General features: G+C 40.5%; 6 protein-coding genes across 7 annotated transcripts; 4 read left to right on the forward strand and 2 right to left on the reverse strand.

The window, feature by feature from the left end:
• The first annotated feature begins 10,062 nt into the window (after positions 1-10,062).
• Positions 10,063-19,980, forward strand: LOC141000148 (tumor necrosis factor receptor superfamily member 14-like). Of its 2 annotated transcripts, none has more exons than XM_073470780.1 (6): positions 10,063-10,325; positions 14,908-15,049; positions 16,231-16,324; positions 16,665-16,790; positions 18,258-18,413; positions 19,889-19,980. In XM_073470780.1, the coding sequence occupies exons 2-6, from the start codon at positions 15,011-15,013 to the stop codon at positions 19,978-19,980; spliced, it is 507 nt and encodes a 168-aa protein (XP_073326881.1). In that variant the 5' UTR covers positions 10,063-10,325; positions 14,908-15,010. The 2 variants fall into 2 exon arrangements, with proteins under 2 accessions (XP_073326881.1, XP_073326880.1); XM_073470779.1 differs by lacking the exon at positions 19,889-19,980 and adding an exon at positions 19,339-19,695 and having other exon boundaries at positions 10,065-10,325.
• A 301-nt stretch (positions 19,981-20,281) lies between these two features.
• On the forward strand, positions 20,282-27,740 carry LOC141000147 (tumor necrosis factor receptor superfamily member 5-like). The gene is made up of 9 exons (XM_073470778.1): positions 20,282-20,602; positions 20,731-22,401; positions 22,515-22,607; positions 24,676-24,801; positions 25,781-25,939; positions 26,288-26,372; positions 26,590-26,726; positions 26,809-26,836; positions 26,967-27,740. The coding sequence occupies exons 2-9, from the start codon at positions 22,377-22,379 to the stop codon at positions 26,998-27,000; spliced, it is 687 nt and encodes a 228-aa protein (XP_073326879.1). The 5' UTR covers positions 20,282-20,602; positions 20,731-22,376; the 3' UTR covers positions 27,001-27,740.
• Positions 27,741-35,801: 8,061 nt separating this feature from the next.
• On the reverse strand, positions 35,802-46,835 carry LOC140999760 (tumor necrosis factor receptor superfamily member 14-like). The gene is made up of 10 exons (XM_073470286.1): positions 46,772-46,835; positions 44,408-44,542; positions 43,286-43,379; positions 42,829-42,954; positions 40,955-41,110; positions 38,555-38,642; positions 38,286-38,467; positions 38,147-38,178; positions 37,959-38,012; positions 35,802-37,830 (listed from the first exon to the last, which is right to left on the reverse strand). The coding sequence occupies exons 2-9, from the start codon at positions 44,444-44,446 to the stop codon at positions 37,968-37,970; spliced, it is 762 nt and encodes a 253-aa protein (XP_073326387.1). The 5' UTR covers positions 44,447-44,542; positions 46,772-46,835; the 3' UTR covers positions 35,802-37,830; positions 37,959-37,967.
• A 6,777-nt stretch (positions 46,836-53,612) lies between these two features.
• On the forward strand, positions 53,613-181,851 carry prkcz (protein kinase C, zeta). Its single transcript, XM_073470402.1, has 18 exons — positions 53,613-53,752; positions 64,193-64,314; positions 65,838-65,927; positions 68,045-68,095; positions 119,410-119,495; positions 130,968-131,099; positions 132,973-133,063; positions 135,759-135,814; positions 136,103-136,297; positions 144,297-144,394; positions 145,390-145,476; positions 148,623-148,758; positions 149,096-149,183; positions 149,484-149,603; positions 157,272-157,351; positions 159,174-159,263; positions 170,383-170,498; positions 180,274-181,851. The coding sequence occupies exons 1-18, from the start codon at positions 53,676-53,678 to the stop codon at positions 180,359-180,361; spliced, it is 1,803 nt and encodes a 600-aa protein (XP_073326503.1). The 5' UTR covers positions 53,613-53,675; the 3' UTR covers positions 180,362-181,851.
• A 5,429-nt stretch (positions 181,852-187,280) lies between these two features.
• On the reverse strand, positions 187,281-193,999 carry LOC141000230 (uncharacterized). The gene is made up of 4 exons (XM_073470888.1): positions 193,820-193,999; positions 192,764-192,911; positions 189,854-190,335; positions 187,281-188,039 (listed from the first exon to the last, which is right to left on the reverse strand). Exons 1-4 carry the CDS (start codon positions 193,960-193,962, stop codon positions 187,967-187,969), a joined length of 846 nt encoding a protein of 281 aa, XP_073326989.1. The 5' UTR covers positions 193,963-193,999; the 3' UTR covers positions 187,281-187,966.
• Positions 194,000-204,248: 10,249 nt separating this feature from the next.
• Positions 204,249-278,218, forward strand: skia (v-ski avian sarcoma viral oncogene homolog a). The gene is made up of 7 exons (XM_073471068.1): positions 204,249-205,658; positions 269,958-270,074; positions 271,526-271,641; positions 272,177-272,475; positions 272,606-272,934; positions 274,966-275,196; positions 276,564-278,218. Exons 1-7 carry the CDS (start codon positions 204,753-204,755, stop codon positions 276,750-276,752), a joined length of 2,187 nt encoding a protein of 728 aa, XP_073327169.1. The 5' UTR covers positions 204,249-204,752; the 3' UTR covers positions 276,753-278,218.
• Positions 278,219-288,358: the final 10,140 nt, after the last annotated feature.

Genomic DNA, 288,358 nt, shown 5'->3' on the forward strand with positions numbered 1-288,358 from the left:
CTTTTACCCATCATGAGATGCACATTGTGTGACACCGTGGTGATGAGAAAGCTTTTTATAGGCCGTCAGTTAGGACTACACCAGCTGATATTAATTTGTACTGGTAGGGGGCAGGATTGCTTTCTAAATACTGACAGATTTCAGCTGGTTTCTTGGCTTTCTATGCCTTTTTGCACCTCCTTTTCTTCATGTGTTCAATACTTATTCCCCGTGTCATTTCACTTTATTACACATAACTTAATTTACGGACATGTGTTTTGATTTCTTTGTATGTGTGTGTGTAACCAGTATGTCTGAACAGTCATTGTAAAACCTAATTAATCAGAATAGTAGTAGAACACTTACTCCCTCTGTTACTATCGTCCATTAACGCGCCCTAGTGGCGTAATTGAGCGATGGAAGTAGACCGCATATTGACTGCTTTTTGTCAAGAGAGGGGGGGGGGGGGGAGAGAGAGAGAGAGAGGGAGAGAGAGAGAGAGAGACCCGCACAAGGCAGCTCCCGTGCAGGAAATGAGAAAGAGAAAAAGAGAGAGGGAGGGAGGGAGAGAGAGAGAGAGAGAGAGAGAGAGAGAGACCCGCACAAGGCAGCTCCCGTGCAGGAAATGAGAAATAAGACGAGAGATGAATAGAGTAGAAACTAACTAAGGTAACTCAGAAGACATTGTTGGAAGCTGGAGAGAAGAGTTATCCAACAGCCACGGAGCTGCCGACCCGACGGCGTGTTCATTGAGCATCCCGGCTGGTTTTTGTTGGACTATTCTCCTGACAGAGCTGTGCTGCTCGAGTCGCCCTCATCCCACTGCCTCCTGATCCTCATCCCACTGCCTCCTGATCCTCATCCCACTGCCTCCTGATCTTCACCCATCATCATCACCTCCTCACCGCTCATTGGATTCATCCTCATCATCTTCATTTCACATTCCCATTACGCACCAGGTTCCCCTGCTTCATCCTTTTCCATCTTCGTGGAACTCGGTCAGTTTTCCAACTAAGGGTGATGGTAGGAACTCCATTGCACTCAAAAAAGATTCATGAAAGGGTTTAACTCATCTAAAGACTGATTCAATATTGGAACACACTTTTTTATTTTATTGAGAGACTATTTCATTCTGAAACTTTTGGTTAATTTGTTGTTTGGTTGAATCACAGTATTTCATAACTGTGTGAAGTACACTGGGTTTGAACCATGTAGCCTAGCTAAATTTGTTGCATTATTGAATGAATGAATTAGCCATATTAGGTCTTTTCTGAAAAAAAGATTTATTAATGAGACAATTTATTAATTTGGAATTGGCTGCAGTTGTTGGTTTAAATTGTTTCAAGCCCAATGGGTGTATAACATCAATGACTCCTGTAACAGAATGGAGTGTGTGTTGCCATAACTGAACGAACATATGCAAAGTCATTGTTCTACTGACAGGAAATAAGAAGAAATAATACACTACAGTTAAACATAAAAGTATTCGGTTGTTGGTGAGTTATTATTAAGGGAGGGATTAAGATATGTCATTTTGTACATCACTGTTTCATCGTGTGTCTCCTCTTAGAACCTAGACACTTAGATACGCCCTTTAAACTTGGCTACCTGTGCCAAGTGGGTTACATGTGGACAAGGACAAAATTTTGATTTCAGAGGTGGGGGGGACACAAGTTCTTCTAGTTTTCTATTGCTACTTTTAAGTTTATGTAACCGGGTCAACCTGTGTGTTGCATCAAATGTGTATATAATTACACAATTTTTACAACTCTCCTGTGGGAGAGGTGGGTGTCATTGTTTAATTCAGTTGATAGTCATAAACCATCCTAATGTTTTTCTGTGTTTATTATATGCATTTCTGGTCTCTACGTTATTGTTATGTCTGTTCCTACCTAACAATATGTACATGCCAACAGAGTTGCATTTGAAAATAGTAGTTTCAACAGTTGAAAGTCGCTAGCTTGAAGTTATGACAAACCGAACTAACTTCCGGTTTGTCGATATCTTTATCTTCATTTTATTTGTATAGGAGCTGGAGTGGACAGTTGTATTTACATGGAGGTTCTGCTTGTTACCCGTTCTGTCAGAGAATAAACGGAGATCATCTCCAAAGAGGTCCTGGTGTCACAGCACCATTCAAACCAACACAACGCAGAAGCTTACCGGTCACATTTACTGTTCCCTTTTTTGGTTTGAATGGTTGTAAAGCATGTAGCAAAACATTATCACCCACTTCTGTGTTTCACCTTGTTAGTCAACTTCACTCCAACTCAGTACCACCAATTTTACACTTATTTTTGGAATATATGGTAAACAGACCTCATTTCTGCTCTTCCATCTTGTGCTCCTTTACTGACTGAGCATCCACTGACCCCTGGCTGCTGCTGATCCAGCTGAGATAAACATAACAAAAGGTGGAATATCTATGAGCAACTTATAATTTAATTAATTACAATAATGACAAAAAATATTGCCAAATAAACTAGTTTATGTCACTCCCTCCCTACTGTGAGTTCCTGACCCAGCTCATGAACTCACTACTTAGTCGCTACTATTTCTTACCAATAAAATAATACATTTACACATTTACACAGACTTTTTACTACAGCGGCCTCAATATAAAACTGTACCTGGCCAGTTTGCCACTTCTTTCATCTGATAAAATATATAGATGCATGGTGTTTGAACTTTGAAAGCTCTGATACAGATAATCATCATCCTAACATTTGTCACAATGCTTAATCTCATGACTAACTGCATCCTATATCTATGCCAATAGGATGCAGCGATCACAATTTAATTGCAATAGTCAGGAAATCAAAGGTGCCCAAGGAGGGGTTGAGAATAATTAAAAAGAGGTCGTTTAAAGCATTTGATGAAGAAAAATATGTAAGAGATGTTTCAAATGCTAAGATATCAAATATTCTGTTGCTGGAAGATCCTGAAGCTGCCTTTAAAGTTTTTGATGACACATTAACAAATGTCATAGATCGACATGCACCTTTGAGAAGAGCCACAGTGAGGACTATTAACTCACCATGGTTGGACAGAGAAACAAAAGAACATATGATTGAAAGAGATCAGGCAAAACAGATTGCTTTATCATCTGGTATTAAATCAGACTGGCAAATTTATTGTAAATTAAGAAATTTTGTTACAAAGTTAAATAGGAGGAGAAAAAAAAGAATATTATGGTAATATAGTTCAGGAAATGAAGCACGATAGTAAAAGATTATGGAGTACACTAAATTTTTTAGTTAAGGGCCACACAAAGTCTTCACCATCTTATTTAGAAACTGGAGGAGAGTTCTTGACCAAACCCAAGGATATTGCTAATCATTTGAATAATTATTTCATTAATAAAATCGATAAGCTAAAAAGTACTGTACAGCATAATGATACTGACCTCGCAGATAGACTAATAGGACAAATTATGGAAGGTAAAGAATGTCATTTTGATTTCAAGACTGTTACAGTTTCAAAAGTTGAGTTATTATTAATTAATTGCAAAAATAAGTCACCTGGGGTTGATTTTCTAGATGGTAGGTTATTGAAACCTATTGTTGGTATTGTGGCCCCAGTGGTAACACGTATAATTAATTTATGTCTGACTAAAGATATATGGCCACAGGGATGGAAAATTGCAAAAATAATACAAATTCCAAAAAACAAAAAGTTGCAGTTTTCTAAGTCAAATAGTCGACCTATCAGTTTATTGCCAATTTTGAGTAAAATCATGGAAAAAATTGTGTATGAACAAATTCAGTCATATTTTTCTAATAATGGTTTATTTACAGATTTTCAGCATGCTTATAGGGAAAAACACTCTACATCAACAGCTATGACACAAATGTTAGATGACTGGTGTAATGAAATCACGCAAAAGAAAATTATAGGAACTGTCTTCCTGGATTTCTCTGCAGCGTTCGATATTCTGGATCATAAATTATTATTGGAAGAATTGAAACATTATGGGTTTTCATCATCAGCATTGTTAATTATCAAATGTTATTTGAGTGAAAGATGGCAAATGGTTTATTTTAATGGAACTGAGTCAGACTTAAAACAAGTTAAACATGGAGTACCTCAAGGAAGTTGCCTTGGACCTCTGTTGTACTCAATTTTTACCAATGATTTTCCCTTGGCATTAAAAACAGCTCGCATGACAATGTATGCCGATGATACAACAATTTATTTAGCCGAAGGAACTATTGATGAATTAAATAGAAATCTAAGTGAAGAAATTAAGTTGGTTTCTGAGTGGGTTAGCTGCAATGGACTAATTTTGAATGTGTCAAAGACAACTACTATGGTTATTGGATCAAACTATTCATTGCGTTCAAACTCAGAGCTTAATGTTATGATCAATAATCAATTAATCAAACAAGTGAAAGAGGTAAAATTATTAGGAATTATCATAGATCATACACTATCATGGGACATGCATATTAGGAGGATAATAACCAAAATTGGAAACATTCTTTCAATGATTAGGAGATGCTCTAAATATCTAACAATACATATTACTAAACAAGTCATTCAAGCACTGGTTTTGTCACATATGGATTATTGTACAGTTGTTTGGTCCAATACCTCACTAGCCAACATCAGAAAACTGCAACTTATACAAAACAAAGCAGCACGTGTTGCACTTACTTGTGGAATAAGGTTGAATATTTGTCAAATGCATGCCAGTCTTTGTTGGCTGGATGTTAAGCACAGATTGTCATATTTGTTGATGGTATTTCTTAGAAATATTATAACAACTAAAATGCCACATATTTTTTATAGAAAATTATCTTTTAGTTCAGACATACATAATTACTCAACTCGACATGCTGCTGGAGGTTATTTTATTTTACCCAGGGCACTTTCTCAATGCACAGTATTATATAGAGCTATGAAGGAGTGGAATGCCCTTCCGAATTATGTTATACAACAAAGAAACATGGTTAGTTTTAAAATGAAACTAAGAGATTATTATTTGGATCGTAATTTTAACCATTAGTATAAATCAAATTACATTGGCATCCCTGTGTGACAGGATACATAGTAAATGTTGTGTAGTGATTGAATGTAGGAACTGGTAATGTCTGTTAGGTGTTCGTCTTGGATGTTTTGTTTGTATGTGTATGTATTAAGTATGTGTTTTCTGTATGTATTTTTGTTTTTATGTATTAAGTATGTGTTGTTTGTTGATGGTTTGTATTGGTCACTTATGTAAATGAAAGACCCCAGGAAGAAGAGCTGCTGCCTTGCAAAAGCTAATGGGGATCTTAATAAACTAAACAAAACTAAACTAACATATGTTTATTCTTTCAACCTCACCTGTGAGCCTCCAGCCTCTTCTCCTACACCTCCTCCAGCTTCTCCTCCTCTACCTCCTCCAGCTCCTTCTCCTCCATCTCCTCCAGCTTCTCCTCCTCTCCCTCCTCCAGCCTCTTCTCCTCCATCTCCTCCAGCCTCTTCTCTTCCTCTCCCTCCTCCAGCCTCTTCTCCTCCATCTCCTACAGCCTCTCCTGCTCTCCCTCCTCCAGCCTCTTCTCTTCCTCTCCCTCCTCCAGCCTCTTCTCCTCCATCTCCTCCAGCCTCTTCTCTTCCTCTCCCTCCTCCAGCCTCTTCTCCTCCATCTCCTCCAGCCTCTCCTGCTCTCCCTCCTCCAGCCTCTTCTCCTCCATCTCCTCCAGCCTCTCCTGCTCTCCCTCCTCCAGCCTCTTCTCTTCCTCTCCCTCCTCCAGCTTCTTCTCCTCCATCTCCTCCAGCCTCTCCTGCTCTCCCTCCTCCAGCCTCTCCTCCTTTATCTTCTTCTGCATCTCTACTATCGGTCACCTGACAAAAATATATTGATGCATGACATGAACAGTGGGACAATTTGGGGTGCAACAATCATCAATTTTGATGATACGGTTATAGAGGAAAAAACTTAGTTTCACAATTATCATGAGTTTGGATGTATAAAATCACATTTGTAATCCGAAGTTTTATTGTATTTTTCCCTAAATCTTTCATTGTTGGTGTTTTTTTAAACAGTTGCTGACTTTCAACATAAAAATAATACATGACAATAAGTGTATCCCTTTGGCATTAAATATAAGCTTTTTTAAAATCTTTGCATTGTTGAGCCTCTACAGTTATAATAACAATAATAATAATAACAATAATAACAATACATTTTATTTATCAGCACTTTCAATAAAACTCAAAGACACTTTACAAGATTATTGAGAGCTTTGTAATTGATGAGGAGGATCTTGAAGTGGATATGCTGCTTTATTGGGAGCCAGTTGCAGGATGGGTGTAACGCATTTCTTTGAGTCACTTGTACTTTGACTTCTAAAGAAGTCTCTTATGTCCACTTTTCTTTTTTTAGACATCCTGGCTGCGCCTAATTACCAAACACACATACACACGCACGCCCAGGCAAAATAAACGCCCAATTTACCGGCAGATTAATAAGGACTCCTGGGCAACTAGCAGACCGGTGTGCAAACAAGATGCAAGATGCATCGAGGAGCTTGTGGGCGGTCTAAACTAAGGGAAACAGGCTTCAGCTTGAGCGGCCGTTTTCCGCTTGGTCCTAGTGCTTGTCGAGTCTCTGTTTACTACAGCGTAACATTGTTTTTGGTCGGTAAAAACTGCAGGGGACCAAAACGGCCTTTTGAAAAAGTGCAGGGGACATGTCCCCTGTGTCAAACCGGAAGAGACTGACTTCCTCTCTCTATAAAGTGAACACTCCATCTGTACCGCTGTGGTTTGGTCCCACTCCCTCTGTCAGTATATGAGCAGGCTGGGCTGTCCTCCTCAGAGAAGGCCCTGAGTAACTTGGTGCCCTCTCTAAGATATTAGCTGGTGCCCCTTGTATCTTAGACAGTTACCATCACACAGGAGTCATGTTCATATACTCACACAGAAACCACATTACCTTATGTCGAGTTTCTTTATTCTAGAAATAAAACAGTAGTAAAGAAACAATGGCATAAAACAAAATAAAAATACAATATAAATGAGGTATTGCACAAAAATATTATATCAAAGAAATCAGTGCAGATTTACAAATATAAATAAGACTATTGTACAAAACAGAAACTAAAGTGCAATATGCATAATGTAGACATCTGCTGAGAGACCACATGATTTACTTAATGATGGAGAGTCCACTGAGATGTTCTTGCCCCGTAGAAGATCTCAGGTAGGTTTTAATGAGTTTGAGCCCAGCTGTGCTGACATGGAGGGGACAGTAGAAGCTGATGCTGCATCACTGGGCTTGTCTGAGGTGACGGGGACAGCTGATACATTATATTCAAAAATAAAGTGTAGTATTTTATATCACAGAGCAAAACATGAAAATATTTAATAACAGACCTTATTCCAGGAATTTAAGACAAAACTCTAAAAATTTCAAGGGAACTGGAAGTGCAACAATGCTAAGGAGGTAACAATTTAAATAAGATGTATAGCCCTTATTCTTTTCACTGCAACCCTGCAGTCATATCATCTGAATCCATGTTTGTTGTTATCAGAATGTCACAGGACAGTCTGGAGGCCTTCCTGCTGATGATAAGTTATGGTAACCCAAAGTGTCTGCCTGTTCAACTATTTCTCTTTTGCAAATTGTTATATAAAGCCAACAGAGGACTCATGAATATTTAACAGATCAGATAACAAAGTACCATGTAGATTAAAAAAGGCCAAACAAGTAAAAGCGAAAGAAGATTGTCTTCTTTCGCTTTAACTTGTTGTTTTTTCAGGGGAATTCCATCTCTTCAAATCTCTTTCACTTTCAAGCCCTTCAGAATAAAAGCTTCATAAATGCTCTCTATCAATAGGTACTGGAGGTGATTGTAGATGAGTTGGCTGACAAATTAAACAGAAAATATTGTGCTCTGGTTTTATTGTGTGAAGATCATAGAAAGAAGCAGTACTGTCCTACTGTGCCTGTCATCAAGTGATATGACTCACATGTCACAGTGCTACTGTGGCAGTCCTGTAGTTTTTCTGTCTTCTGTTCTCCCTACCTGCTTTCCCCCCTCCTTCTCTCCCTCACCTGCTCCTTCTCCTGTGTGTGTGTGTGTGTGTGTGTGTGGGCGTGGCAGCAGCAGCAGAGTGGCACACCTGTTCCAGATCATCTCATCTCCCTCTGGCTTTATCTACCTGGTCTCTCCACCACTTTGGCCCTAGATTATTACATCCCATACGGTGACTGTAGTGCTGCGACGTAGTGTTTCCTAGACACTCAAAGTATTTTGTGTTTTCTGTGTTTTCACCTTTGCACGAATGACCTTGTTCTTTGGCTGCAGAAATCTCCACCGCCGTTCTGCACTACTTCCAGTTTGCTCTCCTGTGTTCCTCCAGCCAAGCCTGCCTGCCTGCCTGGTCTTCTCCTCCCCATTACCCTCCGGAAATCAGTTTGTGAAATTAAATCCTTTGTTCACTGACTTCCTGTCTCTGATATCTGCAGTTGGGTCCTAAGAAAAAACCCCACCGTAACATCACATTGGCAGGGAAACATTCTTAATGAGCAGGTCTCATCATATCACGCTCAGTCCTGCTGACATGCACTCCTGATAAGTGAGCCTCACAAGGTCATGCTGAACTTTACCTCGTTCAGTATGAAAGCTTGTGTTGTATTTTCTGCCCCTTAACAGCTGACACTGCCAAACCACAAATGGAAATACCCCTCTCCCCAGCTATCATAAAAGGCTCAGTGTTATTGTTCCATGTTCCCTCATGCTGGTTATTCTCTGCATGTTGTTGACTCGTGATGTCTTGTGTTCTCTTTGCAGATGTAACTGGTCTGACTGGGGATAAACCTATAAAGAAGTGGCAGGAACCTTGACTCTCTCACTTCAACCTCCCAGCTTGGCAGCAGTGGTTGGTCTGGGGACTGTTTCCATTTACTTCTCTTTTTCTTAAGGGTTTTCTGGTGGGTCAAGTAGTCTGATTTTCATCAGACATTTTCTGTTTTTCTCTGTCGGTTTAGCCCTGATAATGTTTGTTAGGACTGAGGGTTTGCATTTTCTCATTTACCATCAGCACAACACATTTTCTGATCTGACGCTCATGTGGACAGGACAATGTCATCTGTCTGTGCCATCAGAAGCAAATCAGTGCTGAAAATACATCTGTTTTATGAAATGACTTGGCACTATGGTTAAGCTTGATTTAGATTAAAGCACAAATACTACTAGGTGAGGTTAAACTAAAGATGGTTTGATTTAAAACGACTGCTTCATTAAGGTTAGAGGATCTTGGTTACAATATTAACAACATGTCTAAGTTTAGGGAACAACTGTTGTCTTGTTAAAAGAAACATTGACTGTTGGAAGGAATGAGGAAACGAACAGTACTCTGCTGTGTGAAACTAAGAGGTTTGGCTGACTCAGGAATCCACCCCAAACCTCAAACTATTGGTGCATGACTTCCTCCTTAACTCAGCATGGACAAGTCATATGATTATGGGCTTTGTGTAGACAGATGTTATTTTGGAGTGTTTGCTGACCAGTGTTGTTGTTCTGTGGAGAATCAAAGTCCACATCTCATTGGCACACAGGAGAGAGGGAGGCGGCTGTGTGGTTTTGTGCAAAGGTAATTTGATTTTGGCACAACATATTGTTTATGATTAAGCAGTAAATATCTGTTTGGTTAGTTTCAGTTCCTCCAAACTAACTGATTTATTTTAACGGGGAAATAAAAGCCCTGCCACAGAAAGTGATTGTTGTTCTATGCATATGGCCAAATGCACCTTTATCATCCATGGCACACACAGTACTCTGTCTGAAGGTGTATCATGTTGTGTGTTTACTTCAAGTGTCGTGACCATCAGGAAACATATCAAGAGACTCAAGTTAACATCAAGAATCTTTCCATCGACCACCACAGCTGCTCTACTACCTGCCCTCTGTGAAATGCACTACTGGTAGCTACATTTACATCCAAATGATAATATTTGCTCTCATAACTAATTATGCATATTCTATTTGTTTTGTCAATGTGTCACCATTATGGCAGAGGGGACACGTGTTCAGTGCTCTTTACCACACCCTGCTACAGGTGATAGGGATACAGTGGGAGGAGAATGTACAGGAAGGATCTGAGCTCTGACAAAGATGATTTGTTGCCTCGCCAGCAGCACAATGTGGAGGATTTTGAGGATCTTTGTTTAATTTCTTATTTATCTATTTTAACTTATCCGACACTGCTACAGATTAAATGATGTGACAGGTCACGTTAGAGTTTTACAGCCTCATCAGTGCAATTCAGGCTCCACCACAGACTTTTATTTTGAAAGGTTAAAACGTCCTCCTTCTCTTCACGGACACAAAGTGCGCAGTCTTGTTCACCATACGGTATGTTCTGTATCTTATTTCTTTTCTTTAAAGATGCTAACACATTGTCACACTGTTGAAGTGTGTGTCGTTATGGCTCGTGTATTACATGTATATAGTTTATTATAAGTGTTGCTGCTGATCGGAGCTGCTCTTTCTGTGTGACTGTGACGTCTGTCTGGCTCCATGAAGGTACAGGAGGTTAGAAATGAAGACGAACAATGAAGTTTGACCCCGTGTGACGGTTAGAACATCGAGGTCAGGTCAATATACAAGACAGAGCTGAGATACTGTTGGCATGCGGTTTACCTCTGACTGTTTCTGGTAATATAATAATAACATAATATAATATAAAAGGAAAGGAAAGAATAAATGCAGGCGAATATAATTAGATAGCAGTGTTGGGGGTAACTTGTTAAAAAGTAATCCGTTTTTTCTTGTAACGAGTAACGTAACGCATTAGTTCTGTAATTCAAGTAATCCATTATGGAGAGACTTCTTAGCCTTGGAAGTCTTGTCCTTACTCCCCAGAGGAACCAGCTGTCTGAGGAGACTTCTCTCTTCTCCTGCGTCACAATCACTACTTTGAAACAGAGTAAAGTAGAGAGCAGGACATTGGCTGAGTGAGTCTGTGTTTGAAAAGCCTAAATGCATTTATATAGTTTGCAGTGCAGTGTTGGGCAAGTTACTTTCAAAATGAAATATATTACATATTACTGGTTACCTTCATTTTAAAGTAATGTACTGACTTATTTCACTACTCACTAGTTACTTTCAACAAAAAGCCCAGATACCCTCTATAGAACACTGAGATAGCCGAGATCTTTCTAAATAAAGGAATGTCCTTGGACTCAGTGATCAGCAGGCAGACTAAGGATCACAGTCTGATATATTATGAGATGATAGGAATAAAGATTTTGAATTGTAGGCTCAGTCATATGAAAGACAACAGACCTGTACCTTCTATAATGACATGACAGTTAACAAAGAACTGATCTGCTCGGCTGTATTAAACACTCAGAGCCTATATTAATATGGTCGTGTTGGTGTGGATGGATTCTTTAAAAAACAACAAACACTTCACTTCAGTCAGTAACATGGATTGCAACACGTTACGTGACATAACTGATAATATGTTACTGAAGTATCATTAGTAGCGCGTTAAATTACTCTATTACTGCTAAAAGAAATGTATTACTTTAACATGTTGCTTTTGTAATGCGTTAACACTAATAACTTGTGTGTGTTTTGAAAAAGAAAAGCGAAGGCAACTTTCATTATATTTGTGCTTCTATCATTTCTATGTCAGCACTCATAGTTTGCGGGTTCATTAGTTTTATTTTTAAACATCATGTAACAGGCTATCAGAGCCCGTGTTGTGTTGTTTTCACTGTCACAGCTGGGCCTAGTACTGTATGCCTCTGCACAGGTCACTGTCAGATTGATACAAACTCAGAGCTGTAAATGTTATATTGCATCTGTCATTCCTATTATCAGGCTGGGAGTTACTGACTGTGGGCTGTAAAGAAGGCTACACAATGACAGTAGTGTTCAAAGGTACATGTACAGCTGGCTACACGCCGTCTGGACAATATAACCCACAAGCGTGAGTCACAAAAGAGTTTTACTGTACTTTTTGTAACTCTAAAGTACTCTAACACATTACTTTTCTCAGTAGAGAACGCAGTCACTTAACAAGTTACTTTTTAATGGCAGTAATCTTGTAACGTAATGAGTTACTTCTAAAAGTAACCCAGCACTGTTAGATAGTAGTCACATGGTGGCTCCGAATCCTCATTCACTGACTAATAGTTAAAAAGTCAAAGTCCAGTGAAGAACAGTGTCGAGGTTAATATGTTTCAAAGTAATGATACGTTACAAAGTAACACATTGGAGTACTCCGATTACTTTTTTGTGGTAAAGAGTTGAGTTTTGCAATTCAAGTAATCTGTTATTTAATTATTATTTCAAACAGGTAGTCCCTTATTGTAAGAATGTCAGTTTATATCTCTGTTCCTTTTGTTGCCACTACAAACAACAGAAATGGTCGATGTGTTTTTTTCCTACTTCTTGGGAGGCAGTACGCAGCTACCTGTGGTTGTGTTGTAGCTCTGCTAGCAGAATGGCCTGATGCAACAGCCACTGGTTCATCAGTGACATGTTGAAACATGCTGTACTGTAGGCCACAGGAGCTCGTGTTTTCTTGTTTTCAGAGAGGCAGTTGTACAGAGCCCCCCTGGTGTCAGTCGAGAAAAAAAAAAAAGCCCTCTACTAAACTGAGGGAACAGATTGCTAAACTGTGCGCACGGTTTACTAAATTGAGGGAACAGATTGCTAAACTGCGCACAGTTTAATAAACTGAGGGAACAGATTGCTAAACTGTGCGCACAGTTTACTAAACTGAGGGAACAGATTACTAAACTGAGGGAACAGATTGCTAAACTGTGCGCACAGTTTACTAAACTGAGGGAACAGTTTAATAAACTGAGGGAACAGATTACTAAACTGAGGGAACAGATTGCAAAACTGTGCGCACAGTTTACTAAACTGAGGGAACAGATTGCTAAACTGTGTGCACAGTGCTCCAGATGAATGGGGGCAGTATTTCACCTGCTCAATGTTTAGTTCAAACACTTTTTGTTATTCATTTGATATATTTCATTTATTTCTGTACAAATTCATTGTTGCAAGTTGTTAAAATTGTAAAGACCAAAATAATCACTACTAAGTATGTATTTAGTTACCCATATATTCACCATTCCTCAGTGTCATTGTTGCATCCTTTTGTTACACAGTAAGTGCTAAATAAAACTTTTGGAGGTGCACACTGATGCTAAAACCCGAGAACAGCTCATTCTGTTGGTGTAACAAGCACAGGTCTGTGTAAGCAGGCATACTGAACCACCACTGTAACCCACATCTGAGTAAAGCTAGCACTAAACTCTTTCAGGCAGGTTGGAATGTTTCATTTCAGTTACTGTGAACACAAAAAAATCTTCATGTTTCATGATATTTATTACAAATGAACAAGAAATTGGTGATAAATACAAATGAGTGCAAAAACAAGATATCGGTTTGGAAGGAGTTTGCCTTGGTGTTTGGTGCATAATAAATGAAGCTAAAAACTACAACAGTCAAGAACATACATATAGAATACAAATACAAGGAAATACTATAACAAAAGTTTTAACACGTATGTATGTATTAGACTCGCAAAGCTCTACATGTTTGTGCAAACCTCTTCATCATGAGATGTGCAAAAGTTCACAGTATAGAGTATATGTCATGGGATGATGGTCAAAGATGTCAGCTGATCCAGACACATTGTTTTTATCAGAACATGTGTTTATTGTACAGTGTGAACAGTGATGTGATCAGAATCAGATATATACAGTGTGAACAGTGATGTGTTCAGATCAGAAATATACAGTGTGAACAGTGATGTGTTCAGAATCAGATATATACAGTGTGAACAGTGATGTGTTCAGATCAGAATCAGATATATACAGTGTGAACAGTGATGTGATCAGAATCAGATATATACAGTGTGAACAGTGATGTGATCAGAATCAGATATATACAGTGTGAACAGTGATGTGATCAGAATCAGATATATACAGTGTGAACAGTGATGTGTTCAGAATCAGATATATACAGTGTGAACAGTGATGTGATCAGAATCAGATATATACAGTGTGAACAGTGATGTGTTCAGAATCAGATATATACAGTGTGAACAGTGATGTGTTCAGAATCAGATATATACAGTGTGAACAGTGATGTGATCAGAATCAGATATATACAGTGTGAACAGTGATGTGATCAGAATCAGATATATACAGTGTGAACAGTGATGTGTTCAGAATCAGATATATACAGTGTGAACAGTGATGTGTTCAGATCAGAATCAGATATATACAGTGTGAACAGTGATGTGATCAGAATCAGATATATACAGTGTGAACAGTGATGTGATCAGAATCAGATATATACAGTGTGAACAGTGATGTGATCAGAATCAGATATATACAGTGTGAACAGTGATGTGTTCAGAATCAGATATATACAGTGTGAACAGTGATGTGATCAGAATCAGATATATACAGTGTGAACAGTGATGTGTTCAGAATCAGATATATACAGTGTGAACAGTGATGTGTTCAGAATCAGATATATACAGTGTGAACAGTGATGTGATCAGAATCAGATATATACAGTGTGAACAGTGATGTGATCAGAATCAGATATATACAGTGTGAACAGTGATGTGTTCAGATCAGAATCAGATATATACAGTGTGAACAGTGATGTGATCAGAATCAGATATATACAGTGTGAACAGTGATGTGATCAGAATCAGATATGTACAGTATGTACGGTGTAGTGTTTTGACATTTTTTTTCTAAAGCCTTCTGCATCTTTGTGTTTGTGTCATTTTTTGAATGTTTTAAGCTAAAATTTTGTCCAGATCTTACAAAATGCACCTTAGCCAGGTTTTTTTATTTACATGACATTTAAGATGTCTGGTCACTGCAGAAAGCTCAAAATAAACTGTTTGCTCAGCAGTTAGTTTAATCTCTGCATGGATTCTGTTTTCTTTAAGTTTTCAGATGGTGTCCTGGTTATGGGTTTTATATCTCACTTCATCATAAAACTCAGTGAGATGAAATCTTCAGCCAATAAAAACTGTGATCCAGCTGTACAAAATGAAAAGAAAACCTGCACTATTTCCGTCATTATTACTGGTAAAGTAATTTGTTATTACACAAAGCTTTTATTTGCTCCTCCTCGCCAATGTTTCCTTCCTTTTGTACACCTTTTTTCTATTCTCTGTCCCTCACACACATCTACAAATATTTTAGTGTCAAGAAAAGAAAATGGAGAAGTGCTTTGTGTTCATCAGAGAGGCTTCATCAGTTCTACTGTATGAAAACAGCTGCCCTGCCTTTAACTTCTGAATAAGAAGAGAGTAGGTGGGGCAAAAGTCAAGATGGAGCTGTTTTTATATCTAGCAGGCTACTGGTGTGAAGGTGTGAACTAGGTGGAACGTTTGTTTCCAGTGGTAGGATGATGGGGGTGGGTGGGGGAAAATAGCTAGCAGTGACCAGTAACTGTGAACACACATTTCCAAGCAGTTTAGAAATGAAGAATTAGAACATTAAACAGTACTTTGATGTATGGGAAAATATATACCATATATGGTAAACACTGGTGTACCTCCACCTTAACAGACACAGGCCACGTCACAGGAATGTTGCTGAGATTTAACATGTGCCAGGCCACACAGTGACCTTACTCTTAAGACTCCAGCGACTGTCTAACAGGCTTGGGAGTAATGGAGTACATGTAAAAGGATTACATAACCAGGATACAAAAAACCAGTAACTTTATTCCATAAAGGTTACAGAAAAAAATAACAGTAATAACATTACTGATACACTCAGGTAAGGGGGGGATTAGTAACATGATTGCAATTTTAAAATAAAGAATGATATACTGGTCTGTAACCATGAACATGCACACACATCATGACAACACTTCTCCAGTCTCACACAACATCACTGTGGTCTGAAGTGAAGCCAAATACACAAGTGTGTATTTTTACAGAAAACACACTCGTTATGAAGATTAAATATAAAAGTCATCTTATTGATATTTCTTTTCTTCAGTCTTTATATGTATATGTTTGGTACTGAGGTAATCCAAAAGTAAATCAAGTAATCAAGTTACATTACTTTAATATTGTGATACTTACATTACTGATTACATTGTTTAACAGGTAATCAGTAACTGTATCAGAATACATGTTTAAAGTAACCCTCATAACCCTGCTGTCAAATGACATGAATGTGACCTCATTGACTCACATGTGGTTTCATGCTGTAACTCTTGTTCTTCTACTTTGATCGTCCGTTCTTCTTCACAGATACTTGTGATGAATCTCTCCAGAGGACAGACCCTTACATGTCATCGGTCAGAGTATCAGACAGGGACTGAATGCTGTCCTATGTGTCCTGTTGGTAAGATTCAATTGAATATTGAAGAGATGTTTCACTTTGGTGGTTACATATGGAGTCTTTTGTTATACTGTCAGGTGCCAACAATGCTTACGTGAATGAACCACTTGTGTGCAGCTGTTCCCAAGTGAAATGTATCAGTGACGGGCCAGCATCTCACTGGAGTTTTATTCCAACAGTACAAGAACAAGCTGAATTTCATATATTTTTTAAAGATTTTTAGAAATTAGAATGACACTGTAGTGACTTTGTCTTGCTTAAAACATGCACTTTACTCTCAAGATTATATCTTGACGTGACATTATATGTCATGAAAATAAACTGTTGTTTTTCTTTTCAACAGGCAACCGAGTTAAAACAGACTGCACTGAGTACAGAAGTACTTCCTGTCTGCCCTGCACTGAGGGGACCTACATGAATCAGCCGACAGGATTAAAACAGTGTTTTCTCTGTACAAACTGTGGTGCAGGTAGATTCCTATTAATATTTCCTAACTGTTAGTAGAAAATGACCAAGCCTAGATTTAAGGCAGTAATTGAGTCTATTCTCGTTCTGAGAAATGAAGGCAATTCCATGTGAGACATTGCCAAGAAACTGAAGATCTCATACCTCAACATATAGACAGCTCGAATGCCAAACGTCTGCACGACTGTAATTGCTGAAAATTGAGGATTCTTTGATGAAAACAAAGTTTAAAGGACAACATTAATATAAAAATAATTTCTAACCTTGAGATTTCCTGACTTTACTCATTTGATGGATTAAAGTGTGAGTTTTCAGGAACTCCAAACTCCAATGGTAAAAAGTCAACCTCCACCTGTCCTTTTTCCTGCCACAATTAAATCCAAATTCTACTGGGTGGTATGTATGTGTCCATACCAGACAAGTTATTTATGCATATAGCAGATACAAGTGACCGAAATGGGTTCCTATATAGGGTGGCAGAGCTCAGCCTTACAGATAGTGGGTGGAGCTTGGACTTCCAGAGGGAGCTCAGTGTAAAGATGCTGCTACTTTGCCTTGAAAGGAGCCAGTTAGGGGGTTCTGGCAGCTGATCTGGATGCTCCTGGGCGCCTCTCTTTAGAGGTTTTCCGGGCACGACCAACTGAGAGGATACCCTGAACTGACTGGAGGATTACATTTTTCATCTGGCCTTTGGCTCCACCTTGGGATCCCCAGCAGGAGCTGGAAAGCGTTGCTGGAGAGAGGGACGTCTCTGCCACTACAACCCGGCCCCAGACAAGGGAAAGAAAATGAGGCTGTATTCTGGCAACTACAAGCGTGCACTTCTGGTGTCATTGAGTCGACTTTGAATGTTGTTTTTACAAACCACAATTGACAAATTCCACTTTAAGTACAGACACATGTGTCTCCCTAGTATATTCAACAGAATAGAAAAGCTCTCTGTTGTGGCCATTTGTCAAATAATCTAAATCAAACTTTAAATCAAACTTCAAAATAAAAATCAAAGAGCCACTGCTGCACCATGGGGAATGTAATGTACGCAGGCAAAAGAAGTTCAATGTCCATTCAATGTTCTTTTGGTTTTCATTAATCACTGTCCAAGAAACAAGCAAGCAAACAAAGAGCAAAGGGATCCTGCATGCCCCTCTTGCTCTAGTAAAAAAAACCATAGGCAGACACAGTTGCATCATGGTCCTACACCTATCCTTCTGCCTGTATAATCTCATATAGTGTTACCCAAATTCCTAAATATAACAAAAACAAAACAAAATACTAACTAGACAACTAAACATGCTAAAGAAGGAAATAATTAGACAAAAGAAAATGCTATCAAACTCTAATCTAAACAAAGCAAACATCTAGAATAATCAAACAAAAAATACTACTTGTTATTAGCAGAAACAATAACCAAAACTAACAACACACAGATAGCTCCAACACTCTCCACAAGTAACCTCTATGTGTGTTGCAGGTTCTGGTGTGAAAATAAAGACGTCATGTACTCCATCATCAGACACAGTTTGTGAACCACTGGAGGGATTCTTCTGTCTGGACCCTGCAGAGAACGGCTGTATGGCAGCACAGAAACACACAGGCTGTAAACCAGGACAATACATCCGTCACAACGGTTGGTTTTCTTGTGCTGACTTTATACGAGACATATTAAGCTCATTTTCAGGTTCAAAATGTTATTAGTAAGGTCTACTTTAATAGGTTTACATGGTTCAATGTTCGAAAAACACCTGTTTTTTCTGATAGCGTACATTGCTGCAGCACCTCTATTCACCCACCATCTGAAAATCTTCATAGTACCACAAGTCTCTTTAAGGTGCCCTCCTGAAGAGTCTTTTTGTAGCCAGGAAATCAGTTTAACCAAGTTCAGCTGCATTTTCGCCATGCATATCACCACAGTAACAGCTTCTGAACCAAAGACCAATCATGATTGAGCAGGAATCTGATCCGTACTGTGTAAGCCTGGGCCTGCCCAGTGCGCCACTATCTCAGCTTTTCATGGTTTGAACAAGCTAGCTGCTGGGTGCAAATCAAAGTTGTCAAGCAAATGAATTCCTGCAGTTTTGAGCATTTCTTTTCTTTTTTTGCTTGTGTGCATTCACACCTGTACTTAGCATGGCCACAGGTCATAGTTGCACGTCTTTGCCACTACAAAATCAAATCTGATAATAGATTTTTAAAAATGTTTTGTTATCTATTCTGTCATTATTTTATTTCCCATTAAAGTACTCAGAAATGGCCTCTTCTTTCAGATGATGCACTGATACCTAAAGTGTGTGAGTTTTGTGCATGTCACTTGAGCTATGTTGGCATGTGGTTTAATGCTTTTTAGTGACTAAATCATTTGGCATATGATTGTTGTCACAAGCAGCTGTTTGTGCTGTGAAATGATGAAATGTGCACGACTAAATTAGGTGGTACGTGTGTCAGTGTGGTGCTGTTCACAGTACTATAACCATAGACATGTCACTAAGTTCGGATTGCTTTGCTGTTGTAAATAGAACTTGCGGCCCTAATTTCCTTTCCCCCCGTTGTTGCAGTCCAATGACAGGAGAGAAACAACCTGCAAGTGATGCAACAGTTAATGAGAGAGAGAGCTGCAAATCATCAACAGATGTTTCTAGACACCTTCCCCGCTGATTTTGAGTGTTTTTTTTATTAAACTCTGATTAATAAATGTAAGTGAATCTTACTCTGTTTGTGATGACAGTTTAAGTTTTGTTTAGTTTTGACAGCTAGTACCCAGGTGTGGTCCACTATGCTCTTGGCACGGTGTGTTTTCAATGTGTCCAGTGACTTTTTCTCTCTGAAACATACAATCTTGTGGAAGAACAAAGTGTCTGCTTCAAAAATCTCAACAATCAAATCAACCTCTGCAGGAAAGTCAGGGATAAAAACGTGTAAAGACAAGACAAAATAAATATTTTAGAGTGTCTGCTTCCAAAATCTCAACAATCAAATAGTTGTTTAAATCCACTGAGAGGAAATCAGACAGGTCTGTTGAAATGTACTGATGTCATTTAACACTTTGATCCTTTCATAGTATTTATACTCAACTAGTTTCAACAGATATCATTTGTATTTGTACAGGAACAGCTCAAAGAGACACTGAGTGCTCTGACTGCAGTGAAGGACAATATTCAGATGGAACATTTACATCCTGTCTACCACACACACAGTAAGTGAAGCTTCACAGCAGACACCTTACAACTTACAACTGCAGTAAATTCATAGTGTCCTTCAAAATGTCCCTCTTTCATTCCAGATGTGGACCATTAAATCTTCAGTTGATAAAACCAGGAACTGTTTCAACTGATGCTGAATGTGGAGAACAAACATCAGCTGTGACAGCAGTTGTGATCGGCAGTGTAGTGACTTTTTTAGTTGTAGCAGTAACTGTATTTGTGGTCTACTGTCTCAGAAAGAAAAAAATATGTTCACACGCAGCTGTGATTTGAATTTAGACAATAAAACTTACATGTTTTTGATGAATAATAAAAGTCTTCAAGAAAATAATAATTGTAAATGTTACAATGTTGTTAATTATGGTGTTTTGTTAATGTTTTATTACAGAAAAAAAAGAAGAAAAAAGAAAAAGAACTACAGAGAATGGAAAACTGGAATGTTTTATACCCTCTTAACTGTTATCACTAAGTCTATTTCACTGTTTGCACTGAACAGTAGTAAGTAGGAATGATTTGTCTTCTAAATAATGAAATAATGTCACTAATCAAGCAGTATTTTTTTAAAAAAGGAATGGGAGAAACAGGGAGATTACATGATTGCTGACATCAACACCAGCAGGTGAGACAGCAGTGCATTGAAGTGTTCATTGACTGAGCACTGAGGTGTGACTGAGCTACATTATATGATGACTTTATAAATGTAGGCTACAACGTGTCTGTTTAAACTAAATATATTTTTCTCCACAGGATGAGACAGTTACATAAATGTGCAGATGAAGGATGCAGGGACAGGAGAGGACAGAAATTAAATTAGTCCCAGCTGAACCTGCACTGTGTAACTATCTATCTGCTGTCAGGACTGACAACAGTGTGAAGTTTGCATTGACCAAGCTTCTGGCTAAGATCTGCTGTTGGAGCTGGTACACAGACTGCTGCAGCTCCCTTGGGATGTCTCAAAGCAGAGTACTCGTTTCACCATGTTTTACTTTGTGTGATGACAGATGAAGATTATTCTTCCTCTAAGTCCTGGAAATACAACTTGAGCAAGTTAAAGACTGTAAGTAGTGTATATACTGATCTTCATTAAGATCACACAGAGCTCAAGGTTGAATCTGAACACCAGACAGACTGAAACTGAAATGGATCTGTCATAAATAAGAACAAGTCACTGGAACAGAGGACAGATGCTGTGTCATGAACTTCAACATGATGGGACAAATCTCTGTCTCTCGTCCTTTCTTATGAATGACGGAGCCTTTTGAAGATGATCCTTTCACACCCAATCACAATACTATCACCTGTTATGTACCTGTTTACCTGTGCAATGTTCCACACAGGTTTGTGGGGGTTTTTTTGCATTCCAAAATGTGTTGATTAAGGAAATAATTTATTATAAATATGAAATATTTTCTTTGTATTGTTTTCAGTGGAGTTGGTCAAAATGTCAATGTCGGATATACAATTATTGGACAGTTTTTACAAGACTGGCACCATTTCTGGTCTGATTGTTTACCTAAGAGATGAGAATATCAAACCTACAGTAAATGTGCTCAGGACTCACCTCAGACACTCAGCCAGTCCTTCATGCCTGATAGCCTATATTTCAACTAAACATGCTTAAAGGGGCACTATGTAATTTTGGAGAACTCAGACTTTCCATACTTATAATATTAATGAGGTAATAATACAAACTCATTTTTTCAATAACTGAATAAAGCTTAGAGTGATAGTTGGGGTGTTTTGATGTGGGGTTGTATGAGGTACTTATCCTCATCAGTGTTACCTGCAGTAGATGACTGTCAGCTCTCCCTGTGTGGAGACGCAGTGTGTAACACTGACAGGGAAACAGGGCATTGTACTGCTGAACAGCAGCGACAGCAAGATGTATTTTAGCCACCTAAAAAAATATTCGTTTCAGTGTTTGCTATATTTTGAACATTTTGGGCACTTTAGGTGTACAATGCTGTTGTTCCCTGTCGGTGCTGCCTCATATCTGCCTCATACAACCTCCACATCAAAAGACCTGAACTATCACTGTAAGGTCAGTCTATTCACTTTATTTAGTCATGAAAATGAAGAGTTTGTTCATTTAGATGGCACAGAAAATGTGCTAAAAAAAAGATGAAAATTGAGATTGAGTGGTTGCTCTGTGGCTTCATTCTTCAAGTTCTCGGGTTTTCCCTTCCTTCATGACCAAGGACTGAATCATCAACGGCAGAAACACACCGAATAATAGGAACGACACTGAGTCACATTTCTGTCCTTCCTGTAAGGGAAGTGGTCACGTGACACCAAAGCATGCGGATGTGCTCTACCAGGGTTGTTGGCATTATGATTTCGCCTCATCGTTTTCAAAACTTACCTAATGAAACAATGTAATAGCCCGTGTTATAATGCTTTCGACGTTTGTTGTCCTCGGTAAGTAACGCCCACTGTTCACGTCAAGTTACCACGCAGTAGACAAACATATGCTAACGTTAGCCTAGCTTAAACAGGAGAGCTAACTCGGATATACACTGTTTTTTTTATAGGTTACGTCGCTGCCCTCACGATACCAACGCTTTGCTGTCGACCAAAGGAATACACAACACGGGATGGACAATGCTGTCCAAAGTGTCATGAAGGTATAAATGTCCGAAGTCAGCTAAGCTACTAGAAACTACGGCCTCCATGTTGCTACGCCCTATTTCACAAGCGCCATTTCAGAAAAACATCCTGTGTCTGTCGTTCGATAGGAATGGCACCAATGTTATATTTAGACTTTGAGACTAAACCATGTAACCAGGTTGAACACACATTTTTATATGTATTTATTTCATATATAAGTTAAATGCGCCATTAAATTTTAATAATGAAAAAGAGTGTCTTCCTGTTTAATTTCAAGAAGTTACAATAGCTCGATATTATATATAAAAACAATGTTTTTGCATTTTGTCATTGCCAGAATTTCTTAAAGTGCTAATTATCACTGATAGAGAGCATGAGTACATTACAGTCTCAATACCTGTGTATGTGTGGAACTGGTGTTTGCATATTTATTGGTGTGTACACATCATTTATATCCTACATTCTTTTCAAAAGCTGAAGAGAGTGAAAGTGTCATCTCTCACTTACATTGTAATATTCCTTCCAAGTATATTTACTTATAGGGAAATAATGAATTTCATTGAGGTTCATGCAACTATTATACAATAATAATAATACAATTAATTTATAAGTGTCCCACGTCATCTAAGGACACCTCACAAAGCCAGTTAAAACAGTTACTACATAAGAAGCCAATAGTAATAAAGATACAGATACGGGTATACATAACAGATGAGAACTCAATCATAATACACACAATATTAAGCGTTAGGAAAAGCCAATCTAAACAGGTGAGTATTCAGTGTTGACTTGTAAGAAGCGACAGACGTTCACTAGAGCAAACCCTGACAGAGAGCATTCATAGGGGTGTGTCCAGGCACGCTGAGGGCCCTGTCACCCACAGGGCAGAGTCTGGGGTGGGATTAGATAGGCATCAGAGCAACGCAGTGAGCGAGGAGGGGTGTAGGGATGTAAAAGACTGGACAGATAGGGAGGTGCCAAGCAATTCAGTGATTTCGTAACAAGGAAAAGTACTTCCAACACGATGCAGAATTTAACTGGGAGCCAGTGCAGTGTTGAGGATAGGTGTGATGTGCTCCCTGGACCAATATGGCAGAGAACTCTTGCAGCTTAATTCTGGACGTATTTTATTCTTTTTAACCCCTGAGTAGGTAAGCCAAAAAGTCATCACTGCAGTAATCGAGTAGATGTGATAAAGGCTTGGATTAGAGTCTCAGCAACAGATAGGAAAGTCAGAGGTGAAGTCTGGAGGTGGTATTCAGGGAAAAAAGGACATTTGGGTAATGTTTTTAATGTGTGCGTCACAATAGAGGATGGGATCTTAAAATTTTGACCTCAACAACAGAGAGTTAAGAACCTTCTTAGTTATCTGTGTTGTTATACAAGCTGTAAATGCAGATGAGAAAATTCTAATGAGGTAAAAGCAATTCAATCAGATTGATTCAGTTTTGTGGTTTTAAGTCATCAGCAGAGGTAAATATAATATGGCATATTATGAATAGGAATACATTGTACGTTGTGAATCTTGATACTGAAGAATATCTTGACACTAATATTGCAGTTAGCAGGATGTCAGTGGATGGATACATTAGGTGGTTCCACCCGGTGACAGCTGGGTTGACTTTGACCTTTTTTTTTTTTTGTATAATTCTCGCTAACCAAATAAACAGAGCAATGTTTACAGAACAAATACTAATTGTGTATAATGTTACGATCGGTAGTTCAAGTTTGGTTTATCCAAACAGAACCCCGATTTAAGCAAGAGAACACACAGGCTGATTTTTGCAGGTCAAATTGAATCCAGAATCGTAGGTGGATGGATGAGTTTTAAATAAATAGTGGAAAACAAAAGAACACATTCTGGCATTTTCTGTTCAAGCTGGTACTGCAGTGATGAAATTACTATTGATATGAGTGGAAATGATATGACGGTTCATTCCTGCTGAAAAACATCCTAAAGTTGGACCAAATACAATCACAGATTAGTTTTATAGTTACTGTTTGTAGGCACTGGTCTCGTAGATTATTTCCCATCTATTTCTTGGTGATTATGTGATGTTGACGGCATGTTTCTGTCTTGAACAGGCACAGTTGTTCGAAAAGACTGTACATTACAGTCAGGCACAGGCTGCAGCCCCTGTGACAATGGGACTTACATGAACCTTCCCAACGGGCTGAGTAAATGTTTCCTCTGCACATCCTGTGACCGAGGTATGTCTGGATTGAGTTTACATTTCTGCCATCCATTCACACAGTTTTACATGTAAAATAAAATGCACAATTTTATTAGTAAAAGTTCACTCACATTTGCATGCACTCACAAATACACAGGTAATAGTCTTAATAAGACTACATGTTTGAGGTGAGTAATTTAAAAAAAACACACTGAATACACTAAAAATCCTTTTTCAGTTATGATGATCTGGTAATGGGTCACCTCTCCCACCTGCCCTCAGGTGCAGGGCATCGGCCTCCATAAAAAAGGAAACAATTTGGATGAGGTATTTTAGGACCTGTGACAGATGAAACTGTTACCTCTAACAAGCATGTCAGTTTTGGATTGGTCTGGCACTGCGGCTTTTCTCACTGTGGTATTAATTATTTTTCTCATGATGAAAAAAAATCAAGATCTGGCTATATGCTGACACAATAATCTACAGAAAATATGTTCATAGGCTGGGATTTGTGCAAAGGCAACTGTCTTCACACCCAGTTGGTGTTCGTTAAAAATTGTTTTAATACATTGTTTTAATCTTTCCTACAGAAGTTCTGTCACACAGGTTCTACTAATGAAAATATTGAGTTGCACTTGACTTGTTTGCTGAAAAGTGACCCCATATGGGAAATGGGTTGTTTGTATAGAGCCTCGATTGCCCCTCAGAAATAAATAATTGATTTTCATAACAATTGTGACTGTTTGTTATTCCATTTGCTACAGCATCTAGTATTTTTTTCAATTCATATATTGTGCAACAGGAGCTCTTATTGGCCAGCTGCTATGTGTTGAACAACAGTTCAGCCAATAAGAGCTCCTGCTGCATCATTGTGGGCCAGATTTAATTCAGTTTTTGCTTGCCTGCAGTCAAATAAGTTCACATTTAATTATTTCAAATGTTATTTAAGATGGAATGAAATGTAAAACAAATATATATTCAACAATAATATATTGACTGTTTCTGTTTGCTCTTAGGTCACGGTCTGTTTGCCCAAAAGAATTGCACAGCAAAAAGAGACACACATTGTGGTGTTTTATCTGGGTATTTCTGCACTAGTTGGGCAGATGATGCAGGATGTAGTTTGGCAGAGAAACATACGCGCTGTGACCCTGGTCAGAGGATAAAAGAACCTGGTAAGAAAAATAAAAGTTAAACCAACCTGATAGTTACATGCAGGCACTACTATTTGATCATATTCAGGAACATACACATTCACATCACTGGCGCTGGAATAGGGGGGCAATGAGACTCTTTGTCCCCCCACTTTCTGGTGTTATGGTACACATTAATAAGGGTATTAAGGTCATAGTACATTGGAGATAATGCCTATGCTTATGGTGTCTCACAATATACCTATCTGCACTTGTGTTACCAGCCGAGCCTCCCCTTTAAGGCATCTTCCATTTGAGTCTGATAAATGATAGATGTTCACTGGATGTTGGGTGAGTGTGTATTAATCTCACTTCTGTCTTTTTTTAAAGGTACCAGCAGAACTGACACAGCGTGTGAACCCTGTAAGCCAGGCTATTTTTCCAAGGATGGTGTGAACTGCACCGCCTGGACCAAGTAAGACATTGTTTGACAGTTTGTTTGTACAAAATGGCCACTTTATTTCTGCTTGGAACAGTGTCATTTTAGTCTAATTTTGGATAAACCAAATGTCACAAAGCATAAGTAATTGTGTGTGAGTGAGTCATTTCTCACTTTTATGTGTGCTGACATCTCTAATCCAGTTTGCCTTTGAAACACAAAAGGAACTGTCTTTATTTCTCTTTTCCAACAGCTGTCCAGACACTCAAGTAAAACTCGAAGGAAGCACGAGCAGCGACGTTGTCTGTGGATCTGCTTCAAGAAACCATTACTGTTCTGTATTTGTATTGATGTTATTATTATTAACAGTTGTTGCACTAGTGATCACAGGTTAGTGCTAGTTTTGCATGCCTAATTTACATAAATGTTTTGCAAACTTTTTTTATCTAACATGTGTTTTGCTTTTTTTCAGCCAGGCTAACATCGAAAAAAATAATTAGGTACATCACATCAATTTTTTTATCATTAATACTGATTTTCTAAGTTCTTCTTGTGCAAACAAAATGTTTCACACAACTGACTGCACCCGTTTGTTTTAATGTCATATTTATTTCCTCTTCTTTTTCCCAGACCAAAGTCTCCAGTACAGGAAGTAAATGACTAAGTTTGTGTCTTTGTGTCTCGACCAAATTTGATGTCCATCCATCCAGCAGATGTCATTAAAAGCCACAGATTTTGCCCATCTGGTGGCGCTATAGGAAGTCTGGACCAAAGTGGTGGGCTAACCATGTATAGGACTGTGCCACTTGTGTGGATAAATCATGTTCACTGAAGTTCAGTGTTAATTTTATTCACACTGTCTTGTTACTGTGTATACTAATTAAAGCTAATTAAAGTTTATGGAATAATTATTACACTATTATACGAGCCTATTACAAGTACGAGGTTTTTGAAAACGCTCGAGAAAAGTTTTGTGAGCCTGTTTTCATAAACATTCAAACCAGCAGTGTTACTCACATTCCTGCACTTCTGTATTTGCGCTTATAGTGAAGTGTAATTATAATTCCATAAACACCTTTCAATTGTAAAAATATCAGCTAACACAAATGTTAAATCAATATTTCCCCATTGAGTGCTGTGCCTTCATCACATTCCCTGCCCTGGAGCGCAGTGGACAGGGCCGGGCTCTTTGGTAACTAACTGATCCAGTAATCATAATCGATGGTACAAATCCAAGATTGAATCAAAAAGCATATTTGCAACCGAATGAAATGTCTTGAGATGGGTTTTTTATTGTATTTCGTACTTACTATTTTTCTAATATGTGGTTCTGATCATTATTGGTCAAATGTTTTCTACTTATATGTAATACCTCTGGTCTTTTAATAAAACTGTCAGAGTCTTGTTATCGGAAGGTCGCTGGTTCGATTCCCATAGTCTGCATGTCGAAGTGTGTTTGGGCAAGATACTGAACCCCAAAACTGCTCCTGATGTGTCAAGTTCTCGGGTTTTCCTTTCCTTTAAGACCGAAGAATGACTCATCAACAGCAGACACACACCAAATAATACGACCACATCACTTTTCCGTCCTGATTGAAGTGTCGATGCTTTGAATTGTTAGGTTCCCTTCCTTTAGAAGAAGTGGTCACGTCACACCAAAGCACGTGGATGTGTTGATCTCCATCACTGGCGTTGTTGTTGCCATGTGTTATATAGCATTATGATTTAGCCTTATCATTTTCAAAACCTGCCTAATGAAACAATGTAATAGCCTGTGTTATAATATTTAAAATATTCCACATCATAACTTCCTGCTATTACCTGAGTGACACTCTGAGGTGAAGTACTATCAGTCGGAAGTGAAATTAGTCTGTGGAAACAGGAAGTTTTCTTTTAATGTAAAACTGAATTCATGGCACGTGTACTTTTTGCTTTTTGGTGAGTCCACATCGTTTATAGAAAACCACAGAACCAAGGAATGAAGTTGAGAAATATGAGTCGCTGTGATGAAAAGAGTGTCATCTGCAAGTAAATCTGAATTTAGGAAAATAATTCATTTAATTTAGTTGCATGCAACAGTGTAAAATCAAAAAACAAACAAAAAAGTTTTTTTTTATGACTTTTTAAATCATCATTATGATTATTTTAACATATCCCTATAATGATGTCAACTGATTTGGTGATGTAAATATGTATATATTTTGTATATATTTGTTCATGTAAACAAACTAACCTGCTGAATTTACAAACCATGGTTGTTTATTCAATTCCTTTAAAACAAACACTTCAAGGACATTCTGATCGTTATGTTGTTTTAACAGACATCGTGTACTCACTGCTTTAAAGGAAAGGAAAGAAGTGTCCACTCATCATTCAGAATTTGAAAACATATATCAGGAAAGTGTCCAACACTGTCAATACTAATCTTAATTGCTTTCAATGAATAAGATCTTGTCCAACTATATGAGTGGTCGTGATTTTATCACATTTTAGTTTTGTGTGTAACTATGGGGCCAGGCCACCCAATTAGCCCTGGAACCTGTCTTGACATTATCCAATAAGCTCTAAAAGTGTTGGATCACAATCAAATAAAATTACACAATTGGAAAATTCAAAAACCGAATAATTTATTAGGCTCTTAGAATTGTATAAATCTCTGACATATTACTTTTGATGAAATGTTTGTGTCATGTCAAAATGTCATGACTCGTAGTGATGGACCCACAGCTCTTAATTGTTTTGGTTTTCCTGCCCACAGACTGGACCACCTGTCCAGTACTGAACAGCCGACAGACACAAGGAGCTACTGTGGTGGTGAACATAGTTGAACATTGAGCAGTAGAGACAGTTTTTTTCCTCAGAAGTTGGTGGAAGTCCCTGCCTGTATCCATGCCTCACATGCTTTTCTACATAATGAGTACTATTTAACTGATAATACTTTTGTACTCTTACTGACTAGATACCTTACCATACTATTTGTAATGAAAAGGCAGTTTTGCACTTCAGTGTCTTCTAAAGTGGGAGGAACTTGTATGTGATAATGTGTCTGTTAGGATTATTTTCTTCTCATGCCCTAAAAGTATCTGGGTCTCAGAAATCCTAATAGTTGTGCGTAGAAAAACCCATAAGCCCTTAAGAGCTGAAGTCTTTCAGCACATCCAACAATGTGTGACATAAATTTGCCTCACTACAACCTATGGTCAATTCAGAAGTTCATGTAAGGTTGTTCGAGTGTTGGAAGCAACAATGAGCACGTTTACACAACCACAATAATCCGATAACTGATAATTGAGGCTCTTTAACTGTTTAGCAGTTTCTTTTATTTTCCTTTTAAGCAGTGGAAGTGTGCAACTTTTAGCCTCTGCAGCCTGTTCACCTGCATAAACTGACCTTGGAGCCACTTCAACCTCCTGCTGTTATAAGCAGAAAGTCGTCCTACTGCAGGACATGACAATTAGCCTATTCATTCACTTACAATAAGCTTATATAAGTACTTTATCTATCAACGGAACTTGACCACAAAAGGAGTCTGAAGAGGTGGGGACTGTTTTGGCAGTTCCTGGGTCCAAATCAGATGAAGGCCAGGTGCAGTCTGGAGGAGAGGTGAGGAAACAAAAAATTGAACTCAGGGGATTGGGACTAAACAGCTGTGTAGCCTTAGGAAAACCACTTATCAGTGAGGTTACTCTGAAAAAAAGGCTTCAGTTATCTAGGGAGCATAACGATTAGACTCTGGAGCAATGGAAAAAAGGTCATGTGGTCTGATGAGTCCAGATTTACCCTGTTCCAGAGTGATGGCTCGAGGTAAGTAATCCAAAAGGTTTGTATGAGAATAATCTTCCAGGTGATCAGGTATAATCCAACAGGTGTGTTTGTGATGAAGTCTTCCAGTCGATCGGGTTTCCGAGATTTCAACTTTCCAACAACAGACCCGCAGCAGGTCAACTCTTTTCTTTATAGCTTTGGTCAGCGTTGTTTCCATGGCGTTCAGTGACGCGTGTGCGTGCGTGATCGACTCACAGAGATTCTATGCAGCAACTGATTTATTTAGTTTTCTTGTGTAAAATGTCGTCATTCAATAATATGTCATTTAAGTTTGGTGATAATGTAACTTCATCCATGCCAATAAAGTTTGTTTGAATTGATGGATGTAAACTGTGGGATTTGTGTGTGAGCAGCAGGTGTTTCTACAAGAGCTCCAGTTATGATCTCCACTTTGTGGGGGTCTAAAATACCTGACGTTAGGGCCGGAGATCAATGAATTCATGAGAGAGACTCTTGGAAGCCCCTGCTACATCCTGTGGACGCCCGTTTCCACCAGTTAAAGAAAAAAAGATGAAAACTAAGCTTGTTGAATAAATATTTCAATTGTAAGTCAAAATTATTAGTACATTATTACATTATGAGATAAAAAGTGTTTGGTGCCTTTATTTAATTTAATAAAAGTGGGTTATATGCACTCAAGTGGTTTTCTATGTCATTTCTGTTATTTTTCTGTTATATTTTTTCATAGTTAACAGACAAGACCAGTTAATCCTGTTGAAATATGACACATGGTGATGTACTAGTCTTTCCTGACATCGGATGTGACTGTCAGATACACTTAAGATCTGACTTCAAATATTTTGAAATATCCAGACAGCAGAAATCACTTGTGCTCGGTTACTGGTCGTATCTATACAGTATCCTGACAGACTCTAGCAGTATAACAGTGGTCCCATACCAGGAGTTAGATATGCTCCAACTACAACATCTATGACTCATGATATCATCAGGTATGACTTAAAATCACTTTGTTAATATTTTGAAATATCCAGACAGCAGATATCACTTGTGTTCAGACTTCAGACATGGTTGCTAATGAATCTTCTGCAGATATGACCACTGTCCATTTCTGAATATGATGCATATTTATCTTTAGTGTCCAGGATGACATGAACTCCAGATTCTAGCAGTATTAAAGTGCTCCCATATTTCATTTGACATTATTTTTACACTGTGGTATTGCTACTTTTACTTAAATTTGTGTTGATAGGAAGGAGTTGTGTGTGTATGTGTGTGAGTTTCACAGACTTCTCTCCTTTGTGAAGTGCTTACAACCTGTCCAATGTGCTCATCTTCTTACTCCCCTGATCATTGATGGTTTTACCAGATCTGTTGGATATGTGGGAATTTTAAAAGATCTGTTCTGCCTTCTAAAAATGAATCCAGACCACTCAGTGTACCTGCTTGTTCAAAGAGCCTCCTGGTGACAAAGTTGTTTCTGGAGCAGTTTAACAACAATTCACCTGATTCACACGAACATCGCTGAGGTTAAAAACACATCTCACAGCAGACTGTCACTGTCACTGAGTGTTTTATTGATTGTGACACTAAACCAGTTGTATTGAGATAGTATGGTGACAAAGTGAGTTCAGTGGACTGCTGTGCTGCTGCCTTTGTGTGCTTTGGTTGATGTCCTCTCTCAGGACTGCCAGGGACACAGGTGCAGTCCTGCCCTGTGACATCTACATAAATATGTTTCAGCGGTTATTATAAGGAGGAGGGAAAATAGCATTTCAATTCAATAGTCAATTCAGGTGACTTGGTGAAGCGAGAACAACTTAGAGCTCAACGCTCTAAAAACAGTGGAGATGATTGTGGACTTCACCCCCATCACAATATGTGACGGCACCATCAACACAGTGGAGTCCTGCCGCTTCCTGGTCACCATCATCTCCCAGGATCTGAAGTGTGAGCTCAACATCAGCTCTGTCATCAGAAAAGCCCAGCAGAGGATGTACTTCCTGTGGCAGTTGAAGAAATTCAGCCAGCCAAAGACGATGATGGTGCACTTCTACACTGCCATCGAGGTCATCCTCACTTCTTCCATCACCATCTGGCACGCTGCTGCCACTGCCAGGGACAAGGGCAGACTGCAGTGCATCTCGCTCTGCTGAGAAGGTGATCGGCTGCTATCTGCCAACCTGCACGCCTCCAGGACCCTGAGACATTAAGGTAAGATAGCTGCCGACCCCTCCCATCCCAGACACAAACTTTTTGAGACTCTCCCCTGGCAGGAGGCTGCGGTCCATCAGGACCAAAACCTCTCACCATAGGAACAGTTTCTTCCCATCTGCAACTTGCCTCATTAACAAGACCTGTGACCCCCCCTGACACTGACCCCCCTCCCTCCCCTTTCACTTACATTGATGTAAAGTTTTAGTCACCAGACACTTTTATTTTGCACATTGCAATATACTGTACATCTCTACTGTGACCTTGCACAATCCATGTCAAACGTTTTGCACTGCTTTTGCACTCTTGCATCTATTTAAAATAACTGACTAAATGACTGGATTCCCTTATATGACACTGTCGGCGATTTTCCATAACTACCTCCTAATAGTTAGTATCAGGTTATTTTATTTATTCTTGTGACTTGCGTGTGCAAAAAGTGTCTCGTCCTTCGACGCCGCTGACTGAGGTGGCCAAGCCTATCATCCGTTCACGACCACAGCAATTATTTATATTTAGGCTTAAACTGTGTCAGTGTAGCAAAATTCATCATAAAAGATGACTTGAAACCATGTTCACACCAGCTCTATCACAACACTCACTAGCACAAGCAATTTCAAATTGAGAGTCTATTAACTTCATGTGTATTTAACCATCATCTTACAAACTTCTTTTTCATACAACAAATACAGACTTGGGTCCGTGGGGACACCAAGAATAAACTACTATAAGACACAACCATCATAGGAAAATGTTACCTTGTGTCTTCCCATAATATTAGTTATTTGCACTTGTATTATGGGAAGTACATTGTACTTAAAAGCTATTTATCATGTTTTCATTTTGGTATATTTTAGTTTTGAGTAATTTCAAGGAAACATTATTTGTGTTAATTTACGTGGTGAACCAGCTGAGGTCGTTATGAGCCCATATAAAATCATTTAAATAAACCAGCAGGGTTCATGTGATGCTCAGGTCACACTGGCATGTGACATTTGAAGTAAACAATTGCTGCCTTCCTTTCTGTATTTGGGAAGTAAACGCCTTTTTCAAGTAGATTTTCCAGCAGGTGTTATTCATTGCTGCATGAACAGTAAGCAGATTTTGTGTTTGTCTGTAGGTTTTTCTGTTTGTTTTTGTAGCAAAGACAATGTAGGCAGTATAGGCAAATGCTAGGTGTGCCATCCATCCATAGTGGCGCCACAAATGAGGGAAGAAAGAAAAACATCAAAACTATTAACTTTTACAACTTTTTTACTAATACTATTTTAATGGTGTTATTTCTCAAACATGGCTAAAAAAGCCCACAACAGCATAACTACATAACCTATTAAATAGGCCCAGTATTTTCTATTCTCTATTAAGTTAACAGGAAAGAGACGGATGTAATGTGAGACACCTGCTGATGTGATAGACTGATACGCTCATAAGACGGTAAAGGGTCATTAAAATCAGTTAAAAAACAGTCAATCAAATGAGTTGTTAAAAACAGTTACGGGGATGAGAGAAGTCATTCATAAATAGGTCAGCTAAAAATGTAGAAAAGTACTTTCATAAGTCATAATTTCAAATGAATGAGAATAAGGTTAAAATTGTTAAATAGGTTGAAACATGTAAGTCCTGTGAAAAGGTAAAAACAGGTGAAAACCAGGTTAAAACCTTAGAAAGGTTATAAATAAACCTATCTGTGATCTGCCTGTTGAGCCTTATGAGAGGTGACGCTTGTGATTGATTAGTCACGCCTGCAGAGACCGGAAGGGGGAGCTCTCGGCCACGATGCTTCCATGGATCTATAATAAGACCTGGATATGGCGCCGCCTCTCAGCAGACACGCCGATTTTTCCCAGTGGCCACTCGTGATATTGCAACAAAAAATCCCATGGGGCCCAGAAAGCATTTTTCCCATAGGCCGTAATAGTAAAAGAGAAGCCTGTAAAACTGTTCTCAGGACACCTCCAGCTGTAACCACTGTTAATTGCTAATCTTTGTATTCCATATTTTTAAGTCATGGACTTTTAAACCGTCAAAAAGTTTTCTAAAGGCCAGAAAAGCCCCCCCAAAGTCTCATTTTCTCATTTTAATAATAGATCCATGGATGCTTCATCCTATAAGAAGCTGCAGGAGCAGCTCTTACCTCCTGAACTTTATGTTTGTTTCATTGTTTTCTGTGTATTTAATGAACATGCTGACCTAATTTTGAGTGGTTTAGTAACATTTTTATGATGTTTTGATTCCTAAAAAACAGCTAGTTTAACTCCGTCCTCTCGGTGGGCGGCACGGAGCAGAAGTATGATATATATGATATTATGTGCACTTTGATTATGGTTAGCAGGAAGGAACACAGAGTATAATGCTGCAAATGTGTTTGTGTGTAGTTAATTACTAATGTGTTAATGAGTTCATTTCTAAAGCAACTGGAAACAAGGAATATAACAAATATAGAGACAATAGTGTTTGACATATTTTGTTATTCCCATTACAATTGAGTTGGATAAGTCAAATGTATCCATATCTACAGACTGCGTCTACTTAGCTGTTTGTATTTGGTTTGACCTGTTAAAAACAGGGTGAGAAATGCAAATATATTTACCTGTTGGTTTACCTGTTTAAGGACGGAAGAAAATCAGAGTGAAACATGGACTTGCAGAAAATATGTATTTACATCTCTTAAGATAAGCATGTAATCTTTCACATGTAAAAATAAAATGGAACTTTTGTACCTTCTGTTAACACTTTTGTAATAATTTCCTTCTGTGAAGCTGCTAGAGAGGAAGCACTGTGTCTGAGCATCTTTATTGATATTTCCTTTTCAGGGTGTAACACTGACACCTCCACCTTAATACCTGTCAGCGATGCAGCAGCGAGTGCTCCTGTCCCCGTCACCTCAGACAAGCCCAGTGATGCAGCATCAGCTTCTACTGTCCCCTCCGTGTCAGCACAGCTGGGCTCAAACTCATTAAAACCTACCTGAGATCTTCTACAGGTCAAGAACATCTCAGTGGACTCTCCATCATTAAGTAAATCATGTGGTCTCTCAGCAGATGTCTACATTATGCATATTGCACTGAGGTTTCTGTAATATAGTTATTTGTGCAATAGTCGTATTTATATTATATTTGTAAATCTGCACTGATTTTTTATATAATATTTTTGTGCAATACCTCATTTATATTGTATTTTTATTTTGTTTTATGCCATTGTTTCTTTACTACTGTTTTATTTCTAGAATAAAGAAACTCAACATAAAGTAATGTGGTTTCTGTGTGAGTATATGAACATGACTCCTGTGTGATGGTAACTGTCTAAGATACAAGGGGCACCAGCTAATATCTTAGAGAGGGCACCAAGTTACTCAGGGCCTTCTCTGAGGAGGACAGCCCAGCCTGCTCATATACTGACAGAGGGAGTGGGACCAAACCACAGCGGTACAGATGAGTGTTCACTTTATAGAGAGAGGAAGTCAGTCTCTTCCGGTTTGCTCCATCAGACTTTATTTCAGAAACACCCTGTATGGTAGTGAATGGAGAAAGACTAATCATTTTTCGATCCTGTCATGAAGCACACATATGACATATTGTCAATTTTAAGTCGCAGTCTGTCATGAAACTAATGGCATATAAGACTGAAAAAACATAATCATACAGACTACACAGCCAACAGTCGTGTTGGTGATGTCATCACGTTGAACAGTCACCAAACTCCGTCACTTAAACCTTGTAGAGCTGCTCCTGTATATCAGCAGCTCACTGAAGTGACCAACTGCCCCTTCACAGAACTGCAGTTGTCAATATGACCAGATTTATTGTGATTTTCATCTTTTTTACCACATTTTCTGTGCTGAGTTGAACAAATGCAGTTGAGTGACATCCCACCACTCCACAGCTGGCAGGCTGCACTTTACTGCTCAGCAGTATGTCAGTGTGTCAGGATGTTTGTCTTAAGCAGCAGTCAGCACCACTTTCACTTCCACCTCATCATACATCAATAACCACAATATTATTCTGTACTTACAGATGCACTGTGGAGTTTTGGGGAAGACATTTGAATCAGAAGAGAGAGATCTTATTTTTTATACCTAAACAATCTAAATGAACAAACTCTTAGTTTTCATGACTAAATAAAGTGAATAGACTGACCTTACAGTGATAGTTCAGGTCTTTTGATGTGGAGGTTGTATGAGGCAGATATGATGCAGCACCGACAGGGAACAACAGCATTGTACACCTAAAGCGCCCAAAATGTTCAAAATATAGCGAACACTGAAACGAATATTTTTTTAGGTGGCTAAAATACATCTTGCTGTCGCTGCTGTTCAGCAGTACAAAGCTCTGCTTCCCTGTCAGTGTTACACACTGCTTCTCCACACAGGGAGAGCTGAAAGTCATCTACTGCAGGTGACACACTGACGAGGATAAGTACCTCATACAAGCCCACATCAAAACACCTGAACTGTCACTCTAAGCTTTAAGGTTTATTCAGTTATGGAAAAGATGAATAATTCTGAGTTTGTATTATTACCTCAATAATATTATAAGTATTGAAATTCTGAGTTTGAATTTCTTCTCCAAAACTACAAAGTGCCCCTTTAGTTGAAATACAGGCTATCAGGCATGAAGGACTGGCTGAGTGTCTGAGGTGAGTCCTGAGCACATTTACTGGAGGTTTGATATTCTCATCTCTTAAAACAATCCGACCAGAAATGGTGCCAGTCTTGTAAAAACTGTCCAATAATTACTACTAAATTCATCTTTGTTTGCTTTGAGCAAAACAAAAAACAATGTGATAATTTTTTTCATTTTGACCAACTCCACTGAAAACAATACAATGACAATATTTCATATTTATAATAAATAATCTCCTCTATCAACACGTTTTGGAATGCTAAAAAAAACCAAACACCTGTGTGGAACATTGCACAGGTAAACAGGTTCATAAGAGGTCATAGTATTTTGATTGGGCGTGAAAGGATCATCCTCAAAAGGATCCGTCATTCATGAGAAAGGATAAGAGACAGAGATTTGTCCCATCATGTTGAAGTTCATGACACAGCATCCGTCCTCTGTTCCAGTGACTTGTTCTTATTTATGACAGATCCATTTCAGTTTCAGTCTGTCTGGTGTTCAGATTCAACCTTGAGCTCTGTGTGATCTTAATGAAGATCAGTATATACACTACTTAGTCTTTCATTTGCTCCAAGTTGTATTTCCAGGGCTCTCTGTGTGGTTAGAGGAAGAATAATCTTCATCTGTCATCATACAAAGTACAACATGGTGAAACTAGTACTCTGCTTTAAGACGTCCCAAGGGAGCTGCAGTAGTCTGTGTACCTGCTCCAACAGCAGATCTTAGCCAGAAGCTTGGTCAATGCAAACTTCACACTGTCGTCTGTCCTGACAGCAGGTAGTTACACAGTGTTACAGTTCAGCTGGGACTAATTTAATTTCTGTCCTCTCCTGTCCCTGCATCCTTCATCTGCACATTTATGTAACTGTCTCATCCTGTGGAGAAAAATATATTTAGTTTAAACAGACACGTTGTAGCCTACATTTATAAAGTCATCATATAATGTAGCTCAGTCACACCTCAGTGCTCAGTCAATGAACATTTCAATGCACTGCTGTCTCACCTGCTGGTGTTACTGTTGGCAATCTTGTAATCTCCCTGTTTCTTCCAAATCGTCCTTTTTTTGTGAAATATTGCTCGATTAGTGACATTATTTTATTATTTAGAAGACAAATCATTCCTACTTACTACTGTACAGTGCATACAGTGAAATAGACTTAATGATAACAGTTAAGAGGGTTTAAAACATACCGGTTTTCCATTCTCTGAATTTCTTCTTTTTTCTGTAACAAAACATTAACAAACACCATAATTAACAACATTGTGATGTGACAGAATATTATTATTCTTCAAAAACATGATAGCTTTATTGTCCAAATCAAAATCATACCTGTGTTTAGACATCCTTTCTTTATGAGAAGGATCATTACAAGTGCAAGTGCTGCTACAATGTTCATAGAAATCACTACACTGACGACCACAACTGCTGTCGATCCTGATGTTTGTTCTCCACATTCAGCATCAGTTGAAACAGTTCCTGGTTTTATCAACTGAAGATTTAATGATTCACATCTGGAATGAAAGAGGGACATTTTGAAGGACACTATGAATTTACTGCAGTTGTAAGACCTTAGGTGTCTGCTGTGAAGCTTCACTTACTGTGTGTGTGACAGACACATTGGAAATGTTCCATCTGAATATTTTCCTTCACTGCAGTCAGAGCACTCAGTGTCTCTTTGTGCTGTTCCTGTACAAATACAAATGATATCTGTTGAAACTAACATAGATATATTATGAAAGGATCAAGGTTTAAAATGACATCAGTACATTTCAACAGACCTGTCTGATTTCCTCTCAGTGGACTTAAACAACTATTTGATTGTTGAGATTTTGGAAGCAGACACAAGATATTTATTTTGTCTTGTATTTACAAGTTTTTATCCCTGACTTTCCTGCAGAGGTCACCGGGGAAATGATTATGGGCGAAAACCAGTCAGTATCTGGTGTGACCACCATTTGCCTCACGCAGTGCAACACATCTCCTTCGCATAGAGTTGATCAGGTTGTTGATTGTGGCCTGTGGGATGTTGGTCCACTCCTCTTCAATGGCTGTGCGAAGTTGCCGGATATTGGCAGGAACTGGAACACACTGTCGTATACGCCGATCCAGAGCATCCCAAACATGCTCAGTGGGTGACGTGTCCGGTGAGTATGCTGGCCATGCAAGAACTGGGATGTTTTCAGCTTCCAGGAATTGTGTACAGATCCTTGCGACATGGGGCCGTGCATCATCATGCTGCAACATGAGGTGATGGTCGTGCATGAATGGCACAACAATGGGCCTCAGGATCTCGTCACGGTATCTCTGTGCATTCACAATGCCATCAATAAAATGCACCTGTGTTCGTTGTCCATAACATACGCCTGCCCATACCATAACCCCACCGCCACCATAGGCCACAACGTTGACATCAGCAAACCGCTCACCCACACGTCTGCCATCTGCCCTGAACAGTGAAAACCGGGATTCATCCGTGAAGAGAACACCTCTCCAACGTGCCAGACGCCATCAAATGTGAGCATTTGCCCACTCAAGTCGGTTACAACGACGAACTGCAGTCAGGTCGAGACCCCGATGAGGACGACGAGCATGCAGATGAGCTTCCCTGAGACGGTTTCTGACAGTTTGTGCAGAAATTCTTTGGTTATGCAAACCGATTGTTGCAGCAGCTGTCCGGGTGGCTGGTCTCAGACGATCTTGGAGGTGAACATGCTGGATGTGGAGGTCCTGGGCTGGTGTGGTTACACGTGGTCTGCGGTTGTGAGGCCGGTTGGATGTACTGCCAAATTGTCTGAAACGCCTTTGGAGACGGCTTATGGTAGAGAAATGAACATTCAATTCACGGGCAACAGCTCTGGTGGGCAAATGGTGGTCACACCAGATACTGACTGGTTTTCTGACCCCCCCAGTAAAGCAAAACTGCACATTTCAGAGTGGCCTTTTATTGTGGCCAGCCTAAGGCACACCTGTGCAATATTCATGCATCGTGATATGCCACACCTGTGAGGTGGGATGGATTATCTCGGCAAAGGAGAAGTGCTCACTAACACAGATTTAGACAGATTTGTGAACAATATTTGACAGAAATAGTTATATTGTGTATATAGAAAATGTTTTAGATCTTTGAGTTCAGCTCATGAAAAATGGGAGCAAAAACAAAAGTGTTGCATTTATATTTTTGTTCAGTGTAATACCACCAGAGCCAGGAGATATGAACAAACATTTCAAAGTTTCAAATAAAGAAATGGAAGTTTTGGTATCTTCTCTCATTCCAAAAACTCTGAGCAATCTTGCCAGGCTGGACCACAATCTTGCTTACAAACTCAAGCAAGTACTGCGTTTTATATTACCGTCCCTACCCTGAAGTACACACACAATTTTACTTTCTAAACAAAATGCCTTGACCAACTGAAATGATGTTGTTACAACGCAATTGAGTGAGGTAGTTAAATAAGCCAAGAGTGGCAAGATTTATTTATTTGACATTCAACTATCACATCAGTGGACACTGGAGATGTTCATCAGTCAACATCGCTGTCAGAAAACTGAAACAAAGCTGTGGGCTGGATCCCTGCCCTTTGGCCCCTGAAGTTAGGCCGTTTCACCTCTGGGTAGACCGATTAAAATAAGTTAACCGTCCCTATCGTGATAATAACTCAGATGATAACCCAGTCACACACTTAAGCCTCACTATTGGTCCACTAAGTTGAAGTTTATCAGCAGTTAACATCATACAGTAGAAATGCAGCTAACTTGGTTAAGCTGATTTAATACAGGCAGAGCTGCTCAGGCCTGTGGGACCTGACCAATCAGAGCAGACTGGGCTTTTCAGGAGGGGGCCTTAAAGAGACAGAAGGTAATATGCAGACAGAGGGTGAACAGAGGTCCTTTTGCACATTGAAGCATGTAAACCTATTCAAGTAGACCTTACTATTAAAATTTTTATCCTGAAAATGAGCTTAATATGTCTCGTATAAAGTCAGCACAAGAAAACCAACCGTTGTGACGGATGTATTGTCCTGGTTTACAGCCTGTGTGTTTCTGTGCTGCCATACAGCCGTTCTCTGCAGGGTCCAGACAGAAGAATCCCTCCAGTGGTTCACAAACTGTGTCTGACGATGGAGTACATGACGTCTTTATTTTCACACCAGAACCTGCAACACACATAGAGGTTACTTGTGGAGAAGCAAAACTATTATTCAGTTTAATCTACTAGAGACTAAATCTTTAAGTCAGAATGAGTGGGATTGGTCAGTCATGGTCTGTAAATACAATATTCAAATCTGGATGGATGTATGGATGCATAAACACCACCCAGTGAGATTTTGATTTCATTGTGGCAGGAAAAGGGAGAGGTGGAGGTTGTTCTGCCAAGAAAGGTCAGTTCTATTATCACTTCAAGTCCCAGTAATTCAAACTTGTTTACTGCTGTTTAAAAATGAGGAAAATACAGAGCTGACCAACGTTAATAATATTAAGAGCTAATAACTTGAGTGCAAAAATATACACTGCTGCTCAAAAGTTTGGAATCACAAAGAATTTGATGTTTTCCATTAAAACTCACAGTAATTCACCAAATGAGTTGCTAAATGAATAGAAAATATAGTCAAGACAGTGACAAGGTTAGAAATGATGATTTTTACTTCACTTTGCTTTGGTTAAAGAATCCTTCTCTTGACATTCACCTGTGGAAATTCTAGCTGTCAGTTTGTTGAGGTAATCTGGAGAAGTGTCACTCCCTGCTTCCTGAAGTACCTCCCACTTGTTAGATTGGCTTGATGGGCACTTCTTATGTAATATACAGTAAATAGAGTTGAGATCTGGTGACTATGCTGGCCACTTCATTATAGACAGAATACCAGCTGACTGCACTTTTACTGAACTGACAGCCAATATGCTGTATTTTTATTTGCACTATGAGTGAGGATGAATAAGGAAACGTGTGTGTTAGTGTTGTTGAAATAACATTGTCAGGCAGAAAACACAATACAGAAAAGAGAGGTATATTTGCATATTGGCAAATAATTCTGCTGAGTGAAGCTGCACTGAACAGAAGAATTGCACCTTTCATTCTTTCTCATGTCTCTACAGGAATCTTCTCTGTTTATAGGTTTTCAGTCTGACCCTGTAACATATGACAGCTTTAGTTTCTAGACAATTTCTCACATGGAAAAGCCTTTCTCAGAATATAGACTGACAAGTTTCAAAACAAAGTTATTTTTTCTGGCCATTTTGAGACTATAATGGAAGCCTCAGATGTTGATGCTCCAGATACCCAACTAGCCAAAGGAAGGCCAATTTGATTGCTTCTTCAAACTGTTTCCAGTTTCTTTTTAATGATTAATAAGCCTTTTAACACAAAAAAGTTGGATTAACTAACATAATGTGATGTTGGACCAAAAGAATGATGGCTGCTGAGGATGGTTCTCTGTACACCTGAGTAAACAGTCCATTAGTCAGCCATGTCGAATTAAAATAGTCACTTGCCACATTAATAATATCTAGACTGTATTTATCAATTTAATGTTATTTTAAGTGAATGAAATTGTGCTTTTTTTAACGGTAATGTAGAACTTTTTATCATAATTAATGTCTTGTGGCTTAACTATGTGAAACGAGCCTGTTGTGACACAAAACACGTCTCACAATATTTCATGATACATAAAGTTTTCATCAGTATTGAATCAGTAAGTTGCAGTTATCTCATAATGAATGTGTGCATCTTCAAAACTTCAACACATCTTCAACAGTTTCTCAGTTCTTACACAGTATTAACAGTGGGGCTTGCAGTAATAAGTCTAATTACAGCTTTTAAATCAAGGCATAGTCTTCAGTTTCTACTAATAGTTAGGAAATATTAACAGGAATCTACCTGCATCGCAGTCTGTACAGGGAAAACACTGTTTTAATCCTGTCGGCTGATTCATGAAGGTCCCCTCAGTGCAGGGCACACAGGAAGTACTCCGGTGCTCGTTGCAGTCTGTTTTAACTCGATAACCTGTTGAAAAGAAAAACGTTTTATTTTCATGTCATAAATTGTTTCTATTAAATGGAAAGATACAATCTTAAGAGTACGTTGCATGTTTTCAGCTCGGTGAAGTGACAATTTATTAGTGTCATTCTTATTCCTACTTTACCACCAGATGATGCCAAATTTCAAAAAATCTTTAAAAAATATATGAAGTTCAGCTTGTTCTTGTTGCGTTAAAACACCAGTGATCTGCACACAAGTGGTTTATTCAGCATTGTTGGCACCTGGCAGTATAACAAAAGACTCCATATGTAACCACCAAAGTGAAACATCTCTTCAATATTCAATTGAATCTTACCAACAGGACACTTAGGACAGCATCTATTCCCTGTCTGATACTCTGCCCGATGACATGTAAGGGTCTGTCCTCTGGAGAGATTCATCACAAGTATCTGTGAAGAAGAACGGACGATCAAAGTAGAAAAACAAGAGTTCCAGCATGAAACCACATGTGAGTCAATGAGGTCACATTCATGTCATTTGACAGCAGGGTTATGAGGGTTACTTTAAAAATGTATTCTGATACAGTTACTGATTACCTGTTAAACAATGTAATCAGTAATGTAAGTATCACAATATGAAAGTAATGTAACTTGATTACTTGATTTACTTTTGGATTACCTCAGTACCACACATATACATATAAAGACTAAAGAAAAGAAATATCAATAAGATGACTTTTATATTTAATCTTCATAACGAGTGTGTTTTCTGTTAAAAATACTCACTTCACTACAGACCAGAGTGATGTTGTGTGAGACTGGTGAAGTGTTTGTCATGATGTGTGTGCATGTGCATGGTTACAGACCAGTATATCATTCTTTATTCAAAATTGCAATCATGTTAGTAATCCCCCTCTTACCTGAATGTATCAGTAATGTCATTACTATTTTTTTTTCTGTAACCTTTATGGAATAAAGTTACTGTTTTTTTTGTATCCTGATTATGTAATCCTGTTACATGTACTCCATTACTCCCTAGGCCTGTTTGACTAAGGTCACTGTGTGGCCTGGCACAAGTTAAATCTCAGCAACATTCCTGTGACGTGGCCTGTGTCTGTTAAGGTGGAGGTTCACCAGTGTTTACTACATATGGTATATATAAAAAAGTAAACAAACTTTCCACCTAGTTCACACCTTCACACCAGTAGCCTGCCATATTTAAAAACAGCTCCATCTTGACTTTGCCCCACCTACTCTCTTCTTATTCAGAAGTTAAAGGCAGGGCAGCTGTTTTCATACAGTAGAACTGATGAAGCCTCTCTGATGAACACAAAGCACTTCTGCATTTTCTTTTCTTGACACTAAAATGTTTGTAGATGTGTGTGAGGGACAGAGAATAGAAACAAGGTGTACAAAAAGAAGGAAATGTTGGCGAGGAGGAGCAAATAAAAGCTTTGTGTAATAACAAATTACTTTACCAGTAATAGTGACGGTGATAGTGCAGGTTTTCTTTTCATTTTATACAGCTGGATCACAGTTTTTATAGGCTGAAGATGTCATCTCACTGAGTTTTATGATGAAGAGAGATATAAAATCCAAAAGGAGGACACCATCTGAAAAATAAAAGAAAACAGAATCCATGCAGAGATTAAACTAACTGCCAAGCAAACAGTTTATTTTGAGCTTTCTGCAGTGACCAGACATCTTAAATGTCACATAAATAAAAAAACCTGGCTAACCTGATTTTAAGGTAGAAACTGTCCACACATGAACAGGTAATTTGAAGCTGCTTGAGTGATTGTTTTTAAAAGGTGCATCTTGTAAGATCTGGACATAATTTTAGTTTAAAACACTCAAAAAATGACACAAACACAAAGATGTAGAAGGCTTTAGAAAAAACAGTCAGAACACTACACTGTTCACACTGTATATATCTGATTCTGATCACATCACTGTTCACACTGTATATATCTGATTCTGATCACATCACTGTTCACACTGTATATATCTGATTCGGATCACATCACTGTTCACACTGTATATATCTGATTCTGATCACATCACTGTTCACACTGTATATATCTGATTCTGATCACATCACTGTTCACACTGTATATATCTGATTCTGATCACATCACTGTTCACACTGTATATATCTGATTCTGATCACATCACTGTTCACACTGTACAATAAACACATGTTCTGATAAAAACAATGTGTCTGGACTCACTGGACTTTGACCAGTTTTCAACATGTTATCTCTGGTGACCACAGACGCTTTTTAACGTCTTCTCAACTGAAAATAGTTCACTGAGTAACTATTAGTCAGTGAGTGAGGATTCGGAGCCACCATGTGACTACTATCTAACAGTGCTGGGTAACATTACTTTTAAAAGGTAACTCATTACGTTACAAGATTACTGCCATTAAAAAGTAACTTGTTAAGTGACTGCGTTCTCTACTGAGAAAAGTAACGTGAGTTACCAAAAAGTACAGTAAAACTCTTTTGTGACTCACGCTTGTGTGTTATATTGTCCAGACGGCGTGTTGCCAGCTGTACATGTACCTTTGAATGTACTGACTCTACCGTCATTGTGTAGCCTTCTTAACGGCCCACAGTCGGTAAGTCCCAGCCTGATAATAGGAATGACAGATGTACTATAACATTTACAGCTCTGAGTTTGTATCAATCTGACAGTGACCTGTGCAGAGGCATACAGTACTAGGCCCAACTGTGACAGTGAAAACAATACAACGCGGGCTCTGATAGCCTGTTACATGATGTTTAAAAATAAAACTAATGAACCCGCAAACTATGAGTGCTGACATAGAGATGATAGAAGTACAAATATAATGAAAGTTGCCTTGGCTTTTTTTTTTTCAAAACACACAAGTTATTACTGTTAACGCATTACAAAAGCAACATGTTACAGTAATATATTTCTTTTAGCAGTAATAGAGTAATTTAACGTGCTACTAATGATACTTCAGTAACATATCACAGTTATGTCACGTAACGTGTTGCAATCCATGTTACTGACTGAAGTGAAGTGTTTGTTGTTTTTTTAAGAATCCATCCACACCAACACGACCATATTAATATAGGCTCTGAGTGTTTAATACAGCCGAGCAGATCAGTTCTTTGTTAACTGTCATGTCATTATAGGCTACATTATAGAAGGTACAGGTCTGTTGTCTTTCATATGACTGAGCCTACAATTCAAAATCTTTATTCCTATCATCTCATAATATATCAGACTGTGATCCTTAGTCTGCCTGCTGATCACTGAGTCCAAGGACATTCCTTTATTTAGAAAGATCTCGGCTATCTAAGTGTTCTATAGAGGTTATCTGGGCTTTTTGTTGAAAGTAACTAAGGAGTAGTGAAATAAGTAATAAATTACTCTACGCAGACAGTAATATTGTAACATAATACATTACTTTAAAATGAAGGTAACCAGTAATATGTAATACATTTCATTTTGAAAGTAACTTGCCCAACACTGCACTGCAAACTATATAAGTGCATTCTTTTCAAACACAGACTCACTCAGCCAATGTCCTGCTCTCTACTTTACTCTGTTTCAAAGTAGTGATTGTAACGCAGGAGAAGAGAGAAGTCTCCTCAGACAGCTGGTTCCTCTTGGGGGGTAAGGACGAGACTTCCAAGGCTAAGAAGTCTCTCCATAATGGATTACTTGAATTACAGAACTAATGCGTTGCGTTACTCGTTACAAGAAAAAAACGGATTACTTTTTTGCAAGTTACCCCAACACTGCTATCTAATTATATCCGCCTGCATTTATTCTTTCCTTTACTTTTATATTATATATATACTGACCTCGATGTTCTCACCGTCTCACCGGGTCAAACTTCATTGTTCGTCTTCATTTCTAACCTCCTGTACCTTCATGGAGCCAGACAGACGTCACAGTCACACAGAAAGAGCAGCTCCGATCAGCAGCAACACTTATAATAAACTATATACATGTAATACACGAGCCATAACGACACACACTTCAACAGTGTGACAATGTGTTAGCATCTTTAAAGAAAAGAAATAAGATACAGAACATACCGTGTGACGAACAAGACTGCGCACTTTGTGTCCGTGAAGCGAAGGAGGACGTTTTAACCTTTCAAAATAAAGGTCTGTGGTGGAGCATGAATTGCACTGAAGAGGCTGTAAAACTCTAACGTGACCTGTCACATCAACATCACAGTAGGACAGTACTGCTTCTATGATCTTCACACAATAACACCAGAGCACAATATGTTCTGTTTAATTTGTCGGCCAAATCACCTACAATCACCTCCAGTACCTATTGATAGAGCATTTCTGAAGCTCTTATTCTGAAGGACTTGAAAGTGAAAGAGATTTGAAGAGATGGAATTCCCCTGCTCTGTAATAAAGAAAAACAAAATCCCTCCCCAAAAAAAACAAGTCAAAGCAAAAGAAGACAATCTTCTTTTGCTGTGACATTCTGATAACAACAAACATGGATTCAGATGATATGACTGCAGGGTTGCACTGAAAAGCTAATTTATTTCATGTTACTCACTGGACTACATGAAGATAAGCCTCCATTGTTGGGGCTGTGTATAAACAAGTGGTTGTGTTGTAGCTATAAAGCTGGGGTGGGATGTTGAAATTGAGGAACTAAAAAAAGACAAATGTGATTTCATGTACACCTCAGCACACTGTGATAGAGCAAATTCTTGGTTGTGTGATTTCCTCTCCTAACATACACCCTTCTGTTACTGATATAAATTTGGAGATTGTCAATGTGGTCTGAGACTTTTGGACTCTATATAAACATGTTTACTCAGCTTCGAGCTTGAAGGTGTATTGTTATGCTGTGGAATCCACAGGTGGGTGTTGCTCAGTGACTATAGCCATTACCTGCATACCTACATAAAGATTTGCCCCAGTCTGGTTGAGTAGCACTTTGTTTTGTTTTTTTATTGAACACCACAATCACAAACAACAGCAGTGAAGCAGGAGTCAGATTTCACTTATAATATGAAGGAGTAAGGAGAGTTGACTGACACGATGTTGACGATGTTTCTTGACCAACAAATAGCAATATGGAATGTTTTTGTTTTTAAATATAATCCTTTTCATAGACTTCTTTAAAAACTGATTGTTTAGGTAATTTAGTGTGTGAGCTCTTTTCCTCTTGTGTCTCCAATTTAACACCGTCAACGTTACATTACACACAAGCAGATGTTCACTGTGTCGTCTTGTTGCTTTCTTATGTGATACTCTATAACACTTCTGCAGATAATCCTCAGTTAATTGTGAGACTGTCAGTTTTTATAAGCTCTTGTCTTTGAATTCTTCCTTCAGCTAACTGTGCTGTGTCTCCACAAATTGAATTATCCTCATGCATGCCACAATTCCACAGATGTCTTGCAGGGGCAGTTCTTCATATGGGCATTTGTGGAGGGGCAGCATGAGAGCCCACAGAAAAAAAGCAAGCGGACAGTCGCCCACAGTAACCGGCTCTGTAGCAGCCTCCTCTGGGCTTATCTTGTCATCTCAGCGGGTCGACCCCGGTACTGACCTGTACGGGCTGCTTTTAATTTGTTTGCATTCATTTCCTCTGTTTATTGCTCAAAGGTAGCTGTTCCTCACCTCTGATCTTTGTGCCGAGCCATGTCTCCTTAGCAATAACTAGTGTATGTCTGTGGGTGTGTGTATGTTTGTGTGTGTGGGGGTGTATGTATGTCAGTATGTCTATGTATGTACGTGAGTGTGTATGTAACTGTGTATTTGTGTGTATGTTTATGGGTGTGGGAGGCTTGGGGTTTTTATGATGTTGTCTTGCTCTGTTTGTTTGTTTTTATCCTCTGTGAGGCACTTTGTGCTGCAAAACTGCATGAAAAGTGCCATATAAATAAAGATTGATTTGATTTTGATTTGATTTGAATTACAGGTCAAGTCAATTATGTCATGTTGCCGTGTGGGGAGTGGGCGGCTGGGCGCCCTCCGTTTTTTCTAAAGGTGCGTCTGCTGCTGCTGAGTCTCATATACAGAGGTTGAGGAAGAAGAGGAAGGGGGATTCATCTTATAGTGCACAACTAATGAAGTTATTAGGCTAAAGTCAATCACATCACAAATTGCTTCCAAATAAAGCACATTTCAGTTATTAGATAGATAGATAGATAGATAGATAGATAGATAGATAGATAGATAGATAGATATCTACTATATACAAAAAACCATAAAGTAATATATACAATAATATGCTTAAGTAGCTATAAAATAAAATAAAATACTGAGGTATCAAAAAAAAAGGTAAGTCGCACATAAGGTGCAGTATTTACGGTAATAATAATTTAAAGTGCATTGTTTGTGTATTTTGGAGTGTGTGTTATAAAGTCTGATGGCACCAGGTAGGAATGATTTCCTGTGCCGTTCCTTAAGGCAGCAGGGTTGAATGAGTCTGTTGCTGAAGCTGCTCTTAAGCTTGTCCAGAGTTTTGTGGAGGGGATGAGAGACATTGTCCATGATAGCCAGTAGTTTTGCCAGCATCCTGTCCTCCACCACCTCCTCCAGGGTGACACGCTTAGTTTAGCCCCCTGAGTCAGGGGGCTGAAGGTGAGGTTCGCCCAGGGCGTATTGCAAGCTAGGACCGCCACTGTCTTCCCGGGCACCTAGTATGTGAGTACAGATCTTGCACTGTTTTAAACAGCATTGTCATGTACATGTGTGCATGTCCAATTTTTTTTTTATCCACGCAGACAAACAGCAAAGCACATCAGCAGTTCACTCACCCATAAATGATTCAGTGTTTGTCTCTGCTGTCTACATTATTGAAGTACACTCCCATCAAACTGTTGATTCTTGCCACATGGATGTTTTGAGCAAGACGCCCTTTTTGGCAAGTGTCAGCCATAATATCTGAACGAGCCTTCTCCATGGCCTGGAGGAGGTAAACATGGATGTAGGAGTCAAGACCTTCCATTGCCATGTCAATGCATTTTGCTTGGACCTCATCAGTTGCTGCTTGTATTCTATTTTTTGAAATCTTGTGTTGTTTTGTTTAATTTTTAACATTTTAGTTCCCTAATAACTATTATATAAGTACATCTTTGTGTCAAAATGATTCAGATAATGACAGTGAATAACTCTCAGTCGTCATTATCATTACATAAGAACTCAAGTCAGACCACATCCATCTCTGACCTCGGCCTCCATTGTGAGCTGAACTGCACACCTGTAAAGTGCACAGTGTCATGGTGACAAAAATGTGAAACTGCTTCTGTGGTAGTTCATGCTACATTAAGTGTCTCCAGGACCACATTTTCATTCTGCCAGGCTGGTTATGGACATCAGACCACTGTAAAACTGTGCACTCCGGACATCTAGTGGCTGAAATCTTTGAAAGTTAATCACTTATTAATTTCATTAAAGCCATTTAGAGGAGCACTATGTAGGTAATGAGGTAATAATACAAACTCAGAAATATTTATCTTTTCCATAACTGAATGAACAAGCTGTTTGAAGCTAGAAAGGTGGCAGGGTCCGCCACGTATAACTAAGTAAAACAGTATGAAATTGTGTTGAATTGTGAATAATTCATATAATGAGATAAAAAATGCTTTATTAAACTTAAACTTAACTACAATACGACCAACACATGAAAGTAATGACAGTATAAAATATTTCTGATATTTTCAGTCATTGTAGTGACACATGAACTGTAGGGAAAAACAGGTGGAAAGGAATGTTACCCAAAGATCCTCCCAAAGCTCTTTACTCCTTTTTAAAGACAAAATCGTCACTGTGGCTGCTGAGCTCAAAGAGTTAGTGTGCACCCTGTCTTTCATTTTCATTTTTAAAAAACAAGTCCTCATCTACTTCAGTTGTTTAGGAGAATGCTGCAACACTGTTTTGCTGTGAAGCTCCAGAAATATTTTGTGGACTATAAGGGTGAGTAGATAATGACTGAATTTTTATTTTTCGGGTGAACTGTTCCTTTAAAGAGCTGCAGGGTTTCTCTTTAAACGCTGCAGCATGTTTCCTCTCTTACATAATAAAAATTAAGACATTTTTTGGTCTAAAACAAAAAGAATTCACAGGCCATATATGTAATGAGTATTTCTGCTGTCTAGGCCATCAAAGACATCATAGACAGGCTGAAGCCCTGCCTGCAGGCCTTCACTGACAGCAGTAATGAAGGCAATGACACTCCAGCACACACTTTCACATGACACGTATACTCACAGCCCTCATCATCAAACTTATTGATTACTTACCCACTCAGGAGAAGGACTCAGACAACATCACATCTCAGCAACTTGGGTCAGTTTTGTGAAAAGGAGGAAGTTAAAGTGACAGGATACATGTGATGCATCTCCTCTGTAGACAGACCTCATGTCCCAGGGTACAGGATGGCCCTTTAATGTTCTTACCTGATTGTTGATGACGACAGTCTCTGAGGACAGAGCTGATACTCGTCTGTCCCACAGAGACTTCACTCTCCAAGGCTGTAGACTTCTTGTTAATCACCATGTCCCCAGCAGGGGGAGCCTCATACTTCCCATGGTGCACGTCATCTTTACATGACCAAACCTCCCAGATCAGCTGAGGTGGTATCAGGGGAATGGAAGATGGAGGCATTGCTAGAGGAGCACCGTTTACTTTTTAATATCTCCAGTGATTTTCATGGAAAACTTGTGTTGATACCTTTCAGGCAAAACGCAAATAAGCTGGTTTATGAATAATAAATGCCTAAAAACTCATCTTCTGCAGGGGCTATTTGTCCATAATCAAATACAAACCAGAAATCAAAAGGCTACTGATGCACCACGGAAAGAATTGCACACAGGTGAACACAGGTGAGCAAACTACTTGCACTAAGAAAATTAAACAAAATAAGAACAAACAAATTGAATATCTGTTTGTAATTCCCTAAGCTACAAACAAGCACACACAAAACATAAGCTAGTTATTAATACATAATAATCAGGTCAGAAAAATAGACTATTGATGGTGGAGTGTTGAGGAGAGATGCTGCTCTGTAGTCTGGTGGTACAGCAGCAGATACTCTGTATCTGTTGTCAGGTGGCAGCAGATACTCTGTATCTGTTGTCAGGTGGCAGCAGATACTCTGTATCTGTTGTCAGGTGGCAGCAGATACTCTGTATCTGTTGTCAGGTGGCAGCAGATACTCTGTATCTGTTTTCAGGTGGCAGCAGATACTTCTGTATCTGTTGTCAGGTGGCAGCAGGGTGAACAGACTGTGGCTGGGTGGGTGTTGTCTTTTAGTACCTTTGGGCAGATATCGTGCAGACATCTCACTTCATGCTTTGAACAAACCATTCCAGTTTGTGATGTTTCCAGTCAGGATGCTTTCTATTGCCTTTTCTGTGCTTTTCTATTCTTTAGCAGAGTGGTGATGACCATACCAGGTTGTCTGTGACAGCTGTATGCAACACAGGCTAGCATTCAATCTGAAATGAAGGGAAACAAATTACCTCAACAAAATGTGTTGTTGTTGTTTCCTTTATTTCAATTTGAATAATTTTCATGATTTTTTTTTTTATTCCTGTCTGCAAATATTATTACTGGCAAAAAAATGTCACACTTTCATTTTTTAGTTGCTCAAGAAAGTCAAAACAGGGGTAAACGTGTGATGCATTAGTTCAGAGCTTGAGGATTTCTAACAGATGGTTAATAAAGATTTTGTGCTGGTTCGATTCCCAGGCTGCAAGTTTAAGTATCCTTGAGCAAGATACTGAACCCCAAATTGCTCTGCCCTGATGTTGGCCATTTGACTGGAGACTGGAGAAGCAGTATGGAAATGCAAGTCCATGAACTCATTGTTGTTCATCAGTCAACCAGCAGGTGATGCTTGGCAGCTGCTTTCTGGTAGTGGAGGCCTCGACCACCTTGTGTCCATGAAATATACTGTATTCATTGTCTTAGCCTATTTTTGAGTTATCTTCTCTTACAGCACACTGGAAAACATTTTCCAATCAGGCTGTTCAATAATTGTTGACTATTGTTAAAACATATTTACTCAAAATGTTGTTGACATTGTTAATTACTTATACCAGGGAATGAAAAGAGGCCACCGATGACAACATGACAAGGAGACTACAGTAAGAGAGGTAATACCATAAAGAAGATGAGTAAGGAGTCATTAGTGAGTATACACATCACCTGTGTGAGGATATGAGATATTGTAGGAAATATACCATCAATAAAAGTTCGTCATAAACTCCCTCTGCCTGACCATAAACGGTGTCAAATCCCTTTCCTGATTATAACAGACTTTTCCCCTGGGGCAAGTCAACAAGCCCCGTTAGAAATAAGGGGACAGGAGAATTTGGAATCGGTAACCATAGTGAGCCAAGAAACTGTGTCAAGCCAGCCAGAGTTCGCTCTCGCGGGATCAGGCGTTAGGAGGTTTCCGTTTCAAAATAACAGCCCGACTCTCAACCAAATCCCATTGCATCGTGCTTTCGTCGGTATGTGTTTTATTTTGAGACGTGAAACCGGAAATGGTTATGTTAACCGGGCCGCTTTGATACCTCCTCCGCCAGAGAAGCCTCTAATGTCGTCTAAACGAAAGAAACTTCAGAGTACCTCGATAAGTTTTCCTTCGGGAGTGTTGGACCAAACGTCGCTCCTGGCTGTAAACCTTTATCCTCCGACGTGAGCGGGTGACACAGCTAGTTTTGGGCCTGTCCCGTTACCGGTGGGCTAGTTGGGAGGTACACTTAACAGTTCAATGCATATGCTAGCGTCAAACGGATCCATAATGGACTTGGACTCGGAGTTGGTGAAAATTAAAGCACACTACTGTGGGTAAGTAGCTAGCCCGAGCTAATAAGTAGTGAGTAGTCAGGTGGTTGGCTGCGACAAGGGGAGACACCTGTTGAATGGAGACTGGTGGTGGTGTAACGGGTCAGTAGTTCGGGTCGTCTTGAGGTCTCAACATAGATAAGCTAGGTCAGACGTGACATTGCACACCTGTACACCTGCCCAATATCAAACTCACCTGGGCATAATCAAAAGATTAAAAATAATAATAACTGCAGAATGTTTCAAAGCCATTCCCACAATTTAAAGACTATTGAAGTTATTTTTATTTTATTAGCATTAGTGGCAGTGTACTGTAACCTTGTGGGTGTCCTCTCGTGAGGTGTTCTGAGCTCCTGAAATCTAGGTTATTAGCCTGATCTCTGTAATTATTAATGTAATTAAAGGTGCACCATGTAGTTTTAGGGAATACATTTTTATTAGAAGAGAAAGATCTACATTGACTGATTTTTTTAATGCCTAAACAAACTTTAAAAACCCTCTGATATAAAACAAAAAAAAACTGAATAAACAAAACAAACTGGCCTGATTGTTTTACTTTGTTTATATTTGGCGGACCCTGCCACCTTTCTAGCTTCAAACAGTGTTCTGGGACCTTATTTTCCTCTGAGAACAGCTTGTTTATTCAGTTTTGGAAAAAAATGTAAATACACTATATCTGAGTTTTTAATATTCTCTAGCCAATACTGTAAATATTAAAATTTGAAGTTTGAATTTCTTATCCAAAACTACAGTCCCGCTTTTAAATATGACAATCATATCATAGTCTGTAAATGTAATTTTTCACACATGTTAAAGCTTTTGCACAGTAAGTTATTTACACTTAAATAGCCCACGACCTGATATTTCTTTTACTCTTTTTAGAAATATTACATATCTTTACAATTGTGGGCTTGAAGGAGTACCCCGCTGCTCTGTCTTTTATCCTCTGCTTTAGTCTGTGCCAAGTGTTTCAAATGTAATTTTTCACTTGTGTTGATGAAGAGAACCTTCCTCGTTCTGATTGAGGCTACCATGATAACTGTACCTTGCCCTGACAAAGATGCAATGATGCTACTAAAAGTTCACGAGGTCCTTGATAATGGCAGTGTTTTATATCATCAATTCCTCCTTCCACTGGCTCTGCTTCTGCAACACCGTGTATCCCAAACATAGGGCTAAAGTATAACTGACTGTTAAGCTGTTACTCATCACTGGAAATGTTCTTTGGTTGACAGCTCTGCTTGCGTTTGTGGTCATGCAGTAGTGCACCTCTCTTCAGTATATAAAAATGAGAATAATAAATGACCTTTGTCACTATTTTTGGACATTTAATACACTGAATACATCACCAATACATATGATAACATGTTTCTGTGACTTCTACATTACCGGCAGGCTCCTTCTTGCAGGCACTGGACTTGTGGTGGTGCTTTTTTTTTTAGTTTGTCACTCTCAATTTGTCAGATAATCAGTAACCTATACAATTATACAACTTTGACATTGGTTTATGTAGTACCTTTTTAGTATGTGTTTGGTTGGTTTGTCAACAGGATTACACAAAAACTACTGAGCATATTTCCAAGAAACTTGGATGGAGGATGGGTCTCGGCCCAGAATAGACCCCATTAACTTTTGGTGCGGATCCAGACAAAGGGACGGATCCAGGGGCCTTCATGTACACACTCTACTGAGTGCCATTCTAGCTAATGATTTCCTTTTATGCAAATCAACTGAACCGCCAGTGTTTCCCACACATAGACTTTTCTTTCGCGGGCCGCCCAGGTATATTTGGTAACCCATTTTAGCATTTTCTATTCCTCTGCGCCGGCAACAGCCATGGCCACAGACAGCCATGGCCGCAGACATTACGTTTTTGGGTTGTCTGTCAGTCCGTCCCATTCTGGTGAACGTGATATCTCAAGAATGCTTTGAGGGAATTTCTTCAAATTTGGTAAAAATGTTCACTTGGACTGAAAGATGACTTTCTGATTCGATTTTTGGTGGTGAAAGCTCAAAGGTCAAGGTCATTGTGATTGCATGGTGCCCCATTCTTGTGAACACCATATCACAGAAACGCCTTAAGGCCTTTCTTCAGATTTGGTACAAATGTCCACTATGACTCAAGGATGAACTGTTTATAATTTGGTGGCCAAAGTCAGAGGTCAAGGTCACTGTGACCTCACTCAAGAATTCATACAAGTACAATAAGATTTGTCTAACAGGCTACAATTATAAAGTAATGGCATTTGATATCAAAAGGGTCAGATGTTAAATGCACTCTCACATCATCATATTGCATGCAACCGCAATGCGGTTATTCTAGTAACTTTATTATTTTAGCTGTCCAAGAGAACCAAGCCATCCATAATCAATTGATAAGTGTTCACTCTGCCTTTGGTCTTCCCCTCCTGTTCACTGACATTCACACATTCTCTGCAAAAAAACACAGCGAGACACTCTGGTATAACATCCCTCCTGTAAATGCACTGATTGTAATGCAGCCTCTCCTATTCAATGTAGGCCTACTTATGCTGTTATTTTGTACAAGCCTGTAAGTGCGCCTTATTGTAGTGAGGTCATTCGGTACCACGTTGGTTGCAATAGTTTAGGTAGGCTACATAATTAACAACAAACTTTCTCCATGCATGGCTCACCTGCTATTAAGGAAACAAAATCAGGGGTGGAAAAATCCAAGAAGACGAGGTGTATTTTTTGGGTGGCTGTATACCACTGACAAAGAAAGTCAACAGAGCAGACACATACTGGGAGAGAGAAACAGAAAGGCGAGGAAAGCCAGTGTGTGTTCATTAAGGTGGACAATTAAAGCAACACTTTGTAGGATAACTTCTAAGCAATTCTGTAAACATTTGTCAGGTGTAGGTGAAGAGAGCTAGCATTGATGTTGATTCAGAACACATGACTCTGATATGTTCTGTTATCCGGCTTCACTAACCCTGACAATCACAATCAACTGTTAATCAACTGGATAAGTCCACCCAGGTTTTCTTTGTCTAGCCATGAGCTCGTTCACCTAAAAGTGGAGGTAACTGCAGCATATGTCCAATGGCAAACATGGACGAGTCTACTGACACTGAACTAGTTAGCTGACATTCAGCATGAATGAATGTTGCTGTAGAATAGCTTCTGGAGTCATGCTGGATTAACAGTACAGGGTCCACATTATACTGAGCTAGGCATGCACTGGCTGATTAAGAGATCAGAAAAGGTTCAACAGACTAAAATATTGAAGCCTGAAAATGAAAAGCCACCTTGTTTAATAGTTGATTAATCCAGTTAGCATGCTTAAAGGGCCTCATAGCTCAAAATAACTGTGTGATGAGTTGTGTCCTGCTCTTATATACATAGGGGAGTGAAGGTTTTGTGGATGTGGTTCAGGAAGTAGAGCAGGTTATCCACTAATCTGAAGGTCGGTGGTTTGATCCCTGGCTCCGGCCAGGGAGTGTCTTCAAGTGGGCTAGATACTGTTTGTACTAAATGTATGTGTGAATGGCTGAGCGTTGAAATACCATGGAGCACTGTATTGCTCCTTCTGCTATCGGAATTTGTGTGTTGAGTGGTTGACAAGGTTTTTCACATGTCAAAGAGAAATTATTTAGAGTGACCGTTCTTTAGTTAATCTAATAGTTTTCTTCAGGTTGTATGTTGGGTTGTGTGTAGGTGAGGTTTAATGGTCAGGACACATGGTCATGTTTCCTTTATCATCGCTGAGATATCCTCATAAACCACTAAAGCCTTTAAGGGAGCAGTTTACTCTCAGACCTTGGGGGGATTGGACTAATACCTCGGCAGAGTCAAGATGGAAACTTGACTTGGGTTGGTTTGTCCGTTGTAGTAGATGGAAACACAGTGTAGTTTACCAAAGAACCAACACACAGTGACATGTTGTACAGCATTTGAGTTCAAGGTGACAGAATTCCTTGGATTAGAGGGATCAAAGATCAACATGTTGATAGGTAGGTTTATGCTCTTGTTCATAACCAATCTCTTAGTGTGCAGTGCACTCTTGAATGTATGAACTCAGCAAATAGTGCAAGGGTCAGCCAATGAGTTCCCTGCACTCACAGGCTCAGAGAGATTTTTCCCCTGTTCTTTTGGCTTTAACAGGAATAAAAAGCATTCTTATTGGTATGTCTACAGAGAGGACAAAGAGGAATCATGAAGAAGAAGACCCTTGTTACACACATATGTTTTAAAAACCCAGTAAGCCACAAAGGCTAAAAAAAGCTATTGTTCTAAAATGTCTAATAACTTTTGAACCGCTGATCCTATATAGTGTTAATACTCTGTTTCTGAGCTTTTCATTGGTATCACGCATGTCTTGTTTGGGCTTTCAGGGGTTTTGTAGTGAACATGATCATGCCATTGTGTTCTGCAGCATTTGTTCCTCAAGGAAATTCACATAGTTTTTTCCTTTGGGCCAATGAGCAATGATTGTAGCCAAGCTACTTTTGTTGTTACTGTTCAATGGAAAATATATTTCTCTGAAATACTTCTGCTTTAGTGTCCTCTGTCATGATTTAATAACCTTTCTATTTACTCTCTGAGCCTTTGGACACATCTACATGGTCAGTAAATGAAATATAGGATTACACCTGTTTTTTACTGAAAAAACACAGAAGATAACAGTTAAATTAAATGTCTGTGATTTGCTTAGGAAAGTTTAGATGTAGAAAAAATTTCCAGTTTATCTTTATGAACAACAATAATTATAATTTAAAAAAAAACTTTTCTGGTAATTTATTCATTCTCAGACAAAGCATATGTAAAATTGTGACTTTAATTGCGGCAAACTGAATCTTAAGGTTCTTCTGAATCAAATGATATATGGCACTTGAAGCTGACTGCTAGAATAGGGAAGGAAAAAATAAATACATACAGGAAAATCAGGCACCCCAAAAATAGTTTGAGGACATATATCAAAATGTATGTATGTATGTAATGTGTATATATACAGATATATATATATATATATATATATATATATATATATATATGAAAAAACCTACCCTCCTGTGTGTGTGTGTGTGTGTGTGTGTGTGTGCGTGTGTGTGTGTGTGACATCATTCCACACTGATTGTGTGGAGCAATGCCTGCTGGGAAACAAGCTGTCTCTGCTCCACCTTGTCAGAGTCCAACAAAAACTGGCCATAAACACTTGGCCACACACACACACACACACACACACACACACTTACACACGGACGCACACAAGCACAAACGGAAACCTGTCAGACACACTCACATGGGCCCTGTCACTCTAGCCCCTGCACTACATTCAGAAACATGTTTCCAGTGGTGATATTTGTACAAAACACACACATCTGGCTGCATTTCTGACCCGGTCTCCACTGAAACCTTGTTTCTCAGCTGCTCCGCTGTTGAATGTGAATACATACCGTCTTCAATATACTCAGCCAGCAGCAGAGCAGTGTTGATGTTGAAACTGAACAGGCACACCCATATTTATCAGAGCCGGATAGGCTATTTGAAGGCCAGCACTGATTTCAAGTACAACCACTTGGTGCTTTCTGTTCCTTTTCAGCATTCAACAACAGAGGGATGGTAAACTTTTTACTGCCACTGTCTAGTTTACAGCGTCAGTATTCAAAGTTGTACAAGGTCTCTGTTTATGGTATTACTTTGTGTAGCCTTCTGTCCTGTCTTGCGAATTTATTCTTTTCAGTGTTCTTCTAATACTGCTTTTCCACCAAAATTAGCGGGTCTTCTCAGGTTTTTTAAATGCAGGTCAACCCGCTAAAAATTGCCTATGGACGCCATTCCCACCTCCTGCAGGAAAAGCAGCCTGTCTGTGAAGCATTACGCTGTACGTCTTTTCACGTTACAAATGCAAAACAGAAGAGAAAACAAAAATAGACCCATTGTGAAAGAAGCATTGGAAAAAAGGTGGATAAATTATTTTGAGCGTCACAACCTCTGTGAAATGACACGTTTCACTGTCATAATTTGAGCCATTCGCTCCAAATAACATTTGGAAAGTCTAGAAGAGCCGCACGATTAAATTATTTTATCCCCATTCAAGTTAGCCGGCCTCTAAACCGGAAGTTAGCCAGCTCGGTCAGTGATCCAGGTATTTTCATAGCCGGGAAGTCGAGCTTTTTTGACTTCAAAACACCACTGAACAGCTTTCATAGGAATGACCGGGGCTCCGCCTCCAACACTGTGTCCAGTAATAAAACGTCCTTAAATAGACTGCATCCCAAATTCCTTTTCTTGTTTAGGAAGTTGATAAGGTGTCATCACTTCTTTAAAAAGTATTGATTTGGTATTATTAAAGGAATAGTTTAACAAAACTGAAAATTCAGTAATTATCTACTTTATCATTACTATCTACATTACCCTCATGCTGATGGACCGGACTTGTTTCAAGTGTTACAAACAACCGACAAACCATAGTCAGTACAGCTTGTCTGGTATGATCCAAGTTTCCAGAAGCCCAGAGATCCCAGATTGATGTGAAAAGACGTTATAACACCAGGGCTCTAGACTAACTTTTTCCCAGGTAGCACTGGTGCTACCTAGCTTTTCATTTGGTAGCACAAAAATAAATTAGGTAGCACACCTTATTTTTCTTTGTTGTGTGACATTAATAAAACGTATCATGCCGGTGATAGTTTTTATTTCTATACCATAGTTTTGCCTTGATATGACGTAAGGATTGACAATGACCCAAGCTTGACATTTGTAAAATGTTTTAATCACAACTGATTAAACATGAACAGCTGATTACTGCATGAGCAGTAGACAAAAGGTCTTCTTATAAAGAAAAATAAAATCAAAGGACAAAATAATATTTTACATTACATCATGTAAAGACATAAGACTAACTTATTTAACAGGTGCAACATGACATGATGCTACCAAAGAAGACATGGGACAGTCTGAGGACTTTACTCCATCTACTCTGGCCAACTCTTAAAGTTAGGCCTCCTGCTCCTCTTTCCCTGGGAGAACCAGACCTTAACATCCTGCTCAGCATCATAGTCCTCCAGTTTTGGACCCTCAACACTAATTCGGATTAAGTCCTCAACAGTATCATAGTATATATTAAGGGTTCAGCTTCGGGACAAAAAAAAAATATTTCTTTCTATTTGAGGCAAAAGTCATGAACAAAAACGTGTTGAAAATGCGCTGAAATTACAAAGTAAACGAAACAATTGTAAGATAATCCACAAGACAAATCACAAGTTTTAAATCAGTCATCACTTTGGACTGATTGACTGACTTACCGGTAGAAGAGGAATCGGCGCATTGTCTACCTTTGGAGTTGGCGGAGTTGTTCAGAAGTGACACCGAGGAAGAAGATTTCGTTGGCTTTAGTGATTATGAGTGACACTGATTGTTTGGTTGTAGCATGTTATATATGCTATATTTAGTCGAATGACTCTACCGTAATATGTTACGTTAACATAGCCTACCAGGCACGTTCTCAGTTCGTTGTTTATGCGTCATATAACGCAGGCTACACTTATTCAGCCTGTTGTTCTCTATTCTATTTTTATTTTAAATTGCCTTTCGTGACATGCGCATGCTGTTATTACTATTCTGTGGAAGCGCATCGTTCGTTTTTCCCGGCAGAAATGTACGTTGTTTAAAGCCCCCAACAGTGCGCTGATGGTCATGAAAATAGAGCCCGAAATGTCTATCCTTGGTGTTGGATATTATCAAATAAATTTCCCCCCAAAATTTGATGCGACTTATACTCCAGTGCGACTTAGCCTATACATTTTTTTTTTTCGTTCTTTATTATGCATTTTTGGCTGGTGCAAATACGGTATATATTATATTTATTATCAACCACACGTCCGCACGGTCACGGCTGAGGAGGGTAGTGAAAGGGGGGTCCTCTCCAAGTCGCACCGGTGCGACCTGTTTGAAAATTAACTCGCACATTTTGAAATTAGGTCGCATGTGCGACCTATTAGGTCGCACTCTAGAGCCCTGTATAACACTCTTTTATAAATCCAAAATCTTCACTGTAGCTGCTTACGCTCAAAGCATTACCGCATACCGTGTCTGAGGTGGTTGTACAAGCTTGACCACATGTTCAAGGTGTAAATTACTTTCCATCGGCATGGGGGATGAGTAGATAATGACTGGATTTCCATTTTCTGGTGAACTTTCAAAACATTTCAAACAATATCTAGTCCAAGCCAGGTCTTTCAGGTTTCTTTTAGAAAAACTGAAAAAAGTAGGACCAAAATAAAATCTAATTTTTTACATCAGTAGTACTGCAGCTACCGCTTTATTTGTCTTTCTACTATTACTATTACTACTACTATTACTACTACTACTACTATTACTACTACTACTGCCATCTATCAGTACTGTCATCTGTACTGCCACTGTAGTTGTCACTACTAGGCCCTATGGCCCTAGTTTGTCCCTGTCGTGTAATATCATTATCCATACAGTATGTGACTGGATGAAAAAATCCATCAAGTTGTCAAAAACAGCAATGGATTTTCTGAAGGTATTTTCAGAATCCCCCACGACTCTTTTAACCATGTCTGTGAGAAATGTTCCATTTGCTGCACAATAAACACATTTTTATCCCATTTTGATATTCCAACTCAGTTTTTCATTTCAAACAATGTAAAAGCTGGAAATAATGTTAATGTTTTTGCTTTATTTGTCGGATGTGAACCAAAATTTAAATGTGTTTATAGTTATATTTGTTTATAATACTGTTACTTTTCAACCTTTAAATGTTTTTAGACACAATAAATCATTTACATTTTTTGGTATCATAATGAAAAAACAGACAGTGCATCATTTCAGGCTAGTTAAATTAGAAAATAGTGTTGCAACTTGTGAAATGGGTTAAAAATCTGTTTAATCATGCAGCACACATAATATTTTTTTATCCAGATGGTTAGAAAAGTCCAAGGATTCTGGTATTACTTTCCCAGCAAAGGGAAGCTGTAGGTGATTTGATTCGTTTCTATTAGCACTCCTTTGATCATAACTACGATAGTTATGATACTACATACTATTTTATTTCCAACATCAAGAAAAAACTCTAGTAGTACCCCTTACGACTGGTTAAGTGATCTTCAGGTCAAAAGTCATACACCCCAGCTGTAATCAGCTGACACCCTGCCGATTGAATCATCATTATCAATCAGTTTCACATCAATCACAGCTATTCTCAACACAAGGCGGTCCATTTAGATATGGCTCCCTCCTCACTCATAACCACTCCTACTCAGAAAGCTGCCACCACCCCAGCCTCCACCTTTTTTTAAAAAAAGTAGAGTCCTATCAGCGCTCAAGGTTAAAAACAGTATTATAACAGTAGAAGTATTGTCCTCCTCATGGCTCAATCTTGTACACCCCTGGGGGGTTTTCTGCATTGTGCATTGTGTTTTGGCTTAGCATGCTACTTGGTCAATTCAGGGAGCATCTTAAGAGCAGAGCTGTCAGCGCCATTTGTTGCAATAAAAGGTTAAACTTATAACGAGAGTATTCTTGACTGAACTATTCTTAATGCTAACTGTAGTTCAAGCTTGTAAACAGCTGAGACTGAGACTGATCGTTCTGCCGTCAGTGTGTCATCTAGGGCTGCACCCAGCAATTGTATTCATTATTGATAAATCTGCCGACAACTATTTATTTTTTCAAAAATTTAAATGTGTCTGCATTTAAATGCAAATTAAAATGAATCCAACACATTATTGGCAAAGATAAATCCTTTAAAAACCCATGATTCCTCGTGCAATTATGTGAGCAATCTTACCTAACTGCATCACCTAGTCTGGCCATTACAGCAAACTAGTCAGCTAACTATGTATCATTGAAACAATAACACCTGAGGACTTAATTAATCTATAAAATGTCAAAAAACTGTAAAAAAAAAAAAAAAGAAAAAGGACAAATGACTCATGATAATTTCTCAGAGTCCAAGGCGATGTCTTCAAATTGCTTCTTTTGCCCAGCCAACACCGGAAAACCCAAAGCCTGTCATGTACCATCATAAATGACAGGCTAATGTTTGACATTTTTGCTTGAAAAATAATTGAAGCCATTAGTCGCTTATCAAAGTAGTTGGCAATTAATTTTCTTTCAACGGACTAACTGATTATTTGACTAATTGTTGCAGCTCTGTTGTCATTCACTCTGCAACAAACCCAGACAACATTGTTCTCCATCCTTTACTCTGCCAAACCTGTTTGTGCATCCAAGTACTTTCAATTATAAGATACCTACAATAGCCAGATAACAGTGAGAGGAGTGAGACCTCTTGTCTGTAACCTACAATATCGGACCAGAGGGGAAGTTTAGTGGATGGATTCCTCCTTTTGTTGTTGACTCCTTCGAATCCCCTGGGGATCTCTTGATCTCTGCTCCACTTGGACAAAGTGACTCAATTTTGCCATTTTCTGTGTGTGTGTTCATTTTCAGGGACATGCTGATCACAGACTTGGCAGCCACGGTAACCTTCGTGGAGTTATGTGAGGAGGTGAGAACAATGTGCAGCGTTGCCAAGCAGCAGCCCATCACACTCAAGTGGATCGATGATGAAGGTGGGTGTGCCTCAAGGTAATATACTGCACATCAGTCTGTGTGCTCTGTCTCGCCTGCTGTGTCCTTTTAGGCTACTGCTAAACTCGAAAATGCAGCGTGAAAGCCCATTTCCTGGGCTTCTGGCCAGTCCAAAAGTCATCACTGCCACATCACACTGCACACTGGAATACTTGAAGTGCTCATATCCAGCTGTCCACACTGTACAAATTTGCTTCCATGACCAACAATGTCTGCTGTGTTGTGAATACCAGCAGTCACAGAGCAAGTTTTTTTTTCTTTTAACAAATATCTTAGTTCACTTGGAAATTTGATCGATGGCCTCTTACCATAAAGAACTTAAAAGTTTAATTTGAGCTCAATCCCTTGTTTTCTAGTGCCCCCATGCCCCTCAGAACAGAGTAACAAGGTATAGTGGTTGAAATCTCCCCCTATGAAATGTGACAACCCTTCAAGACTTGTCATCAGTTGTCATTGATGGCATTTATGTAAAAAGTCTTCAGCTGTGGTGATTTCTTTAGTGTGTGATGGAGATTAAAAAGCATGAACACTCGCAATTTGTTCACAGCTTCATGTTATCAAACACATCTTCAAATTAGAAAGAACACTGCTTCATTACCTGGCCACTAGCGGTGCTTTGTAGGCCAAATCACAATGTTTGTTTACAATAACTTCTGGGTAGAAACCCCCTGCATCATGCACTAGCTTACATACAATCAATCTTTTAGATCGAGATGCTATTTCAACTAGCAGTAAGTCTGAGATGCATTGTTGGATGGATGTCAAAGCAACACACTACATAAAATGAGCACAGTAGAAACGTCAAATAAGTCTGACCACTTAGTCACAATTATATATCTTTATACGTCACAGTTATGGCTGAAAATGGCAACACAATTAAACAAGTTTGTTAATTTCAAAAATCTCCACAATGCAAATCAACAGCCAGTTTCCTACCCAGAAGTAGCTGTTCTTGTTTCCAAGATGTCACTGTGATTCGGTCTGTAGGCTAACATTAGCAACCTGTGCTCCTTCTCTGCCAGTCTATATTAGAGGAGTGGTACCAAGTGCAGCAACTTCACTGCTGGACTTTAGTCACCTTTCAGGCATCATACGTCTAGTGAGTTAAAACTAGCTGTTTTTCAGCCAATCTGCTATTAAAGACAGATTACATTAAGTTATTGTATGTCTTATCGCAGGAAGAATATTGGAACCCAGGGCGTTACCTCCAAAGCTGCTCCGGGTACATGTTCCATATACGAGACATGACAAATCCAAAAATGGGTCTAAATAGCTTTGTTTCATGAAGGGCTGAAAAATGATCTATTACAGCATTAAATGGTTGACAATGAATAATATTCAAGTACTACACCCATTTAGCCAGACAAAATGTGTATGCTACAGAGGATAATGGGAAGTATAAAATATACTGATAAGATTATATGTGTGGAGTTGAGTTTTGTGTGTGTGTGTGTGTGTGTGTGTGTGTGTGTGTTTGTGTGTGTGCGTGCGTGCATGTCTCCAGGGGACCCTTGTACCATCTCATCTCAGATGGAGCTGGAGGAGGCATTTCGTATTTACATTCGAACAAAAAGGTCCGGACTGCTGCTGCATGGTGAGTCGGCTCCTACTTGCTTTTTATGACTTCCTTTTTTTCTCTTTGCCTTTATTGGATAGTGACAGCTGAAAAGAGACAGGAAAGAGGGAGAGAAAGGGTCTGACATACAGCTAAGGTCCTGGGCTGCTGCAGTAACCACTACCACAATTTCTGGAGACTTGACACCACACTAAGCACTGTAACATTTAAGGAATAACAAAGTACTTAACAAGCAACACTTTATTAATGGCTTTTCTTGAATAATTTAACATTAAAGGAGACATATTGTTCTCAATTTCAGGTTAATGTTTTTCTTTTGGGTGTAATGTTCAAAACATGCATCATTTTTCTCATAGTGTCCAGTGCTGCAGAGCTGATTTGACAGCTAACACAGGCCTGAGCCAGTACCATCACAGTGTCTCTGGTCAGCTCCACTGGTGTTTTTAGCTTCCAGCTAACTGCACTTGTACCATGAATATTATGACAATATCCACTCCTAAGCCAAAAACTTCACCACTGTACATATTAGAGAAGGAATATGATCCCAGCAGGCCACTAAAGCCCCTTTTCCACCCAGCAGTCCAGTAAAGTTCAGTTCGATTCATTACACTTTGTAACCTGTAGCTAGCATTGAGGACACCGAGATCATGTCCTTTGTATTTTTTCTTGGTCTTAAAAATGTTTATATATATATAAATTGAAGTGGCCAATTGCTAAAATGACTTAGTTGTATGGCTTGTTTACAATTAAGGTTGTCATCATCATCTCGCCAGTAGAGCTGAGCAGCTCTACATATGCAGTTCGTCACATGACATACTGTATATGTAATGAGTTGTGCAAAATGTTTTTGCCCACACACCCGCCTAGCAGGGCTAGGACACATGACCTCAGTATTTCTAAAATCCTGGCTACAGCCCTGTTTGGAACAGTTACTTTTGTGTTTCAGTTGTCGAAAGTTGTGAATGGTACCTAAGATTTGGTCTGAATACTACTGTTTTTTCGTCATCCTTCTGTTGAGGTACTTAGCACACTGATCCAGTTCTAAAAGGTGGAGTTAAAACACTGCAGCCCACTGATTGGTCAGACCAAACAGTCAGAGTTGTTTCGTCCTCTGCATTCTAAAGTAGGATTTTACCTTTTGTTTTTTCAGCGTCTTTTGTCTCACTGCTTACAGCCTTTTCTCAAGTAAAGTTTGTTTCCATGTTTTAATAACCCACCACACATGTTCTGTGTGGTCGAGCAAAAGAGAGAAAGTGGCGGAGTGAGTGATGGAGTGGCAGAAAAGAGACAGTGAAAGCGAGAGGATATATGTTTGTCTGTGTTGTCAGTCAGGCAGTAATGTAGAGTACAGGTCACAGTGTGTCAGTTCATAAATGCAGCAGCTTATTAAGAGTTAAGAACTGTTGTTTTTCAAATGCTGGAAAAGCCGGCCAGTAACAACTCCGCCTTTATTTAAGGGTACTGTCCACACTGGAAATATAAAAGCAGATTCTAGCATTATGGTACAGAAACCAGGGGTTACGCAGGGTCGGACCCTGCCACCTTTCTAACTTCAAACGGTGTTCTGGGACCTTATTTTCCTCTGAGAACAGCTTGTTTATTCAGTTATGGAAAAAAATAGATATTTCTTAGTTTGTATTATTACCTCAATATTGCAAATATTTAAATTCTGAGTTTGAATTTCTTCTACAAAACTGCATAGTGCTTCTTTAACGTTACGGCTTTGTAATGGTCTGTGTATGTTGTTAGCATGCTAACTGCTGGGTGCTAATCAAATTTACACCCAGTTGCCAAGCAAATGAATCCCTGCAGTTTGAGCATTTCTTTTTCACACGTAATTAGCTGTATTGTTATCTTAAGGGATAAACACACAAATAGCCACATGAAAAAAACAGTTACCAGCATCAAATCTACTACTTGTTAATTTAGATGGCTTCAAAAGAGCCTTAACCTAATGAGGCTTAATGTTTCACAGAGAATGGGAGTCGTAACATTAGCTGAAGTCATGCACGTTCATTGTGTTCTTCAGGTGTTTTTCTTATGATCTGTGCCTTTTTTCTCACAAAGCTGCTTGGTGACAAGAAAAATTAAAAATTGAAATGATCGGTGTCCTTTTATTTTTCTGTCTACTACAGTATTCCCCAGCATCCCGGAGCAGCCTGGCATGCCCTGCCCAGGAGAGGACAGTGAGTACCATCAGCTCTGCTTTCACTCTCTACCCTCCTTTAGGATTCCCAATTACAGACAGACTCATAATGCTCTGTAGGTATGGACACGCAGGATCCCATGGGGTGCTACCAGCACATATGTATCTGGCACCTTGCATCGGTGTCAGTGCAAAATGGGGGTGGTTCAGCTCTACAAGATATATTTTGTCATCTCAGTACGAATCAGCCACGATTCAGAGTTAAGATCAGTCAGAGAGGTACAGTTAGATCGAGTTTACAATTTTCCATCTGGTAAAATGGAGAAACCAGAGTATACATCTTATTCTGTGGCCATATATCCTGGTGCCAAAGAAATCCCTCTGGTATTGTGCTTGTGATGGTCCAGGAGCTATTGGGTCAGACACATGCCTCTCAGCTGCTACAGTTGGTATCCAGTTTCACTTACACAAAAAAGTATTGGTTGCTATAGAATAGGGATGGGCCAATAAAAGTTTCAACTGCCAGTTGCAATAAAAAAAACTGTGAGGATAAGTTAATGGTGAATTTACACAATCATATATTGGGATAATTGTGACTATCCTCACATGAGTAACTTGAAAAATCTAGTCTTGCTTGATAATGTCTTGTATTGATTTCATGATTTATTTTGAATTATCACAAGGGGAAGCCTGCATCTTTCCAGTTATTCCAAAACCCTAAGCCTATGGCTGAAGGCTGGGCTTGCCCATTGTATTCCCTACAAAAAAGTTAAATTGGCTGTGTGGAAACACTATTGGAATCCAAACTAAAAACTGACAGAAAGATGAGGTGCCCACCTGATGAACCTGCAGAGGAAGGTGTCTGCCCTGTGAACCAACATCTCCAATTTGCACTCCAGTCCGTGACCACTGTCCTGCTCTGTTTGCTAAAGGATGTTCACTAAAACAGTGGCAGTCCTGTCCATGATGAAATAGAAGATATTTTTTTCTTAACAAAATGTAAGACAAAGTAATTCCAGTATGTTTTGGTGTTTTTTTTAATGAGTTTCAAGCATATTTTGGTGATATTGGGATTATTGAATCTCAATTAGGCCAGGATAATCAAGAAATTCACACTCCCATGCCTACTATAGCAGCATTAAGATGAGGGATGGCCATTTCTTGTAATGTTTGATGTAAAAAACGAATTAGTCAACCATCAACTAGTGTAAAAACAGCAAGATAAAGAGAATGAACTTGGAGGACAATGAGTACCATCGGCTCTGATTTCTGAATAGATTTTTCTTCCATTTTTTTAAAATTCAAAATGAACATCGACATATATCTTGATTTATTAAACTAATCGGAAATAACGAGTTACTGATGAAGTTAAACTACTACTTTCATTACATGGTATAAATTCTTCTTTAACACGACACATTCAAATGGCTTGGTAGAGGAAAGGACAAGTAGTCATTAAAATCAAAGGATTTGTGCTCTTGGGAGCACGACCGTGCTCAGCCAATTTCATGGCCGTCCTCCTATTAGACTAGAGAATATCTTCTGCATAAATTGAACAGTTTGTTCTTAGGACCTGGCCACACCAGAAAGGAATCACTACAATAAGTGGATTACTTCATGGAGGCTTCAACTGTTGTGAACTTTGACATTTGAATTCGAGCCATTGACAAATTGCAGACCATCCAGACAGTGCTGAGCTTTCAGATAATGGAGTGCCAGAGAGTCCAAAAATGAAGGAATCATATGAGCTGTGATGCACCACCCGTTTATAGGATTATGAAGTGCGCCATAAATGAGATTTTTTGCATTCAGCTGTGATTTCACAAATGCTTTATTTAATTATTTATTTTTATTTATTCAAGAGAGACTTGGCCAAGCTAGAACACAAGATTCAAGAAAAACAAGATTGTATAATGAAATTTCTGTATTTATGTAAAAAGTCCCCTACCATGGCTGAATTATCAATACAAACAACTTAGAAAGCAAATGAAATTCAGAGCCCACATGCAGATACACAAACAAAGGGCTTAGCTGTCAGCTGTTGTAAAAGATGATTAATTGTGTGATCTAGTTGTCAAGTTAGCGACCAAGCCTGCTAGATAGCTAACTGGCTTAGCCTCAGGAAGAGCCACAGAGGAGGGATCCCTCTCCCAGGACGGGCAGACATGGGACTAGAGTGCATCTCAGCATCTTTCTGTCCAAACCTGACTGAGGTTTTTAAACATTTTTTAACAGAACCAGCCTGGGTCGTTGGGTCCTGACAGCACCCATGGGTTAAGCTAAATCATAACATGTTGGCTAACCAGTAGTATGCTAACCCAGCCAGCAACAACAGGAGAGACTCTCGAGGGACTACTACAACCTGTAAGGCCAGGGTTGCATGACAGACAGGGGTAGCTAGGCTAGCACTAGCAAGCTAACCTGTTTATTGCTGAGCACAACTGTCTGTGCCAGTGATATCTTAGAGAACAAACTGGCTATAGGCTTGACAACATGTTTTTTGTTTTAAACTAGAATTACCGTGTCGCAGTTGTATGCCTCTGTGTACATGGCAAGTTGCTGCTCCTGAGCTGTGCCATTGAATTGTGGCCAGAACATTTTATGCAGAATGTTATGATGTCACCGTCCATTTAACCTCTGATCTTAATGATATCAAATGTCATAACTTTATCATTTCATCGTATTACACTTTTTTTAACGTCAAATTTTATTGTAATCAGTTCATCTTTGAGTCATGGTAAAACATTCAAATTTGGCGAAATTCCCTAAAGGTGTTTCTGAGATATAACATTCAATAGAATTGGGTGCCATGAGGTCACAATGACATTGACCTTTGACCTTTGGCCACCAAAATATGGCAAGTTTTTCCTCACTCGATTCGAGGGTCTAAGGAAGGAGGATGTCGCTCACTGTACAGATTGTAAAGCCCACTGAGGCAATGTGATTGTGATTTTGGGCTATATAAATACATTTAATTTGATTTGATTTGATTTGATTTGACCACCCAAACATCTGTGTCAACAGATAACCGATGAAATTATCTGAAGTCTGTGTGTAAATACTTCTGTTGCTACTATTTCAACAGCTTTTTTTATTTGAAGCATTTTTTGTGCTGTTTGCACATGGAGTGCTCTGTAAACCAGCATAAAGTCTGTTCTTAAGTTAGTGCTGCTCTGCCTCTCTCTCCCACTATGTCTCTCACATACTCCCATGTTGTTTGCTGCACTCCCTCACTGTTTGCTGTGACAGCATGTTTCAGCGGCTTGTGGACTGCACTCCTGAGTGTGCCAGTGTGTGTTTGTATGTATGTATGTGTGGATCTGTGTGTGTTTGATTGGAGGGGAGCCCTGTGCTTTTGCTGTGAGTCAGACCACTGGTTTACTGTGTGAAGAGCAGAGTGTGGCTGTCATCTCTAGGTAGGTAATGAATGATACACGTACAGTTGCACACACACACACACACGCACACACAAACCAAGCTATTGTCTATGTTTGTGTAAAGTGTTGCTTGTTGTGCCCTGTGGGTGATATGTAGTTTTGTACATGTAGCAGTTGTAACTGTGGCTTCCTGCTGTGTTTTCTCCAATTTAAACATAATTTGATTTCTGTTGAGGTTCATGAGTGGAAAGAAGAGGGAATGATAGAGCTGTTGTTTTCAGAGAGGAGGAGAAGGGAGGAAATAGTGTGGAGGAGGGAGGGAGACACTGTTGCTCATCACTGTGAGAATGTGTTCGTGTTCTTCAAGGCTAGCTCTTTACTGATATGATAAATGTGCAGTTGCTGATACATTGTGAAAATATTGAAACATTAAAGTCAGTTCCTCCAAATCAAAAAAAGAAACATATCAACAGAATTTTTCAAAAATTATTTCCCTGTCGCCATGCAGAAAGTTTCTGGTTTTCTTTGGTGTGATTTTGAATAGTCCCCCACTCAGACTTGCTACCATCCCTTTGCTTTTATCCTCTTCCTTGTCATAAAAAGTTATACATCATGAGAAACAAAACAAAACCAAAAAATGTAATGAATTTCAATAGACTGTATTGACATTAAATCAGTAGTAATGCAAGGTTTAGGAAAATCCTAAATGAAAGGAATACTCTCAGATAATGTGAAATTGCTTGTCAGATGTGTGATTTAAACACTTAAATGAGTTGGGGGAAAAGCACAACAAGAAAAATATGTTCTATCTTTATGGTCTTGATTTCAGTCCATGTGTGAATTATTTGACATGTAACAGAAAGAATGTAGGTCATTCATATTTTGGTCAACACCTAAAAATGTAAGTAGAAGCAATAAGGTGTGTTCAGTATTCAGTTCACAACACTGACATTTGAATTCTAAATCAACATTTAAACTGTGCAGCTTTTTTGTTCGTTTTTTCCATGTCTATTCACTCTGTTTAAACCAAGTATCTGCAACTGACACTATCTGTTTTTAGAGGACAAATTCAAACTCAGAATTATAATATTTACAGTATTAATGAGGTAATAATACAAACTCAGAAGTAGTTGGTTTTTCCATAAGTGAACAAACAAGCTGTTCTTAGAGGAAAATAAGGTCGCAGAACACTGTTTGAGGCTAGAAAGGTGGCAGGGTCAGCCACATATAAACAAAGAAAAACAGTATGAAATTGTGTTGTCCTTTAAGTGAGGTGTTAAATAACACCACAGTCAGGTGTTATTATAGTGGAGGAGAGATGAGTCTGCTTAACCCTCACTATCAGATGTCATTATAAAGTCCAGGTCAAGCATAAAAAAGGTAAAACATAAGCATGGAGGAAGAATCCCAGTCTGAGTTTCTCCAGAGTTGCCCATCTTAGTGAAGCTGTTTTGTGGGGATCTGAGTTAAAACCTAGAGGGGAATTTTAAGTTGTCTCTGTTCTGATGGTTGTGACCTGGATTGGAACTGAACTGGATCTTTAGAAAAACAAAACAGACTTTTTACCAAGTGGATTCACACACATGACTGTCCACAACATGCCAGATATCATGGCAACCCATCATTAATAGTTGGTGTGACATGTCATCCTGAGTCAAAACTCGCACTCACAATAAGTAATTTCTGCAACTAGCAAGTCTCTCTATCAAAACACAACAAAAGACGTTTGCTGAGTGTTGGATGGGGATGGTTGGGTGGAGTGAGGGCCACTGTAGCTGCTCAGTGCTGGCCAGCTCTGGAGGATAGAGTTGAGTGCAGAGCCAGACCTTCTGGAGGAGTAATGACCTGGAGTCACATGAGAGTCTGCTCTGATCCGGAGCTGATGACTGGTGGGAGGAGAGCCCAGAGGTTACTTTTTAACTTAGAGCTTATGTACAGTAATCTGGCTGTATGGGACTACTAAAAACTCATGCTAGTAACTGGAATAAACACATATGACCCTCTTGTCAAACTCGCTTTGCTGGTTGCAAAAACACCATTAAATAACAACCATTGCTAGCAAAACATGTGACTCAGGCAAAATGTTCACGGATGAAGTAATGTTTTAAAGTTTATTATAAAGTTTTAATTTATTCAAGTGGGTTTAGTCTTGTTCGCAGACTGTTCTATCAAGGAAGTAGCAACAGGCGATCAACTGAAACACACTGTAAACTTGAGTAAATTTGTGGATTTCTCTGGATTTGAACCTTGTTGGAAACATTTGGGATACTGTAACTAAACAACTCAACAAAATGTATAACAGGTGTCTCTTTGTTAGACATTTTAATGTGGAATTATTTTTATTAAATCTTTAAACTCATTCATCGTTCATTAAGATCAGTCCTTTTGGGGACTATGGATATCTGTACCAGATTTTAATGAAAAGCCATCTAATACTTCAGTGTTACTAAAGTAGTGTAATAACACTGCCTTCCCTAAAATCTAGTTGGTATTGATTTTCCCACTAGCTTATCACTCTCTCCGTCACCTCACTCCATTAAACTCTGATACATACAACTCTTTCTCTTTTGTGCCATAAAGTAATCTGTCTTTGTTCTGGCCTGCAATGAAAGTAATTTCCTGCCAAATTAAATGTGATTACACACAATTTAAACTCCAGTAAACGTAGCTTTCAGTCTGCTGCTAATGGTCCCATGTGTTAATGGTACATTTGTGTTACCAAAATAAATACAGAAATGTTGTATCACCTTAAAAGACCTGATCAAAAGGTACAGCTGACAACAATAGACACGGGTCCCCTTGAAAAGCAGCTTGCTTCTGGCTTTTTTCAGGCGTGTAGTGTGATTTAGTGTGTGTGTGTGTGTGTGTGTGTGTGTGTGTGTGTGTGTGTGTCTGGAGTGAACAGACCCCCCTCTGTGTGGAGAGAGAATGATTGAGGGTGGGCGGAGGTGGAAGTGCTCAAATCCTGGATGATGCACTCGGTGCAGGCTGCCCTGCCTTGCACGGGATTCTCCAGCAGACCACCCCCCCTGCCCCCACAACCACCACCATATCACCAAGCCACGCCCAACCCCCACAGCCCCACCCTCCCCCTCCCACTGCCATCACTTTTTTCCCAGCATCCCCTTCTCTTTCTCTCAGCTGTGTGGCACCACTGTCTCTCCAGGGAGGAACCTACAGCGCTACTGCATCACACAAGACACAGAGGCGGGCGAGGGACACAGTGTGAAAGACAGAGAGAGAGGGAGGCAGAGAGAGGGGGAGCATTGTACCGTGCAGATATCAGCTCTTAATATACAAGGCAGGGACTCCATTTTTTTTCTCTAGTCTTCTATTTTTGGTGGTGCCTTGCACGCCAAAAAAACAGAGAGATACGACTTCCTCGAGGATAACAGGTCTCAGAAGAAGAAGGGAGAAACAGACAGAGAGAGAATTAAGCAGCTTTGTGAAAAAAAGCAAGGCAACTCTATCAGCTGAGGAGAGAGAGAGGAAGAAAGGGGCGAGTGAGCAAGAGAGGGAGGGAGGAAATAATTAAATAAATCCCAGGGAGGAGAGAGAAAGAGGGAGGGATTGTCAGAGAGAGGGAGAGGAGGGGATGTAGCGGTGTGTATCCTTGCTGGCTCACCACACATACACACATACACATACATACACACACGTACACACATACACACACGCACACTTAGCCTGGATAATGTGCTGAAAGAGGTGGAGAGAAAGGAAGAAGGCATACCGGTGAGCTATCTATCTCTGCATCCATCCATCCATCCATCTATCCATCCATCCATCTCTTCATCAATCCATCTGTGTTTCCACGGCAAACCCTGAGACAATGGATTTAGACGACTGTGTCCTTGCCTGAATTCCTGTTTGTGTGTGTGCATGTGGGAAATCTATCTGCCTCCATGATTAGCATGTGTGATTGATCCATGCCTTATCGCTCGTCGTGTCACGCATTGCAGGCAGAGATTGTGTGCGTGCAACCTGCTAGCTGTGCTAGCGTGACTGGTGCCTGGCTGGCTTCCTTCACTGTTTGTAGCCCTGGAAGTCTGTCTGGCAGTCCACTCAGAGGCTGCACCTGCCGACGAGTGCGACATGGTGTTGGTGTACATATGTGTGTGTAAAGGTTGTATTGTTATGGCAGTGTATGATTCAACCATTATATCAGACTAGGGCCAGTTTTAAATTCATATGTGCTGTAGTGAGAGCCAGTCACCTCTGATTTAGTGGCTATGATGCAGGTTGAATGCAGATTATAACACTGTTACACTGCTTGGTCTATATTCTGGTCAGAGGCTTATACATCCTGACAAGAATGCATTCATGTCAGAGAATGTTTTATTTTAAGAAATGTTTGTACCATAGAACGGATGTAAAGATTGAATAATAGTGATGGCAGCTTTAATAAAAATGTCAACGTTAAGATTGACCTTCACAAACCTCGATGAACGCTAAATTGCACACATGGCAGACAAGTATGGATGTTTTTATATCTATGCGTGCGTGTGTGTGTGTGTGTATGTGTATGTGTGTGTATGGAGGGGTTCCAGGGGATAGCTTAGCTGGTAGCAGTGTTCATTGCTACAGAGAAAAGGCTCAAAGAACAAAGAGTTCAAATAAACAAGTGTTTTTTCCTCTCTCTTTTCTCCTCTCCCTGTCTAACAGAGAGAGAAGGAAGTCTAGCTCGGTTGTGTATCTGTTTGGGGTAATTTTACAAGCAAAAATCAATTAACTTTTCATAGTTAGTAATACTCCGCCTGTGAAAACAACTGTGTAATGTCCTCTGTGGTTCTGGAGGAGCTTTATCAAATCTGAGAAGATAACCCTAGTGATGTCACTGGGCCTGGAGAAAATGGATTTTTAACCACAGACTTGTGTTTCTGTGGGCAAGAAGTTTGAAAGACCTGGATGTTGACCAGACAGGAGGGGTTTATCGTGAGACTATTAAACTGCATTATGGGAAATGTAGGATTCAGTGTTTTTGGCATTCAACCCAAAGAAGGAGAACACCTTCCCCTCAGCTGCATCAAATTTGAACCACTATTTCTTGCAATTTGCCAAACATCATGAAAGTTACTAAGTTAATGTTCTGAAGTGGTTTCAGTTAGTTTGATAATGACAAAACACTCAAAAGACAATTTTTGTAAGGGGACTGAAGCTTTCTTTGGTTTCTTTCTTTGCTGCATCTCTAATTTGCTTCTTTGACTACTACTGTGGCTGAGTCCTGTGGCTATCACAGCATTTCGAGCTGAACTGCCACAACATTGTATTTCACTCATTCAGCCTAACGTTGTGTTTTTGTTGGGTGGTTATTTTTGTTTTGTTTGCTGTAACCATTTAGTGGTGAATGCCATATCAATGCCTCTGACAACATTATCAGTTGACACAGTAGTTGCAGTTTTTTTCATCGATCAATTTAATTGTCATTTCCACATTAATGTCGTCTAAAGTACCGAAATATCAATACATATCAATACTGGATATTTGAAATGGTTTCAAAACTCAATTGTTGCAGTATTGATACTAAAATACTAGCTGTCTTTTTTCAGTCTCCTCTCTGACAGAAGTGCCCATATAGTCCCACCTCCTCCAGAAGTAAATGAACTTAGATGCTGTTGTGCTGAACTCACAGTACACAAGCCTTGTTATACTCACTGCTGTAGGTGTGTGCTTTGTGCTAACTGCGTTAGCTGCTGGATGTTCAGTGGCTGTGTGCTGTGAGTGCAGTGCATCATCATCATTGCTAAACCGTATCCAACTACCTCATGTCTCACAGTTAAGAAAACACCAAACATCATCATAATGAATGCCTGTGACTACTGCTAGTACTCACCGCTGCTGAGCTAGTATGTTAGTACTGAAAGATTTTGGCTGGACCTTTCTTCTGTCACTAGCCGTCAAATCGAGCAATATATCTGCCTACCCTTGTGGAAGGCTCCAGTTATGCACAATGAGAGTGCAGGCAGAATGCATGTAGCTTTGCAGGCACGCAGGTAGACAAACCCGTAGTCTGTCCTTTCTTTTCATATGGACCGAATGAGCTGATTGGACGGGCTTGTTAGTGGCCTACAAAAGCCACAGATACTGGATTCTTATTTTATTTTTCAGGGAATTTCAATTATTGATTGCAGTCATCATGTTAAGAGAATTTCTACAAATATGACAAAAAAAATGCTTTGAGAATACTTTCAAACCCTAGCTTTAAGGCAAGGTCATGTGACTTGATTAAGCTATACTTTGTCAAGGAAAGAAGGCCAGCGTCAATCTGGAAAGTGTTCCATTTTTTATCCCAACACAAGGCTAAGTGCTCATCCTGCAAGGCTCTCCCATGATTCATTGTCTGGGTGACACTCTGTGTTAATTGCTACAGTGCATTCCTGTGATGCTGGGCTGGTGCTAATGGCTCAGCTCATTTTGCTTTGAATGTTGTTCTTGCCTAAAGTGACGAGACATTTTAACATTCAGCCTCTCTGTCCTTGGCTTGCTCTTTGCAGTGCTGGGAGGTGAATACAGAGTATTACATATAGGCTATATCTGGTTTGGGGGCATTTGGGGCTGTTTTGAGCTGTAGTGGCTGCGCTCTGTGCAATCTGAGTCATCCTGAGTATTGATCCCTACGCTGATTCTAACTATTTATGAGCCTGTGTAGGCCTGTGGCTGTGTGTGTGTTTGGTTGGAAGTTACTTTCCGGTGTGTCAGTTTTGCTGACTGGACATTGACCTATTAATAGCACTTTATGGATAATGCTCAGTTGAACGGCTCCGTCTGCAATGCAGTTGTTGATATGTAATGCTACATAATAATACATCTGCTCCCATTTCCCCTTGTTAGTGGATGTGACTGTAGTGGCATATATCAGCAGCTGCAGCTCTGCTCTAGGTTTTGTTCTGTACTAGTTAGAGGGCCCATTGGGACTGCGTTATGGAGTTCCAGCTAGCCTGCAAGTCGTTAAACTGGTTAACTGGAGACCACCAGACTCAATAGACTGCTGCCTTCCGGGGCTGGCTGACTGTGGCAGAGGAAACCTCTCATGATACATGTATCAGCATGAGTAACTAAACAAAAGATTGAGCTGCATCTGTGTCCCTCACGTTTGATTATTATATGGACACGCTGCTCTTAGTGCCTGCCCAATACCATTACACAGTACATCAGCTCCCAGCATCACAGCATGTACGCACTGCTCCAACAGATAAAAATGAGTGCAGAGGATCTCGAACAGCACAGGTCAAAAACTGAAGGCTCTGAATTTGTTATGGCTGGGAGAGGGTTTTCGATTCCAGAGTTGTAGATGATGTCAGGCAACATATTCCAATTATAAATTGTCTTTTGGACACACCAGTGCCAGCCTGGAGGGATTCATCTTAAAGCTGAAACAATTTACAACTGCAATTAGTGATGAAGCAGGTTCCCTTTTTTGGGTACCTCTGTACCGTTTCTCCAGGAAACCAAGGTACAAATATACAATGATTGTCATTGCTACTTAGTCCTGTTAAATTAAGACCGTAGGTTGTCATCATGCTTTACTTCATGATGCATCGTAAACATCGCAACAGGGAATGAACTCTGCACGCTCAATACTGGCAAACTGTGGGATTACATAAACTCGTCAGCCCTAGCTTGGAAGCAATGATGGGGAAGCTACTTTCAAAATCCAATTTCAGCATACTGATTACTTCCTTTAAGTTGTAGCGGCTGATGTAATCCCCTGGGATGCCTCAGAGATATAATCTTATTGCTTCTGTCACATGTAGATTTATTTACCTCCACAACACCACAAAAAATGTGCACAGAAAGCACTCTTTTCACTATACAGGATGTTTTTTTTACACTCTTCTCTTCCAAAACTGTCAAGCCCGCTTTCTCATGTGATATTCATTTTTTTTGTCTGACTAGTGATTAATACAGTTCCCTATCCAGGATTTTCAAGTCGCAAATATGAACTGAATGTGTTTGCAATCATTGCCAAAAAGCCTCGTTCAAAGGTTTTATCTTAGTAAAATTAATCTTTAACAGACAGTTTATTTGTTCAAAATATTTTTCTAAAATTTGAATTTAACAAAGCTTTGCAGACAGACATTAATTTACATATTTTTCTTTTCAATGTAAATGTATTTAGACAAATAATATATAACATAACCTCTCAAGCGAATAGCTCAAATCAAACAATCTGAGTGGCTGTTAGCTGTGGTATAAAAGCTGTACACAATGGCAATTACGTAATCCCTTGCACAAATCTGTATCACTTCACCTGTACTTAGCTCTGGGTTGCCAATTTCGTATCTTGGCACCACAGGAAAACATTTACATCTACAAGTACTTTTTACAATTTCAACTGATACAACGGTTCCAAAATGGTAATGTTTAAGATCAAGATCAAGGATTTAATCTGTTAATAAAACAGTTACATTGTTTTATGTGTCTAGAACTTTCCATACCTCGTTACTGTTTTATAAAAGCAATAGACACCAGAGGAAGCAACGGGGGAAAACAGCGATAAGAGCCAAAATAGTTTCACTTAACACAGCGGATCTAGGATTTATAACAAGAAAAAGACCAGTTAGTGATTATTGGAACAGTGGAAAGACAAAGTAAGAGGTTTTTGTTTTTCTGTCAAGTTTGAATTAGGGTAGGGAAGGCGATTCTGGGAAAAAATGGTTGATTGTTGAGTCTCATTCTCAGGTCATCGAATACCGACACTTAGGGTTAGAATTTGGGCGAATACCAACCCATCTGTATTTGCCAACCTGGGAATGACATTCAACAATCAACTATCTTTCTCCAGAATCACCTGCCCTACTTTAAAGTGTGTTTTACGACAATAAAACACACAAAACATTATTGTTTCTGCAAATGGAGACACTTAAAATAACAATCTGAGCCTGTCAGTGGCAAAAACAAGCACATTAAGTGGACGTACTCGACGACGGTGTGCAGTGATTATATTGCAGCCCACTTTGTGACTGCCAACTGCAGCAGTCTCGCTCAATACTGGACCAATTTCAAAAATTGTCGTCCCCATTAGGCACTTAGACACAAAAACATAGGAAAATAGGCTCCAGGTTGAAAAATACCAGAGTTCCTCTTAAAGAGAGAGAGAAATGAGACTTTACAGTTTCCTCTTGGGTCCACTGTGTTGTGTCTCAGCATCTGTGCTGACAACATATCTTATATTTGTATATGATCTGGTCGGCTAGGTTAAGGTAACATGGCAGCAGCATGCTACAGTAAGGGTGCACTCATACCTGGCCCAGTTGCTCTGAACTGTGCCGAAGCGTAATTGTCCCTCCTCCCCAGTCCCCCGCTGGCCTGCACTCACATTACTCCGGCCCCAACTGGGCCTGAGCACTGTTACCTCTTGTATATACGTCATCACGTCGTAGCGTAGTTGCAGCACAATGGAAAACAACACAGAGAACTACTGCTTTTTTTGTAGGCCCTCTCAGGATTTCTTGATTGTGCATGATTATACTTCATGTCCACGTTGCACACCCGTGCTTGCACTTGTTCATGAGCAACCGTACTGTGCGGAAGCACACCTCTTCCAACTGTCCCAGGGCCAAGAAAGTATACTGTGCTTGAGCACAGTACAGAGTGCTCACACTAGTCAAACAAACTGGACGTGGGCATCAAACGTTGTTGGTAATCCATGGTACGGATTGCCTAGCGTGAGTGTGCCCTAAGTCAAGCTAGTGCATAATGAGAACAGTGCATTATTCGTACTTCATGAAAGAGTTAAAAAGGTTTAAATTTGAATATGTCTATTAGTCTTATATTTCCATTCTTGGATAACCTGACACACCAGATGGTATGTTATACAAAACCATCTGGAGAGGAGCTGCTTTGGAAGAGGCAGGCACTTCAAACTAAATAAAAATTTTACAGAAGTCAGTCGGAGAAGGCATCAAGAAATGCCTTCAGTGCAGTTCCTTTTGCTTCTTTAATGAAATATACTCTTCAACTCTGATATAACTAATGCTAGCAGCATCTGCGCTAACGTTGAGGAGCCGCCATTGTTGTTTTCAAACGAACCGTCACTTCTCTCACTTGCCGTCACACAATAATCCACTCCTGTAGCTGTTGCCTATGGCTGCCAGTAGTTCCCCATAGGCTGCTGATTGATTCAATACCTGTGCTTTCAGCCACAAGCACATAGCTTGAAGGATGGATTTGTGAGCTCATATGATCCCCTGATCTTATAAATCCAGCTGCCTCGCAAGGTAAATACTTGGTAACCTTTTTATAAAAGTGGTAGCACACCCCAAGTGGTGATATATTGTGATTGTGATATATTGATCACAGTTAAGGGATGTTGTTCGGCCCAATGCAGAAAGTGTCTTTTGTGTAGGTGGATACGGATGTAGCTACTGCTTGGATTTAAATCCAAGAAGATATTCAGTACAAATATTGTAGTATGTTGCCCAGAATCACTGCCACTGGAACATCTTTAAACAGTAGGACACTAAAACAGAACTGCTTAAAGAGATTGATGGGGTCTTACAGACAACATCTACTCTAACTCTACCACATCAGAGCAGCAGTGGAGCATTAATTCATGTTGCATGTAGCATATAAGTGGGACCAGTACATCAGCTGCATCTGTAACAATAGTGTTATGTAATCTACTAGCAAGAATTAATCCCTGCACTGAAACTGGGGCCAACCCCCTGAGGGTGAAAGCACAACAGGCTTCCAACAACAACAACAACAACACACAACTGTAGCAGCTTCCAGGAAAGAACAGCTGTCTTGTTTATGTTTGTCTTGAATAATGTCAAGTAGCTTCCCAATTTAACACCTCTAGTCTTCCTAATGTTAACCGCTCAATATTCAGCAGCAACAGTATGATCTGTGACAGGCAGTGCTCACCCGGAGACTTAACATGTCCTCTGTGATACAGAGAGGTCTGTTATTTGTTGCTTATGGTAAGTTATCGAGCACAGCAGTCAGCGTTTCAAGACTCAAGTAATAAGTGAGAGAAACCTATCCGAAAACACTCAATCACTGTTGAAAGCTATTGCCTGTGTACCTTGCTATTCTGGGTCCATTCAGTTTGCAGTGGAGTATTTGTTGCCCCACTAATAGTTGGACCTGATCACTTTATTGTTGGTCAGGCATCCAGCTGCCTGTCTATCAACAGTAAAACTAGTGTTGGATAGATACTAAATACAACCCTGAGTCAAAAAAATCTAAGACGTTGTGTTCAACCTCAATAAAAACAGAACGCAATGATTTGCAACTCTTTTTGACCTATATTCAATTGAATACAGTAGAAAGACAAGGTATTTAATGCTCAAACTGATAAACTTTATTGTTTTTTGTAAATATACACTCATTCTGAATTTGATGCCTGCAACACTCTCCAAAAAAGTTGGGACAGGCACGTGTTAACCACTGTTTTCTATCATCCTTTCTTTAAACAACATTCAGTTAGCGTTTGGGAACTGAGGACACTAATTGGTGAAGTTTTGAAAGTGAAATTCTTTCCCATTCCTGCTTGATGTACAATGTCAGTTGCTCAATGGTCTGGGGTCTCCATCGTTGTACTTTGTTGTACGAAGCCACACTGTTATAACTTGCAGAAAGGGGCCTGGTATTGTCTTGCTGATAAAACCAGGGACGTTCCTGAAAAGGTCGTTGTCTGGATGGCAGAATATGTTGTTCTAAAATCTGTTAAAATGTTACCATGTTACTATGTTACCATGTTAAAATTAATGGTATATTCACAGATGTGCAAGTTACCATGCCATGGGCACTAACGCACCCACGTACCATAACACATGCTGGCTTTTTAACTTTGTGCCTTTAGCCTGGAGGACACGTCTATGATTTCCAAAAAACATTCAGACCACAGCACACTCAGATGTCATCTCAGATGAGTTTGCTCAAGGAGAAGCTGGCAATGTCACTGATGTTGTTCATATATGTTTGTTTACTGACAATGGTTATTTGAAGTTTTTCCAAACCCACGAGTAATATTCTTTAGACAATCTGCATGGCTTGTAATGCTGCACTGCCTGTGGTGTCAGAGGTCACGGCTTCAATGTTTCAAGGATGCCCCTTTCATACCTAATCATGATGCTATCACCTGTAACCAGTGAACCTGTTTACCTGTGGGAAGTTCCAAACAGGTGTTTTTGGAGCACTGTCACTGTCCCTACATGCTTGAAATGTATTGCTGATAGGGGTGTAAAGTTTCAGTTTCATCTCGATACAATTTCATATCGATTCTTTGGACAACAATACGATATTTGCTGATTGCACAAAGTCTGCCAGTATACGATTTTGATTTGAATCAATTAAAGAGCCCACGATCAATATATGAGAATATGAGACAATTGCATCTGCGTGTTGATGGTATCAAATTCAGAATAAGCATATATTAGCAAAAAACAATGAAGTTGATGAGGTAACATTCTTTTTTATGTTTTACACAGCATTCCAGCATTTTTGGAATCAGGGTCGTAATGGCTGATTTTTAATTTTATTTTAATGTACTGTAGATGATCATGGATCCTATGTCCAATTATACACAACTAATATTAAAATGTACTTGCCATGAATTTAACCACACTCAAGCTCCCTAGAAGACGAATCCATTCTGATTGGAACATTCTATAAACTCTCTTCTTTTACCACCCTCAGGACAACATGTCATCTTTTCACACAAGGTTTAACATGTTTAACAAGGTTTAACATATTACAGAGCATCCCATCATTTTGGGAATTGAGTTGTAGTTAGCAGTGCAGTAATCCAGGGAGAGAAATGGTTTTAATCCAGTGTATGTTGTGCTGATCTAGTGAGCGAGGGGTTAAAATATAGGCCGGGGATTGGTCCAATTACTTCAGCATAGCTGCAGGAACTCCCATTTGCCCAATCCCATTTAATGACTGTGTCAGGCCAAAGCCATCCCCTTTATGTAACATGGTCTGGCTGTTTAAAGCCTGTTCAATGATGTGTTAACAATGTGCTGAATGGTTAACCAGTTGTGAATGCTCTGTACTGTTATACTGGATCCATACTCTGCTCTTATTGTGAAGTGGAACTTCTTCATGGGTTGTATTGATGTTGTTTAGTGCAGAATGTACTAAACCCTAACAAGTAGAGAAATGTTCAGTGTATGTATGTTCAGGCTCTGTAAGTACCAGTGATTCACATCCAAACCCTCTTAAATCTGGTTCATACTAGACTCTGTGTTTCCCACACATATATTTTACTTGGGCGGGCCAACCCATTTTAGCATTTCATACTTTTAGTTTTTTAAAATCCGACCAGAGAATGACGCCATCTGCAATCAATAAACTAGTGGACAATCTGCCCTCGCTCTTTCCCTTATGTCTACTGTCAATCACACATACTCTGCAGACAGAGAGAGAGACACTCTCTGGTATTACATCCCCCCTGTAAACATCCTCTCCTGTTTAATGTAGGCCTTCATATGCTGTTGTTTTGTCCAAAGTTGTAAGTGCTCCTGGTTGTTGTGATGCTGTTTGGTGCACGTTTGAACAGCTATATAATCAACAGCAAGCTTTGTCCACACTCAAGCACACCTGCTGTTCTGACAATGGAATCACAAGTGAAAAAATACAAAATGCGAGATGTGCTTTTTGGTGACTTTATGAAAAAAACATACTGCTGACAAAGAAATCAGATAACATTGCTGGGAGAGAAAAAGAAAGATGAGGCATGGCCAATGTTCATGCATTAAGGTGGACACTTAAAGCAACACTGTAATGTTAATATAAGCAAACTCTTAAAGTGATTCTAAAGAAAGATAGTTGATAGTTGAGTCCCCTTCCCCCTCGCACAAGTACACAGCCATTCTGTGGGAAACACAAATTAGTTGGATAACTTAAAATCAGAATTCACTGACATTCTGATTGTTGGCCCTTGTTCTCTAATAAACATGATGATCATTGCGTCTTACACAGAATCTTAAGGCAGCACCTTAAGATGCTTTGTCACGATGTTCAGGAATGTTGCTGGACTTGATATAAACACTGTGTCACACGAGAGTGATAAGTCACCTTATTTCACTATTACACATGCATACTTTTCATATGCGCACCAACGTCCTTTGTGTTTCTGAATGTATTAACGACCTTGGTACGACAGCGCCACTCAGCCTTTCTTCCAATTTTGCACAGTGGCCATCCATCCATCCAAAATTCCCCTGCAGCCCAAAGAGTATTTTCCCCATAGAGCACCATTATAAAAGAGACATCCGTAAAACTGTTGACACCTTGCACTACAAACAAGGTCAATTATGACTTTTTCTGTTATGAATTTTTGATCCATGTAGGTTTTATATTTGTAAAACTTTACTTGAGCTGAGAACAGAGATTTTAAAAATCTGTGGTGTCACCACAAGTTAAGTCCTAAAGGCTGAGCGGGAACTCGTGGGCAGGGCCGGTGGGAGAACCTCTACTGTGCATATTCAGTGGGCCACATTACAAGGAAGTAAACCCAGAAGCTAGAAAACTTTTTGGTGTATGCACAGGTGAGCAATTCTCATTGGACTGAATGGGCATCACATCATAATGAATATTATCTGTGTTATATCCTCCATCTTAGTGGATTCATCATATGACCTTGCAAATCCGTCTTGCCAGGCTTCAAGCTCTGGACTTGTGATTTAAAACACAGGCGTTGAACCAATCAGCGTCCTTCGAGGAATTACTGCTATTATTCACTAAAATCATACATGTGAATATTGTGATAACTTCCATTTTGCCAAGAACTACACTGGTTACCTTTCTAATAGATTTCTTAAAATTCTTCACTACCTATATGAGTTGGGACAGACATTACAGACTGGTCATTAATTGATTAATTGACAAAATAATCACCAGATAATCTATAATGAAAACAATTGTTGCTTGTAGCCCTCTTCTACATACGTATTGATCGGGTTTTGAGCTCTTCAGACTGTTTCCCCTCTCCATGCACCTTGGAAGTACAGTAGACATCCCAACCCCGAGTCTCTGTAACATACAAACAGTTAATTGTATAAAACATAAAAAGAACACTGATGTTCTGGACAGGCGACGGTGATGCATAAACTAGACAGCTACACACATTTTGATTTTCATTATTTTTATGTGCGTATATGTTTAATACTGGACCTAATGACTCAACTATAGCCAGTAATACAAAAAGTAATTTCTCAATGTGTGTGACAGTTTTTTAATACAGCTGTTTACTTTTTAATGGTTGTGTGTGGCACATTTCTGGGTCAGAGTCTGTCACATGACCTGTAATTTTGACTGTAGCCACAATGCTAAATCTCTGTTCATCCCAGTACTGTTCCTGTGGGCCTGGTTTCTACCCCCACTGTTAGCTGGTAGCATGTCAGTGTACGACGTCTCACTGGCTGTTGGTCTGACTCCAGCTGTCAGAGCTTAGCTCAAATGACAAAGAGAGGTCAAAACATGTCATAGTATCAGAGAAAGGATGAGTGTCTTAAAACTAATGCTCAGCCCTATCTGGGTGACAGACAGTCTGCAGTGCAGCATCTGTGTGATGTCACCACAGTGGAAATACACCAGTGACAGTACAATCCGACATGTATCTAATTTCACAATAAGTGGGTTTATAATCTTTCAGCCCATAAATGTCATAATTGTCCCAGAAAAAATAAACTAGTGGCGTAGAGTTCAAAGGTGCATGATATGTAATCACAACTCTATTCCCATGTGCGATCACTGTAGCATGTCATCCCTCTTACTGTCTTCTAGTGTTAATTTTGGCAGCTTTTTTTTAGATTAAGTTTTAGTCTTTGTGTATGATAATGTTTTCTAACTTTAGTCATATGTTAGTTATGTTTGTCTTTCATAGTTTTTGTTGATTTACGTTTTGTTGAAAACTCAAAACATTTCCGTCCAGTTTTAGTCAACGAAAAATCATACATTTTAGTCAACTTTTAGTGTTTTATTTCTTAAACTGATTCAGTTAGGCTAACAAGCCTCTGCATAATCAGCAGCTTCATGTTTTAATATGCCAGACCCTTTGTTCAGGCTGTTGTGTAGGCTGTACTTAAAAATACTACCATTCAAATCACTATAATTAAACTATTAGTTGAATATGCTTACCTGGCCTTAGAGCAAAGAAATCATACATACATACCTTATAAATAAACTGCTGTGTAATCTTAGAAACAACAGTTTGATTAGATAGTAATTGCATTAAGTGAAAATTGATCGGGAATAATTATGAGTCACCTGTCCAGATATATATGTATATGATATATACAGGAATATATATGATAAAGCATTTCACTCATCCAACCAAAAAAGTAACAAGTGAACTGTCAAGCCCTGCATGTTTCACTCACAAGCTTTAAAGCTAGCAGACTGATATTAGCCAGGCTCATTCATTCATTATTTTGCTAATGCAAAGTGAAAACATTGACTGTCCAGTAACATTGACTTCACTTTAGCAAACTAAAAAGCATTAGGACTAAGAGTTAGCTTACTCACCGTGGTATTAATAGCAGGGTGGTGTCTGTGGACAGCATCACCTGGAATTCTGGTAAACTGCACATGTCAATCAATGACAGAGATGCATTATTTATATTTTATAGACAGACTAGACACACATTTGGGGGAAAATATCATGTATCTTTTAATGTCCGATAGCCCACCACAGACATTCTTGTCCCATTTTGTCTCGTCAAGGAAAACAAAACACACATTTTATCAAAGTTTTTCATAACAAAGATCTCGTCTGTGTCTGGAACTAATAGAACAGAACAAACAATAGTTTCCGATAACGAAACACTGCTCTCTTCTCTATCTGCGTCTACAGTAAACTGTTGAATAAATTCCAAAATGCAACAAAAAAGAGAAATCGTGCTTTGTTATTAACACAAGATCTCCTTAAAGGACTTAAAGGTAGCTTTTCTAATCATTAAAAATCAATTTTATTGATGCAATTTGACAGTCTGTCAAATCAGGTGATCTTTTTCAATCTAATGGTCAATCTATCTACACCTGGCTGTCTATTTCTCTGCTATACAGTATATATGGCATATACTATGTGTACAGTACATATGTGAGACTGCATCCAGAGGTGTTTATGTGATAACGGTACTAGTTTTAAGTAGGGATGGACCTGATTATTGGTCTAGCCAATTGTCAGGGCGATATTTAGCTTTGCCGATTTAATAAAAACATTTTAAAAATGAAGTACTTTGGCTTTGATGCTGTTTCCTTTCTCTGTTAGTGGTCACCACTCTGTGGTCTCTGTGTCCACAACACTATCTGATGTTACGAGTAATAGCCGATCAGCACTAAATAATGCGAATTTGCAAAGTAACTAGTAGCTAAAGTTATCCAATAAATGGAGTGGAGTGAAAGTATTAAGTAGCATAAAATGGAAATACTGAAGCAAAGTACCTCCAAATTGTACGCAAGTACAAGACTTGAGTAAATTGTAGTTGGTTACATTCTATCACTGATTATTCTCAACTTTGAGACTAAGATTTTTATTTTACCAGTAAATGTATATAGGTTTCAGTAATCAGTTTTCGGTCTCCTGGATTACTAATAATTGATATCGAAAAAAAACACATTGGTCAACCTCTAGTCTTTAGTCTTTGTAGTGTGTGTGAACGTGTTTTTTGCGTAGCTAGATAAGTGAGGTAAAATGTTGTGAGTGCATGATGCACTGTTAAGTCCTGTTGGGAGAATGAAAGAAAGTACTACGTGTGTGTGATAGATAGAGAGCGTAAAGCTGAGTGAGCGAGCGACTAAGCGAGAGAGAAAGGAGAGAGAGACGAGTCAGCATGCAGGTCCTTCACGCATCACAGGACTCAGCTGTCAAAGTGCTGAAGCCAGTGCACCAGTGATGACATACTTTAGTCTGGGACACGCTGGGCACCACTGAAAGACACAGAGGGAGTGGCCGGGGGCACTGAGGGAGAATGTTAATAGACTGGATCAAACCAGTCAAGTTATTTATCCTTCCAGGCTGCCGTCCAATGAGATTCCTTAAAAAGTCTGAAATTGTACGGGGGGGTTACAGAAAACAACAACCATCTCGTCTTGTGGTGCATTATGCCGTTAGAGATGTCATATAGGAAATGTTGGTGGATGAAGCTAGTCCTTGTCATTGTTTCATCAACTTACTGATGTGATGAGATAGCACAATATAAACATTCTGATTTGCCCCGACTGGAGAAGATACTGATGTTCAGCGTGTAGTTCAGGTTTTTGTATGCTTCACCACAGATGGTCTAAAGATGGTTGATGTAAGATAGATTTAACAACACATCCACGTAGACCTTGTTAACATTGCTGCCTACGTACAGTTCATTAACCCTAGGGGAAAGTACACTTTGAAAACTAATGTTTTCATTCAACAACCATAATCAAGCTTTTAAAGTTATGAAATCTTCTGGTGAAATTTTAATAATGTAATTAGTTTTACTAGCTTTTCGAATTTCATTGTTTGACCAAAAATCGTCGCTCTGCATCATTCGGTACGTTGATCTTTTTAAATGAAGTTTAAGAAACATCCAACAATCAATCAAAATGTAAAACCTTGTTTTGATTCAAGCTGTTTTTGTAATTTCCAAATCTCCTTTTCTACAAAGTTTTTATTTCACAAAGTCTCCTGCCATGAACCCTTTTATTTCTTTATCAAGAATATGAGGGCAGAGCCAATTAAGACATTTGCATATGTGGAATATTTGTTTGTTTATATGACACATATTTACCTTTCAGTTATCCAGTATAGTTTAACAGTAGTAATCAGTGTTTCCTCTATAGTGCAACAGTACTTTTGGTGTCCCCTTCAGGAACTGCTCTTGAGAATGTTTTCTGTTTATTGTTCCCCACTGACAGTGAAATTAAATATCCGCCCTTGGATGTTTGTCTTGATTACTATAATGAAACAAAAAGGTCACTAGGGGAAATGGCATTTTTAAATTAAAACAGACAAAAGGACATTTGAGAATGTGAGACTGAAATAAAATAACCTGAAAAAAACTGCACAAGAAACTATTATAAAATACAATTAAAGATAATGAGTTGAGATTTCAAAATATCTTACATTTTACATTTTTTATGGGTTACATTTTACATTTTGTTTTTATATGAACTTTTTAGCTTTTATGTAACATTTAACCCTTCAGGTCTTCATACTCCTTTAAAATCTGATAAATAAATCTGAAAATACCAAAACTACAGAAAATACTGTCCTTTGGACTCGTTACTTTTTAAGTGGTTATGAAAATATAAGAATTTTAACATTTACTGAAGATGACCACTTTTGCAGTTTCAATAAAATATGTGTATTCAGCCTACAGTGTACAACTTTTGGTTGCATTCGGTCTGATCCATGTACCCATTCTCTCTTACTGTAGTTGTTAATACAGCTGACAACATGTTTTATGTCATATCATTGCTTTAGTTGACTTGACACAGCTGGGTTTCAGGGTAACATTTCCTGAGGTGTCATTGCGCTCTTCTTTAATTTTGATATATCCGCACAGCTGTCTAGATTGAACTTCCTCAAATGATCTCATACAAACTGGACTAAAATAAGTTGACTATGACTAATGCCATGACTCACTTGTGATGAAATTATTTTTGTATCCTCCCTGTGTCATGTCAGTAAGTGTAACTCATGCACTGGTTCATGTCAGGTCAGTCTCTTTGAAAAAGAAAGAGGCATCTGTAAAAGTTTTACGAAATGCTCAGCAAGAAAACCAGGGTTTGAATTTACTTTGCTTAATCTCCTTTGTACCTAATAACAGTTGAGTAACTCAGTGCAGTGTGTAGTATTTTGGATGTATCTGTCAGAATGAGCCATAGCGGGAATTAAAAAAAAAAATGTGATAAATATTTTATTGCACAGATACAGTATATTCATACTTTGTTAATATGGGCTTACCTGTGACCAGAGGAAACAGAGAGAGGTCTTTATCTTGTATCATGACTTCATTTTATCATTACATTGTTGACGTCAGAGTAACATGTGTAAGTTTAACCTACTTAAATTATCCACTTCCTCTCTCAAGCCTTGGATATATGAGGAGTGGAAGTCACAAAAATTAATTGATGAAATTGGAGGTGATGGAAAATGTTTGAATTGAAAAATAGAGGGGTAAAGATGCATGTGAAATAAAAAAATGGACTGATAAATTATAAATTGATTAATTTAAAGCCGATTTGATTACCAAGTCGTGATATGATGAAAACAATCATGTTTTATTTTTTTCTCCGTCTCATAATAATCATTCATCATTTACAATGCAAACATTTTTATTTGATGATCACACCCCCTCAGCAAACCACTTGACAGTCGTTATCATGGATACCACTGCTTTTCTCACAAGACCCACCCTGCCCTGCCTCTGATTGGTCGCTTTCGTAGTTAGCTCGATGGATTGATAGATGGATGATTTAAATTCTGGAAAACTCCACTTTAAACCTACCACAGAAATTAAGAAACATAAGATTTAAACTGTTCTTTAAACTTTAGTTTATATTTTACTCCAAAACTATTTAATTGTTGCACCAAAACTTAAACTCTTAGTTTAAATGTGATCCTGTGTTAACTTTAAACTCCCCTTTGAAGAGGTAACATTTTCAATGTGACTGCCTTTTTGAGATGAATTGACCTATTTTATGCCATAGGATGTTTCCAGAGAATGGATATGGACCTGCTTGGCCTACACACCTCCACTTTTCTGCTGAATTTCCAGCACAGAAATTTGAGCTTTTCTGCTGAGCCATCATGAGTAGGCTAAGTAATATGGCTTCTCCACACACGTACTAGCCTGCCTGACTCAGTTTGATTTGGCACGTCAGCCCAGCATAGCAGATATTTGCATCTCTCAGTGAACAGGGCTACCAGCTTGAAGGTGTGTCGTTAACTAATGTTAACTAATGCACTTGTCCTTAGCGGTGGTTAAGGGAGAGGCTGAACATCCTCTTCCTCCCTGCAGTATTATTGACGAATAGGTGCTACAAAGCTCTGCTAATTTGTTATAAACATGATTCATCTCCTATAATCCTATAAAGTCCTCTGTTATTTTATTATCTCGAAGTTTTTACATTACATAGACATTTCAACATTTTGTTGAGGAATACATCGTCCAACATCAATGGTTTCCTTCTCCTTTATTCTTACTAGGTCCCGACAGCACACAAATGTATTTTATTTATTTATGTATTTATTTTAATCTGGGTAGCAATAAATCAATAAACTTTTTCATAATTTTTTACCAAACAGAATAATTTGTCTTTAATCTTAGACTAAATTATTCTGTGTTGGTGCAACCCACTCTAAGAGATCTATCTTCCATGCTAACAGCCACATACTGTGTCAGCAGCAGGTACCTTACAGAACTTAGCAGATATGTCACACATTATATCCCTCACCTTGTCTGTGCCTCGAGAAACTCAGCTGCTCAATTAGAAGGAATGACAATGTCAGGTGTCATTTGTGGTTACCGCTAATGAGAGCAGCTGGACACGCATTCAGGTCCCACACCCTTAAAACTGAACACACCTCTTGACTTATAAGTATTTCTGGCTCCAGAAATAGCAACAGTGGTTTTGCAATGTGTCAGGCCTCCCTGCTGCACTGCAGCACACCCACATGTTCTCACTGCTGCTGATAACTGAGCAGCTGGGAAGCTTTCTAGCATTGATCTGAATGCGGAAGCTAGCCGGCTCGTCTAGGATGTATTTGATTTGCTGAAAACTTCTGTCATTTCCAATCAATAGTTGGCTGCATTAACTATCTGGAACTCATGTGTGGAGTCTATAGTACATTAGATATATAGACACATCTTGAATAGGACTGATCTGACATGATTACAACTATTGTTACACCCAAAATAACAAATTCAAAGATATGGCAGCCTTGGCATCACAGGTTTAGCATCTGTAAAAATATCAGTAGCAGCCATTAAAAGCCCATCCTGGTCACAACCTTTCCTCTGCCGCTGTGGTTATTTGTTGTGAAGTCATCTGGAATTAGGGTAGCTTTCAAAACAGAGCTAACATAGCTCTGAATCTGTAAATGGTAGCCTTGTTAGTGGAGTGTTGACTGTGGTGCCATTGTTCTGCCTTTAACACAGTGTGGTTTCTATACCAGACCAGAATGATGCATTGTGGATGACAGAAGCACTCTCCTGAGACAGCACTGGGTTTGTGTTGAGACTATACATATGTCTGTCTTTTAATGGGGCATTTCACTAAAACACACAACAAGCAAATTATTCTCTCTGAGATCTTCTTCCTATGAAGAAAATACTGTTGTAAATTTCTATATATATTTCTGTGTGTGTGTGTGTATACACACACACACACACACACACATATGTACATACATACATATATATATATATATAAATGGGTGTCACAATTCTTCAAATCCTCGATTCGATTCAATTTTCGATTTTGAGGTCACGATCATTGGATTCATGCCATGATAACTCATTTAATTTTTTAATTCTTATTTCAAGAGATGGTCTGCATGGTGTCATGAGTGATATCATCTCCATTAGTCATTTGCAATGTACCACACTAAGGCCTTATTGTCAAATTTAAATAATTTATTAACAATTTAAATGCAACAATAACTTGTTTCACCAGTCAATTAGAAACAAACTGTAAACAAAAGAAGAGAAGTCATAGAGGGTACCTGCCATCTAGTAACTCTTTGTTGCAGTGAGCACTACTACCTCCCTCAGCACTTCTGCCAAATTTTCACTTTTGTGAGCTTCAGTGAGTTTGAAGGACTGGATTTTCAATTTCACACATACACACACACACACACACACACACACACACACACACACACACACACACACACACACACACACACACACACACACACATATATGTATATAGTCTATTATAACCTAGAAATATCACAATATTACATCCCTGACATAGAAAATGGTTCCCCATGGATACACCTCTCATAGCTGCAATGATTCCATTGTGTGAGCTTATTCCTGTCTGCTCAGGAAAAGACAGAATTGTGATGACTTGTTGTGGTGCTGCTTACACCCACATGAGGGTTTTCAGGTCCTCAGTGTTCCAAGGGATGGAGTGCCTTGCAGGAAAGAATCTCACATTGTGACATCGTAACAATTGTTTTACCTATTGACAGCTATGGAGCAGTGTCCCACCTCCCCATCAGCCTGTCCAACACAGGCTCCCAGTCTCTAACACAATGGTTATCACCCCACTCATGCCATGCCTCTCAATTGACTTTCCGATCAGGTTGTTACAGCTTTAGTGATCTAGTTGCCATGCAGATGAGTCTGATTCTTTGCTGACTGCGGTGTGCTCCTGTGTGTTGAAGAATGGGCACATTGAGAGGGAGAGTAGTATGAAGCAGCAGTGTCTGACTAGTCTCAGTTACAAATCAGATGAAGCCACCTCTGACCATGACTCGTGTACACACAGTGAGGTCATCTAGCTTTGATTATGATGCACCAGCCCTGACACCTGCTTCTGGACTCAATATCTGCAATGAGATTTCTGTCTCCATGGATTTTCCCATCCAATCCCACTCATTCTCTCATTTAATTTTTGTGGAAATTTTGCCAAATCTAATGGGATTGTAGCGCATTGGTTTTCATGTGTAGGCATGCAAACACTGGCAGAGCTAAAAATAATATTTTGCAAGTTAATGCTCTAATATTAGTGCTTGATAATGAGATAATAATGGAAGTAATAGTTCAATATCATGGGAAACACAAATTTGCTCTCTTTTCCCTTTGGATTATTTTTTCATGGAATTGGTACATTTGGGAAGAAAGAATGCTAGTATAGACTGAATCACTGTGACGTTGAGTTATCAGCAACAGTTGTTTCTGAGTAGACAACAGGCAACTGATTTGCACTGAGGTGCATGTGAATTCGGCAAACTTGTTTGTCATTTTCAGTCTGTAAACTTCAAAGATGAATAGTAAAACACTGTGGTCTGACCTATCTGATGTTTCTGCTGTGCTTTTTTTATGTACTGTGTTGTTTTGCTAGCATCTTTGATATCTACCCAACAGGGACATCTGGGACTAACTGGTTTTGGTTAAACTCAGGCTGTCATTTTTCTTTAGTCTGTGGCCCAACGGGTTAATTAGGTCTCCAACCAAATGTTGGTGAAAGTGTTGTTATTAAAGAGATATGAAAGCATCAAACATGTATTGTAGCTGAATTAGATGCATACACTTTGAAATTGCAGTATGAAGAAAGACAATAAAATTGTATGTAAGTGATGCGTGATGCAGGAGTTTTCTACCTGGAAGTTATAAACAAATATTGTGATTGGTTCTATTGGATCAGGAATTGATCTCAGCAAATACCCTGAATCAAAGTCAGTATTGGAAGAGAAGAAATTTGATCGGCCCACACTCGCATTTAGAACCAACATTTTATTCTGAGTGGCTTTATTTATACCCATGTTCACCGACCTATAATCACCTTATGAAGTTGTTGTTGTTGTGTTCTGCTGGAAAACTGAGCTGATAAGAGCAGAGTAGGTGGGTTCTTAAACCAAACCAATGAGCTGAAAAAATAAAAAGCTTGACAGAGCTGAGGAGAACTGCACATGATAGGTATGTAGCTATGATGTACAGCTTTCACATAACACATACTGTAGCTGTTTGATCAATGACTAATATAAGACTGCTGCAGCTATACTTACATTGACTTCCTGTGCTTTTTACCAATACTCTGCTGTTTTTTATTAAAACACTGAATAATCTACATAATTTAATTAAGAAACTGACCTTGGGCAAACACTGCATTCCTCAGTATCTCAGATAATATTTGCATACCTGAGATAGTTTGAGTTGGCCTCATGAGCAGAGTGAGAGCTAATCAGATTATTGTAAACATAACAGGAAGTTGTTGTTGAGCCAGCTCAACACATAATGTTAGCGTCCCGACTTAATAATAGGATCAAAGCCAGCCCCAAGGAACAGCTTCATACCAATTGACATAGTGGACAAACTGAGTAATTACAACTCCCAAAAAGAAGCTGTGTACTAGCATCAGACCATCGGGTAACATCTTTTCAATGCTGTGTCATTGCCTTGTATAATATGCTGTCAAACTAGGAGCCAATAGTGCTTATCAGTGCACATAAGCATTGGATTGATTTCTCATTACATGGTCTTAGTGAGCTGTATGCACTGTGTGGTCAATGTGAGACAGGTTACTGTTGATGAAAACATTACGTTCTGCTTCTGCGAGGAATCACTGTTATATATCTAACACATAAGTGTTTTTGTTACAGCTTTAGCTTGGCCATTTCATATCCTTACCTCTCTTTGTTAATGTTATGTTCTCATCTTTAAGAGTGGGAAATCTCTCTTCAGGGAAGGCTGCACTGAAAATCACCTGAGCCAAATTGATCTCAGTCAGTTGGAGATGAAAAAGAGGCAGGAAATTGACATTTCAATGTGATCTTCAATGAGGGCTAGTTTGTTCTTTGTGGATTCTTTTTAAAAAAGAGACCATAAACAGGCACCTTTTCTTTATTCAAAAGTGCACTGGCTTGGAGACAGGTTTGATTTCTTATTTCTTTGAGATTCAGGCCGGTGGATGCATGGTTAATAAGAGATTTTCTAGACCTGGGCTTAGCTGGACTGATACTGAAACACCTGCACTAAACATAATAGTCAAGGAAGACTGTTGAATTGAAGAGTGTTCGTGCCTGAAGGTTCATAAATGTGATTTAGTTACTCCGAGGGTGTAAATCTTTACAATCAATTTGGGATCTTGGGGCTCCAGAAGACTTGTGTTACATCGGATGAGCTGTATGGAGCCATTTACTTGTTTTTTTCCTGGTTGTTTTTTTACTTTTTAAAAGAAGTCCCTAACTACTTAAGTTGTTTGGGAGAATGCTGCAGCGCTGTTTTGCTGCGAAGGTCCAGAAATGTTCTGTGGACTACAAAACTTCAACTGACTAACCATCAGCATGAGGGGTGTATTTATTAAGTGAATTTTCATTTTTGAAAGTCCGATGTGTAGAGGGTGAAAAGGAAGGGAGAGAGCACCGAACCCTGAGGGGCCCCCGTACTGCATAGAACCAGGTCTGAGACACAGTCCTTGAGTCTCACATACTGTGTTCTGTTGGTGAGAAAGTCCGTGGTCCATGCAGCCAGGTGTTGGTCAAGTCCCGCCCCTTCCAGTTTCCCCCCTAGAAGTGCTGGCTGTATTGTGTTAAAAGCACTGGAAAAGTCAAAAAACATGATTCTCACAGTGCGTCCAGTGTACTCCAGGTTTGAAAGTGTTCTGTGCAGTAGGTAGATGACTGCATCATCCACCCCAATTCCAGGACGGTAAGCAAACTGAAGGGGGTCCAGCGTCATGCTCATCTGGGGACGGATGTGCCTAAGAATAATCCTCTCCATGGTCTTCATCAGGTGAGAAGTTAAGGCGACAGGGCGGAAGTGGCCAGGCTCCTTGGGGTGCACAGACTTTGGTACTGGCACCAGACAGGAAGTCTTCCACAGGACAGGGACTCTCTCCAGAGTAAGGCTCAGGTTGAAGATGTGCATGACCACCTCACAGAGCTGGTCTGCATAGTCCTTTAAGGACTTTAAGGAAGTTAGTGTGATAATAGTCAGTGGGACACGTGCAATGGTCTCTGTTGAGTTGAAGTTAGCTGGAAGATGTCCAATGTCAGTCAGACCTGCTGTACTGCATCATTTTGACACCAAACAGGTGTTTTTGGAGCATTCCACAACTTTCACAGTCTTTTGTTGCCCCTGTCCCTACTGCTTGCTGGTAGGGGTGTAAATCACCAGTGTAATCCTAATACAGTTTGATATCGATTCATTGGACAACGATACAATATTTGCCGATCTCACAAAGTCTACCATAATGTGATTTTGATTTAATTCACTTTAAGGGCCCATGATCGATATCTGAGAATATGAGATGAGATCATCTGCCCATTTAACTCACTCAGTTACAGTAGATGCTGCCACCACTTTTTGTTCTGCTTTAGGCCTTAAAAGAAGAAAAATAATCCAGAAAAATGTGTACAGGATTGTGAAAATGCAGTGAAGATTACTTTAAACTGATTCCACTTACACACATAAAACATGGCTTCACAACAAGAACATTTAACAAAGGTATCTGTGTAAAACTTTGCTTGATCTTAACTTTCAAGGAGACCAAATTATTTATTATTTTAGAAGACATAAATTAATTATGTTTTTTGCTAGTCCTGATCATAAGCTTAGGCCTATGGTATTTTAGATACTATAAATTAGCCTTGCGGCTAGCAGACTCTTCCGCTACTCATACCTTAACAAATTATATTTTATTTCTATACTTTTTCTTATTCAACGCTGGTTTATGTCTCTGTATCTCCCGACAGAACATCACAGTTGAATTTCAGCCTGCATACACATTTTTTTAGCCTTACATTGTTGAAACAGAGCAGTAATTATTGCCGCAGTGAGAGCAACAAGTTAGCGGACTGCTGAGTGAGATGTCCTGTTTGTCTGTTGACCAGTCTTTAACACTGAAGATTAATTCCTGAGTCTTTTTCTTGGCCACGTGCCATTACCTGTCTGGTGCTAGCACTGTTGGAATGTTTGTAGATTGACAAGGTGACACAGACGGGAATTTCAAAATAAAGGTGCATCTAAAAAATGAGGAACTGGATCAATGTTTTCACTTTCTTCGATCACATTGGATTGTTGGTCATTAAGTCAATACTTACACTAAGACTAGAAGCAATTTGTAAATATCCCTTTGCCTCATGCATAACATCATCAGCACAAATGGCTGTCTGAATTCTCAGTTCTCTAATGCTGATGGCCAAGTCAAAGTCACCATATGCCTCTTTGCCCAGTATGGATGCAGAACAGTGACAGCTTTCAGTGTCTCCTAGGTGCCACCTCATCCTTTGAGCTCTCCAATTTTTTATATGCTGGATTTCACTTATGTGACAGGCCTATGACTCTGAGACTACCTTATGAAGTCACATTCTAGTTCTCCCTGTTTCCCCCTGTGAGCTGTCTCCTCAAACATAAAATCTAACAAGCTGAAAAGAGGGTCACCGAATGCTCATGTCCTCTGCAGCGTCCTTATTTAGTGAATGTATCTGAGTGCCAATTTCAACCTTTTGTACGATGTCTACAAGGGATTACTAAACTCTGCTTTGTAAAGCCAGGAAGTATACCCACTCCATAGATGACTGAATCACCAAAGGGCATGGGATGTCTTCATGAGATGGAGCATAGTGCTTTGAAAAATGCAGAGAATAGTACAGGACTGCATTTCGTAAGGAGACTGTCACAGTAGGCACCTAAAAAGCAAGGAACACTGGGATGCTGCTTCCCCCAGCAGTTCTGATTTCCATTTCACTAAGGCATTTGTTGCAATGAGAGGCGTCTTGCTGTTGCTTGGCAACACATTATGTGATGTCAGTCATTTGTGTGTTTGTGAGCTAGACAATATAACATAAGTAGCTGCATTCAAGCAATCACTTATCCAGGGAATGTTTCTACAAATGCCAGTAAATGATCTGCTACATTGTATGCACAGAGATTTTGGTCGCTATGGGACAAATCAGGTCTTCATCACCCGCTTATAAAGTTGTTATTTCTTTTGTTTTAGGATACAGCTGCCGCTTAACCATCCAGCAGACACAAATCAGCACTAGTATTCATTTGGAGTAGTGTTTGTGTCAACTTGATAAATCTAAGGCCACTGTTAACTTGCCTTTTAGCTGTGGTATAGACTCAAACTTAGTGGTTTTAAAACTGTATACCTTCACAACAGTTGTTTGCTCAAAACAGAGTAGTGGTAGAGGATGTTCTGATTAGGGGTGTTAACCACCAGTTTCCTCACAATACAATATTATATTGATTATTTCGACAACAATGCGATATTTGCACATATCACAAAGTCTACAATGTTAATTCAGTTCATTTCAGGGGCCTGCGATCGATATGAGAAGATATCATGTGTCCATTAAGCGCGGTCAGTTACAGAAGAAGCTGCCACCCCATTATTAAATGCTTTTGACCAGAAACAAACAACACATAAGTAACTGTAAATGATATTGCAGCAAACTTACTTTAAATTAATTTCACTAGCACACAAGAATTACAGTTAACAAGGGTGTAAAATTCAGCTAAATAATAACTTTTTTTTTTGCTAGTAAGCATTATTAGCCAAATTGGATCACTGACCATTGAATTGATATATCGATCCGGATTGTTATCCCCAGTTCCAATACCATTTTTCCTTCCCAATACTCATTCTGATACCTGACCTACTCTCCAAAACTGATTCCAGCATATTAGGCAGTATCTGTGGCATTTCCGATACTGTTATCTGAAGAACTTTGAGCGCACAGTGAATATTAAAGTCTAAAATGTCAGCACCTGCCTGAATGATTGCTGGGTAAGGAGTATTTATTGGAATCCCTTTCAGCTCCCCATCTACATTTTCTGGCAATTCTGTGCTGTGGGCAGTGAAAACATTACTAAGTGCCCAGAGGATGTGTTAGACAGTCGTTAACTGTGTTCAGTTTCCAGCACAAATAACACTCCTGGGCATTTCTAAGCATTATGTGTTCTCTCTTTAAAGGTAGAACTGAAACTTCCACTGCTTCAGATGTTTGGTTTTTGTGCAGTCCTGTAAGTGCACAGTGTACTATTGACTATCAATATGATATCATTTTAATCATATTGCATGTTCTTTTGGATCAAATCTCATTAGATATCTTGACATGAAAAAGAGAAAAATGCAGGCCTAAGCATGTAGTGGTCAACAGGGTCACTATATCATCCCTGCATGCTGCTGCCTTGCTCCTAATGAGTCCTGCTCCCTATGCACACCCGCAGAAACAAGCACCTCTTTGTGTATTTTCTTAAAGAACAGCTGTGTTAAGGTTTTGGTGTTCAATTCCCTGGATTTGTAAGTGCTAATATAAAACAGCAAATAGTATGTGGAGTGAGAGACATTTCAATCAATGTCAATAAATGCCAATACTGAACATCACTACTAGAGTGTGATGGGTTGCTTTTAACACTAAGTTTACTGTTTTTGAGGAATGACAAGGTGTTTGAGATTTAGTGACAGCTATTTTAAGCTCTCCACACTTGATATGGCTGCACAATCCATCAGTAATCTGACCTGAAATATTCTTATTCTTCTTTTGTGACAGCGACTTGGTTTGTGGAAAAGCCCAGCCTCAACAGAGTCTACAGTCTTTCGGTAGAATTGGGTTTTCCTCTCTGCCTATTTTTAACAACTAGGTTGGAACTAAACCTTTAAGTAACATGGCAGTTGTCTCATGCAACTTGAATTTAGGTCATATCACCCTTCAGATGAGGAAATGTTTTTCTTAAGTACTGACAACTGAAACTCTCTCTAACCTGCCCCTGTTTGACCGATCCCTTTCTCCCGAATCTGCAGGAAAGAAATGATTAGGGCTTTGAGAACTAGGGCATTTTATATAAAGACAACCCCTCTGCTGCATCCCCTTAATGGATTGCAGTTCATTTATATCATAAGCTTTTGTTCTCTGACACATCTGATGGGGTTCCCTGTGCAGCTAAGGCCTCTCAGGGAAGAGCTTATTAGATTACAGTGTGTCAAATGGTTCATGCAAAACTGAAAGAGAGATGTTTTTCTCCTCACAATGATAGTGACTCAGAGAAACACGTTACCTGCTAAAATAGGTCTGACTTGCCTGCATGGCTGTTGGAAGGCAGTCATGTTTCGGCACCAGAGGGACCTGATCGGGGCAAAGCGCTAATCTTCAAAAACATGAGAACTGGATAATTCAATACCAAGCAAAACACACAAAAAAATCTAGACTGGCTGTTACACTAACTTTGAAATGGTTGGTTGGCATTGGCATAAGCAAAAAAATGATTATCCTCCTACACATTTACCTGCCAGCTGTTACTGAAAGGGCCCAATGGTGTAAAAATGTCTCTCAGCGAACCAAAGAGGATGACTGACTTGTTAAGTGCTGATATTGAAGGTTTATAGCTTGAATCCCATCGTTGTCAGTGACAAACACAGTATCCATCTTCTAAATCATTGTCAGCATCTCTTAACCTATTCAAATAGGCCTGGTGTTGTGCGCAATGACCACTGTTCCCCAACCCAGTCGCCAGATTAAATATTTGTAATGTATGTTGCTGGAAACCAGGGACAAGTTGAAACTTTTAGGTTCAATTTGTAATTTTATGTTGAGACAACACTGATGTTATGGTCTGGTTAAGTTTAGGCACAAAAAAAATAAATAAATTGTTTGCACAAGATGAGATCTCCTGACTTCCTGGCTTACAAGTGTTGTCAAAACTATCCTCTGGTTCCACACTTCCAAATGTTGAAACACGGTCTCAAACAGTGGTCACTGGCTTGGCCTTCTCTCATAGCTTAACTTCACCTCCATCCCCTCCACAATGTGATCTGGAAGTCGATTGACAGAAATAAGAACCACTTTAAACATAAGTGGGGGGTATGGATCCAGGCACCTTGAGCACCTTCGGCTGTCGCCAGAAATGCAGAACCTGAGTCAAATAACCACCTCTCAACCAAGGAGACCTGGAAAGAGGACGGTCCACACAGACAGGAAAGAGGCAACACAGCATTCACACAGGGAGAGACAAACAAATGCACAAAGTGAGAAAGAGACGTGACAGCTTGCAAATCACGGAGAGAAGAGGAGAGGCAGAATCTCCTGGGAGACGATGATGTAGATCTAAATGTCTGGTTGTGGCACCAACAGCCAAGAGAGAGAGTGGTCCCAGGAGAGCTGATGGTCCAGCAGAGAGAAGTCTGAGTGAAAAGGGAGAAGAGAGAGAGATGTCTATATGGACTATATCAAAACTACTTATCAGAAAAATTAGCATCCTGACACTCACAACTAGAAGCATGAACGCAATGAGAAATGATACTGTGTTTGTTAGTTCCATAATGTGTTGCGTTTAACACAACCTTAGAGCCACTGGTCTCTGTCCTACCTCTGCTGCTGACCTCATTCTGTTGTGCGGCTCGATTTGGAGTGGTTGCCATGTCCTACCATTGAACCTCTGTAGTGACTAGTGTTCGCCTGGAGCACATCTGTTCAGAAGGCTAATCCACAAAAGGCTAGTCCCTTGCATAATGCTTCCACTGGGCAACCACTTCAGCTGGCACAAGCAAGCCATACAACAATGGCATCGCTGAAACTAGCCTTGGCAAGGCTATGTGGCGAGCTAAATCAAGCCAGCTCGTGTTTGAGTGCTGCTAACTGTCTGTGGCAGAGCTGTTGACCTCATTTTAGGGCTCCCCCCGATTTTTCCCCTTTATCTAACCCTCCCCCCTTCTTATACCAACCCCCCTCATCTGTCACGCTCCTTCTTTCTTTTCAATCCCACTTTGCCTTCTCTGACTCTTCCCTGTTTTGTTTTTTTTACCCATACTCTTGAATTTAGTCTGCATTCTCCTGCTCAGTGCACCTCATGCCTGATGAGGTCACCTTGTTAATCTGTTTTTGATATTTGAAGTCAAAGCATTTGCACACAGCCCTGCAATCTTACATAATACAGCTCCAGAGAGACTGACAGTACAATGTTCTGTCAAGGTTAAGATTGTCATAGACAATGGGGCTCTCATACACTCTTATGCGCAGGACAGCTAAGATTTAGTCAGGTCATTAGGATTTAGCTAAAAATGTGTGTATTGTTGTGTGTGTGCGGCTCTATTCTGTCTCAGGTGGCTGACAGCCCCATTGTTACATTTCAGTACAAGCTACACAGTCAATACTGATATCCAGTGACAGTGTATGGTTTCAGTGATTCAACGTATTCATATAGTAGACAGTGTACAGTTGGTTTGTTTACCACATAAGCAATCATAACTCCCAATCCTATCTTTTCAATCCTATTTTGTGGGGAAAACGTGTACTACAGCCAGCTGATGTGCAGATTGTGGATTTGGACCTTTGTTCTGTTCATTTCAGTGGAATTGCTCCAATCAAACTTGACAAAAAGATGAATGTGTCTGCAGACACTTATGAGGCAGGAGTCAGGTGCAAGAATGAATAGTACCTCTTTTGAATAAACTGGGTGAACTTACTGTGGAGTTAGCAACAGAGCTAGCAGCAAGCTATTCTAACTGACTAGAGCTGGTATGTTCATGTGTTTATGTATCTCACAAAAAAAATCCCACCTTCTCTGCCCAGGCCTCCCTCTAGAGCCACTCCTCCCAAAACACATGAGAATTCACTGTCTGACTACACAGACACCAACAACTAGCAGATGTGTTAGCAACTAGTTTGCTACATTCCACAAGCTCTCTTATCTTTTTGTCTAATAAATACATAAATAAAGAACTGTGTTAAGTGTCATAATTGTGTTCACGTTAGCTGCTGAACGAGTCTGTTGCTCCCGCAGCAGCTCTGTTCTTTGGCCTTGCATTGGCAGAGTGCACAGATAGGCAGGTATGTAGGTAGATGGACAGGTAGCCTTTCCAGTCTTTTCATATGAAGCAGCCGAATGAAATGATTGGATGGGCTATTTAGTGGCCTGCGACAACCACAGATGCTTTTTTCTCTCATTTGTCAGAGTATTTGATTTACAGTGCTTTTTGAATTACTAACCAACCCTAGATTTAATGGATATGATCAGGGTTTTGCAGGCATTTCAAGCTGTGTTACCTGTCACCTGGAGATCAGAAGTTATTTTAGTGTGAATAACAAACCCTGCCCAAAATAATATAGCAGCCTACTATAACAAAATATCCTGTACGATCGAGAAAACAGATGCATGGTGCACGGGCTGTCCACAGGTGCTCTGAAAAAAATTTGGTATAGCTTGAAAAAAAATTGGTTGCAAAGACAAAATAATTAATTACTGAAGCACTGTATATAAAAAAGATAGTAAGACAAATGTATGTCTGCATACATTTGGCCTGCTGTAACAAATTAACTTGCGTTGAACTGAATAAAATTGGATGTGTGATACTGAAGTATGCATCCTGATCCAAAGAATCAGATCAAATAGGTTCAGAATAGAGAAAAATTGAGTGTCTCAAACCATTTGATTGTGGTAGTGATACAATTGTATACCATTGTCGAGGTACACACAGCAACATGCCCACGACTAATCATTTTAAAGATTCTTTAAAAAGCCAAATATTTTAGAACTGATGCAAAACATGTAAATACTATTAAGAAAGTTAAATACAAGCTGCAATGGTGTCTTAGACTTGACTATAATGTAAAGTTGTGATGAGTTAGCTTGTAGCTGAAAGTACTGTGAGTGCCAATAACCACACAGAGGAGAAAATATGTTTGCTTTATTTCATCACTCAGTTCCTCCCAGTGGAGAACCTCTTTACAATCAGTCAAACTTGTGTTTTGTAATGCTCTCCACTGCTTTCAGCCACAGTGTTGATTCAGAGTGAATGTGTGGCTGTAGTACACAGCCTGCTCCTGGCAGTGCTGATAAGGTAAAAATGTCTTGAGGTTACTTTGATAAAGCTATGGGTCCAACCTAGAGAATAGCCTTCCACCCTCACTGTGAAGGAATGCAGAAAATGTTTGCACAACCTCCTCAGTGTTGCAACACTGCCGCACAAGGAAAGACATGAAAGTGTCCAAGTCTGTGTTTGGCTGGGAGAGTCTGGGTCAGCCTACCCCAAAATAATCAACGCTTTCATGGTGGAATTTTTGGGGTTTAATCATCCCGTCAGCTTTAGCTAAGAACTGAGCATCTTCAGGTTTTAGTTTTTTTCTGACTACTCCTGGGTGTTTGGCAGTGATTGAATGTAAATAACCACATTTACCTAAGCACTGTACTATAGTACATTTTGAGGTACTTGTACTTCACTTGAGTATTTCCAGTTTCTGCTACATGATACTACATTTTGGAGGGAAGTATCTTACTTATTACTTTACTACATTTATTTGATGACTTTAGTTACTAGCTACTTGGCAGATTACTGCAAAATAGCAGATGCTGCATCAGAGCCAAAGCAGGCACTTTTGTAATGGAGGCAAAGTATTTTGCAACTTACCAATAAACTTTATGTCAAAAATTACATTAGAGCACTGACACTGTTAACTGTACTGGGAATTTATTTTATTTTACTATTATTTTTTATAATAAATTACATAAGCCTTTCTTTCTGCATTATGTTCTCTAAAAAACAAGTTGTGTGTCAGCACACATCGGACAACATATATACCAATAGTGATATCTCTGTGATAGGCCAATATCGGCCAGCTAATACTGTATATGGGTCAGGTTCTAATCTAAAAGTATATTGGATACTTTTACAACACCCTTGAGCTGATAGGGATATTAGGGGTTTTAAAAAATCCAATAGCGCCATAGACAACAGTATTTATTTTTTATAAACATGTAACATTAACAAACTTAATGCAGACCTCGTAAATTTATGTTTCTCAAGAATTAGGACAGAGATACATACTGAGTGGAACATTTTATATTTAAAAAGTAAACTTGTTGCTCTCTGGTGGACAGTCTAAGTAATTGTGATCCTTTTTTTAGGTGACCTCAAACCTGGTTTGACAAAAACACCGGTATGATATATCTGCAGTAAGGTAATATTGGCTCAGCTGATTTATTTTGGGAATATTGTCAAGATTCAGCAATGCAGACATCTGCCCCAGTTATCTGTCCGGTACTGTGCAGGGACAGACATATTTTGTACAAGCAGCCAGTAGCTCAAAATGTCAGGGTTGTCTCAGGTTGTAACATTACTGGAACAGCACAGTTCCTCTCAGTTTGGTGGATGTGGTACAGTACTGTGCAACAGAAATAGATAGTCTTTTGTTTGCCTTTGATACCTCAAACATCAAACATGATGCCATTTGTTGCTATGGTAATCTTTCCTGCTATTTGTATATTAGGTAGTTGACTGTAGAGACACGAAACACTCGGTTCAAGAGTTGAAGATGAAGGTGACGTGATAAAATCAAACAGCTGGCCCTTTATTAGTAAATAAATGTGAGTCTCTAAGTTTGGTGGTGGTTATAGAGCATATTTAAAAAAAATAAATGTTTATCAGTCTTTTATAGTTCATTTTAGGGTCCAATTAGATAATTAGAAATAAACTACATAGATATATACAAAAAGGCACATCAAGAACAGAACTTCAGCAATGATAGTCACAACATTATTTTAGACCAAAAAATGGTCTATTTGAATAAGATTTAGTAACATGACTGTAAGCTGTTCCATTCACTTTCCAAAAGAAGAAAAAGCTTGTACTCTTTTACCTGTTTTACTTACATATTTGATCTAGTCTTGATTTTGATTTGTCCAAGTTTTAGTAGTAAAGTTGTGAAACAGATGAGAGACTGATTATCAGAGTTTATTATAGATAGATTAATAGTAATCTGTATTTTGTCATTTTGTCTGCGGATGATGACATTCATTTCAAGAAATCCCAGGCTTCACTTTTTCTTATCATTTCTTTTCCAGTTTCCTTGGTTCTTATCCTGCAGTTTGCAAAATTATGACCCACAATTCCTGAAAGAACAGAACCTGACCCAGGAACAAGAACTATAACACACCACAGGCTGACTTTTACACAAGAACTTTTAGGAATTAAAATTGGACAGAATGACTTTTTGAAGGTAGATGTGTTTGGCTGTGTGTTTGGAATATGTTCTGGTAGGTAGACAGTGCCTCATCCCCATACACTATAAATTGTAACCCAAATAAATTCAGTATATACAAAACGAGGGCTGCACAATTAATGAAAAGTTATAGAAATGTCATTATGGGCAAGTGCAATATCCAAATCACAGAGGCTGCAGTTTTTTTGTTAAAGGTAAAGTGTGTCACAAACAGTATTATTATGAAGTCCTGTAGTGCTGCAGAGATGCCCTGACTTACAAATGTTGTTCTCCAGGTGTGAGAAAATAGGTTAGCTTGGTGCTGACCCTAACAAATGTCATAGTTATATGGTCTTAATAGATTATTTTGTGAAAATGAAAATTGTGATGCAAAAATGATCATTCCCACGAATGGTGAATCATATCTCTATGGCAATATCCATCAAAATAATCCCGATATGATTTTTTGTTTACTGTATCGTGCCGCCCTATGAAACACAGTAGCTCTGGTCTATATAGGACAGCATAAAATAAACTTTCAGTGACTATGTGTAGGTGAGGTACAGTAGCACACAGAGCTCTCAGTATTCCCGTGAAAAGAGTGCTATAAATGCATCCAGAGACAGGTCTCTAGGAAAGTGTTGCTGTCATCCAGGATGTGCTCCAAAAGGCACAGCACAGCCACTAAAAATAGCCTTCAAGGTTTAAATTTAGGTTAAACTTTGTTGGGTGCTCAGGATGCTGCTGCTATTCAGAGCTGTTTCTGCCATCTTGTGGGCAAAATGGTACAATTGCAATGTGGAGCAGACGGCAGGTTCCTGTGAAAAGCCTCGATCATGTGGTACGATCCCCGCTCAGTGAAGAACATTTTATGCACAGGAGGGATTTGTGCATGTTTGCGTATACCTCATCTGATGAATACCACTTGGGGTGTGTGTGTAGTGTGACAGGAAGATGAAGAGGAGCAACCTAGAGGGGGAATGAAGGCAATTAGGAAGGGAGGGGAGGGAAGAGAGAGCGACACAGAGACACGAGTGAAGCTTTTCGGTGAGACGAGGAGGAGGAGGAAGGCAGGATGAGGCGAGGAGTAGCGGAGGAGGTGCAGGAGACCACCATGAGATTTGGGGTGTGACGGCGAGGGAGCGGTAACGTTCAGCAGGAGGGATGCTGCTCACGCTGCTTTTCTACCTTCGAGTCAAAGGTAGGGGATCTGGGGTCAGCGTGGATGATTCTGTCTGTGGGATTTGGACAATGTCGGGCCATCTGAGGTCTGTGCAGAGATATTCCGTCAGCCAGACAGCATGGCAGGCACACCAGAGAGGTTGCATGAATTGAGTTGACGTGAACTGGTTTGCCCTTTCGCCTGAAATAACGTCATTACTATTCACCTGGTGAAGGAAATGTGTTACTTGAATGAAAATTGTTTCTTCTTTTTAACACTAATCATGAAAAATATGTAGAAACTGCTGTCTTGCTGCATGCATCCTATAGTTTAAATCCAAACAGAGCATGAACTAGATCCATTTTCCACAGTAATGGATAAACAGACTGTCTTTCATTGTCACATCAGCGGCTGCATCTAAATTGAATATCCCCTGTTTTTCCTTGCTGGGAGCATGTGGTGCTCTCCTCTGTCAGCTGCATGCTGTCATTCCTGACAGCTTTTGCCTCCTGGTTCTTCTCAGTACCATTGGAGCTGCTGATTTGGATCTATGTAGCCCACTTAAAACCCTCTGTCCGCTTGTCTCCTTTGGGAAGTGACTTGTAATAATGTTAGAATATGTGACTTCTGATTAGCAGTTGGAAGCAATACTGGACTTAGTTGGAAGGACATACCCTACTCTACTTACAATATATTACTGCAGTCATGCAAGTAGTTCTTTAAATTATTTAAAGGGGGACTGGTTGTTTTTGGAGAATAGATACAAATTTGTATTCCTGATTTTCAAACTGGACAAGCAAAGAGGCTGCACTGGAAGCTTTGTCACATTTCCCCTTAACTCTCCACATTCACAATTTTTTTTTAGTATGTCAAGGAGTGGCAGAACCATGGTTACAATCTATTCAATGTTAAATAGTTGTTAATGAGGTTTTGACAATGACATTTTAAGAAGCAAATCACATTATCAGATGTTCAGTGGTCTGATTGAATTCTCAACAGCCTGTTTCAGCGTTGTAGCGAAATATTGTGGAATAGTTGGGTTTTTTAGGCTGGTGAAAATTCTGGTGTACAAAATATTCTGTTGCTTTCATGGCTTCAATGGAAGCACAGGTTCATAGATAGCTGCAACTTTTGCATCAGTGCTCCAGCCTATTATGTAAACACACTGATGAGACCAACTTTCCAAAATCAATGTTCAGATTTTATTTAGTGTGGGTGTTTAGAGCATATGAGTAGAAATGAGAATTGCTGTTTCTGCCTGGGGCAAATCCAGCAGCACCAGACTGTTTAACCAAAATGCAAAGTAATTTAGGTCATGATCGATCAGTGACCCTAACACAGACCTGTCAGTACACACCACAGATGGAGTAATAGTGGATCTGCTGACTGCCTGAATGCTAAGCTCTCAAAATCACAGGACCGCTTTGTAGAACTTTAGTTAGGCTTTCCATTTGTTAACCTCTTTTTATTTAGCATTCAAACGAGATGTTAATGAAGGTTCTCAGTCATCCAGGTCATGGTAATTCTAAGTGCTGTATCGTAGGCAGCTGGACGTGTTTCAGTTTCTTGAAGATGTTTCACCTCTCATCCAAGAGGCTTCTTCAGTTCTAACTAACTGGAGGGGAGCTGCAGGCTTTTAAACTCTGTGTGGGAGAGTCCTTACAGAGTCGTTAAAGACACGTGTGAGCTCTGAGTTTCAGAGACATTAGGGCCACTGGTGGGTCGTTGACTTAACCGGCCTTCATGTGGGTTGCTAGGGCTAGGTGAGCCCAGGTGTGAATGGTTGTTAAGCTGTCTTGGGAGAGAACCCAATACTGCATTGTAGGTGGGTGTTAATTCAAATGAATCCCTGACCAGTATTCTCACAAAATTTCAATATATTTACCATCACTGCTCAAGCATGCGAAGTGTAATACTTTGTCCTTGAGTTTCTATGGTGTATGGACCTCAATTTCTCATCTTTCGGGTGGCACCATGCTCAAAGTCTAGCTCCTAAAACTTCTTGCCTTCCTTTAAATACATTCATCGGAAGCTTTTTACAGCACCATGAAGAATTTCAAACCTACAGAACAATTTTCTGCTTCTATAAGTATTTAAAGTAGTGTAGGCTTGAACATAAGAGAAGAGCAGTACTCAAAAGCCATCCGCAATGAACCCTTCATAGAGCCAGAAAGTCAGTGACCATGTTACATCATCACAGAGGTTCACACATTAATGTGAGGGCAGTGTGATCAACCTGGTATAAATCAGCACCCTGCAGGAACACCAACATGTCTTGCTGTTTCAAGTGTTGTTCTTAATGCAGGGTTTCCTAAACATATATAAGGGAGGTGTTGATATAAGAAAATGTTGTACAATGTTGTCTTTGAGCATAGAGTCACAGTATAATACTCATGTACATATACAGGCTTTTATCCACAATCCTGAAAAAACAGATCAACTAAGGTGCAGTCCTCAAACCTGATGAGATTATCTTCTTTGTGAGGACTTGTATCACATCGGTATGCCACTATGCCAAGAAGAGTGGGCATAGCCTTGGGATTAAAGCAGCAATTTGTAAGATATGGCCTGAATCTGAGTTAAATCATTTAAAAAAGTATCAACCCAGTGTGAAAGACAGAGCTATGTCAAAGACATCTATGTACAGTGTTGCAAACATATCTACTGAAGTTGGCATGCCAGCCAGCAAGCCCCAGCCCACCGTGTGTCCTAAAACCCAGTAGTTTTAGCTGGGAGATGTAAAAGCGGCAAGTTTGTTACTTAGTCTATTAAGTAAACAGAAAGAAAAGGAAATAATTGACACCTTATTCTCCTTACTAAACAGAAAACACACAACTGCACACCATCTGAATACAAGTTCCTCTCTTTTAACAAATTAAGACGAGCTTAACTGCCTCATTAACTCATTGTAAAACACTCTTCTTTCAAACTTGACATAACTAAAGAAGACTCACCAAAACAGTCTTGGTTTGTCTTTCCACGGTCGCCTCTTGTTTGGTCAAAATAATTCCTCCTGCTTTTTACACCGATGAAATGTGGTTGAACTTGTACACCAACTCAAGACGGGTTGTGTGCTTACACTTTCAGCTTAGCAACAACTGTGAAGGTTTTGGCTTAAAAAAGGGTGTAAATAACGTCTTTTAAAAACTATTTGGGATCTCTGGTGATTTGGATCACGCTAGACAAGCTGTATGGCTGTATTTTTTTGTGTTTTTTTGTTTTTATTACGTTTTAAGATGTTTTTCAGTTGTTTAAGAGAATGCTGAATTGTTGGGAAGCTTCAGAAATGTTTCGTGGGCTATGAAACGTCACCTGACTTTCTATTGGCATGACGATGAGTAGATAATGACTGAAATTTCATTTTTGGAACTCACCCTTTAAGCTTGTGTCAGTGTTTATTTTGTTGTCTTCAATTCTTTGTAGGTTCACATATTTATCATTATAGTATTTCTGGGAGGAGAAACGTTGTGTTGCTGTGAGGGAATGTGATATGAACCTGTACAACTTGTTGCGCACAAATACAACAAGTTTGTGTATATTAGCATTTCTTTCTGTCAGTTTATATTGGACTCAGTGCCCACTTTAGAGAAACAATGATTCCATAGGTTGCTTGTTACAGTGTGTGTTCTCATTCACACTTGAGCTCTCAGTAGTCTGATATGGATGTGAGGGTAACACGGTGATCTGTTACCATGGTGTCACCTACAGTGACTGACGCATCCACATGTTACACTGACTCGACAGTCCGGGGGATCCCACATGTCTCCCACTCTAACCCCTTCAGAGACCCCCTGTAGTCTTTAGTTTTTTCTGTGCTTTGCATGACTCCTAAATCCGGAACAAATTTCACTAATCCCAACTTTTAAATTGGGTATCTTTTGTAGGGTAATTAATTAAAAGTCAAACTAACAAAGTTAGCCATGCCACTATTGAGCATCTCTTATCACAGAGGACTAATTGTGTCTAAAACGCCTCAGGGGTGTTTCACTGATCCCTCTCAGCTTCTTTGGAAGTGAAAGCCTGATGAGAATAATGTAATAACCTTAACCTAACCTACTGTATATACTGGCCCTTAGCAATTGGCAGCAGGAACAGAGTGTCCAGAAAGGAACTTGGCACTTGTGAAGCCTTGTGCTCTCTTTTTCTTTTTTCTTCTCTCTCTCTCTCTCTCTCTTTTTGTTCTTGTTGGGTATTATTGGGAGGGCGCGGGCGTTGTTGGTAGCAACTTGAATGCTGCTACTTTCCTGCGAGTGAGAGGAACAATGTCTGGAAATGAGTCAAGCTCTCATAAATGTCCTGTCTTGGAGAGATTTGGTTGAGTACCACCCTGTTCGCCTGCGACACAACTCCCTGTATCAGCTACAGATTAGCACCAGCAGGCTGTCTACTCCTCTTTATACCTTCCACGGACAAAATGGCAGGACTGCGTGCATTGCCCTTTGCATCCGGAGGTGTAGTATTGTCTTTTCATTCATATAAGAATCGGTTTGACTTGTCTGCTTTGTTCTATCAGTCTGTATCTTTCTTACTCTCAATTTGGCACCTTGGCAGAAAAATGGGGCAATGCAACACTCATCGTTCTCCAGAGGGGGATGTTGTAATAGGTCAGCTCTTTGAAGGTCTGCTAGTCAAGTGCAAGTGGAGTGTTGCAAGCACATGTCGGAGGCAGCTGTGTTTCTGGTTGGCATCGCCTTCAGGCTGTGAGGATGATCCTGGCAAGTTGTAAACAAGAAGTGATCCACCCCTCCGATCCAGAAATTGTTTTTTAATTGGATGCAGTAAGCAATAACATCTGCTATAACCAGAGGGGATTCAGTGTGATGTCATTGTCTGTGTTGGAATTGATAATCGGATTATTATGGGTAAAACATTAAAGAACAGCCTAGACGAGGCTTTGAATTCCCATGGGGGTATTTATCCGTAGTTGACATTGACGGATTTTTGGGTCAGTATTGTGACAATATTTACTGTGTCATGAGGAGTCACAGCGGGACAGCAGAAATTTACTCAGAGGAGAAATTACCAATCATCATGAGATCACTTTTTGGTTCATTTTTGCTCATATTTCAAACTGTTCTCCTCAGATTTAACATTTCCAGCACTCTCCTGCATGCCTTTGGCTCTATAAACATCTGTCACTTCCCTACAGCAACTGAGAATTTGATGTGGTGTGTGGATTTCACTTCACACACACACACCAACCTCATCGAAAGATGTGCTCCTGGTACACCTGAGGCCATGAGTGAAGTCGTGCTGTTATTGTGCAAAACTGTTTTTTTTTCTATCAGCATCCAAAATGTATACTCTAGTCATGTTCCTCTTTTTCACAGTATGTCCTGATAGAGATCCAAAGTTTAAAACATCTGGTCTACTCCAACAGCAGCATGATGCTCTACCAAGTGATGAACAGTTCTAGTCCAAAAGAACAGAAAAACAGTTTCCTGCACTTACAAATGTATTTCAGGGGCTGCTGTGGCTCAGGAGGTAGAGCATTCAATTGGCTTGGGCAAGATACTGGACCTCTTCTTATGGCTGTTCCACTGGTTTGTGTGTGTGTGAGTGAAAGGTGATGAGCAGGTTGGCGCTGTGAATGGCAACCTCTGCGATTGAGTATGAATGTGTGTGTGAATATGTTGTAAAGCACTTTGAGTAGTTTGTAGACTGAAAAGCCCTACTGTATATGAATGCAGTTCATTTACAGTTTATCATTTATTTTACATCTAGACCTGCAAGACCCTGCAGGACCACACCAAGCCCAATATAACTTGGACCTGGCCAGACTCAGGTTACAGGTTGGATCTCAGTTATAAGTTACAAAATGGACTTGTGAAGACTCAACTCTTTGGTTTGAGCCTTTAAACTCTGAGGCATTAAACAACTTTTAAAAGGAGAAACTTAACACCCAGTTTGGCTTGAACATGCATTACCTCCCTTTCCAAAGGGAGCGCGATAATAATGCATTCACGCAAATTCCTCTTAACGCGATTAACGCACGCACTTTATGACCCTCGGCCCGCTCCATAGGTTGGGAAATCAGAAGGCGATGCAGCAGTAATGTTGTGGATGGCAGCAGAAACAAATCTCCTTGAGCAGAAATAGATAAAGGAAAGGGTCTTTTGAATGTCTGTTCAGCTTCAAAGCTCTGCCAGATGGCTCTCTCCACAAGAACAAAGTTATTTACATTTACTGCCGATGTGAACTGAGTTACCACCGGAGTACGTCCAGTCTCAAATACCACTTGCTGGCCGAGCACACAGCTGATGCAGAGAGCCCTCCTCCCCTCACCAGAGACAGACCACACTGGATAGTTTGCAACGGAGACGCCTGGACAACTCTACATGTGACAAACTTTCAACAGCAATAGCTAAATGTGTGGCTACAGTTTGCAGGCCGGTTAATATTGTTCAGTTAACCTTCACAAGTGTAAAGTTGGACGCTACATTGTGTTAGTATTACTAAGGAATGTTACATTCAGGTCAGTAAGCCCATCTGTTGTTGATTGTTGGGCTTGAGTTCACCATGTTATGCTTCCAGCATATTTTCTGAGCATGCAGTACCTTTGAGGTTATTCTGGAGAATATTCTGGACAGTGTTTGTCATTGTTTTGGATCGTTGCAATAATAATAAACAAACATTTGCAAAAAGCAGGCATATTTGTCCACTCCCATGTTGATAAGAGTATTAAAAACTTAGTTAACTATGGACAATCATGCAGTTTATCATGATTAAATATCTTAATCAATTGACAGCCCTAATAATAAAATATAATATAATATAATATAATATTTTATATTTCACCTCATAGTGAGGGAGTAGCAGGATGACTGGCAGTAGCAGAATGTAGTGTATGGGCTGGGGTGAAAGGTTTGTCCTGGATTTAGGCTGAGCATGAGCCATTGGAGGGCATTTTTCAGTGGCTTTAATTGGATCGAGCAGCCAGAGATAGCCAGGAGCGGGTTGTCACAGCTATGTTGGCCACAGAGAATAGCTGGTAAACTGGAAATACACTGTCATGATTACAAATGAAATATTCACCATTTGAACCCAGGGACTGATGAATGCAGCCTGTATAGCAGCCAGATACAAATTTAAGAGGAAAACAATGACTCACTTATTTAAACTTCTCCTGTGTAACCTCTCATCTTTTCATCAACCCTCGGATTAAAGACACCGAGCTAAATACTGCAATTTACCACTTTGTACAAACATCTGTTTACAATTAATTATTTAATCACATGCACTGTATTTAGCATCTGACGTGGGCACTGAAGAGTGCACCATGATGTGTAGGTTCACCTTCCTTCCCCCGAGCTTCCCCACTCGCCCACTAGTAAGGGCGCTGGGTAACTATGGTAACACGCAGCAGTGATTCTCCAAGGCAGTTTCCTTTAGAGACCTTGAGTTAACAGGATTAGAGGGAATTCATAGACGAGACCCCAAAGAGCAAGGCCTCTTTGTGTCTCCCATCTGCTTGCTTCACTCTGATCTCTACTGCCCTGACTCAGAGAGAGAAAGATGCTAGAATCACAAAAATATTCATCACAATGCAAAAAAGGCACAATGCAAAGCAGTTGAGTGTACATTGAAGACACCAGAGGCCTCTAAGGCAGTGCTGACTTTTTCTATAGTGGTGCCTTTTCATCCTCAGGCAGTACCTCATGTACCATGTGTTTACTACTGTTTAATTCCCTCTCTGTGACAAACTGTTTGCATACAGAGACAAGCACAACATACATTTTGGTCAAGATCAATCAACCAAAGTCAACATATAATAAGAATTGCACATTGTAAACGATAGCCAAGCATGGTGGTCGATAAAGAAGAGCAGATTCTCAACTTAAACACTGAAGACTGTGTGAGGTTGCATGTTCAAGCCATCTGCAACACGAGTTCATCCCAGGGCATGAAAATTTAAACACAGCTCTGTACCCATTGCTCAAGAGATAAACAGCCAATCTGGTATATGTGTTGTACCTTATTCTGCACAATGGTACAATCATTGTTCAGAAAAGGAGAAGCAGGGATTTGTTGTTAAGATTCACTTTTATTTGCAGACAATGACATCCTGACATCCTCACTGCTAACTAATAATAGCTGGTATATGGTGGGCTGTGGCTACCATAGCAACAGAGGCAAAAAAGTGAGTGAGTGGAGGAGGACATCACAGCCGCACCCGTCTCTGGAACAACCAACCAGACTGGAAAACCAGTACAGACGTGGGGAGGTGCTGAGAGAGCAGCTAGTGAATAATTAGTGGGATCAGGATTTTAATGCCTGATGTGTTTCAGCCAGCCACGTCACTGCATGCTGTTGTAATGGCAGCACATTTAAATTGGCTGATAACGTATTCATTTGTATGGCAGCAGGTTTATCAGTTCATGGACATAAACAACACTCCTCTATGCCTTTCAAGGGGCACTCTACTGATTTTATACATGAAGTTTATTTATGAGACTGCACTATTCAGACTGTGAAAAGAAGGAGGAGGAAGCACTTTGTTAAGTCTTAGAAAATAACCCTGCTGATCTGATGATGTCTTCACTTATCTCACCTTGGGCTTGGAGACTTTACATTTTTACCATAAAGTCTGTAGTATAAACTGACGACTTGGAGTTTGAAAGATGTGGACCTTTACCAGCTGAGGAGGGTCTAATGAAAAAATGCTTTCAAGTTTCATTGTGATAGATTTTTTTGGAACTTGACTTGAATATTACTAAAAGTCAGGATATCTCCGTCTCTGCATTATTGGTTTTGACAATAATTTGCCAGCCACCTGCAGGTCTCCAAAAATTATGAAACAGACTTGAGAAAATTGGACAGCTCGACTTTCTTTGAGACACAGTATGATAATAATTCAACCTAGAAAATGCATTTGCTGCAGTGTGAATGCCGGCAGCTGATTTCAAAGCAATGCTAAAAAATACAGAAATAGATTTTTGAAAAATGTCAAGGCTTACATGCATTGCCTTGGTATTTGTCCTTGAAAATGTTTAAAATAATAAATTACCTTAACTCCAGTTGATTATCTCTTTTTTTAGCATTTTAATTCTACCTCATTCTCTACCTTACGTTAGCGTTATCTCACAAGCTCATGGATCTGCTCGATTTGCTTTGCTGTTCCCTCTCAATCTCTGGTTTCTTCATTGCACACACACTGGCCTGCTGCACCCACCATCTTTCTCTGCACATGTCTGCTCTCTCTCTCCAGTGTGTGTGTCTTTACAGAGGTTTAGCGATCAGAGATTGTCCACTAACTACCTGATCATGGATGGCGTCCTTCTCTCACATGGATTTTAAAAAATAAGAAGAAAAAGAAAAAAAGGTCATACTAAAATGGGCCACCAAATATAGCTTAGTGGCAGTTAATACACGAGTCATACACGACATTCTGATATTTTCCAAACCTGGCAACAAACTGAGAAATGTTGTCAATGCACTGAAACATCTCTGGTCAAAACGTTGTGGTATTCACCCATTCAAAGACAAGAATTTATGATCGAGGAGGATGGATGATTTGACCCAGTTGTAAAAGGGGCTGTGTTAATGGAGAAACCCTCAGTGTTTGTCCAACAAGTCCCCCAAACCAAACAATATATAAAGCTGTTGTAAGAAGTTAGTAAGAATGTAGAATGTTTCCTTATCATTTTAAAACATTGTCTGGTGTGAGGACAGAACCTCCCTGTTTCAGCTCACTGCTAGTTGCATCATGTTTTTGCTTCTGGAACGTATTAATAACTGACTACAGTGTATGATCCTATTATAAATAGCTGCACCTTCATGGTCTCATCTGAATAAAAAGGTAATATGAAGCACTACTAAGTCATCACTAGGGGTTAAAGAAAAGAAAGGATAGAAGAAGCAGCAGGGAAAAAGATGAAGGGAGAGGATGAAAGAAGAGAATAGACTGGTGAGGAAGGGAGTGGAGAGGGAGGCAGGCGCTTGTGTGTGTGTGTAGGTGTGTGTGTATGCGTAGGTGTGTGTGTGTGTGTGTGTGTATGGGTGTGAGCATGCGTATACATCGTAGAGAAACCTGATGGTTGTTTTCCCCTCACTTGAACTCAGACTTCACTCGAAGGAAGAGCCTTAGGACTCTTACCTCAGCTTTCTCTCTTTTCTATCACTCCATCTCCATCTCCATCTCCCCCCCTCTGTTTTAGCAGACTTCCATCCCCCTCTCCATTAGTGTCTCACCATGAAGCTACTCTACAACTGTTTCCTCTCTCTTCTAGAATCGATCTATCGCCGCGGGGCCAGAAGATGGAGGAAACTCTACCGAGTCAACGGGCACCTCTTCCAGGCCAAGCGCTTTAACAGGGTGAGTGTCTTTAAACCGTACTAATAGTAGTACATGCAGTAATGCCTGAGCAATGCTTCAGTCACTTCAGTTAACTGAGCCTGTTGTCAGTGGGAAATCTTGTCGTTGGGAGACAGGAAGTTTTAAAAGTGATAATGGATGGTTGCTTGATTCAAAGGTGAAGTTTGGTTTGAGGAGCTTTGGAGATGTTTTAATACTTACTGACCAATTTTAGAATTAATATGAACAGTTGAAGTTCTCCCACTGAATTTTGCTGAACACTGTAGGGGAGCATTAGCTGTGTTTGTAGCCTCATTAGTGACCACCGTGTCTGTGTCATTAGCGTCATTTGCAAAATGCAGGAATGGAAAGCATTTGCTAGCAGCAGTTGACATATGTCAGATTAAACATTTTATGGATTTAAATGAAAATGTGTCTACTCAACCCCATGCTGATGGAAAGTTGGGTGAAGTTTCAGAGTCCACAAAACATTTCTGGAGCTTCACAGCAAAACAGTGTTGCAGCATTCTCTGAAAAAATTGAAGTAGATGGGGACTTGGGGTAAAAGACAAAAACATCAATCAGAAATAAAATATAAAATGGCTCCATACAGTTTGTCCAGTGCAATCCAAGTTTCTGGAAGCCCCAAGATTGAAAATGTATTGTGGAGATGAAATGTGTTGTGGATACTGAAATATACCTGAGTTTCCATTGGCATGGGGCGTTTCTTTTTTTGGGTGAACTGTTCCTTTAGAATTGTTAGTTCTGTAAGTTGATTTACCTGCATTGATCTCATCCACACAACACAGGAAGCAGTTTTTCTGTTGCACATATGTCTCGTGCGAGCTTCTAAATCGGTGCAGAGTGTGACAGTCTCTCTGTGTGGAGTATACAGTCCAGTATGTCACAAACATTCTGCAGCTAAATTATATATGACAGGTAATCAAGTCACCGCTCCAGCTTAGCTATCTGGATATTGATGCATAATTCATGGTGTCCTAGTTATGGCTTGTTTAGCAGTTGTCTCAGCTCTCAGCTACACACACACACGCACACACACGTACACACCTGAAGGCACATGTGGGCTTTCATCATTTCCCTGCCAAGATGTTAAAGAGCTCTAGCTGCTCACCCTGCTTGTCTGAAAGAGGACTACAGCTTTTAAAGTGTTCCCATTCTGTAATGCACGATGGCCATTCAGAACAGCAAAAGAAGAAAGACATTAATAATATTTCACTTAGGTACCTAATGTGTTTTCTCTAAAGAGGAAGAAAGAAGATCAGGTTCTACTGCTGCCAGTAGAAGGCTGAGCCGTGTGTTGTGGCCTCTTCTTTTGTTAGCTCTAGCCAGATCATACCATATGCTATCATAGCATTTGTATGATATGTTTAAATTGTTTGTCTAAAATGTCTGACAATTAAGTAGCAAGTAAACACAAATTAGATTCCTTTATTTACCAGAACCATGTAGTTGCTCAGAGCTCAAAATTTGTTTTCCAAGTAGGACCGGAAAGTGTATCGATATTCTCTCATTATTGTGATAGGTGTATATTATATTAAAGGTAACGTATGTGGTGATATGTGGTGATAAGTGTTGTCTTTTCCTGCTTTTAAAGGCTGTATTACAGTAAAGTGATGTCATTTTCTGAACTGACCAGACTGTTCTACGTGTTCTAATACTTGTCTTCACCCACTTCATTATATCGCCATCATATCCACATTACTGATGAAAACTGATAGATGTTCCTGACTGTACTGTCGCAAAATTGATGTTGAGGTATTTGGTTAAAAATGTCAAAATGTAAACATATGTAGTATATCCTGTGTCTCAATGTAGCAAAGAAAAATTGCACAAATATTATTTCCAAGACAGCTTTCAGATAAACAGCCATTTAGCATATAAGAATCTGAGAAGTGAAGGGGACACCTCAAAGGAAAGGAAGCTTCAGAATCATTGGAGGGGGTAGTCATGGGGGTAAGAAAACTCAGTTTCTGTTCTTGTTCATTTGTTTTTAAATGGGCTCCTTCTCGGTGTTGTGTAGTATAGCATTCAGTTCGGTGGTACAACCCCTACACAAAGAGTTCCATCAGCTGGTGACACTTGTAAGTCTGAAAGACAGTACAGATGTACAATAAAAAATAGTTTTCGTCTTGTTGTCTTATTGTTATGTTCCCATTTTCAGCTCTTACAATGAAACCTCTCCAATGGATGCAACAGTCGTAATGTCCCTGCAGAAAGTGGATAGGCTTATTGCACCGGCATCTTGCTGACTCAGCACTTCGCTGGTCAATTAAACCGATGCCCTGTGGAGCCTGACTAAGTCAATACAATACATATAGACCTACAGTTGTACATTAGTATTTTCATCATAATGATTGGGCTGCTACTCTGTTTCAATATGCTGCTTAGAGTTCAACTGATCATTTTTAACCCTGTCTGTCTCCTACTTAATATGCACATATACTACTAATATTCAAATAATAATTACTTTTGAGGAAATGTAATTCTTGCCTTTATTACAATCTCTGGCAAAGTTTTTTTTCCACTTCAGAATGTTTGACATTAAACAGAAGGCACAGAAAAAGGAGGAGGTTGGGGCGGATGGTTTGTTGTACACATATTGGCAAAGTCAATGCATCCTGTCTCCACCATCTTTCCCTAACCACATAACTGAGTGCTTTGAGTTGCATAAACAGAACCATAAAAAAAGTGTATCATGTTAAAGGCAGCTCCACCAGTTTTACAAGTGTGTTTACAGGTATTGAGTACTACTGCATGTGTGAACAAAAATAGTATAAAGCCTTTCGTGGCTCCAGAGGAAGGTGAATGTAATCTGAAAAAATAAAAAAAAATTCCTACAGTGATGTCACTCAGTGGCTAAATTGCATTGTAGGTAATGTAGGCGCCAAGTTTTGAAACGCAGTCCACTGGTCTATCATAGCACTCTTATAACACTGTTTGACTCATTATATACAATTAAAAAACAAATACCATAATGAATACTGCAGAACCAGAGATATCTTTTTTCATGCGGTTTCCTCCTTTTCCTACAGTACCCACAATGCAACTTAGGGCCCTTGTCCACAGAGCATTTTTTCTGAGTGCCAGCATCGTTTTTCATTTTTTCCCAATGAGGAGCGAGCGGCTGCAGCAGCAGGGGGTCGCCCAGGGAAAGGCACAGCGTACAGCTTTTTTCCGAGGGCGCCTGTCTTTCTTTTTCCTGGCCTAGGCCATAATAATCACCATATTTTTGTCTCCTATGGACATGGTCATGCACCCCCATCCTCCTTTCCCTGATGCCCCGATGTCAAAAAACAATCAAACGTATAATAAACCAAAAGGGGGCAGCGTTGATCATACAGTGTTGTCATAGAGACAAGACAGACATGCAGCGTTTTTTCTCTCACGCAAATGCGCTTCATCCCAGTGATAGGCCCTTAGCTGCTGAGTGACATCATTGGGGTCAATTAATCAGATTACATGCATCTTTCTCTGGAGACACAAAAAGGCTTCATATTACTTTTTTCACACAGGCAGTAGTACTGCAGACCTGTAAACACACTTTAATGTGTAAAACTGGGAGAGTTACCCTTCAAAGCCCACCTCCAGTCAGTGTCTCTTCCTGTCCAACCTTCAACCTTCTTTCTCAAACAGAGCACAGGGGCAGGGTTTATAGTCATGCATAGTTATTACCATTGCAACCAGACTGCTGATAAACAGTAAACATCACTAGCAAGGATTAGTGATAGCATTGATATTAGCATGGACAAGCAGCATGAAAATTAGCAGGGATAGTGATAGCTGTCACTCAAACAGACGTTCTTGTTGTGTATTGAGGAGCTGCAGAGTTTATTCATGATCAAACTGTAACCTGTACTGTACATTTACTGCCACGAGACAACTTCTCTGATCAACTTCCCCTCTGCTCTCTCACTGACACTGGTCTGATCTGAATACAGTCACTGTAGCTATCTTTCCTTCTCTTGCTCGACCACTAACACACTGCACACTGCTGTTTCTTAAAGGAGCCACGCTGCTTTTAGGAACCTTACTGGAGGGTGATGTATGACTCCCACATTCTACTATAGCCGTCCAGGAAAGGACTCTGAGAAATATGAAATAAAAATACCATAATACACACGAGGGGGGCTGTAAGTTGACAGGTCGAAAAATGTGTTGACTGTTAGCAATTCAAAGTTCAGAATTCAAGCAAATAAGTTGTACATTTAAGGAGACATGGTTGTCTATTTTTTTTTTTTTTTTTAAAGATTTTAATGGATATTGTTGTTATTATAAATATACAACTCAGCAGTCAGTGTTTGTGTTGGTAACCAGTTGGTTTTCAGACTGCAATTTCTCTGACTGTTGTTGCTATGCCAGCTTCCAGGCTTCTGGTTGGTTCACTGTGTTGTCTCCAGCATATAAATAAGCCAAGGAGAAGTAGGTCAGGTTTCTTCTCCCTCTCTCACTCCATCCCTCTCCCTCAGTTTCTACACGTCTGTCTCCATCTATCTCCTCCCTCAGCTCCATCTCCCCCTGATGTTGCAGTGGAGAAAGCTGCTTTGTGGATCCCTCCCATTAGAACATAATAGGGTCTGTTTTCGCTCGTCTCCGCGTGATGAAGCAGAATTCAGTCAACCTTGCTGGCTGTCTCCCTCCAAGGCACTCCATTTGGGGGATGACTGACACCAGCCTCTCATCGTTCAACACAGAAAATCCAAGCAAAAAGAAAAGTCACACTGGTTCAAGCAGGTTAATTTCTACCACTGACTGGAGATGTGTTATCTAGCATATGTCTATATATAGTATGGTAGATGTTGTAAATAAACTGCAACCCTCAACCCTGAGATGTTTTTTACTTCCACTGAATAGATCATTTCTTTACCCTGGAACTGGCAGTAAAAATTAACTGTAAAACTCAAAAGTTCCGATAATTAATCAGAAACTGGTGTGTATTCTTTTTTTTGTCTTTTGTTCCTTTTTTTTTTGTCATTTCTAGGTCATACTTTAATACGTTTTTAAAAGGAAAGTACAACAATTCCTGTTGCCATAGTACCATGTGATATACTTTTGAGGTGAGGTAAATAATCACATTAAAGAAGGATATGTTTCATTTTAGCAAGGGTTTTGTCAAATTGCTTTAGTGGTTTGAGGTACAGGATCATTATTCAATGCTTTATTTAGTGCTAGTTGTTAAAAAGTCTATTACATGCTTTAGAATGCCACTGGGCTGAAGACTCTGGAAGGCATGGGAGGAACACAGGCAGGAAACGAAGGCAAACTGACAACTGAAAGAGGGAAAACACATGGACCAAATACCCAGGATGTTTACAGGGAAACTAATCAGGACAATCACAATACAAAGACAAGAAGTCAAACAAAACCTGAGCCATGAGAGTGAAACCTACAAAATAAAACAGGAAATAACTAAACTAAAACCCAAAGCCATGTCAGATTTGATGTAGCCCAGTTCATTTTTAGGGCCCATATATTTTTGGTTGTGGGCCCAGATTTGGTCATCAGGCGACTATTTGTTGAGCATTCGATAAGAGTGTGAAGTCTGTGTCTGTGTGACTGTGTGTCATTGTTGAAGCTTTACACCCAACTACTTGTCTTGTCTCTGATTCTATGGATGCTGTCGTGGCTTGTGAAGATGATAACTATGGGTAATACTGGGGGATATTTTGTTATATCCTGTTATCCTTTCAACGCACATGTCATTGGTCGGCTTGCTCTGATGAGTTCCTTTTGGGGTGATTTAGACAACATATCATTTCTCAGCATATGAGGCTAGTCAGTTTCCAGGTACTCATATGATCTGTAATGCTGTCAGCTGGGCTGACAGGAGGCCTGTCAATCGATAAAAGCCTTTCTCATCTACTCATCACTTTATTCCCTAGCTACAGGACTGTGGACCTCCACAGTCAACTCTTCCCTCATCTGTGCTGGTTTCAGTCTGGTGGCTGCTGTGTAATAGAGTTTGATAGTTTCCCTAGAAATACAATTGACCGAATTGTTCCAGTTTATCCAGCAGGATGGATTTTTCCGTTTGTTGTATGTCCTTGAAATGTGATGTAGGTGCTGGACTTAATGAATTCCTGGAGTGGAGCAGACTGGGAATCAGATTACCTCTCTCTTGCAGCACTAAGCAGTAGTGAGTTGTCCGGCTAGGTCTAGCTTGAGACTGACAGACTCTTCTATGACGGAAAGCCCTCCAATAAAGTACACCAATTTAATTCCACAACCTTTTTTTCTGGCAGAATTACATGTTTTGTTGTGGCTTTAAACTGTTCCAGGGAAAATGTCATTTCCTTTCTGTGGAAACTGAAAATTATTTTTCTACGTGAAGTTTAAAGATTCATTAGATTATATCTTAATATTTATGAAGAGTACAACAACTCCTGATGGCAATATAGTCAATGCTTTTTGATGTTGTTCTGAGGTAATTACTGTGTGTATTGGCACGGAAGGAGGATCTTTCTCATGCAGCCATATTGATGAGGATTTTGTGCAGTTGTTTCTGGTGGTTTGAGGTATAGAAGCATTGCTGGATAGCTGTTGAATGTCTCTCTGCAGTCTGATATTTTGGAAGGCTCCTTGCTGAGTACTGACTGAAAGTGAAGTTGGATGTCTTGTCAACACAGGAACCAGATATATTTGTCTTTAAAATTCTTTAAAGATGATCATTATTTTTGCTTAATTACAAATCTATGTTGTAAGTTGTAGGTAACAATATGACTTGGACCAATGTCTGTTTAGTATAATACTGAGTCTCCACCACTAACTCAGAACCTGTGGTGCTTTCTGGACTCAGCTTTGGGAAACATTGGCTTCACAAAAGCTAGGAAGCAATCTTATCTGTGATTTGGTTGTCTAAAACTGAAACCTCAGCCTGTTAAGTGGCAAATAAGAGCTGTAGTTTCAACACATTGTTCAGTCTTTTAAAGATTTAATATGTTACATTTCCCCCATTCAAATGTCTGAAGAGGACTAGACTTTTGTTACATAATTGTTGACAGGTATAGTTTCATTATCCAAAATGTTTCCAACAATGTTTACACCCAGAGAAATCCTCAAGTTTACTCAAGGTGCGTTTCATTCGTTCGCCTTTCACTAGAATTCAGTAAGAGAGTCGGAGAGTGAGGAAGGAAGTTGGCAAGCATCACTAAGTGTAGTGAATTTTCACCTGGTGTCACCAAACGGCCAGATTATTTTACTGTACATTAGGCATATACTAGCAAACAAAACAAAATGCACCAAGGGTGTGTTTTTGTCTGTGTGTTTGAATTTAGGTCAACCTCTCACTAAACTCAGCACTCACCAGAGACTCTAGTTCTCTCTCTTCTTTTCTCCCTTGCCTCTTTATAACGTTCATGAAGTAAAGCAGCACTTCCCCTCCAGCTCCTCTCAGCAGTCAGCAGTCAGCATTACAGGACATAAACACCCAACAATGGAGGTCACCTACATGGATCGCTGCTGCAGTCAGGTTAATAATAGGAGTGAAGGTAAATCCTAAAAGTTCTAAAGTAATCTCTGAGTTCTCCTCCTGCCGTTAAACAGATCCAGATCAGAGGAAAATCCAGTGTGACTCTGGATGCTTATTCCTCCAGACGGTCTGGCCATTTATATTTAATGTGGTAAAATGATTTGTTATATTATGCAGTAATAAAAAAATGTCCTTCAAGTAATTGATAAATTAGTTGTTAGATTAATCAACTAATAATAAAGAATTGTTAATCTACATAAAAATAAATGTAGGTGCAACCAAGACCATGTCGAGGGTTAGGGTTAATTCTCTCTCTCAAAAGTGCTGGTTATACCTGACGAGGTGTCAGCTGATTTCAGTTTTGATGTAAATGTTATGATACGTACGCAGTCAGTGTCAAGTGTGCAGAGGTTTGGATGAGTGGTTCTCAGGAAAGCAGCGGTACCAGAAGCCAGGCTATAAGTTCTTTCTGAACAGGGACTTCACTAGTTCAAAACTAATGACATCCCCATGAACCTCAGCTGTATTTATGTTTCGTGCTAATTAGCAAATGTTAGCATTCTAACAAGCTAAATTGATATATGATGAACATGGTTAACATTATACCTGCCAAATATATTCCTGTGTAAGCGCTGCTACTTTAAGCCTGTTAGCATGCTGATATTAGCATTTAGCTTGAAACACCAAGTGCAGCTCAACAGAGCCATTAGCATTGGCTGTAGTATCATAGTCCTATTTGCTTATAGATCTCTGATATAAAGGCACCTGAAAAGAACATGAGAATGGAAAACCTTTGAGACTGGATGTCTTTTAAGGAATAAAAGGCACAATTAATAACACTTCCTGGTGTTTTTTAGCCTGTCCAAAGCCTGACGCAGTGACAGGCATTGTTAAAAGTTATTTTTACCTTACACTGCTTGTTACTGTCAGGCTGTTTGTACTGTTGATGGAAGGGAAGAGGGATAGAGGCAAAAGTTTGTGATTAATTCATAAATGTTCACCTTAACCTCTGTGTAGAGTTAGATTAGACAGACTGAAGGAAGCCCTGAAGTCCTGCTGAAGCATTTACATGGGAACAGAGCATTGACTGGGGCTCTTTGTTCTTTACACTGTCACACACACACATACACACACACACACACACGCCCTGTGAATGAATGTTGTCAATACACAGAAGCACACACACTGCATCATATGCGTTTAGTCTCCAGTGAGACTTTGTGTGACAGAGTTATTGATGTACGCAACATTCTTTGGTACTAATGTAGCAAGTTAAGAGACAAGCTAAAAAAATAACCACAAAGAAAGAACCAATCAAAGAACAAACACTCTGGAGATCATATTATGTAACAGAGAGTGAACTCTACTAAGTCTCAGCTTTACAGTAGATGTGTGTGAGAGCAGGGAGAGGCCAGAAGCCATCCAGAAGCCTACATTAGACATGGTAATGTACTGAGTACCAGATAGCAATTGTATATAAAGAATAGAGCTGGGGCAGTGCAAACAAATCAGAAAACTAGCTGACACGTTCTGATACCCAGCATTAATAAATCCTAAATGTATGGTTAATTAAACTTAATAAAATATTAAGTTAATAGTTATTTTACTTTTAACAAACAATAAAATGCATTGTAAACATTAATTAAGCAATTGCCTTTTGTCAACTAATGTTTATAAACCTTTACAATTGCTTAATAAATGGTTTACAAATCATTTCATTGTTTGTTAACAGTGAAATAACTATTAACTAAGGTTTAATTAACTATAACTTTACCATTTATTAATGATAATTATTGTAACATGGTGAAAATTACAAGTATGCACATGCACAATATATTACAATATAATATATAATTTCAGTTTGGTGTAGCTTGTACAGTTGACTTGACTCATCCATAATGATTCAACCATGATATGAAACTAACACTAAATGCTTGAAGACCTCTTCAACAGAGCTGAAAGATTTTACTTCAAATGCTTAATTAATACAATTAAGTAAATTCCTAGATGTTAATTTCTAAATAACAACCACTTCATTTGCACTAATTATAGGTGAAGTAGAGGCAGTGTTCAATTGGTACACGTCCCATGAATAATTCCAATTATTTCATTACCTAGTGTATTCTAGAGTCTGTCAGTGCACAGCAGGTCAGCTGAAGATGCCAAAATGATCAGACAAACCTGCAATTCCACATATATAGAAAATCAAGTCTAAAATGACAAAAGAAAGAGGAATTACTTTTGGCTTGGGTTTAAGGGGAGCAGTTAATACAACAGTCTGCGAAACTCTTTTCCCTGTAATTATCACCAGAATTAATATGTCTTCACAAGAATTTTTACAAAAATTATTAGGAAAAAATGCACACAAAATAAAGCATACCAATGGTTTGTCGCTTGTTCATGTTATTTTATTTTATTTTTTATTTTTTATAAATTCTGCAAGTGTTTCATTAATTTAGTCTGCCGACTCCTTGTTAACATAAAAAAAAATAGAATAAAAGGAACATTTTAAAACACATAAAGTAAACACTTATAATACAATACTTTTTTGATAGCTTAACTTCATTTAAAGCTGCACAAGTCATTTTTGTATAACAACAATGGATTAAATAACTATTATAATGTGAAAGAGACAGCACATAGTGAGGTTCCCACAAAGAATATTGGAGTCTGCAGCTCTATGGAGCCTTTAAGCATCTTTCAGCTAATTTTAGTTTTATGGTTTACAACTTCACTCTTTTGGTTTCCAGTACTCACATCAACCTAATTTCCAGCAGTGCCAGGCAGCCATGTTTAGTGAAAAAGCTCTGGGATACAGTGATATTTTTTTTTTCTTTGTAATCCCAAGGTTGACAGTAGAAATACAGCTTTTATGTTACAAAACAATCTGCCAGAAATGTGTGTTTGCCTTTGCACTTCATTGCCAGTTGACCTGGTATTTTTTAGTTAGTTTGTTTTGTTGGAGCACTTTGCGTTGGCACCTCCACTGCTTTGGCTGACTGGCTTTATTCAAATGAATAAGGGGGCTGTTGGTCGATACATGTCGGTCTGTATCTGCCTGCTGGATGTGTAAAAAGATTCTTACTTGCCATCACCTTCACCATATGACTTTATAAGGCCGTCAAAATTAGTTAATGATGTTGGGAGATGGGTGCCTATTTGCATGTGCATGGATATGCAATACAAGTCAAATGAAATTTGTCGCATTTTTTGGGGGGGACGAAAAATATTCACAAAACACAAAATAAATATTCAGATGTTTCCCAGAATAAATGTGAAGTGAAACACTTAAAATATCCCAATATCCCTAACTGATTTTGAGTAGTGTATACGTGAAGTCCATTTTACTGCTCAGTGCACCAGTGGAACGTATCCTTATTCAAATTTAGATCAGGAAATATCTAATCAAAGAATGAGCAAACAAGAAATTCACTGTGACCACAGATACTGTGTGATACATATACTAAATTGAAAATCAGTTGAAAAAATGAGGCTGAAACTTTAAAGGCAGTACAGGTGAAGAGATAACATTGTCTGAGATCCCTTATTGATTTGCTTGAGAAGATGGTTTACTTGGCACAGGGTTGAATAACTGAACTTTGTACAAACTGAATTTCTATCTTTTATTGTTGAATCCCTGAAGCTTTGTGTTTGTTGTTGAACTCTGGAAACTTTATTTTTGGCAGGTTATATTTGAACCTGCCTAACCCTAGCTTTCAAAAAGCCACCAGGATAAAGTCACGCTATTGTTGTAACATACCCCTGTCATTTTAAAGAAGAATTTCAAAATGTAAGTGACAGTTGTTGTAACAAATCCAGATGCAATAGTCCAGCAATGGCATTGCCGACAGTGCTAAAAAAATTATGACCTCATCTGGAAATGGCTCCCTTATAGCCAGAAACGGTGTACCTTTCATTGCACCCTGTTAATTAAATCTTGATGAAAAATCAGTGATTGTGAGTTAAAGACTAACCCATCTGTGTCCTGTCCTGTGTGTCTCTTACAGAAAGCCTACTGTGGCCACTGTAGTGAAAGGATATGGGGGCTGGGCAGGCAGGGCTACAAGTGTATCAACTGCAAACTGCTGGTCCATAAGCGCTGTCACAGACTCATCCCTCAGACCTGCCAAAGGCTTATGGTGAGTATTTCATCATGTCCCAAGCAGCAAGCAGCACAGTAGCAGCCTGTCACATCCAACGCCAGCACAGTCTGTCAGCATTCTGGCGCACTCTGAGATCAAGCTTACATGTTGCCGACGTGAATCATGAAGATTACATTCCCTCTACAGGAGAGTATTTTGTGATAAAGGCACAAGTTTAGAACGTCTTTTACTTAGAGTATACTGTACATGTTCATCACAGTCAGGTTTACTGCCAAGAAACATAAGGTAGAAAATATTTTTCAAAAAGATATAAAGCAAGTCCTGGAAGTCCTGAAGCATAGAGATTGACAATAAAATATGACAAAATCTTATCAAAATCTTAGAATATATATACAATATAACCTATAAAAAAGAAGAGAGTGCCACAGTTTCGGGCAGGAATATGCAAAGGTACCCAGTATAAAGTGTAAGGAATATGTGCAATGTACAAGACAGTAATCCAGTTCATGTAATGCATCGAGTCGGATGTGTAAATGCACTGTATGTTTTTTCTGCTGCTAGGGGTCCCTTAGTCAAACAATGAAAACAAAGGACTAGTTTGATTTCATTATGAAAGGTGTAACAAGCCATTCTGGAGGAAGACAGTTGACAGTTGAGTCTCATTCCCAGGTTGTTAAGTACCGATGACTGAGGAGCCACCAACCCAAAGCACTGGTGTTTGTGAACCTGGGTTGTGACTCCATAATCAACTGTCTTTCTTCAGAACCACTTCCTGCAAATTGAAGTAGCATGGGATCATGGGAGTTGCTGTCTGTGTTGTTAAACAACCAGCACTGCTGATTGAAATCTATCTGATGTGACTCAGACAGAAGTGTTCACAGATGTGTTAAAGTTTTACTCACATTACATTTAGTCATGTTGTCTGATGTCTCATACGTCGGTTCACGTGTTACCCCTGAGCTAATAAAACGCACTGTTACCTCGAGTAAAATCAGGGATTTCTCTGGGTTTGAACATTGATGGAAACATTTGGCACAATGTAAGTACACAACTAAACAGAATATATAACAAAGGACCAGTCGGTTATCATCATTTAAATGTGTAATTGTTATACCTTCAATGTAACATGGAGTGACTACGAGGGATGGGGGCTGGGGATGAGGTATAAAAGTCCATTTCAGTAGGGGCCCTGGGCCTGTTGATGAGGCCAGCTGCAGTCAGGAAGGAACTAAAGTGTTTTGTTTTAGGCGTGAACATAGCACTTTAATATGATCCTACAGTTTTACCTTCAGCCTTTTCCTCAGTACCCCTGTGACCCCCATCTTGCAGTTGCTGACAGCACACATATATGTAAAAGAATAATAAATATTGTATAGTCGTGTCCCTAAGAAAGTGCTGTAGTTGCACAGACTTAGATCAATGCATTCAAGCACAATTCTACAAAGCTAGTTTTAGTTTAGTGACAGCAAACAAGTGTGCTCCATGTAATTCATCTATTTAACCACAAAGCAAGCATCTGACCAAACACAAAGATCCAAAAAAATCTGACTAGAAAATCAATGTACTGTAGCTCGGTACTGGATGAACTGTCCTGTCAGCAGTGGGAATTGATCACAGCTTCAGCGCGGTATCTTCAGAACTAGATAAGTGACTTTGAGGCTTGATGAGATGATGTGATTGAATGCCTTTTCTTAGTGAAACCCCCACATTGTCATTAGAGTCTTCAAGTAACAACATGTCTGCACATTAACTGAGGGCACCTCCAAATGCAGACTTTTCTTTAGTCCTTGCAAACATGATTCATCATGCACTCTTCCAGGAGTGTAAAACCATGAGTGGATGTTTCAGTTGTTATTTGAGGGGCCATGTCAGGGGATATTTAGGTGGGCTTCTGAATGTCTTTTTTCAGGATCCAGTCATGCCATCACAGGAGCCCCCTTCAGATGCCAAGAGTGAAGAGGTGGACCTTCCACCGGATGACGCAGAGGACACAGATGGGAGTAAGTCACTGAAACCTTTTTCTTCTCTTTTTAACAAGGGAGTAGAATGCTACCATGTTATTGGCACTAGTTTATTGTAATGCCTAAAACGTTTAATGTACAAGCTCAGTATTTACTCCATATCTTCAGACTTGAATGTCACTCAACTTGGTGAAGAATAGTAAATACGATGATGATGACACCGAATTCTCAAGAGAACTAATAATAAGCTATGGCAAATGTAAACAGAAGTTCATACCTTGAAAAGGGATGTGTGTGCAGTAGTTTGAGATGAGGCAATCCAGGTAAAGTAACAGTTCAACCAAAAATGAAAATTCAGTCATTATCCTCCCCCCCCATGCTGATGAAAACTCAGGGGAAGTTTCATAGTCCACAAACATTTCTGGAGCTTCACAACAAAACAGTAATGCAGAATTCTTCTAAACACCTGAAGTAGCTGAAGACTTGTTATAAAATGTAAAAAAAACAACTGAAAAAAAACAATAATGGCTTCATACAGCTCGTCAGGCAAAATCCTCCAGAGGCCAGAGATCCCAGGATCCCTTTGGTAGGTACTAACGACTCCAGACCAGGAACACCCAACAGAACTTGCAGTTTTAGAGATGTTCTGACCCAGTCATCTAGCCATCAGAATTTGGCCCTTGTCAAAGTTGCTCAGATCCTTACACTTGCCTTTTTTTTCTGCTTCCAACACATCAGCTTTGAGGACAAAATGTGCACTTGCTGCCTAAAATATCCCACCCTCTGACAGGGGCCACTGTAATGAGAGCTTAGCCTTGTATCTCAAACCACTGTACAGACATCAAATATTAGATTTTGGGTGACCGTTCCTCTAACTGGAAATGCTAACCTAATGGATGAGTAGTTTAATGATAGTCCATTAAGAACATTACAGTGAGTAATGCTATTACCAGTATACAGTACCTAAACATAATTCATGAGGATTCTATGGTTGTCCAGTTCCATTAGAATGGAAAAAAACTGTCTTGTTTTATAACTGTAAGTGGGAAAAGTTCTTTGGGTTTGAGCTATGCTTCAGTGTGTAACATGCATTTGAAGGACTCTGCTTATATACTTGATTTTGACCAAGTGTACTGTACCTGTAGGATTAAAAAGAGGAACCCTCTCAAAAGTGAGATGGCTCATCTATAGGGCTGTATACTGAGTTGAGTCATCCTTTGCCATCATCAGAATGTTTTTCATGAGACCTTGGGACTTTGTGCAGCTGGGGATCAGGGGGATCACTGTGGCTGTGTCCCAAATCCACATTACATACTTATTCTAAGCAGGTATTGAGTATGCAGTGTGTTCACATTGGAAATGTGACAAAAAGGTTTTTAGTCAGTATGCCAATTAAAAATGCTTGCTTTTTGAGGGTGCCATTAAGATGAACACTATTCTTATCAGAAGCTGGGGAAAAAAACCTCATTGTGGCTGGTGGAAAGTATCAATAAACAAAAGAAATCACTAGGTATTTAGAAAAACATTTTGGTGGCTTTTTAAGGTTTAATTACTACCTCCGCCAAGGAGGTTATGTTTTCAGTTAGGGTTGTTTGTTTGTTTGTTTTTCAGCAGGATTATAGAAATACTACTGACTTTGGTTAACATTGTTATGATGGGGCTTTGGCCTGGGCAGAACGAATGCCAAAAATCTTTAAATCAAGTAGATGATAGTGAAGTTTTGATTTTGACAAAATTGTAGAAATAGGATTACAAACCCACAGTACAGTGACAGCTACCTCACTGCAGTGCTGCGGCTTGCACGTGTGGTGTGGCGAGTTACCCTGGAGCTGCTTCCGCAAGCCATATCTTTCTAACTGAGTTTACCTTCGATCATGGCCATCAAACATACATGACTTAACACCGCTCCCATGGGTTTAAACAAGAGAAAATGAATAAATACGCTAGAATGGCACCCACCTCCACCAAGGCCCAACAGTCTCCCTCTCGTACTCACTCATAGATACCAGCCACTTAAACCTGCCTGATTGTTTTCATCAAGATCCTTCCATTAGTCCCTGAGAAAATGAATAGAAGTGCTGAAAAACACCAGATATCAAAGAAAGTGAGAGAAAATTCCTGGATCTGTCCCTTTATCCAGATTCACACCAAAAGTTAATGGGGTCGTGGAGTTTTGTTGAAATCCGTTCAGTGTTTTTTGTGTATTCCTGCTGACAAACTAACCAACAAACACACACAGGTAGAAAACATGACCTTCTTGGTTATCAATTGATCTACAAAGTGCATTTTTCCTCCGCCATTCAATGAAGACCCTGTTTGTGCTGCATGACATGTACAGTACAGTAGAAGTGTGATTCCTGGATTCCCCAGACAAATGAATAATAGATTGGCTACTTTGTTCAAATGATTGACCTCACTATCACTATCATCTCTTATGTAACTATGTGACTCTCAGCTGTTATCTAACCACATTAGTGCTCTCTGATTGGGATCCCATAGAACAGTCTGACATCCTATTAAAGGAAACTGTGAGCTGATGTCAGAGTCTGTTTGGGGTCCCCCCTGTGGATTGACCATGTTTGGTATTTCCTGTGGATGGCTGGGCTTGATTCTGTGTACTCTACCACCCCCTGCTGGCCAGAAAACAGAACATGTCAAATCTTTAAATGCACACATTGAAACTGCCTCCATATGGTCATAATTCAGTAACTGTCTCTTTGTCTGTTTCTTACAGTATCTTTTTTACCGCACAACTGTACAGTGGATAAAACAGAAGATGGAGATACAGAGGTGAGAAGGGCTCTGAATCAATACAGAATTGACTTTGGTAATTCATTTAATAGATAATAATGTGAAACCTTTCAAGCTGAAATGATTTCTCTTTTACATACACATATTACTTAGAAAAAAGGCCATGAATTATTTTTTGTTTCAAAACGTTTGTAAAGCATTGCTGCTTAGTAATTCCTCTACATAAAACTTGGATATAAAAAAATCAAATATCTAAAGCTTTAACCAAACATATTTATTTTGAATGTATCCGTACACTCATAATATTACCACCTCTCCAATTTCCAGGACATCAAAGCAGTCGTGGATGGCATTGATGGCATCAAGCTGTCGCCGGGCCTGGCCCTTGGGCTGGGTGACTTTGACCTGATCCGAGTGATCGGGCGTGGCAGCTACGCCAAGGTCCTGCTGGTTCGGCTAAAGAAGAATGAGCAGGTGTATGCCATGAAGGTTGTGAAAAAGGAGCTGGTCCATGATGATGAGGTGAGGCATTAAGCATACCTACAGTAGGATGTCAAGGATGTGAGACAGGAAAGGAAGGATAGGTCTACATGTAGCTACAAGGGGTGTCATGATTTTGATATTAAATCGAAAATCCATCGAAATGAGCTTTCAGTTTTGAGCACCTAATTCAAAGGCAATAATTTGCGCGACACGGCAACAAAAAACTTTCAGGAACACAAAGATGACACAGCTAGCTAACCAGTAGCCTGCAGCTGCACCTCCAGACACTTATGCCTGAACACTAACACAGACAACAGACTGGGAAGAGAGAAAAAAGGGTAACTCTGACAGTATCTGAGACGTTTCAGAGTTCAGACTGATCTCATTGTCAGAGATCCTTAATCAATTCAGAGTGTTAACGCAGGAGAGATTTGAGAAACAAAACTTTGTTACAAACTGAATTTCTATTCTATTTGAACTTGCAAACCCTAACCTGAAAAAGTCACCAGGATAAAGTCAAAATGTTGGTGACCCCTATTGTCTTTACCTCCACCAAGGAGGTTATTTTAAACGTCCGTGTCTGTTTGTTGGTTGGTTGGTTTGTCAGTAGGTTTAGATAAAAAACTACTGAACGAATTTCCACTAATGGAGGTCTCAGGACAAAAAAGACCCCATTAACTTTTGGTGCGACACCAGGAATTTTTTCTCACTTTCTTTAAACTGGCAATAGACAGGTTAGACAGGCACGCAGTTTCTATTACAGACTGATTGATTGAATAAACTCTTGGTTTGTTTAGTGTTGTTAAACCACTTGAAAATGCTCGGGGGGAAGTTGTCTGTTGCTACTTCAACACTGTAAAATTCAGCAATTTTCTACATTTTCAGTAATTTCTCAGGGAATTATGCATGGACCTTGATGAAAACAATAAAAATTTAGATCTATTGGATTTACATAATGTTTTATTTGATATTTGATGAAGCTTGATTGAATTAAATGGGCCTCGGTGGAGTGCCATTCTAGTTTTAAAGATGAAATTGGTTGAACAAATCAAGATGCAAGTCTAACAATAACATAGCCATCAGTGCTGACAAGAAATTAAATAGAAAATCAAATCGAATCGAAATTGTGACCTTAGAATCAAAAGTCAAATCAAATTGTGGATTTGGAGAATCACGACACCCCTAATAGCTAAGTGTACTTTAATACTGGTTATTGCTATACAAGACAGAGTGACTGAAAGACCAAATCAGCTCAAAGAGTGTGGTTATAAATACACTTGTCACTACACCAAACAACAGTGAGACCAAAGGTGCATAAATTAGCCTTCTTCTCTGCTGTTATCTCAGAATGCCATGGTATCTTGAGCAGTAGCCTTCATTTGATGTGGACTTAAAACAGACGATCAAGACACTTATTGCAAGTGGTCCTCATGTGAGATATTGAGTCATCCACCAAATTACAAAAAGAGAAAGTGGAAACGTGAAAGCTGCTTCACTCAATTTCCACTTTGTGCACTTTGTAAATATCATCAACAGCTGTTGATGTTCATGAATGTGACCGTTGCGGTCACTGGGCATAAATCTTTGAAGATGAGTCTGACAACATAAAGGCACTGAATATTCAAGGATAATTCTGTTTTTTTCAGGTCTTATTTTTTATAAATTATGTTTAGTTCAATCCACTCACCAGAGTAAATGTTGGCAATGTACGTTTCTGCAAACCATGCTGAAACAGTACAGTTCTTTATGTTGCAACTTTACGTTTTGTTACGTTACATTTTCTATATTTTTTTGTGACAATGCTGTGCTTAAGATGTGGTTAGGTTTAGGAGATTGTGGTGTTACTTCAAATACGTGGTACATATTGGTATGTTTTTGTCACCACAAACATGGCTTGAAATTGTCCCAAGGTCTCCTTAAAAATATCCAGTGGTGTGTCACGGGCAAATGTTGCAATGCATTCTCGAATTGCATTCACTATTCTAAATATCTGTTCAGTCACCGATTTGTGTATAACCTGGTGACTATTCTGTACTTGTATTAAGGCATAAAACATATTTCATGTGTGACTGACTGGCTATTGCAGAAGAAAATTCTGATTCTGTATATTTCTGTCCACTACTACTCTTGCATGCTTTAAGCTACAGAAACCATTCAAATCTCAAAATGTTCTGCTCAAGAACATATATGCTTGTATTTGACTCTTTTCATACGATACCTCTTTTACTTTTATAAATAGCTTTTTTAACAAAATTTACAATAGAGAATGCTTGGGAGTGCACATGATCACAAGGTTGGCGGTTCATATCCTGACTATGACTATTTCTAAACTTCTAACCCTGCATAGTTGATTGGATGATTGATTACATCTGCAGCAGTGTATGATTGGTTCCAAATTGTTTTCAGCAACTAAACTGTAAACTGTGTCAGACTCTGTCTGTCAGTCTGACACACACTACAAGGCTTAGATATATTAAAATATTCCACATCCATAATACATTTTTTTTTTCAACATTTATACACACATGCTGACATACACACACACATTGCTGTCCTGCTCAGTGGCTGAGTGGTCAAAGAATCAAGCGCGTGTCCATACAGTGGACCTCAAGAATGCTGGTTCAGATCTTGACTGTTTAATGGAGAATTCAGGCAGTTGATTTCACCTGCAGCATTTTCACTTGGTGTGTCACTAGTCACTCTCCTCTACTGTGTTGCTCAGTAGCAGAATGGTTAGCACATGTCCACACATCTTGTGAGATCTGCAGGTTTGGCGGTTTGACTCCTGACTGGTCAGCACTGCAATGCAAGGCACTTTCTTCATTTCCAGCAATGGGCATTCAGCTATCAGAATTCATTTTCTGCAGGAAATGCATTTTCCAGTTAACACATTAAAATCCTTAAAATGGCACATGTTCCGTCTCCCTCATTAAAAATGCCTGAATAAATGAATATGCAAATATATTTTTTTTTACAAGTGTAATTGTTTGACAACAGGTGTTTTACACTTTACTATAAATACATTCTCAGTGTATGTGCACTGGAGGCTTCAAGTTTCCACATTGCACTTGTGTCTACGGAGTATTGGACCAGGATTGGCCTTCATATTATTTGTGATGCCACAAATCGTGCTGGTAGTCACACCTCTTATAATCAGAACTTCATTCAGCACAGAGAACATTTACACTTGGAGCAATACATGTAAATAGAGCCATCTAGAGTCAAACCCTGCACAAACATCTTTCTACACAGTGAAGGACCTTCAAATGTAAGATAGAAAAGGAAGTTGTTGATTGGGTGGGGACTTTAAACAAAAGGTGATCTTTGCAGTCTGCTGCTTTGTGTCCAGAGATGAATTTGTAGAGCACAGCGATTTTAAAGTGTTAATATTTTCTTCAGGTGTGACAATTTCTGCACATTTAAAGTAAACTGTCACTCTTTGCAAAGAGCTCTTTTTACCTTTGGATGGCCTAAAATAAATTAGGAACAAGGTGACCCATCCGTTCATTCTTGTGGATGTATTGTGCCACACACACTAGCAGATTATCATGCACGTCAGAACACCTGCACCTATTGATTTTTATGTAAACCCACATGGAGGTGACGTCACTGGTGGCTGTATCACTGCCCTAATTCCCAGCTTCAACATGCGTCACTGCTCCAGAAAAGCAGCAGTTTAATCACATTCACTTCCTCCAGTGGCTTGTCTACTTTTATGTGTGTTTGCAACCTCTGCTTTGTGCTGCAGACATCAAATGATGTGATGCTCTCAGACCAGCCAATGTGTACTGCGCTATAGGGGGAAACTCATGGAAGACACAATATGTGATGGTCTGTAAGATGGTCTTCTGCACTAGTCCAGGATTTGTGACAGATAGATAGAAATCAGTGGGTCAGATGTGTTTCATGGATGAGGAGATTCATTTGAGATACTTTTTGTATGAAGTTTTCAATACACTTTCTTAGACTTAGAGGCATGGCTCTGGGTCCCGTGGGCATGAATTGAGAACCGCTGGATTTTGTAGCAGGTCTAAGAGCAGTAATCAGTGAGGAAAGGAGGGATGGAAGGATGAATTGGAAAAGGAGGGCGGAGCTAGAACACTGAAAGATGTATGGAGAGATGGAAAGATGGAATCCGTAAAACAGAGTGATGAAGACTGAGTCAGAGACTGGTTGGAGCTTTTCAAAGAAATGAGTCAAAAGGAATTGGACAAAGGGGGGGGGGGGGGGGGGGGGGGGGGGGGGCACAAAAGTGGCAGAAAGCTTATGAATTGGAAAAAGGGGCTTAGGAGGAAGCAGGAATAAGTGAGTGGGTGACTCACAGGGGTAGATGAAATCCGGGTTTTAGCATCTTTTATTTCAGAGATGAATTGCAAGATGAACATGACGCGAAATTCATTTCAAAAAGGAAAAGTCTGCATAATGCCCCTAAAGCAGGAAATATGCAGACATACATACCATTCACATTCATTATATATTCTACATGTGAATGTAGCTGGCAGAGCACAGTGTGTCCTTATTTCCGTGGGCTAAGACACATTTTATTCACAAGTGTCCAAGAAACAGGATAATCACAATACTTCCATATTCAGCCTCTTAAAGGGTCAGTTCACCCAAAGGTTATTTCACATACTTCTGATGGTAGCCACTCAGCAGATTGGTTTGGTTTTATGTGTCCAGGTTTTAAGATGTGTTAAAGAAATACCCCCCATGAAGTAACTGTGTGTTCTGTTGACTGTCCAGTGTGATCAGGATGTTATTTCTGGAAAGGGATGTTGTGAATTTAAATGTTATTTTCAAAACTGAGAACCACAAACTAAGAAATCCCCCTCAATTGAATTGGAGACAGAAATCTCAAAACCTTTACAAATACATTAGGTTAAATATCGATATCAATCTTATGTCTTTGTGTTAAATGCAGAACATGGTTAGCCAAGCTTAGCATAATTAAGTTAGTTAATTAAATGCCATGTCAATTAAAAACGGTGTGTTAAAGTTTTTGTAGTCTACAAAACAATTCTGGACAACATTTCACAGTAAAATGGAGTTGCAACATTCTCCTAAACAACTGAAGTAGATGGGGATTTGTTTAAGAATGTAAATGTAAATATATTTGGCTTTAAAAAGGGTGTAAATGATGTATTTTTAAATCAAATTTCGGATCTTGTGGCTTCCAGAGACTTTGATTACACCAGATGAGCTGTATGGAGCTTTTTTGGTTGTTACCAGTAACTGCAGTAACTCTGTTGCAACATCGTTTTACTGTGAAATGTTGTCCAGAATTGTTTTGTAGACTAAAACTTAAAATGACATCCATCGACATGGGGGTGGGATTGTCTACTCTCTGATTCACTGATTTTTTTTTTTTTATCTCTGGGTGAATTGTTCCTTTAACAAAAATTGTTGCAGCATGTAAATCCACCAGGTGTTGGTTTTACATTTCTGTACAACAAATAAGATGTAGGTCCGCCGGGGAGTGGGAATCTCCCCCAAAGAGAGACGGAGGAATGAGGCAGGCATTTCCAGTATGTGCAGACTGCACTGGGCCCAGGTGCAGCTCATGTCACTGACGACTCTACATTTGGCACCTGCAAAACACCACCAGAAAACAGAACAGGGACACCTTGTACCCAGGTTAAGGAGTCATTGATAATTAAAAAACAAAAAGAAGACGACACATTTTGATGGTGGAGAAAAACAGGCATGAAAAAAGAAGAGAGCTGCACCCTGTTGGCTTTGCTGTTTGTGTTATATAAGGCCACTAGATGGCACTATTGCTCAACATCTGAGTCCTTAAAAAACACACCGACTACTGGGCTCACGCAGCCAGGCCGAGTATCACTGTCCAGAGTTACTGCATCTTCCAACATCTGTACAAGTAATCCAGGACAACATAAATTATGTTACAGGCCTCCACTTCCTTTCTCAACTTCTCATCTTTTCCTCACATGACCACTTTCTAGTGTTAAATCCACATTTTTCTGCTTGTTGCATAACAAAACAAAACTGACACCTTAACAAAGATAATAAAGAAAGATTCGAGGAAATGATCAAGTCCCCCTTATGTTTTGATTACACATCCCATTTTAATTTATTCATGGCTCTATTCATGCACATTAGTTTAATAATTCATCCCTGTAGTAGTCTAATGCCTGACATCAAAGGAAGCTTGTAGGAGCGCTGCACAGACGACTGTGCAACTACTAAAGCAGCTGAAATGACCAACACAAGATGTGTTGTGATATTCTGCATAATTTTATGTTTTTTGAGTAATAATGAGTTGACCAGATGGAATTTGGTATCATATGCACAGCATAGGGTCTCAATTCTGATGCTGTAAATGAACCATATGGGGATGAAGCACAGCATGGGGAACTCAAGATTTAGACACAGTCTACTGTAGCTAACATAAAACATTAACTAACATCAACTTAATGACACTTTAAATCAGCATAAAACATCTTCGCCTCAGGCCAAACACTCACAGCTCTCTATAACTATAGTTAGAACAATTAAAACCTCAGCTGACTGATAACAATGATACACACTGGCTACTCCAGAAAATAAAGATACTGCTTAATGACTGACAGTGCTGAGGGTAACTAATCAAGTGCTGTATTAATAAAGAACAGAGATATTTATTTCACTGAATTATTTCCATTTAAAGCAACTTTATATTTTACAGCACTACATGTAATTCATTTCAATACAGTGCAATATAATACGATACAATACAATATTTTTCAGCCCTGTGATGAACTGGCGACTTATCCAGGGTTTACCTCGCCGTCGCCCAATGTCAGCTGGGATTGGCTCCAACCCCCTGTGACCCTGAAAAGGATAGGTGGTTTCAGATGATGGATGGATGGATGGATGGATGGATGGATGGATGGATGGATGGACAATACAATATAATACAATAGCTAACCCTAACCCTCAGCAAAGTTCCTACATTTTTGAACTCTCTCCCTTTGGCCTTTAAAAAGCAGCTGAAGATCCACCTGTTTAGATTTGTCTTTATTTTTATCTTTGTTTGATGTGTTACTCTGCATTTCATGTCTTCTTGATGTTACTTTACTTGTTACCAGAAACATGGTGACACCCGTGAACATGTTCCCGTTCCAACCCATGACTATTTAGTAGATATTACTACTACATTTTTACATGAGTACTCAGTACTCATGGGTCTCAGCTCTCATTTTGAGTTTCATGACTGGTCGTTGTTTTGAGTGGAAGTGAACCCAAACAGAAAGGGCCAGCTTTCTCTTGTTGCTTCATGCTATCGTGCCCGCAGGCTGCCACGCTGCAGCTCACAGTTGCATTGTGTTACGATTTTCAGGCGATACAGTGCAATGATGTGTGAAAAAAATCTTGTGTAGCTTGAAGTGTCGCATCTGCATTTGCATACGTCAGTGGACCCTGTTTCTGGCCTTATATGTTAATTAATTGAGTAATAATAATCCAATAATATAACATATATTGGTATAACACGCTATTCTGTATCACGACAATTTAGTACATATTAACGATGATCCTTTTACATTAGAAAAAACATTTTTTCAAGTGTTTTACTTGATTAGTTATTTATTTATTGTACATGTTTAAAGCCATCACCACATCACTGCTTAAGCTCTCTGTTGCCTCCTGGGTTTTTGGTGTTGCCATATTTGATTTTATGTTGTATATCAACTCAAACATTACAATTCCACCCACACCCCAAAAATCAAGCAAGTGAGTGCTCCAACATGACATTTTTTAAACTGTGACCACACCCAGGAAGTAGACAAGTATGTGTTCTTGCTGCCCGGTTATCTTTTGGCACGTAATTCAAGGTCCACCCTAACTGGAACAGTCCAAGGAACAAGACGGTCCAGAATACTGTCATGATTGTTCTAAAGACTGACTACATGTTTGATCTGTAGCGTAGTGTGTCTCCATTTGTCTGTTTAAATTCTATTGATCAGACAAATTGATTGTTAATACATTATCTTTTGTTCATGTCACCTCTGCCTCTGTGTGTCTCTCCTCCTCTCTGCAGGATATTGACTGGGTGCAGACAGAGAAGCATGTGTTTGAGCAGGCATCCACCAATCCATTCTTAGTAGGTCTCCACTCCTGTTTCCAGACAGAAAGTCGGTAAGAGCATGATAAGGCTGACACTTTATGAGAGCTCATACTGCACAGTTTTTAAAGCCAATACATTTCACTTACAGCGGTATTTCAGTACCTGACAGAACTTTTCAATATAGGCTGACTGATACTCAATTTTCTGGACTTGGCAATACCAATATTTAGGGAGTAATAAGATATATGATATCAATATATCAGCTGGTATACACACATTTTTTGCAATGATCCCTCAGATGTGGTTATCAATCATCTGTGATGAAGATATGTAACACAGGCAGGATATTTTCCAGTCCAACAATATTTTCATTGCCAAACATTACATCAGTGTACTGAAACGGCACATTTTATTTTTTTTAAATGTTGAAATATATTTTTTGTATCATAATCTCCAACAAACGAGCTTCACATATTGTTGCATATCAGACAACAACTTTCATTGTCCACAAAACGTTTCTGGATTTTATTTTTTGGTGACTGTTCGTTTAAGAGTCAACAGATAACATTTATGCTGGGAGAAATGTATTTAAAGATATAGAGAGTATGACTTCTCAAAACAACAACAATCAATCAAAGTGCAAGCTGGTATGATGCCAAACCTTTTGATAGACCCACTGGCCACTGTCAGTTTGACCTCGCCTTCCTGTAGAAACAACACATTCTCATTACATGGTCATGGTAAGTTAGCAAACGAGTCCTGTTACATCCTTAAAATAATCACCAGGGACTATTAGTGTCACACAGACTTTAAACCCTGGTTTCTTGGGTGAAAGCCCTGTGACTGAACCACCCATTCACCCCTACGTCCTCCATACTGTATGTGGACTTTCTGGCTCTTTAAACTATGTTCGTTGGCAGGTCCTTTTTTATCTGCAGGACAAATTGTTATCCTTTTATTTTTCACATTTTTTAAAACAATGCTGTCTAAACATTCTTCCACCAGCCTCTGTCAAACAGTATCAGTGGCGTGCTGATGGATTTTCTCATCATGCTCTGGTTTCCAGGTTATTTCTGGTGATTGAATATGTAAACGGCGGGGACTTGATGTTTCATATGCAGCGACAAAGGAAGCTCCCTGAAGAACATGCAAGGTAAACATCCAGATGTTACAGCATCTGTTTACATACATACATATAAAAAATTGTCCCAGTCCAGAATTTAAACATGCAGATTTAGTCTCTAAATGTGTTTCTTATGTGTGTACTACTTTTTAACATACTGTATATGAAGCGAAATGACTTTTGCTTTGACATTTCTCAAATGCATTGTCTCGGACCAGTTGAGGTACTGTAGTGAGGCCTGCAGGAATAGGCAGCATGATCATAGGAGGAAGTAGAAGTGGGTGAATTTATGATTGGATTTTGGTGGGCCCTGTCAGCTACACAGGAAACACATCAATGCAATTGGCAACTATTTTGGGTTGGACTGATTGGACCTCCTCCGGATGGGTTTTGTTGTATTTCACATGATGGTGTTATGTGAAGTACAGGGTGTGAGTAGTTTTTTTTTTCTTTTGGTTAGGACAAAAACCATCAGTTTCATAAAAGCATCCTGTGTTTTGTGGTGTAGGACAGCTGTGAGTGCGTGTGCTTGGTTGAAGATGCCTAAAATCTTCCTCAACAACATATTTCGTATAAGTACTCCTTACAAACATATGCTTAATGGGATGCTTTAGCAGCTCTTCATCGGCGTAGAAACACTGCCAAAACCCAACTTAACACTCTTTTTTTCCTACCTCTGAGAAATATAATGAGCACCCATAATTCATTGTGCCTGTCTACTTGCGGGGCACTCCAACTGCGGCTCTGATAAATGCTGGATCAAAGGCTGGGTAATTTAGAGAGGCACCGTTGGGCCCCTATCGGCCCCTGCAATCTGTATTCTAGAGACAGTGGCTGTACATATGCAAAGCAGCATGTTAATCACTTATAATGATTGTACATATTCATGAGCAGCGCTCTTAGATAGAGCCCTGCCGCATTCCCCCACGCTGTGGGGGAGGCGGGCCGGTGGGCGATGGATGGTGCTGCTGATAGGACACGTCTTCTATCAGTCTGATGCCAGCAATGAAACAACGGTGTACAATGGAGGCTGTCACAGTGAAAACGTGGGGGAGCGATGTGGGATTTGTGATTTCTCTGTCAAACATCTCTCCAGTACAGTCTTTCCCTCACTGTTTGACAATCATGGGTTTACAGCAGGCAGACAGAGAGAGGCTTGTCAGTGTTAATGAAGGCTTATCTCCTAGACACAGAATGCACACAACCTACACATGCTACTGACTCACCGAAGACGCACAGCAAGTACATCAAATCATGGTCAAAACTGTAGGGTTTTAAGAATGATATTTTCTATAAAACGTGTATACTCTCCATAATAAGTATAATACAGTAATCTCAGTAACCTAAAGTCCTTCATACCTATATATATATATATACCTATATATAATAAATATCTAAATGTGCTGAATGTGTATAATAGATGCTTTATATTTTTTCTGTATTTGGTTTGAGTATGTAGTCCAGGGTTTCTATCACTAAAAGAAGCCTTCAGCCACATAATCGCCCACTCAGCATTGTGCATAACATCTCTTCAGTATTGGGCTAACCATGTAAAGTTTGGCCCAATCTCAGTTTCCACACTCAAGGACTCAAGTTGTTAGAGGCTCCTTCCGTCTGCGAGGGCTGTCCCACTTTCAAATCATCAAATGCATGAGGGCTGACATTTTGAGTGTTTTATGGCCACTTTCTGTAAGTCTGCAATTTTACAGGCTTTACCTGAGTGAATAACCTACAGGTCATATCCCTGTGGCTTCAAACATGGGTAACCTTGGATTTCTAGGGGAAGCCGAAAAAACAAAAACAAACAAACAATGATAAACCAGATAACTGCGTTATTAAATGTGTTGAATATGTCTTGAATAATATTAATTTCATTATTCAATATGCAACATTTATTCATAATATTTATTCGTAAAACAAAACTTTTCTAAATCACTACCTTAGGACTAATATTTTCTCTTGGAACTGATTCTCTTTTTAAATCACTCTAAGAAAGTAATGAGCTTTTGAAATATTATGGAGGTTTTTTCCCAGAAACCTCTGAATATGTTTCTCTTTGTGTTTATATGTACTCTGTTTTTTGTTATTATTATTATTATTATTTTATATTTTGAAACATAAAATAAAAAGTTCCAAAGCACAGGGTAAAATTAAACTTCACAGAGTGATGTCCCATTCATATTATTACCGTGTCAGGTTCTTGCAGCCTCTACTCACTCAAACACTAACCAGGTAACATCAGTTAAATCCATGAGGGTTCAGGGCTGAGGGCCTCAGGGGGGACATTTTGATTGGGCTCATAGACATAAGTGTGGCACTGGCATAAATAGAAACAAGTGGGATCATTACTTTTCTAGCATGTGTGTTCTCAGAAGATCAGTGGTGATCAGAAGATATCTTGACATTTAGTCTTGAGGGTGGCACGAGAGCAACACTCATAGAGATCAGAGTGGAAAGAGTCCATCCTCTCGGAGCATGAAGGCACTCAGGAACCATGGCAATGTTCTCTGTTAGGCCTCACACAACCTTCTCACATACTATTCCTAGAGGAATGTTTTCTTTGTCCTTTCTTTAAAAATTTGTTCTGCACAATTTATTCTGAGTCTTTGGGTCTTTGGTGAATAAATTTAATTCATTTGCTTTTATTGTTATTGGCTCTTTATTCATTTATAACATTGCTGGCCCTCTATCTGTTACAGTATTGGCCATTTGGCATTCAGACATAGGTCTCTGTTACATACAATAAATGCTGTGCAATGGCTTTATTATAACATGTCAGGACCGTTACCGCTGCAATGCTTGAAACATATTTGTCATTTAAATTGCTGCAAATTTAAGTATGAAGCCTTGTTCCTTCTTGTCACAGCCATAGTTCAATCACCATTTACCTCTGTGGCCTTAATGACAGTGGTGATGGCGATAGTCTTCAATTCTGTACTGTTATATTATTGACCCTTTTCAATAATGGTGCAACACTCAAATCATACATTGTTGGAAACTTTAACAAAAATGTTATCAGGTCCAACCTGCTTGAACCGGTTGTTATGACAAGTCAGTGACTTTGGGGCTTATGTACACATGAGACAAACACAACTATCATGAGCTAAAGGTTTGGATGTTCTTTTGTATGAGTGGAAATCTTCAGACACATCATTCTCTGTATTTCTCCCTCACAGATTTTATGCTGCTGAAATCTGTATTGCTCTAAACTTCCTGCATGAAAAGGGCATCATCTACCGCGACCTGAAGCTGGACAATGTTCTCTTGGACCATGAAGGACACATCAAGCTCACAGACTATGGCATGTGCAAAGTAAGAAACTTTTTCAGTAGACTGCATGGATTGCTGGCATAGGCTTATCAATAATGAAGAAGATCTGTATTGACTGGAAATACTAACAGGGCCTCCTTCTTTTTTTGTTTTCATCTACAATTCATGTTCTCACAGATATCATATCTTCCACACTGCCTCTTATATATCCACTGTTCTCGCTTTTGCACTTCACATCTCGATCTTCTTCTTCTCGTTGCTCTTCCTTCTCCTTCTTCTTCTTTTCCCTCTGCTCGTCTTTCTCCTGCCCCTTCTCCCTCCTCTTCTTCATCTTCTCCATCTTCCCCTTTTAATCTTCTTCATCTTCTTCTTCCCTCAGGAGGGTATCAGACCAGGTGACACCACTAGTACATTCTGTGGAACACCCAACTACATTGCACCTGAGATCCTTCGAGGAGAGGACTACGGTGAGCACAGGAGACAGCCTGGAATAAGTTTATATCCAAAAGCTGATCCTAACACCATATCTTAGTTTTGAAGCTAATGATGATACTTTACATTTTAAAGAAAAAGCTAAACTAAAGGATAGACTGAAATCACGCACCTCATCACAAGATTTTTCAATATGTCCAAATAAGTCAAAGTCTCAGTGATTTATACTAACAGGATGTAAGGAACCTGGAAAACAGTCCTGCTGATGTCTTTTCATGCCACATATACAGTAAAGCTAAATGAATACCTTGTCTTATTGTTTTGTGCTCTCCTAGGCTTCAGTGTGGACTGGTGGGCTTTGGGTGTGCTGATGTTTGAGATGATGGCTGGGAGGTCCCCATTTGACATTATCACCGACAATCCTGACATGAACACAGAGGAGTACCTCTTTCAAGGTCTGCATTTATACTTCTACTACTGAAATTTTACTTACTGCAAAAAGGGTTTTCATGGCACCAGTGTCCTAAGAGAAGGGCTTTGAACTAGGAAAGACCAGTTGTCATTTTGAAACCATACTAGATATTTGACACTTGTGAAAGGTTTTTTCGATTTACTTTTTCTATAAGGTTAAGGGTACGCCAAAATATACAGTTCTCAAGTAATGGCCAGGTCTGAAACAAATGTCCATATTGAAAAGGATTCATTTTCTGGGGTAGCATGAATGCTTTTTAAATTTTGTTGGCATCTGCCCAGTCGAAATGGAAACGTTCAATTACCTGTTTAATAATCTGGGACCATGAATATCCTTATCAAGTTATATCAAAATTTAACCATTAATCTCCAAAATACAAGTGTTGGTCAAGGACAATTTTTGCCAGAGAAAATATTCAAATCATTGTAGTAATTCTCTGGGAAACATAATATCCACACCAAATCTCATGGCAATCAATTTGACAGACAAATAGACTGATGGACCAACACACAGACATTGCTATCCTTTGGCTGTTCTGCTAGCAAGGTAATCAAGAGTGTACAGCCATGCTAGCATCTCTGTGAGGTTGTACTCTAGGCTAAATGCAAACATCAGAGAGCTAACATGTGAACAATGTATAATGTGCTGATGTTTAGCAGGTATGTTACCATGTTTGTCATCTTAGTTTATGTTGATAGAATACCAACATTTGCTAATTACAGTAGCTGTAGAGACATGACACTGCGTGATAGTACAAGCTTTGCACAAAATACTTTATCAGCTAACATTTCAAAGCAACTAGATCCTGGCAACGTAGCTAAGTTGCAGTTTACTGGCTAGCTTTAGCTTAGCTTAGATTACAGTTAGCTTGTTGGCTGCTCTTGTCCTGTTTGGACTTTAGGCTTTTATTGTGAAGAAGTTATAGGAAATGAAATGTGTTTGTAACCTAATTAGTGGAGCAACTTTGTAAGTAGTGATTCTTTGATAGTACTGCGGGGATTGAGACAAGCGCATCACTGGTTTTAGACACACCTTCAAGCAGGTGGCCCAGTTGTGGTGGAAATGCAAATCCCTGCTGTGCCGTCAAGGGCGTAGGTTTGGTCTCAGCTTTGGTAGTGACATTACCAACCTCACCCCACCCGCTTCTTGAATAGGAAGTCGAAACGGTAATACCACGCATTTCATTACCACTAAGTGGTCAGTAGATGGCGACTGTGCACCGCAAATAACAGGCAAAACATTAACGGTATCCAAGATCATAATGGATAGGCCTATGGATATTTAGACCAGCACAGCAGCCCCAGTACTACAAACAAAATGACTACGCATTAAAATATCCAGAGACTCATGGCAATGCATATAGTTCAAAGAGATGAGAAACTGTCAATTCAATGGGCTCTTTTGACAACATTATGTTAGGATATAGCCGAGCTTACATGTTGCCATGGTGTATTTAGGGCTGATGAAACGAAACCTGCTATAAGGCCAAACCGGGCAAGAAGAATTCTTCTAGACAAAAAACATATTCTTAACCTGCACATGGCTTGCATCTGTCTTCTCTGTTATCTAAAGCTCACGCACAGAGCTTTCATTAGGTGTCCGTTTCCGTTATTAACGGGTTATTAACGGAGGGTATAAAAGAGCCTTTACACGAGGGTGGGAAACGGGGAAGACACACTTAGCTAAACATCGCACTCTGAATGCTATTCGTTTTTTTACGTGATTCTGTGCACACTATACTTACAGCCGCGGTAGTGAAATACGTTCGAATGTCCCTTTTCTTTTTTGGAGGTGGCATTGTCTCCGGAGCTTAGCCTACTGCATTGAAGTAGGAGTCCCCAGTCCCGATTGACAGATGCGGGGCGTTTTAATTTCAGCACATGGACGTTTGTTGTTCTTCTGAGTCGCATGTGGGGCCGCGGGGTTACCTGACTGACACCAGATCAGCAGTGGCCCACTAACCATCACTCTGTCGCAGCCAATAAAAACAGCGGATATGGGTCGTCATAGCACGGAATCAATGTCGGAACGTGGCAAAAAAACAAATGTAAAATAGTTTTTATTAATGCTACCATATGTGTACTATATTGAAAATTTGAAATAGTATTTCAACATTGTCAATGAATGTAGATTTTTCCTATATAAAATTAAAATGACAAATATTGGTAGTGACTATTTTGCAATCCTCGAACATTGGTTGTGACATGTCACGACCATCTATATAGAAACCTACGCCCATGTGTGCCGTACTCCCACGCTGAGTCAAACCCAGTGGAGCCAGGCTGGCAGATGTGACGGAAAAACGGCAACAGTGGACTGTATAGTGAGTTTGCCATTTTGTAATGCTGTCCGAATGTATAGTGAGATTGAGTATACCCTATAAAGTTGAATCACAGTATACCACAATGCAGTGTGAAATCCATCATGCATCGCGCTGAAGGGTTTCCAAAAGTGTTTTTTCATTTGACCGATGAGCTCACTATATACGTAGTCCTCTATATAGAACTCCCTAGGTAGTGAGAAGGGACTAGTGAATGAGTGGGTGATTTCTGACACAACCTTAGATTGGGATTTGCTAGCTATAACGTAAGCGAGCAAGCAAGGTCGGTTGACCATTTAGCTGTAACTTAGGTAAGCTGCGTTGGTTGCTTCGTAACATTGGCTGATATAGTAAATTCCAAGTGGCAAGCTAAACACTTTACCATCCAGATAAGCCTATTTTCTGCACTAGCTCTAACACTTTGTCTGCATTAGCAAGCCTGTTAACATAAGATAATACCTTGTAGTATTGTTATCTTTGATTCTGGACTTTGTGTTTGACTCTGTTGTGATGGGGCTGGTCCATTTCTCTATCTCTAAGCTAATGTTAGCTAGTCTTGCACACTCTTGGCGCTGAAGGGGAGTGGAAGGGAGGCACTCGGGAGCACGCATTAGGATCCTTTGGATTTCCCCAGGAAAAAGAAAAACGTATAGAGTACTTTATATAGAAATCTGTTACAGACTGTTACAGACCACCAAGAAAGTCGAAGGATGTTTAATTCAAGTTACATTACAATCTATTCACACATTGGCAATATAAAGTGGTTAACATATGTAAATGCATAGTACCTTTTAGATAAAGGAAGTATGGAGGAATAGCAGGAACTCAAGTATGAGTATTGTGAGCATATGGCAGACTGTTTTGGTTGCCATTTAAACAAAAACATGTTAATTTAGCCCTATGTGACGCATTAATGATATTCTGAGAGTGGGAAAAACAGATCCCATGTATTGGAATAACAATCAGCTCTGGGCTGTAAAGGATTTATTCCTGTGTAAATCCAGGCTTTTATGGTATGCTTCATTAAAATGGAGGAATCTCAAAAACAGGGCTAATTTTATATCTCTCAAATGTTAATTAGTTTTGTTTGCTGTAGTCTCTCACTGCGCTCTTGTTTTGTGTCATTCTGTCACATCTCTTGGCATTTGAGTAAACTTATTTCATATTTACATTAGTGAGTCATATACAGTAGTTTGAAAGCCTGATAAGTCCAAGGGAAATAACGGTTGGAGAGCATATATTCATACTGTTTATTTTGTTATTTCCTGATAATGAACATTTATTTATTGCCACCTTTGTTCAATCTTATAAATCCAATTCAGTAATTTGTGTGTTTCAAATTCAGTTGACAGATTGGTCTTTATCGGTTAAAAAAATTTGACTCTTAGGCTGATTGAACTTTTTAAACCCCATTGGACAAATATGAAAATTGCATTGTGGTCAGGCAAAAACAAGCTGGTTCTCTTAATGTCTTTAGGGATAGAAAGATTACAATAGATTGAACATGGATGCTACCACCCAAAAGTTGACATTATGCTGCTACAATATGTGTGTGAGCCAGAAATAGGTAAATATTTGAAATTCATGTAATGATAAACTGCTGCATGCACATGCTCCCCCACCCTTCATGAACTGAACTGAAAATCTGGCAGTACATTATGGCTTCTATTACAGATTAGGGTCCATGTGTGGAACAGTTCAGCCTTTTCTCCATTCGTCTGCTTCATTTGGCAGGTACTAGCATTTTCTTTTGTACTGATACGGTGCCAAGTAACCACACTGAGGCACCTGAAAACACATGTCTCTGTCTTCCATCAGTCAAGCTACGAAGGAGCTGTTAATGTTAGGAAATATCTCTCAATCGTACCCTTTTATGAGCATGTTTTCTGTTGTTGGAACATTGTTTAAAATGTATTATTTTAACGGTATTAGGAGACAGGTGTACAAAAGGGATGGTCAGCAATTACTTGCACTTTGAAAGCCTCACATAACAAAAAGAGCTGAAGGAAAATGAACAGAGTCAGGACTAATGCTTACATTTGTCTATCTTTTAATGTGCTGCAACCCTTTTTGTCAAGCATTGACTGTAATGAAGTCTGGATGTTGTATGTGTTGAAGCTTCATTTCCTTTTCTCTGTTTGCTGCTATCATTGCCACTTACCGTAGCCAGAAAAATCTAATCTAACTGTATGCTTCAATATATTCTTAATGTAAACATTATTTTCAACTATACCCCAATACAAACTAGAGAAGATTCAAAATGAAGCACAATTCCTGCAAAGAGATGATGTTGATGTCCAGACTAATAGTAGTACTGAGTGAAAAGGCGCAGACCTCTCATTCATTTCAGTGAGACCACTGCAATGTCGCGCAAAAAACCCCAAAACAAAGCCAAAAAAGGAGGGGTCAGAGCACCTTGGTAGCCCAGTGGTTACAGGGCATGCCGCTTGGCTGCTGCAACGTTGCTTGTTTGATTCCAGCCAGTGACCTTTATTGCATATCATACACCTCCCTCTCTCCCCCATGCCCCTACCTGTGTCTGCTGTCCAAACAATGCAAAAAAGAAGGGTCATCCAGCCAAAAAAGTTGTTCAACTTTTGAAGTAGAACAATGTGTCATGAACCAGCAATCCACAGGGCTGGGAAATCAAATTGGCGTCCTGTTTCCGGCCTTAACGTTTCATCACCTACAACAAGCATCTGGTGGTCATTAAATGATCTGCAACACATACTGGCAGCATGTCAAAACACACCAACACTGCTGAATATTAAAGGATAGGTTCCCAAATTTTCCAATTCCACCTCAAAACAATTGTCAGGTGCCCACATTAACACTTCAACAGGTTTGGCTTGCTGTAATTCTACTTGCTAATAAGATCCAAGGTAAGTGATGTGGGACAGTGCCATCAACGCTCAAGAGAAGCTGCAGTTTCTGTAACATTTGCTTCTTGGATTTTCCCCAGCTACTGTACTTCATCTCGTACTACTGTACGGAAATTTGATCTCTGCAAATATACTGTACATGTAAAAATCCAGCCAGTTCTCATGCTCAGTATGTCAAATACAGCAGTCTGGTCAGTGGCCCAGTGCTTCAGCTATGATGCTAGAGGTGCCCCTCTAGCATAGCAATATGAAGAGCAAGATCAGGAGGTGGTTGTTGTGGTTGGGTGGTCAAACAGAGGACTAGTCCGCTAATCTGCATGCCTCTCTGACCAACAGTTACCTATAACACCCTTCTCTGTGCAGACCTGCAGAGATATCCATGTGTATCTTTGGAAAACTACAATTTTAATGTTACATGTAGATGGAGAAGTCTGTAGCATTGGCCTGTTGCTTTGCAATGGGCTGCTGTTCATTGCCTTCAAAGGTATATTAATTGGTAATTTACAGTCACTAAACTCAAATCTTGAAATAAGTAGGATGACTAAAAGTACCAGAACTCATCCCAATAATGAAAGTAGTTGTAAGTAATTTTGAAGTGCCAACCTACACAACATAAATGTAAAATTGCAACAAAGTCAACTTTTCGGACCAAAGAAAACACACTGTGGGTGTGATCGCACCCTCAGGGTAGAGGAACCTCTATAATATCTGTCCTTCTATTTGCATTTGTGTTTCCTCAAGCCATATGGTACCCTTACATAGCACGCCCCCTTCCCACCTTCTCCCTCCCTCTCTCACACAGCCACCCACACAGTCCTCCAAGATAGAAATTCCTCCATACTACAGTAGCCTCGTGTGACGCATTATGTCTCTGCTGTGACTGTCAGGAGCATAGCGTGGCACCACAGCTAGCATCTGCCACCAGTACCATCCTCCTGGCGGTCTTACCGGTAGAGCAGTGGGTTCCTGGATGAATGCCTGCCAATGGAAACCAACCCTTTCACTATAGGAGACACACAGCCATATGCCACCTAGCAAGAACCTGTGCCAGGCCCGGCTTTGGGTTTCATACCAACATCAGAGTTTTAGACAGACAGACAGACAGACAGACAGCTGGCATACATATAATGTGAAAAGTGGTTTGAGATGGTGTAATGGAAACAGTTTTAAAATGACCTCTGACTGTTAAAGATCGTTCTTGACCTTGGCAACAGTAGCTTAAGAAAAAAATACTAGCTTTTTCCAGAGCTTTCAAGCATATCTCACAGGCTGATACTGATTCAACAGTATATCTGTGATGCCAATGCATTGGATTGGACTGCCTTCTCATCTGACCATTTTGTACCAATATCCAATTTTTATTCAGCTGCAATGTTGAAGAGCACACAGAGGAGTGTGTGCAACATAACCAGGCTTCTCTGTCTTGGATGTAATAACCTCCACCAAGGATGTTGTGTTTCCGCCCGTGTCTGTTGGTTTGTCAACAGGTTTACACAAAAACTACTAAACGGATTTCCACAAAACTTGGATGTAGGGAGGATAAGGCTTGACTGAATTAAAAGGGCCTTGGCGGAGGTATGCGCTCTATTGAGTGCCATTCTAGTTTTCCCATTGTATTTTGAGAGGGTATGTTTTTAATGATTTAAGATGAGCCACAGATGGGGGACATTATTTTACTGCTTTATGATGATTGGCCTTCTAGTATAAAATAACTAGTGTCCTCCCCAGTTCTTTAAGTCCTCAGCCGTACTTGTACATACATATATAACACCTGTATATAATGTTTTATTTCATTTTATATGTTATCCTATTCTATTCTAAATTGTATAAATGTTCTATGTGTGTCATTTTGTTGTGCACCCTGTGTTGTAAAATTACAAATAAATCACCTTGATACCTTTTCATGAATAATGTGCCTATGGCTGCAATCATTATCCAGAGATGAGCAGTGTTTATAGAGGGCATGCCTCATCTTATCTACATTTGACATCTACATATGGTGTTGTTTTGTCACTGCAGCCATTTGGCTTATTCTACAACATTAGGTTTGGATTGGGAGTAACCACGTCTGCTTGCGAGCACACATTGGTCACATTACCTTGAGCCTTGATTGAAAGAAAATAGCTCCGGTCACCTTAGCGTGAAGCACTAATCTGTGAAGCAGCGCTACATCCTTGGATTTGGGTTTTGAGGGATAAACTATATCTCAGAATGTTTTTATTCTCGTTAGTGTGACATTGTTGAGCTGTGGGAGTCTCAAGGCTGTGCGTAGACCATCAAAAGTGAGAGAAAGAACAGAATAGTGTCCTCTGTATCTCCTCCCCTCCTTTGACTCCCACGCAGCAGACATGGTCACCCACAGGCAGGTTGGACTGTGAATCATCCTCCTCCCTACTCACGATTGTCCTTTTCTTTTCTCTCTGCCTCTCTCTTCTCTTTTTGCCAACAGTTATTCTTGAGAAGCCTATTCGCATCCCAAGGTCTCTGTCAGTGAAAGCTGCCAGCGTGCTCAAGGGCTTTCTAAACAAGGTGAGAGCCATGCACTCCCCATCAGCCCTCTCTCTCTTGATCCGTGTACACTGCTGCTCAGTCAAATTACCGTGTGTGGGAGCACGGACAAGAACTTTGGTTTTGTTATGGACAGCCAGGGAGGGTCTCTTTATTTGGCTCCAACTGCCTGAGTGTATGCCTTACAATAAAGTGAAACTTTTCATATTCATAGTTAGATAGAAAAACTAGGATGGAGTGCAGTTGGAATCTACAATTTACTGTAAATTAATCCATGCCAGTATTTTTGTGTGTTTCAGCCATACAGTCAGTGGTACACAGTGTCTCAACCTTAAGGTCAGGACCCTTAATGTTCGACACTTTAATAAAATCTGTGCTTAAGTTCAATTTATGCTCCTGAAAATAGAAAATGGAAGTATGCCATAAACATTTTCAACAGTTTTAAAACAAAAACAATCTCTGTCCAGGAGAGCGTTTAAGCACCATTTCAGTAGCTTTTGCTGAATACTATAATGGGCAGCTGTTTTAGGAAATGACTGAGACTTTTTTATAAAATGAAACTAGATACTGTTTTTAGATTAAGTTATACATCCTCAGTGGGAACCAATTTGCTCAGATCTGAGAGCCACAGGCAGATAAGGAAAATCAGGAAGTATGTTGATGTGGGAGAACATTGTTGGTTGACAAAAAAATAAACATGCACGCACACCAGAGTTATCCTTTCACTCAAGCAAGTTTAAAGTTTGAAGTCAGTTTTTGTACCTTAGGTAAATTAATGGGATACACGACATGCATTTTTTTCAGCCAATACTGATACGCCTGCTTCTCATGGCTGATACAAAGAAGATCCAATCATTTCACATTTTTGTATTTGAGTTAGAAGCATTACCTGTAGGTTATGCACACCTGAGGGTAAAAAAGGCTCACATGTAGTGTGCAAAGATGGATGATATAATTATATTGCTTCTTGTTCTTCAACTATCAAACCAACTTTAAAGGTGCAAACAGCTACCTATTGTATCAGAGTGTTGATGCCACACTTGTTCAGACCATGAAAACAATCTGGCTTCATATTATGGGCTCGACAGCTAGAATTTCACAAATACTGATAAATAGCAGATAATTAAAAATGTCCCAATATTGGGCCAATCATTTATTGGTATATACTGTGCATCACAGTCAGCAGCAGAAGTGATTTGTAGTCAGTTAAATACAACCTGTAAAAACACTGGTGTGGCCCTTCAGTTTAAGAAATATAGTGATATTTTTTAAATGTAGGTTTGTATAATTAACATTAGTCATACAGTATTTAGATTTTTTGCTGTGTTTGTTTCTGCATTTCAACCACTGGTTTCACGTTCACTGCAACAAGCTTTCATGTGTGTGACGTCCTAGTGTTGCTCTGATGCATGAGGGTGCCTCTGTTCATGCAAACAGCCTTGCAGCTTTTCACAGGGGCGTTGACTCTGTAAGACATCACCATAATTGTTCTGATGAAAAGAACACAGTCTAAGTTAAGCAGTTAGAGGAAGCTACACATACACATACACATACACATACACATGCGTTGCATGATGAAACATCTGGGGCTAACATTATTAAGAATTGTCCACATGGCAATTGCTTTATTCTCTTCGGAGCAGTATAACATGTGAAATGTAATAAGAGAAAGTCTCTTTTTGACCCCTCTGGACTTCATTACTGTCCACCTGAAGTAGAATCAACCTGACAGTAAGCCTGTTTTTCTACCTCAAGATGCTGAAATAGAGAGAATAATCTCACATGCCTGTAAAATACCATTGTTGCTGTTTATGTTCCTGACCAGCTGTCTTGGTCCCAACAGGATCCTAAGGAGCGGCTGGGTTGCCAGGTCCAGACGGGCTTCACAGATATCAAGTCACACACATTTTTCCGCAGTATAGACTGGGACCAGGTAAGAGCTGACTGAGTGAGGACAGGGAAACATGATACCTAATTGTTGTTTATTGCATTTGTTCCAGCGTACTGAACATTTTTAACAAAATATACACTGTCAACTTTCAAAATATACATGTTTTTTTGCCCAAAAAGGAGACGGAACAAAAAACCTACATTTTGCTACAAAATATGGACCTTCAACAAGAATACATTCACAACACAATCACAACTAATAACATGCCACCAGTGTCGCCAACCTTTTTTCCAAGATAAAACCAGGATGACACCACATTAAAAGCAACCCTCGAAAAACAAAAACCAGGACAGAATTTATTTTATTTTAGAAAGTGAGAAAATATTCCTGGATCCGTCTCTTTATCTGGAGCCTCACCAAAAGTTAATGGTGTCCAATTTTGTATGGAAATCCGTTCTGTGGTTTTTGTGTAATCCTGCTGACAAACCAACAAACTGACACTGGTGAAAACATAACCTTCTTGCCGGAGGTAATGATCTACACGTGCCTGTGAAATTATACTTTATATGCTTCTGAATAATAAAACAGTATCCCCTGCTACACAAAAATACTGCTCCTACAGACATTGATTTGCTGCTTGACCTATTGCTCTTAAGAGCAGCATTCTTAAAATTAGACAAGAATCAGCAATAAAACAGCTGGGACAACTGATGAAAACAGGCAGAGCAGAGAGCAGATATTTATTGTGAAAATGTAAGTTTGCATTTACCTACAAATATCATATTAATATCACCTTCAATTATACTACACTCATACAAAATAATCCCTCTTGATCAATGTTTGTGTTTGTATCTGCAGAGACTGTGCCGTAGCTTCTTATTTTTGCATTACTGTGTGACATTTCTGGGTGTCAGTGATTCTGGAGAAAGACACCTGATTGTTGAGTGTTGAATACCGATGCTTAGGGTTGGTGGCTCGCCAACCAAAGCATCAGTGTTTGATGAGCTGGAATTGAGACTCAACAATCAGGTGTCTTTCTCCAGAGTCCGTCACTGCAACTTTGAGTGGTGTGTTTGCAAACAGAAACCCATAAGTCCTGCGTAATATGCCCTTAATGTGAGCTTTACTTTCATATGGCTGACTGTATGCATGAGTGGATGATGCTAGAATATTTTTAGACTAAAATTACAGAGGCATTTGTTTTTGATGAATTGAACATGGGTCACAAAGGAATTCTGAATCGATTAGATTTCAACTTCCAGAAGATTATCAAAGACTTGAACAGCTGAACTATAGTGGAAGGTGAGTCCACATCTTCTACTTAGGAAAGAGTACATCATTGGGGGATCAGGGTACGTGTTGCTGGCTGACAGACAGCTGCTGACAGCTGATCCGGGGTTTGACTCTGCGACCTGTCAGTTCACTCCGAACTATGTAACAACAAGAAAGACAGAATAAACACTGAACGCCCACATTTAATGCCAATCAGCTCTGAGAACAGGCACAGCTGTCACTGTGCATTCTGATGCGCCTTTGTCAAACTTGATAGTATGTGTCGACTGTTTATATCAAGAGCTTAAACACAGAGAACACACCCTCCTATTTTAGATCTGAACAGGCACATGAGTGAGGTGGAGCCCTGAGTGCTTGTATGTGTGTGTGTGTGTGTGTGTGTGTGTGTGTGTGTGTGTGTGTGTGTGTGTGTGTGTGTGTGTGTGTGTGTGTGTTAAAAAATGTATGATGTAGAAATGTTGGCAAAGAAGAAAAAGTACAATTCAATTCAATTGTGATGCATAAGTGAGGTTCTCCAAAAGCATCAGAAGAGCTTTAATTACACACTTCCATTATGCTAATGCAATGTATATATATGTTTATCGCCTATAACAGTAATTCATCACATCACCTATAAACCATCCTCACTGTAACAGTCAAGTCAAATGTATATGTATGTATATAAGGTGACCAAAGTGCTTTACAAACACAGGCAAAAGAAAAAGTAAGGTCAACAGAACAGACAGTAACAGATCATGCTACCCATAGATCAAGATATCATCCCTGAGCAATGTCAAGTCTAGTAAAACAAACGGTATGAGCGCTCATTTAGTAGTATCAATTTAAGTTTAATCAAAAGCCAAAGAACAGAGGTGCTTTGAATAACTCAACAGTGGGGGCAGATCTGATAAGTCTGGGGCTCACACTCATCATTATCATCATCATCATCATTATTAAACATCAAAATGATGATCAATTATTAATCCATAGAGCTCATATTTAAACAGATTTTAGAAAGTGCTTCACAATTCAGGATCATATTACAAGATCATTAATGTGATGGCTTCAGTGTAAATCAAAAGAATAATAAAGTTCATCACTCATGAAAAATGTAAAATTACTTTCATAAAAGCGACTGAGTGACTTTTTAATGATCTGCATAACAATACCACAATCAGTGTAACTGGCATACTGTACAATCTAATGTAAACCAACAAAGTTTTATTATAAAGTTACATCACTCACCATATATTTCATGTCCAGCACATGAAATATGGGGGGGTTCAATTAAAAACTAAGTATGCAGGACATTCTCACCAGGTTTTGGCGATGTCTAGCAAATTGGAATATGACTATGCCCATGTGTTTCTGTACATTAGGTAGTTGTCCCGACTGTCACTCTGACGGCACCTCCAACTGTCTCACCAGTTGAGAGTCTCCCGTCCCCAGTGAAGGGAGAAGGCAAAAGCGTCCGACGTGCATCCCCTTGCCTGGTTCAAAATTGTCTTCATCTCCGCGGCACATATCTGTTACTTAGCTGTTCAGCCTCAGAAGCTTTCAACAAAGTTAGCTGGGCTTGCTCTACTGAGGAAGCTAAGCTAAGAAAACACAAATAACGACAGTATGACTGAGAGAAACACACTAACAGCAGCAGAAAAAGAAACACCAATGTATCTGAGAGTCTTGGGTTCACTTAACTTATCTGGCTTGATAAGAAAAAAGAATGGAACTTGACTAGCAACAACAGCTTCTTTTTATATGTTCTCCCACATTTCACAACTGCTACCATATGGCAATTTTACCTCATGGTATGATGGTAGATGACTTATTTGTTGATGACTGTCAGCTCAGCATTGGCGATGGGCAATGGCTTTAACCAACCGGAGTTCTCATGTACCTTAATTCTCAACAAATAGATCCTTTTTTCTGAATTCTGATTAGAGTTTTCTCAAATAAAATGTTCTACACCATTGCAACTGCACTTTTGAAGCCCCATTAATATGCTACTTTATCAGACATTACAAATTACCTAATGCTAATTTAAGATGAATTAAGGCCATTTCTCTACCTTCATTGTTGTCTTGTCCCTCATGGGACAATTAGGCGGGGTGGCAGGTAGTCTACTGGTATAAAAGAGCAGGCAAACAATTGTCAGATTGTGTTAATGAAGGCTGCCACAGTGCCTGTGAAGTACACACCAAAGGCAAACTGGGGAAAGATATCAAAGCAGAGAAATCCTGAGCCCAGCGACAAAGCTCCCATGTAGCGCAGAGGGAAAACAAGTTGACAAAGCTGTGAGAGGTGGAGAAGCGACGCTCTCTGCCCTCAAACTAGAAACCTGTCTCCAGACCTGACAGGCCTGTTGTTACCACATATTAATATTCATCAGACAGTTCCTGAGGGAGCTCTGAGTTTTCTCTCTGAAGAGATGACACATTTGAATATCATTTACCTGCCGTCCTCTTTTATGCCCTCTTCAAATCCACAGTTCTTTACTGCCAGAGAACTGTCAGGGTGATAAGCATTGAGAAGAAATGTTTAATTTGGAAGCGGGTAGACCTGGATTTCACTATTGAGAGTTTTTTTTTCATTGACATACAGTTCATGTTTAGGCAGGCACCAGCTATCCATCTCCCTTACTTCATGTTGAGGATGCATCTTTATTAGTTTTCTTTAACCCGCTTTTTGGTTTCATATTGACACCAGCATACTTCCAAACACAATTCAAATTGGCATTTGGGTATGGACAAAAAGGATTTTATCATTTGGCCATTCCAGCCATCGTGTTATCTGACTGGTTTGTAGAACTGAAATATTTCTCACAGTCTGGTTTACCCCAGACAGTTGACTGTTATTGTCAACAGTGTCATGCGTCTACTTGCAGTACATACACGATATTTACTGGATGTGGCTGCCTCAAGTTCTGTTCTTGCTGCCAGTGACCAGATCCACTTCCATTCCAGCCCAGTTGCCAGGATATAATGTTAGCAGTTAACATTACTGTAAAGTTACAGTTACATCCAAGATTGACATTCGTACCAAACCTGGCATATCACATTCACATTATATGCTTATCAGACATCTCCCACACCAGGAGGTTGAGGGAACGGTAGTGACGTTATTCCAAGCCAACAATGCTTCCAAACAGCCGACTGCAGTTTAAGTCACACCACATGGTACATTAGCCGTTTTCAGGGTCACAATACCAGCTGTTGTTCACGCGAAGCTGGACCATCTCCATCTGTGATCGTGGTGACCAAAACAGGTATTTTAAGCCAAACCATGATTTTTGTCCTAACCCTAACCAAATGGTTTTTGTGCAGAAACCTATGCAGAGCGTTGTGTTTTGCTATTTGTTAGTTACTTCTCCTATGTCTAATGTTAACTATTAATGAAACACAGACCCTAAAGGAACCTAAGACACTGTGCTGCATACAGCCACAATGTATGTGTTACCACATCGATGATCATTGAGCTGCAAAGATGTTTTCAGTATGCCATGCATGTCTGATAAATGCTTTCAGTGGTCGTTTGAACCAAAACAGACATGCTGCAGCACTGTGGCACAACCGAATCCGGTGACTGATTTCAGTGGTCTGCCATCTAGCAGTGTCTAGCAGCTAGTTCATAAGGATGGTGATACTTCAGTTCATGAAGTAAAGACTTGAAGCAGCTGAGAACTGCACAGGTTCCTACTGATAGACATCATTGTCAAAAGTAACGTTACATAGAAAGAGTAAAAGGGAAAAAGGTTCACTTCCTAGGACAGCTTGCATCCAAACATGAGGATATTGTAGGGAGACACCGCTGCAGTAACAGTGGCTGGGATTTGTGTTAACTGAGGCCGTTTTCAGCACTGTAGTTTGCTCACTTTGTCCGATTCAGGGACCTATTTAATACAGTTTATGCATTTCCCTCCTGGTTCGTTTGTGTTCACATGGCAACAACTGCGAACGGCTCAAAGCATGTAAACAAATGCCATCGGCAAGCTAGCTGTTCTTTCATTGGAAATATATATTACAGGAATGATTCACCTTTGGAGCAGCAGCATGTTTTTTAATTGTTTCATTGTATTTATTTGGTTAACATACCAGTTCATTAAATGGACAAAATGTCCAGTACCTGCGAGCACCTGTCTGACATTAGCATGTTTCATTGTGGGATGTTCACTGCCTGACAGCACATCTGTACCAGAGGAAGATGCTGTATAGTGAAAGATATTTCATTTCAGGCACTTCACCTCTCTGATGTTCATCTCTCTCCACAGAGATGGAGGAAAAGGAAGAGAGCTAAAGCTCCACTCAGAGTGTACAATCAAGTGATATAATGTCCGTGTGTGTGTGTGTGTGTGTGTGTGTGAATAATGGCTTCACATCTGTTGACTGTAGTCTCCAGTCACATTAACGACTGCCTCAGATCAGGCTGATTGTCACATTGTCCAATCCTGTCCTGAAAATGTTGATGCCATGGGAATGTACATGTTCACACACAAACGCACAAACGCGCGCGCATGCACACACACACACACACACACACACACACACACACATTCTGACAGCTGCTGTGATCTGAGAACCCATGGATCGTCTGTATAGCCCTGGCGCTCGGTTACCTCTTTCATGTGCCCCTCTACCCTCAGGGGCACTTCCCGTGTGTATCTGTGTAAAGGTGCTGGGCTCATTCCTGGCCTTCAGTGCGCTTCATTACCACCACACAGAGCTTCAGCCTGCCCAACAACACATCAGAGAGACTGGGGAAAGTAGGAGGAGAGAGGAGAGGGATGTGAAAAGATGAAAGAATTGACAATGAGTAAGACAGAGACAAACGGAGAGGAGAAAGATGGAGACAGGATGTGAGGGGGTGAAACTGACAGAGGAGTGTAGGTAGGCGCTGAAAAAGCTGAAAAAGAAATTAGCAGAGAGAGAGACAGAGATTGGGGGAAGGTAGGCCAATGTGATGGAGAGGGAGATGGAGAGAAAGTGAGTTGTTTTTTGTTGTTTGTTTGAAGCTGTTCTCACAAGTGCTTTGAACCAATAACACTAATGAAGCTCAGAAACTGCTGCAAGAACCAGCAGGAGGACTGGGACTTTTGTAGAAACTAAATACACACCACACTCTCAGAAAACAACAAATAAACAAGAAGTGGTACTGGAAAGCAAAATAGATTCCTCAACAATATTCTTACCGAAACAACAAAATAGGTATATCACACTGCACAAAATAAGAGTATTACAACAGCGATTTTCTGACCTGTCACCACTCTACTTAAGGTTTGGTCTGATAAATGTCCTCAAGTGATGTCACATGAGTCAGTGTCTGCTGGGTCTGAAGACTACAGTTTGGACATGAAAAATATGAAGGAATGTAGCTCACCAGACCTATGTAGTTGCTCCTCATCTCACCCAGGCCAGAGGCTTGGATTGCAAATTGTGGTTTCTGGTGTTAGAGCTTTTTACAATGTCACACTACTTCTGCTCTTACCCCAGTGTCAACTGGGCCCATCAGCATAGTTTAGAACCGCCACGGTGACTGTATCGCAGACATTCTAAACAATGCTCGTGTTTCCACTGGCTGCGCACGGCACGTTTCAGCAGCGTCCCAGAAGCGTCTCTCCGCTCTGCTCCACAGAGAATGCGCGGCAGGTCTATTTTTGATGGAAGCGAAACGCAGCCACATCAATCTCAACAGAGCAGATGGAGCCGGACAGAAAGTCAGACAGTGGAACAGCATAGTGCCGACTGGGCTGTACAGCACAACAACAAAGACGGAAATATTAACAACAAACACAGTTAAAACAGACAAATAATTATCGATTTTAACTATGTAGCCTACTCACCTACAGTAGAGGCACAAAAATCAAAGAGAAATTATGAAATAAACACAGTCTGGGCAAGTCAACAACACCAGGCAGGCATGACGCTATGCTTTTGAAACGCTCCCAGTGGGATATGAGGTTGCGTGGAGGACGGAACAAAACAACGGCGCACACCAGGTAACAGAGACGTGACCAGTGGAATCATCACATATTTAAACATAGTACAAAGCCTCTATTTATTACCAGCCGGGACAGCGTAGGCTCAATTATTTCAGCCTTTGAGTCTGTGAGTGTTTGTCATCATGGCAAAATGTGGTCTAGAGACACCTTTTGTAGCAGGTTCTACCACAGAAGCCATTTTGAGTACTTTGCCAGGTGTCTGTCTGTCTGTCTGTCTGTCTGTCTGTGGTCAGATTTACACAATAGCATCGCAACCGTGCAAGATGCAGTCAGAAAACTCTTGTACTTACAATAAAAAAGACTGAGTTCATGGAAGGGTGTGGTCTCATGAGTAATCTAGTTATTGCTTCTGAGTAGTCACAAGTCAGAAATTGAACATTATATCATATTTTTGTTAAAATTCTCTGTTTTCTGATCTTCTATTGACTGTCCATCTTCAAACACAGGTGGGCATAGATGAAGAACATAAACTTAACTTGTTTACTCACATACAGAAACACACATATACACACACACACACACGCAAAGACACACGCACACTACTGACTCACTTCAGCTATCTTTTACCGTAACTTCAAATTCAATCACAAATTTACTGTCAATTGTATGTTTTTTCCAAATTCTGGAGGAAACACCCAAAGACTGTATATTCACATGAGTAAGTTTCATGTACTTTGTGACAGCACCTGGATTAGCCTTCAAAAACATATTGATTTACATTTATTTTAAGCTTCCTCTCAATCTAATTCTAACCAAGCTTCTGAAAAGTAGCATATTCTTGGATTGAGGAAACAACCAAAAACAACATGGAGAGCAAATCTGTGCAACTGCGTGCCCACCTGACTTCAGTGTGTTCTCAGAAAATGTCCTCAGAGCACATTTTAACAGGATGAGGGACTGGTGTGAAACCATGGAAACAAATCAGACAAAAACTCTCCTGGCTGAATCACTTGGGCACAATTACTCTACTGCCTCAACCTTCTCCATTCAGTTGTTTTTCTCTCCCTTTTTTGCATTGCAACAGAGAAATGTAGCAACAAGGTGTCCATCCTTTACTGTAGCAGATGTGACTATATGGAAAAGAACCACAGCGTTTAAACTTGTCTAAAGTACTGTATATCACACTCTTAGTTATAGGCTCAGTCACTGTTGATCATCTTAAATGTGTAAGGTTCCTTTCCTTTTCTATTGTCTCACATAAAGGCAATTATAAGTCAATTACAACATGTGTCAAACATTCATCATTATTGGAATAGCAGATCCTGTGCTGTCAAGTTGATTTTGTTTATACTGCCCAAAATCACACATTTGTCTCAGAGCAAACACAAAGATCATCCATGTGGGAGTCTGTCTCTCTCAGTACTTTCCGACATCCCAACCCGTCTGTGGCTCTCAGACCACTGCTTTCTACTGAGAACTACTGCTACTTTCAAAAACAGCTCACAAATACTCTGCTCAAAAAAATGAAGGGAACACTTTAATCACACATCAGATCTTGATGAACGAATTATTCAAGTTGAAAATCTTGTGATGATGTACATTGTATAATTTTTTGAGAACAAAATGACATAACAAATGAAACCAAAATCATCTGCCCACTGAGGGCTGGATTCAAAATCACACCAATAATTAAAGAAAAAGTTGAAATCACAGGCTGATCCAACTCGCCTGAATTTTATGACGGCAACGACTAGTGTGACTCAGTGGTGTGTATGGCCCCCGCATGCCTGTATGCACTCCCGCCAACGTCTGGGCATGCTCCTGATGAGTCAGTCGATTGTGTCTTGAGGGATCTCCTCTCAGACCTGGATCAGGGCATCAGTGAGCTCCTGGACAGTCTGTGGCAGTACTTGGCGGCGTCGGATGCACAGATACATAACGTCCCATACAGATGTTTCTCCTTTCATATGACCTGTTTGCTGCTGTGTTACCGTGGTGACGTCATGACGGTAAAAGGGGGGGGCTGCTTGAATCCTGATGATGACAGGATTTTACTTTATACCCCGTTTGACCACAATGTGCTCAGCAATGGCAGAGTGGCGCTGTCCGAATTTCAGCTGGTTGACTCCACAGGAAGCAGATGTATGTGGTCTAACTATGTTAATGTGACTGCCTCAGCTGATATTTAACTTTAACAGCTCTTCTGTGAACTAAGTTAAATAAACTAAAGATGTGTAACTACATATTTTTCACTCTGCATTGCATATACCCACTTCTAAATCCCCTCTGATGAGCATCTTCATTACATTGTTTGTGGGAACTATAGGTGACTGCATACTTGTGGACGCAACCGTCGCTAATGTAGCTCCTCAGGGATTTAAGCTGTTATTTTCCAATTTTGACAATCTAACCTGTGACAACACATTAGTTAAGGTTGTAAGGACTATGGCTGTTGGTAGCTGTTGTTGATTTTGCTCAAATACGGTAAATTATCCAATAACCATGTTATCCATCAGTATTCATTTTCCTAAGCTGCTGACACAGTTGTGCAGCGCGTTCTTGGTGTCGCTGTTTACATTGTTATTATTACAGCCTAGTTATTGATCTTGGTGTGGACGGCTCTGTATAGTCACTTGTAGGCAGATTGCAGCGCCGGAGGTTTGATCCCCAGCTCTTTCAAACATAGCCTACTTTATTCAGTACCTTGTTAGATTAGTCAGCTGCACACGCGTTATTAATACTGTTTTTGACTGTATTTTCACATCTCTACTGTACCTGCTATTCAAGCTCACCACAGAGGAATTGTTTTTTAAAAAAGATAACAAATCACCAAATTTGTAGTGTTAAAAAGGTTCTTGCTCTCAGTGTGACAATGCACCTTGTGGGGGCTGGAAGACCTGTTGGATGATGGCCCTTTAAGTGAACATAAAGGTCCACTGTAATTTATTTTTGCTTCTTTGGTATGTATTCACAGTAGCCCGCCCGGCCCTGCTGCTGCTGTCTGCAACACACACACAGAATGTGAAGAAATAAAACATGTAATTTTATTTGACCATGTCTCTGTCACGGGAAACTGAACGAGAGGAAAACCCCTCTCCCATTTAAATCAACCTAAAATAAAACCCATAATAGCTAGAGCATTCATTCGTTTTGCAATGGAGCTGAGGCTTCTGCCTTCCATCTCATCACGCCGTAGGTGCGTCATGAGGTCATTGCGCTTTGTTAAGGGGGTGAAAAACATCTTGATAATGTGCCGTGGTGCCAGTGTGTTACGGGAGAGGAGCAGAGAAGCAGGTTGATAGTTGTCAGAGAGAGATTGAGAGCAATAGTACTTTTGAGCATAGTGTATTTATAGTTTTATTATCCTTAATTTTTATAGTTTTGCGCATATTGAGCATTTAAAGATACTCCAAGAAATAACATCACAATAAACAAAAATATCAATGTAGGCGCTAAAATATTTCTATTGCAGATGAAACTATCAAAATGCCTTTGTATTCTGCTCATAAAATGAGCATATATCTAAAACTACAATATGTACAAAGTTCAGATGAGTTGTAGAGTGTTCATTTCAACATGTTTTGTGTTTTTGTTCAGTCAATTATAATAAAAAAACATCCAATATTTTTAATTTATGACCAAGTTTAATCATTTTATATGTTATGGTTTATTGACTTACATAACCTTCAGGCTTAGGTTGTATAGATTTTAGTGATATGAAGCATGTGAAGATACTCAAAAAAACAAAAAATGTGAAGTTAATGAATACAACTCCATATCTTTAGTGATGCCTCTGCTTTGTTCCAGTTTGATCGATGCTGTGTCCTGCAATTGCAGAAAGTTTCCAAAATTTAAAGCACATGATGTGCTGAAAACCCTTTGTTTTTTTCCTACATTATTAAGTAAAAACAGTTGTTATACATAATGCATTTTTATGTGCTTCTTTTTACTCAGCTGGAGAAGAAAGAGGTGACGCCACCCTTCAAACCTCAAATCTCGGATGACTACGGCCTCGAAAACTTTGACACGCAGTTTACTAATGAACCAGTGCAGCTAACACCAGATGATGAGTAAGTACTGCTTCTTCAACTCACATCACTGCCATCATTAAAGTCAACCTTATGTGAATAATTCAGAGCACTCTTTCACAAGTGAATCAGTCAAGTGAAAACTGCACACTTCTGAATGAAGATCCGTTTGAAAAGACTTGAAATGTAATCCACTACACTAAATATTTGACAGTAATCAATATAACCCAGTTTAATATAGTGCAATGAAAATATATTTCATGTTCACACTAATAAACTTTATTGTTTCATGTAAATATACACTCATTCTGAATTCGATGCAACACAATTTGGTACAGGAGTGACAGAACACTGGGAAAGTTGTGGAAAGCTAAAAAAAACCTGTTTGGAACATTCTGCAGGTAAACACGTTCATTGGTAACAAATAACGATGTCGGCTAAGTTAAAACAATATAGTAGTGTAAATACAAACTTCCACGGCTGTTGAAAACGACGTAATCTTGTGCCCAGTGTAGTGCACCAATCATATTACAGTATTGATGTCAACACTCTATGCCAAAAATGTGCTATAGCTGCAAAAAATAACGAGAAGATAATCAGTGATTTCTTACCGAAAATAAATGTAATTGTCAGTTGGACTTCAGTCTAACCGCTCATGGTCTAATAGAGGCTGAGAGGAGGTCTGACTTTACATGAATTTTCACACAAACACTAGATGCTGTGCGATCTTCCCAGAAGACTTCTGCAACCAATAAAGAAAAACATCCCCCTCTGCGTGTTCCCAACGTGGTGTTTTTATCCACCAGGGACATTGTTCTGATTGATGCAAACGTGTAGCCTTCGGGATGTGACTGCAGCCCTTGTTTAAGATTTACCTTTGGAGAGAAAAGGCTGCGGAGATCTGGCACAACAACAGACACAGTGCAGGCTCCGCTTCTGCAGACTGTCTGCAGCCACAGCATGAAAACACAGGCATGGCCTGTTTTCCTCTTTGCTGTCACAAAATGGATTCCATAAGGCTTTGGCAGGCCTTGCCAATAGATATTACCATGCTTATGTCAGACAACATTTTCATTTGAATCCATGCTGGATTGATTTTTCAGGCTCCAACATTTATATTTGTCCTGCAGAGCTTTAATTGGACTGATTTCAGCAAACCATGTCTCAACAATCAAAAGCAGAAGCTAAACTGAAAATGAATTACACCATGCGCCTTGGCCACCAAAAGAATGGGATCTTTATGAACATTTTAATCAATACTAAAAGAATATGTACGAATGCTTTTTAATAGTATTGTAATCTCAAACAGTGGTGTAGCCAATGGTCCTCTATAACATGGAAAAAATATGGGATAGAAATATACTAATTAACTGATGGGCTGGCATGCTACCTGCACTTCTGAATTAGGTTCTCTATACACTGTATATGGTCATTGACAAAGGCAGTCCTCTCTTCAAGGTGGGGCACAGAGCACATTTCAGAGGCATAGTGGAGCATTGCTTTATGTCACCAACATGCAACAGGTAGAAAAAATAAAACAACAACACAGTCTAGCTAAGGCTGCTTGTTAAATACACAAGAAGGTAGACACAATCATCCTTCTTTAGAGAGGACAACAGGTAGAAAAGCTCACTAGGTGCATCAAACATTTATTACTCTTTCCATCAGTAAAAGCTCACAGACAGGCCACAGTAAAGAAACTTGAAAGTTGATATATACTAAACAACATTTCAGCAAAACTCAATTACATTTCATGTCACAGAATAGGTGGGACAACACTCCTTGTATGTGATTGGACAGAACCCAAGTTCCTGGCGACAGTTCAATGTTCTTTCCTGGTTTTTTGGGGCATTTTAAAGGGATAGCTCTTGAAATGGGTTAAGAGGTAAGAGGTACAAACTGCGGGGGGTATGTACAGAGGTACATATCCATCAAGCGTATCATCTGCAGTAGATGGCAGTCAGCACGCCCACATCACATAGAACGGACAGGGACTTGAGGTCTGTCCAATCACAATCAAGAAGTGTTGTCCCACTTTTCTGTACTCTGAAATGTTGTTACATTTTCTGAAAAAGTGTTGTGTTCCCTAAAACAATTTGTTCTCTTAAATATCATATTTTGATCTTCAGGGCCACCGTATTATACAGTTCATTGTTGGCGATCCAGTTTGTTATGTTTGATCAAATCCAAGACAATCATAGTTTGAAATAATGTTTCTATATTTAGAAAAAAATAATAATATTTCAGAAAAGTTTGATGATTATCACAATTATATCGTTTACCTTAATATTTCTGACTAAAGTAATTGTAGCATGAAAATTTGATACCATCACATCCTTAATCACTAGCCCTTTGAGTGCAGAGTTCAGTATGTTTGAAACAAACTGGGTCATATGACATGACATCCGACCACATCTAAATGCAAATGTGTCTGTACCTGTTTTGAACGTTCATGCTGGAGGGCAGGGTGAAAAACCTGGTTTAAAACACTTTACTGCTTGTCTTTGTAGTCCCAGCACAATTAATCATACAACTGGTCATAAGGCGGATACTATCAGACAGTCATTCCCTGAAAGACGGTAGTTTTGTACTTAAGAACTTTTGTTTGGAGAACAAAAACTGAAAGCTTAAGAGAGAAGTCCAAATTATGCTTGCTGTCGTACCCTAGCACACCTGGTCACTCCTGCATAAAGTGGGCATGATTGTCAGCTTGAGTGTTTCGGAAGGTTAAAAAAAAAAAAAGTTGGATGCAATGCCCACGCTGTTTTTTGGGATCAAAACAGGGATATCAGGTGCTGTTAGACATCACAAATACACCACACGACACAAGCTAGCACTGGTGTGAGGTTAAACACTGTTTAGCGATCATGAGAGCTGGGAGCTCTGTTCATCATCTATACCATTCATCGTCATTTCTATCATATTATTCTTGACTGGTGCCTTTCAAGCTGTCAGTGAAGTATAGGTATGATCAACACTGGTTCAGCAAGGTTGTTGACTGCACCATATTTAGTACCTGGGCTAAGTAAAGACTGACATAGGCACCGTCATGTCTTTCCCCTGCTTGTGCAACTCAAGACTTTTGAGCACTTAGCAGTGACTACATCATTGTGAAATGACAGGGCACAGAGCAACAGGAGCCCCCAGTGTTAATTGGAACCGTATTACATGCCCATCATGCTTTGCACCCATGACAGATGTCTCTGGGTAGCTACCATGGCTCCCCCGCGGTTTGAAGGTGCTACACTCCTCTGCTGATCAGTAGACGCTGATCTGCCTGGGTGTGGGAGAGCCTCGCAGCTCATTAAGGGGCTGAGCATAAGCATAAGGGGCAGCTAGACGGCTCTGAGGCTCATTTGTGACACAGTTTGACGACGGGAGTCCATGACAGCCTTTTGAGGAGGCAATTGTGGGAGAGGTTTGGGTGGGAGGGGAGGAGGGAGATACAGGGTAGAACAGGGTGGAGAGCACACTGCCAGTTCAGTAGTGGAGATATCAAACTGGCATCAAACACCACGGCACATCAAAAGAAGACGCACGCCTCCTCCTGCGTCTCGCACTTTATCTCCCCACCCTTTTCTCTCCCTCTGTTACCAAGGAAGAGGGGCTGATGTCGCCCACTCGCGCTAGGAGGGGGTGATGCAAAAAGCTCTCCAGTCTCCCCTCTCTCCCACTCGTGATGGGCTTGGCACGAGAAGAAAGAGAAGTGAGAGCCGTGTTGGGAGAGAGAAGGGTAAACCCTCCATGTTAGAGATTTACATTGCGACATTAAAAGCCAGGATTGCTGGGGGCCCTTGCCAGCATGGTAAGGGGAGGGGGAGAGAGGCTTTAGTTTTTCTATGCCAGCTCCCTGTCTTAGAAAATGGCAGCCTCAGTCAGTGCCTAGAGTAGTGTACTTTCTTCCTCTGTAGCCTTGGTCCCTGGTGGTAATTTTCAGGGACAATACTGCTCCAGTCTGTCGGGTGAACCCGTTTCTCACCCTAGCACTGTAAGTGCTGTATTTTAAGTAACTAGTTAATTCATTAAGTACTTTATTCTTTCTTCACCTAATTGATTTAATTTAATTAATTTCATTATTTTTTAACCCCTAAAACAGAGATTTTTGGAAAAGACTGTAGCCCTGGTACATATATTAGAAAGTAACGATAAGAGTAAATAATTAAAGAGAAGAAGTAAAAATCATTTGTAGTATTTTCTGCAACTTAGCAACAAACCACAGAGCAAACGATCTGCTTCCTGTTTACACTGGCTCATTCATGCACAGTGTACATGGTTGCTGATGTGATATGTATATATATATATACATTATATATACATATACATTTTTTATATTTTGTCTGTGCTGCTACATTTCTATTCTTGGGCGAAGCAACTGTAACATGACTGAAGTTCTACCCTTGGATCAGTAAAGTAGCCTATTTCTGAATGTGAGATGAAAACTGTTAATCAAATAAATACAAACTCCCTCCCACCCTTCTTTTGTTACCCTTCACTAAAATTACAAAACAGTCAATCATATCAAATGGAATCAACATGTGTAACGTTTTCTTACTGGTCTGTTCATACTATGTAACTTTAATTCCATCATGTGCGCACGAAAATAGTTCAAATCAAATCAAATGTCTGTTTGAATTAAGACAGTTTATTGATTATATTTGCTCTAGCGGAAACATTTCCAACTTGCACGGATGCGTCTTTACTCACTTCAGACTTGTCAAAGCAAATTTGCACCTGTTTGTGTCCACTCAAGTCATTGTGTCAATTAAGAATGTTTGGCACATTCAGTTTGAACACTTGAGAGTTAATCAAACCTCTCTGTCAGTAGTTGTATGAACACTGTGGTGTGTGGTGACTTTCAGACCAAGTGGACAAAGCTTTCAGTATCACACCGTAGTCATTAGTACTGACATTCATATAGGAGATTGCCATTCAGCCATTATCTACTTACCCCATGTCGATGTCAAGTCAGGTGAAGTTTCATAGTCCACAAAACACTTGTGGAGCTTCACAGGAAAACAGTGTTGCAGCATTCTCGTGAACAACTGAAGAAGCTGGGGACCTGTTATACAACGTAAAAAGAAAAACACCCAAAAACCATAAAGTGGCTCCATACTTGGCATTATCGAAGTATCTGGAAGCTCTGAGATCCTATTTACACCCTTTTTAAAGCCGAAATCTTCACTAAGCTAAAAATGAGTGCACAAGCTCAAACGTGTTCATGTGCTGCTAGAAGAGATCAACGAGAACTTAAAATCTCTGCATACCTCAGTGTTTACCTGCTGCCTGGAAGCTTGCGTCACAAAAATCTAATGTTACATTTTAGGTCTTAGTATCAGCATGGGGGTAAGTCGCTGGGGGCATGAGGGGTGAGACCCAAAAAAATGTCATTTTTGTATGAACTGTTCCTTTAATAGAATGCTGCCGGAATGGGTCTCCAAACTTGGAAAAAAGTTAGCATTTCTGCACTTCCAGTTCCCTTGTCTCAAAATCACTGGGTTTTTTGAATGGACTTTCAATTAGATGCCTTAAATAATGTCTGTGGCTAACACAAGCTAAAGAGACGTTTTTTTCTACGACATAAAATACATCAATAAATACCCCATGTTTGAATTTCAAAGTGTTTACGTGTCTTTAAAAAGGCGGTTGCTAACAAGTGTCTAAATGAGACTACAGAGGTTGCCGGGGACATTAAACATCATCACACCGAACACAGAGACTCACTAGTCCGTCTTTACAGGCCCACTGCAGTTACAAACTATTCTAACTCTAACTTTACAACTTGTAGATCAATCAGTTTATAGTAAAGTGTGTACAGTATAGTGTAGTAAGACGCTTAGTGGTGGTGACGTTGAAGTCATGCAACCGCAATGTTGTTTGTTTTGGCCTGATCTTAGCCCTTTACTTCTAGTGTTTTCATTTACACTTCAAAAATCCTAAAAGTGGTGTTCATCTGTGAGGATTATCTTGAACAAAACTTGTATGTATCAGAAACTTGTGTTTGCCACAGAGCTTATTTTCTGTAATAACCCAACATCCAATTGAAAATCCCATAGGCTTTTTGCCAAGGGAACCAGGGCAGTGCTAACTTCCAGGTTAGGCTCCAAAAATACGTCAACCCTGCAGCACTCTATACTTGGTCCAAAATGTTAGTTGGAAAAACAGATATCCTCATTCTTCCCTGCCTTACTCTTGTTCTGTCTCTCCCACTTCACTCCCTCCTCCGTCCCTTTCTCCATCTCTCCTCTTCAGTCTGCATCTGGTAATGCTTTCAAGTCATCCAAACCTGGAAGAAGGGCAACATTTACGTTGGTTGAACACACTGTTTGTTTTGGTCGCTCCCCAAAACCTTCTCCCCTCGTTTTTGTGTTTCCCTCTCTGTGGTCTTGCTTTCAGCCTCTCTGTTCTTTCCGAATCTCCCAAATAGAAAAACACCATTTTCTAAATCTAATTGTTGTATTGGTAGTTGACCTACTCCTACAGTGAGAGTACTTCACATGAGATCAGATGGAGGAAAAATATTTGCTTCATCAGTATTCTAGTCGGCAAACTGAAACAAAGACACTGTAGCATTTCATTCACTTGTCCCTGCACTCTATGTGGGTGGGATCTGCAACCTGTTCCACACTGCCGGTGGCCTCTAAAGTAAGACCCCCACCCACCTGGTACACCAGGGGGAAGTCCAGTGAACGCACCTATTGTTTTAACTTCAAAGCCCTCTGCTTAGTGTCTGAAGGGAGAAAGCCTCTCAGCCTTTCCCAGTGAGAGGCCTCCTTTCTCCTTTTTGGGCTTCAGTTCCTCGTCTCACCATCACCACACACACACACAGAGAGAGAGAGAGAGAGAGAGAGAGAGAGAGAGAGAGATGAGTAAACAGCCTGTTGTTGCAAGAGACGAAGCCAGCAGTGTTGCTATGGGAGTACATTTATTTTTACCCAACCAGTCTGAGCCCACTAGTTATTCGGTTCCGCTCCATTTACCTGTGATTATGCCTTTGTTAATGGAAGCATCATACCCAGGAAACAAAGCAGCAGCTCGAGTTCCTCCACTTATTAGTCTACACCACGTTCTTTCTCTCTCACTTGACATCATGTACTAACAAATGACCTTTTACAGGTTTTTAAGAGTTTATTCGGAGAGAAATTAAGACCGGAGAATCGATCCATCAGATGGTTTCCAGCTGTCTGCATGATTGTACTTTCTGCAGAAGAGTAGCAGCAGGTATCAAGAAAAACACAGAGGTTTTTGTTATTAAATGTACTTTGTTAAGCCATTTATGAACTACAGAAATTTTACTTACAGTTTTTGAAAAAAGTCAGCATGCAGGTGAAAATGTGTCCTACACGACCCACAATAGGTACTAGGGACTTTTTTTTTTTTTGCTACCAAAAACTGATTCACAATGTTTAGAGTCTTAAGCTGAAATGTTGTAGGAGGACACACTGACAATTATATGTACTATACAAATATGTCCTAACTTGCCAAATACGTGATCAAACTTCAAGGTATTATCAGAAATTCAGTGTGTTAAAATAAAAGAAGCCTTGGTAATCTAGAGGTTAAGGTGCAGAGCATTTTTATGCAATACAAGATTGCATAATGACATGTTTGCTGTAGTTCCCTAGGCTACATATAAAAAAACAACTATACAGACTTGGGCTGGGTGATATGGACAAAAAGTCACACTTCTATATTTTCAGGCTGAATGTTGATATAAGATATATATCTTGGTATTTCATACGAAGTGGGCTGCGTGTTCAGTTGTAAGTCAAAGCCATATTTGAGATGTCAGAAGCCTTTTTTTTTAAAAAAACACCAAATGTGATCTAAATAAAATACAAAGACAGGGTTTTTCCCTGTTTGAAAATATAAAGCTGCAAAACATAGCTTTCATAAAATGAAAAACTGTAATGAATACCATATATAATGAATAGCTGTGAATAACTCTTCTTTGCACGCAGCACTGGTGCTACAGGGGTTTCCAGCACAGGTCACAAAACTGTAGCATGAGTGTATCAAATAAGTTCATTATAGTTTGAGACTATTCAAATTCTTTGTGGGCGAGTTAAAAAGTACTTTTCCATTGCCTTTCAAATGAATCTAGGACTGAACAACAGTTTAACATATCTTTACTTATTTAGGGTGTTATAATAGGCTGTTAATCTCATTTATGCACTATAGCATGAACATGAGGGCGAGGGATATTTTTATAAACACATCTGTCACCGTCTCACCGTCACACAACTGACTAAAATTAAGAAGTAGAGTAACGATGCGCTATGATCCACCAAGCACACACACTCTTACCTGACACAGTTAAGCAGCACTGTCTCACACACAGCGCAGTGTTTCATTGCTCATTGCTTCATTTCACAGATTGATTTTGCATAGCACGAGCAACATACAGGTCTACATCACACTGGTGAATAATTAACAGACTGATTCACAGAGTAGCAGCAGTGTGTCTCCCTCACACCAATGACAGGGGCGGAGCTGTCCGGTGGAGAGATGCTGTCACCCTATATTAATATCAACGGTATTGTCTAAAACGATACCTCGCTTGAAAATATTGATATATCTTGAATTGTTGTAATATCACCCAGCCCTAATACAGACTAATAAACAAATAGTAATCGAGTCAGAAAAATAAACTATTGATGGTGGAGTGTTAAGGAATAAAGCTGCTCTGTAGTCTGGTGGTACAGCAGATACTCTGTATCTGTTGTCAGGTGGCAGCAGATACAGAAGTATCTGTTGTCAGGTGGCAGCAGGGTGAACAGACTGTGGCTGGGTGGGTGTTGTCTTTTAGTATCTCTGGGCTCTGTGCAGACATCTCACTTCACTGATGTCACTGATGATCTGTAGATGGTACCAGTGATGTTCTGGATCATTTTAATCAGCCACTGTAGAGACTTCCTGTCCTGGGCCATGATGAACCATCCAGTTTGTGATGTTTCCAGTCAGGATGAAATCAAAAAGTCTGTTTGAATCCAGTGGGGGAATGACATTGAACAATCTCCCTCTCTCCCCCTGACTTCCTGCTGTTTCTCTACTCTCTACTTTTTGGCTTTGTTGCTGAAGCATGTATTGCCCGTGGCAGAAATAATTTTATTAGCATGGGAGAAGAAAGTGCAGGTTTTGGATTTAAAGCAGAAGACTTTGAGACGACCACTGCCCACGGTATCTTTTGACCATCCAACCTGACCAGTTGGACTGCCCAAGGGAGGACAGGGGAGACACCCAGGATGGGAGCCATGATAATCCATCTTGGATTTAAAATGCTCCTGGCCAATGTCCAATTGCAGGAAAATGGAATGGACAAACGGGACTCAACTTGCTGAGCTGCTGGCCAAACAACATGAAATCAGAGACTGTTGTGCCCACAGAGACCTGTCTCCACCACGGCATCTCGAAACAAGCTTTTGTACTTGACGGGCCGAATCTGTTCTGAGCTGACAGAGTGCAGGACCACAGCAGGACAAGGCGAGGTGGATTCTGTGTTTCCATCATTGATGCTGGGTGCTCACACACAGTCAAAGTTGATGGACAGTGTTTACCTGATTTCAAACCTTTAATATGAAGATGCCACCATTTAATCATATGCTGCTGTTTACATTCACCCAGACACAAATTAAGGAAATGGACTATTCTTTATGTTTGTAGCTTGTGTATGTATTTATGATTATAGTGTTGTATAATGACAATCAAATTACCTTAAACGCTGAACCTTGAAAAAAAGATTCTGTTCTGGATAGCATTGTACTCTGGCTTTGTGTTGAAACAACATCTCTAATTCTTCCTTCTGTCTCCCTCTCCTCAGGGACGTCATCAAAAGAATAGACCAGTCAGAGTTTGAGGGATTTGAATACATCAACCCCCTGCTGCTATCCACAGAAGAGTCTGTATGAAGGAGAGACCAGCTTCCTCCTTCGCCCACCTACTGTTTGTCCAAGCTGCCGTCTCAGTCAAAAAAAACACTTGCGAGCCAACTCTGAAAGGCGAGGAGGAGCAGGAGGAAGAGTAAAGGACAACAGGGAGGACGAACTCACCCTCTGGACCTGTCGACACGACAAGGCAAAAAGGAGAACGGGAGAGTTTCCTTCCTGGACGATTCAGATTGTTTTGTTGGGGTACAAACTCTTCTTTCTTGGTATGTACAAGGAAAACAAAGACACTGGACTTCAAGAACATTCCCTGTCGTTACGTTGTCTTCCCCTTTTCCTTTCTTTTCTTTTTCTCCTTTGGCTTCATTCTTTTCCCCCCTCAGAATGTCCATCCTCGTGTCAAAGCACGACCAGCTTTGTAATCTCAACAGAGAGCTGTTTCATTCTGTGCCTGCCGTCATGAACACAGCCCGTCTCACATCCCTGGATAAATATGACAGTTCTGCTGAAGAACTTGAAATTTTATGTGCACTTTCTTTTTTTGTTATTTCCTTCTTTATTTTTTTAATCTTGTGGGGGGGGGGAGGGGGCGAGGCCTCACGTGAAACAAGAATGTACAACGACAAAATTGAAAAAAATGTGTATCATAATGTAGGTAGTGAATCCAAAATTGACGATGCCTTTTTATTGATGCAAGTGGCACATTTTCATCTGTAACCACAAACGTTTCTTTTTGTTATCTTTTATGATTTTCACGAACAATGGGGGGAAAAACAAACTGGGAGATTACTTTTTATTTAAGAAGTGCCTCAAAGATCGTATTAATTACAATGTCTCTGATTGCACTTAAATCTTATTGAACATTTCTTCACTCATGGCTAGACTCTGCCGGGGTTGGTCCAAACTATTTAAATTTTTCGGGGAATCAATATTTTTGGAGGACATAATTGATTCTTTTGTCTTTTAATGAATTAATTCAGAGAATTGACTGGTCTATAGATTCAAGAGTAGCATCCAAGCCAACATCAGAAATGATGTTGGCTGGTGGCCGCTCAAGGGTGAAGCCTGGTTTATACAATAGTGAAGACTGTGTCCTGCTTACCACATTATCATTTAGAAAAGTCACAGACGGGGGTTGTGCAGCAGACAGCGTCCATACAGTCCTGTATTTGCGGTGAAACCCAGCATTAAGGTGTATAAAGGCCATGGTATGCTCGCTGCCAATCAGTCTGGCAGCTTTAGAAACACATTATATCAGGACTTGAGCTGAAAAACAAAGCAGTTCATTGGCTCCAGCCTCCACAGTGTGTACAGGCTTGCTGGCGAGCTCAGATTCTTCCACACCAGCTGCCACTGCGTGACCATCTGCAGCCGGTCAAAAAGATCACATGACCCGTTGGTTGTGCTGTCTCGTGGAAACGTCTCTCCATTTCCATTGTGGGCTCATTGTGTGTTTCCATCTCTGTATTAAGGCTGGGTTTACATGGTGTTAGATTGGTCCTTTGGTTATAAAACATTCCAATGAAATGACAAAAATCTGTGTCTGCAGACAATTATCATTTTAATAATATTCAAATGTATTGGTAATATTGTTTTATTTCTAAAAGGAATAAAACAAGGTGTTCAGAGATCCATCAGAAACGCTCCTTTAGCCTCTGAGTGGGCGGCCGGGTGGACTTGTGTGTTGTGCAGCTGTGCTGATAGGGGCACAGAGACCCAATGTAAACAGATTTTCACTGGTGACTGTAGTGTACAAGCGAAGAACAGACAGCATTTTGTTAGCAGTGGTGCTGAATACAAAGAAACACACATTTCAGTATCGAGAAACCAGAAAACATCAAATATAAAACTTCTCCTTTGAGGGCACTTATTTTTCTTCAAGCAGAGGATGTGTAAGTCCCAGAACAGATATGCTGTTTAAATTCAGTTGGACTTGAAGGGTGGGTCATCATCAATTCATCATCAATTCACACACAGGAATCTTCCAAAAGTTTCACTTCAGTCATAAGTTTTGTTCCTTTATTTTTGCACATGGAGTCATCAGTGCTTCTGAACTTATTTTAATGCTGGTACTTAAAACATTTGTTTGTTGATATTTTTTCTATGTGACCCATTTGACTTAATTGTGGAAGTATTAAAATTATGTTTCACATACAGGTTTCACAATAGGTGTGGCTGACAGGTCATCATGTCAGATTAACTGAAAGTGTTTTGCCTCTACAGACCAGGCCTGGATTGAAAAACAGCTTTCACACTTCACTGGATGTATCAAAGCAGCCAGGTAAACGGCCCTGGGTCCAGGAAGATGGTGCTACAAAACTGCCAAATTATACTCTCAGCATCGTTGTGGCCACATGACGTAAATTTCATACCTAGCCCATGTTTTTGCACACTTGTGCTGAATTTCCTTTGGGTGTAAAGTCCACGTGCTCATAAACTTTTGACTGTACACACCCAGAAACATGAGCAATGCAGTATAAACACAACCACGTGTGCATCTTTTTTGGACTACGTCTGCCACCTTAGAATAAGAAACAGGGCTGGTTAACGAAGCTCAGTACTTTATGAGGCTGTTCAGACCTGGTTTTACCTTCCGTCCTCAGTGATCTGATCACAAGCTCTAAATCCATCAGTTCACCCTTGCCATCAACATGTGTCTTGAGTGAACACTTGTGATTGGATCTCACTTCCCTGCTCAATATGCAAACACACACATACACGCAGACACATACATCACTGGGACAAATGGACACAATGTTTTTTACACAAAGAAAGAAAGAAGGTCATGTATAACAATTGCCGAATTTAAAAGACGTCCTAAATAATTAAGACTTTGTTGTAGATAGTGTTTCACAAAGTTTATGCAGCTTCTTCTGACTCTGCAACTCACAAAACTGAGTGATTTTAAAGGGACTTAGGGGACTTTCACCACAGGGATAATGGAGTAGCCTATATTGGTTACTGTTTACTGTATTTGTAAAATTGGACACGTATACCATCAATAATATGTTGTCTTCTCATAAATTGAGTGTAAATGGTGAAATCAGTGTAAACCGTGTGTTCAAACAGCTGCTAAATGTTGGCAGGTAAGATGCACTTTAGACAGAAGCAGACAGGCTGGTACAGCCATGCTGCCACAAACTGACACTTTTTACAAGGAAGCAAGCAACTAACAGTTCTGCATTTAATTCTGAGTTTACAAGAAGGCAACAATGGTTTAGAATTTGCTGTAGCTGTTTCGCAAAGTTTGTAAGTTTCTTAGTTTAACGGAGTCTGGGGATATTGCAGTTACTTGTTCAATGTTTGGACTAGTTGAAACAGTGTGTTCAGATGGTGTGTAATCCATTCTGCCTTCTTCTGGTTTCACAGAGGATGTCAGTTGAGTAGGCGGTCCTTTGGCATGGGCCAGGACACGTGTGTACACACTGCTAAAATAACAGGTTCTCACATGCGGCCCAGACCACCTTCGAATGTGGTCTGAGTGACTGGATCTCAAATTCATCCTGAAAGTGTCTGGGTGCATTCACACCTGTACTTAGGGCTGTTCACTTGTGATCGGATCACTCAGGACGGATGATGATACCAGGTCTGAACAGGGTCCATGAGTACTGACTGAAACGTATCAGTAGCATTGATTATTGAAAAATGTCAAATATCAAGCTGGGATCAAATGCTTGATCTAATTTTTTCGTATTTTTTTTTCTTTTATTTGGTCGGATGTAAATCAGCAAACTTTTCTGACTTCAGACTATATCTTAATTATTTAGATTTCAACAGTTTTGTTATGTGACACTGATGCATATGCATTGAGCAGTTTCGTTCAATGAAAAAAGGGTTAAAACACTTGTATTTTATATATTCTCCAAACTAAGGTATCAGCAAGAAGTAGTGGGTATCATATTAGCATCAACATTGAACTATTTCAGTTAGTACACAGCCCTTGTTAAGAACTTTGTTTTTGTCACTTGTAACCTGCAGCAGACAGCACAACAGCTGCTCAGTGTAAAGCCAGCCCAACACATGGTGGTCCGCTCTCTGACATCAGCTATTAGCTCATTTCTGCACTGTTAGGTTCCATCAAAGGGTTTCCAGATCTGAATTTTCAGTTGCAAGAAGCCATGACTTTATTTATACAGAGAAGCTTTAGACTGTTTCTACTTCAGACACTTCCACCTTTACACACCGCAAGCAACTTATTATAACCCAATTTAGGGGCCTTGTGCTGTTAAAAGGCTGCGATCAAATCAAGCGCATGCACAACACATCTGTGATAACCAGGAGCACTGATTAAAGTCACCAACAGAAGAGCCCGTCGCCTCTGAAGTGAGCTTTGTGTTGATCTCTCTGTCTTTTTGCGCTTCTGAGGGAGCTCTCCATTGGCTGAGAATTATTTGATGGAATCTGACCCGTGCTAATTTGATAACCACATAATAGGATTAATTAGTTGATCCTGAGTCAAAGGGTCTCAATTAGCTGTAGGGTCTTTTCAGGCAGGGAAGAAAAAGATAGAGAGAGGAGAGATAAGGAAGCAGTTCCACAGTCACCAATTAGTCCACCACAATGAACACACACACACGCACACACACACACACTTCAAGAAATCATAGAAATCACTCCAACATTCGAGGAGTCTTCCTCCTAAACTCCATCTCATGTGCTGCATTTTATTCATGTCATGTTATTTGATGTACGTGCACACCAGGTTTTCTTGAGGGACCAAAGGATGAACTGGGACCCCTTGAAGCCACATTACAGAGCAGTGAAGGCCATTCAGACATCTCAAAGAAAGAGTCTCGATCTAAATATGAATGAACCTAGTCCATGATTTTTCTCTAACATAATGCTGGTTGGATATGCTTCATTTTTGCTTCATCGCATCTTTGTAAATATGTGTAATTATTAAAAATGATACTGGTTTTCCGTGAACTGAGTCCTTCCTTTTTTGCAGAAAACTGCAGAAAAAGCGTTGCAGATGCTACACTTTTGTTTGTGTGTGTGTGTGTGTAAATCATAAATCATTACATGTTAGGGTGAAGAGTGGCTTAGCTTCAGGGTAAGTCTCCCAGAAATTAATGTAAGCTAATGTAATGTTTTCTGAAGTGACGGCAAATAACTGTGTGTGTGTGGCCTGGGAGCTGGCCTCACACACCAGCACATCCTCTGATCACCACTCACTCTGTTCATTCTGGGAGACTGGAAAAGCCAATTAACCAATATCATCATCCAACAGCATTTCCCTGTTTCTTTGATACTGAGAAAATAACTGTTTACTAGAAATTAATAATAAATGAAAACATCTGCAGTGGCCTCTTCAGTGGACCTTATAAGCTTGGTGCATATGTTAAGGCGAGTGTACAGATTCCGTTACTATCCCCTGATAAGATAAACGTCAATGTTTCACACGGAGCTGAGCACATTTGGAGGAAGTTAATAACTGGTTATTGACTAACAACAGTGTATCCACTCTGTGCTGTCTCTGGGGGCTCTATAGCGCAGGTGGCCAGATGTGGTCTGTAAGAACAGATTTTGTTCTCTGTACTGTCTTCTGGTTTCTTCGTCTCAAAGTCAATGGAATACACCCTAATGGTGCCCTCAGACCAAACTCGAACAGAATACTCACCTCGTGTTACAGGCGGGAGTTTGATCACGGGGATTATTCATTTTTATTCGTGGCAACCCGCTCGGCTGAATTTCACCGTCTGGAGCTGTGTCTGGATGACTGCAGATTCCAGCGCTACCTGAGGCCGACCTGTGCCCAGCTCTCAGCTGTGGAGTGCCTGTCCATCTGTCTCTAGTGAGTGGCAGTTTCTTAAGAAGTGTTCAAATTAATAAACATTAATTGTGACCAGCAAGTAGATGTAGACTGAATTAATCTGTTGAAACCAAAACAAAGTGGTTTCACTGTGATCTGACTGCAATAAATGGATCAAAAGGACGCCAACATAACATAATGGCGCCCTGTAAAAAGCCTGAATTCATGCTGCCAGGTCTGCCTGACAGAAGACAAGCAAACAACTTCTAAAATGTTTGTTCCCTGAATGGAGTTCAGATTGATCAGGGCTATGCTGTGCTGACACATTTCTATAACTTACCAGGTAGTCCGACTTTCTCACTCACTTTCCTCCACACCAGGTCCTTTTGTGTCTTGTCTCGGTACGTGTAGACATGTGGTCGCACAGTTTTGGGTGTCGGCAAACAGCCATGATTAGTGATTATTATCTTCTCCTTCATAGGTGTTCATGAATGTCCGGACATCAGCGACATTAAAGTCAGTGTGAAGTCACACCGATAGGCCTTCACAACACAGAGTCAAGCGAAACCCTCACTTGAGTTTAATATTATTGCAACTCATGCAAATCGCATCGCCTTGTGCAAATAAACACAAATTTGCATCTATTTGCATATTTGCTAACAAGTGGCTAAATGTGACTACAGAGTTTGTCAGGGACATTAAACATCATCATACTGAACACGGAGATTTGTCTACTCACTTCTTTACACTAGTTGCAAACTATTCTAACTCTAACTTTACAACTTGTAGATTAATCGATTTATAGTAAAGTGTGTATAGTACAGCGTATGTTGATGAAGTTTCTCAGTCATCCAGGTCATGGTAATTCTAGGTGTTGTATCGTAGGCAACTCAACTGTCAGTTTCTTTAAGACGTTTCACCTCTCATCCAAGAGGCTTCTTCAGTTCTAACTAACTGGAGGGGAGTTGCAGGCTTTTAAACTTTGTGCGGGAGTGTCCTTACAGAGTTGTTAAGGACACATGTCACATGCAAAATAACCACATTGAGTTTGAATGCAGTGAATTGTATTCAGTGTTAAGCATTACATCAGACACAAACCGTTCACATGTGAAACAAAAACTTAATTTTAGCTTGAAGTCATGAATTTCAACAACAGAACTTGGTGAAATGATAACACAATGTGATCGAAGATATACCTGCTGTTGAGACACACGTTCACGTATACAGCCAGCTGCGTCGTGAACGTAGTTGCTCATATACTTATATATGAGTATATACTACCCATGTTACTGGAGGATAACCACTAGATGGCACACGTAAGCCTGTTGTCCCATTGTTGTCCCTGCTGCTGCTGCTGACGTGCTGACTCCTGACCACTAACATCCCCATACAGACCCTATACTTCTCCTACTGTTCATGTGCATACTGTATCCTGCATACGCAAAGTGTTCATTTCTAAGGATTTGCACAACCGACGCTCCAAACAGACGCAGGTTATGTGTCTGAATACATTGTTAAAAGCAAGTATATCTTCTGCCTAAGGCTTAAAATGAGTCATTGTTATTTGTGTACAGCTGTTTTTATCGGCCAGTCTAATATATTTTACTCCAGAACCAAACCTCTTCCATGACATAGGAATGTTCTTCCCACCTTTTGTTTTTTTCTCCAAAGGGAGAACATCTTGGTTTCCTCACAGTGTCTCAAGGAGTCCCTGTCTCAGTCTAAAGCCTGAAAGGTGTCAGTACTTCAGTGAACAGTGAATGTTCTCTGTACGAGCTGCTCTCTGGGCGTGTCCTTCTCCATATGATATGATGGTGGAGTGTGTGGGACATCTGGGCTGCTCGTGGCTTCTGGACAGCAGCCAGCATCCTGTCGGCTCACCAGGTCATGTCCACGTTCACCTCTGACAGACACTGTGCCAGGTGGCCGTCACAGTCCATCTGGGAGAACCTGGAGAGACAGGAACTGTTGGTACTGACAGTGAACACACTCAGTGTGTGACCAACACACACTTTTACATACTGATATATACAGTCTGTGTTGGCCCCTTATCAAAAATATCATACCTAGGAAACTTACTGTAGTACAGGGATGAATCCAATTTATTAGGTTTTTGAAATGAAACTGAAAATATTCAAAGGCCCAGTGTGTGGGATTTAGTGGCATCTAGTGGTGAGGTTGCTGATTGCAACCAACTGAATTCCCCTAGTCTCACCCTCCCCTATACAGTGGCCCCTAAAAACCTGAAAAACATGAAAGGCCCTCTCTGCAGTCAGAGTTTGGTTTGTTCGTTCTGGGCTGCACTACAATCATGGCAGTGCAACATGGCCGACTAGGTGGAGGAGGACCTGCTCTCTCTGTGGATATAGAAGGCTCATTCTGAGGTAACTGAAACACAAGGATTCTTCATTTCAGGCGATAATACACAAGAGGTGGATTTTTAAAGGCTGATAGAATAACGATAGTTTGGAGCTAAAAAAAAAGCAGAGAGCCGATTAATCAGCCAACACCACTGACCTCCAAACAGTTCAACTCAGCACTCTGAGTCAAAGTAAAGCAGACACTGACGACCATGCTGGACAGTAAAATGGGATTTATTTTTTGTGGAGATTTATCCTGTAGATTATCTCAGAATAATTGAATCAATGGTAACTACAAATATACTGTATTTATATATTATATTTAATATATTACATTAATCTTAATATACATTGCCTATTATATTCTGTTCCTTGATTTTAACTGTAATTTTGATTACAAACTACAAAATATATTGCACCTTGCCTGTAATGTGCGTAAAGAAGACTGATACAGTATGATGTAAAATAGTTACTGTCAGTAGTCAGTTGTCCTACCGAGGAGGTCATTTAAGTATTGTAGTGTCCACAGGAAATTTACAACCTTGATGCACAGACGAGCTTGTGTACCCTCTTCAGACAGGGTGCACCACACTGATGCTTTTTGCTTCACAGCTACAAAAAAAAAATAACGTCTTCAATCAATTTGGGATCTCGGGGCTTCCAGAGACTTGGATTACCTAAAACAACGTTGCAGACTAGTTTTAAATCATGAAAAAACAACTTGAAAAACAAAACATAAATGGCTCCATACTTCATATGTCTGACGTGTCGTGTTTACAGAAGCCCCAAGATCCAACGTTGATTTGAAAAAATGTTATTTATTGGTCGAGCTTGTGCAAACACTTGCAAAAGACCGGGTTCACTCACTTTCCAAATTGTGTAAATAACGTCTTTTTAAATCAGTTTGGGGTCCCGGGGCTTCCTGACACTTGGAATATGCCTGACGAGCTGTGTGGAGCCATTTTCTGTGTTCTTCCGTTGTTTTATCTGTGTTAAAAAAAGTCCCCATCTACTTCAGTTGTTTAGGAGAATGCTGAACGCTGTTTTTGCTGTGAAGCTCCAGAAATGTTTTGTGGACAGCTCCACCTGACTAGCAGGTCTGTTCTTTTAAACTTGTTGAAATTTGAAAGTTGTGCACCATTATATATATGAAACACCACACGCCTTTCTCTTTCAAACTCTACCAGTTGGTGCAGTGGGAGCACAAAATTAATGGAAATAGATGGAAATGAAAGGCAGTGGAACAATGAGCGTGAGTGGGACTGAAACTCCAACCCAAGGTACTCACGTCTCCAGAAATGAGAAATTAGAACAGAAATTACAGAGACAGAAATAAAGAATCCTTACTTTAATCCAGTTTAAAAAAAAACACACAAAGAAACAAGAAAGTGTGGCATCTCTTACCCAGCAGGGAACGGCAGCAGGCACATGGGGCAGCTCTGCAGTGCTCCTCCTCTGGCTGCTTCTCCATCTCCTCTGACACTCTTCTGCACCTCCTCTTCCTCTCCAACTGCCTTCTCTTTATTTTTACCCGTCTTCTGCAGAGAAACTTGTTTGTCAGTCTCTTTTCCCTTCCTCTCCTCTTCTTCTTCTGATGGTGCCGCTGCCTCCCAGCTGTTGTGGGAAGGCTGCAGTCTTTTGGTGAGGGCTTGAAGGGATGTTGTCTTGCTGTTAAGACTTTGCCATGTGTCAGAGGGCATCGGTCTGTCAGGTGGGTCTGGTGCCAGTTTGGTCTGTACTGAAGGGTCGTGCTGGGACGAGCAGAGCCCGAGAGGATCTGGACTCGATGCAGTCCTCGGAGGAGGCGGAGCGGGTTCAGGGAAGGGAGCGACTTCTTCACTGAGGTCACACCACCGTTGGTCATCTAACTTTAGTGCCGTTGGTCTCTACAATAATATGCAAGAAAAACCAAAGCAAGAGCTTTTTAAATACCAAAAGGGGAGAGAATCTTTTTTATTACTAAGGAAAGGTGATTCAAGTTGCGATATAGCTAAAAAAAATTAAAAACACCAACATAGAAATGATAACTGCCGTCCGTGTTGCTGGGACAAATTGCAATACTGATACTGGTTTGTGTTCATCCAAGAGTGGAAACAAAGAAACCTATTACAGCACGGTCAAAAATGTAATCTAGCATCAGTCTATACTATTTAAAAGGACCATACCAGATGTTTTATAAAGATTAGTCCTTTAAATTCAAATTGTGAATACTTACAGCTTACATCTTGCTGAGACAAAATTGCTGCAGAGTGATAAATTCATCACAGTGAGCATTTTATCACTTTTTTGACTGAGCTGCGTTGTTGAAGCACTGTAAAGCTGTTATTAATGAGGACCGAGTCCCTGTATCATTCGTTCATTTTATATTTCATTGAGAATCCAAAATCAGAAAATGAAAAAATGATTTGTCATTTCCTTATTTGTTTATGAATGTGATAAAAAAAACAAATATTACTTTGTTTTTCATACTTTTTAATTAAAAAGACAGAACCCGGGCCAAATTTGATTTTGATTTAATTTCTCCGATTTGTGCGACCCAGAAGTTATTTATTACCCACAAAGCTACAGCTCATGAACTGCCGTAAACAGAGCAGTTTATGAGCCAGAGCTACTGTGTGAGACAATAAAGCCATAATAAATCAGAGCGGATTGCTGCTGCAGTCAGGCTGATCAACAGGAGCAAAGATAAATCCCCTTTTGATCCTCAAAGTTAAAAAGTAAACTCTGAGCTCTCCTCCTGTTAGTAAACTGCTCTGGATCAGAGCAGAATCTGATGTGCCTCCAGGTGTTTGTTCCACCAGAAAGTCTGGCTCTGCACCTGGCTCTCTCCTCCAGAGTTGGCCGGCTCAGAGCAGCGCTGAGCAGAGCAGGTCAAGTGATATATATACATATATACATATATATATATATATATATATATATTAATATATATATATATATGTATATATATATTTATATATATATTAATATATATATATATATATATGTGTGTATATATATATATATATATATTAATATATATTAATATATATATATATTAATATATATATTAATATATATGTGTATATATATATATTTATATATATGTATATATATATATATTAATGTATATGTGTATATATATATATATATATATATTAATATATATGTATATATATATATATATATATATATATATTAATATATATGTATATATATATATATATATTAATATATATGTATGTATATATATATATATATTAATATATATGTATGTATATATATATATATATTAATATATATGTATATACATACATATATATATAAATATATATATATATATATATGTATATACATATATATGTATATACATATATATATATATATATACATATATATGTATATATGTATATACATATATATATATACATATATATATATAAAATTATATATGTATATACATATATATATATAAATATATATGTATATACATATATATGTATATGTATATATGTGTGTGTATATATATATAAAAATAAACCTATATATATAAATATATATATATATACATATATATATATATATATATATATATATAAAATCAAACTGTATATATGTTCTTTGTTTGTGTAGCATGAAGGAGTTACAAACTGTAATTTTGTTATGCAACCCTGTATAATGACAAATAACTCATCTTAAAGTGGCACTACATAGTTTTGGAGAGGAAAAAAATACAAATACAGAATTTTAATATTTACAGTATTAATGAGGTAATAATACAAACTCAGAAATATCCGCCACATATAAACAAAGTGAAACAGTATAAACTGTGTTGTCCTTTAAGGTCAGTTTGTTTATTCAGTCATGAAAACAAAGAAAGTTTGTTTATTTAGTTTGTTTAGCATAAAAAAAAACAGTCAATGAAGATCTTTCTCTTCTCATTAAAATTTCTTTCCCAAAACTACAGAGTGCTCCTTTAAAGCATGAACCTGGTAAATGAAACCCTGGTTCTCTCTACAGGTGAGGTAAATACTTTCCATTCAGAATTTAGACTAAAATACTGAGTATGGATTAGAAATTATATTTGTACATCATCTACAAGATGCACAACACTTGAATTAGGTCGAAATTTGTCAGACAGGAATTTCGATCATAAGAATTACACAAGTGAAAATTTAAATAATTGTAGTCCTAATCTAAACCTCTCAGACATACTGCATCACAAGAATACTTTTAAACAGCCAAACTTTGAACCTTTAGCACTTTTGTGTGAACATGAGGTCTACAGATTCACGACAGAAGCTGCGTGGTGAGGCACACCCAGTGATAACATACCGCTGTAGATGGACATGGAAGATCAGGAACCAGGTCGCAGTGCTGGTTCTCCAGGTACAGCAGAGCTGACTTCAGAGTCAAAGCCCAGCAACTCTCGACAGCAGGCAGCTGCTCTCTCCTCCACCACTCTGCTGCAGGAACCACTGACCTGTGAACCACGTATTACACACTGTGTCACACACTCATCCTCTCAAATCCACATCCAGCATGTTTCTGAATGACCACTAGGGGAGAAAATGATTAGAAGATGTTTTCATTTTAGCGTTTTCTCTTTTTTTATTATTATTTTGTATATGTTTTTGTTTTTTTAACCTTTTCATTTATTGATTAAAAAAGTAGAGTTTAAATGGAAAATGGAATGGAAAACAGGTGAATTAACACAAAGGTAAATAAATACAGAGGCAAAATTAAACCTGGTTAAATCAATTAAAGACTACATTTATTTTAAATCCTTTTTAAAATATTTATTTTTAATATTTTTGGCATTTATTGGTATATTAATTTATAATTTAATTTATTCATTGAGCCATCGCTTTCTTTCTTTTTCTGTTTTGCCAGTTTCAGTCCTCCATACAATCTGAACGTCCCAGTGTCTGCACATGTATGTTTCTAAAGAGTAGGATGTTCATCTTAAAATGTCAAGTTTTTAAGTTTGTGGTTTGCCCTAGAGAACTACGTGAGGCAATTGTAAAGATTTTATCCTTGTATGTAAATAGGTGTGTACTGTCACATCACGATTTAAGAACATGCCGAATTTCCCAGTGGCACCGACTTGTTCCTCAGAGCTCTTTAGTAATGTTCTGTCTGTTATGAACTTGAGCTGATAAGCAAGAAAACACTAAACTGTGGAGATTTTAACGGAGGTTCGTTTTCTCCTGTGGCGCTCTGTTCCCACGAGACAGAGGCTGTGTTAGAGTCACTATATAAAACGTATATAGGAAGGAAAGACACAGTGAGAGGTTTAGGTTTAAAGTGGGATGTTCTGAGTGTAGCTTCTGTCCATGACAGACTTACACAGTAATACACACACACACACACACACACACATACACACACCTCTCAGGCTCTGCTGTAATGTCACTGGGGAACATTGTTGTACGAGTCCGGTCCAGCGGTCCCCGGGAACATACCGCCGGCTGCTGATCTTCGACAAAGTGTTTCTTTCGTTTAAGTTTAGACTTTGAATGACTTTCAGCCATTTCATCAAAGCTTCTTCTATTAAAACAGCTTCGAAACTTCGCGCTACTATGAGTAACTAACGGGGACTTCCTTGTTCCTGAAACCATACGTCACTTGATTTAGCCAATCAGAAAAGGTGTTCTTCATGCGCTATCCCCTGCGTCATTCATATCATTTATTGGTTGTGAATGCTGGAGGCATACGCGTTTGGCATCAGCCCTTCAAAAACCTTAAAATATTCCACATTTTTCATCTACTCTTGACGTTATCCAAAGTTTTCACAGCCAGCAGTGCGCATTTGGCATCAGCTTCTCAACAGGCTGCATTCACAACCGCAAGTTTTTCAGAACTTGCCTTCTCTAGTTATTCTATAAAATACATAACGTGAAAATAGGAACACAATTCGGTATACAAACCAACTAGTTACAGTAAACCTGTGTGCAGGTGGAGTGGATGTGACAGGTGACAGAGAGGGCTATGTCTGATGATTGATTGACACATCATAGACACTCAAAGATAAACAGATAAGGTAAAGATACAGTATTTACTCCTGTGTTTATTTATTTATGGAATTTAACACATGTCATGATGTATGCTGTATATCTGTACAGGTTATATCTGTGCAGTTGGGTGTGTATTATTATCATCTGCTAACTATATATTTAATTTTCTGCTAGTGTGAGAGGAAATTAAGCATTTACTTTGTCACATTTGGGTACATTTACATTTGCACAATAATGCCACTGCTGTAAATACTTAGAGAAAAGCAACAGTCTCGTCACTTACATGAAAGATAAAGTGAGAACTCCCATTATAGTCCAGCGGACACAAAATAATTTATTTTGATTATCCAGGAGAAAAAATGCTTCGCCAGTTGTCCATAATTTTGCATAATTATAGACTGCTGCTGCACAACTACAGGTATTTAATAAGCTGAAAATAAAGAACTTCATGTATTCTACAAGAAGTGGGTGTCAAGGTTCCTACTTGACCTTGTGAACAGTAGTTTGATTTAATTTTGGCACATTTACTTTTTCTACTTTCTACAAGTATCAGCATGTGATGGGAAGTGGTCAAAAGCTCCATAAAGTTGAAGACTGATTTGTCAGTAGGCAGCTGTGAATGACAATGTTTGTAAGAGTCAGGTACTTATTTGACCCATTCAAGACTCAGTCTTTGTGCATTTCACTAGCCCCTAGAATCTACTAAAATATAGAACAAGAGGCAAAACTCAACATAACTCAGATGTTTTGGGGGATTCTGGAGAAACGTGAGTTTGCATCTCAACCAAAAAGCCCAAAAAATTGATCTATGTGCCTGCAGCAGGTCTCAGCAGGTGGAACTAAATGTAAAAATCATCAACTAATAAGATGTGTTGCTTTTGCTCCATAATCGTCATAGATATATATATGACAACATTTTAAGATTTATAAAGAAATAATAAGTATGTCATGGTTTTGTTCTTAACCAAATTAACTTCAAAGGACAAGAGAGTACTATAGTAGGTCTAGTATTATAGTTATTTTAACTATAGTGGAATATTTTATAAACAAAAAGCGGACTATAATATTAGACAAATGTGAAGTTACATAATCCAGGATAAAAGCAGCTCAGTTCCAGCTGCTAAATGCAGAAAGGACAGCTGGAAAAAAATAACAGACAGCGCATGTCCATCATAAATCAATCAATAAGCCAAAAAAGGCTTATAATATCACTGGCTTATCAGTAGAGCAAGAGGTGATCAGGCTATAGTTACATTAATTAATTTGTTGCTTAGATGTGTTATTATGGCATGGGAGACTATTTTAATCTTACTTTTTTAGCTGTAACCCCCCGCGTTGTCAAACAGACCTGGGAGTAAATACAAAATAATGAATACATACAACAACTACAAGGCTTTAGTGTTATCAGTGCTATAAAAGAGAATAATGAAATGGCTTTGACATTGATTGCAGCTGCGCACCGAGCTCCACATTATCTTCTATGAATAGTGATGCTGTTTACCAGAGAATTGATTGGTCAGCAGGTGGTGCTTTTATGCGCGTTGTTGGGACCCACAGATGAAGTCATTCATTGTGGAATTTCAAAATTGAGTCTGAACTGAACTCAGTTCCCCAGAATTCCCCAGTCTTCACACTTCGGTGCAAAGACTGCCAAGAGACCCAACTACTATTGGTCAGGTGTGACCCCACTGAGCAGATAGTCAAAACTCCAGCTCCTTCCTTTGTTTTCTCCCTTCTCCACCTCTTCCCCCACGGGGCTGCCTGCCCTCTACACTCTCCAGCTACACTCCCACTGGGCCTTGCCCCCAGCTCTTCTCCTGAGAGCTGCCAGCTGCAGTTCCAGGAGGCCCAACTCACAGCAGCGATGCAAGGTCCTGCTAGTATTCCAGCTCAGTTAGCACCAGCAGCTGCGACGCAAAGTTTACCAGCTAACATCACAATCACGAAGCAAGTTGGCACCGAGCTGCTTTCCCTGCAAAGGAAAGGAGTGACCAGTTTCCTCCATCCACCTTCTTTCATCGGACTTTGCACAGCAAGATCAGCACTGTTCAACACTGGGATTACAACGTTCTCCTGCTTGGCTTGTCAGCTAAGGAACCACCAGCACCTTTTCTTCAAAGACAGGTAATGTTGAACTGGGCCTAGATAGCACGCAACATAGCATAGCGCAGCTAAGCACAGGACTTTTAACTCTGGTTGATGTAGTTCACATGTGTTCAATCTATATGCTTGTTCACTGTTTTGGTGTTATTGTGATCTCTGTGAAGTCAGGTTATTACTTTGCTACATGGCTAAGTTGATGTTAGTTGAATTATGCTTCACACAGACTCAGGGTCTTTGCATGCAACTAACCATCTGTATATAGAACATGTTAGTTAGATTGTGTGTGTTTATTTTGTGTTAAATAAAAGACTTTTGAACCTTCATGCTGTCTATTTAATATTGTACAAGAGTAAATGTTGCCAACCTCTACTCTGTCAAGGACTCTGAAATCCTTCAACCATTACTAGCTGTTATGGTAATTTTGGTTGTAGTTATTAAGTTAATTATTAATCAGAAGTGCCATTTGACTTTTTAGTACCTTTTCATGAGTCTCAATTATTGAATTGGCTATCTTTTCCCTTCTTTAAGGGTGGTACTTCCGAGGCAATCTCATGTAAATTGGATCCTATTATTTATCATAATTAATAATAATCCCGAAAAGTTATTCATTATTATTGATAGCCAAATTTAACCCAAATTCCCTATTAATGTTGTGTAAAAGCCCTACAGCATTGAACTGTTATCTGGAACATAGCCTACTCCAGAATAGGTTAGGGGTGCACACTAAATTACTACGATGCTGTCCTGGCACGGTAAGAAGAGAACCTCAACCTCAAATCCCAAATCCGTCTTTGTAAAGACCTCTGGACTACCCAGCTTATCCTGCTGCCACTGCAACTCAGCACCATATAAGTAGTGAAAAATGGATGTCTGGATCAAGTTCATCAAAGTGCACGATTCTCTCAAAATGTGATTTGGTTAAGGAAGGACATGATACAGAGTCTTTTATTGTTCACTGTTTGATTGTATCACCTCAACATCAACTCTCACTTTTAATACACAAGATATTATATCACTCTCGCACAAGGATTTCTACTCAGTGCACACGAGAGAAGGTTACATCATAGAAGAATCCGAACTGTAATGATAATACTGTGCTCCCTCTGCTAGGACACACATAAAGTGGAAAGTTGAAGTCATAGTAATTGGGGGACTTTCTGAGCCTTCTAAGCTGTTGGCCAGAAGAGAGGGACCCACAGAGAGTGGCTACAATTATGCAATGGAAAAGACAAGGGAAAGCTGGACTGAGCGGAAGGAAAGGAAAAGAAAGAAAAGAGGAGAGCATTATTTCAAAGAATGGAAAACAGCACTATGGGAAAACCTGCCACTCTGAAATAAGGTGAGAACATTTTTTGGAAACAGTGCCCCATAAGATGAGTATTGCAGAAGGACTGCTCTTGAATTGCTGACATTAGCCAATCCATTTTTTCTACCTCAACCACAGAGGGGAAGAAACACAAAAGCAGAGCAGTGGGCCAGACCTCTGGTACAGAGTGCTACTCTGGGAAAAGGCAGTCCGGCGCCTGGAAAGAAACGTTATGTCATCCATCCCACGTGATGCTGTGTTGTGCTCCGCTGCCATGGTGATGGCGAAGATGATGAGGAGAATAAAAGTGAGGTCGCAGCACCCATAACTGTTTAAGTTAAAGAAGTAAACCAAGTGCTTGAGAATTTATACCATCATTAGAGCAATATGAGCATAAAGACCAAAACATTCAGGTGATCCTGGTGGATTATGACCAGAGAGGCTGTCTTTAAAAATGAAAGAAGCAAAATACTGATAACTTTGCTTTTTTTTTACTCACCTCAACTGGCTTTAACTTTAGTTAAATTGGTTCCCTATAAACCTTGCTTTCACTTTGCTATTTGGTCTTCAATCGAGTTAGTTTTTTTTTTTTTGCACGAAGGATGAATCACTGCACAAAGGAAGTGCGTCAACCATTGCGCAAGCAGAACTTGAACACTTCCAGTTGTTCCACCGTTACCTGGGGATAGTGACCAGGAAAAAACACCTTTTCCTGGTCACTATCCCCAGGAAAAAACACCTTTTCCTGGTCACTATCCCCAGGTAACGGTGGAACAACAGGAATAACTGTGGAAATTCCCTGATGGAGGAGGCAAAGAAGGTAAAGAGGGAGAATCACTGTGTCACAGTCTGCGTATGTGTTTCCCTGAACCTGGCATTCTTTCTACAAGATGATATAAGTATCAAAACTTCAACTTGGTATTTTACTCTGCCTTTTTCGTAGTACTGAGACCAGAATTTCTTGGTCAAATTGGGATATGGTTGTTTTTTGCTATAGACAGTAACCAGGCTGCAAGCGGTAGTCATGTTGCTAATGCTGTCTTTGTGACACTGGCGCAGACAGCGATACCACAGGGACATGGAGGGGGCAATTTGAAAAGTTGCCCATTCCCGCATCAAAGCAGCTACAAGGAACTTTGATTTTATGTTGATTCTGGTGGCCTCTGTGGACAAAAGCAGCATTAGCACCCCTGCCTCATGTCTAAAGATCTTGATCTAGCTAGCGCCTGCATGTGTTTTGGAAGTGAGTGAAAGTACACAACTAGAGTTAAAATGTGGTTAGCTTAGCTTAGCATTTTAGGTGCAATATGTAAGATTTGGCCAACTTGAATTCATACTACCAACTAATAGGGGCAAGCATATCACCAGAAAAACTGCTAGCTGCTGCTAACTTTTAATCCACCCATGACTGTAGATATTTTTAGCTTGTTAGCTTTTTAGCTCAGTTAGCCATGCAGCTAGCCAGACTACAAGGGGAGGGGAGGCTAACTTCAGTAGATATCTCTTCAACACAATACGTAAACATGTTTGACATGACATCAAATATGTTATTTTTTTTACATTCTGTTGATAATGTTGGTTGTATTTTGAATGTTTTGAACTGAAATTCTTACATATTACACCTTCAAGACTGAAAGCAGGGGGGAAACTGTAAATGTGGCTCTGCGGAAAGTGAGAACTACCCCTGAAGCTGACTTATTAACACTGGTCTACTAAAATCCATGATGCAGTTGGGTTTATTTTGGGAACTACCACATGCTGAAAACAATTCAACAAGTAAAAAATCAGAAATTCCCTATTGTAATTTTAGCCACACCCTTCCAGAAATTCTCCTGTGTGATTGGTTCAGAGTGTAGTAGGTCATTTGTTCATACAGTCTCAAAGTAACATTTTGTTGGGTGGCACTTTAATGAAGAGAATGCCTCAAAGCCTCAGTGTGCTTCAAACAAAGAGTTTGCTTCTGAGCAGCACCTGAAAACCCTGTATCGGTCAGTGGAATTACAGGGAGGCCTTTGAGGACTTCTGGAACTTTCCAAAACAGACCATTTGACAACTTTATGCAGTGACTGGCCCAGTGTGAGGAGGTGTGAAAGTAGCCTGGCTTGATTCTTGTCCTAACTGTGACAACTGTGAATGTCACAGCTTAATGAACATGGCAACAGGGAGGAGTTCTCAAAACACTTCCAACTTGCAGCCTCAATACCATGGAAGATAGATTAACTTTACCAAAAACAGTCCGCAATGCAGTGTTCAGTATGCTGACGAAAGTGAGGGAAAGATTCGGAGTCATTGCCATCACTTCCAGCAAGACCTTCAAGTTCACCATGAGCAGGAGATAATGTGCAACAACTAAAAAGTATGCAAGTACATGATGAGCACAGATGAGCTCTTGGGGGAAAAAAGAATGCAAAGAGGACGAGCACATAATGTTGGCTACATTATGAATCAGTGAAAACAAGGCTTGGCATACACTCCGTACTGTCTAGCAGCTTTGGCCTTGATGGGATGAGAAGCCTGAAGGAAGCACAAGCTTGGTATCTCACTTGTATCCATTACCACTTGATGTGCACACACAAACAGTGATACAGTATGCCAGAGTGGTACTGTAGGCCCACATCCAGCCTGTAGCTGCCAGAGCTCAGTGCTGGCTCAAAGGGTGGCTCTGTGCCAGACTGATAAGCCCAGCGGAGGCTCTGGTCCCCCTCAGAAAAGGTCACTCATAGTATCTGCCAGCTGAATGGAATAAAGACCAACTATGTGGCTTCAATGCTGGATCACCATCACTGACCACTGCATGATAATGCTTTGTGGGTCACTACTCAGTGCATTAATATACTGGGCGGATATTAGACTTTATTTAAAAATGGATCCAAACATCACTACATCACAAACTGGCATGGTTTGTGCACAGCCCAGGACAGGGAGGCTTTAGAGCAGGTTATTAAAACTGAACATCACTGGTACCATCTACACAGCTTCAGTGATATGAGTGAAGTGAGATGTCTGCACAGAGCCCAAAGATACTAAAAGACAACACCCACCCAGCCACAGTCTGTTCACCCTGCTGCCATCTGACAACAGATACAGAAGTATCTGCTGCCACCTGACAACAGTTACAGAAGTATCTGCTGCCACCTGACAACAGATACAGAGTATCTGCTGCTGTACCACCAGACTACAGAGCAGCTTCTCTCCTCAACACTCCACCATCAATAGTTTATTTTTTCTGATATGATTATTATTTATTAACGAGGCTGTATAGTTGTTTTTTTTGTGTTCGTGTAGCTCAGGGAATTACAACAAAAAATGAATTATACAATCTTGTATTGCATACTGACCATTAAATTAATCTTGTATCTTGAATAAAAAGGAAAATAATCAAAAAAGTGGGAGGCATCCTCTGAGACAGTTCTATTGTTGCAGCCCACTCCTAAACCCACAACTAATCACATGGCTTACAGTACTCTCCTTTGGCCAATAGAATTAAACGACTGCACAAAACCTTCATGGATAAACCCATTACCACACTCAAGACAGAGAAAGGCGCAGACCAAACCATGATACAGGAAACAACGGAAACAAGCTATGGCACCATTGACCTCACTACATCCACCTCTGAGGGACACTCATGCCAATGAGTGTCCCTGCCCTAAGCTGTTTACTCACCAGACATTTCATTCAGTCCTAACAACCTTCCAGGAACTTGACGTTTTGGGCCACTGAACTCATCACAGCGTCTCCTTGTGGGCTCGAGGAGCAACTCCATCTCTTGTATTTCATCTAAACCTCTATGTCGTCTGTGTATGTATAATAACGACATATACTGTATCCCTCTATATACTGTGTGTGAATATAATTATGAATGTTGTGTATTTTCACTTTGACTGTCCACATCAGTTCCTTTTGCTCATATTTATTAAAGGAAGAGTTCACCCAAAAATTTAAATCTGTCTGACTGAATTTTCATTTTTGGGTGAACTTATCCTTCAAGCGGCATCTCAACTTTCAGCACATACACCCTTTCAAATATTGTGAATTGTCGAAGAAGTCTAGTTGGCGGGTCAATACACTCCTTCAAAAATTCAAAGTATGTATTGTATATGTAGTTTGTTCGGTGGCGTATTTATTGTGGCAATCCCTCCTCTTTCTCCGTTTGTAGAGACACGTCAGCATGAACGTCTTGTCTGAGGAGGACGAGTGCCAAGCTTGAAGCAGTTGATGGCTGCTGATCCAAGCCTTTTCTGTGTTCGCCATGCCATCACCTGCATTTGTACACATATTCCTCTCTTTTTTAATTGAGTATTTTATTACCGACCTGCACTTTTTTCTGTCTACTTTCTGTCTACATATTCACCAATCTTCTCTCAGACTGTTCTGGCCTGTAATGGAGAATCCTTCCAGGTCTTGCCCCCCACCTAGTTGCAGTTACAGCAGTGTTTGGCTAGGGGACGCCACAGGAACAGCAAACTGCTCCTCATCAGTTTTGGAGTTGAACTTGCCCTGAGACCTCCCGAGGTTGACTCACTCATTTTGATAATTAATCCAAAACCTATGTCTTCTTCTTTACAGAAACCTTTTCACTCCCTATGATAAGATTTAGAGAGATAATGCGTCTAAAATGTCTAAAACAACTCTTAAGTGGTCTGAATGAAATGGCCTGTTACATTTTCACATAATGTGCCCTCAAAACACTTACTCATCACTTACTTATCCGTGAGCACAAACTTAACAATCAAGCACAGTTTTACAGTTAAACATCTAATCCAGTGGTAACTGACATGTTGAGCTTTGTAACACTGCATTTCTGTGAACAATGTAAAAACAGACATTCTGTTTGTACATTTATAGTGAGTTCTTTTGGTAGACATCAAAATAAATAGAATGAAAAGAAAATAGCCTACAGTGTCAACAAGTACAAAGATATACTTATTGTTGTTTATTGATTCGACCGCCCATACCAAATACTAGCTGAAAGAAAGAAAAGGAAAAAAAAATCTTCCCTTCATTTCATTAGTGAGATTGTCTCTCAAGGTCTTCAACACATGAAAGTTGTTTACTCGCCAATACTTGCCAAACAATTTTAACACATTCAAGCAGAAGGGAAATAAATAAACCGCAGTCAGTCATGCAATTTGCGTTTCCTCTTCCAAAGCTAAATTTGTCATGTCTCGCAAAACACCACCCATCGTGTTTGGGCTTTTTTTCTCTCTACAGCGTGAAGCAAAGGATTCTCTATTCTTCTGCTACATTCATGGCCCATGGGAAAGATGGTAAATATGAGCTTCCTGTGTAGAAATCCCGTCCACTTCAGCTGGTGATTGAGCACACTTCAGACGTCAACGTGTCGGAAACTTGATGTTGATACAGTCAGTAAATGGAAAAATAAATATGTAGCCTATTACAAGCCGGCGAGAGGCCTAAATGCCCTTGGAATGCTTCTAACGCCACGATAGGAACGCTTTGGGTTATTACTGTTTTAGCACTAAACACTCACTTTCTTAAGCAGTGATTTCAGTGATGTATTCAGATCCTTCTGTCAAGTTAAAGGTAAATCATAGAGTGTTTTTTAAAAAATCAGTTAGTCTACAAATCATATTCAACATTAAAAATAGCATACATAAGTGTTATTAAAACATAAATGTAAGAAAAATCAAATATTAATAGGCCACTGAAGAAGTAACCTATTAGAAGTAACCCTCAATTACAGCCAAACAGCACCTAAACAAACCTATCAAAAATAACACTAGCCTACTTATTAGGCACTTATACCATTGTATTCTTAGCTGTGTAGACTTATAATAATTGGTTATTATTACTGAAGTCATTAAATGCAGAAAAAAAGTTTTTTGAACTATTTTATTTACAGTTTTATATATTGTATGTTTTTTTAATGTAAAATCTTAATCTGGCTAGTAACCAACTGCTGTCAAATAAAAGCAGTACAGAAAAAATAGCCTAATAATTTCCCCCGTGAATTCTAGTGAAGTAGAAGAATAAAGTAGCATAAACTGTAAGCAGCGTTCATGTTCCTTCATGTAGGCCTACTTAGTAACTTTCCACCTCTTCCAGAATTTACTGTAGCGAAGTTTAAAAGTGATCGTCCAGTGCTCACACACGACGTGAACGCAGCATCCGTCTCCCCCTCTCCTCCCTCGCTTGGTTTTCCTCCTCTCTGCTCTCTTGCAGGGCAGTAGGGGGTGATGGCTTGTTCCTGGAAGAGCCCAGCCTGCCTGCAGAGTCACTCACATTCTTGGCTGCGATTCAATGACTGAGCCAGACACACAAACACGGGGGGGGAGGGGAGGGGGAGAGCGAGAGAGACCTAGACGGAGCGCGAGAGGGAGAGAGAGAGAGAGAGAGAGAGAGAGAGAGAGAGAGAGAGAGCGAGCGAGCCACAGACTGGGGAGGAGAGAGAGAGCGAGGGAGCGCGAGCAGGCTGGCTCTCAGACTTCTCATCTCCATACAGTCAGAGTGAACTGCGGGGGCAGACGGAGTGGATTGCTGCAGTCCTCGACAGCGGAAAGAGCCTCAAATAAGGATTTTTTTATGAGCTGTATCGACTCACAACTCCCGCTTTTGTTTCATTTTCGCCTACTTCGTTTTGGAATCCGTCAAACGGAACTTTTTCGCTTCTCTGGAGTTTTGGAGAGCCGTTTTTTCAGATATGGACAGTCTGCGACCCGCTACAGGGAGCGACTGGCCGGTTTTCACTCAGTTGTCACGGGAATAAAACTGTAAAACTCGCCGTCGAGGACTTTACTGGATGTTTGATGAAGCGCTTCGTAATTTTGGTCAGTTCTGGGACGCCGTGGATTTACCAGGTTCAGGAACGGATAGATACTCGTGATTCCCGGTCGACGATAAGAAGGATTTACGCTTCTGAAGTTGCAGGAAAAACATGGAGACTGTAAGTCGGCAGAGCTTCCAGCCTCATCCGGGACTGCAACAAACTCTCAAGCAGTTTCACCTCAGCTCTATGAGCTCTCTGGGCGGACCGGCGGCTTTCTCTGCCCGGTGGCAACATGAGCTCCTCTTCAAGAAGGACGGTAAGGAGCCGGAGCCGGTTCTGCAGCATCTGCCGCCGCCGGTGATGCCGGGCCCGCTGTTCATCCCGTCGGACCGCTCCACGGAGAGGTGCGAGACGGTGCTGGAAGGCGAGACCATCTCGTGCTTTGTGGTCGGCGGGGAGAAACGACTGTGCCTGCCGCAGATCCTCAACACGGTGCTGCGGGACTTCACCCTGCAGCAGATCAACTCAGTGTGCGACGAGCTGCACATCTACTGCTCCCGGTGCACGGCGGACCAGCTGGAGATCCTCAAAGTCATGGGGATCTTGCCCTTTTCGGCGCCATCCTGTGGCCTCATCACCAAGACCGACGCTGAGCGGCTCTGCAACGCCCTGATCTACGGAGGAGCCTACCCGCCACGCTGCAAGAAGGAGTTGAGCGGAGGCTCGCTGGAGCTGGAGCTCACCGAGAGGAGCTTCAAAGTCTACCACGAGTGCTTCGGCAAGTGCAAGGGCTTGTTCGTGCCGGAGCTGTACACTAGCCCCAACGCAGCGTGCATCCAGTGCATGGACTGTAGACTCATGTACCCGACCCACAAGTTCGTGGTGCACAGTCACAAGGCGCAGGAGAACAGGACTTGCCACTGGGGCTTCGACTCGGCCAATTGGAGGGCGTACATTCTCCTGGGTCAGGATTACACGGGGAAAGAGGAGAAGGCCCGTCTGGAGCAGCTCCTGGACGAGATCAAGGAGAAATTTGACTTCGCCAACAAGTACAAGAGGAAAGCATCATCCAGGGTGAGTTGGACCCCATGCTACACCTCACCGCGGAGCTCTGATTTATTCACTTTTTGTATGCCTGGCTGTTCATTCAATGTTGGTTTATTTCTAGTTTGCTCATTCTCATGATCCACTTTATGTTCTGCAGCTCATTTTGATTATTCATTTTCTTATTTTATCCTGCTCACCTTAGCCTAGTTTCAGTGTGCTGTAGCCGTCTCCTCCTTCTAACAGCAACTTGTCTCGAAGTTTCTTTGAACGTAAAGTTTTATCCAAACGTCCAAATACACTAATATTCAGAAGGTGGATCCATGTAGTGTGGCCCTGTAGATGCAACCTTATGGCCTTCATTGTGTGTGTGTGTGTGTGTGTGTGTGTGTGTGTCAGTCAGTCACTGTTCCAGTTTGAAGGTGTGGTGTATATATTGATTTCATATTTCTCTGCACACCCCACAAATTGAAATGTGTCCCACTTAAAGAATGCATTTAAAACATTCATTATCACAGGGATGTCAGTGTGTCAATCTATGTGGAGTTTCTGTTTAGGACCCACTTATATATTGTTGCTAATTGGGCCTCACCCAACAGTGACAACAAACACCTCTGGTGGCAATAAAGCCATTATTTGTGAAACACCTGTCAGGGTTCTCTTTATTGGCCTGCACTGTAAATACAGTCTCATTTACCATCAAATGGCTTAATGGGAAATAGTAAACAACAGTTAGGAGGGGCGTGGGGATTAACATGAATTCAGATGTAAGTGAGGAAATAATTCTCTTTCCTTCTTCAGATTAAATCACTTTTTTCCCCGCTCAGAAGCTGTCTCTTCCTCCATCTACATTTCTGTTGCTCGTTCATTCAGCGTATGTGTGTGTATGTTTCCATATACTCTATCAGTAGTGAGATTATTGGTATTATGACCAAATTGTCTATTTTCTTGTGTGTGTGTGTGTGTGTGTGTGTGTGTGTGTGTGTGTGCGTGTGTGTGCGCAGTCAGTAAATGTAATGTTAGTCTGGCTGTCATGCATCTAGCTTCCTGTGGGTTTAATCAGTGCTACTATCAGCGTTGAAGACTTTTCTTTTTTTTCTCTGTTGTATCCACATCCTCTGATTCTCTTTTTACTCCAAGAGACATTAGTTCTGAAATGTTTAATCAGAATTGTAGCATCCATGCATGTTTTGGCTCTGCTTGTTTCTGGTGGTTTTATGTGGTCAGATACAACACTTCGGACCAAATGAAGTTGTTTAAACATTAAATCTGGTTTTCCATGCTTCCCACGGCTCTACTTTTTGGGCTGTAAAACTGTATGAAGAGACTCTAATCTGTGCTTTAGTGTGCTGGCAGGAGTTTTGAGCGAGTGTAGTTTGGTGGTAGACTGATATAAGGATCCCACCCCCCACCTCACCCCTAGGAAAAAAAAGGCTAGTGCAGCTATTTGCATGAACTGTTACACATGAATGGAGTTGATGAAGCAGGGTTTAGAAGTATTGTGGTGGAAACATAATATGATCCCAACAAAGGGGAGCATTCAGCAACCCCCCCCTCCAAACATCCACCTACCCCAGGCCAGCCACCCACCTCTGACATACACGCACTCACATTCAGCCCCCTCCACACACACTTTTTACTCCAATTTGATTGAAACCAGAGTGGACTTCTGGGGCAGCAGACTTGTTGATGAGGCACAGAAAGCAACTGCAAAAGTGTTTACAAGCAGCTTCCCTCCAGTCCTCCACTGAGGCTTCTTTCAGAGGAATCTGCCAAAGAAAGAGAAATCCTTGAAGACCCTTGAAATCCTGTAGAGCGCCAAAGTCCTGCCATGCATGGTGAATACCCACTCTTGGCACACACTTTCATTCAGACTCGAGTGGGCACACCTCAAGGACCCCCACTTTCAGGGGCCTCTTCTATTTTTATAAGTGCCGACAGGGCACCCAAGTGTTAAGCCCAAGGCTCATTTGAGCCTCTGCTCTGCTTTTTAATTCGACTCCTCCTTTTTTCCCCAAGTAGCCTGTTTCAAGGAACACTAATGAGGGAATACATGCTGGGTAGGAGTTCAGGAATATTGCTAAACTTATGGCAACAGAGCTCCCCTTTGTCAGCACATTTCAGCACAGCTGAGGCACTTTGAAAATGTTCTTGGAGGATGTGAGGCAAACTGCTAGACTGAGTCGTGCTGCCGTTTCAGCTCACAAGAAAATGCCATCATCTGTGTGCTGTTAGTGGAGCGGCCGTGTGGCTCTGTGAATATTAATGAGGGTGTTTCAAAAGTGTTAGCAGCAGTCTCACATTCAGACAGACACAGGAAGTGATATTGTCGCACTTCCCCCCTCACAGACGCTCTTGTGAGAGCTTCCTTCTGAGACGCACACGTCTGAATCACTGACCATTTGAGTAAAAACAGCTTTTCACTTTTTGCAGCATGCTTGCATTTGTGGAAGTGTGAATTAGCAGTAAAAGTTCACTCTCCATTCGTGTCTTATGTGATTTGAGCCACAGCGCTGATTATTATTATAAATGCAGTGGACTATTGAATTGTTTCAATGAGTTTATATACTGGGTGTGGAACACTTCACCGAGTTGCTCATGCCAGCCCTTGGCTGTGAGTCTTTTGGTTTCTGGCTGGTACACATGTGGGTGGCACACATAATCAGTGGCTTTCCGCATCAGGATATTTAGATAAGGATTGTGGCTGCAGATTTAGTATGTTGCAAACTTTATAATTCACCCTCAAGATGATGTGATTTCTACACAATCCATCTGTTTAAGGGAGATATGAGAAAGAGAACTTGGGACAGAGGGTGTAGGTGGTGCTTGCTGTTGGGCTAGCTCAAGCTTGACTCATGTCTGGTTCATAACCAGCAAGTTTGCATCAGACATTTCCTTTTTTTTTGTTACCCTCCTAAATGGTGAGTTTCCTGTTCAAATTTGATCTATGTTTATATTAAGGGACACAACGCTTGTCATTTGGTGGGTTGGTTCCAACGCATTGCACTCAAATATTTGGTTGCCATTCTTCAACATGCAGGAGCTAAAACTTCCCCTTTTACTTCCAAACCACCCCCACCCCTGAGAAGCCCCAACTGCTGCTCGGGATATCTGGCCTCCAGCTGAAGGGGCTGCTTGTTTCAGGAGGGCTGTGGGACAGTGGTGGTGGTGGGGGTTCAGAGGAAGTGAACTCCCCAAGGGGATATAGGCCCATGTCCTGTTTCATATGCAAGGCGCAGTGCTGGCTAAGCCTGCTGACAGCCAGCCATGTCCACATGGTGGACAGGACAACAGCTGGTAGCTGTGCATTTCAATGGCTACTGAGGGAATATTTCCATTCTCTTTTTATGGCTGTTTGGCAAAACGTGATGGTAGCAAAAGTCTGCTGCAGTGCTTGATTTTGTCCTGATTGCACTGGTGTGATTAAAAAGTCTTTAAAGATATCCAATACGGCATTTTATGTTTTGATGGTTCTCTGTTTTTTGCCTGTCAAGCTGTCGAATTTAGAATTTGTTCTCTGTGCTTTGAAAGGGAGGAAGCCGCCAATTCAATAAGGATTGTCTAATGAGTTCTGCTGCCTGGCCAGGCTGCCAGTCTGGATTTCTAATGGAGGACAGTCAGTCCATACTGTGAGGCATGACTGAGGGTCAAGGAGATCAATGCCACATTGACATTCAAGTGTCTTTACATTGAGTGTGATTGAAAACTCCATCACTTCTCGAGCTCCATTAAAACGTGAGTGACAGACCAGCACAACTCATTGTTCACTGGCTAGCTGGCTCTGAAATAAAGTACATATGATCTTGCCAAAAACATAGCTATAAATATACATTTTGATGGACCTGAAGGGAATGGATTGCATTTTGACAAAATGAAGCTTCTTCTTAACAAAGAAAAACTGATTTTGGTCTGTAAATGCTGTTAGGTGGAATGGTACGCAAATCAAAGTAAGTTAAAAAGAGGGTGTTTAATTAATAGATCCGTTTGTGTGCTCAAACTTTTGCTAATTACTTTCACATATGCGGCTGCTTTTCCAAAGTTATTTCACTTTTTCTTCTCCTGTTCAGGAAATCAAGTGCAAAAACTACATTTATTTATCTCTTTTCTTCTATTCTTGAAAAACACTTACTGTAGAGCAACTTTGCTCCGAGGCTTCTCGACAAAAACTTTGAGGAACAATTGTGTGATATGAAAACTGCACAGTTTTGATGTGCCTTTTACAGTCTGTCTCTGCCTGTATTTCCACCACAACCGTAGACAGGAAAGCACAATAAACGCGCATGAGAAAAAGGGAGTGAGAGTGGCAGAGCATCACAGGTTATATAGCTTGTTGTCTTGTCTGTGAGTTTTTCCGAAGGCTGACATTGAAGTAGCAGTGGAAAATGAATTAAGTGCAGTGATTCTTTTCTTCAACATGTCTCCCTGCCAGAAGCGGTTTATTTCAAAGCATTTAAAGTTGTGTGAACTAAAGGGGGTTTTCCCAGTTGCTGCTTGATTGTGCTCACAGGATGAAAAGTATCTCGCTAACTTTGACTGTTATTCTGGAAAAAAGGTTTTCCTAGAAAAACATGGTATTTGTCAAAATAAGGAATTGAAAATGGCATCAGCACAGAATCTCAGATAGCACATAAGCAGTAGTCGCAAAATATTTTTAAAAAAATATCTTGCCTGGCTTAGAATTTGATTCTCTGATTGTACTTTTAAAACATCTGTCATGCTGTGTTTCACAATATGAATTAAGATTCTCTTGAATGTCAATTAAAAACGTAATTATAAACTAGACAAACTAATCTTACTCATGGTGTTTCAAATCTCCAACTCTCCACACCTTTCTTAGGCAATGTTATATGGCCAGTGAGTTCAAACAGCTGAACAGTACCACTATCATCAGCCCTTTTCACACAGAGACTCCGCATTATCGCCGAAACCAAAGCTCGCCTATTCTCCGCCTTTGTCTGTTCACACTGAACCATGCTGCGCCGGCATTAAGCCGCACCAGTGTGTCAATTCATACAGCATGCCGGCATTGCGGAACCAAAAGAGGTGTGACGGTACACATCATAATGTTGGCATCTGTGTGGTTTCTTTTACGTGTTTCCCCCTCCTCTAAACATGTATCGTCCGACCGTGAACACCATCAGACCGTCACACGCCTAATCCGCATTGCCGGCTTTTCCATTCACACAGACGCCGTCTTGTCTCTGCTGCGGCTCTTATACTACCTCCACAGGCAGATCAGAACCGCAGCGGAACTGTCCCCCCTCTCCGCATCTGTAACTTTCACACAGACGGCGATGCGGAGAATTGTGAATGGGGCTATTGACTAATGGTAGAAGCCTCATTCAGGAGGAGAGAATGACTGAGAAGAACAAGAAAAGGAGAAGTTCAAGCCCTCATTGCCAGCGATTGTCTGCCCTCCACCCCATGGCTACACTCCCATCCCCCATCTCTCCTTGCTTCTCCAGCCATCAGCAGCGTCTTCATGTGCACGAGCGGCCGGTCGAGTACTCTCTGGAGCCTCTGGTTACCACCACCTACCCACTGTCCATAGACGGAAAAAAGGTTCCCAAGAAGTAGTTAATGTTGCCGTAGTCGTAGGCAACCATGCATGCAAGCCGTCTGGGGAAGTGGTGCACGCAAAGCTTGGAGCGAATGCATTTGAGAAGCCAAGAGCATGCGTGGAAATAAAGTATTTCCACCTACTCCATGAAGTCCCTGTCAGAATATTCATAGCCTTCCGATAAAGCGTGAAACTAACAAGCACATTCAGCTTACAGTGGCTATTCTTAAGTCTTCGAAGGACCTTGAGCATGTCTCATTGGGATTATTGTAAGAGTGGCACGGAAGGGAGAACCCTGTGACCTCCTCCAGGTGTTGCATGAAAAACAAGCTCATCCTCAGTCAGATGGTGCGATTCGATGTCTTGCCTGACCGTTGGCTTGTGTCAATTTTTTTGAGGACATTCAATATTGATGGTAGGTTACCGTTGGCGGTGATGTCCAGCGTGTTTATTTAATGAGAGGGTCTTGAAAAATTCATCGACACACATGGCACTGAAAGCCCAACTATTGTTTTAACTACACATCCCCACGCACCATCCTCTAACCTTTCGCCTCCTTTAACCTGCCCTGCAGCTTCTTTACCAGGGACATGTTAGTGATGCTCAGATGTAAGGCCAGCATCACACTAAATTTGCATCTTTCTGTTTGTCAAGTGACGGAAAGCTTCAAACTACATACAGGTGCTCACAGTCAGACCAACCAGTGAGCAATTTTTGGTGGTTTGCAGGTGAAAGATGCCTAGGTTGTAAAATATAGACAATTTGGCAAAGTGCAATTTCAACAATTGAATACAAAGTTAAACCCTAAACCCTGGGGATGGGGTTCAACCTAGACACATAGATAGTCTTCTCATCTGCAAAGCTACAGCTGTTTTCAGTCGGTGAGTTGACAGTGTAGGTCTGGATTGGGTGCCTTGTGAACCATTTGTGTATGGATTGTACGCATGATAAACATCCAAGTCATATCTTAGAACAGTTATGCTATCTGTTTGTTTTGACATGGACGTTTGTATTGCACTATCACAGGGCAAAAAGTGGGATCTTTTCCCCCACTTCTATATGAATTGTTATGATAGTTGCAGCGTCTGACTGTGCTGATGCTTGAATGACATCACTGCATTACATTTTCCATGTAGGACATACTTTGCTAAGTTACCAGTCATCCTATTTTCGTTCTCTATTTTTCTTAATTTGCTATTAGCACCTTTTAGCAACCCTAAAATGTATTGATCTTAAAAATCACTCTAAAAAACACATCAGTTTTGAAGAGATTTCCTCAAGCTTTCAGTGTGAAAGGCTTGATTGTTAATAAGAAAAGAGGTCCAGTTGTAATTATTAAAAGTACTACGGGGGCAGCTTTAATTGTGAGATGGAATGGTGAGATGGGGGGTTTACTTTGTGCTGCGTCAGCCCAGGACTGCCCTTTGTATGACAGCACTGTTGGCTTCTGGAGTCGACCCACCCCCCTATCTATTTTCCCCCTGTGCACCCATATGTTTTGAAGAGCAGCCAGCACCACATGACCTTTTCCTCCCCAAATAAAGAGGTTACCCACCTCACCCCTAGCTTTTCTTGAAGCGCAGCGGCCAATCGCGTGCTGCTGAGCAACTCCCACGAGGCAGATGGCTGTTTGACGAAGGCAGCTAGACTCAAACACACACACACACACACACACACACACACACACACACACACACACACACACACACACACACACACACACACACACACACACACTTCTATCCAACAAATTAACATCCACCAGCACCATGATGTAGTGAAATGGAAGGTGAACTTTTGTTCAAAGATTTTAGGCTTACCTCTCAAAACATTCATATGGGACACATGGGAACATTTGAATAGCAAAGGCATCCTCTGCCTCATTTGGTGTGTGATTGTGCATGAGGCTGGTCGAGGGTATGATTTGCCGTCGTGCCAGTGTGCGTGCGTTTGTGCTCACGAGTGTGCGCGTTTTGTGCCTGGATCAGCTGTAGGAGGAGATTAGCATGAGCTCACTGCCTACTCATTTCCATCCCCATCTGCCTGTCTCCCACAGTGATGCTTCCCCCCACCCCCCAACCACACACACACACACACACACACACTACAAACTACAGACATACATGAGCACAGACATCCACACAGCACCCAGATCCCACCCCCGCAATGCCTCCTTAGTCTTATAATGAATACAGAAGCAGACAGAATAGCGTGCAAATGCACACACACATGGATATACTTACACACACACACACACACACACACACACACACACACACACAGACTCCTCAGCTGCACTGGCAGTGCGTAACACAACATCCACCAGGCATGGCCTAGAATATCCTCCCACAGGTAGAGACAGAGAAGGCAGATACAGGGAGATTTTCAAGCTAATAATAAGCTGTGCTAATCTAATTTCTGATTGAACTGGCACGATTCCTCCTCCGAGGAAGCTGCCAAGTCAACTCAGCAGCTTTGCAAAATTTCTGTCAAGTAGAGGAGATGGTGATAGTAGTGAGAGATATGGATTTTCATACTTGATATGTTTTTATACAAACTGAAGATGGCGGCTTAACCACCGCTATTGGTAAAACTTTTTCCCCCCCATATAATTTATCCTAAAAATCCAATTGGACTCATGCTTTGGGAACTCTTGACAGAAGAAACGACTGGGATCATGATCATTCCTCTATGCTTACATGAATAGATTTTTGTCAAAAATGTATAGCTGAAACTATTAATTCTAATTTTCATTGTATTTACTACAGCTGACCACAGTTACAGCTGTGTATTGCAGAATCTACATGGAGATTACCCTTAGCCAATGCTGGCTTGGCCTCAGCCATGTGGAAGGGCAGCTCCCAGGAGCTCTGCGAGGTATTGTTGTGAGAGGACGGGGTGGTGGTGTTGGGGTGGGCTGCTGTCCGCTGGCTATCCATTGTCATGTCTTTTGTGGTGGGTATCAGCTGTGGATCTGTGATTGTGGGACAGATAGAGGTGATAACCCACCCCCACCCCCTGCACTGAGGGATGATCAGTGCTCCCAAAGCGCCTGAGTCATGGACCAGTGCTCATTGTTTGCCTCCCCTCCTCCATTCTCCGTCCTCCCTCTTGTGTCTGTTTGCTCATCTTTCCTGGAGGCGTCATGGATGCTGCTGTCCAGCACAAAGAGGTGAGCTAGACATCTAGCACACTGTCTGCCTTTAATGAACAGTTATCAAAAATCTCCAATAGTAATAATTGACATTTTCATACACAAAAGTTACTCTGGCTACTTTAAAACTTTATGTAGCAGTTTGATTGAGGTTATCCTAATTTTTGGCCTTTCACTCAGAGAGTGTAATAGATTTAGTGCTTGCTTGTGCATGTCTTTTCCAGGAAAAGGTGTATCTTCCTTGCAGTGTAGTGTGCAAACACCTCTAATGTTTACTTTTGTTTAGTCTGCACTGACTCATAGTTATGTCTAGACGCTCTTAGTTATGTTAAGGCAGGATGGGTTAATCTTAAACTGTATTAATCAGGAGGTGGACCGACCTGCCCTATTGATCCAACAAAGCAACTCTGTCCTGAACTTTGACTGACCATTATAGCGTCTCTCTGTTCATCACAACTGTTACTTCTAAGAAGTGCTGTGAGGCCAGGTGTGCCACAACTGAAAGAGGTTCTTCTGGTTAGTGGTCTTAGTGTGACACATCTGGTGGGTGGGATCACTGAAACCAGTCAGTGAAGGGCAGGTTCAGGTTGGAGAGTGGAGTTAAGCACAGCTGGGGGATATGGGTTCAGACTGGCAGAGCACAACTAGACAGCTGAAACAGAAGCAAAGTCAGTGAACTGCAGCCACACCTCAGCTGCAGCCTGTCAGGAAGTCAAAGTGGAAGGTTTGTGTGTGTGTGTGAGAGAGAGCAAACCAGGGCCTCTTGGTTGAGACAGTGAAGGGGTAGGGCTCAGTGGTCTCAGTTTACTTCTCAGGAATGAAGTGTTGGAAACAAAGACTTATAATGTGGTTAACATCCTTCCTCCAGACTGGCCGAGCCATTCCTCCCCTCCAAGTCACCAATCTCCTGAATTAATCCATTCCAGCCGCACTCTGGCAAATGAAGCAGCTATGCAGATGCTAAATAAAACAATATGCTGAAAGGAGATCCCTCCTTCTGGCACAGAAGCCTGCTTCTTAGGTTCACCACCAGGCCCAGACTCGCTCCTTTTGCTTTAACCAACCCCCTTTTCAACTCATCCCCTTCCCCCATCACCCACACTGTTCATTTCCTATTGTAAAGCACACACATACATGCCGAAACACAGAAAAGATCCAAACAAATTTCTGCACATACACATGGCTTTCCATGCAACCTTTCTCTATACACACACACACACTCATCCAGGCACATGCACATACCCTCCTTCCACTCCTACAGAGCAGACAATAGACCTCTTGAAGCTCTTAGCTTATAATTAATGTAATTGTAGATCTCTAAGACAGGGTAATATGTGGAGTGTGTAACCGCGTCCGACCCACACTGAACACAAAGACGTTATTTTCACAGTCTTCCTTCAAAGAGCCGACTGCCAAGGCTATATTGAGCAGTAGGACATCTGTTTATATAAAGCCCACTGCCATTTATATATGTCTGCTGTCAGAATGTGTGTGTGTGTGTGTGTGTGTGGAGGGTCGGACAAGCTGACTTATCCCATGTGACCTCTAGCCTTCTCACTGGGCTCATCTGTCTGCCCTGTTTAATTATCTTCTCTCACACACACACATGCACACAAACACACATGCATACACACAGAGGTCAGGGATGCAGCTGAACCTTGCCACGCCACCTCCACTCCCCTCCCCTCCCACTCCCGTCCCTCCCTCCCTCCCTCCCTCCCTCCCACTCTCCCCCTCAATTCCATCTCTGCAGGCATGGCTGCTGGTTGTCTGCAGAGGATTAAGCCAGACGTGTGTGTGTGTGTGTGTGTGTGTGTGTGTGTGTGTGTGTGTGTGAGCGCTTGTGGTTTGTATAGCAGTCACACTTTTCCCACCAGCATTATCACAACGATGGTGTATGTCTCCCACATAGAACTGCTTTCCAGGACTGAGGCTGCCTCCAGCCTCAGTCCTGCAGGATCAAGATCATCAGATTTCCCTATTCATTTCTGTTTTGTTAAGATTAACAGAAAGATGTTTGCTATAACATATAGAGTGTTGCACCTGGTCCCTAGGTCACATTGATGTGGCATCTCACTCTTTCGTTGCTTTTTCTTTTGTTGTCTTTGAGCAAGTGTGAAACTGATGTGCTGATATGCCAGCCTGCAAGCAGGTGCAGCTCAATGCACTGATTTAACACCAAGTCATCTCTGTACTGTGCACTGAGAGGACAAAATAGGCTTTGGTGATATGGCACAAACTTTTTTTTTTTTCAAGATTGTGGATGATTTTTGATTTTAGTCACCATTTAGTTTTTCTCAAACTAATGAAAAAGCACTATAATATTAATGACACTAGTGATGTACGTTTTCAGCAGATAATGATTATGCCATAATTACCTGCTTCTTATGGCAGATACAAATAAAATAACCTATCATTTCCAATTTTTGTATTTAAAAGAGGAGTTCCTAACCAGTAGTTAGCTGAGGGTAAGAAAGTCTAAGATGTGTTGAGCAAAGATAGATGTTTTAAAGGTGCAATATGTACGCATTTAAGCATTCAAAATGTAGCCAGCTATTATGGGCATTATATTCTACTCAAAATAACCTTACAATAATTTTATTATAACATTATTTTGACAGTCTAGACCAAATAAGTATTTTGCAAAAACAAAAATCCAAATAATGGAATCAGTGTCATTAGACCTAGTGCAGTAAATCAAACACCCATTAGGATAGATCCAATCACAAGTGGCAGGCCTAGATGCATTTGGTGTTTTAAAGCCAGGTTGGGGTGTGTACTGTGGTCCCTGTTATCTAGATTTAGGCCCTATCTGGACATGTAGTGGTACCAGGCAGCAGGTTTGATGGGAGGAGAGTGTGGAGGGTTTGCTTGATTTTCCACAGAGCCGCTGTCGCTGTTTGTTCTGAGAGAAGCTGAGGTGGGAAGCAGTGTTTAGTCTCGCCTCAAGGACAGAGACGGAAATGTTATGTCTTTCGCTCTTTCGCTCTTTCTCTCTCTCTCTCTCTCCCTCTCTCTCTTTCTCTCTCATGTTTTCTTGAACTGGTTACTTCCCGTGTCCACCCCTCCACCCCACCAGACCCCCTCCTCTCACTGCTTTCACTGTCGGTGGCGAAGTCATCCAGCTCAGGAAGTGCTGTGAAACATCAGATTCCACTTCCTGCAGAAATCAATACATCTCAGGTCCAGTAGACGCACACCAGCAGCTGAGAATGCACAGGCACACATGTTCTCTCTCTCTCTCTCACACACACACCTGGTGGGATTTCACACTGTACGCATGGAAGAAGGGCTTTTATTCAGAACAACAGAATGAGCTGATTCTATTTCTAAGCCTTAAAATGAATGAGAAAGGTTGCAAAGGCATTGATGTCCTCGATTATTCAGTGAGGAGCTGTCAGCTGTCAGTATCCCATTAAATTAAATGAATGGTGTCGAGTCAGCCAGCTACCATCTTAAAAGACTTTCATTGTGGAACCGTCAATGTTGTCAAAAAAGCTGCTTTGCCTCTCAATTAGCAGTCAGCTAAAGCGTAGTTCTCAGTCAGTTGGTAGCAGGCTTTGAAGGTCCTCCATGGGTCAGTATAGGAGGTCCAGGGTACTGGGGTGGTAACAGGAGATCTTTAAAGACAGTTACATATATGGATACATTTACTCATTTGGCAGATTTTTGTGAAGTGAAGAACAAATAAGGTACAATTCAGCCACAGTAGATCAACGAGAAGGCTTTGAGAATAAATGGACGTGGACTGGACTTGAATTTATGTTTAGGACTGTTCTGTTGTACCAATCACTTAAAGCACTTTATAACACATTCAACCATTCACCTGCACATTCATTGGATTTACCCAATAGCAACAGCTCTGAGAGGGCTATTCCAGTATTCATCGGATCTGAGGTTGAAACATGTAACCAACATTCACCCTGATCTCAATAGCGACAGCTATTAGAGGGCTGCACCTTTCCTCATAAAACCTGGGGTTACGATATGTAACCAACATTCCATCTGACACAAGTGCCGCAGGGCTTGCAGGTGCATGTAGTAACATATAAATGAAGAGGGACAGAAAGAGAGAAGAGCATATAAGGTGAGCAAGTACTCTTGGAGATCGGTCTTCAAATGATTTTAAGGGTGTTTATGGGTATTCCTCAAAAAACAAAACAAAGCAAATTAATTAATTTGAGTTGAAATTATCCCAATTAGACAATGTAAAAGAAGGACAAATGCACTCATTGTTTTCATTGTCGCCCCCATTAGGTCCTCTCAGCAGACAAGTTTAATTTCATACCAAACCATCCAGTTAAATCTCCTATTCTCCCCACTATGTTCATTTCTCCTTTGTGGTTGATTTTGACATTGAAAAGAAGCAGCAGTGAAATGGAAGGATGGATGAATTGAAGGAGGGATGGACGGATGCCTCTGCCACTCCCCCTCCTACCCAATAGCCGTAATAAAATGATAGATCCCTGAAGTGGATGGGAGCAGAAGTGAAGGGATGACCTCACAGCCACCTAATCGCCGCGGAGGGACAAGCCGGCGGCTAATGTGTCCATTAGCCTTCCCCCTCACTAGTGGAGAAACCAACCCGGCTGTGAGAGAGAGATAGAGAGACACAGAGACAGACAGACAGACGGATAGAGAGAGAGAGAGATGAGATGAGATGGAAGACAGGAAACTCTTTCCCTCAGCTCTGCTTTGACTGATCTCAATTTAATCCTCATTTGTTTCACTGCTTCTTTGGAGTTTAGTCTCGGTTCACATATTTCATCTTTTTTGTGCCAGATGTATTACACATGCAATTATAGATTCTGTTTATCAGTATAATTCTTTATTGATTGGCACATTGATTTCTGATCATTTTTATAGAGCTGCTATTGCAACAGTCTGTCTTCATCTCAAATGAATGAAATGAGAGCATTTGTACATTTCATACATTACATTTCATTTAGAAACAACAAAGACAAAACCTGGAAAGCCTGTCTTGTACTGTCTTTCTTCTACATGAAGCCACGCTTTGGACTTTCTTCCTGTCCGCCATGACTCCGTCTTGGTCCACGTTCCGAGCAGTGTAGATGCATGATTTTGACATCATTGTTTTGCTGTTCACAACTGTCAGAAAAACATACCAGCATAGATTAAAGGAACTGATTAGCTCGGACGCATACAATACTGATGGATCAGACAATTTGGAACTGGTTCTCAACAGTTCTGGTTTTGGATTCCCATCCCTTACTCGTCACACCTTTTGAACTCAAAAACTTTATGCTAGAAATCAAACCATTGTTAACTCCATATTGGTCCAACTCTTGCAAAAACGCCCTCTGTGGTTGTGTAAATGTGTCCTATTAGAGGATCCTGTTATTTCTTGTCTGGCCTACAGTTCATCACTGGGGGTCAGAGAGGTTGCTGATACCAGAGTTTGCTCCAGTGGAAGCCCCCTCCCCCTCACCATGTGACCTGTGTGGGGTGACAGTCAGTGCACAACAGCCAGAAGCCTAGGGATGGGCCTTTTGTCCAAAATGAAAACACAGCACATGTACACACAACTGAACAAGTGAACCCATGCGGTGTCACATGTTCACCTGCTGCTCTGCAGTCCCTCCTACTTCCCCTTTTCTCAGTACAGCCAGGGTGAGCACTGTGCAGGCTGTCAGCCACAACAACCCTGCAGACTGTCAGTCTGAACTTCAACTGCAGCAACTGAGACTTCTGGTTTCGACACCACACCAGCTTCCTGTGGTGCCTCCGCCCTGCTGTCGGAAGCGTCTTCAGCACTCCTGAATGTCTACATGGTCTCGTCCAAGAACGTCTGTCCTGCTCTACCACAATGCAGTGTTTTAGTCTATTCACTATTTAGTATCTTTTTACATTATAGCTGTGTTGCCATGTTTGTTTTTTCGCGATGACTAAACTGATATATGGAGGTCATACCTCTGATTTCCTCCAGGGAGAGTTTATAGGACAGTCAGACACTTGTTAAGCATTATAAGTCTGGTATTATTCAACCTGGGTCTGATTTTCATAACTTTGGCAAGCATTCCGAATGAGAAGTCACTAGACCGCTAAAAAAAATCGATGCAGCAAGAAACACAGCAACAGCAAGTAGTCATACTCTCAGACAGTTTTTTAAACAAACCCAGAGGTTAGCCAATCTTATTTGGAGGGAACTGTATGCCAAAGGTAAAATTAACATTTACATTTACATTACAAAAGAACAAAACAAAACAAAAATGGCACTCATTAGAGAGCATACCTCTGCCAAGGCCCAACAAGTTACCTTCTGTACTCACTGGGAAATTACCTAGAATGTTGAAAATGCTGCAATGTTAAAGAAAGTGAGAAAAAATTCCTGGATCCGTCCCTTCATCTTGATCTACACTAAAAGTTAATGAGGTCTGTTCTGGGCCGAGACCCATCCTCCATCCAAGTTTAATGGAAATGTGTTAGTTTAGTAATAGTTTAGTTCATAGTTATTGTGAAATCCTGCTGACAAACCAACCAACCAACAGTCATGGGGGAAAACATAGCCTCTGTGGCGGATTAAACAGAATTACATTAAACTGAAAGATACTATCACAAAATTCTATAACTAAAAGGGAAGCTTCTCTCTACAGTTTCAGCTGTATGTGTCAAATCAAACTCTAGACAGTCCTCCCTCACCACTGGAAACCATGTGACTTGGCTCTAGAGTGAAGTCTCTCACTCTCTGTTTCACTGTATGTCTCTTTCTCAATCGCTCAGCCTCTCCCAGAGTTCAACAGTGGGACAAAATGTCCGGCCCTGGAGCGGAAAGCGCCAGAATATGCTGGCCAGCCGGCTCGATTTTGATGCTGCCCAGCACCCTGCCCTGAACCAAAGGGCCTCTTTGTGCTCTGGACTCACAAAGATGTACCCCGAGCAGCAAAAAACATGTCCAAAAACAAAACTAACAGCAGTGTCCCGGCCAGGGGGCCTGCCTGCAGCCCTACATGCAGGCTCCAAGAGGAGGAATTGCCCGGATTGGAGGTTACAAATAAAACCTGGTGAATAAGCTGGACGGAAACACAGGAAAGAAGTTTTCCATTTGAGCTGAAAAGGCCCTATGTGGTCGGCTTCCCCTCTTTCCTCTTCCACATGTACCAAGCCATGCTGGCTGTGCAAATGCTCATGTTGCGGCTTGCAAGTGTTTCGCGGTCAGTGGATACTGTATCATTAACCAAAGCCATATTTGCATGGATTAGATGGTATCTTTATAGTTCGTGTTGTATGAATCTACCACAATCAGCAAATTTCTCTACAAGTGAAGAGGTTTGGTTATTGAACCAACCAAAATGTGTCCTAAGCACAAAAGGGAATGGAACTAACAATTGTTTTCATTATTGATGAATTAGTCAACTAGTTCTTTGATGATGAGTATTGATTTATTTTTTAGGAAGCGAAGCAGACGTTTTCGAGTATTCAGCAGTACAGTGCTGAAGGAGTTGGAAAACGCGGAAATCGGTTAGCATGTTTGCACTTCCGGTTCCCTCATCTTAAAGTCAATGAGTTCTTTGAATGAGTTCAAGAGATTTTCATGTTTTATTCTACGAGAGTCTAACTTTACAAATTGTACACTGATCAATTTATAGTAAACTGTGTATAGTGTAGTGTAGTTGGAGCTTATTGTTGGTAATGTCAAAGTCATGTGACTGTGATGTAGTTTGTTTATAGCCTAACGTTAGCTTCTGGTGATCAAAATCATGAAAGTGGAGTTAATTTGTGAAGATTATCTCGCTGAACAAAACAGCATCAGTTCATAAACTTGTGTTTGACGTAGAGCTTATTTTCTGCAATAATCCAAAGTTGGTTGAAGAAGCTGAAAAATCCCACAGGCTTTTGTTGAGGGAATCAGAGCGATGCTAACCTTCTGATTATCCTATAAAGTATGTGATACCTGCCGGTCTGAAATTTTAGTTAAATAGCTGTAAGCGCCTCTTAGTCATAAAGAGATAGCCAGAAACAATCTACACGCTGCTAAGTCTCCATTATATTATTATATATTTGCTGTGTGTGTGTGTAGGTTTCCATACAGTAGTGCAAATTAACTTTGAGCTTTGTCTTGAGTCCGTCTTGTGATCGTAAACACAGTTGGCAAGCGCATGAATGTTGTTTTCTGCCCTTGATAATGCGGCCAACCGCTGTGGTGACCTGAGTATTCCACCCTGAACTCTCAGCTTTACAACATCAGAGATATGCCCCAGTACCTGCCACACACACACACATACACACACAGCATGGGCTACTTTGGGCCAATTGTTAACTGCTGGCTGCATGCAGGGCGCGTCGTACAAAGTCCCATTCAGAGTGTTAATTAGTCTAACCTGAAGTTCAGTGACCAGCCGTTCATTACAGAAATAGCACTGAGGTCCTGGTGAGGATGGCTTAAAATGTGTTGTATGGTGTGTGTGTGTATGTGTGTATGGGAACCAGCAGCAGCTTCTACGGACATTTCTATTCCACTCTATTAGTTTGATGGGGGAGCAGACAGTCAGACACCTCTGTGGCATAGAGAGAGGGAGGGGAAAGCGATAATGGATTTACTTTAGTGTGTGTTTCAAGGTGCCAGACAGTCTCTCTCTCTCTCTCTCTCTCTCTCTCTCTCTCTCTCTCTCTAAGTGGGCTAGGCAGTAGCTCGAGCATTATGGCAAGGCAGCCTTGTGTGAGAAAAAAAAACGTCTCTCCCTCTTCCTTTCATGCTTGGAGAGAGCTGCAGCATTTAGTGAGAGAGGCATCAGACTTGTGTGTGTGTGTGTCTGTGTGTGTGTGTGTGTGTGTGTGCGTGCGTGCGTGTGCGCGTGCGCGTCTAATGCGCCGCCTACGCACAGCACGGCACAGCACTCTGGCCCTACATTATCCCAAATGCTGCTGCTGTGATTGGAGCGGTAATGTGGTTGCTAAGCAAATGCAGTTTTCTTGGACTAAATCGGAATGGGCAAGACTGCTTCCTGGCTGGCTGGCTGGTGGGCTGGGCTTGGGTACCGGCGCTGCTGCATGCTGCTGCATGCTGACATGACTCACACACATAGACATACACACACGCACATGGGAGAGTTGTATCACTGCAGCACCAGACGAAGCTCAGAAAGACGCTTTTGTTGGTTTACATTTGTTTACATTTGTCCACTGGATAAAACAGTGCCCACAGTGGATTGTGCTCAACACATTCATTTTTAAATGATCGTACTACGTATTAATGTCTTAGAGCTGTAATTATATTTCTTAGACCTGATGAAATTAGTCATTGTCTCTGCGGGGAACCAGCCCTGATGTCCAAATTTTTGGTCATTTCACTTGATTAAAATCCAAGTAGTAGTAGTAGTGGTGAGATAAACCAGAGATAGTTGACTTTTCCAACAATTTGTCATTTTAGTAGCGTTGTGAGAAGATGATGACTCATGAGTTAAACTAATCAGAGAATAGTGGTGGGCCACAACAAAAGTCTTTAGATGATTCAACCAAAGCAACTGCTTTGTGTATTTGTAGGTTATTGTTACTGCAGTTTGAATAGTAACATGGCTAGTTACTTGGAAAAGAAAATTAATGCTAAAAATGCTAAATTTTAACTAAATTGAATTTTTATTTTTCAAATGTATTTATTTATATTTTTTTAAGTGTAGTGAATGTTTGATATTACATTATGAAATATTTACATGGTCTAACTTTAATGTCTTGATTAGCATTTTTTTTATTCATCAATATCCACAAAGAGCAAAAAATGTTGTTTTGTGGAGTTGATGACTGAAGATTGCTACAAGGACATTAAACAGAGAATTCTCACCTTTGAGAAGCTGGAGCCAGCAAATGTTTGGCATTAGTGCTTGATGGATGGCATCAATAAATAATCAGTATCAGTATCAGGATTTCATTTGACGTTGACTAATTGATTAATGGACTCGTTGTTTAAGCAATGTTACTAGTAGGATACTTGCCAAATTACTGCAGTTGAAATAGAAACTCTACAAGGTACTTTGGAAAGAAAAAAAATGTTATTAATGCCACATTCCAATTAATATCAACCAATAAAATGTAAAAAGTTTAGATTTTAATAGGATACAACCTGCTTGGCCAAACTTTACAGCAGCATTTTATGATTCACAAAAGATCCTCTACATAGTACATTCAAATGCAGATAGTGTCATGTTGATAAGTCTAGTCCAAGCCACTATCTGTCCTCGGGTTGGCGATCAGCCCGCCAGCCGCCAGCTCGTGTTTCCGGTAAGGTGAGACGGCAGCACGGAGTCAACTGTCTGTCAAAGATCGAGATGGAGGTGTAAGGTGGGGAGGGACTGGGGGGTCAGTTTCTGAAGGCTGCTTTAATTAAAACAGTAGCCAGCTAGGTTAGTGGTCAGCACAACAGATTCTTGTCAGGAGACCTAAGAGTGACGGGTCCAGCAATTAGCCTGTCCAGAAGTCAAGAGGTGGTAATGTGGAGTGCCCGAAGGTCCACGCAGGGATCCACTTTCAAACATGTTTGTAGTACTGTCTATATATGTGTGTGAGGGGTTGTACATAAGAGCATGGTGTCATCTACTTTTAGCTTCACACTCAGAGTGTCACATTTCCTCACCTTACGTCTATGCTACTCCACTGAGTACTGAGTATGTCCTACTTTTACAGACTACTTGCTGTAAGGTAGCCAGTGTAGATGGAGTAAATGCCCGACAACACTGTACTACATACAGTTTGTTATTTAAATACGATTGAAGTAATTTAGGGTGAGGGTTAGTTACATCCAAAAGTGTTTAGGCTAGCTTAGCACAGATACTGTAAGCAGCAGGGAACTGCTTATCCAGCGCTTTACCAAGTTAAAAAAATATACCGACCAATAACTTCAGCTGTACAGTAGCAGTGCCAATAGGTGATATGAAGACCTTCTCTTATTCCTTCGTTTGTGTAACATAAACATCGATTTCATTAAACAAAATATGCCAAACTGATCAATACATACGTGTCTTTGTCTTGTCTTTGACTCAATAATATACACTGAAAAATATATTTAAAATACTGACCAGACTTTGATCGCCCTAGTCACCACAATAAATGAAAAATGATAAATAATTTACCATGGTCTCGTTAAAAAGACACATTTTTGTTGCCACAAACATGGCCAGAAATTGTCCCGAGGTCCAGTGCTGTCCTCCCTACAAATGATGAAACAGTCTTGAACGGCAGTCACTGACTTGGCAGCCTTGTCGTCTAACTCCGCCACCATCCCCTCCACCTCCCGATAAGAAAGTCAGGTCATAATAATATAATTTGAACGTGATATGTTTTGTAGACATGGCAATATGTTAGCTTATGTGTGACACGCAAAAGTGTGAACATACCAGTGGTTTACAGAAACATCAACTGCCAACATTTTATTCTGGTGACTGGGCTGCTTTTGATGCATGACACTTTTTCAGTATTTGTTACTATGGTCTGTACCTAAAAATGATTGAGGTTTGATATCCAGCCATATTCCTTTCTGTCTAATCCTACCGGACTCCGGGGAGGGCAACAAACAATTACCCAAATGTTGAACTGTTACTTTAAATGGTTCTCTGTAGCACCATATAATGTGGTACAAGCCTGTAGTTCTCTGCTGCTGTATGGGACCGTTTTTGTTGAGAGTGTGTGTGCGAGGGAGGCCTCATGTGGGCCTGACCTGATTCCAGCCAAGCATCGCGTGCCTGACCAGAGCATCTCTCTGTTCTTTCTCTCTCTCTTTCCCATCCATCCTTCCATCCATCCCTCTCTTGCTCGCTCTGCCCCCTCTCTCTTTCTCTCATCCATTCTTCTCTTGCTCTCTTTTTTTCTCTCTCCTTTTTTCCCCGCATTACAGTGTGCCTCACCGCCCATGCTGCACAGTTCACTTGAACACACTCTGTCATGCGCGCGCACACACACACACACACACACTCTCCCCCACACTGGGTCCCACGGGCTCCCAGCATGCTTACCTCAGTGGAACTGAACTGAGCAATTTCACAGCAGCTGTATGGCAGATAAAATGAGAGCGGCACTGTCTGCCTCCATGCTGTTCACAGGACAGGAAGAAAGATTTACATATCTGGGTTAAAGTTGTGGATGAAACAGGAAATCTCCTTTTTCCATTTTAGATTTCAAACCACAATATTATTGCCTGTAATATAAAAATGTTTCCGGCACAGTGCATTGCTGAATGTACAACCATCATTACTGAGGAGTCTTGAGGGCCCAGTTTAACCTGCCAACCTGCTGCTGGAAGTGTGCCAGCATGGAGCAGAGGGCTTGAATACTTTGCCACGTGCTATGTTTCACTGGGCAGGTGGAAAGACAGCATTTGCACGCGTGCATATGCGTGCGCGTGTGTGTGTGTGTGCGCTCTCTCCTGCAGTGGCAGTACATTCAGTGCACAGTATAATTAATGCTAGCACACACGCACAGGAGATGGAGATGTAAACAATGCTGTTGTTCACTTACTAGGTTACTAGTGTACATGTAACCTAGCCCTGCTGCCTCTCACACATAACCACCTCCTCCTCCAAGTGTGTCCAAACATTCTAAAGATTTAAAGGAACAGTTCACTCAAAAATTAAAATTCTGTCGTCACAGCATTGCAGCGTTCTCCTCAACAAGTGAAGTAGCTGGATACTAGTTTTAAAATGTAAAAAGCAACGGAAAAAAATAAATAAAATGGGTCCGTACAGCTCGTCCTGCATAATCCAAGTCTCCAGAACCCTCAAGATCCCAAATTGATTTGAAAAGAAGTGGGTACACAAGTTCAACTGTGTTGATGGTGTAAATATTGTCTTTTCAAATTGATATGGCATCTGGGGGCTTCTGAAGACTTTGATTATGCCAGGTGAGCTGTATTATATATACATGATGTATATATTACTTATATTTTCAGTTGTTTTTCATGTTTCAAACAAGTCTCCAGCTACTTCAATTGTTTAGGAGAATGCTGCAACACTGTATTGCTGTGAAGCTCCAGAAATGTTTTGTGGACTACGAATCTTCGGCATGGGGGTGAGTAGATAATATCTGAACTTTCATTTTTGAGTGAACTTATCCTTTAAAGCACACAAAACACAAGAACAGTCCTTTAATAGCTATTTTTCCGGGCTGTCCCCATACTGTGCCTCATTATAAACTCCATAGGGTTCGGGCATCCCTAACCCACACTCAGCCCCCAACCCCCTCCATCTTTCATCAGGTTCTGTTGTTGGGAGGGATGATCCAAGGCCTGTCATCCCCAATTACCCAGATGTGGGCTTCGGCCTCGCTCCCTCCCACTAATCCCTCCATTCTCTCCCTCTCTTTCCTTTCTATTCTTCTGGTTTGGACACAAAAAGATAGTGGGTCGAGCAACGCCATTGTTTGAGACTCTTACGTAAGGGTTATTAAGGCATATACAGTTGATGTGCTATAGAATTCTGCTGGGTCTATTGGTCATCACCTTGCTTTATTATGGTGCACGACATAAACAGACATATTAGCAGGATATATTGTGTGGATTATGGTAGAGATGCTGGAAAATTCAGAAGGTGGCAGGCAGCAGCAACAGGTGGCTATGTGAAAACTGTAAAACTTTAAGGCCTTTGAATAGAGATCCAAATGGCATGGGGATGTAAAATGGTTGGCTTTAATGATGTTGTTATTGTATTAAAAACGTATCAATCAGCCCTTCTTTACACTCTTATAGACTCTGAACCTCACTTTCTCTTTCCAAATTGTGGTGGGGGCTTGTCAAATTTTTTGTTTGAGCAGTCCAACAGTCATGCCCAGTATATGCAGTAGCAGGCCAGTTATGCAAAGTCGTTTAAACGTATCCATTAAGTTTTTTCATTCAAATAACGTCGTACCACCAAGTTTGTTTGAAGCATGCCGAGGCTTCTCAACTCCTCAAGTCTCTTCCCAGTTCTCCTTGGAGTTCATGGCAGTTTAAAGGGAGTCTGGTATCATTTCCATCCTGGACCTGCCTTTATTCTCCTGAGAAGTGAAGACACAAAGGTCAACAGCCTCAAAAATAGAGCTGCTCTTTCTCCTTTGGGCATGCCTTGTTGGAGGTTGCTGAGGATTCTCTGCACAATGACTTGCTCGATTCTCACGCAGAATCCATTGGACATTACTCAAACTCTGTACTAGGGAGCTGGCCGGTAAAAGTCAGTTTAAAGTATCAAAATGTAACTTCCTGGATAAAGATGGTTTAATGTTGAGTCTCATCCCCAGCTGGTCGAATACTGATTCTCTCAGTTTGCATGGGTCCAGAGTATTTGACAATATTGGGATGAGACTCAACAATCAACTATCTTTTTCCAGGAAGTCACTTTTTTGTTTAATGTCCGATTCTACTTTTATGGACATTTGTGTTCAAACATACAGCTCTCTGGGTAATGTCCGAACAATTTCAGGCTAGTGCATGTGTGAAAGGGGCTAGTGTTTACAGAATGTATGAACACCCCTAATGCACTTTTTTGTGAAAGGCCCATCATATATCAGCTGACCTACTTTACAAAGCACTTTGTCATCATATTGGATGTATTAATTTGGTGTTTTGCACCTCTATGTGGTTGTTTTTAGCAGCCTTGTGAGGCTGGCCAATGCCGGTCAGGGGGGAGAGAGGACAGGCTGCCACCACTGCTGCGTCTTTAAAAACTCTCTCCAAGCTGCTTTTCAGATTACCAGCGCTGCAAACTAGGTAATCGCCCCTCAGCACGAAAGGGCTTATATACCAACTGCAAAGTACGCACAATTCATTTCCAGCGCCACCTCACCCTTGCTTGCTACTTTAATCGGATTCTTGTTTTTGCTGTTTTGTTCTAACTATTATGCGAGTGGGTGCTGTTGTTTACCACTCATTCTTGTTGGATGCACAGCACTTATGGGCTGGTGTTTATGTGAGGAGGAGTGTGTGTTAGGCTGTGTATGTTTGCGTGACTGATAATTTCAAGCCTTCTCAGCTTTTTCCTGGTGGCAGGTGGCACCAATATGGTGTAACACTGCTGCATAGTATAAACCAAAGATACATAAAAGTTAGGAAAAGAGAAAAATGCTAAATGAGGCTAAATTAGAAGTGAAATAAAGAAGATCAGATCTGAGTTCATCTCTAATAAAATATCTGCCAGAAGTATCGAAGAAGTCAAATTGTTTTTTGGCAGCAAGCTTGTAATGATAAAGAGAAACCAACTAACCAGGTGCAACTTTTGCCAACAACCTCTCACTTCCAGTATTCTCTTCTTCCTCAGTTTTTTCCTTTCCTTCATGGCAACCATTTTGTCTCCTGGAGAAGTAGTGACGATAGTGGTGGTGGCAAACAACCAAACAGAGCAGAGCTGCACCAGAGAACAGCACAGGGGGATTTGTTTTGGCTCAGATATTGGTGCAGCCATTGAAAGAGTTAGCCAACGAGTAGTGGGGAGGCAGGCAACAATTGCACTGACAGAGCCAAGAGGAGTTCTTCAACATACCCCCTGCACTGCTTTGCAAGAGAGAGGAGTGCACAATAACCCTTGTCCGAAGTTCCACATGCAAAGCCAGCAATCCCTGCTTCTTAGACTTACTACTTATAGCTAAATGCTCTAACTAGAAAGACATAGAGTGCAGTTAAACTTTTGTCACCCACCATAGGATGCATACGTCTCTAGAAGCATCAAGCTTGGCAAAATATAGATGAACATGTAGGATTTCTCGTTCCTTTGTGTTAGGAATGTAATGAACTGATCAAAGTAAACCAATGGAAGAAACACCAGTGTCTACCTGGTTTAGAGACTGGGATTACATTGCAATCAGCAGGGGAAGAATCTGATGTCCACCCCTCTTAGCAGCTGCTTGTACGATAAGAAAAAAAGTCCTGGAAAAACTGAGTTTCAGCTGAGTTCTGGCAGATAACTTGTGTGTTCTGGTGACAACACCCCCTTCCTCCAATGTTCCTTTCTCAGCTCATATGCTTCCCATCAGGCAGAGCGATCTACATTACATCAGTGTGTGTGTGTGTGTGTGTGTGTGTGTGTGTGTGTGTGCACATGCATGGGGAATGGCAAGGAAACCAGTCCTGCTCTCCAGATGTGCGAGAAAATGAGGGAAATGAGGGGAACAGGATGGACAGAAAAGAGTGTGACGACACAAACAGACCATCATTGATTCAAAGAGTCCTCCTTGTTCCAGTTTCAGTTTGTCTTGTGGTCAGTGGTGTTTCACGTTGGAGGTGAATCTAAACACCATGCAGATCATATCTTACCCAACAGCAGGGCCCAACACCATCCTCAAACCACAATTTCCTCATTTGCTCACTCTGCAGAGGAATCCATTATGTAAACACTACTATTAGCTTTTTTCCCTAGATGTACACTTGGCCTTGAATACTCTGGCCTTCACATACTACCTCTTCGAGAACAAACACCTCTCTCAGAAGCCACAACAGCCTCTTTCTAGGTTCCTCAGTTTTAACCTCCCAGCCCATACCCAAGTGGGCTATACTCATGCTAGATGCTCTGCATGCAACCCAAACTTTCTGTTGGCATGTTGTTCAACCTGCCCCCTGTCTGACCTCTCTGGGGCCCAGGCTCCCTGGCTGTTAAACTGAGGACGTAAAGAAGGCCTGTGACATTTGGGGCAATTAAGCCTTTAAGTGTCCCTCCCTTGATTACTTCTCAAGATAGTGTTTGCAGAGTGAGCCTGCATTTCTTAAGGCCAGACGCAATCCCCCCCAGCACCACCCCTTTCCTTTTTGTTTTTTGTTACAGTGGTCCAGACCGTAAAGTCAGTCAAGAGGTGGCTTTGGCTGTTTTGTAGGGAGGTCGCAAAGGGTCGTGAACCCTCTGTGACACCTAGAGATGAGCCCTCTGAGGCAAGTCTGTGTCAAATACACTTCTTTATCAGTTGGCACCATTAGGGCTTCTAATGGGGTGCAAACCCAACAGTATGGTTCTCTATTATTACATGACTAAAGGCATACAAGACCTACTTAACACTGCAGAATAAATATCTTAATCTTTTCTGCTGCACCAAAAGCAAAACAAGAATAAACATTGCAAGTTTGCATGTTGCAAAAATATATTAAATTGTACTACTGTAGTTATAAATACAGCTGCCAAGATCTTTGCACTGCACAACCATTTTACCCTTTTAATGTGAACTCTGAGGAGAGGACTGGAAATCATATGCCAGAGGGAGCAAGTTTAAAAGCTATGCTGACGTCCTCAGGTGACTTAACCGAGTGAGGTGTCTCGATGGTTGGAGCCTTGTTGTCTTAGACGCCAGGTTTATATGACTCCAGGGTCAACTGGTCACTGTTTTACTGGGGTGGAGGCTAGTTCACATGCAACCCATGCCATCTGGTTGCCATAAAGTCAGCCCAGTAATCCTGACTTTTGTACTGTTTAATGGGGCTCTCTGGGGGTCAAGATGTAGGACTTCTGTTTTGCCCCTTGCTCCTCACTTTAAGACTGCTGTTCAATTCCTCCTTAAAACAGGATAAGGTCAGAATTTGGCATCTGTTTGATTGAATTCAGCTTAGGTTTTTCTGGATGTGGAGGGTATTGCATCAGGAAGAACTGTTGGTATGAAGAGCTGCAACAGGCGTGTCAGTGGACTATCATCGCAACTGACCTAAGGATCTTCACAAATGTAGTAACCTGCAAAGTGACCTGCACTCCTTCATCATTTATTGATCTCTTGCAGCAGAACGCATGCTGAAGGTTACATGGAGGATGTTGCTACAGTATTCAAACATGCATCCATTTTCTTTTTTTCTCTGCGCTAGCTTGTGACGGTGAATAGGTGCTGTATGAGACTTAAAATAGATAACATGCAGAATCAGATTTTCTTTTCAGTCGCAAAATATCTCTCGCTTTTCTGACAATTCCCCAGCCTTGTACACCAGTCTAAGTGGCATCACTTTCATTGGCGACGAGGCCTTGCAGACTTGTCAGATAAGAGAGTGAGAAAGGAAACATGTGAGCATTCTCAGCGCCACCAGAACTAGACAAGGCAGAAATAACAGCCGGGCCAGTGGAAAGGTCATAGATAAATGAAATGGTTCCTCAGTCTGATATGTATTGTTAACCTCAGACACAAAGTCACTGAAGGATTCTTCCCAGAAGTGTCTAAATGAGTCTGCAAGCTTCATAGAGTACATTTTTTCTTCCTGCAACTGGAATTCAGAAGTACCCCAAGCAGAACAAATTTGACAAGTCAGTACAGATAAGATGCCTGCAGTGGAGCTGACTGTAGTTAGCGGCCTGATAAATAGGGAGGCCCAGGGCGAAAAAAAGCTTGAGGACAGTGCTTTTGTCCCAATTACAGCTAATCCCTTTAGTTGCAGAGAAAGTGGGGACCCCCTGCTAGCTCGCTCTGACTACTCAGAGCTATGCGGAGAGGAAAAGACAAGCATGCCTCCTCTACCCCCACCCAGAGAGAAGAGAAAGTCAAGAACTTTCATCTGTCTTTTGTCTTTGCGATTCATCTGCCTTTTCAGATGAAAACGCGCCACTTTTCAGCAGGGGCTTGAAATATGTTAAGCGGAGAGACATTAGCCAGACCAATCCTGTTATGAGCATCAGCTGGGGGGGGCTAAAGGGGGGAGGGCGCAATCTTCTTAAGTGATTAATCACCATGTGAAAGTGAAACCCACTGAGGGATTTCTCCACCTCAAAATTTCAACTACCCTTGTTTGCTATTGGGTTTATTTTTTGACACACATTTTGCATCAGACCGTATGAGCAATCAGCTGTGCTTTGAAAATACAGGATAAAATGTAGTAAGTTTTTTCTGTCATCTCGAAAGAAAGCATTTTTGACAAGCATGGCTGTTGCACCTTTATACCACGTCATCGTTTTGTATTTACGGTCATAATAGGTAGAAACAGCGCAGAAGTGACATCTGTGTAAAAAGTGATCTGGCATGGTGGCAGGACCCCACTGAGCAGGCAACGTCTGTGGACGTCCAAAACAGGTTGATATCATGCCCGTCGGGCCAGGCCATGATCTGGACGTCCATTGACAGCCAGAATTAGTCGATAAATGACGTTGAGAAAAGACGTCCAGTCAGGCCATAATCTAGACATCCACTGACATCCAGAATTAGTTGAGAATAGACGTTCATACTGGCTATGATCTGGACGTCCACTGACAGCCAGAATTAGTCGATAAACGAAAAATAAACATCTATACAATGTCCAGAAAAGACGTGATCTAGACCACTTTTTGCTCACTGGGACGGGACAGGACAGGACAGGGCAGGGGTATGACGTTTTGACAACATGTAATCTGTGCGACGCAAAAGCACAATATTAAGAAAGCAGCTAGCAACAGTCTGCAGCTAACGTGAAAAAAAAAACTGGGGAAAACAGGGACATTAAATGATTGTTATTGCCATGTTATGCCATTGTTAAGATAGCAACTGCCCGACACATATGTAAAATGTCACACTAGACGCCATTGTGTTACACTTCATGCCTTCTTTGCTTGAGGAATGCCAGCATGCTATCCAAAATCACACACTGCAGTATCATGCTGCCGTTGTGTTGTTCCACTGTAAAACAAACAAAGGTGGCGTAAAAGTATCGCTCAATCTCTGTGTAAAAGGGACTATAGTGTTAACATGGCCTCGTCATCATTAGCATGGGAAGAGTAGTTTGTCAACTGGCATCATTATGCAAACTGTGGGGTTGCAGGAGGAGGCAATTAGCAGGGCCCGGGTGTGAAAAACAAACACATTTGGTGAAGCTTCACCCTTATTACCTCATTAGGTGGTGCAATGAAGGAGAAGGCGCTTTTTTTTGCCTACAGGCCTCTGGCTACGGGATGAGAGAGCAATGTCAGCGGGGCTCTGTGAGACAGATTTCCATAAAAATAAAAGAAAGAAGTGAGACATGTTGCACTGGGGGTCACAACCTCTCCACAGAGAAGATAAAGTCATGGCAGATTTAGTTCTGTGTACTGTGTTCTCATCTGTGTGGGTGCCTGCACTCTGAATGCATGATTAATCATTAGTGCTCACACATGTGTAGGTATCTGCTTATGTGTGGGTTCTTAGAGGGGGGTTGAAAAGGTGTTTAGAAGGTTAGTACCATATTTCTGGACTGAAGATATGCACAGATAAAGGGTCCAGTGAGACACTGATCAATTGGGCCTGCTGAATCACACAAACCTCAGCATGTAGTCGCATTAAAAGATGGAAGGAAAGTAACTTGAGGCATCACCGCCCCATTCCCTCCTTCTCCCCTTCCTTTTCTACAACACCTCCACAGTTGGGGTCCCCCTTGTCCTGCACCCCTGCACCCCTGCACCTCCCACTCCATACCACATACCCCCTTGCCTTTTATAGAAAGAGATGGGGCAGTGGTGCCTTTTTTATGAGCTGCTGTTCGCAAAACAATTACTGCGCTTTAATGAGGCTGTCTGGAATTTCACAGGCCCCCTCCACCATGTCACTTGAGCCACGCGCAGGAAAAATGTAAAACCACTACTGAGAGTCAGCCTCCCATCTTGAGATGGGAAACTGAAAAGAGAGAGGGAAAAAAAAATCCCCTTTCACATGTGTGTTGTCATGAGAGTGAAACTAATGATGAGAACAGTAACTCCTTGCACATGCCCTAACGAGAATAATTTCAATTAGAGAGGAGTTAAGCTAATTCTCATTTTTCTGAAACATTCTAAAATGATCATGTGTTAAATATGCAATTATTGTGAAGATGATGTGACTAATTTTTCTCTTTTCCCTCCTTTTTCATGGTGCTGTGGTGTGTTCCTGCTACTGCTATAGGTGAGTGTCACTGTCTGTAGTTACTCATACTTCTATCTCAGGGTCTATCTTCTCTCTCTTCCTCTTGCATCCATTGCTGCAATCATAGCACCATGTTAGATGTAGCAGCATCTGTCCATTTTCATTTTGATAACCACACATGCTTCCAGAAACATACATATTTACACTGGAGCTACAGTAAAAAACACAGTCTGTCGAGGTTTGTCATGTTACATGTTCTGCATAATTGAAATTTTACGCCCATAGTAGCTACATTCGTCCATATGCGACCTGCATTCAGATACAGTAAACTGAGATTTGTCTGGGTGTTTAAGGAGGGAGGAGCTGCAGCAGGGGGAAGAAGCATAGGGGAAGGGTGCGGTAGTGAAACCCCCAGTGCAGACCGACGTGGGTTTAACCAAAATGGCCGCCCACCACAGGCCTCTGTGTGATGGAGTAGGGTGTAACCACATGCTCCTTCTATGTTCCACGTAGCAGCGTTGCATGCTGCGACCTAAAAAACGTTGATTGTGTGTGCACAGCAAGGCTTCGCTTTGTTCAACCCCATATCTTACAAGTGTTTACTGACAACTGTGCCCGCAACAAACCTTCAGTTTGTGTCACCTGCTCCATGAACTCTGCAGATAGCCCGTTCTGCTGACAGTTATGTTAACTGTTATTTTATGCTTAGTACTTTGGTGCCTTCCAGCTCACTAATGCCCAGTTGGTAAAACTAATAACCATTATTAATAAATGGTAAATGTCTAGTTAATTAAACTTCAGTTATTTCTAATTTCACTGTTAACAAACAATGAATGAATGTTTATTATAAAGACACAACTGATGTTATAAACCTTTACAACTGCTTAATAAATGGTTTATCAAGCATTTTCATTGTTTATTAACAGTGGCCAAGATGTTCAGGCTTATAGTCCTTAGTATGGGTCAGATTTTCTGTGAACTGAAATGCTGAATTTCCCGTAACATGACCATAGCATTTTTAAAATTGTGTAGACATTTTACAGCTGTTTGCACATGCTGAGAGGTACTCCTGTTAAGTAAATGTGCTAAAGTAGCAGAATGCTACCTTAAAATGCATATTAGAATATGATGTTTATTACAAAGTGTATAGTGGACACCGTTCATGCATATTCTGTCCACCTCTGGGGAATAATGCCTGATGCATTATTATTCTCTTCTGTGGGGTGTGCAAGACCTGGGGGAAAGGGGGAGGAGGCCGTTGAGGCCAAGGGTCAGGGTGGCTCTATATGTGTGTGGCGTAACATAGTCTACATCCTCCTTTTCAGAATGCAAATGAGTTCTGATAGCATGACCCTGAGGGCTTCCAGTTTGTGTGTGTGTTTGGGAGATACAGGCTATCCCAGGACAGGGGTGAGAGGTCAGATCCTCCGCTGAGGACAAACGGGACCAGAGAGAGAGAGAAGACGTTCAGACCTGGTATTAATATGTGTCCTGATTTGATCATTAAGTAAAGGTGTAGTTGCCCTGAAGACTAGTTGAGGACGCATTTTGAGATCTGATCACTCAGACCACATTCAGAGGTGGTCTGGGCTGAATGTGACCACATTCTTTTTTTGTTTGCACTCTCCTAACCTACCCAGGTCAGCAGCAGAACACACTGTGTCAAATGATCTAATCATTGAACTAGTAACTGGAATATCCCTGGACTCTCTTTTACCGTGTGTGTAACAAATTACACAATTTTGAGAGTTGTTGAGCGAAGAGAAACGCAGTAAATTTTGCGAAACAGCTATGCCAAATTCTAAATCCTTCTTGTACATTCAGCATTAAATGCAATGTATTAAGTTCTTTCTTCCCTTGTAAAAACTGTCAGTTTGTTGCAGCATCACTATAGTGTCTGCTTCTGTTTCAACACTTATCAACTGTTTGAACACACTATTTTAACTCATTTCACCATTTGCTAAATGTATACTAGCAGCCAACCTTTTATTGATGATAAACATGTAAATTTGACAAAAGTGTAGACTATTAAATTGTTATGATGTAGAGGTGGTCTTTCCCTCAGGTAATGTGGCCTGACTCTGCTGTAACACACGTCAGTAAACCCTGTTTAAAGATAAAACCTATTGCACACACTGGAGTCCAAAAACCCCAAAACAAAACCTCTATCAAACCAAGATAAACTGACACAACTCAACAAGTCATAGGCCAATTATCGGCCCATTCTGGACAATCAGACAGGATATGAAACTTCATAGTTATCACAAAATATGCATGACTTAATGTAAAAAAAAATGCACCAAACCACTGGAACGACCATCAGACACTGGGTGTCTGCCTCCGCTGTGTTCACTGTTTGTATTTCACCTCTACCGGCTGAGGCTTCAGCAGAGACACACTGAAGCAGAAAGAGGTGAAGAGACAGTGAGAAAGGGAGGGACTGAATACAGGAAAAGAGAAGGGAAACTGTTCCTGAATGCAGACGTGTGTGTGTGTGTGTGTGTGTGTGTGTGTGTGTGTGTGTGTGTGTGTGTGTGTGCGCGTGTGGTGGGCGGCACGCCCTTGCAGGTTTCTCTATCACTCAGCTTTCATTAATTTTTAATTGCTTCCTCCGCCTGGCACACAGCTCCACTTCTCACTCAGTGAGCAGAAAGGAGGAGGAAGGACTCCCCAGCAGAGGAGAGGGGAAGGAGAGATGGAGAGGAGGATGAGGAAGGATGGGGGAGAATGAGGGGAGATAACGAGAAAGAGGGGAAATAAGAGGAAGAGAGTACAAGAAAGGAAATAGTGGAGCCAGATTTGGCTCGAACCTGAACCTCCTTTATGAACTGCTTTTCACTTCCCTCGCTTCCTCCTGCTCTTCCTCCCTGCCTCCTTCCCTCCTCCTCTCCTCTTTCCTTATTCACCGTCCCCGAGCCTTTTTTCTCATCTGCTGTTTTCCAGCTCGTAGTCTCCTTTATCACTGTTGGTGAATAAATGAAAAGGAGAGGAAAACCAAAGCCTTTGATGGAAAACAGTGGAGTTTCAGCACACTCAACACTTCCACCATCTCTCCCTCCATCCACTCCCCCCCCCCCCCCTCTCTCTAAATTAAACATCAAAGGGAGAGCCCTCAACTAGGTGCTCTCGCTCGCCCGCAACACCAGCGATGCCACAGTGCTTTTTCCTTGTTTGAAAGTTGCAGAACGTATTTCACACCTAATCTAACCCTCTTCTGCCTCTGCTGCTGCCTACTCCTGCTAGAGTGCTCTCTTGAGTTTTCAAGTGTGTAAGGGGGGTTTGGGAGGTGCTGATGCTTAGAGGTACAAGGACCCGAGGAGAGCAAAAAGAGCACATCAGAGTTCAGCTGCTGATTGATATTTTCTACTCACGTTCAATGTGGAAATAGGTATTCAATATATTTTATTAGATAAACACATTTTCTTATTTCTTTAAATGTTGTCAGTTGGGGTTAACTGACCCTTTAAAACCCCAAAAGTATAACAATTTATAAAATATTTTATTTACAATATTGATCAGTGCTGAGCTACAACAAGGGTAGCGTTGAACAGCTTGATATAATAATATCAAACTGTATCTCCCTGGTTTGTTGTTGCGGTTGGTGTTAAGTGAGATTGCACAATATTTTACAATGGCGACATAATGCCGACCAAGTGTGTAGTTTTGGATAGTGTGCCATTGTTCTGTAAGCAAAAGAGATGTGGGGTGTAGTGCTATCTAAATCATGGCATCATGTGTCAATAACAGTCAATTGCCATCAGTGGTATATGGCGGTTGATCTTGCCCTGTGCTTGCAGGGTAAGGTAGCTTAAGGCTGCGTTCTCTCTACAATTTGCAGGCATTTCGGGTTGTTCTTCTTTGAGTTAGCTGCTAACTGCTGCTAGCTGCTTTTTCAATCTCTCACTATTGGGTTGTACACACAACATCCAAAAACAGTCCCGCCTTGATCAGGCTGTTTAAAAGGGACTAGAGTAAAACTGAACCGTTTTTAAATAGGAGAAAGTGTATCTTTGAAACGAAGGTCAAATATCCTGTAGTATTACAATATACTAATACCATGTTTGTTTTTTATTCAACAATATGAACGAAAGATAAAAAAAAAACCCAAAAAACATCAAACTCCTCTATCTTGAAATGAAAAGCCCTGTGCAAGCAGTGCATGGCCAGTCACAAAAATTGGGTGGTGCATGACCACGAGCACCAACGTCATGCAGTGCCTACGGAGTGATGTTGACACTTTTTGGATGCATGCCCTTGCGCTGGCAAACTTCGTCGAGCATAAACACAGCTTTACAGCGAGGTGCAGACGATGCTTCAATCACCACCATGGTCCAGCCATATACTAGCTTTCAACCTTATCCTGTTTAAAATTGACTTATAATTGGTACATTGGAAGATACGAAATACTGCTGTAAAATCTCCACTACCAACATGTTCAGTCCCAAAATAAAAGTGTCGATTTTAGCCTTCAGAGAGTTACAAGAGGAGAGGTAGAGTGGAGAGGATAAAAGAAAGACACGGGAAGGGAGGAGGAAGAGAGAGACTGCTGGCTCCTTGCCATGCCCTCTCAGTGTGACCTTCCTCGTAAATAGCTCATACGACTTTTTCCCCCCTCTCTTGTTCCGATGGGAGAAGGATGGAGAAAGCCGAGACGAATTTAAGCACTGCAACAAGCCCCCATTTTATTTCTGCCTGTCTCCCTTTTTAAAAAAGCCAGGTGTAGCAGACCCTCATAAACATGAGCCGCCAGCAGCAGATTGCATGGCCATCCTGACCTCCTCATTTTTCCTGTTTTGATGTAGAAGATGAAAAGCTGCAGAAGCAACAGCAAAGAAAAAAATACATTTATCAAAACTTGATACAAAATTGAATTTTTTCACAAAGGAGAGCACACATGGTGAACTATTGCTCAAGCCACTTCCCAGCTCTGATTAAAATATATGACATTTCTAAGGTCACAAGACAGAGGACATCTTCCAGAGCTCATTTGACTGTTAAATAGAGCAGTGTTGCAATTAACTATTCCATAAATTGGTATGCCAAATTAAATTGGCAGAGTGTGACATCAAGTCTCTATGGAGACGGGGCCAATCCTTCCACTTTACGCTGTGCTGAAAAACATATGCAGGTTTCTGTAAGTTGAGCTGAACTTATATCAAGGCTCTCCAAATGTATTGCCATCATTAATATAGGCATAATATTACACCAATATAACAGTAGTGTAGTTTACTACAGGAACTGGAGCCAAGTCTGGCTGGCTGAGAATTAAGTGGAGGATGGTGGTGAAAGCGATATGTAGGTTTTCTAACATGGCAGTAGAGTTCTCTTCCTCCGTCCCTCTGTTCCTTCTTTGTCACCGGGACACAGTCACTGTCGGCCGAGGCAGATGGCACGTGGATCGTGAAAGGGCAGCGCCCACCAATCCTCACCCACCAACCTGGCATCACCCACCTGGGTGCCACCTGCTCTTCTTGTCTGTTTGACCCTCTTGCCAGCCAAGGACCGCATGACTAAAAACTGAGCAGAAAGAAGTAGATTTTACACTTGTTTTCTATTTTGGGTTCCACCAACACCATTGTACCTACTCTTCAATTAAAACAATAGATTGAGAGAAGAGAAAAGTTCAAAGTTATAGACACCCAAGACAATAATATTATTGACTCACACTGTTGCAAATAGTCATAGGTGAAAAGATCATGCGCATTGTGAAGGTCAACACCTACATTTCCTGTCATTATTACCGTCTGGGTTTGCCTCTGGATATGTCCAGTGGTTGCTACAGCTGTTTTTGCTGCATGTTACACACATGCACTGTGTGCTATAGGAGACTTAAAGATTGACCTATATACAGTAGCTAGCTATAGATCTGCATGTTGTCTGTGAGTCACCCACACTCCCTCTAAGGCTTTGTCATTCAGGCACGGCCCTATAGTGAAAGCTGGGCTCCTTTTATGTAGCCATACACAAAACATGATATCTGCTTTGTACACAGAGCACCTCCAGGAAGGAAGTCCTCTGTTTTACTGTGCTTTCACATCAGAGAAGATTCACTGAGAACCATACTGGTGATTTTTGCTAGTTTTAGCCCTTTCATTACAAATCACTTTTGTTCAGACCAAACACGAAGCGAATGTACGCCTTGCATTTCTGAGTTTGGTGCTGAGATGAATTGGTTTTATTCACGTTACTTTCGCAAGTGTTTAATAAATATTAATGTTGTACACAATTTAATGGATTAAAGATTGCCTCCATTGGCTCTAACAGACAAAACCCTTGACTTGAAGGGGCCAGTTTTTAAGGTGACATCTTTGAAGTTTGCCTTTGACTTTTATGGATCTGCAGGTTAGACCTTGTGGGTGATGTTAGGAAGTAGGAGGAAAGTAATTTTATTTCCTGTAAGGAAGCTTATATATACTCTCTTTCCCATTTAATGTTATTCAAACATCTGAAGTTGGATGAGCCTACAATCATTCTTCTCCCTCCAAGTAAACAGGAAGTCTTCCATACATAGTTTTCATTAATATTAATCTTTATCTCTGTAATGGTCCATGCGTAGATGAAGTATACATGCTGGTCACGCATATTAGAAATATCATTCACAGTGCTGCAGAACATTACATGACTTTAAGGTCCTCTCAAGTGCTTTACTCAGTTTGGTTTTTACAAGGGGGAAGTGGATAACCTCAATGTGGGCCTTGAATTAGACTATTCCAAAACAGATGTGGTGTGCTGCACTAGCAGAGTGAATGAGCTCATTGTTTACAGTTGAACCTGGTGCTAATTTCATCTGAGACGCTAACAGCTGCCTAACTGCCCCCCAGCCAGCCTTGATATCACCCCCCAGCCTCTCTGTGTGTGTGTGTTTGTGTGTGTGTGTGTTGGCTGTGGCCGACTCCAAAAGACCAACTAGACGCCTTATGATTGCCACCCTCCTCACTCAAAATACCATCAGCTCCATCCCAGTGTGCTCCCTCAATTGAATCTACACAATTAGATCGATCAGTTCGTTGTACCACTGAAACACAGTCCTGTACGCTGCAAGTGTTGGAAATCATTTTTCATGTATAATCCAGTAGGGCTGAGCAATATACTATATCATTATTGTGATATGAGATGGATTTTGGATATTGATATATGGTGAAGTGTTGTCTTTTCCTGGTTTTTAAAGGCTACATTACAGTAAAGCAATTAATTGAACTTAAGAGACTATTCTACTTGTATTTACCCACATAGTCATTAAATTCACATTACTGATGATTATTGATCAAAAAGTCATACTGTGTTAATATTTTGTGAAAGTACCAATATTCATCCCCACTGCGATGAAAAGAGAGATTTTAAAATATCAAGATATCTATTGTGTATGAGGACATAGCCTAAAAACATTGCGACATTATTTTAATGGCATATCATCCAGTTAAATAACTAGGAGCCGTTGGCTTTGCAGGGAACATAAAACTAGATGGATGGAGTGAGTTGAAGGATGATAGTTGTACTAGCCCTAATCGACTTAAGTGGCCTTATTAGTCTTGGGCCATTAGCACCTTAGCTTCCTTCTAATTCAGCACATCTATTTGCAGTCTGTAGCACTTATCTGCTGTCGTGAGCATGCCTGCCCATTACATTTTACATTTTAAACTTTGACCTTGTAGTAACATATTCTCTGTGAAGTTCAAACCAGTGCGTGGTTTCACCTCAGCAGCAGCGGCTAGACGTGCAAGTTATCCTTCCTTTAAATGTATTTTTTATAGGCCGTAGAGACACCGGGAAGAGGCTGGGCCCTTGTTTGTGACGAGCAACAGAGCTAAAGACAGTTTGATGTTAATTTCCCTGCACTTAAGCCCATGGGCTGCTTCCTGCCTGCCTCAGCTCTTGATACATTTTTTATTTTTCTTGTGCCTTTCTTCTCCCTCCCACTCTCTCCATTCGTTGTGATATTTGCTTGCTCTTTTTTTGTTCCCTACTTTCCCTTTTCTGGAACAGAACTATAGTCTCCCTCCCACATGACAGGACAAAATAAAGGGAATGGGGATGTGGAGGAAATGGCAGTTTCCTCTTTTTGCTTCCACATTGGCTTCATACATCCCATTCCCCTTTTCTTTTCTTTCCATACTCCAAATGAAAGGCTTATCTTTACATGTTGTCTTGGGCCAGACTAAATGATGAGACTTTACAATGAAGAGAAAAAGGAGTTCGGGAGACCTATCAGGTCAGGGAAGTGCAGCTTTTCCACAAGCTGTGCTTTCGACTCAGGGAAGTACAGCTTGTGGAAAATCTCCAGGCCTGCCAGTTCCAACTGGTACATTCTGCTGTGTCCAGATGTTCTGTCTGGAGACAGCACGTTTCTCTTAGAGAAAGAAAGATGTGCTATCCTTCTGCTCTCCAACTTAAGCTCTTTCCCATCTGTACATAACCTTTTGTCTTGTCCCAGTGGGCAAATTAGCCCCCCAAAAGTTTGACTTTTTGGCGCCATTGCTGCAACTTCCAGGACTTACCTCAAACTTAACAAAAGAGGTCAGGAACACTTATCACAAGAAGCCTAAGAAAGAATAGGACCATTTATCATAATGTACAATGACAGCAATGCACAAACCAAAAAGTCCCTGCATCAGATAGCACCACCACCAAACCATTGAAACTGTTTTTATCTCATGACTAGGGCCAGAGTGAATCAATGGTTGGTCACTGATAAGTAATCATTGAACAAATGACAACCACAATTGCTGTATTATCATCTTGCAAGTGCCTTTAAAGAAGTATTTCACAGCTAGAAAGGAATTTTTGAAATTGCTGCTAATATGACCAAAGAAAATTAAGAAAAAGGACTGGTATTCCTCTTTGCTTAAAAGATAGAAAACCTACAGCAGCCAGAATGCATTGCGCCACACTGGGCCAATAAACACTCCTGCTGATCGGTGTTGGGTGGTGCTTGGTTTTGGGTCGTCGTCCATTTTGAAAGAGGAACAAATGTGGTGCAACTATCAAAGAAAAACTTTATTCAGCTTAATCATATAAGAATATTTAAAAAATGACTTCAACAGTTACTCAGTAGTCAAAATTGCTGCCGTCATAATCAGCTAATCAATTCAGCTGCACTCTGCTCTGTTTTCTAAATCCATCAGGTCTTCAGGTGTACCATCCATTTTGAGGTTGGTTAGGTGTGTGCTATCCAGTGTCTGTGTAGACTTACATTGTGTCACAAACATGAGCATTAGCTTTTGTACCCACACCAGAAGGCCAGCCAAGTCCCCAGCTCGGATAAAGCCTCATAGGCTGAAAAACAATGAGCTCACTGAGAGGAAACTGCTCACAAACACACACACAACCGATACGAAACGTTGTGCAGTATTGTGCTTAACTGATAAAACGGAGATTACAGCCGGGTGACTTTATCTGGAATTTCTCAGCATTGAAACGCCGGCCTGCAAATTCAATCTTTTATTGGGAGGGATTTTTTTCTTTTCTTTTGAAGGAACAGATAAAAGTAACTGTGTGTTCCACAGCGCAGTAACAAAACAGACTGTGATAAGTCTGTCTGGGAATCTCGTCTCCTCTGCCTCAGACATAACAGATGAGTGCGATGTGAGATTGGAGAGAGTCGAGTGGAGGAGGAGGTGGGGGGTGTCACATAGTTTACCAAATGCAATTATGTAACTGTGTCATGGTTGCAGAGGATGGGGAAATGAGGAGGGTGGGAGGTGTCTGGACAAGAGAAAAGACCATGTAACAGGAAGTAAAGCCTTGGATCACTGAGGAGTATGCAGTCTAGAATAACTTGCTGTGTGAGTGCAAATTGAAAAGATTATGTAGATCTGTGGAAATCTTGACCAATTATATTTTCAGTTTCATGTTTTAAGGATTGCAAGTAAGTCATAGTAGCTGCAGGGTTTCCGTCACAGCGTGGTGTTTTAAATGGACAGGGACAGACAGGACAAAGAGATGGCACTTGAGTGATCGAGGTTAAAGGACATGTGAAGAGAGAGAAAGAGAGACAGTAACAGACAGCTGACAGAGTCCAGAGACAGCTGATAGAGAGTCTGTGACGTCTTCTGCCAGAGTCTGTCTCTCTGGCTCTTGTCTGTGTGTCACGTACACTTTTCCTATGGCCACCATTGGTGCTCGCCCTCCCTCCCTTTCTCTTCTCCCCCTCTCTCAGCCCAGATATCCCAGAGGGCTGTGGGGTTGGCTAAGGGCAGTGTGGCTGATTGTCCAGAGCGACAGACGGCCGGACGATTGGCCTGGTGCTGGCCAGTGTCAGCTGACAGTGACTGTGTGTGTGTGTGTGTGTGTGTGTGTGTAAGCACATTATGTATGCCCTCCCTGATGAATGTGTGCATTTTGGAAAAGAAAAGCACATTATTTATTAGGCTTGGCAATAAATACTACTAATACCTAATAATAATAATAATAATAATGATAAGAATAATAATAATAATAATAATAATAACATTTTTTTTTTATTATGACTAGTTAAAGGATAAGTTCAGCCAAAAATTAAAATTCAGTCGTTATCTATTCACCCCCATGGTGATGGAAAGTCAGGTGAAGTTTCGTAGTCCATAACCATTTCTAGAGCTTAGCAGCAGAACAGTGTTGCAGCATTCTCTTAAACAATTGAAGTGGATGGTGTCCTTTATTTATTTTTTGGGGCTGATACGGATAATGGGGAGTAAAAGAAATTCCGATATCTATATATCGGCCAATATTCTTATATACACAGAAAATGCACATAAACCCACATTTAATGCAATGATCTCATAATGATCTCAAGTTTTCATATCGGCCGATACCTGCAGTATATATTTGTGATAATAATATTGCGCAACTGATCTAATTTACACCCTTTTTTAAGCTGAAACCTTCACTAAGCTAAAATCATTAGCACGCACGACATTTTAAAACATCTATTGCAGTTGTTTAGGAGAATGCTGCAACACAGTATTGCTGTGAAATATGGAATACAAAACATCACCCAACTGTCCATTGCCATGCGGGTGAGTAGATGATGACAAAATGTCCATTTTTTGGCAAATTTATCCTTTAATCGTCTTACTTTTCATCATGTAATGATATGTTTCTTTGTCGACTTAAGCACATGCTGCCTAGTGACCAGCAGCTACTTTTCTCTCTTGGTCGGTTGTTTGGAAATCCCTTTGTCAATGCCAAAAACTTTCAAAAACATCCACCAGCACATACATCGCCAGAAAGCCATATTTCATCAGCTTTGTTTCTTCCATTTTGTTCACAAATTGGTCTTAAATTCAATCCTATCTAGCATTTATGAGGTCTTAAAAAGTCTTACAGTTGGCTTTGAGAACCTGCAGCTCCAAAGCTTTTGGCAGCTTACAATAATCTGCAATAATTTGATAGTTACACTGGCATTACTGCATGTGCTTCCCCACTCATAGTGAAAAAGAAAGAAGGCAGAGCCGCATCACAACGTGCACAGTTGCCTCTTTTATCTGCTGTTTTTCACAGATTCAGAAACTCAGTGATATGTGTGGGTTTCATTGAACAGTTTGCGTCTTAGGAAATGGCTTGGAAGGCAGTCCTCCCTGATTCTCTGGCCAGAGAACGGCAAACGTCTGAGATTCGTCATTTGTTCCATCTGGCAGACCCAGTGGAGGGTTTGGAGGGGCCGCGGGCTTACATAACTAAAACAAATATCCGACATTTTAGGGGATTACATCATAAGTATGGGATCAAATTGGTAGGTTTTAGTTGTGTTTATTTGCTGGGAAGGTGCAGCGCTGCAGTTTTAAAGCAAGTTTGTTGAGTTATTTGTACAACATCACTCCCTAGCAGCTGGCCTGGATAATTTCATGATGAGTAGAATTATCAAATGACATCAAAAATGTTGCAGCACATTATGCCATGTCTCACTTGGTGATTTAGTCATGAATGACATTATCATAAAAACAAGTATCACAAGAACCTTCAGAAGATGTTATTTTGTGTGGCATATTATTCCATTGCAGATTTTGTAATGTTTTGGAAGCATTTATACGGTTTCCTCATGCAATTTTACATTATTATTCGTGCACATTGAAATGCTTATTGCCCTCAGCAGGCGACTTGCCGAATGACGTCCTTGTTCAAAACTTTGTTTAAGCCCACCACCCTCCTTGCCCTGCTGGAACTGCTCTTAAAATAAGGCGTGAGTGCCTCAAGGAGAGAGAGGGGAAAAGAAAAAAGGCTTTCGCACACACGAAGCGAATGATGGATTTTATTTGGTCTCCGTTTGCTGAGCCTGAGCTTGGCTGTGTTCGTCTGTTATGTCGGTTTCTATGGTGAAAAACACAGGCCATGCCAGACTTGACTAGTACAAGGAATAAAAAAAGCATGTGCAGGGACGGGGAGGGGGGTGGTGGCGGGATAACAAGGGAAACTTGATTCCAAGAATTCTGAGGGTGTGGAATCACACAGAGAGAGACATGACAGACTGAAAGTATATGTGCAGTAGACCAAAACACTGAAGCAAAGACAGCCGCCTGTTTCATCAGTCAGTCAATACACCCAGTCAAATAGCAGTAAAATGGTAGCTGAGAAGTTGCACCTTTCCTACAACAACAAAAGCAAGAAGGTTTGTCAGAAGTTTGTAAAGATTTAAACACAATGCAGTTGCCGATAACTGATATCAGAACAGACTTATAACACCAATTTTATTAAATTCATTTCAGCCTTGAGGACCTGTGGGCATCTTCATCAGATTTGACAGCATATTATGCAAAATATGAATGATTCACCTAACAGAGAGGGTGAATCAGATGAATTCCATTTCCTTTTTTATTTGCACATTATATTACACTACACTCAGGGGCTTTTCATTACAAGATGGATGAGTTCAAAGGGTCTGTTTTTTATTCATTTTGTTTAAAAATCTACATTTCAGTAAATAATACTTTGCCAGCAAAATCAAACTGTTCACAGGATATTCAACTTTCATTTCATTAGAATGCAATTGTTGCTCCAAATACTTGTCTTCTGTCTTCACAGATACTAACAGATAACTGTGATAAAGTCTCTCCATGAATCAAGTCTGCGATTAATTACAATTATTCCTGCATTGCAAAGCTGTATAGCAGAGCTTGTAGCACAAACAAAGCTTAAAAGCCCAATGTGCATACTTGTGAACTTGCTGATACCAACTCCAGTATCAAATAGTGAAGCATCAAAAAACTCACAGAGGCTGACCAAATATATTGAATTCAGAATGAAATTTAATAAACAGAATTCCCACCAAAACATTTTGACACAACTCCTCTCCCATTGTTGACGGCTTTAGACCTCAATCATTTTGTTGCACCAAGCACACTCAGATTTGTACTTCTTTTCTCTTCTAGACAGTTTGGATCAAAATGTGCCGGTCTTACATAAACTCATTTAAGTGAAGTTGGTCGCTTGTGTTTACAACACATTTATAATTTGGGAACTTAAACCAAAAAACTAAAAATGCTTATATTTCTCAAAGTAAGGCACAGAGAAAATGTTTGTATCGTTACTTAAATTTAGGTTTTACACTTGTCTCAAACAATTTCAAAAGGTGTCCATCCCTCCAATGTAGCATCAACCAATCACATTGTGCATCAACTAACACATGTACCATCATGCAGACACTTCCACTGGGTGCAAATTGTGCTGTAATTGCCTCACTCTGCTGCCGGACGTCCATTCAGAGCCAGTGTGAGGTTCAGTTCAGTTACCAGTAATCCCACATTTCAGCATGAACAGAGCTGCTGCTTATTCATGCCGTTTCCTCTCCATGAATGAAAGATGAGGTGCATTAGTGTACGCTGACATGTGATTGATAATATGTGTCTGTCTGGTGTGTAGTTGTGTGTGTGTGTGTGAATGAGAGATGAGGTATGTTAGCAGTGTCAAAGGCGGATGGATTGGGTGCATTTTATTTAACAGATTGAAGTGAGTGAAAGGTCAGCCTACTACTCTGCCATTTCCTTGATTTGTGTGTGTGTGTGTGTGTGTGTGTGTGTGTGTGTGTGTGTGTGTGTGTGTGTGTGTCTGCTGCAGGTGTGCAAAAGCAAATGTTTAGACTAAATCAAAGTGCTCTTTTTTTGTCAGTCTGCTGTATAGGCAGCTGCAACGAATCTCCTTGTTCATCATTCCACATCTGTGTGTGTGTGTGTGTGTGTGTGTGTACACGTCTCATGCCCGTACCTGCTTGTCTGTTATCAGTCCATCTATCTACAGCTTAGCTCGTGGTATGCAGCTCACCTGCAGTAAAAGCACTCCCACACACAGACTCTGCCAGCACACACACGTTTTGTGTGTGTGTCTGTGTGTGTTGGCACAGTGGAGACACAGTTAGTCCAGAAGTAAGGTAGTCAGCACATATTGGCACACAGAGGCACAGAAATGCATGTTGGCGCGCGCAAACACACATTTTTCACACTTCTCATGGCTAGTGTTGCCTGTCTGCAAACAGGCGAGGTGAGTCATTCGCAGTCTCTTTGCCCTTCTACTCATGCTGATGGCTTGTGTGTGTATGTGTGCGTTTGTGTGTGTGTGTGTGTGCAGCGCTCACCCACGCACGCACTCACACACACACTTCCATGGACACACATTCACACATTCTGAAAATCTGGCCAAATCCATGAGCAAACAGATGTCACTGCAACCGAAAAAACAACAACAGTGTACAGCTTTCTGGCAGGTCATAGTGATCTCTGCTCTCTAGTGTGTGCGTGTGTGTGTGTGTGTGTGTGTGTGTGTGTGTGTGTTTGTCAGGTGACTCAGGTCATAGAGGATCAGTCACACCGGGGTCTGCCTTGACTCTGTATCAACAGTTTAGTCTACACTTCTCCACAAAAAAAGCCATGGGTTGAGTGGTTGCCACGGTGATGGCTCTGGTTCTCCCGCCTGATTGGCTACCTCCATCATTCACTGCTGGTGAGCTGCAAGTGTTTCCTGCGTCCATGGATGGCTGCCTTGACCTCAGTGACACAGCAGGCCTGGGCTGACTTTGGTCTACGCTGGTGAAATAAACTGATACTGCCTTTTTATTACTTTTTTATTTATTGTGCTTGTAAACAATATGTAGATCTTTTGTAAAACAAAATGGAGTTTGAAAAAAGAAGAAAAAAACTATGATTCTCTCTTGATTACAAAAGTTCAAACAAGTGTAGAACATGACAGTAGTTCATTTCAATACAACTGAGAACATGACTGCCACAAATACTGATAAAAGCAAATAAGTTCAGTTCAAGTGAAATAATGAATTAATGGTTAATAAATTAATGTTTTTTTTAAAAGGATTTTGAAAAGCCAGCAAGTTTAAATGATTTGAAAACACAGAGCTCACGCACCATCTATGGAGACCCACACCACCATGTCTCATGTGAGCATTAACACAGTTTTAGACAGAAGCTGGAGGCAGGTCCCATGTTCTCACACACACATTGGGTTTTCCAGGTTGCTGTGGCAACAACAAGAGTTGAAGAACACACAGCAAGTTATTTCCAAGATCATTAATGTGTTTTGCACTCAACCTCCAAACTGGCTCTCCATTTAACTTTCATCACCTCCTAATAAAGCTTCACACCTAGAAGAAACAACATGGTTCTACAAGGGTGCTTCAGTCAACAAAATGGCTTTGTAGGTGCAAATCACATCGACAGCTATAAATTCTTAAGATCAGTCTGGTCTAATTTGGATCTTTGGCCTTACTGGGATGTTTGAGAACTCCTGCTTTGCTGCATACTATGAAGGTTCTGCTATGACTCACACATAAAGAACCGTCTTGTGGTACTTTATGAGAGGTGTGTAACGAAAAGAATCTTCGAAAGCGTCCAACCACACCTCGTTCCCCACATGGCTGCATTGCTTAAGAACATGTTTGCTGTGCAGCAGGTTCCCCTCAGGCACACACTGTAAAAACCAATCCTTTTTAATTAAGACTGATTCCAGTGAGTAAAAAAAAGAGCAACTGCTATCCCCACACGCAAACACACACACATACACACACACATAAATGCTCACACACACACACACACACACACACACAAAACCACAACATCCTGTCATTTGTTTTGTCTTCCCTTTTCTTTTCCCTTCCCATCATCTTTCTTTTTTTATTCCTTTTCTGGTAGAGTTTTTCCTTCACAGTACTTGTTCTTGTTTTGTTGGAGTTGTATGTGCAGATGTGTTTGGGGTTGGAGACTAAATGACACACCGGAGCATAGAGAGTAGAGAATTATATGCAGTCAGAGCAAGAAGCAAAACCAAGATGGCCACATGACTGACCTGAAGAGTCTGACCTGAAGCTGCTCTCTGAATGACCCCACCTTTTAGTGGCCAGTTGGCCTCCCTGTGAGCCACATGGTTTTTTCTACACTTCCCTTTGTTTTTATACAGCGTCCTTGCTTTGCTCTCCCCCCTCCCTGGTGAGCCGTCAGGTCCAGAATGCGGCGGAACAACAAACCCAAATAGTGGCTATAAACTTCAGACTTGTTTATGGCATGGGTCTGCTTGCTCACCTCCTGGTGAACTCCTGCAACAGACACCACTGTCCCCTCTTGTTGGAGCCGAACAACGCGACCCCAACTTCACCCTGCCCAACCTGCCCTTTGGATGACTTCAATGGGACTGTAGTCCTTTTACTCTCATACAACTGCTGTCTATAGCAATACCATTCAACACTACTTTCATGCCCCATTCCCCAGTTTACCACTTCATTTAATGCAGCTTATTCAATCAGCCTGTTGCCTGTGCGGTTTGAGTGATAAGTGATAAGGCCAACCATGTCAGTACTTTTACTGTAAAGACACCATGAGTGTCAAGATTTCGATTCAAAATGGAACACTTCTAAATGAACTGTTAACAAAAATCGATTCCAATTGTGACCTTAAAAACCAAAAGTCACATCGGATCGTAAATTAGTAGAATCATAACACACCTAATAGATGCTATTATGCCAACTTTAAGGTACACCCAAGGCAATGCCAAAAGACAAAATGTTATGGGGTGTTGTCAGCTGAATAAAAGTTGATCAGGTAAATTGTGGCGGTGTCTCATAATACGGAAGGCCTTGATGTGTTTGGATGGGCAGCAGTCCATATTTGAGGCCACAAAGTTTGATTAACAGATCATGGGTGAGCGAGATGACTGGCATTGACAGGTATCATCCTGTTCTGTAAATTTTGCTGCCAAGATGGTGGTGGCTGGCTCTAGGGAGACACATCAATTGTGTGCGTTTTATGGCTGGAAGTAGGGCACTGATCCTGGCAGCAGAATGGTAGTCAGTGTTTTCCCATCCTACTACATTCAAAGGGAATTTTTCCTGGCATAATGAGGAAGAGAGGCTTGTTGGGTTCCTTTCCTATTGTTTTCTTATGGGTGCGTAATGCTTTTCAGAGACTTGTTATTGTCAGTGCAGATGGGAGACAGATGCAAGGACAGAGTGTAAATGCAAATCCCAAATGCAATTACTTAACGAAGTATTGCAAGTAGCCATTTTCACGTGTTCTGCATTTGTTTTCCACAGTTGCTCAGCTGTCTGGATTCACTTACAAAGGTTTTAAGTTCACAATGCACGGAGCAAACTGAAAAACATCAAAGTTAAACCCCCTGGACACAATTTACATTGGTGTATAAACTCTTTATCTTATGATCACAATGTGGAAGATGCCATCAGTGCCATGATATAATGCTTGTCCAACACTCGTTAACTTCACTTGCCTATTAAACAGGACATAGAAATTATGTTGTTCATAGTACCAAAGCCTCAAGTGGTGTTATCGGAAGCCTTGTTTATGGATTGTTAAATTCCTGTAGTGGACAAGGGCTGCAAGTCAGCTGGCTAAACCAAAACATGCCCCAGATTTCATTACCTACCACAACAATAAAGCAAGCTCTGACCAGACAATATTACTGTATTTTCTCACTCTCTCATAACACTCTATTAATGCTGATTCATGAGGTTCGACCTCAGTCGTGATCCACGGTTTTAATATTGCTTCCCTTTGCCATTGATTGGAGGGGGGTTAGGGTGTCTGTGGTTCTCCAAATGCCAAACAAACTTGCCTAAACATCATCACTGTCTTTTTTACCCTTCCCCTTGGCTCCATTAGGAAATGTGTGGTAATTGTCTCAGCTCCTCTTAGTTACTTAAAGTGTGTCAGTTTGGGTTGGCGTAAGGTTAGCTGTTGAGATTTTAATCTGCTCAGCGAGCCATCTGCCGCTGTGGTTGTGTTGCATATCTCAGGGATTAAATCAGAGGTTGTGCAGCACGTGAGACGTTCCTCATGCACACTGGCACACCCTCTATGACACACGCACTTGTCCAGCTGCAACAGAAACAAATGACATGTTCTATTGAGCAAATACTATCATCGGCAAGTATTGCCATTGAGCAGACAATAAGTATAGTATATATATTCTTATTGTATAGTATATACAATAAGAATAAGTATGTTTGGATAGGTCTCCAGTTTTGCCAGTCTGGTTCGGTGCACAAGCTTAAACTGGTTTTATTTTAACACACCTGGCATTTGTCAGGAGTAGGTGTAGCTGTAGCAGGAGCCTCGGAATAGCTTCTTATAAGCTCAGTGCCACAGGGTGGTGCATCTCTATGTTTTGTTATAATGTACTAGAGTTGAGAGCTGTATACACAGATCAACTATACAACTCTAATCGATATCCACAAGAGAGAGGTCTCATCAGTAACCCTTCAGGGCAGGTTATGCTACGTTTGATACCTCAATTCGTTGGTATGAAGCCTTATTTTGATCATCTGTATCATTTTCAAATTAAAAGCCCTGTTGTGTTTTGGAAAGGAACCCTTAACAAGGATTTAATTGTAAAGCATTTTCAGGAAAGTGTTATGGAAAACTTATTGACTTGCAATGTTCCCGTTCGCACTTGAAATTCACTTGGGAGCGGCTGAGGCATGTGTGACACCTAGTGGTAAAATTAGGTATCCATTATTTGGTTTAATATCAAACCAGTTCGAAAAAGCCCAACCTAATGAATAATAGGCTTTCCGCCGATCTGATTGGCTATATCGGATCGGCCGATATTTAGCATTTTATGCAATTTGTGAGATCGGCTGTAATGTCTTAATTCGTCGATCCGATCAATGACGTCATTGTCGTGCTGAAACTCCCCGCAGATGCTCCCGTTGCATAGATTGCAGACGGCCTGTGTCCCACCCATCCCACCCACTCCGAAGAAGCTCCACACCACCGACACGCCTGCCCGAACCCGACAGCTAGTTTTGAGCCCTGTCCAATGTGACGGACAATAAAGTTTTTTGAATCTTGAATCATTAGCTGTCGGATTCAAACAAACACGCTGGTGGTGCGGGATTGATTAGACATTGGCAAAAATGCTTGAGAATACTTTTGTTGATACTCAGTAAACAGTACATAAGTATATACAGTATATTAACAAGTTATTTAAATACACATATTGCTCCCTCACGTGATCGGATCGGTGATCGGTTTATTTAAACTCACTAATCGGTGATCGGTGATCGGCCCCAAAAATCCTGATCGTGTAAAGCCTAATGAATAAGTGCACAATGTTCAGCAATGCAAAAATGGAGAATGTGGGCCACTGCCACTTTCCCTGCTGCTCAGATTGCCAAATGACTCTCCACTGCCCGCAGCTCCAGGCCCTGATTACCATTTTATTACGGCATGTCATTATTCTGATGCTATCAATGGAAATGAATTGGCTGACAATTGATTTACAATAACCCTCCCCTCCTCTACGCTAGCCCTCAGGGAGCCTCTGGTGCTCATTGATTGGTCCTCCTTTCCGCTCTGTCTGACTAGCTCTAACTAGGCTTTCACCTATCATAGGCTATCCTACTTCAACATGACAGAGATTGAATTCACCACAGGAGTCATCTTTTTTAAGACTGCCACCTAGACAAATTGATATTGATACAAAATCTGTGTCCTTTCTCATGTTATGAATTAAATTGTTGTAAACTTTGATTCAAATGTTTAGATATACAGGATATAATAAGTACTTAGAACATCAACTTTCTTTTTGGCATATCACTATTTAGCACACTTGTATAAGCCAAAGCATCAGCAGTCTGGTTGAGCTGGCATGTTTCTATGAGTTTGCGCGGCTGCTGGTAAAATTGTTCAACACACTGATTGGAGGGAGAAGGAAAAAAAAACTCCCAGCTGGCCGCAGGGCATGCAGAACATCATTAGTGCCAAGTGTCTGAAAGCTGTCGAAAACATTCCCATCACAGCGCAACTGGAGTGCTCACTAACAACCCAGACCATTATGCCTCCACTCCCTGAGTAAGCCACCAGACAGAGCCCTGCAGACATTGAGATGTGACTTCGGTGCATGCAGAATGTGTGCAGTGGCAGCCATTTTCTCTCACTTTAGTCGAGTGTGTCAGGAGTCTCTCACCTCAGGAAAAAGCATGTGACAGTTTCAGGACTGCCTGGACAGTTTTTTCCCCCTAAAATTCCTTTATGTATACAGCAGCAGATGGAGTTCACCCTGCTCTCTCTGCCCTGTCTCCCGTGGGATAAATCTTTCAAGTGTTAGCTGGAACTCCAGTCTGCTGGATAATGACATGTAATAGCCACAGTTTCCTGCTGCAGTATTACGGGAACATGGCTGTTCTTAAAGGTCCCCAGGACGGACCACTTAGCCTGAGGAGGACATGACCTAATTTCTCACGCTGAAACACTTCTGTTTTTTTTTATCCAGCGTTTGCCAACCTCCTGTCTGGCAGACTTCCATTTATGCACCTGTGTTTTATTTGCGTTTTGTCATGTTGGTTTGCTCACAGTTTCTTCATCATTTTTCACCTTTGTCATATTGCTTATTATCTGTTATCATTTTGATGTACCCATTCTGTTTACTCGCTCTGTGATTATGTTCGTTGTTTCTGTTTGTTATCACATTTGTGCACCTATTCTGTTTTTTTGTTTATTTGTGCTCTCGACATCATTGAAAATGAGGGCTTGCCCTCAATGATTTTTCAAGATTTAAATAAAGGTTGAATGAATGAACATTACTCTTTTGTTTGGGCTGGTTAAGCCTGTCTGCCTTACCAGTGGTTTGGAAGTGAGATGTGAGCTGCTTTAAAACACAACAGGCTCAAGCAAATGCAATCTCTTCTATTATGAGTGGACCAGCAGTGATAATGTGAACAAAACAACAATCTTGAACCCTCTCATCTCCATACTATTAGATCTAGTCTAAAGGGTTTTGTAAAATACAAGAAATACATATCACCATACCAACACAATGGTGATCATTCTGTATCTACCAAAAATAATAAATAGTGTCCATTGTTCATGGAAGAGATTTTCTGTAGCCTGCATAGATTTATATATGTAGCTACCATCTAGGCAGTATGTCAACTTTTACACAGTACACCTCATTCATTTCACCGCCCTTCCCCCTTATTTTTCCCTGTCTCTCCACATAATAACACTTGGAGACCACAGCCCGCATCTCAGCAGCCAGCATGTGTAAGAGCTTGTTTCTCCATGTTAGATGATGGGCCCAGCGTGGTGCTCTAATTGACCCGCCATGTCTGCAAATGCATTAGCGTGGCCATTCTTGGCCTACTTAATGCCCAACTACAACAAACACTACCATCAATAGATACAGCTGCCTTGTTATGCAGCATATAGGGAGCTGCTGTCTGCATGTGAGGACCCAGTGTGCTCAGTGGTTTGTCTAAAAAGCAGGCAGGCCAAGGCATCAGGGCCTGTCAGACAACGGCCTGGTCAGGAGATTGGTGGTGGCTAGACATGGTGTCTGAAACAGCTGACAGCCTGACCTAATCCTACCCCACAGACAGGAAGGAAAAGGAGTGTAGCCTCTGGCCATCTAAGCTGTGGTCTCTGAAAGAGTAGTTGTTGTTTTTTTTTACAGTGAGGGGTTAGTCACTGACAAGCAGTTGGAAGATTGGAAACAGTATGGCGAAAGGGATTTGTAAGTTCTGCTCACATTCATCCATTTATCAGTTCTGATATTTTTGGATTAAAGCTAATTATGAAAGGTATCATGAGCTGATTTAATTTCAAATACCCTGAAAAAAGAATCTAAAATTTCCTCCAGAATCGTATTGTTTTATGGGTGAAAGCAAGATTTAGACCACCCCTTAAGCTAAATATATTGTATGGACAACATCTTGCTCGCTCAGTTTTCAGCAATAGAATTAAGTGTACAAAACATACAGTGTGAACTGGCCACCTCTTAATCGTATTGAGGAACTGAATTCAGTGGTCATTTCAGAGAGATGTAGCCCCCATGTTCCCCCATTCAGTGCGTCTTCACATCCACTTATACCCAGTGGTTTCCCACAAGCTCCCACTCTAGATCACATATCTCCAAAGCTTTAACCCTGCCTGCCTCGGGTCAAAATGCACAGGGCTCGATCATTTCTCACTCACTTTTACTGACGGAGAGGGGATCCTGGTTTTTGATCTGGTGGATTAAGCAGATAGCAGCCAGAGGACTAAAATATAATTGCTGACCCTGTCTGGTGTCGATCTGTCAAATAGTCCGACCACATCCTGCACCAATCGCCTGATCCCACAGGTCTCACCAGATCGTGGTTGAGTCAAAATGCATTCATTGCATGGAGTTGAATTGCTAGGGAAAAGTGTTTTTCTTATGGAAATAAGTGATTTTCTTATGGAAATTTGTGTCAACTCTTGAAAGTCTTAGCTATGGTGCCGAAGAAGTTTTACTTCTTAGATTGGAAACACTGCTAATTTCCACTAGAATTTCCACTACACCCATTCACTGTGTTTACAGTTAACACAAACTGTAAACACTGATACACATGGCACTGAACTGGGTAATCACATATATTTATTCATTCATTCTGAGCCAATGACCTCCCTTATTTAGCGTGGCTCACCACTCCTCCAGGTGCTTATGTTGACGGGAGTGGGATGTGGTTACAAGAGGACCCTTACAGTCTCACACATTGTTGGATTCACACCTTCCATTATCCTCTAAAGCATCATATCACCTTCACTTTGTCGAGTGCTGGAGGCTTGTTTATGTTATCCACGATTCATTTACAGTTACTGAGGCACAGCCGACCACTCCATCTGCAAATTAACTCGAGAGACTTTCATTTATAATGTAGCTGTATAGTGGAAGCATTACCTGAGCTAAAAATGAACTCTTACAAGTCCAGGCTGCGTCCCATTCTGTTGCACTGTAGACCTGGTTAATCCTACACTTTTTTTTCTGTGTATTTGATGAGCTGCTACTATCTTTTATATCCTCAATATACAGTATAAATTACAGTCCTGAATACCTGTTTGAGTAATCCTTTAATAATTAGGGTCCTTTCTGTACAACAGGTTGTTTTAAGGTGGAGTATTTATGTCACTCAAGAAAAGGTTTTTGAACAACATGGAAAAGAAAGTATTCCGAACAATTGGTGTAGTCACGAAGGATAGTTCTTGTCAACTAGCTACATTTCCAAATTAATCATGTTTAGTCATTAATAACTGTTTTAAAATCATGATAGACTTGTTATTATTTATGATTCATTTGAGCCATAGTCAAAATGTGGTGTTGAACAATAGCACTATGTAGGGGAAACACTGTGTCTCACTCAGCAGATAATCTCTATACTGCCTGCAGGTTTCACTGTCTCCCATGAGTCAGTATCTTTATCAACCCCCCTACTCACCCCTCCCAGCTATAGGTGTCAGTGAGATTGAGACAGAAAGGGCAAGAGAGAGGTTAAGACTGTAATTGGTGGTCTGTCCCAGTCCATGGTAGTGGAGGGCTCCAGGGATGAGGCTTTAGCAGCCGTAATGATGCCTGTAAAATGAGAGGGGATTTGACTGCAAGCCCCCACCTTTGCTTAAATCCCTCTCATCCTCCTCTCTGACAGGGGGATCCATGCACAGCAAATGGCATGCACAAGGACGAGCCATGCACTCACAGTGTGGCAAACCATTGTTAGCCATTTTTCTGTCCCATTTAAGAAGGTTTACCCAGACCTTTTTTAACCCCCTAAATGCAATCAACATGAATGGGTAACAGTTGTGGATGTGATTAAGGAACACAACTAATTCTGCATGTCACATTTCAAATTGCAACCTGACGTTATTCCAGATAACCTAAACCTGTCCTAATCCTGTCAGATTAGTGAAAACTTCCTGGTGGAAGAGAGTGTGTTCAAAGGTTGTGGGGCAGGGAGGGTGTCTGGGAGCATTCTCTCATCTGTTTTGTTTGGGCTGTCCATCTCAGTGGTGTTAAGAAGGGTTGAGAGTTTGTTTTAGGTGCTGGGTTGTGATTTATCATTATGGGATGAAGCCTGTCTCTGCAGCTTCACTCTGCTGCTGTGAGCTCCTTTGATGTGTGGGAGTAGGCGGGTTTGCTTTTTTTGGTGTGTTTGCATTTGTGTGTATGTGTGTGTAAGTTAGTGTGACTTTGAACAAGCGTGCAAACACACACATACATATGTGTGTGCATGTTTGCACAGTGCTCTCGGCTAGGTTGTCACATGTTAAGGCATGTGCAGCAGTCTGGACTGGGGTACCCGAAGTGCCTGCTTGTGTTCCAGTGCCCCGTAAGTAATACTTGGTAATCAAACTGCCAGTGTGTGTATGTGTGCGAGTTTGCCCCCTCCCTCCATGCCAGCTGGCAGCAGTGTCCATGCCAAACTCCCCCCCCCCCCCCCAGTGCTGTTCATGTATTTGCTCAGCCATGCGACTTAACCCTTTCACAAGCAACCTCAACCTTAGGGCACGTTACACGACAAGCAGAAATATGCCCTATGCCCTGCATTCCCCAATGCTACATGCACACACTCAAACACACACGCAGGCAGATACACTCCTCCCCTCGTGACCCATAATTCACATCTGGCCTCCTTTAAAACAGGGCAGCTTTTTGCACCGATGCAAGGAAAAGAGCCATCAGCAGATTCCTCCGCACTGTAGCCTCCCTACAACCCTCATCCAACCAGAAATGCTATAAAATGCAGGAATTTTCATTTCTCCTCTGCTATTCCACAGTTCAGATGCCAAAGAAAATTCTGGCTTATCCTAGCCTTTGTCAATCAACCCAAATTATGAAAATAGTTGGTTAACTGTAAGGATTATACAGAGCGAACCACAATATGATTTTTAACTACTGATAACCACAAAAGGTTCAATATAGAATTGATATTGGTCTTAAATACTACTACCAATTTTATACACTGTGCTTCCAGCCCATCTGTCTAGCATGTTAATGTTAGCATCTGATCCCTTTTAAAAACAGCAAAAGCCAAGGAAGGGATGGAAAACGAAAGGCTATGGAAAAGTCCAGCTGTATTTACTTCCCCTCCCCCCATCTCCATCTTACATTTTTGAGCTTTCCATCACCTCGGTGGGCCGATCCCTGGCTCTCTCTGGCTGAGAAGAGCTGCTCTCTCATCATTCCCACGGAAAGAGTTGCCAAAGCAAATTTGGCGAGAGGAAATGGAGACCCTGCTCCCTTCCTAAACCTCCCAATCTCTTCCCTTTCCTTCTCTTTTTCTGTTTGTGTGTCTGTGTGTGTGCATTCATAGCTGTTCTGCATGGCCTCTAGGCAGCAATGGGAAGGCTTGCGGCACAGAAGGAGTCATCCATTGCCTTCCCTCTCATTTTTCTTTCTCTCTCTCTTTTTCCATGCACATTACTGTTGTCATGTGAAACTTGTGAAACAACCATTTTGGTGATTTCCATGGTCTAACTTAAGTTAGACCATGTTCTCCATGGGGAGGAAAATTTGGTCACCCTTGCGGCCAGTGATACCCATCACATAGACTTAATAGTGGTCTTGCTAAAAAAAAAGGCTGCTTGTCTTCAAGACCTTTTGGTTTAATGGGAGAAATCATCTGTTTGTGTATCTGACTGTTACTCTCTATTCAGACTTGATCTTTGGCCATAAACTGTTTGGAATGTTGGCCCTCCTTTCCTTGGAGGTCAACAAGACTAATTTAGCTTCTTGTCATTTTAGCTGTGATAACAGTCGCCTAGCTTAGAATTGTGTAGCTGAACATAGCTTGACTTAATGTGTAATGGCCTAGCATAGCTCCCTACTGGGAAGTTATGATAGTGGGTGTTAAGCTAATCGAGCATCTTCTCTACCATTTGAGGAACAAATATATGCAGAAGGTGAGGTGTCAATACAAAGACAAACTGGTCAGTTCGGCCTGTGGTTAGACCTGTTCAACAGCTTACCATAGATCAGTCACCATATCAGATTTTCACAACATGATTATTGTGGCCAAAAGAATTTACAATAACGATATTACCATCATATCTATCTAAAATTTACTGAATCCCCAAAACTCCCAAACTGAACGAGCTGACTTTTTTTCCAGGTGCAGGTCATTACCTCCAACATGATTTTGTGTATTACATGGCTGTAATAGCTGCACACTGTGGCAGTAGGTAGCTAACTAGTTAATGCATCCTTTTCTTCTTTTTTCCATTTATTGGCAGGTAGCAGCCAGGAACAATAAAAACAGAAATTATTCAAAAGGTGCTGATTAGTTACACAATATTGTCATATGTGTATTATTAACAGGATATTGATACTTCATTATTAATTATCAAGGTTATCGTCAGTTGAAATGTTGAAATGCATATACCAAAAACTTACCAAGGTTCATTTATTCTACATTTATTCATTTTAAAGCATAGGGTTATACAACTGAATGTAAGTTGTAGTGCCTTTATGCTACACAAGAAAAACTATTTTGTATTTAATAGTCAGCAGTGAAAGTAAAGATATACAGTAAAGGCATTTTTACAATCTTTTGACTTAAACGAAGACACTCATTTGTCTATCACTCTCTCGACACTTGTGAAAGAGGAGACCTCAGGAATAACAGCAGACCCACTGCTAGAAACAATTATCAAATGTAAATGTTGAAATAAAGAAAGACGACAGAGGATAAAGTCTATTTTGCACAGATCAGCAGTATCAATGCAAGCTGTTTTTTGCTTGGACTGTGGAAACAAAGTGTCTTTTTGTCTTCTTTTAAGTAGCAGGAGAATGTAGAAGCTTCCCTCCTAAAGGGATAAATGATGGGTTATTTGGGGGGGAGATGGTACAGACAGGTACTGCTGGGCCCCCCTGTCTATATACAGGTACCTGAGAGACTGAACATCTGCCATTTGTCTGTACACACACATGCACATGCACACCGTCTTCGCCAGTTTTTGCCTGGCAGGTGTCTTCGCCTTCGAGCCCTAATACTGTTCTCCAACAAGCTTAACAAGTTAATACTTGCTCTTTATTATTCCAAACTTGAAGTGAATAAACACAGTTACTTATGTGCTGAGCAAAGGAGAAATTACTCTTCGCTAGATCAAAGTGAATATTAGATGAGGTCATTTAAAGTGTAGTCAGCAAACCAGTTCATCTTGAAGTCAGAACTGCGCCTGAGCAAGACTGAAAAGCAGAGTCTTGAATAATAAGATGAATCTGATCCTTTGCAGTGCAGCGCTGCAATAATTCGACTGTAACTATGTAAAGTGTTTTTGCTATTTACTTCATTGAAGACAGAGGCCCTATTGTTCTCTGTGACTCCTCAGCCAAGGAGACGGTGGTGGGATGAACTAGTTGCCAAAATTGGAGCCCTGCGTGTGTGTGTAACCCACAAACACACAGTCGAGGAATCTCACTCGAGTGAGCAGCCGCGGCGCTCACTGTATTTTTATCTTGTATGTTCATCTGGGTGTTGAACTGCACACACACATTCACACACAAAGCTACGAGGAGAGGAGTAAGAGGCATTCTGAGTATGGAACGGTAATAAATATTCAACTCTCCAGACAAAACAGCTCATAACATGTTCATAAGAATTCAGCTTGCAGCAGACATAAAAGCTACGCAAACCTCAGGGGGAAGCCAAAGCGCCCCACACAGCTTGTTTGTTTGCTCCAATGAATTCAACCTTGAACCTGTGTCCCAGGTCAGCCTCTTTTTTGCATAAACAGTAGAACGGCATGTTGTCTGACACCTGTTTGTTTTCCAGCGATGTGGGGTTTTTGTGGCTGATGCTAAGCTCTTACGTTGCCTCCAGGAAGGGCCCCTCCCTTTTCACCACTTCGGGCCCCTCAGCAAGACATGCAGGGAGGCCAAAGTCAGGTCACAGGCAGGGTGCGGCTCCCTTCACTCTTCTGAGTGAAGAAAGAGCAAACAAAACAGGTTGTTTGCTCTTTCATCTTGGCCTAGTCTGTGGGGGATGTTGGGTTAGGCAACTTGTTTAGCACCATGTTTGTCTCTGACAGACGTGCAGTCTTGACACTGAGCCACATTGTGTGGTCAAAGCAGAAAAGATTACTTGCTGAAGGGAAGGGAAGAGGAAACAATGATTGGTGGCATTTTTTAAAAAATACCCAATTAAAAAGATATTATAGCAATTTAATATGGCACTGGATATCAATGTCAATGCTGTTAAATTAAATAGGTAAGATTTTTTTCTAAACCATTCTTTATTAACAAAAACATCCTGACTGAAGGCCCACTTGACAGCTTTCAAGGGTGTCCATGCATCTTCAAGTGAAAATTCCCAATAGAGTGTGACAGGGATGACAGGTTTTTGTAGGCTAACATGGAAGTTAGCATTGCGGTGGTTCATTTGACAAAAAGATGGATTATTGCAGAAAATAAGCTCTGTGGCAAACACATGTTTATGATACTTGTTATGTTTTGTTCAGCAACATAATCTTCACACACAGATGAACAGCACTGATCCAGATCTTTCAAAGTTATCATTAGGTATTTTTATTTGAGTAATACATGAGATTGTACTTAAAGGTCCGTCAGTCCTGGACACTTTGTTTACCCGTGCTTCTGGAAGTTTCTGCCTAACTTATTTAGCTTGCTTTCTTTCTCTGCCACTGGAATCTTGCTTGTTTGTTGAGGACATCCTGTAATCTATGACACAGGAAACTCACTCAGACAGATAGACGAATAGATTGGGGTAGGGTGTGTGGGGTAGACGGCAAGAGGAGGGAGTGGTAGAAAATGAAACAAGGTGTCTGCATGGTTCTTGCATTAAAACTTTCCTAAGATGAGCTTCACCTCAACTTTTCTTCTACCAAAGTTTCTATCTTGCCTTTTTAAAAAAAATCAAAGTAAAATTTAAAATAGAAAATAAACAAGGATATGTTGAACAGAAGCCTTAGGGCTCTACTCGATTCGACTCAGCGCGGCAGCCTGGCATGCATTTCCACCACAACTGGGCCACCCTCTTGAAGGTGTGTCTTAAACCCGCAGGACTATCAAAGAATCACCGCTAACAAAGCACCTCCACTAATTCAGTTACAAACACGTTTCATTTCCTAAAACTTCTTCACAGAAAAAGCCCCCCATTATTAAGTCATTTAAAAGCTTTTATGATGAAGCAGCATTAGAGGAATTGTTGCATTTTCACCAGCAGTAAGTAAACATGACTCCTGAAACAGCTGAAAGCGAACACGATGAAACAGTAAAACCCAGCAGATGTTTGAAAGAACAAACAGGACGAGACATTCAGTTAGAAGCTACAAAAGTACTGAGAGCTGAACACAGACTTAAAAACGTCTTTCTCTCAGGTTTCCTGCACAGAAATGAGTTGAGTATTGATTTTAGGTGGAGAGGTTGGTTGTTACAGGTTGGCCGCAGTCGCATAACGTCACTTGGAGGTGGGCAGCGCAGCTCAGCTCAGCTCAACTCAGCGCAGTAAAACTGGTGATGGAAAAGCAAATCGGCGCAGCTCTGTTCGACTTGGTGCTGCCAAAAGTGCTGCAATAGTCTACCTTACTTCTACCTATCTTCCTTTTTTTGGCAGACTTTTCTCCAATCTACCATTTTCTACTTCAACCAACTACTTGGATGGAGTTTGCTCAGCAGAACAAAACCTCTCCTTGAACTCCCTCCAGACACACATTTTGTTACAAAATGTGAAACAGAATAAAGAACCCAGTATGTCTCCAGAAAGCACGGCTGATTCGGAACATTTCCTGTATTCCTTCAAGGTTTTTTTTAACAGCTGTGCTTCCCCAAAGTGTCTAAAGGTCTTTTAAACAATTTCAGAATTTCTGCAACTTGGCGAGGAAACATTATTGAACTGTCTGAAGAACAGTTTTGGAAGTTTCATTTCCCCAGTTATCTTTATAATGGCTTTCTATGATCTATGTGTACCTGCAGACTCCTCCTCAGATGGAAGTTCTTGTGGAAAAATATCTTGAATCAGATCTTCCTGCTCTAGTTCCCGTTCTTTTGAGTGTCCTTATAATGAAAGACTTGGGCGGGAATTTTTAGAGATTTTTTTTTCTCTCCGTAAATTTAGAGTTATTGCAGCTGTATCAGAGCATTGTGATACAAAGAAACTTTCGAAAAGAGCAGTTTCACTAAAGTACAAGCCTTAAGAAATGCTTTCCTGTGTATTGTTCAAAAAAGGCTTTTGTCTCACTGTGACAAACACTACTGGCCTGCAGACAGAGGAAGTGCTCTGAAACTTTAAGAGGCACAGACAGTCTTCAACCGAGAAGACTGTTATCACTCCACCCATCCTGTCTCTGTGCATGCACGCGCTCACACACACACACACACACACACACACACACACACACACACACACACACACACACACACACACACACACACACACACACACAAACACACAAACAGCCTTACTAGCAGACATATATGCCTGCATCCTCTTGCCCAGACACGTGCTTACACATGAGCCCCTGCATGGGGCCCCTATGGCAGCTGAGACAAGCCTGCCACTCTCACTATTTCCACATATGCTGCCCCATGACTTGAGGCTTTGTGAGTTTCTCATGCAGGGGTTATTCCTAGCTGCCATGTGTGAAGTAAGGGGCTGTAAATTAGCATTTGACAGATATGCGCTTCAAAGGTCCAGCTCTGATATTGTGTGCCATTGATTGGCTAATATCACATGGTGAAGCTTAACTTGACTCAATTCTACTTGCTTCTTTTTTTCTTTTTACATTACATACTTATTTTGGCATTAACACAACTCATACCTCATACCTAAATGACCGATTAGGTCGATTGTCAGTGACTCCATCAGTGTCAGTTGTCATTGAATCTCTGTCTCAAGACCAAAGTGAAGCTTCTGTGTATTGTTTCCCAACTGCTGGAAAAACGAAGAGGGCATGGTGCTGCTACCCACCTAAAATGAGAGGGTACTATCTGCAGTGGAAAGTAAAGCAGGGTAAAGTACCCGATACAGAAAGCGAAGAGACCATAGAGCACTGCAATTTTAAAAAGTATTGTTTCACTTTTAACAAAGGCCAATGTCATCTCTCAGATATCAGTGTAATACTAGTTCATTGATATTATGAGGTATCATGTTCTCAGTGTGAGGTGTTAGAGCTGAGAACATAGACGGTGCAGTCTGGGCACGTCTAACACACACCTCAGCTAATCGGAAAGCCTTATTTTAGAAGTGTGACATCCTGTCTATGCTGTGTAATCCACACGGGATCATAAAGGGAGTGGATTGCAAAGTGCATGGTGGATGTATGCACACACACGTATTTTTGTGTGTCTTTGAAGTTAGCCCAGGTCTATCACCTGCTGTAAGTCAGAGGCTTATCAGGAGAGCACTGTCAGGTTTCCAATAAAAGTGTCTCACTCTCTGTGCCCTCAGTCTGAGTGTATGTGTATGAATGTGCACGTGTCCATTAGAGTAGGATTTCTCACATTTTCACACACCCTGACCCCCATTTGATAATGTTTAATCCCAGGAACACATGTAAGAATATATCATGCAGCCCTAATGAGATAATTTCAAGTGAAGCAAATTATAGTGAAATTACACTACCACTCCGTTTTGCACTGGATCACCTGAAAGCAGCCCAGGACATCACAAAGCCGCTTTTTTTAAAATAGGAATTCCCACCCTGGCTGTCTGTTTGCCTCATTTGTCATAGTCCCACTGTTCAGTAATCTAGACATGCAGATTTCTCCCTCCCTCTAGCCCCCACCGCTGAGCCCCATGAGCTCAGCTGCCAATTGTTGACCCCCCCCCCCCCAAGCTCTCCTCCGTCCAAGATTACCAGGGCCGGATCTCGCCCTGATGGAAAGCCGTGGCGTTGGCAACCGGTAATCCACGAGACGAGGACTGGCACGTGGCACAGAGACTTTGCCCAGAGGCAACACAGTGTGTGTGTATGTGTGTGATCAGCCACTCTCTGGGCTGAACCACGAGCACTAGCCTCTTGCCTCTAGCCCCGCTTTACTGCCCTGATATGTAGGACATATCTCTTTATCTCTAGATAACCCACAAACCTACCAACCACAGCCAGGGTTGTGCTGCACTATTGTAGTCCCTGTCCTCTGTGCTAGATACAACCACCTCAACACTTTTGCCCCTAAAATGCACTGGACTCTAAAAGAAACAGCACATACTCTTTGCTCATTGAAACCTTCTTAATACTAGTAAAAAATGATATGTATTCATATTTTAGCTACAGTGCAGTGAATCTATCCATTGAACGCATCAAGTGACTTATTTAATGAAATGTAAGTAATTAGAAGGACCTGAACCGAAAATGAATAACAGCTCAGTGTTGACACTTACTATTCAGATATATTCTATACAAAGACGTAGACACAAATACTTCCTTAGTTGGAGCTCTTTATAGAAAAATAGCTCTGCAAAAAGGGTTGCACTACCATACCAGAAGAAAAGAAATATGGTTGGTTCATGCAAGCACCCTGATGTCGTTATGGAAAGTCATTGAAAGTCATGGAGTTGTACATCAGTGCTGTGGTGGATCGAGGACAGCTGTCACGTCGGCAGACCTCGGCGGTATTTGTTCGTCTAGCCACGCTACTTTCCTGTGAGAGCAGCTCTGATTACACAGACATGTGGCATAGCATGACACACTGCCAGCATGGGCGAGAGAGACAGAGAGAGAGAGAGAGAGAGAGAGAGAGAGAGAGAGAGAGAGAGAGAGAGAATCTAACCCCATTACAAATGACCACCTGTTGACACTACGAAGGGCTGTGTGTGTGCAAGTGTTTGTGTGTGCCTGTGCATGTGTGCAGTGTGTTCTGCCCACTCCTGCGCACTGATGCAGATTCCTGAGGGGGATCCTCAGAGACAGAAACTAAGCGAGAGCACCATGAAGTGAAGCAGGGAGATGGAGAGAGAGAGAACTGTATGAGTGAATACATCCCCTCCAGAAATATTGATGGTCTGACAGAGCCAGCCCAGATCTGCATTACATGTGTGACCTCCTCTCCAACACATGACCTCAGAAAACTGACAAAGAGTGAAAAACACACATGTATGATAATTCCACTGTTGTAGGAAGAGGCTGAACTTTTCAGTAGTCGGTAAGAATCATTTTGCTGTCCTCCACATGTGTTGTTGCTGCTGAACAATGCCAAATCACTATGAGCAATTTCAAAAGACTTATTTTAAAGGATGTGTTTTTGTTCGCCCATTCAATACAAATTAAAGCTGCACAATTAATCAAAATATTATCATACTCCCAAGTTGATAAAGGTCCATAGATACAGCGTGTGACAAAACAGCATTAATGAGGTACTGTGGCGCTGCAGAGATATCTGACCCACAAATCTTGTTCTCCAGTATAATAAAACACGTTTGGCTGGTACCAACAAACGTCACATCATCATGATTTTAATAGTTTTGTCAGTAAAAATTGAAATTGTGATACAATATATCGCAGTGGCAATATCTGTCGAAATAACAGCAATATGATATTTTTTAACATACCATGCAACCCTTTATACTAATATTACATACTTAACAAAATGTCCTTTGTTGTTTTAGGGGTATACTTTCTCTTTAAGATGAACTGTTTTTATTTTATTTTTAATCTCCATTTTCAATTACAAGCCCACATCAGACCCACACAGAGTAGTACAGAATCTTGTCAATGGAATAATTCTTTTTCTGCTGTGTTTCATGAGCTGTTTAATCTGTCTTCCACCAGCTTTGGCTTTATAAATTACTAAAATTAGATTAAAGATAGCATTAAAAATTGTCCACAAATGTGTTAGATTTGGATTTTTTATTTTTTGCAAAGCTGAAAGCACTGAGAATTGCATTGCAATTCCTGTTAGATTGTGTGTGTGTGTGTGTGTGTGTGTGTGTGTGTGTGTGTGTGTGTGTGTGTGTGTGTGTGGCAGCTAGTGACAGCCACAGCTTGGACAGGCTGAGGTCATAGCCACTAAGCCAGCCAAATGGGGGAAAGAGAAACAAACCCTTACTTGTCTGTCTGTATGGGTGTATCTGTGTATAATAGACAGATACACGCGCACACGCACACAGACACACACTGCCCCAGTCACCTCTAACCACGAGCAAACACACCTAGCTGTATTGGTTTCTGTGTGTGACAAGTGTGTGCCAAAGCCTGGACTGAGTGTGTGCGTACGAGTGCAACTTGGCAACCCTAAAGCAACGTCCCCCCGCCATACAATGATACACACAAAGTCAACACCAGACTGTCATTTAAACACACTCATTCCTCCAGCTATCAGACACCTCTGCTGGCACTCACCTATCAGGCTTCCTTGCGCGCGCGCACACACACACACACACACACACACACACACACACACACACACACACACACACACACACACACACACACACACAGTTATCGGTCTGTCTGAAACTATTGGGTGCATTCTCAGTTCACTGACATTTCAGTGTGACAGCTCTTAGTGGTGCATTTACATCACATGGGAAAAATAATTGACTCAGATGTGTTTGCACATTCAAACCTGTTTGTACACCGCTGTGTACCGTTCAAGAGTTTATTTTAGCATGTATGTCTTTGTAGGAAAACTTTTCAATATGATCAATGAGTTAAATGCTGACATGTTTCACTTATATAAGCTTTCTTGCATTTTAAAGCTTAAAACAAATGTCCTTCTCTTCTTCCAGGTGTCTGATCCCATCCCGTTCAAAAAGTCCAAACATGAAGACTTCCCATCGCAATCCCCGCTGGCTGACAAAGAGAAGCAGCACGACTGGCTACAGTCCCTGTCCGCCTCCAACAAGGTTGGTGCCGCTAAGCTCAGGAAGGAGATGTTGTCTTTGATGATAATGATGCACGGTGCTTGAGATGAAATGTCATGTAATATTATCCAGAAGTTTTCGGATGAGGCTAGCGCTTAAATTTAGATTTGGCAAGCGGTGCTAACAGAGGGCGTAACTGTAGATGCCACGAGCCCCAAGGATTCACTTACTGAGATGGAGCAGTGTTTGAGAGAGCAGTGTAACAGAATATAACCAGAATATAATGATGGATGTCCCCTGTGAAGATCAATATTCCTTAAAAAAATCTGCCATGGAGATATGGTGAGAATGGAGGTATACTTTAACAACCAACCCTTCTTCAATCACTGCTCTACATGGAAGAATTGCAACATTCACTGCAACCTAATGCACTCTGTAACACTACTACTATTATTATACCATAGGATACCTTACATAATACCATATATTATTCCATACCACTCCCACTCATATTTATGATCAGAAATAAAGCCCAGAAATATTCAATGATCTATATTTTTGCATTATATGAATATCCCATTGACATGACATAAGAGTTGTGGTTTACTGGTTTGTAAGGCTGTTCTACTTGTTCTAATACTTGTCTTAACCCACTTAGTCATTATATCCACATTACTGATGATTATTTATCAAAAATCTTATTGTGTTAATATTTTGTGAAGGTTGTACCATCCCCACAATATTGTCACAATATTGATATTGAGGTATTTGGTAAAAAAAAAAAAATGTCTGTGGAGTCTGTCGCACCAGTCCTAGCATTTATGAAGTGTTGTCAAGGAGATTTCAAAATATTGAGAGATATATATCATGTACAAGAAAAGCCTAAAAAATCTCAATATCATTTGAAGTCCATATCGACCAGCCCTGCGCTGACATTTTACAACAAAACGCAGCTAAATTCAGGATATAGAATTACATCTCTCCACCAATATCCAGCTCCAAAGACCAGGTGACAGCTGAGGCAGGCTGAGGGAAAGCAGGCGTCGAAATCTTTAATTATAAAACAAATTCAGTCAGTACGCTGAAATCATGGGTTAGAGTTAGGCTAACCCTACACTAGGGCTGTGTAACAAACCTCAATACTTTCCCCTCAAATATGTGTCCATAGTACAAAGTATCAAAACTGTCAGCTACTGAAAGTAGGCATTGAATGTCTCATTCGATTTATAACATGGTTTACTTATACTTTGATCTAAATCCAAATGTTTTTCAACCTTAGACAGTATTTTAAATAGGCAAAGTATATAGATAACATTTGAGATTTGAGACATTTTGTGTAGAATCACGTTTATGTTTCCCAAAGTAGGCTAAAGTAGCAGCCTCAACTGTATACAACATGGAGAAACTGCTATTGAGCTCCCGGGATGTACCATCTGTAAATGAATTTGAATTTATTTCTTGTGATTAAAAGTATTACCACTGTCTCTTTCTAGGGGCTTAACTGCATTCAACCCAGGCAGAGGCCATCAGCTTTCAGACCCTGGTCCCCCCACATCTCTGCTGGTGATAAGGAGCCCTCCAGTCACCCCCTGGCCCTGCTGAGAGACAGGTGAGCCTAGTACATCGCAGGACAGCTGCATCCAAAATGGAAGACACTTTCACTAGACTCACTTCAAAAGAAATGAATAGCAAACAATAAAATATCTGGGCTGTGAGAGATGACAGCCATTTTGTTCAGCTGGATCTGATGAGCTCCCAGCATGCTCTCTCACTTGTCTGGGTAGGCTGGTGTCAGAGGGGTCAAGTCTGACTGTACCACTGCCTCCCACACGCCGCCATTCACACACATTTGACACACACATGCTGTGGGCACCCACTTGGCATGGTGATGCCAGTGCAGGCTGCACCATATCACAGTTGATCTGGCCCAGTTTCTCTTAAAGTGGGAGGAAAGAGCTGCGGGCTCTTTATTTGAATGTTTCTCTACCCTTGTTGGCATGGGCTGTTAAAATGGGATCATACAATATGGTGCTGGCTGTGTTAACTTACATGCAGAATTCAGCTCTTTGAGCTGAGTAACCTTGATTTAGGTTATTATAAGTAAACATCATGACACACAGCTAAAATGTCTGGTTTCCTCTTAGCTTCTACAACTACAAGAGCCTGGAGAAAGCTGTGGCCCCCAATGTTGCCCTCACACCGCTGCCCCTGGGGAAGGTTGGTCCCATGTCCCCTTCAGTACCCAGCACCTCCCACCCAAGTGGAGGTGAACCCCCAGGTGAGGGCGCCAACTCAAGGCCGCGCAAGAGAAGAGCCACAGGGGAGCTCCCGCCCCCAACGCCGGAGGCCCCCTGCCCTCCGTCCTCAGCTGCCAGCAAGCCACCACCACCTCAGGAAGACAAAGACTCTGAAGTGGAGATCGAAGTGGAGAGCCGTGACGAATGTAAGCAAAGAACGCAATAAAAGGCTCAACTGGCCAGCTAATTTTTGCCAAGATTTGACGTGATTAACCGACTCACATTTCAGCTTTTCCACAATCCTCACCGTCTTGTGCCTCTGCTCTCTCCCAACAGTCACTTCCTCCCTGTCCTCCCTGTCGTCACCATCTTTCACTTCGTCCAGCAGCTCAGCCAAGGACTTGAGCTCGCCAGGCGCTCAAGGGCCCATCTGCACCATAACGTCGGCCGAGGTCACCGCACCTGCAGCAGCACCCGTCGCAGCCCCTGTGACCCCTCCAGAACTGGGGCTGGAATCAGAGCTGGAGAGCCTGAGACAGGCGCTGGACAGTGGGCTGGACTCCAAAGAGTCAAAGGAGAAGTTTCTGCACGAGATTGTTAAGATGAGAGTGAAGCAGGAAGAGAAGTTGGGATCTGCCCTGCAGGCCAAACGCAGCCTCCAGCAGGTACGGTTCCATCCGAATCACTGTAAGAATAGTGTGAAATGCTCGGAATAATGCTTGTTTGTCATCTTTCCCCCTGTTGAATGAGAACATGACATCAGTTTCATATTCGTGCACAAGTTAAGACAGGTCCAAGACAAGTTAATCTGGCACAGATTGAAAACAAGGGGAAAATTCTAACCTAGCTCCAGTAAGATTGACAAGGTACAACTTCCAACAGCTCCAAAGCCAACTTTGAGATGTGCACTCACATCAAGCCACAAACCTGGCCTTGACTTGACAGGTCTGACACTTGACCTACCTGAAACTTGACCTGACTTGTCTTAATTTTGACCATGTAACATGTGGGGTCCTCAAAATTCCCAGCAATTAAAGGAAAAGCAAACAGGGTTTGAAAGAATAATGCCATGCTGCTGACAATGCATTCAGAGACCAGAAAGAGCATTTTGACTTGTTATCTAACTTGACGTGGACCTGCCTTCAAGGACTTGAGACTAAACTGATTTGAGACTTGGCTTGAACTTTCCGTGACTTGAGATATGACTTGGAGTTTTTTTCATTTACTTAAAACATTATGACCTGACTTGGACTCACCAAGATTGAATTTGAGATTTTGGCAAGTCTTGGTCTTTACAGACTCAAGACTTGACTCTGATTCTCTGAGCTGACCTGACACCTGAGTTGGACTTGGACAGTTACCATCATTAATAAATAGTACATTTACAGTTAATTAAACTTGAGACCGACATTTCGAAAGTCTTTTCAATGATCACACCACATATAGGAGCAAACAACTTCAAACTAACTGCTCTACATGAACCTTGGTGTCATTCAAGGCCACCAACCAGTCAGATGTGTCAGCTGTGATTGTCTGTTTGGCAAATAATTAAACAGGACACATTAGAGTTATACAAACAGTGACTTATGAATAAGTTTCCTATGTTGCCCATAGTAACGGCCTGATATCACTGCATAGCCATCAGTATTTAGACCTACAACCGGTGTGATTAAGTGTCTGTTATCTCACACTGATATGCTATATTTACATAGTATATGATTTCATTGAAGTGAACACAGCATGATGATGTGTCACTGTTGGCTGAGAGAATGGGATTTCCCAGCCGAGCTGCCCATGACACCTCGTACAAACCCTCAGCTTCCCCCGACGTTCTTGAACTTTTTCAAAGTTGACACGGAGGAAATTACTTGAGCTTAGGCATCGAAACGCAGAAGTGGATTAGAAGTCATTATCACTGTCCGCGGAGCTTAGCATGAGTTGGCAAGTGATAACAATGAGAGCGGATGTTGCTTGGAAGGGAAAGGCCAGACTTCCATTTTTATTTTTGGTCTTGGACCGAGAACAAAAAAAGTGCAGACGAAGGAGTCTGTGTGGGTGAGCAACACAAAATGCATCCTGAGCAGAGAACAGCAATCCACTTTCACTTTCCAAATCCAACCATCCTGCAAGCTAAATGAACAGTGGTTTACTTTAATACAGCCCTCTGGTATAATTTCTTCTGTGTTTCTTGGAGTAAGTCTCACCCTGATGGTGCTGAAAGAGTTCTTATGTAAAGCCTCTGTAGAGTAAAGGGTGTGATGAGGATTGTTTCCTTTCACTCTTTTTGTAAGAAACAAACAAAGCTTGATGACAGACATGTTTGTCCCAACTGCTATGTTCCCATGGGTAGGCTATGGGCGTGATACCACAACACATACACACACACACACACACACTTTCAGTGATTCAGAGGAAGGAAACCTTACTTCTGTCAGCCCACACATTGCCCTAACCCCTGACTTGGTTCAGTGTAAACACTGACATGGACACTGCAGCCTACTGTAACAAGTCCCTGATCTCGGGTGTCAACAGCTCAGAGACAGTAAAACAACCATGTGACAGATGCATTCACAGCAGTTGCATAAGCACCACAGGACACTGCATTTGCTCAGTTACAGATTTAAACTGTTAAAAATGCAGGTTTCTGTGTCAGTACTTCTCTTTGATGGTAACTTCTATGATTTCTTTTTTCATAGGAGTTGGAGTTCTTGCGAGTGGCCAAGAAGGAGAAGCTACGGGAAGCAACCGAGGCAAAGCGAAACCTGAGGAAGGAAATCGAGCGTCTGCGAGCCGAAAGCGAGAAGAAGATGAAGGAAGCCAACGAATCCCGGATTCGTTTGAAGCGGGAACTGGAGCAGGCCCGACAGCTGAGGGTCTGTGATAAAGGCTGTGAGGCCGGACGTCTTCGTGCAAAATACTCTGCACAGGTCAGTTGGTGCACATGTTGACGTAGCTTGTGAAGGGTTTCAAGAAGCTGTCACACTTTGAACGTCAAATTTCTAAGATGAAACTTTGATAATCTCTTGACGATACTTTTGAGAAACATGGGACAAAAATGAAGCCAAACCAGGCTGTGCATGTAGACAGACATTACCAGTTCAGTGTGATACAAATTAAATCTAGACCAGTATTTCAACACCCTCAGAGTAATTGTTTTAGAGTTTCACTGTCTGGAATACTATCAAGTTCGGCAGAGGAATAGGCAACCAAAAAAACACATTTCCTCTTCCCCAGTCAAAAATAAATGGGTGTAGCCCCAAGTGCACAGACGTATGATAAGTCCCCCTCTGAAAGGAAACAGGAAGAGACGTCGACTTCCCTCAGGCACCATGGGAAATGCAGATTAGACAAAACAAGAGGGAGGTTATGCTCTCCAGCTGCGTCTCCCTGCAGAGACTGCAGTCATTTGAAAGGCTGTCATTAAGATGGAGACGTTTATGTAGCTGCAGCTTGGGCTTGGACAAGAAAAATGGCAACTTTTCAAAAGGTTTCAACTGATCCTAGTGCTCTCGGAGATAATGTTTACTGTATCAGCTTGATACATGAGGCAGTATCTTGAAATATAAGTTAAAATATGAATTTTCTTTATTCGTGACTGTGTCCCTGGTAGTTAGATTGACATAAGCTAAGCTTGCAATTTTTAGCCTTTTTATAGAATAAAACAATAGTTTAGTGATCACACAATGTCATTCAAATTCTGGTCAGGGAAATAAACTGATCAGAAACACTGGGTTTCATTGCAGCCATGGATTTCCTAGAATCTGTTTCAACCTTTATCAGAGAGAGAGAAGATAATCTTATCATTAATTGGCAAGTTCAGAAATCTACTTGACATAAATATGAGGATGTAGCCAATGTCTTGTTTCTCACATTAGGTTGTGGACAGATTTGTGGGTTTTTCCTCAGACACACGTGCTGGCTTGGCTTGACTCAGTTTGACTCAATACATCAGCCCAGTGCGTTTCCACTACAACAAGGCTACCTGCTCGAAGGTGTGATGGTCAAAGAATACTGTGCATTAACAAGGCAGTGTTACAACCATTTAAGATTTGGTCTAATATACCTTCATTGAGAAACACAATGTCAGTTTTTCCACAGTTGGAACCCTGAGACACTGTTTTAGAATAGTGTGCAGGCCTGTACTCTGTAACATGTAAACAGGCATATGAATGAAATAGTTCCATGAACAGTCAGTGTGAGCAGCTCACCTGTTTACAATAGGCTCAATGGTTGGACCATTACACTCCAAACTGTCCTGTAGTCAGATCTGTTCAGCTGTTTCCTGTGTTTCCAGATCGAAGACCTCCAGATGAAGCTGCAGCACGCCGAGGCCGACCGTGAGCAGCTCCGAGCCGACCTGTTGCAGGAGCGGGAGGCCAGGGAGCACCTGGAGAGGGTGGTGAAGGAGCTACAGCAGCAACTCTGGCCCAAATCCAGCAGTGAGAATGAGGGGATGCTTAAGGACATGCCAGCAGACAAGTAACCCAGCAGCCATCCTCACCGTCCAAACCCCCCATCACCATGATCCCCAACATCTTACACACAACTCAGACCATAAACATCCTCAGGAGTCCTGGGCCGGCCACACTGCACCACTGTCCATCACGTACTCCCTCCAGAACAGAAAAATAAAAGACTCGACCTCTGACCAGAGAGAAGAATTGAGGACCTGTATCCATGCCCATGAAAAATCAAATAAGTGGTTTCCCTGGAGAATGACTGGGAGCAGTAAGGAGACATGTTGCTAAACCAAGCACTGACTTGCAACTTCCAAACTCACAGAACTGAAAACTGGATCACAGGACTGAAAGGAAAACAGACATTTTGCACAAAATGCGTTTGTGCGTGGATTTTCTCTGACAACATAAAGGGGTGAGACTTCTGGACAGACGTCTGTGATAATAAATGCTGAAAGATGATGATATCAGAGTAAAACAGCTGTTGGGAGGTGTTATAGCGGTGTGGCCACGAGGTCAGGGCTCACATTTAATCCCCAAAAGTCTCCACCACCGTCCCTCGCCATGACGAAGATGGAGGATTTTGAACACATTATAAGCTATTTAAGAGACTACATAGCGATATGTAAAACAAAAAAAAAAACAGACAAAAAAAAAGGTTTCTCTGTTTCTCTGTGCTATTGGACTTTGGAAATATAAAAGATACAAATAAATTAGAAGAACAAAACATGCAAATGAACTCTCCACAGTGCCACCGTGGCTTTGTAGGTTTTTCAGGAAGCCATTGCAGTCCACTGAGCGGAAAGCATCGAGCTTGAAGTTCAAGCCACCTGTCTTTTCTTCCCGTTGTTGTTTTATAAAATCATTTATTTCTAATTTCTAAACACAGTGGGTGGGCTTCAGTTGATCTTTTTCTCTCTTTGGATTGGGAATTGGAAATAGAAACATGCTGTGTTAAAGTCACCTTTTTAGTGAGCACTTGTCTGGGATGATACCCAACAATCAGCATCCCAATGTTGCTCACACACACACACATACACACACAGGCTGCCATATGTTAAGCATTGGGGTCAAAACCCTGAAGTCTTTGTCTTCTAAAGATGAAATACTCCAGATGTGTGTGGCCTTGTTTTCTCACCTTGTCACGTTTGAGTGATGAAAGCCGGCATGTTTTTACTCCATGTATGAAATCATAGTGGGCTGGATGGGTCACCCTTGGCAAGAACCACAAAATGTTCATTTTAATTAAATTAAGGTATGTAAATATAAATATATGTTGTTTTTTTTAACTTTACAATAATGAATCGCACTTTGTCATAACAAAATACTGTTATAATGCATTGTACTCCCACTATTGTCTTCAATCTTACTTTGAAAACATCAACTTATACATGATTGCTACCATATAAATCCATTAAGCATTTTGTTGATTATATGCATCTTGATAAATACTGTTGTTCTGTTTTCTTAAGACAAAGTATTGTAAATAAACAGAAAGAAAAAAAGGCTCCACCTGTTGCTTACTGATGCAGTCTGGGATTGTTGGAAAGTTTTGGGCAACGCATTTTCCTGTTTTTGTAAAGTAATTGACACAGAAGTCACCAGAGTATCCGGTTACTGTTCATAATCAATTTGACAAAACTTGGTCAACAACTTGCGTCAGTAATTGTTCCAGGAGCCTGAACAAACAGTCACATGTTCGAGGAATAAAATCCGCTTTTATTCCAAAGGCAGAGGCCATGAATCTGCCATCACATAGTGGGTACAATGCTATCATAATGTACATTGTGTTAATGCTATTTTTCCTTTGGTTGTTGATGTTGTTTTAAATGTGGAGATATTTTATTGCTCGTCTGTTATGTTCACTTTTTTCAATAGAAAACTCATTTTCTTTATGCATGAAAATTAAGATACATGAAGTTTGCCATACATATAGTCAGTTATTGGGCATTGATACTGTACATGTAAGGGTTTTTATTGTGTTATGCAATATAAAGCAATTTGTCTTATTTAGAAAAGGTAAAAGAATCAAGAAAGCAACACAGTATGTTGTTCGTAAGAAAAAAAAGACTTCACGCTGGCAAAAAACAAAACACAGCAAAAAAAAAAAGAAGACAATTTTTGTAAATGCAATGCTGGACAACCTCAAGTGCCTGGAGGAGGGCGAAAGGTTTCCAGAGTAGGAAAACTGATGATGAAGCTGTTGGGGCTGGGCCTCTCATCAACTTCCTGTTTGCAGGTTTTAAATTAAAAGCCCCTCCCTCGCTCAGCAGCTCTGATAAAAAAAAAAAATATATATATATATATATATATACATATATATATATATCAGTATTCCGAAAACCGACCAGTTTACAAACTTTTTTTCTTTTTCAATGCAGAGAACAATTGAACAAATGCTAGATGCTTAAGGCTTTTGTTTCTGAATGAGTGTTTTTTTCTTCATTTGATATCAATGATATGCATGTTCAAACAATTTTTATAGAAGACCTTGAAAAGCCACTTGCTTCGGTGAATTGTTACTTTGGGTTGTATATAAAGACTTAACTGTTTATTCCCGGTTTGTCGACTCGTCCTGAGGCAGACATGTCGAGGAGAATAAAGAGGGCATTATGTTAAAAGCCCTTTTCTTATCTAACATTGCTGATGTTGCTCAGAGAACGACACTGCGTCTGCAGCTTTGGCAGACCTAAAATTGGTACATTTTGTAGTTGTTTTTACACTCAAAAGAGTTGATAGCCTATGTGTACTTCACTTGACTCGTGGTTTTCTACAAAAGAACGGAGACAATAACAACATTGGCTCTTCACTCTCCCACGCAAAACGAAAAAAAGCTGTTTGACAAAGTCTTGTTTTCTAAAAGAGAATCATTTTGCTAAATAATGGACAGTAAAGCAGCAATAACAGTCCATATTAATAGACAAATACTAGCCATTGTGAAGATTTGAATAAGAATTTACAAATGTAAATATTTTTTTTTTCATTTACGATATTGTATAATATATGTACATGGTGTTTCCTTTTTCAAAAAGAAATCTTTTCTTACAATAGCCGTCTTGTTTTTGTTGTTGTTTTTTTTTTTTTAAATTTGTGTTTTAACTGAGATGTTTCAAAAACAGTTAATGCAGTGCGTAAGAGAATATACCCTTCATAAACATGTTAATCCATTTCTTTTTTTTTTTTTTTACTGTAGAGTCTTTATATTGAATGACTTTTTTCACCAGTTCATATATATTTTTAACAGCGTGTTCAGTATCAGATAGCAGACCTGCAGTATGGGTCACACACACACACACACACACACACACACACACACACACACACACACACACACACACACACACACACACACACACACACACAAACATACACGTTCATATACACACACACAAACACACACGTGACTACGCCACCTTGCAGATTGTTTCCCCCTCATCCTCATGTATCTTTTTAGCCCTGTGCTGCTGCTAATACTATGTAAACCTTACAAGTCTAGAAATATTTTTATGTAAGAGGTAAACGTAAGCTTTCCCATTTATTAATGCCACATATACAGTATGAAACAAAGCTTGGCGTATTCATCTATCTCCCTTGTTTCCCTCATCTTTTCACGCCTTTTTCCTCATCCCTCCTCCAACAACACCCCTACCCTTCTCTCACGACACGGACTATATTGTAAAGTAAAGGACTTTATGAGATTATGTTTGAAAATAGCTATGCTTATATACTACAGTGACTGAATGTACAGTGTATAGATGCATTACCAGAAATAAAGTTGTTTGTCCAGATTGAATGACCCAGTTTCCTATTTTTGCCGCCTGTGTGGTAAACAATGGAATATTGCAGAGGAGAGTTATTTTCTGCTAATTCATCTCATTATTGAAAATTAGATCAGTACACTAAAAAAATATTTGTTGTCCATGGAGGGAAGCTTGTCCTGCTGTCAGGATTTCAAAATCAGAAGCAAGGCAAGTTTATTTGTACAGCACAATTCAGACACAAGGCAACTCAAAGAGCTTTACAGGAGCATAAAAATTACATTTAACATACATTAAAAACAAGTAGGAAGACATCGAGAAACAAAACATTAAAACAAGTTAAGACATAGGAAAGTAGGCTCAAATAGAATAGGGTTAAAAGAGACAAGACTAGAAAAAAGTCACAGTGCAGTTCACAGCCTTGACATTGCTTCAGTGAAAAGCAGTGTCAAACAGAAAGGTCTTCAGCCTTGATTTAAAAGAGGTGAGAGTTGGAGTGGACCTGCAGTTTTCTGGGAGTTTGTTCCAGATATGTGCTTCATAATAACTGAACGCTGCTTCTCCACGTTTAGTTTTGACTCTAGGGACTGAAAGCCAGAGGTGTCAAGTAACGAAGTACAAATACTTTGTTACCTTACTTAAGTAGAAATTTTGGGTATCTATACTTTACTGGAGTAATTATTTTTCAGCCAACTTTTTACTTCTACTCCTTACATTTTCACACAATTATCTGTACTTTCTACTCCTTACATTTTAAAAATAGTCTAGTTACTCGTGAAATTTTGCTGCACCTCTGATGCGCCTCCGGAGAGGCACAGTATTGGCGAACCGAATCAGTGTGAACGGATAAGCCGGCGGCGCGGAGCGGGGGCGTGTCGGTCTGGTGTTCACTGTCTGATAACTGTACAGATCCTTCACTCAACAAAATATAGATACAAAGCAACGTTACATGACCATACAACAGTAACGTAGTAACTGGTTGTGTCTTTGGCAACTTATATGAGGAAAAAAATACCGCAGTTATTCGTGGAGAAGTCCGACCGACTCTTCGTTACATTTCTGCCCGAAAAACAGCGTCCCCGGCAAAAAACTTTAACTCGCCAAATGTTTGTTGCGGTGAAGACTTCAGTGAACTTTCCCCCATAAACAGCCTCCCTCCCCGCAAGTGATAGAGTCAGACAGCATCCTGTTTACTGATGGCGATTATGTAATTAAGAAAAAAACGTAACTTTGTCATTTTACAGGATGTTTGGTGGGTCAGGATCCCAATCACAGCACATTATAACAGCATCCATATGATTATAAACAGTCAGCGGATACATGTTTAGATTAACAGGAGGACACCGGGGAAAACACATTGAAAAAAACACACGTCATCATCATGACGTGTACCGTCACGCCTCTTTTGGAGCTGCGGCGCCGACTTTCTGTGTGAATTACACTCTTTTACACTCTTTTTTGTATGTACTTTAAAAAAACTGTTTTCTAATGTAACATTAACTTGATATTGACATTAAAAAATGTTTTAATACATAATCCATGTCTTATTATAAATTAGGTTGTTATGGTATCAATCTGAAAGGTAAAACCATGGAATTTTACTCAATGGCCTTTGTGCCCTGTCATGTGGCCTTGGTGCCCCTAAAATGACGAAATTCCAACCCTGTCCGACACCCTATTGGTTTGTACGCGATCCATCGCCCCATAACATTATAGTCATTATGGCCTTTAGAAAAATGTTTTTTTGGGGAGGTGGGGTAGTGCACTATAGGCCCCTGTGGCGCAGCCTAAGCTTTTGTCCTTAATGGCATTTTTTCCCCTTACATTACTTTTACTTTTATACTTTAAGTAGTTTTGAAACCAGTACTTTTACACTTTTACTTGAGTAAAAAGCTTGAGTTGATACTTCAACTTCTACAGAAGTATTTTTAAACCCTAGTATCTATACTTCTACCTGAGTAATGAATGTGAATACTTTTGACACCTCTGCTGAAAGCAGACCTGTACCTGACGACTTCAGAGGTCTGGATGGTTCATAACTTAGCAGCAGATCAGAAACCATTCAGTGCTTTATAAACCAACAGCAGGATTTTGAAATCTATTCTTTGACTGACAGGAAGCCAGTGTAAAGATCTGAGAACTGGAGTGATGTGATCTACTTTTTTGGTTCTTGTTAGGACTCGAGCAGCAGCGTTCTGAATCAGCTGCAGCTGTCTGATGGATTTTTTAGAGACACAACATGATAAGCAGCAACGATACTATATTTCTGCTCTAAAAATGTTTTTCAGTTTTCTCTGAAGCCTTTGTTTCCTCACTGTGAACTCCAGCTCTGTAAAAAAACATTCAAATGGAACAAACTAGTAAGGGTTAGGTCCTCTTTGATTTAAGGATAACATTTCCAAAATTCAGTAAATTCAGTCATTATCTACTCACCCCCATGTGACGGATGGGAAGTCAGGTGAAGTTTTGTAGTCAACAAAACATTTCTGGAGCTTCACAGCAAAACAATGTTGCAGCGTTCTCCTAAACAACTGAAGTAGATGGGGACTTGTATTAAAACATAAAACACAACTGAAAAAAACAGCTGTATGGTGCCATTTTCTGCTTTTTATTCTGAATGTTTTTGTTTTTTACCAATGTCGGTAAGTACGTGTTGGTAAATTATTGACCTTTAATTTTTGGGTGAACTTTTCCTTTAAACCATTCACAGTTTACAGACATACAGAAGGCAACCTGTGTGTAAAAACAGTTCTATTTCAAAAGCCAACATGTCTGAGAAACACTGCTCTACAGTTTGTATATAGATTACTAGCTGTGTCTCTTGCAGCTCTCTGATACATTTTGTTTGAGATTTTTTGTGAATAAATAAGTGGACAGATATTTCCATTTAATGTACTGAAGCAAACAATTCAGCTTTGTGAACAAATTAAGACTAAAAAGCAACTCTCTTGCTCAAATAGACAGGGCTGATTTTGTTTTCAGCACATAAAAGGATGAAAAAAGGACAACAGGGGCATTGAGAGCTACTTTCTGAGGATCAGGTCGAGTCAGTCGACTGAAGTTCAGCAGCAGGACAAAAAACAGTCTGCCTGATCTGCTTGACATCAACAACCCTGTCCAAGCAGAGGAAAAGCAAGGCTGAATTACAACCAGTGGTGAAGAAGACCCTGGGGCGAAAGCCATTGATCAAGTTGAGAAAATCTCCTGTGAGAAGGTGCTGTGGGAGGAGGTTAGCACTGACCTCTGCAACTCTTCTCATCTCGGAGACGCTCTGAGGCACTACCATGAGGAAGCTGGAGAGTATGGGGGAACTAATCTACAGCTGTGGAGCAGGAGCGAAGAGGAAAACTTCTTCAACCATCCACAGCAGGTCCACAGGGCAGAAGGAAAATGATCACCTAGTCAGGGGGAATCAGGATGAAGATATTTACTGTCTTTCCAGAACATGTTGTACATGAAAGGGAACACAATGAGATAATCAGGTCCCAATGAAGGTTCTAGCAATACTAATAAAAACATGAAGAAAAAGAAAGCACACAGTACCAATAAAAAGTGACAACTCTGCAGTGAGATGCAGAATCTGTCAGAGCTGGCTGCACCAGCTCTCATTCTAGTATATGGGAATAAAACACTATTGTTTACATTTCTTTTAACCAATCACAATTGTCTTGGGTGGTGCTAAACCCAAGATGCAATGACAGCGCCCCTGCTGGAAAATAGTGTGGGGGCAGGGTTCGAGCTTCGTGGGAGCCAATGGGAGCATAAGGTAGGGTCTGAGCTCCCGTGAAGGCAGTAAAATCATACATCTGTGGGGGTCTCTAATACATTCGCAACGGCCATTATTTAAATCACAAATAATACATTTCTCAATATCACTCATTTTTACATTAATGATACAAATAGGTTAAAAGAAACATGTTTTCTAGAGGAAATACGCACCATATTGTCTTGTGAATGACAGTGACAATGACCACGTTAGTCACCTCTGTCTGAGGTGTGGGCTGTCATACCTTTTTATATTGAAACTAAATGAGGGTTGTTGTGGATCTACTTCAGAATCAGAATCAGAATCAGAAAGAGTTTTATTGCCAAGTAGGTTTTCACATACAAGGAATTTGTTTTGGTCTCGAAGGTGCGTGTGCCAAACAATAAACAATAAACAATAAATAGACAACATGAAAACGAGACAGACAGAACCATAAGTGATAACAAAGTGAAAGAGATATGTAATCACATGTTTCTCATTAGTGCAGCATGACTGTATGGTGTCAGCAAGAGGTAGAGACATTTTCAGTTTCAGTGTCAGTGTCAGTGTCAGTGGGGGACCCGGGCATTGTTTTTGAGGCCAACTGCAGTCGGGAAGAAACAGAGTTTGTGCCTTGAGATTTTGGTCCTGATTGACCGCAGCCTCCTGCCGGAGGGGAGCGGTTCAAAGAGCTTATATCCAGGGTGGGAGGGGTCGGCCATGATCCCACCTACCCTCCCCAGGGCCCTGGAGGCATGCAGGTCGTGGAGGGATGGCAGACAGCAGCCAATCACCCTCTCAGCAGAGCGAATAATACGCTGCAGTCTGCTCTTGTCCTTGGCAGAGGCAGCGGCGTACCAGATGATGATGGAGGAGGTGAGGATGGACTCAATGATGGAGGTGTAGAAGAGCACCATCATTGGCTTTGGCAGGTTGAACTTTTTCAGCTGCCGCAGGAAGTACATCCTCTGCTGAGCCCTTTTGAGGAGGGTGCTGGTGTTCAGCTCCCACTTGAGGTCCTGGGTGATGATGATGCCCAGGAAGCGGAAGGACTCCACAGAGTCCACAGGGGAGCCACACAGGGTGACGGGGGCGGGTGGGGCTGGGTTTCTCCTAAAGTCCACAACCATCTCCACTGTCTTAAGAGCATTTAGCTCCAAGCTGTTTTTTCCGCACCAGGACACCAGGTGATCAATCTCCCACCTGTAGGCGGACTCATCACCACCAGAGATCAGCCCAATGAGGGTGGTGTCGTCCGCAAACTTTAGGAGCTTGACCAACTGGTGACTGGAGGTGCAGCTGTTTGTGTACAGAGAGAAGAAAAGAGGGGAGAGGACACAGCCTTAAGGGGAGCCGGTGCTGATGGTCCGGGAGTCAGAGACGTGTTTCCCCAGCTTCACATACTGCTTCCTGTCTGACAGGAAGTTAGTGAGCCACCTGCAGGTGGAGTCTGGTACATGCAGCTGGGAGAGCTTGTCCTGCAGCAGAGCTGGGTTGATGGTGTTAAAGGCAGAGCTAAAATCCACAAACAGGATCCTGGCATAGGTTCCTGCTGAGTCCAGGTGTTGGAGGATGAAGTGGAGGGCCATGTTTATTGCGTCATCCACAGATCTGTTGGCTCTGTAGGCAAACTGCAGGGGGTCTAGGAGTGGGTCTGTGATGGTTTTGAGGTGGGTCAAAACAAGGCGCTCAAAGGACTTCATCACCACAGAGGTCAGGGCGACTGGCCTGTAGTCATTTAGTCCTGTGATCCTTGTTTTTTTTGGAACAGGGATGATGGTGGAGGTCTTGAAGCAGGCTGGTACGTGACATGTCTCCAATGAGGTGTTAAAAATGTCTGTGAACACTGGAGACAGCTGGTCAGCACAGTGCTTCAGGATGGAGGGAGAGACAGAGTCCAGTCCGGCTGCTTTGCGGGGGTTGCGTTTCTTGAAAACTCTGTTAACGTCTCTCTCCTGTATGAAGAGAGCCGTCATTGTGGTGGGGGAGGAGGGGGGGTGGGGTGCCTCTGAAGTGGGCAGTTGTGGTGAGGCCAGGGCCTCTGTTGGGGAGGGGGGGGAGGGGCCGTGGGTCTGGGTGAGTTGATTTGGATCCCCCGGGATGGTGACAGGCCTGACCCATGTTTTATCAAAGCGGCAGTAGAACCCGTTCAGGTCATTGGCCATTTGTAAGTCGTTTGTAGAGTGGGGGGCTTTTGGTTTGTAGTTGGTGATCTGTCTGAGACCCTTCCAGACAGAGGCTGAGTTGTTGTCTGAGAGCTGCTGTTGTAGCTTCTCAGAGTACAGCCGTTTAGCATCTCTCTTGATACAGTTGCTGCTTTTTGTTTGTAAAAGTCATGGACGTGGACCACGTAATGAAGTGAAGTCACTAGTAATGGCAATATCCCAGACTCCATTACAAATCGCAGGATTTTAAGAGTTGTCACATGAGGAGAAACTTAAGAAACTTTGTGAAACGCCTGCAGCAAATTCTAAATCATTGGTGCCTTATTGTAAATTCAGCATTCAGAACGATACATTAAGATGTTTCTTTCCATGTAAAGCGTGTCAATTTGTCGTGGCATCGCTGTAAAAGCCTGTTTTTCCTGTTTTAAGTGCTTCCTGTCTGCGTTCGTATCTGAAGTGTGTCTTATCTCCCAGCAGCTGTTTGAACACTGTTTCCACTGATTACAACATTTACACCAGATTTATTAAAGAATAAAGTATACTGACGGTTAACATGCCAAATTTTACAAATCCAGTAAACAGTAACTAATATAGGCTACTTCTTTGGAGAAAGTCACCAGACCCCTTTAAAAAGGCTCAGTTTTGAGACTTGTTGGGTCAGGAGACACTACATGAACTTTGTGAAACGCTGTTTACAACACATTCTTTACTGTTTGTTCATTCTGCAAATGTTATACATGAAGATATTGGCATTTAGGTTGCTAGCTTGGAGGCTGTTGTTGCTTGATGTAGCAATGGGGGTCTTGAAAACTAACAATAACACGCAGTTAGTGGAAGGAAGAAAGCAATGCTGCCTTAAACAGGTGTCCAATGAGAGGCCTTATACTGACAGTGGACATCCAGTGAGTCAGACTAGTGTCACAGGGTCAGGGAAGAAGCTGTTCCTCAGCCTGGTGCTTCTGGAAGCGCAGCCTCCTGCCTGATGGGAGGGGGGCAAACAGTCCTTTTGCGGGGTGGGAAGAGCCTCTTGTGATGCAGAAGGCCTTTTTCAGCACATGCTGATGCAAATGTCATTGATGGTGGGTAGACTGCTGAATGTGAATGGGTGTCCCCCGTTGTTGTCGCCAGAAGAAAAATGGAAAGATCAATATTTGTGTGGATAGCAGGAAGCCTAACAAGGTAGTGGTCCCTAACAGTCATTCCTTACTACTGACTGAAGACTTACTTCCGTGGTCTGACTTCCTGCCTGGCTCGATCTGCTCTGTGCAGCTTGATGCAGCTTCCAACAAAAGTGGTGCAGCCAATGGAACCATGAGCATTGTCCAGAACAGTCACTATCTGCTCCGATGGCCGTGTTACCATCGTAACGCTGTGTCCAATGGAATTTGTTGTCATCATCAATGGTTCCTCCCAGGCTAATCATGACTCTAACCTGAAGGCTGTTCTGCACTCCACAGCCCTGCATGGACACTATCCAATCCAAATAAAGAAGACATATCTTTATCACATACAGTCATATAATGTACAGCGTAGGGAAACTTCTCTGCATTTAACTCGTCCCTGCGGAGCAGCGAGCAGCGTACATAGTGACCAGGGACCATCTCCAGATCTAAGTCAGAGTCTTGGTCAAGGGCACTTCCCTGGGAAGCTGAAAAGTTGCATGTGTGGTTCTGGAGTCTGCTATCTAGGGGTCACCAAGCATTGACTACGCTGAATAGAACTGGATTTGGACTATGAGGAACTTTCAGTTTTTGTTGATTCTAGCGGCCCCTTTTGACAAAAGCGGTATGACACCAGTGCCTGCTGCTGTAAAGATCTGTGCTAGCTCGTGCCGGCGGTGCATGCATTTGTTTTGGAAGCGAGTGACAGAGAGACCGCAGGATGGATCACAATGAGGTAATGTACTTATATGTGATTTTATATGTGATATATGTGATCGGACCCGAGCACAGGCATTAATAATA

The sequence above is a fragment of the Pagrus major genome, chromosome 7 (assembly GCF_040436345.1).
Source record: "Pagrus major chromosome 7, Pma_NU_1.0".
Taxonomy (NCBI): domain Eukaryota; kingdom Metazoa; phylum Chordata; class Actinopteri; order Spariformes; family Sparidae; genus Pagrus; species Pagrus major.

Bases quoted from the DNA above. Each gene is read 5' to 3' on its own strand.
- skia (XM_073471068.1), top strand. From the start codon at position 204,753: ATGGAGACTGTAAGTCGGCAGAGCTTCCAGCCTCATCCGGGACTGCAA. The intron at 271,642-272,176 runs GTGAGCCTAGTA...GTTTCCTCTTAG, and splicing joins CTGGCCCTGCTGAGAGACAG to CTTCTACAACTACAAGAGCC. The intron at 272,476-272,605 runs GTAAGCAAAGAA...CTCTCCCAACAG, and splicing joins AGTGGAGAGCCGTGACGAAT to TCACTTCCTCCCTGTCCTCC.
- LOC141000148 (XM_073470780.1), top strand. From the start codon at position 15,011: ATGAAAAGAAAACCTGCACTATTTCCGTCATTATTACTG. The intron at 16,325-16,664 runs GTAAGATTCAAT...TCTTTTCAACAG, and splicing joins CTGTCCTATGTGTCCTGTTG to GCAACCGAGTTAAAACAGAC. The intron at 18,414-19,888 runs GTTGGTTTTCTT...GTATTTGTACAG, and splicing joins ACAATACATCCGTCACAACG to GAACAGCTCAAAGAGACACT.
- prkcz (XM_073470402.1), top strand. From the start codon at position 53,676: ATGCATATGCTAGCGTCAAACGGATCCATAATGGACTTGGACTCGGAG. The intron at 135,815-136,102 runs GTGAGAAGGGCT...TCCAATTTCCAG, and splicing joins CAGAAGATGGAGATACAGAG to GACATCAAAGCAGTCGTGGA. The intron at 144,395-145,389 runs GTAAGAGCATGA...TCTGGTTTCCAG, and splicing joins TGTTTCCAGACAGAAAGTCG to GTTATTTCTGGTGATTGAAT.
- LOC141000230 (XM_073470888.1), bottom strand. From the start codon at position 193,962: ATGGCTGAAAGTCATTCAAAGTCTAAACTTAAACGAAAGAAACACTTT. The intron at 192,912-193,819 runs GTGTGTGTATGT...CGTGGTTCACAG, and splicing joins ATTACAGCAGAGCCTGAGAG to GTCAGTGGTTCCTGCAGCAG. The intron at 188,040-189,853 runs GTAAGAGATGCC...CTGTCTCTCCAG, and splicing joins CTGCTGCCGTTCCCTGCTGG to GTTCTCCCAGATGGACTGTG.
- LOC141000147 (XM_073470778.1), top strand. From the start codon at position 22,377: ATGCTTTCGACGTTTGTTGTCCTCG. The intron at 22,402-22,514 runs GTAAGTAACGCC...TTTTTTTTATAG, and splicing joins TTCGACGTTTGTTGTCCTCG to GTTACGTCGCTGCCCTCACG. The intron at 24,802-25,780 runs GTATGTCTGGAT...GTTTGCTCTTAG, and splicing joins CTGCACATCCTGTGACCGAG to GTCACGGTCTGTTTGCCCAA.
- LOC140999760 (XM_073470286.1), bottom strand. From the start codon at position 44,446: ATGAAAAGAAAACCTGCACTATCACCGTCACTATTACTG. The intron at 38,468-38,554 runs GTAAGTGAAGCT...CTTTCATTCCAG, and splicing joins ATGTGTCTGTCACACACACA to ATGTGAATCATTAAATCTTC. The intron at 38,013-38,146 runs GTATGTTTTAAA...TCACAAAAAAAG, and splicing joins ATTCAGAGAATGGAAAACCG to GACGATTTGGAAGAAACAGG.